This window comes from Ochotona princeps, chromosome 6 (assembly GCF_030435755.1).
Source record: "Ochotona princeps isolate mOchPri1 chromosome 6, mOchPri1.hap1, whole genome shotgun sequence".
Taxonomy (NCBI): Eukaryota; Metazoa; Chordata; class Mammalia; order Lagomorpha; family Ochotonidae; genus Ochotona; species Ochotona princeps.
This window is the reverse complement of record NC_080837.1, coordinates 26,987,682-27,276,039: the sequence shown is the minus strand read 5'-3', so window position 1 is coordinate 27,276,039 and position 288,358 is coordinate 26,987,682. Positions and strand designations below refer to the sequence as shown.

At 39.6% G+C, this 288,358-nt stretch overlaps 1 non-coding gene across 1 annotated transcript; it reads right to left on the bottom strand.

Moving 5' to 3' along the window:
• Nucleotides 1–186,950: 186,950 nt before the first annotated feature.
• LOC118759275 (U6 spliceosomal RNA) lies at nt 186,951–187,054 on the bottom strand. Its single transcript, XR_004996079.2, has one exon. It is a non-coding gene; the product is annotated as a U6 spliceosomal RNA (small nuclear RNA).
• Nucleotides 187,055–288,358: the final 101,304 nt, after the last annotated feature.

Sequence of the window (288,358 nt, the reverse complement as noted above, 5' to 3'; positions counted from 1 at the left end):
TAAAGCTTTCTAACAAGTGTTAAGATGAAGAAGGTGGAACCATAGTTATTGTCAGAGAAGGAGAATGTCATGTCTGAGAGTACAGTTTCTGGAGATACTTCCTAGAGTGTTAGCTTTTGCACCTACTGGCTGTGGGGTCTTGAGCAAGTTGTTAATCTCTTATTGGCTTAATTTTACTGTCTGTGAAATTGGGTAAAAATGGTGCCTGTTTCTTCCAATGCTTGAAGGATTGTGTGAATAAATATATCTTATGCTTCTAGAAAAACAGTGTCTGGCATACTGGAAGTTCTTATTAATTAATGTCAGCTGTTGTGATGGTTATCGACAAAGGACATATGTATCATATGTGGAAGTTCTGGGATGAAACTGGAACCTGCTGATGGGTGAGGATAATAGATTCATTGGTGTTCTCTGAAGAATCAGCCTTGATTGTTGTTACCTGCCTTGGTTAGCTGGGAATTTGACTTCACTTTTAGGTTCAGTTCCAAATAAAACCTAGGACCAAAGTTCAACACAAAGGCAAATGTATTTCATGCCTGCAAAAGTTAGTATGGGTACACAAACCTCATTGTTCCAACTCTGGATAATGTGGAACTGTCCATTCAGTCTTACATTCTTGTTCCTAAGATTTTTGTGGCTGGAATGTATTAATACTTGACAGGGGACTAGGAAATTATGCTTTTCCCAGAGGATAATGATCCCCCAGAGAAGAACATGTGGGTTCAATGGCCCAAGAACTTTTGAATGTACATAGAATCACCTAAGGAGAACCTGAGCCTGGACCTGCAATTTAAAAGATTTATTTATTTGTTTGAAAGTCAAAGAGCTGTATTGAGAGAATGAGAGGTACAGATAAGAGGGATCATCCATCAACTGGCTCACTCCCTAAATGGCTGTAATGGTTAGGGCTGGATGGACCAGACTGAAGCCAGAAACTTCATCCAGGTGTCCAAGATGGATGGCAGGGATCCATAGACTTGAGCCATCTTCCATACTTTTCTCAGGCCACCAGCTATGAACTTGGTTGGAAGTGGAGCAGCCTACACATGAACAGGTGCTCAAATGGGATGGCAGCACTACAGAGAGAACCTTCATCTACTATGCCACTGTGCCTGTCTCAAGCTGGATTTTTAATAAACATCTCCTGTGATTTAGATGTAGATAGCCTCAGTCCACACTTTGAGAAATACTGATGTAATAGAAAAAAACATGGGCTATAAGCATGGGCAGGCTGGGGTTTGAATTACTTGTGAGATATTGGCAAGTCGTTTAACCTTTGCTGAGCTTCAACTATGAAACTGACCAATGAATTAACAGTATTTATCTAAAGTTCTTGATACAGTGACTGATATCTAGCATGAGTTCCATAAATGCTAAAGTTTCCATCCTATTCCTTGATTTTTTTTCCTTCTTGGACGCCAGAGAATTTTGCACTCTGTTGAAACTAATTTGTCTTGACCCTTCTTTTTTCAGCCGTGCATGTAGTTGATTTCCTGTCTGACCTACTTCTACTCTTACCATACTCTGACCAAAATAGTAATTTTCTTTTTTAGATAACATTACCCCATTCCTATAAGCATTGCTTGTACTATTTAACTGTCTGCCATAAATGACATGTAGGTGATATCTTTACATTGGGTTGGTTCTTCATGCAGTTTTCCAGAATAGAATTCTTGTCATTGCTTGGCCAGCAGCATTCTGGATCTGATAGCTCTGACGATCATATTTCATCTCTTTCTTAGTGCAGCTTGAGAAACTTTCTGCAGCCCTTATTTGCCTCCCAATGTTGGCGTTTTATTGCCTGTCATATCTACCTCTCAGTTATACATACAGGCAGTCCTGTGACCTGACTGATAGAGGATGAATTGACAAACCGCTCTGAGTTAATAAATTATTGGTCTATAATAGGTCAAATAATTTTAAAAACTTTAATATCCAAATTTGACTAGTTGGTTAAAGCTGTATTTTATGTGTAACTAAAGGTATCATGTTGAACTACATATAAAGTATTATTCAATTTGGCCTCTCATTAAAAACTGATCAATTGTAAGTATAAGGCAATGTCATATCTAATGCTTGATTACTTCAGTACAAAGGATAGATTTCTATAAACATAATCTTTAGCTGTATTAGATCTAAAGGCATATTGGCTAAACAAAAGTAAGGAGGATACGGAACTTGCAAACAGGTACACATGGGGGAATGTCACTGACACACCATGAAAGGAAGCAAATGAGACACAAAGGATATAGGAATTATGGCAACACCACTGAAATAGGGACAAGCTGTTAATCCACAGAGGTCTAATGAAAATCTAGAAAAAAAACACTGGAAATACTATATATATATAAAATTATGAAGCATGGATGAAGTGATATTCCCTAACTTTATGTTGGCAAGAGAGACAATAATACCAATAGGTCATTGGATTTAGGTATCATCCTAAATTGAAGATGATTTCATTTTATGGTCTTTATTATAACCGTGAAAACTGTATTTTTAATTAAAGTCATATTCTGAAGTATTTGATGAATGTGAATGTTCCATAGACATTATTCAGCCATAGTGTATTCAGGGCAAGTAGTATTAGAATCCAGGCGGTGTGGGGCTGTCAGTTCCTGCTCCTGTTCCATTTATACTGTAAGAGTCACAGAAGCAGGGACTGACATAAGGTACTCTGCATGGTGGACACTGAGTAAGTATTCTCTGAAAGAGTAACCTAGGATCAGCAGGTTAAGACTATGGGGAGGAACTCTAACATGAAAACCCTTATCAGAAGTGTCTTTTTTTCATCCTTCCCATGACTAGCTCTATGTGTTAACATCCACTGAGATTCATCTGCCCCCCAAATAATTACCCTGTTTTAAACAGATAAAAACATAATTGTATCCAGTGAATTGGTTGCAGGAAGTATGGTGGTTGGTGTGTACAGAACAGGTGTGGTGCCTCAAACTCATACATTTAAACTCCAAAGTCTAATATTAGCAGTTATTAGGTTCATGCATTATTGTTGATAGTCAATGGTTTAGGATGGAGACTTGATCTTTTATGACGTTTGAGAGGTGGCTCTGATGGGAAATCTTTAGGTCATTGAGGCTTGTCCACAGAAAGGTGTTCTTATGAGAAAGCTGGCTACTTTAGCTGAACTATGCATGGCTTCCCTTTGCTATCTGGCTCACCTCTACATTGGCTCCAACAATCGTAAGCCTCCACCAGACATTGGGCTAATGAGGCTGCCTGGTCCTGAACTGTAAACTTCTGAACTGTAAAACAAAGATTTTTCCTTCTCAAGACACCCCTGTATGTGACTATTATGGTGATATTCGGAGACAAGGGAAAATCCAGACATACATAATTGAAAACATGGATTGAAACAGTATTAACAGACTAGAAAGTCTTGACCATGTCACTGAGCAGAGAGAACCTGCACAGTTGGTTAAACTCATAAGAATTTTAGCTGACTGGCAGAAGTTTGGAAGCATGTTCAAAATGAATGCATTAGTGGGCCCGGCGGCGTGGCCTAGCGGCTAAAGTCCTTGCCTTGAAAGCCCCGGGATCCCATATGGGCGCCGGTTCTAATCCCGGCAGCTCCACTTCCCATCCAGCTCCCTGCTTGTGGCCTGGGAAAGCAGTAGAGGATGGCCCAAAGATTTGGGACCCTGCACCCGCGTGGGAGACCCGGAAGAGGTTCCAGGTTCCCGGCTCTGGATGGGAGCATCGGCCCGTTGCGGCTCACTTGGGGAGTGAATCATCGGACGGAAGATCTTCCTCTCTGTCTCTCTTCCTCTCTGTATATCTGGCTGTAATAAAATGAATAAATCTTTAAAAAAATGAATGCATTAGTTTACTAGTTTTTAACCCTTTAAAAACAAGATGGATTCACCCACCTTGAGTGATTTAAGGCTGTAATCTCGGAGTGACAAACTGTCACAGAAACACAGAAGCATTTGATCCATTTGGTTATGGACTCTCTTACTAGGCCTGTAAAATTGACCTATTTTATTGCATCCTTTTTACAACCAATTCCAGGTGGCTGAATTGAGTATATTTTTCATTCTGACTTGTTGACTTCTGGCCCATTAAGGCAGCCAATCCAATTAGGCAGAGCTTTCTCTTGATTTGTTTGTGACAGAGCATCTGATTGGCTCACAGCTCTTGGTAAGTGACAGCTCTTCCACAAGTGTGGGTTATTTTTCTTAAAGAGATGTTACCTTCCATTCTTTCAAATCCCTGTATTTTTTTTCTAGTAATGTTTAGGCTTGGATTTCAAAGTGTTACTCTAAAATCCTTTGAGTTTAGTGTTTAAATTGATGATGAGTCATTTGGGTTGTTAGGGTGGATATTTTGATGTTTTTCTTAGATAACCAATTGCTGTAAGCTGTATAGTGGTTTCCCCAAATTTATATACAGCCTAATCTCTGGACTCTATGAAATTCATAGGGTAAAAGTTGACTTTGTAGATGTGATTAACTTAAGGGTTCTTATATGGAGTGATTATCTAGGGAGGACCCTAAATGCAACCACATGTATTCTTCCAGGAGAAAGATCTGATGTGGACACAACAAAACAAGAAAATCTTGTAAGGAAGGCAGAGGGTGGAAGAGTCGGGGGAAAGAAACTGCTAGACCACTTTGAGGCTAGTGGAAAGAAATCACTGAACCCAGGTATATGGCTATAGAAGCTGGAAAAAAAAGCAAAACAGATTTTTCCCTGGGAACCCATGAAAGATGTTTGGTCCTCCTGATACAGGGGTTTGGACCCTATGTTTCTGGGTTCCAAAACTTGGAGAGATCAACTTCCATTACATGAAATCCGTACTAATTTGTTGCAGTAATCAGAGGAACTGAGAGACCAGACACCACCCCTGCCAGTATTAAAATCCCTGGTTCTGAGATAGGCACACTAACGAGTATGACTCCTGGCATATTCATTTATACTTGTGTTTCTATGGATAATCTTGATGTGGATTTTGGCTTTTAACCTTTATCTGAGTGATTTAAAAATATCTGATGAGATTGGCTGAGTTAAAATGAGAGTCTTCATAAAACCTTCTATGGAACAACCCAGCTTTATCTGCGAAAACATTTTATATCAAGATCACCCAAGTCTACATTTTCTTATTGACACTCATTTTTGTTTAGTTAAATGATTCGTTAATGCATACTTCACCTGCTCCTTTTGGAAATTTTCCCATCCATTGAAACTTGAGCTGTTAATGGTGTCATTCCCGTCTAAAGATGGATAGACTTAGGATTCAGAAAGAGCCGGTGCTTTTGCCGTAATACAAAGGGGGGAGTTTAAAATCCTTCAGCTCAGGGGATTCAGGCAGGAGGCGCAACCTTTTGTATACATGAAGATCAGAATTTTTATTGTTCAGTAGGTTTGATGAGGTCCACCCCAGTGGAGAACACCACCAGTGTTCCTTACTCTGCTGACTCCCAACGTGGTTACATTCCAAACTGTCCTCACTGACACACTCAGGATAACATTGGATCAACTATCTGGGTATTATTGAAAACGACTGGTTCGAAGTTATATCAAATTCCCCGTCCTTAAATGCCCATGAGGCTGGACATGGTGTTGCCATTGTTCCAGGATCCAACTCTGAAGGTATCATCGTAATAGCTCACTTTCAAAATCCAGCTCCTTGATTCTTTAAATGTGCTTCCTCAAGTGTTGCTGTCCTGCCTCACTTCCCTGCCTTTACGGTAACACCAGTCTGAAGCACCGCACTGCTCTTGCCACTACTTGTTAGGTTTTGCTTACTAACCATCAGCTCTGCTAGATTCTGAACATTTAAATGTGGTATCTTGTTTACTATCTCCCCCAGTCCTTTAAAGCAGATGTAAGTGGGCTTATAAGTTTGTGGAAACATAGAATTAAACCATGATGCAATCATTCATGAACTTTTTGAAGCTTTCTTTATATTATCATTTCCTATTTTTCAGGTGACAGGTTTAAGTTTAGACAGACTCAATGACCTCTGTGAGGTCTCTTTACAAGTAAGCAGCAGAGTGACAATGAAAGCCCATCTGAGTTCACAGCTTAGGACTCCAATATAATTTTTTTTGCACTGCTTCCATGTGATGTGTAAAATTTCTTACTAATAATACTTATAACTGAAATGAATCTCTGTGCTAGTATTTTATTCAATCATGGAGATAAAAATCTGGAAAGATAGCATATGTTAGTTTCTTTCCCTGCTTAAAAACCTCCATATCTTTGCATTACTGATCAATGAAATTCAGTCCATTCAGAGCTCCTTTAGAGAGTTACCTCCTCAATGCTTCTGTCTTCACTGCTCACCTCTCAGGACCCACTTAGTGTTTTGTACATAGGCCCTGCCCTGGCTCCATTCTCCATCCCATTTTGTGTCGTTTCCCTTGCCTGTCATGGTGATGTATTTTAGGGCATCTTTCCACATCAAGCTTCTGTATTATCAACCTGGAGCAACACTTCAGGACCTCTGCACTTTTCATTTCCCAACTCAAAGAATTAAACTTTGACCCCATAACCTTGGTAAAAATGCAGCATGTCTTACTGAAGTTATTTGGTTAGCAGCCTGTCTTCTCTGTTGACCATTGATTAGGACAGCAGGGGCATCCTACTCCCTCTCTGACTACACCTTCAGATCTCCTCCTCTCTCCTTGAGGACTGAATCAATCATGCATTCTATCATGCAGAGGGTTTGTGACTGACAGGTCTCAGTTAAGCCTCTGTACCTGAATTGCCTCTAGCTGACAAGTGTGCAGCCCACATCCAGTGACTGGTCGATGTGGGAATAGAAAAGTCTGGCCGCTTGCTTCAGTCTAGACTATTCTGAAGGACCATGCCACCTGGGGAGCTCCTCATAGGACTGACTCAGTCCTTTGTTGTCACAGCATCACCTCCTCCTCTGCTGTTAGTCATGCCTCCTTTTTTCCTCCAAAGGTGTTGATTTTATGAGCACTTAGAAAACACTTTGTGCACACAAATCTTCCCTTCAGTGTGTCTCTCTGGGAACCTGACCAGCCTGGCTGCCAACAGCGTCTTAGGATCTGCTGTACAGAGTGTAGACCTTTTATTATTCTTCTCTGCTTTCACCATAATATTCTTGTCCCACCTTAGTGCCACAACTCCGAAATTTCTTTGGTTCATTTCCCTGTAGAATAAACCTCTTGGAAGAGTAAGAGGGGGCTGGTTGCTTGGGAGGAAGCCAGAGAAGCAAAGTATTTCCTTCACCAGCATTTATTCACCTGTTTTGTTTTCAGCCCCATTTCCTTCGTAGCTTTAGAATCTTTAATTCTTTTCAGGTTGCTTTTGGGGAAAATGACTGATTGCTTACACAGTGCTGGTATTTTCTGGTTAAACTGTTCAATTCTGTTTATTCCTATAACTACTTTCCATCTCATTTTCTTTATACATGAAGCTTTGAACTATTTTTGCATTCCTCACTCTTGTTTTAGTGGAATTCCTTGGAGGAACCATGGTTGAACACAAGCATACAATATACTTTACTCCTGTTATGGAAATATGCAAGGTTCAAGTTTTACTACTAGTATTGGAGCATTTAAGTTTTATTTTAAAAGTGAAGCAGCAGTTTCTTTATGGCATTTTGTTTAAAAATTTGCTCTTGTTTATCAAAGGAATACTTTGTATGCCGTGTAGAGTTTCAGATGAATGTCGTCATTTTTTCATGCACCAGGGAATGATGAGGGTGCTATTCATCAGTCTCTGTTTCACACAGGCACGTGTATAATAAAGACCACAGGTGGTGCCTGAGGCTTCCCTCCAGTGTGCCCAAGCAAACAAAAAAATCAAGTCCTTTATTGTCCCCTAAATGTTTTGTCTGCATGTGAAACACTGTCCCAGAAACTCTAAGTATGAGAGTGTTGGGTGCTCTGTGCACAAACTACTTATATAACTGCCTTCATTTCTCTCTTTTAATTTTGATGTTTGGTCTCATGGAGATGTACTTGAAAGCTGACCAACTGCATCACTGGATGTGTCAATTACAGTGAGATCTGAGGTTTGTAAGTGAAAAATGATGCTTTCCCCCCATCCCCATCACCTTGTAACTGTGTTTTATGCCTGCAGTCACATGTAGGTGAATGCTTAGTCCATATTTTGGGAACATGAGAGTTTTTGTAAACTTAAGGGCTAATTTGCAAGGGTGGGCCTGTGTACTTGAGATGGTCTGCAGTGTGGAAGTTTGCCAATCAAAATCTGCCAGCAATGTCATTCAAGGTCAGAGACCCAGTGAACTGCCAATCAGTCTGCAGGGCTGTTCATGTTCACTTGTCAATGTTGGAAAGAGGTCACTCTCTCAGTGGTGTGGCTAGAGTGTGAACAATGAGAGAGTTTCAGTGATCAGAAACACATTCTGCTGCCTACCCTCTGGCAATTTCAGGATGCTTGCTCAGGTTTTTCCTATCCTGCAGGGATAGAAAGCAGGGTAGCAGAAATAGCTAGCAGTGTTTTTTTTTCCCAAGTGAATTATAGATTTTGGATTTTAAAAGCCAACAGCCAACATGGTAGTTTATTTAGTACATCACTTTGTTTAATATGATTTTTTTTAGAAACTACATACACAGAATAACATATTGAAAAACTAGGCATCTAAAAAAAGATATCTCCTTTAAATATTTTTTCATGGAATTTAATTTGCCTTCTTGCTTTTACTCAGCTAATTATAATCTTGTTTAATTCTTTTTTTAAACATTAAAGGTAACCTTTGATTTTATGGGGAAAATAACAATTTTTAGGATATGCTAAAATAACAGCAAAGGGATAAGAAAATTTTTGGCTTCAGAGCCTGGAAGACAAGGACTATAGACACTTTCAGTTCTGTGTCAGCAGGCTTTGAAGCAGCCAAAAGGAGTGAGCCCTTCGTGGGAATACTGGGATAAGTCATCATTGTTAAGAATATTTTCCATTCAGAGTTATTTCAAAGTCAGGATTGGGCAGATATTCAAAGCTCAACTAGAGTGTATATTCCCAATGGCAAAATCTCCAAATAAGTAACTGCTCAGGTTTTGTTGATTGACTATGGTAGATAATCAGATGCTTCTATAGACTTACATGCTCAGCATTACAAAATCAGGCATACTAGATAAAAATTCCAGAATTGCAGAATTCATCTGTACATCATATAGACATAATTGCAAGAACACTGCTTTAGCCATATTCTTGCTTACTAAAATCTGTGAACAATAAAATTTTCTTAGTTCCCAGAAGTAAATGTCTAAAACAAAACAGAGAGGTTTTAAGATGTACAGAAGAGTGAATAGGAAATGTATCTTTAGAATGGAGTCATAGAGTGTGAGGCTTTAGGATGGAATTGTCTTTGGGGTTCAAATTTCTCATTTTGTGACTAGTGGCATTAGAAGAGCTTGGGAACAGGAAAAGGTACAGATGTCAATGGCAGAGCCTGCTGCTAGACCTGTGTTTGAGTCCTGGTCTCCTTCCCTAGTTGGCTTTGGGGAGGCACAATCTCCTTTCTTTTCCATCTGTGAAGACTCATGGAAGAGGTGAGTTTTATGAAGCAACATAAGGAGCGAAAGAGAGAAGGTTAGGAACTGAAGGGAGAGTGTACCTGGTAAGGAAATGTTCAATAGAAACTCAAGTCATTCAGGTAAAGGAAGAACTGGGTGGTTGAAGTGAGAGAACCAGGGGCTAAGGGCTTCAGGAAGGGGGCAAAAGCAGAGAGTTAACCAATGACACAGAGTCTTTTCCTTAAAATGTACTTTCCCTGCTTCGAATTTTGGATTGGGAAGATTGTTGGCCATTGGCAGCAACAACTTTCTATGGGTTAGTCAATGTTTTAAGGGGGAAAGACGTGTCTGGATAGAGGGTGAAAGTGAGATGTGCCAGCAAGGGAACACAGATCATATTTCCTTTCCCTTTCTCCGATATCCTGGTAAACACCCCTAGGCTTGGAGGAAAGATTAAAATCCATGAAGACAAAGGGGGAGTGATTCAAGCATGACTGGTTTCTTTCTCAGTTGTAAGGGACTGGCCAAGAGGCACATGGCAGCCAATTTTCAGCTCTGACAGCTGCTGGGGTCATCAACTTCCTAATGGCACCCCTTAATTCCTTTAAGGCTTGCATGTCCCGTGAACTCAGTGGTTGCTAACTTCGAATGCTACGCCAAGAAAGGGAGAAACCTGCAGATTTTGCTGGCCTCTGAGTACACAATTATTTGGCCATTAAAACTAGGTTGAGGAATAAGCTTCTATTATTTCCCCTGGCCTATATGTAAGTGGTAACTACACACAGATATATAAACATACGCATATGTACAAACACATATATGTGAACTCATATCTATTTGTACTCATGAGATGGGAAAAGGAGGGCTTATTTTAATGCTCAGGGTTTGTGTGGCTCAGTAGTGCTTGTCTGAGAAAGTGGAATATGCTAATTCCAAAGTTACATATTGTGGGAATAGATACTGTTTTTTTATGGCTGGATCTAATAATTTTTATTATTATGGATCTAACTGCTGGGTGAGGGTAGGAGGTTGGGGAATACAGGTGTACTTGCAACCCATTTTCGAAATAGGTTTTAATTCTCTGACATTCATTATTCAGGCATTTGTGCTGCCTCAACTCCAGTAGATTAGAGAGGAGTGGTGTGGATTTATGGCTCCAGATTTGAGTCACCCAGCAGAAGGTAACGGTGGGGAATTGTGTCAACCCTGGAAGAGTCTACCAACTGAGGCTGTGTGGTATGTAAGAGAGGCACTCCTCAAACTTCAGTAGGATAAAGCTTGGTGCACTGTTTGAAAGTTACATACAGAACACCCCATTTCATCAGCAATATCATGTGAATTGTGTTTCAGATGATCATAATAAAATGCCTGGAACATTTAAACTCAGTAATAATTTTCAAAGTTCTCAATATGCTGAAATTGGTTTAAGTGGGAATCAGTTCATTGAAGTGTTCAGACAGAAATGTTTTTTAATGTTCTATTTTTTGTATTTAGTTGGGATATAAAATACAATTTAATTATTACCTTATATACAAAATGCATTCTTGATTTGTTCACAATTGCTGAGATGCAAATGGTCCTCTCACTTTTGTTCCATGGTCTAAGGCTGGAGCTTTTTGTACATTCTCTGCCCCCTATGTGACTACAAAGAAGAAGTGTGGAAGGAGGCACATCGTGAAGCCATGTATGTCCCATTCAGCCTTAGGAAGTATCAGGGTGCCTTTTATGGGGAAGCCTCCATTTCTGAACTCTATGATATTCCTCCTTTCTGTGCATTCTCTTGTCCAGTCTGATGCTCTTGCCCTGTTTTTTAGGGCAGGCACTCAGGGGTCTGCTCTGGAAGTTTTCAGGGAGCTAGCTCATGAGTTATGGAGTATCATGAAATCCAGAAGGTGTTAGTGGTCCTGAGCAGAGAGTTTTTTGGAGTCAATGAACTTAACCCAGTTAAGTCAGTACAGTAGTTCATCTAGAGAACAGCCAGTGCCTGGAAGGATCCAAGGGAGCTAAACTACTTGGTGTAGAGGTGAAAATAACTATCAGAGACAGAAATTTGCAGTCCTAAGTGGTAGGCCAGATATGACCCTCACATAGCCCTTCTAAACTGGGAATGAATAGTACTGTTAGCCTAGTACCCTGGACAGCTCTTGGATACAGCTCTCCTAGTAGCTTGGTCTTTAGTTTTCTTCCCGTTACACAGGCTTTATGTAAAGTTTCTTATACAAGACAAGTATTTGCCTTCAGGGACTTAGTTCTCATTGGAAGCTATGCTGCAGCATAAAGAAACCACACTGGTGGCCTGATAGGGAGCTCTCTAATTAGTTTTCTCGTACATTCACTCAATTATTCACCAAAATTATTAAATCCTACTGAATGAGGCACAGCTTTTGCCCAGGAGCTGACAGTAATTGGGAAAGGCAGACACCTTAACAAATAACTGAATATCCAGATAGTGAGGGCAGTGATAAGATGTGAATATTAAATTCAGGGAACAAATAGAAGTTACACACAGCTCTGAAAGTCATGGATGGTTTCATGGAAGTGCTGCTCAAGGCATGTGTCTTGAAGCATGAGAAGTACTTACCTAGATAATGAGAGGTAAAGTGGTAGACAGGGAAGGCTAGGAAACTGCAGACAGGGCAGTCAACAAACAGGAACTAAACAGCATGGAACAAATGTGAGGAGCAAGACTTATGAGATATAGAGGGTTAGGTAAGCCCATCTTTGTTGTTGCAAGTTAAACTCTTTCATTTTATAGCATTAACTGTGTGTTTGCCCTTTTTGAATCTCAGCAGGAGACCAAGGTACCAACATTCCATTAGGGAAAAGTGAAAGCCTGTTAAATCCAGATGGACTTGGTGAGACAGACTGAGTCTGTATGTATGTCCCTGTCTTGCCCCAGATTGAAAGGGAACAGAAACTTCTGCTGATCTGGGAGCAGTTCCTGTCACCAGCTCTAAGGACTGCCCTAACCACTGGCAGTCCCCTGGAATTGCCACAGCCTCGTTCCTGATGCAGTGGAGAAGGAAGAGAGTTTCAACTAGACTTTGAAGGGTAATTACTTAAAAATATTTCTGATTATTTTATCAAAGTTTTTATTCACATAACACTTATAATTTTGAAGGGAATATATTGCAGTATTTCAACACGTATATGCAGTGCAAATAGATCAAACCAGGCAAGCCTTTCCATTTACTTAGATTTTCTTTCTGTTTCAAGATTATCAGATCCTGTCTTCCAGTTCTTCATGTAGAATATAATACATTATTGTGAATTATTGTCATTCTCCTATATTGTGGAACAATATAATGTGTTATTTGTATCTCACTGTGTTTTGGTATCCATTATACTACCTACCTCAAACCCCCTTATTTCACCCTTCCTGTCCTCTAGTAATCACTATTCTAACTTCAATTAGACTTTTTAGAATAAAATTATAAAGAACATGTGGTATTTGTCTTTCTGAGTTAAGATTATTTCACTTAATAGAGTGATGTCTAGGTACTTCCATTGTGCTGCAAGAGCCAGGATTGATTGAATATTTAACCTGTCTCTCTGTTAATATTATGTTAACATATAGAATTTAGAGATATTTCTTTGCACATGTACATAACATTTTCATTATCTGCTCATCCATTGATAGACTTTCGATTGATTCCATATCTTGACAATTGATATTGATACACTGAGAATGGCCATGGAAATGTTGGTATCTGTTTGGTAGGCCAATTGCATCTGCTTTGCATATATACCAAAAAGTGGGACAGCTGGATCAAATTGGAACTGTATTGTTAAAATTTTCAGAAATCTCTGTATTGCTTTTCATAATGGATCTACTAATTCATTCTCACTGACAACGGACATATAAAGGTTCCTTTCCACTGCATCATTGTCAGCATTTGCTCTTGCTTATCTTTTTGGTACTGGCCATTCTAACTGGAGTGAAATGATAGGTAAGGTTTTCTGAGTGTAAGGAGAAAGGAAAAAAAAAAAAACAGTCTCCTTGAGGGGAAACATGTGAAAAAACATACAGAGAGAATAGTGAAGAATTTTTAGGCTGAGGTACAAGGGAAATTCATTCAACGTTTCAAGGATAAAAAACCCAAACATATGAGTTGAGGCCAGATGACTTTAAGTCACAGTGCAAGACAGTGTCAAAACCATTAGTAACAGGCAATTGCTGGCTATCCAGTCTAACCCAACAATCTCATTTGTGATAATATTACTTCTACTTGTGACCTCTCTTCCGATCACACTTCTAAGATTCACTTGTTGACTCATTAGTTTATTCACGTATTTATTTACTTGGAATGCAATTTTATTTACATTAGAGAAAAGCAATCCAAGAAAGATAATTTGAACCTCTGTACTGTCCACCTACTTTCCATTTTAAAAATTGGCATTTATCCTTTAATGACTTAGTTAAAACCTGAAGTAGGCTCGCATTTGTCTTTATTTCTTAACATTATTGGAGGTAAAATTTGATATTGGAGGATAAGAATGAAGTTTTTCTGTCTGTAGCTTCTCATCTTGCCTCAACACAACTCTCATTTTTGTGTCAGCTCTTTAAGAATGTAGTGTCATGTCATGGGTAAGTACAAGGGCTATGCCACCTTGCCTTTTGCTTGTTTTGTGATTTATTGGAACTGATCGCTCTTTTCCTGGACACCATGGCTGGTACACCCACTTGGAAGTCAGTATGCAGAGTCATGAGATAATTGAAATTTGGTTTACCATATGACCTAGCTATTCCATTTCTGGGAATATCTCTAAAGGAAATAAAATCTGCATATGAGACAGTGACCTGTAACCATGTATTTACAGCAGCACAATCTACAACAGTAAAGACATAGAAACAACCCAGATGCTTGTTGAAAGAGGAATGAATAAAGAAACTGTGGTACATCTACTCTATGAAAGAAGGTCCTCTTAAGTTCAGGCAAAAGGAATAGAGTTATATATTTGAGAGTTTCAAGCACTGGTAGTGGTATGTATGTGTGCGTGTTTGTTTTGCAGTTCAGAGGCATGCAAGCCCATTACTTTTCCCCAGAGCACTGAATAACTCAGAATGACAGGAGCATGGTTTCCAGTGAGAAGAGTAGGGATGAGTAGGACCCAACAAGTAGGTGACAATGTGATCAGCAGTCAGCTAAATGCAGAAGGTTCCTGTCGGGACTGTGACAAACTTTGTGAGAAGGCTCAATGAGGGGAGGGAAGAATGTGGCCTGCAGACACATTCTACAGAAGAAGCTAGGCAAGAGAAACACTTTCAAGGCAGAGGATTCCGTGTATCAGAATAAAAGATGTCACTGTGAAGTGCACGAGAATGAGCACCCAAACCCAGTGGGTCATTCTGGAGTCAAAATTACAAATGACAGAAAGACCCGTTGGGAATGATGGAAAGGGCAGGAAAATGTCAAATCTGTGAAGAGAGGTCATGAATTCTCTCCTGAAGAAGACAGAGCCCACAATGGGTAACAAATTAACTCAGACTCAACAATGAACTGACCATGCTTGGTGCACTTTGCCAGCTGCTAATCAAGTGTTCCTCAACCTGTCCCAGCAAGCATCATTACGACTAGACATACAAAATGTTCTCTAACAGCTGCTCTGAAAGGAGGTTGAATGGGAAGCAAACAGTTGAATCATTCCTTAATACCCCTGGAGAAAAAATAATCACAGATGCTTAAAAAAGGATTCCTCCTTATGTTTTGTGTTTGTTTCCAGGCATTGGTAAAGTATACCTTTGAGAGTTCATAGGACGCCTTGTTTTCAAGCATCACAGCCTTGTGCCATAAAGCTGTGTGAGTCATGTCACTTCTCAGTCTTAGGCTCTTCATTTTTTAAAAGTTAAGATTGGAAGACATCATCTTTGGAATTCTCTCTGGGTTTAGCATTTGTATAAGAGGAAGCTGACACTTCTGTCATCAAGCACTGTCTTTATAAAGAGTCCCCTCCCATGTCTTCTAGCACGGAGAGTTACACACCCAATATCATTGGTTCTAAACTGTCTTATATGGTGAAGTGAGACTTCATATTGTCATAAAGAAAATGTAAAAGAGTTGATTGAAAAAGGAGGGATTTTAAAAACTATTTTGCTCTTGGGCATGGAATAAAGTTCTCTAAAGTGCTGACTGATGCCAATAGTACCTTAGCCTCTTTTCCATGGTGAATGATCCTAAGCGCTCTGGTTTGAGGTGAATTACATTATTGTCGGAGAGGTATTCCTATAAACAAATATTACCCTGAGAATAAAGACAGGATATTTATGGGATGCTGATATAAGTAGCCAGGTCCTTTACTCTTTTTTTTTAAATTTATTTTTTATTATAAAGTCAGATAAACAGAGAGGAGGAGAGACAGAGGGGAAGATCATCCGTCCGATGATTCACTCCCCAAGTGAGCCGCAACGGCCGGTGCTTGCCGGTCCGAAGCCGGGAACCTGGAACCTCTTCCGGGTCTCCCACGCGGGTGCAGGGTCCCAAATCTTTGGGCCATCCTCCACTGCTTTCCCAGGCCACAAGCAGGGAGCTGGATGGGAAGGGAAGCTGCCGGGACTAGAACCAGTGCCCATATGGGATCCCGGGGCTTTCAAGGCGAGGACTTCAGCTGCTAGGCCACACCGCCTGGCCTGTCCTTTACTCTTTTTAAGTCTTTTCAACTATTATACAAATTTGATAGGTAAGATTAAGATAGAGGAGAAAACCAAGGTTCAGAGATGTTAGAGACTTCTCTTAGATTATCATTACTATTGAGAATGGATTCAATGGAAGCAATTTTAGGCATTAAGGTTCCAGCAAGAAAATGATTACAAAGTCTAGGTTGATGATGATGCATTTGAACTCAGCTGATGTCATTGGTATAATGGACAGGTCAAGTTTTAATATCCTTCCTTGCTTATATTTTCTTTTTTTTTAAATTATTTTTTAATATTCTTACTTAGTGTATTTCCACAGGGTTGGGCCCACACAACATCATAGAGTCTACCCCCAGACCAAGTTCTCTCGTGTGCTGGATACAGTCTTGACCCTGCCAAATGTGACCACTCCACCACTCCACCAAACAGATGGGTAATGGTACCCATCACTGCCAAAGAGGCCCCCATCCATAGCATTGGTGTGGGCTAGTGTGTGACGATCAGTGATGTTCTAAGCAAACAGGCCATTTCTGTATTCCGAATTGGGTTGGTGTATCTGACTAACCGTAATTGTCTCCTGGGTACTTCCCTCCAAACCACCAGGTCTCAGTCCCCACGCATGCCTAAAACTTCCATGACCCTGTCACTGGGAATCACCCAAGATTTACTACTCACCTACACTAAAATTGGACTTAGTCATGGGTGTCCCCAGGCAGCAAACATATCTTAAAAAACCCCAGAGTTTGCCGCCAGGAGGCCAGCAGGCAAAGCCTGGCACCACATGGTACACTGGCCGCCCTGGGGGAGGCCGAGGACTCGTTCACTGCCTTGCAGCAGTGTCTTTGGCGTGAGCCCACAGCATTGGGTCCGACCTGGCAGGGGCACCCCCCACAGCCGCCACACTGTGAGAAGCAGCACTTGCCCCAAAACCCAAGGCCCGAACCCCCTATATTTTCTTTGAAAGAATTCTTGCTACCTTTTGAACATAATCTTAAAAGATCTTTCTTCCACACAAATCATTATATTAACATGGGCTCTTATTTATCAGAACAAGAATAGGTGTTTGATCTAAGAAAGTACTTCTACACATGTGAAAGTGACTAATGAGGTGGTTCAACATAAAAAAAAGTGGTCAATTGGTGTGGTTGAAAACTATTTGAGTGTCAGAAATAAAGACAACCAGACATCAGAGCAAAAGCTGAGAGCAGGTACAGTAAAATAAAATCTGTGTTTGAACATAGGCTATGATGAGCAAAGTTCTGATGGCAAGGTACATTGTCCTCTGGACTTGTGTTAGGTCCTGAGTGAACTTCAAGCTCACCAAGCAAGTTCCAATCATTTTGATTCTTGTTGTATGGCTCAATCTATATATCTGTTACTCCCCAAATCTGTCTGAGGCAAAAAAAAAATTTAAATTTTGTTGCCAGCAAAGCAGTTCATCAAGAGTTTGGGTTGACAGTAAGGACTGGATTTGGGAAAATTTCCTAAGGAAAAATCTGATGGGATTTGGTGATCAATTTTTTCTTATTATTTATTATTTTCAAAACTCTCACACCCTAAACAAGGATAATATTCATAAAGCAAATTAGCACCATCAGAAGAAATATCACTACTTTTTATGATCAAACACAAAACATCAAACATCATGAGAGTTTCTAACCATTCAGACTCTTTATTTCCAATGAAATTAAGGAAGTGGTAGATAACAGAAATGAACAGAGGTGTAACAACTAGAAGCGACATTAAAGGGTAAATGCATCACAAGAAATTAAAGAACTGGCATTATTAGAGCAACCATAATTGAACTCTGCAGGAGTTACCTTTGTTTCTCCACCATAGCATGTATTTGTTACTGCAGATTAATAGCTTCCATTCAGGAAGAAATGGCCCTGGATCAGTACTCCATCTTAGGAACCACAGGTGTTGCTGTACACATTCTGTTTACAACCTTAGGGATGACTGAGAAATGAAACCTGACCTAGAAAACAGCAACCACAGACCAGAGTGAGTTTTGCCAATATTTGCTTTCTTAATCATCCCTGAACTATTAGATGTAATAGAAGGATGATGAGCACAAAGCTATACTGTCTACATAGAATGCCAAATTTAAGTGAGTGAACACATGAGTGTGTGTGCACGTGTAGGTGAAAAAGAATTAAAAGTATTAATGTGACTAATGCACTCATGTCTTGCATATCAAGTTGCCTTCAGAATTCACCTCATTGAAGGGGCCACTAGTTTTGAAGAAAGTAGATTAATAAGCCTCCTTGCTTAAAAAATGAGCTTCAATATTTGTGCGAATCATAGAGTCAAAAGAAAAAAATCGATGGGCTATCGACTACTGGGGATGATCACATTCATTTTGCCCTTTGTGGTTGGTGAAATCCATGCTGCAATTACAGAGACAGGCTGGCAGCAAAGAGCCTCAGTCAGGCTTTCAGCTCCACATTAATCCAAAACTCCCCATTTTAATGCAGATATAGATTGCCATGAGTCAATAGCTGACTACTTGAATTGTGAAGTAGCAGCTCTGCACAGCACTGGCAGGTCTGAGCTTACAGTATTTGGGAATTTCAAAGCTTGGCTGTGTGAACCAGCATAGCTAAGGCCCCAGGGAGGGAGCGGGGGAGGGCTGTGCTGATGCTGTTGAAAAGATCTGTCTTTGGGATCTAAAACACAGATTACAGCAAATTCAAGGTGGGTGGGTCATAGAACATAGAATTGTAGAGCTGGGAAAGACCTTAAAGGTCGCCTGTTCCAGCTCTTTTCTTAAAGATGAGGAAATTGAGGTCCTTGGAGGTTAACTAACTTGCATGTGGTTACAGAGCTAGTCAGCAGAAGACTTTGTGTTAGAAAAAGAGATATGTCCTCTTGGGCATTTCATCACTCTCCATAGGTTAAGGAAACTCAAAATTTGTCTTATTTACTAGATCATACACTTATGTGCCTAAGTAGATAAATCACTGAATGGGTTGATTTAATCTCTTTTTAAAATTCCTTGATCAGTGAAATGGAGTGGCAAGAAGGTCCTTGTTACTGAAAGTATTCAGTGATGCCTACATAAGTATTAATCTCCAACACTTTACAATTTTGGGAAAGGTCAGAGTGTGTTACAAGCATTATATGGGACAAGACTTGAAAAAATGTATTGTGAATGGTAAAACACTGTACTCGTATTGGGGTTAAGTGTGAATGTAGGTGCAGTTTTTTGGGGAAGAGTGCTATTTCATGTAGTGCCTTGTTACTTCCATTAAATTAGACAAGGAACTCACCAAAGATAAGGAACAGTGTGTTTCATGCTTCTATCATAAACATATATCATAATGCTTGGCAAATAGGAGATACTCGGTAAATATTTATTTGGTTGTTAAGCATTTGATGAGTCTTGAATGGTTTATATATAAACTACATAATAAGCATGTATACTCAAAGTGCAGCTTGTGGTCTAGCAGTATTGACATCATGTCTGAGTTTATCAGAAATACCCAGATGTGCTAAAGGGGAATCTGAACTTAGAAGAAAGTATTTAAGTGGGAGAAAGATCTTCCCATCTGCTGGTTGACTTGCCATAGTAGCCAGGACTGGGTCTGACCAGACAAAGTTCTCAATCCAGGTCTCCCATGTTGGTGTCAGGAACCCAATTACTTGTTCCACCACTGCTAGTTCCCAGGGTTTGTACTAAAAGGAATCTAGACTGAGGAAGGTGCCAGAGATGGGGATTAAATCTGTGTACTCTGATAAGACATGTGAGCATCTTAACTACTAGACTAAACTCCCATCCCAAGTGCCCCCACTTGAACTCATCTCTTATTGCTTAGCAGGTTCTTGAAAATTTGAGGTGCCTTTGCAACAAACTATGCTGAATGAAGTCTCTAATTTTTCCAACTCCACTATAATGAATTTAGCTGTAGTGTGCACATAGCATGACAATTGTGACTTGTCAGAATTGTCCCTGAATGGCCCTAATATCATGTCCAAGGGTAACAAGCAGTTTTTGTGAAGAGAAAATGGTTAGAGTTTATCAACTGATCGAACAGTTTGAGTATTTCTACTTCCCAATCTCATTATTAAGCGCATGTGTTCAATGAGAATTGCATTGTTTAAAGAATTCTTTTTCTTTTTTTTCTGTAAGTCATGCATTATAATTTAAGTCCTCTTATGATGTGACTCACCAGTCAAAGAAAAATATTGAAAGTGGAGTGATATACTTCTTAGAATTATGACTTGAAAGCATCACCCAGTTAACCAAGCTTAGCTGTAACAGTCACATTGGAATGCAGGGTTTTAACTCAACTGTGCTGCACTTTACTGGAGTATCACAGCTCTAAATATCTTATTTCAACTGGGATTTTGAAACAGAGTGATGGGGCATGAATCATGAGCCTCTCACAATGCCCTTAATTCCAGTGGGTTTTGTGGGTTATTGATGACCAGAGCAGATTCTTGAATGCTACACATTTCTCAAAGGAGACCTTGGCCAATAGAGTTCTGTCTCTGAATTGTCTTCTCTCTCTGTGTGTGACTAGAGGAACTGAGCTGATGCCTGAATGGCCAGATGTGGGCTTTGACCAAATGCATTACTCTTGGGTTTGGCTGTGTTTCTCATGATCCTTTTTGGGAAAATTCATTTAGAGCAAAACTGAGCCCAGATCTATAAGAAAAGGGTGTGCTCAGACCTGCTCTTGACCTGGGCCACCTTGCACTGTTGGTTCTAGCTCTGGATCTCTTTGTGATATGAGATACTTGCATCAGGAAGATATGTGGCTGATGGAGTGTGTTCATTTGTCTCAGCCATTTAGAAAAGACACCTCACTAAGCAAGCAGCTTGCATTTACTAATTTGGAAAGGAACTCTACCACCTCCTGGGCTTCCATGGACAGGATTGAGTTTGCTGGCTAGGGATGGGCTTGGGAAAGACTGATCAGAAAGCAAAGGGGCTCTCCAAGAGCTGGTCTGATCTGCAGCTGCTGCCACATGTCTCATTCCAACCCGATCCTTCATCTCAGCCTTCTCTGTGCCAGGCTTTCTCTTTTTCAGACTAAATCACTCAGATCACTTTATAAATTCTCTCATTCTCCTTTCTCAGGCCTGCCTCTTTTACACTCTAATAAAAGATTTAGACAGTCCAGGCTGAACATGCTCAGTGTCACAGGCAAGTTGTACATGTAAGGAGGTAGCTGTAACAGTAACTTTCTGTGGTGCTTCTGTTGTTTCTATGAGAGCCGTTCAGCAGATAAGCAAACATGAGCTGGAAACCTCTTGCCTTACGACAAGACAGAGCAGTTCAAATTGAATGTTTCCTAGAATGTGTTGCTGCTCGGTGTCCTGGTTTAGATGTGAAGAAATATACCTCTGTTCCCACTGGGGCTGACAAGTGCATAGCAACAGTTTACTTTAAGACACAAGCATAAACCCTGGGGGAAAAAAAAAGGACACAAATTGGAGTTGGCCTGTGTTATGCTGGCTTCCATGGAGCTGTGAATGGATAGCTTGTTTTAGGGAAACAATTCTTTTCAATTAAAATTTGAAATTTTTGAGAAATTGAAGCAAAGGCAGTTTCCTTGGGGACTGAAGTTTCTATAAACAAAACTACTATGAATGACATTTCTTGTCTTTTCCATACTGGACTGTCATAAAGTTGATTGAAAAGCAAATTGTGCAAGATGGAGCTGTTTGTCCTTTGCCCCATTCCTCCAACCCAAAATCTCCATGTTAAAAGGCCCAATAAAACTAAAAACAGTGGTGTGTGTGTGTGTGTGTGTGTGTGTGTGTGTGTGTGTTTGTGTTTGTGTGTGGCAGACAGGGAGCTATCAATGATGAAATGGGAAGTAAGGAAAAAGCAGAATCGTCAAACCTTGCTGCTACTGTTGATGGGCAGTTGGCCCTGGGAAACAGTTGGGAGGGATCCTTGAATAGATGGTTTCTGGGACAAGAAACTAGAGCAACAGTGACTAACTGTGAAGATGAACCCAAAGTCTTTAGGGTTCTTAACTAAGAGCCAGCTGGGAAAAGGCTCAATGTTGGATTAAAACACGGTGGGCTGCTGTGGGCAGTACTAATTGCACTCAGTTCTGTCTGGCCTTGCTGGCATGGGGAACAAGCAATGGCACTTCCTCAGGGTTCCAATGGAGGCAAATATGCAAGGGAAAAGGGGGTCCTGTATCCACTTCTTCTGCAGAGGAGAGTTTTAGATGTAGTGGTGGGGTAGATCTCTTTTTGCTCTGCTGACAACCAAACTGCTTGCAAGGCAAAGTGAAATTATAAAGTATTCCCCATTTCTTCATCTGGACTGAACACATACAAATAAAAGCCAGGAAAGTCTCTACTAAATTAAATTTCAACTTCTAAGTCTAGACAAGCATATCTTCTTTTGTCTCAAGAACAGGCAAATTGAAGAAATTATTATAAACATGGAAAGATACAGTAATATGATAGCTAAGCATTAATGGGCACAGACTGAGTGCCAAGAGCTTGACATAAATTGTGATTTTTAACATCCCTAAACTCTTGGAATTATATACACATAGCAGGTAAATAAACAGAGTTTCTCAACATGAAAGAACACATTCAAGTAAGCAACAGAACAGAGCCAAGCTCTAACCCCAAAACCCAAGCTCTAGACCAGTAAATGATAAAGAGCAGAGTGTCCCTTGAACAAATAGAGCTAAAGGAAAAAAGAGCCTTTTAGAAAATGTCTAATTTGTATTTTCAGTGAAGTTCGCATGTTATGTATCCTTTAAAAAAGAATGACACTAGATCAGAGAACATTGTTTTAAGATGCCAAAGAATATAAATGCCCAAGTGAGAAAATCAAGGACAATATAGACTGACAAGCTCAAGAGTTTCTAAGATTTTGATGAAAGGGTGCAATTAAATAAACTAGAGAATAAAATAAGATATGAAGAGTTAGAGTTCCTGTATATGTTTACATGAAATTTACAGCAATGGAGCAAAAACAGATTCAGGAAATACAGTAAAAACAACAGAAGGAAATATGTCTGCACACACAAAAAGTATATGTGTTTGAATCATGCTTCCCAAGTACTTCAGGAAAATTTACAAAGGCAACTTCCTTGAGGTATTTCATGGTTAAATTAGAAAATTTGAAAAAACTAAACTATTTCTAGAAAATATAAGAATAAGACCAGGCTAAATAAAAAGGAAAGTCTGGCATCAGATATGCCCAAATACTACAGTTTGAGCGAAAAAGACAAAGATCCAAGAATGTTATACACAGCAAGCTCTCATTTACATGTGGAAGCAATGGTAGGGCATTTTCTGGCACTTTAGTTCTTAGAAATCAGGGAACCTGGCAACCTTTTTATACAATTACTTTAGCAGATGAAAAGTTGTAAAAATAAAAAGAATAAAAACTGAGGAGATTTGATATATGAAAGGATGTCTTAATCAATGAACTTTAAAAAAATATAGCACTGTTCACTGAACTTTTATTCATATCCATATAATCAGTGAAAGTCTCAGAAAAAATTATCTAACCCAGTCCCATCTGATGGATTTCGCTGATGAATGTTCTCTGCTGTGCTACAAGGGAATTGTTATTGGTATGGAACTGTAGTTACAGTGCAGCTAGTGTGAGTTAGAGACTGACTTCTTGGTTATATTTAAGTTTAATAAAAGTCAAAACACATATGTGGCTAGTGACCACTCTTCTGAACAGTGCATCTCTAAGAGGAGGTGCAATATAACAACTGCAGGTGGCCAGCAAGGAGCAATAGCCATTGCTCGAGCAAGGTCTGTACTAAGCACTTTTCATACTTCCACTGTGGTGCGTTCTCGGAGATCACACTACTCTGTAAGAATAGCATGCATGTTAATTTTTGATCGAGAACTTTTCTAATTATTGCAACGAGCAGGAAGGAAAATCACTTTAATGTTGTATATTTCCTGTTCTAAAAAGATTCATTCTTGTGGTCTTTATGATTAACTGCAGGGCATAAATTAAAAACTTGCACTCTTCAAAAGACATGTATGAAAAAGAAAATACAAGTATCAGACTAGGAGAAAGCACTTGTAAAACACACATCAGACACAAGACCTACCTCCAGAATCTGTAAAGAAATCTTACAATTCAATAAACACAACACAAATAAATACGGGCAAGAGATACGAACAGATGTTTCAGCAGAGAATCACATGAAAAGATGGCCACCGTTATTTATCATCAGGAAAAAGATCCACATCTATTTTAATGGCCATGCTAAATAAGAAGAGAATAACAAGTTTTGTTGAGATTGTGCAGAAATAGGAACCCAATGATGAGGAATACTATTTGACAATAAAAAAATAAGCTACTATCAAATGCTAGGTCATGAGTGAAAATTAAAACCAAAATTATATAAGTGAATGGAAACACACATAAGAGATCATATATGTGCAGGAATGGCAAAAGTGTAGAGGTAGAAAATAGAAAAGAGACTAGGAATGGGAATGAACATTATCTGTAAATGGAAACGGGGAGTCTTACTGGGGAAACGAGAGTGTTGTAAAACTGGTTTATGGTAATGGTTGCATAACTCCGTAAAGTTATTGGAAATGACTTAGTTGTGCAGCTTACATTTTAGATTTTGTGATTTGCAAAACATACCTCAATGAAAAAATTTAAAATTACTTTAATGTAGATAGAAAAGATGACATATGGATATGAGATGTGAGTCTGGTAGGTCGTTGGCATTGGAACCACCTGGAAAACAGGTACATTCGTAAGAGTAAAGGATGAGGGAAAACTACCAGTAACCACGAACTCTGGTTAAAAGGGCTGCCATTTTTGATAAAATTTAATCCAGTCAATAAATCCAAGGCCTCAGAAGTGACAAAATAATGGTCAAATTTAGAAGTGAGTTTTAAATCCACTCAAATTCAGCACCAAGAAGAAAATGCTGTAAGAATTATGACTGCTGAACAGAATGCCAGTGTTATAAAACATCAACAATGCAAAATTCAAACTGCACAAACCAAGACATGGGCAGATGGAGGCTGGGAGAAAGATTAGGTGTGATTATAACCTCATATTTCACAGCAAGAAGTAAGTAGTGACTATATAAAATCGAAACATAAATAAACAAATAAATTATTTCAAATCCAACCCCCTAAAAGTATAAACGGTTTCTAGAAGGTGATGAAGAAACATTATGCTAAGTCCAGCAATTTTCCCAATTTTACTGAATAATCTTTCTCTTAAACAAAACCAAGTACAATTTAGTTATCTGTCTGTCTCTCATTCTGTTAATAGCTGTAATGATTTTTCACTCAAGGTTAATGATAAATAGATACTTCTTGGAGGTGAACTTTTAAGTTTTCTAAAATTTAAAATGTTTCCAATAGTTTTAATAGAGATATTTGGGGTTTCCTGCACCATTTATTGATGAGACTGTCCTTTTCCCACAGCATGCTTTTGATTCCTTTGTCAAACACAGTTGCTTGTGGATTCATTTCTGGAATTTTTATTCTGTTCCATTGGTCTATGTGTTTTTATGCCGGTACCACACTGTTTTGGTTACAGTAGCTCTGTGGTGTGTCTTGAAGTCTACTGCGTGATACCTTCATCTTTGCTCTTTTGGTTCAAGATTGATTTGACTATGAAGGATCTTTGTACTTTTACATGAACTCTAAGATGATTTTTCCTGGCTTTGTGTAGAACATAACTAATATTTTGATGGGGATTACATTGACTTTGTTCATTGCTTTGAATAGTATGGATATTTTAATAATATTTTTCCAATCCATAGTCTATTAATATTTTTCCAATCCATGAACATATGAAGCTTTTCCAAATTTTGTGTCTTCAATTTCATGCATTAGTAGTTTTTTCCTTTTTGTAATTTTTATTTCAGAGTCTTTTCACACTATTGGTTAAAATTATTTCAGGATTTCATTGAAAAATATGTTTCATATATCCAGCCATCAGGTAATGGAATCAAAACCACAAGGAAGTACCATTTTGCTCCATTCAGAATGACTATTGTCAAAAAAGCAAAATATAATACATATTGGCAAGGATGTAAAATAGGGGAAACTTCACGTATTGCTGGTAGGAATGTAATGTAATATAGTCATAGTGAAATGTAATATCGCAGCCTCAGTCATTGCAGTGCCATTCATAATAACCAGGCTATGGAATCAACCTAAATGTCTATATATGAGTTTACAGGTAAAGAAAGTGGAATTTATGTACATTATTTAGTTAGGAAAGAATAGAATCCTGACATTTGCAGCAAAGTAGATGGAACTATACAGATCATCATGTTAAGTGAAATAAGCCAGGTACAGCAAGGTAGATACCGCTTGTTATTCTTTGCCATATGTGGACATTAAGAAAACAAATATCGATCAGTGATCACGAGAGGCTGGGAAGATGGAGGGAAAGGGGTTTGCTAATGTGTAGAAAACAGTTATGTAGTGAGTGCATGGAATATCCTCAGTAACTGTTAGTAGTTTCTACCTTTCATGGGGGGAAGAGAAGCTGGAGTATAACATACAGAACAGTACAACACACAAGGCTGGGTTCTAGGTTTCCCCAGTAGCTGGGCAACCTTGAGGAAATCACTGCTGTTTTCTGGCTTGTTGTTCCATCTTTGCAAAATAGAGACAATGATGTAAATGACCCCAAAGGACTCTTCCGTAGTCAGTCACTGTGAGCTTGCAACCAACAGTGTTCAGTTAGTTCATTTAAAATTTCAGATTGAAAATGATTGGTTTATATTATTCTGATTGCTGGGCTTGGTGTTCTGGAGGAGTGGGTAAAGTTTCTGCCTGCCATCCTTCTGGCATCCCATACAAGCATTGGTTCAAGCCCCAGCTGCTTCACTTCTGAGTCACTCTCTGCCAGTACACACGAGAAAGCCTTGAGATGGCCCATGTTCTTGCCCCCTGCACCCATGTGGGAGACCTGGAAGCTGCTCCTTTCCGGCCCCAGCTTGGCCAGACTGTTGTGGCCACTTGGGAAATGAGCCATTGGGCAGAAGAGTTCTCTCTCTCTTTCCTTCCTCTTTGTAGTGATGCCACTCACATATATAATGTGTTTTGAAGTTTTTAAATACTCATTGTAATTGTGTTCATTACCCACATATGAAGCTTCAGAACAAGCGTTTCCCACTATTTTGACCGTATAAACTCAACCAAAAAACATGTGGTTTTCTTTCTCTAGTCAGTTTTTTAAAAGTTTTGTTTTATTTTCATTGGAAAGGATGATATACAGAGAGGAGAGACAGAGAGCAAGATCTTCTATCTCCTGATTTACTCTCCAAGTGGCCTCAAAAGCCAGAGCTGCACCAATCCAAAGCCAGGAGCCAGGAACTTCTTCCCATGCATATGCAGGGTCCCAAGGCTTTGGTCCGTCCTCAACGGCTTTCCCAGGCCACACGCAGGGAATGGAATGGAAGCGCAGCAGCTGGGATACGAACTGGCGCCCGTATGGGATCCTGGGCGTGCAAAATGAGGACTTTGGCCACTAGGCTACTGTGCTAGGCCTTTTCTCTAGTCTTTTATCCTTCCTTTACCCCAGCATGTTGTTCTGATTGTCTGAATTAGAATGACATTTTGTTACTCTAAACCTTTTGCCTTCCAATATGGTTTACAACAGAATTCACCACTTCTGACAATCCCCAATTGGAATAAGATCTTCATAAATCCTGCCTTCTTAGAGTGTGTACACAGGGCTTCGTTCTGTAGATTTTCATTACTCCTTGTTGTGATTTTTTTTATTAGTAGTTCTTTTAAAAAATCAAGAGAAGGAAAAGAAAATTGTTATCATCCCCTTGAGCATTTGCTAGTTACAGGAATGAAAGTTTAAATATTGGTGAAGACTCCATGGGAATTTGAACTAGTTATATTATTTATCCAAACTACCTCCTATCAAGAAAAGTAACTTTGCTACTGATTTAACAACAGTTGTTCAGCATAATTATGTAAACACTTGGCACTTTTGATTCTTCTGGAGTATTACTGAATTTTAGAAATGCCATTTAGCATGCTAAAGATAAAATCTACCCCATTTGCCTGTCTAGAAACATACAATATGAAGGTTAAGAAATACTACAAAAAGTCTTTTTTTGAGATATGTAAACTAATTTTCATTTTCAGCTATCACTTGCATGCTGTGTAAAGTAACGAATGTTGCCAAACTCCTTGTTCCTTTGGCTATAATATTCTATGTTTGTAAAATTTGACACATGGCATTTTTAAGGACAGACTATCATTCCACAGAACTGTTCTATAATTAACTGCTACCAGGTAAACTGTGCTATCGAGTTCTTTTTTTTTAAAAAAAGATTTATTCATTTTATTACAGCCAGACATACACAGAGGAGGAGAGACAGAGAGGAAGATCTTCCGTCCGATGATTCACTCCCCAAGTGAGCCGCAACGGGCCGGTGCGCGCCGATCCGATGCCGGGAACCTGGAACCTCTTCCGGGTCTCCCACACGGGTGCAGGGTCCCAAAGCATTGGGCCGTCCTCGACTGCTTTCCCAGGCCACAAGCAGGGAGCTGGATGGGAAGTGGAGCTGCCGGGATTAGAACCGGCGCCCATATGGGATCCCGGGGCTTTCAAGGTGAGGACTTTAGCCGCTAGACCACGCCGCCGGGCTCTCGAGTTCTAAAAGATACTAAAAGATACTGATGTCCTCATGGTCCAGGGAAGAAAAAGCAGATTCAGAATGCATGATCCATCCATCAACTTCTTTCCTGAAAGACCATTCATTTTTAAGTTCAAAAACATATTTATAATTGGTGCATAAATATGAGACCAAAAATTAAATTTCCTTCATGCAATTTCTTTCCTAGTCATTTTCTTTTCTTTTTAAAAATATTTATTTATTTTTATTGGAAAGTCAGATTTACAGAGAGAAGCAGAGAAAGAGAGATCTGTCTGTTGATTCACTCCCCAAGTGGCCACAATAGCCAGTGCTGAGCAGATCTTATGCCAGGAGCTTCTTCTGGGTCTTCCACGCGGGTGCAAGGTCCCAAGGTTTTGGGCCACAAGCAAAGAGCTGAATGGGAAGTGGAGCAGTCAGGATACGAACCAGCGTCCATAAGGGATCTTGGCACATGCAAGGTAAGGATTTAAGCCACTAGGCTATGTTGCTGGGCCTGTCATTTTTCCCCCCACAGTAAAAAGCAATCTTACCTAGTCTTCCTCACTTTTGAAGAAAGTCTACTAATCTGGCATATACTCTTTGCTATAGGACTTGTTATTTCTTCACAGTGGTTAGGAATGCCCTTAATTCTTATTTTTTGATTCTGAACTCACATAATCTCAATTCTTTTTTTCAATGAGTTTTGGAATAGACCAGCCTTGGGGAAGAGAAATTCAAAGTACTTCTTCAGCTTACTTTGACTTGTCAACATGAAAACATACACGCTTTACTCTTACCTCTGTAAGCCAGGAAGAGACAGACTTCTCATCAGAAACTAACCTTACTTGATCTTAGACTTTCAGACCCTAAAAGTTTGAGAATATCAGTTTTGCTGTTAAGTTTCAGGTCTGTAGCATATTTTGTTTTATTGACAGCTTCAGCAGACTGTGTTAACAGTATAGGAATGCATAAAAATATGAGTGTAGCCAGCACCTAAATCAGGAAATGGAATATCTCCATGAGTTTGCATATCCCAGAGCATACTTCCAGTCACTACTATCCATGAGGAAAATGGGCAAGTATCAAGTAATTTGATAAAGCCAACTTTGTCTACGTGACTTCCACAAAATGTAGACAATACAACTCATTGACCAGCTTGTTGTCTATTCACCTGGGTCTTTGAGCAGCAGCTAAAGCAGCTATTTTCCTGCTGAAGTGCCCACTATCTTTTTATATATTTAAACTTTGGTTAGACATCTACGAAATGTGGCATATATGTTCAAAAGCCATACAAACTGAGCAGATGCAAAGAAATATTAGCCTTTGAAACCCGTCTGATCCCCCTTTTTAGCCCAAGAAAACATAAATGCAACAATAGATCAATTTGACTGTAAATATTATCTAAGGATGTCCTTTAAAAGCCAAAGGATTGTCAGATACAATTTATTTTCCACCAGTGCAAGCTGAGACATTAAGTGGCAATTCTACTTCCATTAGCTAAATCTGGCAAATATGCAACTGTTTAAAGGCATTGTCGATAACCATTGCACAATTAAGTATTTGTACTGATGCCTTATTAAATTACCCTTTTCAAGCAGGCATAATAAACTAGGAGTTCACTGTTCAGATTTTCATGAGGAAAGTCAGAGCAGTATAGGATTTATTTAGACAGAATTTAGTGACCTGCCTAATGAAGTAAATGTCAAATGTTTTGAACAAATAAATCTTAATTTTCTTAAAACATTTATTTGGGGATCAAGAAATAGCAAAATAAAAATCTTGGTGGACATAATCATCAAGATATTTAATGTTATTGAATCAGCTTGAAACTATTCTGTTAAATAACAACATGGATTCTGGATTTAGCTGAAAACATTGCTCTACAGGGGATTTTCAATCTTTCTTGAGAAAACCTGTCTTTCTCCAGAACTTTAGGATTCCTTAGAGGCTGAGTGACACGTAGGTGGAAGGGGAGATGAGAAGGGGGAAGGTGATGGACAAAGACGCAGAAGGAGGAAGCAGGAAAGGTTTTGAGATCTACTGGGAGATCTTCACTCACAGGATGGGCCTTTTAGCATTCTTTGTGGAATAATGTCAGCAAGAAAGTGCTCTGTTCAGGCATGCATTGGTCTGTCTTCTTCACTCACTGAGTAAAGTTACTGTGCAGTAGAATGTGTCATTCTGGGTCTGGTACCATAGTTACTATGGAAAAACAATTCTATTCCCTCTTTTCTCCTCACGCCATCTACACACCAAACCTTGAAGTATTTGATTCCTGTTAGCTTTTTTGCAGGGTCTGTCCGATACCAGAATTTATACCACTCTATTTTGTTCAGGGTAAGCAGTTTAGTTTTTTTCTGGTTCTTCGTGAATGAGATCGGTGAATTAGCATATTCTCTTCATGTGGGTATGTTGATATAGGTTATACTAATTATTTGGATAGGCGATTGAGATTTGTAATTTTCATTCAGTTGTATGCTACATTGCTAAAACTGCCAAGAATACAATTGTTTTATTGGAGCATTCTTATAGGATTAATATTTCAGAAATCTCAGGAAGCCTTCTCTAAGGAATTTGGGTGAATATTTGTAATGGACAGATTGGTTTCAATTTACCTCACCTGAAAACTTGATTTTTTCATGCGCTTGTTGAAGGTGAGAGTATGATTGTATTTTAAGTTTTGTGAATATCAGTTATGGTCTTTAACTGTTTGTACCATATGTATTTGGTTGATGACAAAGAAAAGGATAGTTTTTTTGTGATCCTAATATGAGGGGTCTTTAAAAAATTTGTGGAAAATGTATTAGGAAAAATTTTTGTATTGGTAATCTCTTGAAACAAAAACTTCAACATGATCGTTTAATTTCACTTTTTTCATAAAGTAAAAAGCTAGGGGTGTAAGTTAGCATGGTTCGTTTCAAGCCATCAAATATTTTTCTTTATTATTCATGAGTGTATTTATGGGAAAAATTATGTAATTATTTGAATATTATAAAAATCTTCCAGTCTTTTACAGATTTAAAAATTTTCTCAACAAATAGTTTCTGCATCTATATATTTATATGTATGTATACACACAAATATACATTCTGTATATTTGTGTTATATATGTATGTATACACACATCACATATATGTATACACATACATTATATATATATTGCTCTTACCACCCATTGCCTTATTCATTATACCTCAGGGAAGATAGTGAAAAACTAGAAGAAGCACGACTTGTATTCTACTTTAATACCCACATGCAGTAAGATTGCTGATGGCTAGGGGGTATCAGTACAGGTCATGAAGCCGGGCTGGCCCATGTGGCCAGGGACATTGTGCATTTCCGAGGCTGCTCAAATGACTGTACTGAGACTTCTGGTCAAATCACCAAGAGGATGGAGCTCTCTTAGAGGTAGATCTCTTAGAGATGGTCTTTGAAGAGGCAGTGCAGCATCTTTACACAGATCTAACACAGACTTCATATGGAAACAGCACCACATGGAGGCTGAAGGAACCAGAACCTAGGCTGGAGTCACAGCAAATGGAGGACAGCGCTGTGACAGTTACAACTCAGCTCTTTCGTTTAGTAAAAGCTGCAAATATGAGTCCTCAAAAACTCAGGGACCCTGGAATTGGTCAGCCAAGGCAGATCTTTCTGGCATGTACATGGGCGCTGTGCAGCCCAGCTGGGAGCCATTGGCACAAGATCTCCTGTGTCTACATTTCTACATTATAGTGTTTTGTTGCTCTCCTCTTTGCACCTGTAGATAGGCTTTCCTCCAAGTTTCAGACCTGCTCAATGAATTCTGTGAATTTTCCTGTGATGTAGGCCTGGGAAGGTGCCTGAGATGCATTCCTCTTAACTAACAATGGGGCTTGATACTCTAGGTTAAGGTAGCAGCAATTCTAGAATTCTTAAAAAAAAAAAAAAAAACGAGTGTAAATATTTTCATTTTATCTGAAAATAGAAAGCACACACAGAGAGATAAAGAGATCTTTTATTCACTGATTCACTCACTTGATGCTGGGCCAAACGGAAGTCAAGAGCCTGGGATACAATCCAGGTCTTCCATGTGAGTGGCAGGGTGCTCACTATTCGAGCCATCATCTTGCTCCCTCTCATGGTGTACATTCACATGGGGCTATATTGGAAGCAAAGCAGCAGAAACTTGAACCAGGTTCTCCAACATGGGACATAAGCACCCCAGAGGCAACTTTAACTTCCAAACACTCGCCCCAATTCCAGAATTCTTGAATATGATATACAATTTTAAGCACTTATCTGTTATACACTCTGACTTTGGGCTGATCCTGAGGGAATTGCCTTAGGTTAACACAAGTGTGAGCAATTTAAGCAAGTTTCAGCAGCATATGGGGAATGTGAGGACATCAGTGGACAGCAAGAATATTCAAAAAACAAGAAGTAACCATGGAGGCACGCTTTCTATTTTGCTTCCTTTATCCAGATTTGCCTCAAAGAGAAATTAAGGAAAAATGACCTAGGAATTCTGACATTTGAGCAAAATTGAGAGAAATTTGCTCCTGTTGAATACTCATGGCTCTTTCTGCCTTGGTTAAGGAAGCTTACCGACCTCTGTCTTTATTAGTAGCTCTGCAAAGCACTGGACTGAAGTCCTCTATTGATTCTCGCATAGTACAGCCATGCTCTTAGCTGGCCTGACAGTTGCTTCTGCTCAGAGTCCCAGGAGCCAGACAAACACTTCCGCCTTGGTATTAACTGGGAAGGCATCTTGTTCATACAGACGCTATCCAGTGTTGAGCAATGTGGAGAAAAAAAAAAAAAAGAACTGTTTCTGGACAAAGCTTGCAATTGTGGGAGCAGTAAGAGGAGGGGGAAACAGCAGCCGTCTTATCCAAGAGTAAATGAATTTGGATTTATTGAAACCACCTATATCACCTCTGACTACATGTTCTTCTGTCACATTGAAGGAAACATATTTATTAATGCCAACAATAGAAAGGATTTTGACTTTAAATTGGAATCCACAAGGCTTCATTTATTTATTTGATAGCCTTAGTCTCCTCTTTCCAACAATATATTGTAGTATATAAGGTTCCTCATGTATTCAAAAATTGTAATATGGTATATTTCATTGGTTTAGGTTACATGCAGCATTTAAGTGGAATTCATTTCATTGATATACTATAATGTCCCTCTAATATTCTTGCTATTGATTTTAGTATTTGAGAAGTATTATTCATGGTGACACCTACTGGGAAGCAAAATTCTGTTATATCAATAGACATTATTATAATATAGAAAGCATTAATATTTGATGGTGACATAAGTATGACACAAAAACAATAAAATCATTAATAAACATATGAATATCATTAATAAGCATTCCAAGGTGGCAATAATGAATTTTCAGCTCCATTCCTAAAGTTCTGTTCATTTACAAAGTCTATTTTGAACATTGCCTGCTGTTCATTAAAGCTTGTCTTCACTGATGAGCCTGTTCCTCCTTCAAGGTAATATAGAGCTTGAATGCAATTACCATGATAATATCAGTATGAAATTAATGAGTTTTACTAAAAAAGAGATTTATCAAAATATAACAATGCTGCCTTCCCCTTTTCTTCTCTCTCTCTTTGTGTGTGTGTGTATGTGTGTGTGTGTTGCCTGGCAACCAACATTGATCCGCTCCAGAAAAAAAAGTCACATGACTTAAGAATTGCTAGTGGCAATATTACTCTGTCATTTTTCTTTCTCATACCACGCTGATGAAGGTACTACTAACTGGAACAGCTATTAATTGCTTCTTTCTCTGATGTTTAATTTTCATGCATACTGGACATTGAAAATAGTTTTGCTAAAGTCAGTGACCTAGGAGAGATGACCCAAGAAAGTTGAATGGGAAAGACTTCTTTCTAAGGTAAAAGAGAATGATCACTTTCAGAATTTTATTCATGATTCTTATAGTCAATATTGCTGTCTCACAATGCTAGGCATGGCAACACTGAAGTCACTGAGCCGCCATTTCCTCTCACTTGTACGACCCGAGAATTCTGCTGCAAGTTTTCCATCAGCCTGAGGAGTGTGCATGTTCCTGCGCATTTATTCAATGCCTTTACTGGTCTGTTGGAGCATCAAGGCATGACTCCTTGCGTCTCCCCAGCAGTCTGATGTGTCCCACTGCCGTCTTGGCAGTTCAGTTTCTGCTGAATGTCATCTTCCTTTGAATGCGAGCCTCTGTTCTCAGATGACATCTTTGATCTGTGGCTCCTTCTCCCCCTTAAAGCCTGGTAATAACAAAGCACCCCATATTTTTTGATCTCCCTTCCATGGATGCCAGAATTTTTGCTAGAATTAAACAAAATTAAGAACATGGACAATGGGAATTTCACTGAATTCCAAATTTTTTTTTATAAATTGCCTTTTTTTCTTTTTGCAAATGAGCCAGTATTGAAGGAATTGTGTTTTACCTGCGGGTAGGATAAAACTGATATCCAAAAACATGTGAACCAAGTGTGTCACACGCTTCTGTAAAAGTTTTCTCTGCAGTCCTCTGTCTTTTCTTTATAATGACATGTTTATCTTGAATGGATTGGGAATATATTTTCCCTGTGAACTGCATTCAGTTTCTTAGTTCCCTAAATAGAGTCTCATGTTTATGAGACTGAATGCTGATTTTTCGTACTGCTATTGTGGCTTTCTCCTACTCCACCCCGTGTGAGAATCTAACAAGGCAGGAGCTTTGGAGATTCTCCTGGCTAATATCTGACCTCTCTCTCACACATTACAGCTCCAAGTGACCATTTTCAAGGTAAAAGGTCAGCCCAATCCCCATCCCCTTGGAACCCACGTGCATCAACCTCCTAACCTCTGCCTCAGACGGATGAGAGCTAGTTGGACTGCAATCCCTTCATTACAGATGGTCCATATTTTATATTTAGTATGGGAGGTCAAATTTAGGAAAGCAATTTCTGTTAAAGCTAGGAGTTCCAATAATCCAACGTCTTCTATTGGCTTATGGGCGAGTTGGCAGTAATGGGTTTATGGGAAGCGCCTGCTGGTCTGTCTTTTCCAGGGAGGGGATTATTCCTGTCAATCTAAATTTTTAGAATTGGTGGGCTCCCATTGTTTATTATTCAGCAAGCTTTTATTAGATTGTCTCTAAGCACAATGCAGCAAGTGGAGCATCCTTCTGAGCAGGCTAGCAGGCTGGATCAATATCTCCAGGCATTTAAAATCTTGGATAAAATAATGCTACATTTTCATCTAGGCTCCAGGAGAGGAGTTCTATGTACATTCCTGTCTCAGAAAGAAGGTACAGACAGACACTCAATGCATTAGCATACACAATAATTGTTTAATGATCATTCGTGGTCAGATTTTTTTAGGTGAAAGTACATTTAAGAAAATATTTTATTCTTTGTCACATTTTAGTCTAAATCTATAAAAAGTAGTGTTATTGGGCTGCATGGACACATTTAAAAATTGTACTGTTTGCAAATGGAATACCAAAGGAATATGATATTCATTTGAAAATTAGTAGTGTGGATGAATTTCTATTGCCACATATATATGTGAAATGAAACAGTGAAATGAATCAGGCACAGGGACTCGGGATGTGATCCTAGGACCTTGTGGTGCAACCCCTGTGGGTCAGACTAGCTTAAGGAAATGAGGACAGAGGAGATGGGCCACAGCCTTCACATGCAGATGGAGCAGGCTCATCCTTAAGGAAAAGAAATTTAAAGTAAACACGCTCAGATTTCACGTTCAGATATCAGTTGACTTTCCAATTTGTAGGATCAGAAATGTGGTTATGGGTAGAATAGATTCTAGGAAGTTAAGTTTCCTAAGACTTATGTTGTGTTGGCAGAATTAAACTTGCTCCTTTATCTGCTGCCCAAGCTCACAGCCAGAAGTAAGTCATGTGAAAACACATGTATATCACACGCAAAACTGATTCATGCCATTGAATTGTTGTACCTTGAAGACATTTTAATAACAATAATAGGTAGTGGTGGTGATGATAGCAAATAGTATTTTTAAATCATTATTGAGCATTCACTATTTTTAGGCATTGTCGTATTTTCTCAGAAGTGCCTTTGAGACACAATATTCTCATTACTTTATGCTAAAGATGGTGAGTGTCAGGTGGAAAGTTCATGCTTATTTTCTCTTTTGTGTAGGCGATGCAATTGCAATTTTCAGATGTGGGTATTTCAAAAAGTTCATGGAGAATAGAATTGAAAAATATGTAATTTCCTGAACTTCTCAAAGTGTCTTATATGTGTAATTGAATTTTATAAACAAAACTCTTTTAATAAAGGCCATATTGATCGTAATTATATAGATGAGAGCATAGGACTCAGAAATGTTAAATAATTTGCTCAAGGTTACAAAACCAGTAGTCAGTGGAGTTGGATTACAAATAATCAGGTCCACATGGTTCCTAAGTGCTTGCTGTTCTCAGTCAACTATACTGCCTACCAAAGCAAACAAACAAACCATCCACACCTAGGGTCTTTGTCTTACCTATCAGAAGTATTTGTCTTGCTGATACCTTACACTCAGTTCTCAATACATTTGCTACCCAGAGTATTGGGCAGACAGAAATGTGAGAACTCATCAACTGAAGCACATGTGTTGCCCTCTGGCTCACAACATCTGGAAGTCTCCAATGTACCTGTCATGATAGGCCCTGATTCCCACAGCAATCCCTGTCATTCACAGGATTGTCTCCTGTTTGGGGAGGAGCTAATCAGAAACTGCAGCCTGTCCTACACAGAGACAAAAGAGGTGGTTGTCTCCATGGGATTGTCTCCACTTCATCCTCTGTGACTTTTCTGACTCTTCCTTTAACCATTCCCTTTTAAAATGCAAACATGTCCAGGAGAGAGCAACTTTCATATTTACCATCAATTATTGTGGTAATTTGGTAGTATTTTGGAAGGAGTGACTTATTAAAGAGGCTTACGACAGAGTTTGCATGTTCATGTCTGTGTGATATGTGTACACATGCACACATGCATTCATGTAGAGGTATACCAAGCACAGGCAGGTTTAGCGGAATCAGTATGTTAAATAAATGGCTTAATTCCAAAGATGGGCAAATTGACTTTCTTTAAAGTCTAATTCTCATCTCTGAATCTCTTATTCAACATTATGATAATTTCATTTTGCTTTTGTAGAACAGCTCATGTTTTGTAGTGAGTTTGCATTTGAAATCTACCATAATCTCACATTTAGGCTCTGAGGGTTGCAAAAGCCTAGCAAAGTGTTGAAAAGGAGAGTGCAACGTGAGGACACAGCAATGACAAATTCAATGTCACTATGGGTGTCCTTTTCTCTTTTCCCCTGTTTGAAAAGTTTGAGAAGTCAGCATTCCCTCAAACCCTGTAGAGTCCTGTGCCTCGTTTCCTTACCTGCAAAGTAAGAAGATGGTGTGGCTTTATTTTGACTTGGTTCGTTACAGAATAACTTGAAAAACAAAACAGTGAAGGGAAAGGCTCAGGTGTCTGTGACTGATTGTTGAAATGTTTGGGAAAAAATGAGCAGAATGCTAGTGAAAGCAAGTGACAACATCTTGAACATGAAGCCTGTATTGATGGTAAATCTTGCCTATAGAGGTGGAGAGGGAGGTACGTGGAGAATCTCACCTCTGGGAGGCAAAACTCTGTCCCTGCCAACTTTTTTCTATCAACAAGAGAGAATGCAGGAAACAAATTTCACTTTGATTACTAAATTTCTTATTGTCATTCTTTGAAGATGTATAAAAGAAGACTCTCTCATTCCAGTATGCTAGAAGATGTCCACAAGAACAGTACAAAGACAGAGGGAAGTGGAAAATGAGTCAGTGAGCAGTGGCCCATTCAGTTAACTATAAGCAGCTAGTCAAAGGGGGAAGGGTCTCATGAGGCTTTTGGTGCTAATGCATTTATATAAATGCAGGTGGCTGTAAGAGGAGTCTTTGCTGTGAGGGTATTGTCTTCTCACACCCTTCAGGCATGAACCTCTTAGACCTGGCCAGGAATCTTAGCTTTGCCAAAATTTACTCTGGTGGGTTAAGTTTCAGTTTCCATAGCAATAATGTCTACATCAGAGTTTGAGGATTAAACAAGAAACTGCATTTAGTGCCATTTAAGAACTGCCTAGGGATAGCTATAATAATTACCGTGATTCAATGTAAGAAAAGACTTAGGGAGACTGTTAAGTTAAACAACAGGAACAAAAGTTGATGGTAATCACGAGATTTTTGTGTTACCTACTAATTTCATTCATCTGAAGGTGTCAATACTCATTGTGTATAATGAGCAATTTTTATGACATCACAGAGAGAGCATTAAAACGAGCATGGGAACCAGGGTAGGGGGAAGACCTCGTGGGCGTATTGGGGAGTCGCCCCAACTAGGCTGCAGCTCCCATTCGTTTGCGTGAGGGCCGAGTATGAAGTGGACAGGATCGGGCTGGACTACAACACCCATTGGTTCACGTGGAAAACAGGGCTGGAAACAGAACTGACACAGCAATTGCAACGTCCACCAGCATATCCAAAGCTGACTGGGGCGACGGACTGTGCCGGACCCTGTACTGGCAAGCACAGACAACAATCAGGTCTGGAATCACCTCTGATAAAGTTTCTTTGGAGATCCCTCCAACTGAACTGCTGATCTCAGAACCCCAACCGTGAAGAGACTATGTCAGCCAGTGGATTCTGAAGAGATTTCATCATGCTTGGAACGGTGAGATTGGCAGGAATTCAGAATCGTTGAACTATCAAACCTGCTTGAGCAGGAGCTTTGGAGCGTGCCCCACATCGTGGACCTGGGATGGGGATGAGGCTGGGTGGGGCTTTTCCCTTTGTTTCTGCCCTGGTCCCAGATACAGTGGGAAAAAAATTATGATACTAGTGTGGAAAAAATGGTATTACCCACTTTCCTGTAACCTTTGACTCTTTGTACCCTAAACAACAAAGTAAGATTCATAAAAAAAATGATGTTGGCATCACTCTTTCTTTCTCTGTCACTGATATTTGAGAATTTTGTAGGAGAAACCAAGGAGACCCATTGTATGTCAGCAACAGAACACAGCCCAAGAGGAAATTTATGAGAGTCATGAGAGCACTATCATGTTAAAGGCTCTGCGATGCCCTTAGTAAAACAATCTGCTTAATTTTATTAGACTTAATGCTTCCCGATCTCTCTCTCTTTTTAAGACTCCATATTTTTCAACTTATTAGACCATAGGATGCATTTTCCACACTTTCTTTGTTAATCTCCTTGAAATGTTTTTGGAAAAGTTGATCTAAGGTAACAGCCTCATTCTGGGGAAGATCTGCATGAATTTTAAGAATAGAATCTGGGAGTAAATATTAAGTTTCTATAAATCGGGAGTTAACCTTAAATTGCCATGAAAATCTTTCCCAGGCCAATTTCTGCACTGAGCTAAAACAAGCAGTCACCTATCACAGCATCGTTCAGTGAGAGCCTACATATTTCTTCAGTGCTCATGCTTGCTGAGCATTTCAGGGTGTGCACAGTCCAAATCAGATGGTGCCACAGAACTTGCAAACCACTGGTGAATCATTTTGCCGAGAGTTAATTATGCTTCTGCAAGGAAACATCTAAAAGCAACGAGGAGTAGGTTGCTGCGAGAAAAAGGAAACAGCTCCACCCAGCAGTCTCCTGTATTTTCCCTCTGCTTCATGCAGGAACAAGGAATCTGATAACCTTGTTACTAGGATAACCAGGAAAGACCCTAGATTTCCTGTTAGGGTTCTAAATTTGAAATTACAACAAATGCCCAGTCCTTGTGAATTAGTATGTTTTTTTCTGTCCAGGAAAGCATATTCTTTAGCAGTCTGAAGCTAGGTCATAAAAAAATCTATTCTCACTAAATTTTTCATTTATATTTAGGATCCCTCCATTCTAAGCCCAAGAAGTGACTTTTTACCTAGTCGACAAATATTTAATGACTTGGAATGTTTTGGTTTTACAAAGATGAATATTATTCGGTCCTTACCTTCAAGCTGCTTTTTTGGAAGGTTATATAGACATCAACAAACAACAGCAAGACAAGGGAGTCTTTGATCATTGGAAATAAAGTACACTAGGAAGGTTTCTAGTTGTGATGATTAAGGTTTTGTGGAAGTAGCATCACAGAACAGGTCAGGATTTAATGGGCAGAGAAACAGAAGTGGACACTTAAAAGACCAAAGACCAAAGTGCTTTGGAATACTGTTATTTCTCATGCATGAACTTATTTCTCATGCTTCATGGCTTTCTCATGCCAAGGTCTACAGAGATGTGATACTTTCAGAGTCTGACACAGCAGCTCTCTCCCTTGCTAGGATGTGAGCAGCAGAATTGCTGTTAACAAGTCTTTGTGGTCCCAGGGAGAAATTGATATTTGCTGATTGCATTGGGTTGAAGTAAAATTACAAGAGTGCATTAAAATCCTTTGTAAAGAAGGTTTGAAGGCATTACAAAAATGCGTGGGCATCTTGGGCATTAATATTTGATTCAGTATCTTTTAGTTGTAGATGGCATATTTTGATGGAAGAGGCGTGTATAGATATAAATACAAATGGAAGAAACACCAGGGCCAGTGAGCCAGCTGTCAGGAAGACTCCTGGCTGGCGGGAGCCACTCCACCTCATCCCATACATAGGTTTTCTGAGGCCATATCATTAACTACAGAGAATCAAGAGAAGCCTTTTTTTTTTTTTTTTTTTTTTTTTTGTCTCTGTGCTGTATCTGTAAAAGGAAATGTCAACACTGCAGAGGAGCTGGGATGGTGTTACAGTTGACAGTCACCACTTCACCACTAAGCCAGTGATGACTGGTGGAGAAACCAAACCACATGCAAAGTGTTGTACTCAGACAGTGACATGGGGGCCAGAAAGATAAGCAGTTACTCTTCTTAAGCAGTGTAGGGTTAAGAGAGAGAGAGAGAGATGTATATACACAGTTGGGCAACATGAGAACAGCAAAAGGAAAGAGAAGAGGGAAGGATGAGATGTGGCCAGTGCTTGCTATAAGACAAACTTCATTTCATTTCATCGAAATATTCTTTCTTTCATGCATTAAACTATGCACTTGGGACTTTGTCGGCCAGCATGCCTGCATTTTTTAACACCTGCTATCTCTTGACCAGCTCAGACCTCTGAGAGCAGCTTCCTCTGATGGTGTGCTTGTGACTTTCCCTCTTTTCTATCAGTCAGGATCAAATTGTAGCCCACAGAACCCACTCATGGTAGATGAAACAGAAAGTAGTTAATTGTGGTGCTTTAGGCAATTTACAGACCTTTGATGAGACTAAGAGAGCCTATGTCCTTATAGGCCTCATTTTGGCAACCTAACTTCCATAGGGTGAGCATGTTCGGTCAAAGCTTGCAATGCCCAAGGGATGCTTTAATTGGAAAAGCATAACTAATCATGCACAATGCTACCAAAATGAGGTTGACATAATCATTGCTAGTCAGAAATGACAGCAGTATATTGTCTCATTGTTTAGGCTTTATGTCATTAAAAAGTTTGTGCTTATAAAGATTTTTTTACATTAATAATAGTTTCAGATTGGCCTGATAAGAGAACAGCTTCTTATCATCTTTTTTTTAAAAAAAGATTTATTTTATTTTCATTACAAAGTCAGATATACAGAGAGGAGGAGAGACAGAGAGAAATATCTTCCGTCTGATGATTCACTCCCCAAGTAAGCGCAATGGCCGGTGTTGCGCTGATCCAAAGCCAGGAGCCAGGAACTTCTAGGTCTCCCACACGGGTGCAGGGTCCCAAGGCTTTGGGCCGTCCTTGACTGCTTTCCCATGCCACAAGCAGGGAGCTGGATGGGAAGTGGAGCTGCCTGGATTAGAATCAGTGCCTATATGGGATCCTGGGGCATTCAAGGTGAGAACTTTAGTTGCTAGGCCACGGTGCCAGGCCCAGCTTATCATCTTACCAGGTGTTATGATCTGAACGTATCTTCATAAATTCATGTGTTGGCTACTTGATCACCCATGTAACCTTGTTGAGAGATAGGGCCAGATGACAGGTATTTAGACTATTGGGACTCCACTGCCATAAACAGATCAGAGTTGTTATAAAAATGACTTTAGGGAACAGGTTCATTTTGTTTTTATACTCTTGTGCCATGTGAGGACACAATGGTTTTCCATTTTCCCTGATTCTTTCTGCCAGGTGAGGCTGTAACGACAATATCTCATATTGGAAGCAGGGAATAGGCCCATGACAGACAGCAGACCTGCTAGTGTCTTGATCTTGGACTTTCTGGTTTCCAGAAGTGGGAGAAAGTAAAACCATGTTCTGTATCAATTACCCAGTCTGCTGTGTTTTGGTATAGCAGCAAGATAAAAAAGCCAAAACAAACAAACAAAAAACCCAAAACCAAAAAACTAGATGAAGACACCAGGGAACCTGAACTTTCTTAGATGGAACATGTCAAAAAGAAATCAAGATAGCAAGTAGCTGAACTCCCCGTTTGCTTCACTTGTGATTCTGTCTTTCATGTCTTCGGAGGTTTTATGCCAAGATATCATGTTCTTGACTAACTTGCTGTATGAACATACTTCCCTGTAGGTATGTGATCCTACAAACTGATGGAGTAGCAAACCAAGTAGGACTAGAAAGACAACATTTCATACATTGCATCCGTCTCTCTCTCCATGAATCAGAGTTTGTCTGGTGGCAAGCAGCATACATTCTTCCTATTTGGCCCAAGCTTAGAGAAATTTGATCATAAGGATGCTGAATACCCAAGTTTCTGAGATAGTAAGACAGTCTGTGAATATATCGCCAGTAGTGCTAGTACACTGAATATTTCTTTTCTTATATTCTGTCACTACTTGTTTGCAGGGAGGGAGTTTAATTTTCCTAGATGATACCAGGCCACAGGCACTAACCAGCCTTGGAAAGGCCCTCCTTCAAATCAGGTATTTACCATCAATCTGACAATCATGTCACAGGTAGGAAAAGGGATTGTCCACTTAGCAGGAATAGCAGGAATTTTGGGAAATGTGACATGGCCTGGTAGTCTGTTACAGGCTAAGTGATGCATTTTGAAATGCTACAAGGATATTGAACTGACCATTGCCTGTCAACTGCAGGGCAAGCAGGAAAGAGCAGTTAGAGGTTTTTGCATGAGGACCTTAAGGTGAGAGACAAGCATGTGGTACCTGATAAAGCTATGGTTTTGGAGAGGCAAGTTGTGTATAGACTGTCAGTTACATTGACTTCTGATTAGGTCAGGGCCCTCATGGAGAAGACAGAGGTGAAATCAGAAAGTTATTTAAAACTCAAGAAGCTAAGTTTGAATTCCCCTTAAGAGACCACAATACATAAAAAATAGAGATTCCTTCTGCATAATCTCAAAACACAGTGTTTTTTGTCCACATAGACATCTGCTATAGATGGTAGAAGCAGTCAGTTTAGCATGTTAGTAGATTAAACTATTCGGCAATTCCATAGGTTTACAGCCATAACTGGGAGCCATTCACTTGCTAGGAGGCTGGGTTTTTGGGAGGAGTTGGGTGAAGATCCAATAGTATATGGACATTATCATTAATGTGATCCCATTTGTACATGTAGATTAATAAGGCTAGTGGTTTATGATGGGGTGTTTAATACCAACTTGGTTAAATTTCTTATACTTACTTATAAATTAACAAAATTATCATGTTTCAAATAAGGATATTTTATATGCCTTTATTGGGCAAGTTTGCTTGTCCTTAGATATTTTAAGAGAAGCACAGAAATGTCATTCTCATAAAGATCACATGTTTATTTTTAATAAATGAACTTGTTAAGTTAAAAATGTGGGGAAACAGAACGGATTTCTTTTTGGTGGTGACCTGTACTCATCTAAACTGTAAGAAATTGGGGAAGTAACTGTGCATAGTCCATGTCTAGCACTTCCAGCTAGCATGCACATCAGCTCCTCAGGCCACAGCTTTCCATCCCAGCTCCAGTTAGGAACCGACCCAGGCCTAAGTTCTTCTCTAGAGCACTAAATACTAGAATGGTGATTGGAAAATAAATAAGACCCCCCCCAAAAAAAACCCCACAAAAATAAGACATTTGATTCAATTGAGCAAAATGCTTTATGCTTCAGTCTTCTCTCAAGGACTGGCAGTGTCTCAGAGTGAGTAGTTTTCATTTGGATTGGTTGATTTCTGAATTACGAACCTATCAAAACTTGTTCTTTTCCTATTCTCATATCTCTATATCCCCTTCACTTTTCACTCCCTTCCCCCTCCTTCTCTTCTTTTTCTTGTCTTTTCCCTTTTATAGCAATTCATCTTAGAATTGGGCTAGAGTGGGAAAGTTGGTCTCCCAAGTTAGTTATTGCCCCTGAGGGCAATTTTGCCTCTTATGGAGACATTCAACCATATTTGGAAACATGTTTGTTGTCACTGCTGGGCAAAGGGGCACAAATTGCACCCCCTAGCAGAGGGTTCTGAATAGAGACCAGTGGCTGCTGAACATGGAATCATGCACAGTGCACTCCCACCTCAAAAAAAAAAAAAAGTCCATCCCTGAATGTCAGTAGTGTAAGGCTGAGAAAGCTTAATTTTAGTTAAATCGATTCTATTTTTTGAAGAGCAAAGAGTAGTAATTCCTGAGAAACTGAAATGTGTCTTTTTGTGTTTAAGATACACTGTTTTCGGGCCCGGCGGCTTGGCCTAGCGGCTTAAGTCCTCACCCTGAACGCCCCGGGATCCCATATGGGCGCCGGTTCTAATCCCGGCAACTCCACTTCCCATCCAGCTCCCTGCTTGTGGCCTGGGAAAGCAGTCGAGGACGCCCCAAAGCTTTGGGACCCTGTACCCGCATGGGAGACATGGAAGAGGTTCCAGGTTCCCGGCTTCGGATCGGTGCAGCAACGGCCGTTGCGGCTCACTTGGGGAGTGAATCATCGGACGGAAGATCTTCCTGTCTGTCTCTCATCCTCTATGTATATCTGTCTTTCCAATACAAATAAATAAATCTTAAAAAAAAAAAAAGATACACTGTTTTCATATTGGTGACTTTGTAATCACACTTTCTAACTTCTCCAAATGGATGAGGACAGAAGACGTCAAAGACTGAGAACGGGGAGAGAGGCGCTGTGTGCCACAGGGTCATTGATTCCTCCTGCTTTCCTGGTATTTGCACTAAGAACAGACAGTGGCAAGAATTTGGGAGATGTCCTAGTGTTCTGATCCTCTCTCCCCAGAACTGCATGACTGGCTGGTCCTTTGATGAAGTTCCGCACGTATCACAATGTGTGCAAGGCTTCTGTGCATAGATTTACATCTGTTGGCAGTAATGACTACAGTTTCAGATAGACAAACCCATTAAAGCTCTGTACATGGGAAATGTGAGTGACAAACCTTTCTCTTGGCACATTTGCTTTTCAAAATGCATATGTGGCAGGTGGTAATTTGGGGGGAAAGAGTGGATAAATATAATTATGGTAAAAGTTTTTGCTTAGGTGTTCTATGAGATGGGTGAGATTACACATTCTTTAGGTGATAATGACAGTTTTGGCAGATAGTTTAAAGGATTAAAGGTGAAATTAATGAGAACAAGGAAGTCTGTAAATACCTGGTCTTATTGTAATTAGAATAGTTAACCATAAGACATAAAAGAAAATCTAAAGAAAACATTTAATTTGCAAGTGGCAAAAACAGAACTTGGTAGAGGCAGAGAAATTAATATGATAGATACTTGTAGTGCCAGTTCTACTAAATCTTTTATAACTGTGGACTAAAAAGCTAGATGCCACCACACAAAAATTGGGAATATTAGTGGCTCCATTTATATGGATCGCTTGACTGTAAGGAGACAGAGGTAGAAGGAAAATTGACATCTAAACTTTGTTTCCTTCCCAGATTACAAAAGGGAAGAAATACCAGCCAGGTTGTAACCTAACTAAATTGATCAGTAAAACCAATCACAGTTTTATAGAGTCCACACTAAAGTCAGGAAAGATAAGCTACAACTCTGCAGAAAATTTACCAGTATGCCACAGGTGAATACCAAAAGGAAATTGCATGATACTCAGTGGTAACAGTTAACCTAAAGAAAGCCACAGCAGCTGAGATGCCTTGAACACTGGACTAACCATGACTGGGGCCTTTGTGTGGTTTCTGTGTAGGGTAGAGAGGAAGAGAGCTGCTGGAGTATAGGAGACCTATAGTTCTCTGGTCCTTGCTCTTTTCTGGGCCTTAAGCCAACTGTCTGCAAGCTGGAAAACTTGAGACTGATTAATTCCACTGAGTCCAACACCTTGAACACCATAGCTATGATGACTGTTTTCAGTCTTTCCTCAATTTGCCTCTACATTTCTCTGGGTCTCCCCTCCCTCGACTCCTGCCCTCACACTGAGCTTCTGGTCATCCTCTTTTTCCATAATTTCTCTGGTACTCTGTTTTCACAGCACTTCTGGCCTTTAATGAAAACTCAGTTCTCATTGGAAGATATCACGTTACTGGTGACCCTGTAAGTGAACCTGCATCTCTCCTTCTCCATAGCATCTCTCACTCCTCAAAGCTTCTTTTGATATCACCTCTCCTCCCTCTCAAAGTATATCTCCTGTTTCCAAGTTCACATCAAGCCATAGCCCTGTGTCATTACCCCTTCCACGATCTGCTCCATGGAACATACAGATTTCTTCTCTCCAACTTCTGCTGTTACTTGGATGAATTAATCTATCACACAGACAATGTATTTAGCATCTTATTTCCATTTTCCTCCATTCCCCTAAAAAGATAAGTGAGATTTCTCCAGGCAGAGAGCAATAAAGAGAAACCCTTTATCTTCTCAATATCAGCAACCTCCATCTCCAATCCTCAGCAATAGCTCTCATAGACAGCAGACTGCTGCCATCGGGGGGTGGGGGTTGTTCCACACCTGAAATCATGAGCTTGTTAACACCCTTGTCTGTGGCATAGTCTCCCATCCTTCCTGATCCTTCTACATGACAGTGACTGCTCCCCACATATCCCAGCTTGACAGTCTTCTAACATCTTCCAGCAGTGTCCCAAAATTGTGGCCAACTTTTCTAACTCTCCCCTCACTGACACTCAATAGTTTTCTCCTGGTTATATTTGTGATATGTGTTTTAGACACTTCTAGATGCGCCAGTCTAGAACACTATAGGAGAATACTACAAATTGTACACTCTTTTAAAGGACACTCTTTTAAAGGCATGATTTTCCTTATATTAAAGTTTATGTTTGTGCTTTGCAGAAGCCTACAATGCAGGTTTTCATTAAAATAGAAGTATGTAATTATATTCAGTGAAACTCCAATGGTCATATTAAAGGCTAACACCTCCCAAGTACGAACTACTATTCAGCACAATAGAATGATGCTTCAGAAAGCTCTTTTGTTGGGTTTTCTTCAACATGTTCAGAGAAGCATATTGCCTATTTTGACACTGCAGTTCTGTTTACAGTTGGCAATCTTTAGCAGTGGTTCTGGCCTGGCAGGAATCTTTCTTGTTGCCCAAGTGTCACTGGTCCTGATTTCACAGACACTTCTGTGGTCCAGCACAATGCAGATTTAAGACAAAACCAGTTCTGGCCTATATGGTTTTCAAATGTCGCCTGTCAGGATTACTGGGAACTTTCTCTCTCCCTCTCTCTCTCTCTCTCTCTCTCTTTTAGTTTAATGGTTGCTTGAGTCTTTTACACTTAAACTTCAGTCTAAGGGGACAGGCATGTTTGTTTTTTATAGTTACTTTGTTCTGTTTTTATAGTGAGCTACTTTGGCTCTACTTTTGCCTCACTATTTTTATGTAATAGTAGAATACGTCAAAACAGATGGCTGTTGTAGGAAACCCTCAATATTTTGCACATCATCCTGTGTACTACATATAACACAGTTTCAAATAGCACACTTTTATGTCCTTTCTTTTTCAAGAAAAAAAAAAAACCAAAAGCAGGTTTGTTCCTTCATGTATTCCACTATTATTGTGGTTGAGACAGAAGTGTGTAATTTGAATGTTATCTATGAAAGAATGGACATGGATTAGTCCATCACAAAAGAATAGAGAGAGTAAGAAATAAGAATAAGTAATAAGAAGAATAGAAAGAAATCTTGGCCTTTGGAATATCATGAAGAGACTGAGCGGGTCAGGAGTGGAGTGGAGGATTCAGCATGTTCTCAGGAATCCCCTTGCATTGAGGAGTATCCAAGATAGGTAATGGAAGGATGCCATGTGGACCTGCACTTTCTCTCTGCCTTAGGTTATCTTCTATGCCCAAGTGCCATTGTGAACTGGGAGGAACTGGGGGACATGGAGTTTTTAAAACAAATTAAATGGCTGGTTTGCCTAAAGCCATGGTTTAAACTATAATGGTTTTCTGACTGTGCTAGGTTGTCCCAAAGTTAACTACCGTTAACTTTACTACCCTGTATTCTATGGGCTTGAGAGAAGTATTTGCTCAAATACAAGAAAATCGGTGCTTTTTTTTTTTCTTTTTAAAGATTTATTTATTTTTGTTGTAAAGACAGATACACAGAGAGGAGGATCTTCCGCCCGATGATTCACTCCCTAAGTGGCTGCAATGGCAGGAGCTGAGCCAATCTGAAGCCAACACCCAGGAGCTTCTTCTGGGTCTCCCATGCAGGGTCAGGGTCCCGAGGCCTTGGGCCGTCCTCAACTGCTTTCCCAGGCCTCAAGCAGGGAGCTGTATAGAAAGCATGGCTGCCAGGATTAGAAGTGGCGCTCATATGGGATCCCGGGGCATTCAAGGCAAGGACTTTAGTCGGTATGCTATCACCCTGGGACAAGTGCTGTTTTTCTTTAACCTATGAATTGAATGTCCCTGTGGTACTATTTACAAGTAAAGGGTTCGCCTTTCTCTCCAGAGAGCCTTGAATCAATAGCGATACATTTAGGTGGGAGTTGTGGGACAGGAAACCCTTGTTCTGGCCCTGCCTCCAAAAAATTTGCTCAACACAGGTTGAAAGGGAGAAAAGACTAAACATGGGCAAATGCCCAGTGGAGGCAGGGCCCCTTAATGACTATGTCTGGGCGACTGACTGTTGAAGGAGAAACATGGTAGCTTCTCCAGCTATTCCCTGTTGGGCATCAGTGTCTGTCAAGGCTTTTTGCATTCTGTGCTGCTGTTACAACCAATGAAAGGCCTTCTTGGAAAGTAGTTCCATTATTCTGATGGTCTAGATGGACAAGTGGAGAGGTAGTTGAAACAGTGTCCAGTGGCAGAGTTCAATCATTAAATCAGTTGGATCAGCAGAAGCAGAGATCTGCCTCCCCTCTGAACTTCTCCTCGGATGAGCCAATGTATTTCTTCATAATTGGAGTCATTTGGAGGTGAGAATCATTTATTTGTGGCACCAAGTTACTTGACTGAAACATGCACTATTGATAATTTTCTCCATAGAAAAGAATGGGAATGTCCAAAGATAAAACTTGGTAGACTACTGCTGAGGAAATACAAACTAGAGACACAATAAGATCTTTGCAGGAGAGCCTGAAGTCTGATTTAGCCATCCATATTTCTTAACTGTGCCATCTTTGTATCTATTCATCCCCTGTGATGAAATCAAGGCTTTCACAGCGAAGTTTTGTTGGGAGGAATAACCAAAAGGTAGGGAGTTCTAAAAACCATCTAACAGAAAGAAACCCAAAATAGCTCAACGCGGCTTATTTACATTTTGCCTCTGGCCCAAACTCCATGAAAAGTGCCCAGACAGGAGCAGGTATTTGGAGTATCACTTAAACTGCCTGTTAGGATGCCCCAGTCTCATATGGAAGTGTCCGGGTTGAACTTGCAGTGCCAGCTCCTGATTGTGACTTTCTGTTAATGCAGATCCTAGAGACACAGCAGTAAAGGCTCAAGAACTTGGGTTCCTGCCACTTAAGTGGGAAAGCCAGAATGAGTTCCCACCTCTCAGGGGCTGCTGTGGACATTTAAAGATTGGGCTAGCACAGGGAAGCATTCTCTGTCTCCCCAATAATTTTTTTAAAAAGCTTAGACAAGTTGGTGTCCGCTTCTGTTCACAGAGATCTCACAAACGTGATGCTACAACTACTGTAGGTTCTTTCTTCATGTAAACTCCAACAGGTACGGGAATCCTATAGTCTTCTTAATCTCATATTCTTATTTGATAATTTTCACATTATGGGGGTCTGACTGCCAAAGAACTGAGAAGAAAAACAAAGCAGTGGAAACAGATATTATCCTGAGTACCATCTAATCATTGTGGATTCAAAAGGAAATTCTTGACCTCATTAGGGTTAGTGCCGGGAAAGGCAAAATCAGGACTGGTCACACTGAGCTCCATAGTTGATAGAATGCTTATGAATAGTCGTTCTTCCTTAGAATAATCTAATTTCCTCTTGCTGCAATTTAAGCTGATTTCCTTACGTTCTTCTCTGTGGAGTGGAAATAAACTCCAAGTACCATAATAAATTCTCTTCTCTTGAAAAGTTATTAACTTTGCTTCAGACTTCTCAAAACTAAACAAATTCACGTCTCTTAAAAAAATGTTCCATTTTTTTTCAAAATAATTTTCATTATGAATCTCTGGAAGTGCTTCAAATTTCCCCACATCTTTAAGCAGTAATACTGTAAATGTACCAAAACAATCTGTCTGGCTGTTGTAGGGTGCAGTTTCTTCTGTATGGAAAGAAAGGGTAGCATAGTGAGGCAGAGCATGGACTCTGGCAGCAGACCGCCTGGGTTCAAATCCCAGGTTTACTACTTTGGCAGGTTACCTCGTCCTGAGAGCTGGTGCTCTCATCTGTAAACAGGTATGGTAACAGCGCCTTGTTGCAGCGCCATTAGAGGACTCCATGAATCAATAATCATGCAGGAAAACACCTGGTCCAGGGCTATGGAGGGTGGGGGGAAATGTGTCATGGAAGAAGAGTAAGCAAGATTAGTTTTCCGAAAAGGTGATTTAGAAAATTTGTTCATTTGTAAGGCACTTACAGAGAGAGAGAGAGAGAAAGTGAGCGAGAGAGAGAGAGAGAGAGAAAGTGAGCGAGAGAGAGGTTTCATCTGCTGGTTCACTCTTCACATGTTTGCAATGGCTGCGGTTGGGCCAGGCTGAAGCCAGGAGTTTCATCAGCATTTCCTGGGTGTTCAGTGACCCAAGAACTTGGACCATCTTCCACTGCTTTTATAGGTGGATCAGCAGGTAGCTGGACTGGAAATAGAGCAGCTGGAGCTACAGCTATGTCTCTATGGGATGTGTGTGCCGCAGGCAGTGGCTCAACCTAGCTTTTTTTTTTTTCCAATACAGACTTACTTGTACGTTAAGTGGCTTATGGATCTCTACTTAGGTAGTAAGAACTTTTGTTGGACTGAGAACCTTCCATATCACATTTGACACTGGCGCTCAGCAACAGGTAGTAGGACATTTGGGTTTCAAGTTCTGTCTCATGTGTTAGCTGTGTAATTGAAGGAGATTCCCTTAAATGCTTTGTCCCATAAGATAGGAACAGCAGTCTCACCCATCTGAATCATAAAAGATTTTTCCATTCCTTGTGAGCATTTAGTATGTGGAGTTTGTACTAAAGTTTGATTAACAGTAGGCAGGTGGTTGGAAGAATAAGGCTTTAAATTGTGACAAGTAAAAATTTACTAAAAAAGAGAGGGAGAGAAAATGAAAATAAATGAGCTTTCCCTCTAAACAACAAAATCTAATAGTAGAAATTGGAATCCAGGTTCAATCTTTATTTTATTTTTAGATTTTATTTGAGAAGCAAGAAAAGAAGAGAAATTGCTCCCATCTGCTGCTTTACTTCTCAAATGTCCACGTGTCGGAATAGAATTGGGATTTGATAACTCAATCCGGGTCTCTCCTGTGAGTGGCAGGACCCTGATATCTTGGGCCATCACCATTATCTCCCATGGTCTTCACTGGCAAGAAGCTGGAATTGGGAGCTTGCGCTTGCAATCAAACCCAAGGCACTCTGATGAGGGACATGGACATCTTAACCAATGGGCTAAGCAGGCTTTTTCAACCTGTTTGAAAATAATGTAGTACAGTGGTATAGTGTATGGGCACTGGAAATGACTGAAATATAGACTTTGACTAAGGGATACTAGTCAGATTCCTTATCTTCCTTGGGCCTCAATTACTGCCTGCAAAATGTGGACATGTACGTCTACCTGGTAGGGAATTGTACAACGTAAGAACAACAAGCAGGATAATACACACAAAGTACATAACATCAAACGTGTTGAACAAATGGCACCTGGTGGGGTGGTTCTCTTTTTGGAGGTGGATTGTCCCATGATGCACCAGAATTGGTTTCTCTTGGTCTTTTTAATTGTGTGCCTGTCTGAATATTGTGCCTGAAGTGTACTGCTGAGAGCCTGAGTTCTGGTTGAAGAAATGTTTAAGTTTTTAAGTTGGAAGAAATAGTGTCTCTTTCAAAACTGAGCACACTATCTAGTTCAAGTGCTTATGGTCTATGGAGGGGTACACCCAGAGGAGACCTGAGGCGGGGGAGGCAAAATGCGAAGCCTCGTATGATAATGCAAACCACATTTCCTGGCCCAGCCACTTTAGTCCTTTCCCTTGGGAAATTTTTACTGGTATTTTGCTTTACTGTGCATCTTTGCACTTCCTGTTAGGAACTGGTTAAGAAGATAATTATAACATGCTTATGGGAAATGCTAATGAAATATACCTCACTATATGGCGAGAGAGAATCAGACTTCGGTCATTTGGGAGAGAAGTCATTGTTAATTATTTTTTTAAACTAACAATTATTATTTTTGAAATTATAAATGGTATACTGTTTCATTTGTAAAACTTCAGAAAGATGTAGAAATATTAAGATTATAAAAATTTCAAGAGCTTACATTTCTCATAATTATTATTCACAGCTTATCTTTTTTGGTCAGGCTCTGTGCTTGTATATTTATGCATGTCCTATATGTGAAACACACACTATTGAAATATTTTATATATTCTCAAAATCTACGTACACATTAAAATTTCATACAAATATTATTTTCATTGTATTCCTCAGTATTATATGAGGGTTTTCATATAATCACATATTTTTTAAAATTATGTTTTATTGCATATATATAATGCATATGGCCAGATTGACTTTTATGTTATGTCTAACTTCTTTATGTTATAAATGAAACTATAATAATCATTCTTTCACAAAAAAACTCTTATACATATCAGTAATTGTTTCTTTGGGATAAATTTTCCCCCAAATACAGTAAAATTCAATGTTTATTGTCAAATTGACTTCCAAGAAGATGACTGCATTTTACATATGGTATAAAAGTGCTTATTTTAAGAATGTTCAGTGCTGGGGTGGGTTGGCATCTGGCACAGCAACTGAGACACCATTTGGGAACCTGCATTCTGTTTTGGGATGCCCGAGTTGGAGCCTAAGCTCAAATTCTGTTTTCTAGACTCTTACACATGGGCACCCCAAGAGGCAGCAGGTTATGGTTCAAGTATCTGCCATCTACTTAGGAGGTAGAGAGTGAACTGCAGGTGCCTGGCTTCAGCCTGGTCCAACCCTAGATGCTGTAGGTATTTAGAGAACAAACCAGTGGATGTTGGTCTTTCTCTCTTTGCCTTTCAAACTCTCTCTCTCACTCTCTCTCTTTATATATACAATAGTTATATATTAGTTATATATTATATATAATTAGATTTATTAGATTCATTTTTATTAGCAAGTCAGATATACAGAGAAGAGGAGAGACAGAGAGAAAGATCTTCCTTTTGATGATTCACTCCTCAAGCAGCTGCAACATCCAGAGCTGAGCCAATCTGAAGCCAGGAGCCTGGAGCCCCTTCTGGGTCACCCACACAGGGTCAGGGTCCCAAGGCCCTGGGCTGTCTTTGGCTGCTTTCCCAGGCCACAAGCAGGGAGCTGGATGGGAAGCGTGCCTGCCAAGATTAGAATTGGCACCCATATGGGATCCCGGCATGTTCAAGTGAGGATTTTTGCTGCTAGGCTACCATGTAGAGTCCAAACAATATATGTTTTTAAAAGAGTATGCAATAGGTTATTCCATCCTGAGGTCCCTAGGCAGCTGTCTGAGCATCTCCAGGGCAAATTAGAAATACCGATTTCCAGCTTTACTCCTTTCTCTATGTCTATTGAATTAAAAATACATAGAGCCCCTCCATTACTAAAACAGGAACATGTATGTGAGTTCCCATTTTACCTCACTGTTACTAGCTTAGTCATTTTTCTGATCTTTGCTAGTTTGCTATATATATAGCTTCTCATTGAATTTGCAATGTATGTAAATCGAGGCAAATGCTGATTGTTTATAATAAAAGCAAATTTGAAAGACTTTTGGGCCATTTATATTTCTTTAATTTGTCAATTGTTATTAATGCCCTTTGACCATAAATGGGATGTTTTCACTTATTTACTTAGAGATTCTATATACCTACATATATATATGCATATATGCATATATATATGTATAGGTATGTATGTAGGTTGTGTGTCTGTATACCTATTTTTTGTGCAATTTCTCCTTAGTTTGTATTTGTATTTTCATTGTGCTTATGGCATTATTTGTTGCAACTTTAAAAATTTAGTATAGTCACCTTTATCAATACTTTTCTTGAGGCTTTAATGCTTAAAATTTCTGAAATCAATATGCTGCCTTTAAGAAATCAGTTTTACAGTTGACTTTAATTAGTAAAAGAATATCCTTCAGCCCATTTACAACTGACTGTGATAAAGTGTGTAGCATACAGTGGAAATTAGCAATATCATTTAGAATAAATCTAGATGTGTTTTCCTTCTTGGAAAACCCAGTATAGAATGCAAAGCAACACAGTTGGCCTCCCTGCGACCACAAGAGTTGGTTATTTTTCAACACAGCCAAAAAAATGTAGTTGCTTTCCTTCATGCCCATGGTGTTGGTAGATTAGAAGCTTTGCAGACACAGACCTGGCATGAAACCTCTTGGTTCCTCATCTTCATCTGGACATTTGCATTGATTACGTGATATGGTCTCCAAGGGGACGAAACAAATAAACAGCAAAACACCTGAAAGCAGAGATCCTGGGATAGCTCAGAACGCTTCCCTAGATTTGTCATGGGTAAGTTCTCTGTGTGTGAGGCAGTTACCATCTCCTCGGGTTTCTTCCTGAGAGAACATCAGCTTTTAAGTTGGGGAAATGGCAGACATCACATATCACACATGGTTATTTTTGTAATAATTATTTTGATATGATAAAAGCAAAGCAGCATCAAGCAAGCCAGGATGTTTGTCCTGCCATGTTTTGTACAGATAAAATTCCATCGTGACCTAAATGTGTTTCTATAGTTTCTTGTCAGATGTACTTTTTGTCTATACCTACAATGCCATGATGTCCTTAAATAGCAGAATGCTAAACTTGTAACTGTTACTAATGGACTATACTAAGGGACTGTAATGTGGGGGAAACATTGGGAGGAGAAAATAGGGAGAAAGATAGGGCAAGCAAAGGGAGGGGGAAGAGGGAATCCCTATACCTACACAACTGTATCATGGAAAATAACAATAGCAATATAAAATTTGAAAAAAAAAATCACTGATTTCAACTACATTGATTCTACTCCTAAGAACACTGCGGTGTTCTTCTTCGTCACTTTGTGTGCTGGTTTTGAACTCTCCCTTGTGGATCTAAGCTTGAGCAGTCTTCCTGGGGAACAACTGCCTGTTTCAAGTCGCATGCAGCACTGACACATCAGTTCAGGCTTTTCCTTTACTGATAGTCCATGCCGCAACTCATTGTTGATGCCACACTTTGGCTTCCATTTGCTTGTGCTTCTGATTATAACTCAATATGTTTTCATTCAGTTTGTAGAGTGCCCCTTTTTAGCCTCTGGCTGCTGGATGACACCATCTGTGATTGCCAAGGAAATTAAATTAAATTAGGTTAAAATTCAATCAACAGAAGATTGTTGCCTCTGTGACTTTACTAAGGACCTTGAGAGCATAAGCGTCGAAATGCCTCTCAGTTAACACAGGAACAGGCTGGCTCTGCTCTGGTAGCATTGGCCTGTGGCTCCAGACTCCCCCCAGGAGGAGGGGTAAGGGGCTTATGCTTTTTTGTGTTAGAAGTGCTGGCTGTGAAAGTGTAGGTCTGGGCCATTTTCTGATGCCATGCTGATATGATGACACTGCCTCTCTATCAATCTCTGCTGTATGTTTGGAAGTTGCAAGCCATATTCAATGGGATATGGGCTTGCCATTGTTCATTTTTTCCCCCCAATTTTGGTGAGTAAATGGCATACTTTCACACAAAAAAAAATTTGTTAAAACGCAATCCCGATAAGCAAGTGGATCAAAAACTGGCTGTGAAATATACCCCCCTTTTAATAGAAAACCAGCACTTTGAAATGCTCAAATTGTACTGTTTTCTATACCCTCGTAACAGGTCAGGTGCCAAAGCTTGATGAACGAGATAGAATCACACAAAGGGATCAAAGGGACAGCCAGCCCAGTTTATTTCCAGAGGAAAAGCTTACCAGGACACAAAGGAGGAGGAAAAAAGGACTCGGCTTGAAACCAATTCTTCCCCAAAGTACAAATCTAAAAGAAAGGATGTCACCAGGAGCAGTTCCATCTCCCGGCTACAGCGCAGCTCTGTAAGCCAGAGCTGCTCGTGGAAAAGCTAAGTATTGGACAAACCAGGGAAATACAAGCAATTCATTTAGATTGAAAGGAAATCCTTAAACTGCATGTTTGAAATGATCTGTATAATTCAGGTGAAAGCAGCCTTTCTTCTTTCTGAATTATTGAACTAATTGATTATGTCCATCTGTCCCTTGTCAGAACTCATGGCCCATATGCTTTTCCAATGTCTCCTCTTCTGAGTTTCCTTTTCAAGAAATTCACTCCTGTTGGGATTGGGAATTTCTGTGAATAATCACCTGCCAGCTGACATGGTTTCTCTGTTCACCTGTTCTTTTGGCAAGTCTGCACCAAGTGGACCTTCCAAACTCACTGAGAGGACCTAAGTGGTTCTTCTGCTCTGAGATGACGTTATCATCACCACTTTAAGGCCGGTGATGAGTCTGCCTTTGGTGCACCTGAAATCTAACTGGTGGTACAGATGAGATTTTATTCGCTGGAGAAAGCTTTTGTAGGGTAGTTTGTCTTGATGTGAAATTCAGAAACGTTTTTGTGTGAGTCTTCAAGTGAAGTGGTTCTGGTCAGAATAGTCATTCACAAATCATTATATCTAATTTTCCCCCAGTTATTTTCTGCCTACATTATTGCGAATTGCCTTAACATTAAGACAACCAGTGACAGAGGAACAGGGCTAGGTTTATAAGGTACAAATGGAAGAAACTGCTTTAACTTAAGGAATTTAAGCCACACTTATAATTATCTGTGTTATTTAGAAACAGACAGCCTCTAAAATAGGAGTTCTGGATTTAGATCCCCACCCCTCTGATAATCCTTCAGATTCATGGCCTAGGATAAACCATATCAATGATCTGAGCCACAGCTTTTCTATCTGTAAAGTGGCAGTGCTGGTACCTGCCAGAGCTTCCTGGATTATCGTAATTGAATGAGAATAGGAAAGCCCTTACTAGGCTGTAATCAAGTTGCGTTAAGTGTAATAACGTGACAAAGTCGGTGTGCTTTAGGATGCTCCTAATAACAGCATGTCAGGGGTCAGGGACTGTTTAGGATATAGTAACTATTTAGGATATAGTCAGGGATTGTCCCAACTATTTTATATAATTTAAATGTCTTCACACCCTCTTAGGATGAGTCCTGTCACTGTTTTCACTCTTCATAAAGACAGTAAAACACGGAGCGAGGCTCAATAACATGTCATGATTGATCCAACTGGGAAGCAGCCTGACAGTGGAGTCAGAGCTATTAACATCTATCCCAGAAGCAGCACCTAATAGTAGGTGGATGTGGGGCTTGGAGATGTACCAGTCCAGGGCTTGTTGGGGCTAAATTTGTTAAGTGATTGGTCCAACCAACAGAAGCACTTTCTATCCAGGAGCTCTTAAGGCCTCCATCTGGTGGGACCACACAGAGGATGGTAGGGGCATCCAAGATCGGTATAGCTATCTTGGTGTCCCTTTTCATCTCCCTCCCTGACTCCTATTTATTCCTCTGTCAGGAAGCTCTAGGGGCAACAATGTCAGGCTGTGGGGGAAGTGGAGAGAATAGACATAAAATCGTAGGGGTCCTCCTTGTATGAGTCCTTCTCTGATTTTTCAGGAGGTACCCCGGAATACTGCTTCCTACTGGAACAGAACCCAGCATATCTTCTCTGATTCCACAGGCACTCTAACCACTTTCCCTCATCATCATGAGTTCTAGAACATTCCTTCTCGCCAAATGCCTGCTTGCTTATTAGCTACTTATCCGTTCAAATCTGTGAGGCTCAATGATTTATGCTCCCCAGCCTATATTTCTCAGCAGGGACAGACAAATCATGAGGAATTTTGAGCATGTGTCACTTAAACCCACATTCCTTTGCTGCTTGCTATGCATGATGAAATTTCACATGATAAATCATGAGATACTGGCACAATTCTGCTTGTTTGTCAATGAATTTTGATTTGGTTTAGAGTAGTGGGAAGCGCAAATACAATTAGCCTTGAAAATTATTCAAGAATCATTTTAATGCTCCCAGGAGATTCCTCTCCTAGCCCACAAGGATTGCTCTTCCTATCCAATTTAACCATTGCGGGGCAGCTTTTGAGGAGGAAGAAGATGTAACATCGTCCATAAATTATTGTAGCAATACTCATATTTTCTTAGCGTTTCAAAGGAACATAAAAGGGTATTTGAGATTTTAAATTTCATTGGAAATGACGTATGAAAATTTGCTTTACTTTTTTAAATTAAAATAATTTTACATTATCAAAATCATGTATAGTAACAGCAGACTAATCACTAGTCAGTTTCTGGGTGTGGGATATTTTATACAATCTCTGCTATTTCTCCCAGCAATTTCTGCAAAGTAGAGATTATAATCCTCAACTGCTTGTGATGAAAGATTCTGTCATCTTGGAGAGACTAACTGGCACAGGATCACACAATTGCTTTTCCATGGAGCCACCGTAGCTCCATGATATCCTAACCTGCTGGGCCTTCTGCAGAAAGGGGGCAGCCTGAAACATCAGTGTTACCGCTTCTCTAGTCATGACCTCTACTTATCAAATTATTGTTTTGGACACAGTAACTGTATTTGCCAAGTTTTTCCAGGAATTTTAAAAGTTCTCAAAAAATTACCAGATAGGTTCTTTTATTCTGAATTTATGAATAAGCATGGTGCTTATGGTTCCTTGCAAGTTTGGGACAGCAGAGCAGAAGGGCTAGTGACATAGGTCCTCTACTTACTCTGATGTGGTTCAAATCCCAACTTTACCAGTCAGCAAGTTTCTTACCCTTTCTGAAGTTAACTTATTCATTTATAATTGAACATAATTGTGTATAGCATATGAAGATTTGATGGGAGATTGTAGGTACAGGATTTAACTAATGTCAGGCTTGTCACTTATTTTTATTATGTGTGTGTGTGTAATTGCTCTAATAGAGGAAACATGTATAGTTGATAGTGTTATTTTCTTTGCTCAGATTATATTTTATTCACATGTTCCCCTGTTTCTTCTATGCATCAATCATGATTAAAAGTTAATCACTGGAGAGCTATTTACCTTTGAAGAAGAGAAGTTGAATTTTAGCTTGTATTTATAATTTTTACCAAACATTCTCAAGTGTATCATGTCTATTTCACTCTGTGTAGTATTTCCAATTGTCATGATAGTTCTGCAGCAAACATCATGTTCTCGTCACTGGAAGTTATGTGGGATGTTTTGCTAAGAGTTAAACATCTCAAAATTGGTAAGAGCCACTAGGAGGGAAATCCTTTAAATAACTACATTATCTCAAGAAATATCCACAGTAACCCTCTAGCAGACCTTTCATTTTGAGCCAGCATGTTCGGTTGCTTTTTGGATTCATGTGGACACTACAACTTGCAATTGAGCATGGAGTCCCTGTAGGTTTCTGCCCAGCAGATGGATGCTAATCAGGGATGTGCACAACATTCCGGTACGAGGTCTGTGCCATGGAAGTACTACACAGAGCCCATGAGTATTGCCTGGCCTCTTGAGTCACCGTTTCTGTGCTTTGCTGAATGTGTTCCCAGGTGCTCCCCTTACAAGATCATTCCCTTCCTCGTCTTGGCTCAAGCATCTTAATCAGTCTATTTGAGAGTAGATATCCCGGAGGCCATGTATGATACTTCTGAGGTTTCTCCTTGATTTAACATACATGTCTTTCCATATATCACATCGTTTCTGAACCCCCGTTGCCTGTATGACCTCTAGGTACCTGGAAATACCCACCACTTCATGGATTGCACTGAATTTCATTTTAGATTTTAGATGACTTATAACCCATGCACTGGGCTGCCTAGCGAAAATCACTGGCAGATATGCATGTCCTGAAGCTTCCTTTAGGTTAGTGAACACTGCTATTCACCGTGGCTCTGGGTCACCCAAACTTATCACATATTCTTAACTTGAATTATTGCCATCCAGTTAATATAAGTAGAAAAGAAGCAGACGAACTGGGGCATTGGGGGGCGGGGGGGGGGGGCAGAGGGAGGTGTGACTTTTCTGCATCTAGAATGGCCCTCTCTGGCTCTTGTGCGACATGTGCATTCCTACTGGCTGGAGGAGCCCTGCCGAGAAGTGGATGGGAAAGGTCTCAGAAGTTTGTAGCCCTGTGTCTGATCTCAGGTGTTAATGTACATTCAGGAATACACACATCTCACCAGGAGTTAGGCTGTAGTTCTGTTTGTAGCTTTTGTTAACACACTCTTCTCCATTTGCTCAACGTGTCTTCACTGAGCACCTCCTGTATGCTAGACACCGTGTTGGGTGCTGGGAATACCAGTGAGTAAGCAGCAAAGGCTACTCTCATGCAACTTACTTCTGGTGGAAGTGATGATTACAGACAAGTGTACAAAGTAACTTGAGGTGGTGATTAAGTGCTGTAAAGAAAATAAATGAGAGTGATGATTTAGCACAGTAGGGGTGGGGCAGAGAGGTGTAGTGGTCTAGAAAGCCTTCTTGAGAAGGCTGCGGGAGAAGGATAGGAACTCCAGGGGATCTCAGGTGCCAACCCTCTGGGAACTGTCCTACGTTTAGGGGTAGGAAGTGGATTAAGTGCTGGGTTACTGAGCTGTGGAGAGGGAAGCGATACTGAGTGACTCAGTGTCCTGAATTTAGTAGGCTCCTTTGTTTTGTTGCTTTCTTGCTTTTGATGGGTTAATGTTAAAAATTTATGTGTGGAACTATATCATAAAATGATAATAATAAAAAACCAGAATAATAAAAAAGAGCTTCATCCAAAAAAAAAAAAAAAAAAGAAAAGAATTTATGTGGAGGAACTCAAGGAATATCAGAAGACCCAAGTCCCCAGCAACAAAAACAAAGCGCACCTTGCAAAGAGGGAATCTCAACTGTACTTGATCAGTGGATATGCAACAAGGTGGAATATTCCACATGGGGGGAGGGTGGGAAGAGGGGTGGGGTGATTCCCAGTTCCAACGAAACTGTATCACATAATACAATGTAATCAATGAATAAAAAAAAAACAAAGCGCAGCCAGTGTTGAGCTTGGTTTCCTTCTCTCTGGTCTTGTCATTGCTTCCCTATAAGCAGTCCTCTTGCCTGGGAAGTCACTGGGGTCAAGGACGATGCTTGCTGTTCTGAACCAGGGACTGGATTAGAGATGTCTGTGGGAAATTCGCTACTAGAAATACTCTTAAAAATGCACCAAGCTGGATTTTCTCTCCACATCTAAGTTTATTTCTTCTGTTGAACTGTAAGAGGGTGTTGTGTTATATAACTAGAACCTCAACACACACAGGCAATTTAAGAAGAGCATGGGGTTAGGTGGACCAAGAAGTAGGGGTCAGGTTGTCACTGTCTGGATTTCTGTCCAGTGTGCCTGCTAACAAGCTGTTAGTGAGTCACTCCGCAAACTGTTCTCTGTTAGCAGCACAGAGCTGGCGTAGTAATTGGCTAAAACCCCTTCCAGGCCCTGGTTCCACGACTGCAATTTACCATAGTGTCTGATTACTTTCCTGTCACTATGACTCAGAGCATTCGGGAGAAGTCTAAATTTTTAGTTGCTAGCTTTATTACTATTAGGCATGTAAGCTTGGATGAACTGCTTAATCTTTGAATCTCTTTTTGTCACAAACTGAGGATATTAGGGTAAATGATTTAGTAGCTTCCAGCTGGTCCTAGAATCTATATTTCTGCATAGTTGAATTATTTGATCACGCTGTTGCTTGAGAATTGAATGGTCTCTTTGGAAACTCCTAATTTTATGTTGAACTTTAAAATCCATAATTGTTATCTTCAGAAAATAATTGTGTAACTGTGGTATGTCTAAATCAGTTTTATAAGCTTACTTCATAACAAGATTAAAAAAAAAAAGCTTACAGAGCTAAGTAATGGCAGAATCAAGAAAGAGACACAGTCATCAGGTTTTTGTTAGCATGCAAAAGTTCCCACTAGGTGTCTGGGAATACCAGTTTTACAATGACAATGAATGTTTATGTTGCACCTACTGTGCTGAGCCCTTGACAAACATTATTTAAATCTGTTCAACGCAGCCTAATAGATAGATAAAAGATGAGATAAACAAGGATTGGAGTAGATAAGCAGGCTCACATGTTATACAAATAATGGAGCCCAGCTCTAAACTGTTAGCCTGTCTTCCATAATAAGATATTGTGCCCAATCTGGTGAGATTCCTCCTGACACAAACAAACCTATAGATCCGGGGAATGAATGACTACTGAAGTAACCCCTGAGATCTTCAAGTTGACCCCAGTGAGGCTGGGAGTTGTGTGACGTCTCTGCTTGTAGTGGGGTTGGGCCCCTTTCTCCAATGGAGCACTTTTGGCTCAGCAAGGGCCCAGTCTACAGGCTGAGGATCAGGAAATACACGTTCTTAGTTTATATCATTTTGCATAAAGGCAAATGTGGTAATGTTGTGCAGGAAGATGTCAAAGTTACAGGGATAGTAAGGAATGCACTGGAAACTACTACCACACTCTGGACATTTGAATTCTGTTTCTGAAGTTTCAGGGACTCAAGGTTACTGGTGACTGCTGTCACAGGGCCTTCAGTAGGAAAGTGTTGGAAATCCTGACTCAGCCAGCTACAAAATCTACTCCCTGCTCTGGTGAATGATGAACGGAAAGATCACTGGGCTATGACTGCTTTTCGCAGCTCATTGCAGCAAGAAGCTGCTGCCCATTGATTTGCAATGGGCATATTTTTCACCCAAGGCTTGGCCCTTCTCTTGCTTTGCTAATCCTGTTTGCAAGCATTTCCCCACAGAGATCGCTACTTCCTAATAATGAATAAGCTCGCACTTGTGAGTTCAAACTGGCAAATTGCCACCAGACATTTATTAGCTCTGGATTAATGGATCAAGACTCAAACTTTCTAGTTAAAAGAGCAAGACAAGCCCTCAGGATCCACGAGTCTTTAAAGAAATCCCCACTCACTTGGCATTAGTGTTTCTTGCAGTAGTGGGTTTTCTTTTCCTTCCTCTCCCTTGTGGAGTTCGATTTGTAAGTAGAACAGTGGAAAGGACTTATTTGGCAACTGTTTCAGAGAAGGGGGAATTACTGAGTCCTGCTACTCCAAATGTGCATGCTGTGCTGGGAACTTCTGAATGGGATTGGCATTCTAGTGGAAGTGACTGCTTCCTGCATGGAGCACAGAAATGTGTTAGGGGGAAGACTAACACTGTGGTTTTTGAAAGTGCAGGAGGGGTTGAAGCACCCAGCATGACCAGCCTGGGAAAGAAAGGAATTCAAGGGACTCTGAAGTGAGGATTGCTGGCAGGTGGATCGGAGGAAGAAAGGCCACCCTTATTCTTAGTGCTCCAGAAAAAAAAAACTGTGCAAGGATCCCTGGGGACAAATTTTAATTCACAAGGTTTCTAGACTAGCAAAAAGGCATAAAGATAGACTGGATCCTTCAGGCAACATCAGCTCCTCATTCTTAAAGGGAAAGGGGTGAAAGGGAGGAGCCTCCTTTAGCAAGTACTGACTGTGGGCTAGACCTTTGCTGTCCTAGCTCTTTTTCATCTTCCCAACATGCCTGCAAACCCCATGCTGTTACTCTCACCACACATAAAAGGGAAAGACTCTCAAAGAGCTGTGGTTCCGCTAGAGGCTCAGTCGAGTTGACTCATGAGAGATGGGCAGATTCACTGTGCAAGAGGGGTTGACTGAACTGAGGCAGGAAGGCCAGGGGCCTTCTAATTCTTTGAACCCTACAGGTCTGGTAGTAGGGATAAGTGATGATATTTAGATTTGCCCATTGCAGCTTACATGACAGAACTGAGAGGGTTTAAATTGGAGTGATCAAATAGCTGTGAGCTATGATGAGAAGCCATCATGAATGTTGCAGAGAATGAGATCAGAGTTAAAATCATTAAAAAAGGCACTATTGCCATCATAAAGACTCTATGACTATAGAAGAGACACTGTCGATATTTGCCAGAGGGACAATAGTTTGAAAACTTTCTCCTATGAACAGCCTAAGAATTAGTTGGCTGAGTGTGCAGAACTATTATGCTTAGTGCCAATGTGGAGTAAAAAAGGAGTGAAGGCTGTAACTTCTGTCCTGTTCTCAAGGGTTCTGTCCTCTGATTGAGTAGACAAGACATGTACATGTGTTTGCTTAGATATACAAGATAGGGGAGAGAGAATGGTTGATAACTGGAAGGTGAGTGACTCGTTTTAGCTGCTCAATAAATACTTGTTGAGTAAGTAAATGGTGTTGATGCCATTCACCAGGAAGAATTTTGGATTTCTCAAATTTAAATTGTCTTTTGAGACAGTTAACTGGTAGAGTATAAATGACAATGATCCAATAGTAGTTTGTTCTTATTAATAGATTCTTATTTATGCTTTATTTTTTTAAGAGTAGCTGAAATTCATTAAAGATCCTGTTTTTTTTTTAAGATGTTATTTATTTGGAAAGTAGAGTGACATAGAAAGGGATAGACAGAGAAGGAGATCTTCCATTTGATGATTCTTTCTACAAATGGACCCAAGGGCAAGGCTGCAAGCTGTAGCCTCAAACTAGGCTGGTCAAGAAATCGGCTAGGGTTCACACTAGAATCCTGTTGACTGTACATCAATGACAAGTTCTGTGAATGCTGCCAGAAGGCATTTTGGCAGAGTCAGATGCAAAAGATAAAAGAGAATGGCAAGAATCTCAGAAGGGCGGCAGTATATAATTTATATTTGAAATTACATACAGAGAGACAAAAATAATGCTGACAGAACTGTTCAGCAGTTCAAGGATAAAGCTGATTTGTGTATTTTTCAGGGAAGTGAGATCTTAAAGTTGAAAGACTCCAAATTGTTGCAAGTATGTGATTGAGAAAAAAAAGATGTGGAAATGGAGAATATAAAGGAAAGTAGCAATGTAGGGGCCAAGAAGCCCCAGCTAAGTTGTCTGTTTGAGTAGTTTTATTTTTGTTTCATATTTTAAAAAAATTATTTGAAAGGTAGTGTTACAGAGCGTGAGAAAAGGACACACACACCTATCTTTCATCTCATCTGATGGCTCATTTGTAAATGGCTGCAATGACCAGGGCTGGGCCAGGCTGAAGTCACACACTTCTTTCAGGTTTCCTACATGGGTGACAGGAGACCAAGGGTTTGGGTCATCTTTCCTCTGCTTTAGCAGACACTTTAGCAGGGAGCTGGATTGAAAGTAGAGCAACTGGAGCTTAAACTGGCACCCTATGATGCCAGCTTAACCTGGTGTGCCACAGAGATGGATCCTGAATAGTCTCATGAGCAAAGACAGAGAAGATGTTTCAGCCTTTAAAAAGAACAATGAGTCAGTTCATGCTCCTGAGAATACAGAAGGGACACAGGTTAGTATAGGATGGTCCTGCATTGGAAGAGACAGGTATACTGCCCAGGACATACTCACATGCAACATGTTTCCTTTGAATATCATAGCATTTGGGAGATAAGGATAGCATTATAATTGTACTGAACACTGGTGCAGGAACTAGAAGTGTGGGAGATGTTTATACTTCCCAGTGCTAACGTGGCTGGTTTTTGAACCAATGGTTGAAAGTACTAGCAAACTGCACTTGTAGCTCAGGATTGTATAAAGAACTTTAAACCTGGTATTGTCCAGGTAAGAAGTAGACTATCCCTCAAGTAATGAGCTGTTTGTCCTCAGAACTGTGCAAACCAGGTTGGAGGATCACATGTCAGAAATTGTTTGCACTGGGCTTTCTATTTAAATGTCTTCAGCAAAAGCTACAGCGAGATTAAGTAACTGTAAGCCATGAAGTTGAAATTCAAACTCACAAAATATGGCCCTGTCGTCCTCTCTGTTAGCTCTCATGCCATGCTGATCCATTTGACCAATGAGATTATTCCAAACAGTATAATGAATGAAATACTAAAAACAAAAATGATTTTGTATGTGGGTGCGCAGCCAAGTCAAAGCTTTTTAGAGATATCATCATGTATTGCTCAAGATCAGAAAGAAGTCCTAAGAAATGTGTCATTAGGCAATTTCAGTATTATTGCCTTTTGTTGAGTAAGAAGTCATCATGTGGTTCATGACTATACTACAATTCCCATCTCTAACTTTTTCACATCTGATGTTATTAGTCAAGTCCCAATCTTAGAACATTCTCACTAGAGAAATGTTTAGAATATATCATAAGTGAAATGCTTGCCTCTGCAGAAAAGTGAAAAACATGGGCTAGCCACTATCTACAGTAGTTAGGGTTACATTCTAAAATTTGTTCATGAGTAGGCATGAGAATGCATTTGTCAAGTTAATTCATTCAGTTTGCTCAGCAAATATTGAGAACTTTTTTACGTGCCAAACAATGTTCCAGGAATCAGGGATGGTGCAGTAAGACAACAAATATCTCTGCCTGTATGGAATTTAGATTGCAAGGAGACAGGCATACGTAAAATGTTATATAGCATATTGGAAGAAGACAGATGATGATATGAGTACTGAAGTAGTTAGCTTAGGTCTCTTTGGGAAGTTATGGTTGAAAAAGGCTTGAAGGGGATGAGGGAGCAAGTTGGGTATCTCAGTAAGAAGTATTTCAGCCATAGGGAACAGGCTGTGCACAGGCAATGAGGCATAATCATGCCTGTTATGTTTGAGAAACCACAAGGTGATCAGTGTAGTAAGGAGGCATAAGCTAGGAGGTGGTAGAGGATGAGGCCAAGGAGATCGTTAGGCTCATTCAGAGTCTTATAAAGTCATTTTAAAGACAAATTCTACTGAGTGAGACTAAAGGATTTTGAATGAAATAAAATGATTACCTTCTCGCTGCTGCATTAAGAATGAATGTTGGAGACAAAGACAGAAGAAGCACTACCATCAGAAGGGACTGCAGGGACCCAGCAATAGGTCAGAAGTAGCCAGATGTTGTATAGATCATACAACCATTAGATTTTCCACACAGATTGGACACATGGAGTGAAAGAAGTCAGGAATGCTGCCAAGAGAGAATGTTGCTAACATTGGGTGAAGTGAAGGAGAACAATTGGCAGTGTGTTTTCAGGCATTTCAATTTTGAAATATCTGTTAGGTTAAGTAGGCAACTGATCATCATGTCTGGAATTCACAAGTAGTCCAGGAGTCACTAGCAACGGATCACATACAGAATATGGAATTTGATAGTATCATTAAGGAGACGAATGTGGATAGAAGAAAGAAAGCATGGCATTTCAACACTTAAAGTCTGAGGAGAACTGAGTAAGAGAGAAAACAAAAATGCTGTATGTGGGAAACAAACAAATACAAGGTGTTAACAGGAACAATGAATACTGGCACTGCAGCACAATGAATTAAACCACTTCAGATGCAGCATTGCATATCAGAGTATATGTTTGGGTCTCAGCTATTCTGATTCTAACCCAGTTTCCTGCTGAAATGCCTAGAAAATCAGTGGAACATGGACCAAGTGCTTGGTCTCTGCCACCCACATGGGAGACTAGGATGAAATTTTTGGCTTCTGTCTTCAACGCTGTCTAAACCTGGCTCTTAAAGCTGTTGAGGACATTCATGTAGAGAACTACTGATGGGAGACTCTCTCTCTTTCCCCTATTTGAATGTCTCCCTTCCTATCCTCCTGTTATTTTTGCTGTAAGAGAAATGTTTTAAATGTAGCAATGACAGGCCAAGTTGGCCACTGGATTTATCAACATGGATATCATTAATGATAGTAATAGAATACAAAGAGAAAACAATGTGTCACAGTAAAGAGATCAGTCAATAATATTTAATGCTTAGTGCATAAGCACTATAGCACTTAACTGATACAGTCATATTTCTAAAAGAAAATATGGCTAGCAATACAATGAACACGCATTTACTGATCATCATCTGTGTGGTTAACATTCTGTGGTGCACCATTGAGAAGTTTCAGAAAATGTGTCTTATAAGACATCAAACAACAGAGATGCTCCTAGGTGAGACACGACTTAGTTGAGACTAGAAAACTACAAGGACGTGAACTGTTGTCAGTGTGGAGAAGGAAAGGACCAGATATGAAAGGAAATGATGCACTTAGTAAGATGAGGAAGCAAAGATACATTTTCTCATTTTCTTGTTAGGAAACAACTCATCTGTGGCAATACATCTGAGCAGAAAATGGATAGACTTAGTAAAACATTTGCCCTGATAGAGTTCTTGATGGGTAAGTCGCTACCAGCATGATTTTGTTTGTGTGTGCAGTTAAGAGCATGATTTAGAAAGTGGTTGGGAAGGCCACAAGCAGAATCAAAGCCTGGGACAAAGGACTAGGATGGATTCAGTCAATGGCCAGACTCATGCAGCTTCCCAGCAGGCAAGGTTCCTGAGGAGGTCAAATGTATAATACGATAAATATGCAGGCAAAATAGACATTTAAGCTAGTATCAGCTTGGTTCCAACATCTGTGATGGTTTCTTTCTGACAGAGCATAAGATTGATTGTGGAGTTTGGGAAATGGATAAACTTTCATATGGGCCTACCTGCAAAAACTATTGGCCAAATGCGAAGGTCAGAGTCTATGGAATTAGACTGACCAGGGCATAGATCCTTCATGAAGGTTTGTCCTTCAGCATTTTAACCTCTCAGAAGATAAGAATGAGAAACTCATGTCATAAAATTTTTGAACAGATTAAATGAACTTTAACACCATGTGGGTAGTGAGTTTCCTCAGTGGTGGTGATTCTTGTTTCATGCATTAATGTGGAAGTGGTCTCAACACCTTAGTCCTAAACTCATAGTTTCAGAATAGAGCATGTGACATTTTCTGTAACTTTCTACTTTGTAACTGAAATTGACATAGTATCTATATTCTTATGTCCATTAGTCTCAGACTTCGAATGCTAAGAATGGAAAAAAGAATACCAGATTTTCTGAAAGAGGAAGAGAGAAAACACTCAGCAGCTGTTAGGTTTTCCTGAAGGCCAGTTGTGCATTTCAAAATACAGCAAATCGTTCACCCTGTGAGGCTCCCAAGTGAAATTGCAATGATTACTGGTCCTGTGAGATAAATATCAGCTGATTATTTTTGTAAACAGCTTCTAATTGATAAAAAATTATAGGTTTCAATATCAGAAGGGAATATGATGTCCCCAGCACTAAGCAGTGTTGGTTTGGGCCACGTGGGAGACCAGGGAATTAACAATCCCCTGGAGAAAGAGTGTTTCTGGAAGTCACAATCTACTTGCATTGGAGAGGGTTTAGACAAACAAAGGATTAGTGGAAGGAGATTATATTATCCTATTTTAAAGGTTAGATTGTAGGGCTCTGTTCCCCTATTGTCATAATATTACTGAAAGATTGTCTTGTGCTGCTGTCAACACAAAATATTGGATGAGCATTATATGATAAATACTGGAATGTGGAAGTTTGCTTGCAATGGTAGTAGCATGAGATTTATTTCTGTGAACCTTCCTCCTATGTAAAAGTGGTTTTTACATAAGACACTAATAGCCAACCATTAACTGTTCATCACTTCATATCATGATCTCTCCCAAACAGCATGTACTTAATTTTCATGGTTATTCAATGAAGCAGATAGAAATTTCACTCCCGTTTTAATTGTTTCACTCTGCAATTTGATGTTTTCCCCTGCCCCTTATTTACCTTTAAAAGGACTCTATGCGATACAGTTGCTTATTCCAGAAAGGATTCCAGCATCTACAGAGTATTCTGCTTTTCCATGTTAGAGTTAGCATCCTCCATCCTTGCTTTGGTGTTTCTGGTAGAGCAGCCTTATCAGGTTCCAGTACTTTGCTGTTTATGCTGAGATAATTTACCTTTTATTCAATGTGCATTCAGATAATGGTCATAATGCCATCTCTTTTCAGTGTGTACTCTTTACATAATTAACAACAAGCTGAGTTTTAGCAATTATTGCTTATGTCTCAAATATTGTAGCAGTGCTTCAAGCATTTTCATTCTAACTTAAAACCTAAGGACTATTTCCTTTCATTAATAAGTAGACTTGGTGAAGTGTATTCTATTTTCCACATTTAAATATTTTTAATAAGGAACTGGGAGGTCAAAAGGCTCTGGCTCTTATAATTACTGCTAAAACTACCCTCTTACCCAGCTCTGTTCATTCATCACATGTTTATCACATGCCTCTTGACAAATGGGCAGTATCTGAAGCTGCTAAGGACCAGCAATAATAATGTGCATAATAGCTAACGTTGGCTGTGGTCCATAGTCACTAACGTCAAGCTCAGGGTTCTGTACCAATGATCATGCGTGGCCTGTAGTGATTCTTTGGGGTTCTATTAGGACCTCCGTTTTACAGGTCAGGAAATGGAGGCTCTGTGGAGTGTGGAAGGTGTCCCAGTTCATGCACGTTGTTCACCCACATGGGCGTAGTTTGACATCCAGCTCTTTCCCAGTCTCATTCACCCCCTCATTCCTGTGCTCAGCTAAGAAGGTTGCCTTGTGCTTCTCAGCAGCTGTCCTTACTCTTGTTATCCCCGCACTTCAAAAATGCTGTCCTCTCCCTCTACAACTAGTAACATTTTATCTGTTCCTCAAGACTTTTCTGAGGTATCAATCTCCAAAGTTTTTCCTTGTTTTCCAGGTGCATTCAATTTCCCTTTTCTCCGATTCCTTATGCTGTTTTGCCCATATTTGTTCTTTTATAACAGTAATTATAATAGGGAGGGAGGAGAGAATATGAAGGTTGGAGAGGAGAAGGACATAGAGGAGAAAAAGATGACCAAGGGGGAGGAGGAGTGGGAAAGACTGATATGCCATGCACAGCATATGTATTATTTAATCTTTACAGCATCCCTAAGTATTAACTATTGCTATTATGTTTTACAAGTACGAAGATGAAAGTTCTGAGAAATCACAGGTCTGTCTATTATACTCACATATTACATGCTCCTCTATGGCCAAAGCCACCATATTGTCTTTGTTTCAGGGTCCCCCAGTTCCTCTCGCACTAACTTACATTCAGTTGGTTCTCAAAAGAATAGGTTTCATTTGACTGAAACAGTGTTACATAGCCAATAATTAATGTGTGCTGTGATAATTAAGAGGTTACTTGTTCAGTGTTCTTTCTCCTGATCTCTCTCAATGGACATTCCTGGTGAGACAGACACTACACCATATGTTCATAGAGAGAAAGAGTATTCTTGCATCTCTTGATTACATGGAGGACATGTGTGCCTTCTGCCTGTTGGAAAATGGGGGTGTGTGGGTTCTGCCCCCTTCACACACCAGAACTGTAAAATCCCATCAGGTCCCAGTTTTGTTCTCGAATGTAGAGCATCCAAGAGACAGTTCTGAGGTCCAGACTGAAGGAGTTGGGACTGAAGATGAACTGTGTGAGGCAGACATTCCCTCCCCAGATCTCTGAACAGACCTTTAATGCCTTTGGGGTGTTAATGTATTATCTAAAGAAATAGAAACCAAGGGGTTCTTAGAGGAACCCACACAGCTTGTATTAATTATACAATTGGAGCAAAATGCAGGTTTATATTTAGGCCAGCCTGCCCCCACAAAGACGTACAGGTTTGAATAGTGTCCTAGTTTTCACACATGGCCAGGGTGACTGGGTATCTGCATTCAGAAGAAGTCACTGGTTTAATGTGGACCCAGATCCCGATTTAGGGATGGGCCCAATGAAGGCCCCTTCAAATGCAGCCCTGAGTGGAATGGCAATTTCAGATAAAGAAGAGTGACAAAAGAAATGAAATCTTAGGTTTCTCTCCCTTTCACCATTTTACCCCTGTCTTCCCATATTAGGTGTTTTTTTTCCTTTTCAAACTGTTTATGATGCTGGAAAATTCTCTATGGCTTCCCTGGATGGCTCCAATATCTAAAGATGTCCCTCACCTCTGGATTTATTACTGGGCCTCTCTGAGTGGGGTCAAAGGGCATCCCAAGTCCCATATTCTGAGCCTCCTCCTTCCCTTATGTGCTCCATAACTCTCCTTTGCCATTTATTGACATTTGAGACACTTGATCTATGACTGCCTTTCTTTCCCTCCCCCTTCCCTGTATCCATGCCTTGGTTTCCAGGGACAGCAGGCATATATTATTTCAAGAGTGAAGATAGGGCCAACTTATTTAGGCTTTGTCAGGGAATTACTGTGTAGAATTTCACCTAGGCCGACATTATACCCAAGACTCAAGAGTTAACCGGGCATCAAACATTTTTTTTTTGTTTGTTTTAGATTCTAGATTGAGTAACTTAAGACTGGAATCAGAAATGAATTGAAGATTCACATTGTGCTGTTCTCTAACTCTCCTCTTGCCTCTTTATACTCTCCCAGGTCCTATGAGGTTAGTGTCATATCCGCATCACAAGGAGCTGAGGCTCAGACTGATTGGTCATGACAAGCTAGACAGGGCTCTTCTGGCTCTTTTCCTTGCTCCACATTTGCTGCCCAACTCCCCTTCAAAGGGCTACTGCTAGAAAGTTAGCATTTATGTTAGTGCATAAATGAGGAAATGCTTGAAAAGCAGATTCAATCTGAAAATTTGAAATTCCTTACAGAATGGCCTTGGTCTTTTTGCCAGGAAGCACCTGCAAGCTCGCCTTGCTTGTGTGGTTCCTCGCCAGATGCTGGCCTTGGTCATCAGAGGTCATAGCCCAGGTCAGCTCTGCGCTGCACTAGAAGGGACTGCTGTGGATTTGTGGCTTCTCAAGACTCCAGTTCCTTTATTCTGTTTTCAAATCAACCTTGACTTTTACAAAATGACTTAGAATATCGACTTTCAAAATCTTCAGTTCCAGGGCTTCTGAGAGTAGCGATGATACTGGGAACAGAATAGCTTAGCTCTGCGGTTGCCAAACTCTGATCTTTGGAGGGTGTCTGTCCAAGACGGATTTTCTATTGGTGCAGGATAGATGAGACTAAATAGGACAATAGTGAGTTTTCTTAATTAAGTTGTTCGTGTTCTATTTAATGTTCTGCCCTTTATTCCAAGATTATATTTTTCTCTTTTTGATGGTAAATTCTAGTGAAGACAGATTTTAAATAAAGTTAGGAATTCTCTGTTTACTATAAGCATAGGCATCTTGATGCATTTTGCAAAAATACGAAACACACATATGCATATCTACATACATTTACATAAAATATGCATATCATCTATCTACCTGGCATCTATACTGATCTGTGCAAAAGTTTCAAATAACTCGTTTAACACATATTTTTTTTCAGATATAGTAGCTTCTGCCATTTGGGGGAAGAGATTTCTTTTTGATGTGTTGTCATTCTTGGACAATTTGTCTTTATCAGATAAAATCAAAAATTTAAAAAATCTCCCTTGTATGAATCAATTCCCATATGGAGGAGTTTTTGGTCTCTCTTTCTACAGAGACTTAAGATCCCTCTGTTTTTGTATGTGTATGTGCTTCAGGGAAATTGCTCTGGCTATTCAAGGCCATGGAAACTGGTATAGGGCAGCTTGTATAGTGATATCCAGGAGAAAATAAATTTGCTTATTGTCAGCTGTGATGATATTGAATCAAATCTGTTTTTATACCTAGTATAATATTTTTAGTGCTGTGACTATAAGTTACTGCGAGATAAGAAAGCAGGGATTACGACTTTCAATTCCATTTTAGTTCATTTATTAATAAACAGATCAGGTATTTTGATAATTAATTATAAATTACATATATTTTATTGTAATAAAAAGCCAGGGCCAATTGTTGAGAATCTATGGGGTTCTTTTCATATTACTATAAATCTGAAAAATTAAGTTGAGTTAGAGAACTGAATTTTATGATCACTCACTGTTAAAATAAAAAATCACCAACGTGTACTTCTTTCAAGCTTGTTGTGGGTCTCTGTAGCATACAGGGACAATTGGGAGCATTTTGGTCTTTATTTATTGGGGCTGCATAATCTAATTATCTCTCATTAGTCCAGAGCTGATTATTTCATTTATCTTTGTAAATGTGACAACAAAAAGCTCACTTTAATTAAGCAGATCAGCAATTAGCTCTTGTTTTATAGGAGTTTTAAACATCCTTGTACTAATAGCAGGCAGCATGATTATAATCAGAAGCCCAGGGAAGAATGGTGGTGAGGACAGTTTGATTTAGAGCCCCATTTAAGTGAAAGCTATGTAGGCAAAGTGGCTCTCCAACAACAAAGGTTGGATAGGGCCAACCACAGCAGCGAACAGATTCGAGGGGTCTGGGGCAAGACCTTCTCCCTTTCATTACTGTAGGGGCAATGACTTCATTCTTTCAAATGAAGCATTCTTTCAAATGCTGTTTTCATTTGTAAAAAGAATTGTTATTATTTATCAATCACCTGTTACAACCCAGGATCTGCATCTATTACTCTGGCTGAATCAATGACTTAACAATCTCTTCCTAATCCTTCAAGGCACGTTTCAACCCCATTTTACAGGTGATCCAACTGAAGGTTGGAGAGGTTAAGTCTCTTGTCTATGTTCACATAGCAAAGCGCTAGAACACTGATATAATTTTGCTACGCTGCCTGCTGAATTCTTTATCTTGTGTTTCCTTCTTGCTTCTTTCTCTCTCTCTCTTCTCCCTGCATTTTCCTTCTTTCACTTGTGTGCAGTTTTCCTAGCATCATTCACTGGACTGGAGATGTTAAGATGACTAATACATGACTATTAACAAATCTGCCATGTATGGAGGCAAATAACCATTGTGAGATTTGACATAGTATGAGGACAAAATTAGAAAGAGAGCAAGGTAGCATGTTGGCAAATATGATTGTTAAATAAATATTTCTTTTTTTTAAAGATTTATTTATTTTATTACAAAGTCAGATATACAGAGAGGAGGAGAGACAGAGAGGAAGATCTTCTGTCTGATGATTCACTCCCCAAGTGAGCCGCAACGGCCAGTGCTGCGCCGGTCTGAAGCCGGGAGCCAGGAACTTCTTTCAGGTCTCCCATGCAGAGAAATCTCTGTTTTATCAGCATAAAGAGATCTAAAGAGAGCTAGCCAGGGCCAGGAGGCCCTCCATGGTCCCCAGAGATCACGGTTGATTTATGAGCTCCCATACATCCACCTACACCATCACAATTCATCCTCGTGTACTCTATTATTCCTCCACCCAAGAGGAAGACCAGAAAATATGCAATGGAATACAATGTCTTAAGCAAGATAGGGAGAATAAGCCAGTTTTATTAAAAGCCCCAAAGCCAAAATCAATTAAACTGAAAACCTAATCTGGACAAAAGAAATAAACCAAATGAGCAAAAGCAAGTGGAGAAATCTAAAGTACATTTTTTTTTTGAAAAGTGTTACTTCCCAACTCCCTGAAGGCCAGGCCAGAAGTGTGAACAGATTCATCTGCCCACAGAAGATAGTAAGAAAGAATTTGCACCATGGAGACAAAAGACCTAGGGCATAAATATTGCCTGTCTTATCTGAAGGAAGTCTTAAGACCTCATGCGTGGTACATAACTAGTTTGCAAGTCATCAACAATCACTGCGAGTTTTCATGTACCTGAGAATTGAATTAAAATACCTACCTCCTAGCCCTGAGTAGACATGAGTATCCTGCTTACTTGGTGAGCTACCCCATGCCACCCCACCAACAGCCTCTCTTTACATCTGGATACGATAGTCTATACTACACAGTTACTGTATAGTCTCCTAAATGAAAATCTATAAAACCAAACCAACAACAGGAAGAAAGCTTAAAAATTTGCAATGCCATGAAGTTACATAACATGCTACTGACTGCCAATGTCCCAGTTCTTTAAATAGTAATTGCAGATGAATTAAGTAGTGCTAACTACACCTCCTGAATTACTGGAGGGTAATTACAAGAGAAGGGTTCTGAACAGTGGAAAATTTCAAGACACAACTGAAAGGGTTGCTTTGCTAATGGTGGAATTTCAAGTATTGCGACAAGTTCATGACAATGTTTTCTGAAACCTTGGGGCTTTTTCACTATTCTTTCTGTATTACCATCTTTTTACTCACATCTTTCTAAGTTCGGTACTATTTTTCTCTAAGTGGAGGGGCAAAGAATTAGTGTTCTCCAGTTACTGATTCCTTCTTTGAACCACTTAATCTATATAAAAGCTTAACTTTACGAGAGCACCAGTTAATATTCCCTTGTCTAGATGATGATTTCTTTATCCAAAATGTCTCCTTTGTATTTTCATGACAATAAAATGAGGAAATGGATTTTTTAAAATATTTTATTATTATTGGAAAGCCGGATATACAGAGAGGAGGAGAGACAGAGAGGAAGATCCTCCATCCGATGTTTCACTCCCCAAGTGAGCCGCAACGGGTCGGTATGCGCCAATCCAAAGCCGGGACCAGGGACCTCTTCCGGGTCTCCCATGCGGGTGCAGGGTCCCAAAGCTTTCGGCCGTCCTCAACTGCTTTCCCAGGCCACAAGCAGGGAACTGGATGGGAAGTGGAGCTGCCGGGATTAGAACCGGCGCCCATATGGGATCCCAGGGCTTTCAAGGCGAGGACTTTAGCTGCTAGGCCACGCCGCCGGGCCCGGAAATGGATTTTTTAAAAAAAGTAATTACACAATGGAATATGTGATAAATCCACTTAATGGGCAAGAATTATCTGCTTTTGGCTGCCATCACAGCCCAAATTCACAATGTAATTCACAGCTCATTCACTAAATTCAGCTTCATCTTCTGATATGGACTTGAAATGAGAGAAAGTTACAACAAATTGCATGTCTTCCCTTGAAAGATGGCAACATGACCTGTTGAGAAACTGGGTGCTCTGGCAACCTGATCTGGTGCCAACACACAGGACAGGAAGTGCACCTGTCCTGGTTGTGACAACTCATGCTTTTGAATCTTGTCAGACCAAGCTGATGGAGAGATTCCTGATAGGTGAGCAAGAACTGATGCTTGGGTGGATCACTTAGTTCCTGTTTATCAGTGAACCGGCTCTCCACCCAAATACAATGTCTTTAAGTGTTGCCTGCTTGCTTCCATTCTCTCCTTGGGGAAAAATGTTGTTAATACTATTTTCCAGAGGAAATATTTATTCCCAGTGATGGATTATAAGGAAACAGCATAGCGTAGGGATAACAGGTGTTGGAGTCAGGAAGGAATGCAACTGTGAAGCAAAGATTCAACTTCTTAACCAAAATAACATGGCCACCATAAGCATCACTAGTTCACTGCTGTTCTCCTGTGCCTCCATTTTCCTACACTGCATGGAATCCACAGCCCATTATACATAGCTCTACCAGGATGAGCTTTGAAGCCAAACAGAACTGGCTAAGTGCTCTTGGAGATGGACTCTGAGAGTTTAGTGAGAAAGGTATTTCTAAAGCAGTCTATTTAAAATCAACATCATGGTAGAGAAAGAAACGAACGTGAAAAAAAGAGCAGTCGTGTTGTAATCCACTGCTACTGACTCTTGAGGAATCTTCTAGAGCTAGTGTAGTTCCTCCAGAGTTGTCTGAGGTTTTCTGGGTCATGAAACAGGACCTTTATCCTTTAGCCATCCTATTGACCAATGGTGGGGACAGTGTTTTACGAACGTGTGTGATCGCGAGCCAGGCAGTCCCCTACAGGCTTTAGCAAAATGGAGATCTGGATAAGGACTGATATTAACCACAGTATCATTTTTTTCTGCTGGAGAATATCAATTTCTCTGAAATGCAATATGCTTTTAGGCAAAAATAGGGATAATCAAACCTGTCATGTTAGGGATCTTGTAAGAATATAATTAATTCTGTTTTTTCACAGGAAATGTGCATCCTGAGCAACAACGGTTTTTTTTTTCTTTTTTTTGTTAATTACATTGCATTATGTGACACAGTTCCAGCTGAGCATACACTTTTAGTTTTGTTACTGTCTTGTCAAAAGAAAGAGTGAAAAATATTGCACAGAATTCAAACCTGGAAATAATAATTAACAAAACATCTGTCAGTAAATCTATGCTTTACATTTGAAATTCAAACAAAATAATTTGAAACATGTCTCTAATCTGAAAGTTTTAAAATGTTATCTCATATTTGGGATTTTTGCAAATTGTCAGTTCTTGCTGGCTAATGAAGCACTTTGCACAGATTCTGTCACATAGTAGGTTTCAAAGTGATGGTGACAATCACCTTGAACTTGCACACTGTTGAGCACCATAAGACAGAACTTGCTCCTTGATTTTTTTTTTGTTGATTCCTAATTGTTTTGTCATTGAACTCATCATTTTATATCATCTCATGCCCTTGTTTGGGAAGTAGTCAGGATATCAATCAGTCAGTGTAAAATGTTTTTAACAGAGGTTAACATTTGATATACTGTATTTAAATTTCATTTTTTTTATTCTTAGTAATTTCTATTCCTATTTGATCCTGTGTCTCAAGGTGCGGTAAGAATATTCTAGCGCTTTCTGCTTCAGGGAAGGGATGATGCAGTTGAATAGAAGCCAAATTCTCATTTTTGAGTCTCAGATGCTGGAGTCCTGGCATAAATAATAGATTTAGGAGACTAAGTGATTAGTCAGTGCCCATTTGTCGCAGCCTAGAGGAAATGAGGGTTTTCGGAAGCGGGAGGAGACAGTTTGGTTGCTGGTGGCCCCTTGGGAAGGGCTTGTATCCTGCCAGTCTCTCCGTGACTGTCCTGGGAAAGGGAGACTAGCTAAGAAACCCAAGCATGGATTTTCACAGTGCTTCCCTTCTTGGGTGTCCCTGAGGAAGTAATGAGACCTGTTGTATGGTCAGTATGGTATGGTGATGCGGACTGTACTGTCCCCACCATGTCCAGACCTGGCGCTCTGCCCTGTTGTTGGGAAGCAACAGAAAGTTTCCACACATGGCCCAGATGTGACTACAAAATCAGGGTTATGTACCAGCCATGTGGCTGCAATGGAAGTGAATATAACAGCATCTTTGTGACCTATGTGTAAATCCTAGGCAGAGCTGGTAGTATTTCAACAGATGTGACTGTGGGCAGATTACAATGAGGACTGGCAAGCGGATTATTCCCTCGTATCTTCCTAGTGTTCGTTTGTACACATTAGGAGAAAAAAGTGTAGATAACCTGATTTAACCTCAACCCTGAATGGGCTAATGAACTCTACTACTAACAGACTGAGGCTCCTGGTAGAATTTAAGTTTAGTCAAAGAAAAATGTAGAAAGTCATGTTATGTAGGCCAAAATTAATGGCTTGATAGATCCATGAAGTATATTTGTTGAAGCAATTATCTGTAGTTTTTTTTTTTTTAAACAAGCCTATTTAATTTGAACATTTTAATGCTTTACTGGAGGAAGTGTTTTATTATCTTTGTTTTAGAAATATTCAAATAGGAAAGTAGAGGCATTAAGTGATTTACTCAAAGAAGATTGAAAATTTTAAATCCTATTAAAACTAATATTTAATAGGATTTTTGCTTATTAGTGCATATATCTTTTAAATGCTAGCATTTAAACATCTGTTATATATCAGTCAGTGCTCCATGCACTGATTGACTTAGTCCTTGTAACAATGTCCTGCTATTAGAAATATATTGTTTCCATTATACAGATGAGAAAATTGGATCATAGAAAAGAAAAATAACACTACAGAGATGAACACAGAACTGAGTTTTGAACTCGCAGCAATCTGACTCAAGTGCCTAAAGTCTTAACCACTGTTTTATAGTAGCAGGATTTCTGTTCCCTGTTTCTACTTTTCTAACAAAAATTCAACTTTGTTCTACTTTGCTCTAGCTCCATGAATACAGAGTGATTTTTCTAGGTCAAACATGCTGCTTCATTCCCTACCTAGTGATTGGTGTAGAACTCAAGAGACACTCAATTCATACATGACATTACATTGGTTAACTCTTCCTGGTCTGACCATGAGTGCATAACCTAAGACAGCCAAAGGAGAATTGGGGAGAGCATTTATAAGTCAGAGGAGTTGGGGAGAGTTCTCCCTCTTTTCTTGATGGAGTACAATGAGGCAGCCTGCTGCTGGTAGCTCTTGAGAGGCCATAAGACAAGCTTCTGCAAGAAAGAAGCCAAAGCTGATGGAACTGCAAGATTCCAGACTTGAAGCCCACCCTTCATTTGCACTTCTTGTTATATAATAAGTTCACTCATTGCTTCTGCCAGTTTGAGGAGGACAGTCTGCTACATGTAATGTCTGAACTTTGCTAACTGTAGCTTCAACAACTCTACTACTTTATTTCACGTAGCTTAAGGAGATGATTATTATGAGTACAGAATATAGTTTGGTCTTGCAGATAGGATAATTTAACTGCTTTTATTGGATTTAATGATAGCAATACTCTCTAGGGTACCCTAGAATCTGTAGAAGAGTGAGTACCTGTAGCCAAAAATATTCTGTCTCTATGGCAAAGAAAGCACGCAGAATATTTTAAACTTCTAAGCCCATTCTATATACTCCATTGATATATCTGAGTTTCTTATCAAGACCTCTGACAGAAGAGGTTGGAGGATTGAGTCCGAGCATACTTTGCAAGTGTCTCAGTGTTGTGTATTGGGCATGTTTCGAAGTGCTGTTTCATCAGCCCCTTCTCTAAGAAGTGTTTTTTCCACCTTGTCTCCCTATTTGCACCTTGTCTACCTATTTTTAATCGTAAATCTCTTCCTAGGAATACTTGGATAGAGAGCAAGAGGAGAGGGAAAGAAGGTGTGTAACAGGAAAACCAGACTTTGAGGTGGGGTGGAAGGAGCACAAGTAAGAACTGTTCTAACTTTATGTTTCTTTTAACTTTCTAAAACTGTGAAATGTTAAAATGTTTTAAAATTTTGAAGTTGTGTACACAAGATTTGCAAAATCAGTACATAGGTTCTGTGTCTATCCTCTCTACTTCCTCTAATTTTTCATATATTGTGTCACCTTATAATTGAGGCATACTTCCATTGCTTTTATAATGTTTATAATATTTTTAATTGCTTGAATTGGTGTTTTCATTTCTTGCAATCAAAAGCATACTGTCTCACAGATTATAATGCTGAGTTCTATATAATCACAGCAATAAAATTTACTTCTTTGGTATTTTATTTGACAGAATTGCGTGTTTAAGGTACACAAAATTTAAAATCTGTATATGTATTGAGATAACTAAATAGAGATAATTAGCACACGTTACCATGCACATTGATCATCATTTTGTGATAAGAACATTTAAAATTTATCCTCCTAGAAACTTCAAATATATGATATATATGTGTGTGAATTTGAATTTAAGAGTCAGAAACACACACAAATGAACTGCTGGTTCACTCACTAAAATCCTGGAAAAGCCAGCATTGGGCTACAGCAGGGCCAGGAACCCTGAACTCAGCTCAGGCTCTTACATAGGCGGCAGGGACCCAATCACTTGAGGTATCTCTATTAACTCCTAGGGCCACATGTTAGCAGAAAGCTTGAATCAGAGCTCAGAGCCAGGTCTTGCATCCAAGGACTCTGGTGCAAAGTGTGGATGTCTTAACCCCTAGGCGGAATGTTCATCCTTATACAATATTTTCTAACCAGCATTTTATAATCCTTCATTTTATTATGCTTCATGATCATCTTCCTAAGTGAGGCTTGCCCTAAACTATTAATTGTCCATCAGGGATTTTTCTGTCTGTTTTTCTAATGAGGGAACTGAGGCACAAAGAAATTTAATGACCTATGTAAAGTTTCAGATTTAGGGTATAGTAAACACTGGAGGTTGGTTTCCTCTGATGATAGTACTCTCATACACATATGCATGCTGCTAAATAAACACACATTTTAATTCCATCTCTCACAAACATTTTGACATATCCTCATATACATACTACTAATTTCTGAAAAAAAATTTCACTCCTAATGGGATCCCTAGCATGGAATGTCCTTGAAGATCACAATGCATATTGGCATATTAAAATCTCCCCTTACATATGGAGGCTCCAGCCTTTGTTTCATTATGCTTAACTCAGCTAATCCTAAACTTCAATAGTACTGTTCTGTAAATTAGGAAACATAGTAACAGAAGAGGAGAATTACATAGAGTTGTGTAGAAAATATCACTCACATTGAAGTTTCCATTAGGTAACACAGACTATCAGTAACATGGATTATCAGATGTTGTAGATATTCTAAGGTATTATCTAGCCTAGGTCATTCAAACTACCTGTCAAGAGACAAGGAATAGTAAAGTATGTTTTTAGCTAAATCTACTGTCCAAATTCATTGGACAAGGGCTAATTCTAGGCCTGACTTTGGTTCTATGTAGACCTGCCCCCAACGTAATAACTCCCAAGTTACAGAGTGATTTAGAGGTAGATTAAGTTTCTTTTTATCCCATGACTTGGTGTTTCAACCTTGACCTCATAAGTTTGCCCTCTTTCAGGAGGAATTGGTAATAAAATCAGTGCCATCACTCAATTGCATATCCTTCAAAAGGCCAAGGAAAAAAAATAGCAAAGTTTCTATGAGAGAAATTTCAGGGTAATATTTTTAACTACAGCCAGCCAAAGAACTAAATCATTTTTCAAAAACACACATCACTATGGCAAAGATGAATGCAACAGTGAGGAACTTTTCTTGGTCTGAATTTTAATGGAATTATTCTGAATATCTTGGAAAATCCCACTTTCAGGTAAAACAAGCCTTTGAAAAGATTTTATCATGAGATGAAAAAAAAAAAAAAAGCCCAGGAAACCTCACCCCACGTTTTCTCTGTCATCATGTTTGGTTTGCACGATTACTTGCAACTGACACCAGCCCTGGTGATCATGGAGATTTTGTGCTTGTGCAACTTTCATTCAAAAGTCATCCAAGAGATTCACTAGTTAAAACGGACATTTAAAAAATATATATTTGTTTTTATTGCAAACTCAGATACACAGAGAGGAAGAGAGACAGAGAGGAAGCTCTTCCGCTCGCTGATTCACTCACTAAGTGGCTGCACCAGCCAGAGCTGTGCCAGGAGCCCAGAGCCTCTTCCAGGTCTCTCACAGGAATGCAAGGTCCCAAGGCTTAGGGCCATCCTCACCTGCTTTTCCAGGCCACGATCAGGGAGCGGATGGGAATCAGGGCTGCCGGGATTAGAACCAGTGCTCCTCTGGGGAGGATTTTAGCCACTAGGCTACCATGCCAGGCCCTAAAAAGGACATTTCTTAAATGACTCTCCTCTGTGTGTGACTTTGCTCCCTGGGGAACACATGGTATTGTCTGGAGAAATTTTTTGCCTGTCACAAAATTTTATGGAGGTGATTGACATTTAAGGCCAGCCATACTGCTGAAATCTTGCAAACCTCAGACAGCTTCACAACACAAAATTACTCCTTTTCCTCCTTCCCCATCGCAAGCTGGGGAGTGTGGAGGTCTAGAGACCCTATTCTGAATAGTACCCTGCTTAGATTGGTAGCTTCCAAGTATATTATAGGCCACAGAACTTGCTAATTAAAATAAGTTCATTTTGCTTGACATATATGAAGAGAAAGGACTTGAATTTTATATAGCCAAAATTGTTTTGGAACCGGAGCCACCAAAGAAATGAGTATGAATATGGTTTCACTTAGTTCCTCTGACAGACAAAATACATTCTTAGAAGGATTTGAAAGAAAAACTTAGCATTATCTGATTTAATATGTGATGTGCTCCTAATGTTTCTCACCACTGCTAACTAAATAAAACCAAGTGATGCTTCAATACATACATAATGATTTTAATTTCTACTTCCTCCACCAAATGAATGTTTAGTAACGGTTCCAAGGGACCTTGCACAAGCAGGAGAACATATGCCTGCACATGTACAAATATACAATCACCCATAACAACCATGTGGCTCATGCTGGGCTTAAATTGTTTGCAAAGTATAGATGCAATTACAGAGCAAATTCGCAGTCTCAATCTGCTTCCACGAAAGGGTCTGCATCAGAGGTGCTCCTCAGTTACTTAGGGCTGGTGGAAATAGAATGCTTAGCTATGCAGATAAGCTTCTCATTCTTTTATGGAAGATAGCAAAATAAACACCTTAACAGTTCATGGTTCCCACAGTGCGTTAGTTAATCGGGCCAATATCATTCTAATTTCCCTCATAGCTCATCGAATCAGAGCCTGTGGACAGATAAAATGTGTCTTTAGCCACCCTGTACTTATTCCAATGGCTTTCTGGGTGATGGATGACTTTCTGATTTTTTGAAACAATGCCAGCCCAGGGCCTCGTGTTGGCTGCACAGCACCCAAGATCCCTTGGTGTGCTTTGGGGCACAGGGCGGTGAGGGAGGGAGGGAGGGAGCTCTGCGGTACGAGGTCTGGCTCAGTCATTTTTAAAATCAATACTTGCTTTCCAAGCCTTGGATAATTTAGAGAACATAATTCAGAATTCTCCCTTTCAGCATGTATCTGCCATCAAAGGGTGTTTTCATTCAGCGTCAGCACAATGCTGGTGTGACCCAGGAATGCACAGATAAAGTTAAAAAGAAAGAGAAAGTGCATTTATTCATTCTTTTCTTTCTCCTTCCAATTTTCTCTCTTTCTGACAATCTCCTAGGGCATGTGTGTTTGTTTGCTTCACAATGAGTATCTCTGCTTAGAACAGAAAGCTTAAATTATGATGACTCTCATGGTATTACTCCATAGTTAAGGCTTTTGGTGGGTGTTTTCCATTATAAACCTTTAGCCTAAGGGATGTCAGCCTCAGATAATTTATTCCCAGTAGGTCAGATATAGGATACAAAAATTTCAGCCCAAGGGCTGTTAAATCCTGCTTTCCCCCTCATTTCAAAGAGTGCTATCAATGGTGGTGTTTTGCTGTAGTAATAAATTTTGTGTTCCTGGGCACAGAAACAAGAGACTTCATTTGCTTAAAAACTGGCATGACACCTATTTTTTAATTCTTCAGAATCTTGTTCACTAGGCTACTCTAAGAAAGGAGCCCCAGTGGAAAACACCTTGGTCATTTAAGTACAAAGAGCTGGAGATTTTATAGCAATTCTCCAATACTAATTACATTTCACACTATCTATCATATGCATGGCTTGCAAAACTCTATTGATTTTAATGGATGCCAGTGCATTGGGAACAGGTTATTTTATGACATGTGATGCTACAGGACCTCAACGAAATACCTAGATCTTAAAATTTGGGCAAAGATACACTCTCAATTATCCACAAGTGGATTGTTCACTTACTCTATTATCCACAACATGTTTTAAATTAAAGCTGCTGCTATTAGGTGACTCAGTAGTTAGAGGCCAATTCCTAGCACTAAATTTTGTAAGAGGCTGGAAATACAAATCCATTTGGATAGCCTTTGCTAATATGATTAGTGGGGGCAATGCCACTGGAGTTGATGCCAAAAACATACGCATGAAAGATTTGATGATTATGATTTGTGCTGAATTATTCTCATCGCCAATTACTTCCTTTAGCAAAAAACAAAAACCAAACAAAGGAGAGAGCGATAATTACAAGCATGGGATTATCAACATGTTGTAAACAAAGTTTCTCAAGACATAAGCATTGCCTGATTCCATTTTGTCAAATGGTTGACAAAATAATGTAGGCAGAAATGCTACTTATTTTGTGAAGCTTTCCTGCCTTTCAAAACTTCACTTGTTCCTCTGGGACAACCTGAACAAAGAAATCAATGCTTGGGGGTTTAGAGACAGAGATTGGTACCTGGTTTCTGCTTCTACAACTCCTTGGCTGAGTGATCTGGAAAAGGTACTTTCTTATACTTAGTGCTGACTGTAATGATGTCTTTGAACACAACATATGCAAACTTCATGGCCTATCATTTTGAAGGTACCACTCGCTTAATATATACTACCCACCCTGCTGCCCACTCCTGTATCTATTTTTCATTAACCCCTGAGTTCCTTAAAAGCATTGGCCATATTCAACTCATATTTGACATTCATGGTGTTTAGCAAAAATACTTTATATGTAGGATTAAATAATCTTTTTAAATGAACGAATGGGTCTAAATTTTATGTCTGGAATAAATTTATTAAGATATTCATAAAATCATGTCTGATTACAGATATCTAAATATGAAAACACTGATATGATTTCATTCTTTCTGTAAAATAAATAGCAAAGCAATATGAACTAGTTTGTGGAAGTTCAAACATTTTATTATTTATTCCAAATATAAAACCAAAAAAATTCAGACCCATTCTTTCATGTGTATATACCTACAAAGATCACATATCACCTAAGATTAACAGGCAGTTTTACAATTTTGTGACTGTAGAGACTTTTCCAAAGTCTTTATGTTCAAACAAAAGTTTTAAGTATGATTGAAATAGCACTTAAGTTTATAATATTCTTAATTTTCCATTGAGGGACACCAAATAACATTGGTTCCCTAGACTTATAATTTTAATAAGACAAGTTGTTGTGATAAAAACAATTAAACTTGGGAAGTCCAAGATCTTTTTTATTCTGATTTTTAGTTACGAGTTTCGTATTTCTCCTTTTCTGTGTCCTGTTGAAATAAGCACCATGATGCTTATTTCTTCTCTGTCCATGGTACTGAGTATTCCTGCAGTAGCAATCAAATATTGCAATGAGACCAAGAGAAGAAAATTTGGCTTACGACCCTGGGTATTGAACTTAAATGACAAATAGCAATGATATTCCTTTCAGTGTATGCATTTACTTAACATTTGGCCTACATATTAATTCAATATATAAAGCTTACTTTTATTTAAGCAAGCACACTTTTATTCATTCTCGTCAATACTAAAAGCAAGGTGAAAACAGGAATTCTTGGAAAAAGGCTGTTTGAAATCTATGACTCTTTTTTGCAAACATTTGTTCACATGTCTTTGGAAAGAAGCACTTGTGTTTTCATGTTTTCCAATATCCGTATGTTTTAATCAACAACAAATTCACCAAGCATTTGGGGTTTTCCTACTAGAGTGTTTCTGATTTACTTTGACAGCTTGAGTAATCTATCAAAGACAATGTTCCTCTTTATTTCAGTAATAAGAGACTCCACTTATCAGAAACCTATGTGACATTCATTTCGCCAACACGGTACTAATGAAAATGGTAAATAACTGGTTCTTTCTTGGTTGCCTGCATGCAACAGCTTAAATACATAAGTGCATAGCAACAATGTGTGAATAACGTATCAAAATAAATATGTTCAAGTGGAGCAGGATAAGTGGGTTGTGTGAGGTCAGTGTCATGAATGGGGGTTAATTTCTGTTCAGTCAGGTGAGGTACAAATGCATCAACTTTGCTGGAAAGTGGTTCCAATTGTGGCTGAATGGTCTAGTTTCCTGCAGGATATAAGCAGCCTATGATTTCATGTTTTAAAAGACTTGTTCAGGTTTGGCCATTTGGATGGAAATCAATACAACAGAGGATGGGGACAAGCAGCAGAGATCACCACACACACATCTTGACACTCAGGTGCATTTGCTCATAATTCCTCTAATAATCCAGGCAACAAAACTCCCTTTCATCTGGTAATGTCAGAGCTAGATGGTGCAGCCCAGTATTGCAGGCCTCAAGTCATTGCTGATTAGGTGACTCAGGATGAAAACTAGAGTTGGACTACCTAACTTTTTTCAAACCAGGACTGAGGTGAATCAGCCAAGAGGAAACAAAATCATTTTGTGGAGAATAATGTTGAACTGTTCTGGGTAAACTAGAACAATGGCCTGGAAAAGGAAGGATGCTCACTGTGTTCTGTGAGCAACACAGACTGCTTACAAAATCTGCTGAAGTTTTTCAGAAGCTTGATGGATCTGTTTTAGTAGGTGACGGAAAGCAGCAAATGAGTGGGTAGATTTTTCATCGTGGTTTGTGAAAACCATGTAACTAATAAAACTGCAAATTTTCTTATAATGCACTGTTTCAGTTTTAGGGGATTTTACATACAGTTATGGTTCATATCTAATAGGATTATGTGTTTAAATATTTAAGGCAGTATCCCAAAGTATCCCAAATCATAGGCATTGCACCCATGAGATTTCACTTGGCAAGATGGATATCTGAATTATTTGAACCTAAATATGAAATTATACTATTACGTTTTCTTTGAACAAAATGAAAGCTGTGATTTGCCAATGTTTTTCCAAAAGTTAAATTTACTAATACTCATACAGTATGATTTGGTGGCTTTTTTTCATTCTGATTTTGCCAGGCATTGTCTTACTCTATTTGGGTCATGGTCCTACTGGATTTTAAGTGCAATTACATCTTCCAAACTTGACAGGGTCCACTGAGTTCATCTTAAGTCTTAGGTCCTCTAGATTGAGTTGGTTATTTTTGTCCCATGATATTGTATTCCCTTGCATAACAAGCAGTCTTACAGGAATCAACTTGCTCTTGCTGGATGAACTTTAATGCCATGGAAACCTCCGTCCAATTCCACCAAGTGAGTGCTACTGGTAGGCTGCACTTCTCTCTCTCTCTCTCTCTCTCTCTCTCTCTCTCTCTCTCTCATACTGTGGAGACACTGAATCCATGTTTCTGCTCCAGCCTTCAGTCTCTATCACACCTGTCTACAGCTATTTGTCACCTACAAGAGAGAAATCCTGAACATCTGGCCAAAAATTTGCTTGAACAGGGATCTGGCTCATGGATGTATTTGAGGACAGCGACAGGAGGTAAACAGACAACACATCTCTCACTCTTCTGAAGCATTCATACCTAAGGGCATCTTTCTGAGGAAGTCACTCTCCAGCGAAGATTTATTATCAAAGTTTTTTTTTCTTTTAAGAAAGAATAAAAAAAAAAGGTTTGCTTGTGTCCTGAGATTCATGAGATAGAGATACAAAACATGAAAAATCAATTTGTGCTGTATACGTAGGAAGTAGTCAGTTTTGTGAGAAATTCCATGAGAAAGTCACAAAGCAAATAACCATTAAGTTGAAATAAGCAATTTACTAAATTGCTAGATTGTCTGTTGGCCATCATTTATATAGGTACTGCATAGGATAGATCAACGTTGTTACGAATATCACAGGCTGTCAATTTCTCTGGTCTACTGTAATTTAAGATCATTTAAATACCCATTTTTACTGAAATTCAACTGTACTGATTTTCTAAGATTTAGAATTATTTTAAACAACTGGACATTTTCATTTTAATTATGTGGATGATGCTTTGAATCTTAAATATTTATATTTTCCTGAATCAATCTCTAATTCTTTTTACACCCAAGTAGGGAACATTTCTAAGCCTCTCAATTTTGTGCGATTGGAAAACCCAAAATGCACTGTTGTGTCCATCCCACCCTCCCCCATACAGGCAAGTCACTTCGTGGGCCTCGTATCTCTTAAACCACCTGCTAATCATAACAATTGCTAATTTCAGTCCTTTTTAGTCACTTCTGGTGACAGTGACAATGCCCTCTAGTTTGCAATAGCCATGTGGTCAGTCCCCCACCCATCCTGGCAGGCTGCTGTTGTGCCTTTAGCTGGGGTCTCCATTGTTTTCGGCCTCTGCTGACCATAAGCAATTCCTTTTTCCCTAATCTCAGGGGATCCGCTTCTTTCACAATGGGGGCAGGGCTGTTTGCTTTGTGTGTAAGATAATCTTCCATAGAATCGTTCACATATGCAAACATGCAAGTAGAAAAAAACCACCCCATTGACCTCACTGGCTGTGGAGGATTTGTACATGTGGGTCCACATGCACAGAGATCCTGTTTTAGTGCTTGCAATAATGATCACAAACCAACTCTGCCGGTATCTAGAGCGTTGTTTTGAACACCAGGACACCTTGATATTTGCAGGTCACTCAACAATGTTTTCTAATTTCATGTTGCCTTGCTTTCAGATTGAGGTTCCAAGTTCTCCTTAAGGTTCTTAGAGCAGCTACTCTCCAGCCTGGTCGCACGAAAGCATTTGAGAAGGAAAGGCAGATGGAAGTGCAAGCATGTCTCTGTTCTGGCTGGCTGGCTGGAAGTGAGGAATTGATCCTTGAAGACCTGGCACGGCTATGCTCTACTTGGAAGCATCCTTTGACTCCACAGCAGATAAAATTTACTGGATTGCCAGGTCCTCCACAATGATGGATTTAAAGCTGTTCATTCTGTTATAGGGCAAGTTGTAGCAAGAAAAAAAGTGGGTCAGTTCCACCAGTCATTTTAATCAGGAGACAAGGTTATTCTGTTAGCATTAAAGCTTGCCAAATGCCATATAAAGGGGCAGAAATCTCTGCTTGCCTTATAGGGCAGAATGGGAAAATATATATATATATGTATTTTGAGAAAGGAGGCAGAGAGAAAGTAATCCAATGAAGTATTTATAAAAAATATTTATATGTCTTTGTAAGCAGGGAAAATTTTGTAAGTCTCCTGTGAAAAGGGGACTCTCTTTTCTCCACAAATGTTTAAGTAAATTCAAAAGAAAATCTTGGCTGTCAGTTTCCGTTGTTTTGCTGGTAGCCACGAAGCACGTCGAGAGCTCCCCCTAGGCCTTGGCATGTTACACTGCAGGTGAATTTGCGTCGGATCGATAGCAGGCTGTGTCCACCAGCGTGGAAATCCACACATAAAGCCGGTAAAGAGCCCCCACTCCGACGTCCGTACCACCACCCTCTGCTCCGTCATAGACTGATCTCACACGCGGCTCCACTTGTTTCAGAACTTGCAGATCGAGGCAGCCTCGGGTAGCTTTCTTTGTGTATTTTTGGCAAGAAAGTCTGTGGAGAACGATGTTGAACTTAAAAACAAAACGTGCAGGCTCCCAGGGACCCTGGCTGATAGCTGTTCTCAGGCTTTGGCCGTGGTTTATCCCTTACTTCCTGCTTGTCAAGCTGTGTCTTTAATTGGGTAGGAGGGCCTCTCTCACTGGGCAGCTTGGTGGACACCAGGGTTGCCTGGCCCTGCAGAAAAGACGGACATCTTTTACTGGATTGAGACCCTATCAAGCCCCTACGAGAAACAACAAGGGCCCAGGACCTAGAGACCAGAGGCCTGCATTTTCACTCCTGGTTCTGTTGCTGTGTGACTTTGGGCAAACGACCCTACCTCTCTGAGCCTCAGTCTGATTCCTCTATAAAAGGAAAGGATTTGATCAAACGTTCTCAAAGAATATTCCCAGGTAGAAAGGATTCCTTTAGCTTGGGTATTGAGGTTTTGTTTTAGAGTTTGCCAGCTAGGCGTGCTAACATTTCACAGAATTCTTGAAAGACATAAATAGGTTAAAAAAATAAATAAAACAGAGTACAAATCTACTGGCTGCTACCAGTGAAACGGCAGTTTGGTTGAGATGATGGCATCCTCCAAACCAGCCTAATTCCCATTTGAGGCTAGTCACTCTTCAAAGACGAGCCAGTCATCCAAACTGAGCAATGTCACCTCAGTCTGACCACCACTTTCTGGCCACATTGATCAGTAGTCACATTGATCTGAATGGTGGTACTCTCCTCCTCCCTTGCATGCTTGTTGGCCAATTGCCTGGTGGCTGATGGATCCATGCTCCTCCATTCAAAGGGTCACCTGTGGGCAGCTTCCCTGGATTGGCAGTCCCTGGATGCATTCTTCCTTGAGATCAGCTCACTGGCAGGTGCTGGCTTATTGAGTTCTCTGGGAAAGGATGATTGTTTTGTGTGTGAAGCCTTCTCTCTTCTGAGTAGTGGAAAGACAGGGGTGTGGTTCCTGTCTGAATAGGTATAACATGGAACTTGCCCAGTGGTAGGATTTGTGGTTGGATTGAACCTTACATGTTGGGATGCGGGTGCCTCAGCAATCGGACACATTTAGGTTTTTGGCCAAGCTGCATATCTATTGACTCATGTAAGTCAGTAGATATGTTCATGATAACCATAGTACTGCTGATGACTTTCCCCTTCTCTGTTGAAATGTGAGTCTGCTCTCTTCAGCTTCTGTGTCTTTATCCATGATTTTCTTTCTTTCCTGGAAACTCCTTTGAACTTGTGCAGTTGGCAGTGTCTCAGATCAGAAGGTTTTGTGCCAATCAGGTTTCCCGAGTACTCCCAGATCCTGACATCACAATGACATTTCTGTTATGAAATCAGCACTGACAGAGAGCTGGTATGCACCAATTATGGCCACATCGCTGTTAAAATATTGAAAAGTTTGTGTTCTGGTAGGCAGATAGCTTTATCATTAGCACCTAGCCTAACTCCTACTGTCCTTCCTGCTCTTCTCCCAGTCTCCCCAGTTGCAGCAACTCATCAGTTAGAACTTGCCCAACAAAGTCTATGCAAACTACTGATACATGGCCAGCTTTTACTGATTGTTAGTATATGATTTTATAACCTTCAAGTTATTTTAATATGACTGTAACTATAAATAATCCCTTATGTTTTTCTGATGACTGTAAGGCTCACTTTCAATGCCAAAATACACAGTGCCTGGAACTACAGTGGTTGATAGCCTGGATTTTTTTGGTATCCTTTTATGTGCCAGGCTCTGGGTGAGGTGATGCACACATAAGAAGAAGTTGACAGGAATATTTCTTTCTACTTTATTGCTATTGTTGAAGAAGACTTGGGGAAGGATACCACTGATTGCTCAGTAACCAAGTCTTACGCTGTGTAAGTTAAGACATTTATTGCTATTGAAGTTAGACTGTCCTAGAAGATAAGCTCCAAGAGATGTAGGGAAAGAAATGGTTTACGGACAGGCACAGGCATTTATGTCTACATGTCTGTGTTGTGGGTGAGGGTACGTGTTTACGTAAAAAGAGGTAGTTTCCTACTCCCATGCTGTATCCTAGTTGGGGCGGGCATTCTAGGGAGTACTGTCTTGAGGTTGGCAGCTGGGTAGCTCTTAAGCAGCTCCCAGATTTATGACTTCTAGTGTGAGCTCTCAGGCTGCAAAGGTAAAGGAGCACCTGCTTCCGCTAAGTGTCCTACATGGTCTTAGAAAATGACAGCAATGATGATATGCCAGGATCAGAAACTCCTGTTTTGACACCACCAGCATCCTCTGATCTAATGAGTCACAATGAGAAATTGAAAAGACAGTATCAGGAATAATACAAGTTGATTCTTTCTTTCCCTTCAGCATACAGAATGTGAGCTAAAGCCAGATTTGAGATTTGAGATAGAAAAATAAAATAATGCCACTTGAGGTCATTACATCTATGCACAGTGGAGCAGCTGAAAATCAAGCCAGCACCCATTTGGGATGTCAGTGTCGCAAGTAGCAGCTTTACCCACCATGCTACAGTGCTGCCCCCAGAAGGAACAGCTTCTCTGGAAGTTGGATTGGCAGGAGGGAAGCAAAGTCTATGCAAACTACTGACTTCTGTTATCAGCCTCAAGTAAGCAGTAATGTGGAGACTGCAAGATGTTGAACTCATCTGAAACATACACTGAGAGGTGCTTAGAGTGCATGGACTAGTCTAGCAGGCACACGAAGAAGAGAACCATGGTCCTTTTCAAACAAGTTCTGTGGCTTCCCATGAATGTTCAACTCTCTTGCTTGTGTGCTTGTCTGTTTTCCCTGGAGTTTGAGCCATTTTCCCAGACTCTCCAGAAAGATCTTCAGAATCCTCTTTTACAGAATGCACAATGGGAGGTAGAGGGGTGCAGAAATGTGCACATGGAGGTGGCTACCTGCTGTTCCCTTGTGCTTTTTCTACATATGTTCTTTGTGTCAAACACTACACATTGTAGCTTCAGAAGTTACTACTCAAGTGCCAGCTCTGGTGGCTCAGTGATCTAGGACTCACTGTATGGAACTAATTCAACCAAATACCATTCCTGGTGGGTCAAGTGGTACTTTGTGTTGCAGTTTTATTAAGCTCAGTTCTGTATTAGTGCAGCAAAACCCTGGAGATGATCTGTCATGATGAAGGAGGGCACAGGCTTTTTTTTCCCAGTTGCATAACTCCAGATTTGACATCCAAATCTGGCACTTGGTAACCTTATAATCTTAGGCAAGCTTCTTTTTGTAATCTGTAAAATTGGTATAACAGTGACTACCTCACAGCCTTATTGGCTGGCTAAATGAAATGATGTCTGTAAAGTACTTGGCGCTGTGCTGGACATTGGAGTGCTCATCAAAGGGTAACAGTATCTTTACTGCCATAACAGTTTAAGTTTAGGTTGGCTGTGAGATTGAAATTGATAGTAGGAGACAAGAATCAGTTCTTGACACTCAAAAATTGTGGTTATAATGATACAGAAAATACAAGACAAAAAAAAAATAAAGACAGACTGAAAGGGCAAAAGGACAGAACAAGGAATCAAGAAGGAAAATAGCCACAAGCTGCTTTCCAATCCTGTATTACTGCTTTTCAAAATTTGTACATAATGGTGAGTTGACCTGTCTTTATACCAGTTGATGCTTTAGGCTTTTATGGTCCTCATGAGGAAATATGCTGATAAGAAAGAATCTGTGGCTCCTTTTGACTCGGGTGTCTCTTAGGATTATCCGTCTTCATCACAAGTTGAGTCAAGCCTGATGTACAAAGGAATATGCCAAAGGCCTTACAGGTAATTTCTTTCTACAAATCTTCCTTCTAATATGTGAAGCTCCCTGAGAAACGAACACAAAGGAGGCGTTGATATAGAGAAGTTATGCTTAGGACACTGGGGTCTAATGAGCATACCACGTGAGAATGTCCCTAGCAAGTTACATAGCATATATTAAATGCTGACTGCCTTTTGTTCCACTGAGCAAATATGGAATCAGTATTGGCCCTCATGTCCTGTGGCTCCTTCTCTTCGCTTTTCCCACATATGTATCTTCCGGAGGCCCTGTGTATACCCTAATTCAGTCTAAAGAATGCAAAATCCTTAGAGTCAGCTAGTACACTGCTGTCATTGTTGTGACACAATCTGTTTCCCGTGTTTTTCTTGTGTTTGACCTGACAACAGTTTTGCTGGAGATTTCTCACCTGATTTCCAGGTGCTTTAGAAACTACAGTTCAAAAACTGCCTAAACTACCCTTAATCTGAGTCCTGCAGGTGGGCAGTCATAGTTTGATGTGAGTTGGAGGCTACTCCAGGTGAAGGAATGAATTGACTGTGTATACAATATCATCGATGTTTATTCTAGCAATGAGGCTTTTAGTTTTTTCTCATTAGTGTGTCTCAGCTTCCTCTTCTTCCCCCCTCACATTGGGTCCTGGATTCATGGTTCTTCTGCTTACATTGAGCACTTCATCTGCAAAAGCCGAACCCGCTATGAATCAGTACAAACCTTAGCAACCCTGTGTTATTTGTTCTGGCAAATTCTGGGTACTTCCTTTGCACTTAGAGGTCTTTTGCTAAAGGCAGGGTTACCTAAAAATAAACGGTGTCTGGAAGCTAACTTAGAAGTTCTGTTGGGCTTTTTTATTTAGTGTGTGTGTGTGTGTGTGTGTGTGTGTGTGTGTGTGCTTGCACAGGTCAGATTTCTCCAGTCAGGCAATTTTCTAAACAAGGAAGCCTTCACCCTTCCCCTCACCTTGTGTTTTCTGTGGCTTTGCTATCCAGATAAGTGCTTCCTTTCTTTACTTTCCTCTGGCCTCTGTGAGGAATAAGTTTCTGAGGGTGAACTGGTAAAGAAGAAGGAATAGAGTTTTCCATCAGTGCTTTGCAGAATTTTACACAATTCTGGTGTATCTACTTCCCTTAGTTCCCAAAGCCACTGCATGTGATTTGTGCTTTTGGAAAAGTTTGAGGCTATTTGCTTCTCCTTTTGTAACATGAGGTCCATCTATTAACCAGTTGGTGCATACACTGACCATTCCAGTATGCTCATTTATAAAGGCACTTTAAAAAAACTCATGGAAAAACAGAATTAAAAGATAAGTTTATATTAGTGTGAATGTATTTTGAAATGCATGCACAGTTTTTTCTCATTATGCATGTTTTATGTCAGCTTTAAAATATTTATTCATTTATATGTTTTCTTTAAACTGTGGAGCAAGGAGAGAGGCAGAGGGAAGCAAAGAGAGAGTGAGTGAGAGACAGAATGAAAGGGAGCTCTCCCAACACATTTTCTATCTGCTGTTTTAGCCTCCACATGCCATGTTTGGGACAGGCTGAATCAAGAGCCAAGAATTTAAAGTCTCCTGTGTAGATGACCAGGAACCAACTATTGCCTCTTCAACAGGCACCCATTGGTAGAAGCTAGAATCTGTATTAGGTTTGGGGCTTGAACCCAGGCTCCTGGATATGGGATTCGAACAACACAAGTGGCATTCTAACTATAATACCAAATGTCTCCTCTCCTTAAACTTTCTTTGTGAATTTTCAGATTTTTTTTTTTACAACACATACACTTACCTTTTAGTTTCCTTTTCAGGATCTTTCGGAAGGAGACTTGCATTTCTCATTGGCTACTTTGTACTTGGCTTTTGTGACACAAAATTTAGTCAGGTGAAAGTCCTGCACTTACTTGCATTGTGCAATGTGTTATAGAATACCTGTTCTTTTTAACCAGAGACAGGAGCTATATCAGAAAATCCCAGACTATTCTTGGGTCTATTTTCTCCTTCCAAACTATCTCCTAGCTAACCACATCAGATCACATAGCTTACAAGATTAAACTAGCCCTATCTATCTATCTATCTATCTATCTATCTATCTATCTATCTATCTATCTATCATCTATCTATCTTATCGGGAAGGCAGCTATATAGATAGAGAAGGAGATAAAGAAAGATCTTCTGTCCACTGGTTCACTCCCCAGGTGACTACAATGCCAATCTGAAGCCAGGAGACAGGAGCTTTTTCTTTTTTATCTCTCATGCAGGTGCAGAGCCCCAAGGCTTTGGGCCGTCCTCTATTGCTTTCCCAGACCACAAGTGGGGAGCTGAATGGGAAGTGGAGTAGCCGGGACATGAACCAGCGCCCATAAGGGGATCCCAGCACATGCAAGGTGAAGACTTTAGCTAGTAGGCTAGTGCGCCAGGCCCACAAACTAGTTTTATTTATTTGAAAGACAGAATTACAGAGAGAAAGATCTTTCATCTGCTTTTCACTCCTCAAATGGGCATAAGAGCTGGGATTGGGCCAGGACAAATCCAAGAGCCAATAGCTCCATCTGGGTCTTCCATTGAATGACAGGAACCCAAGTAGTTGACCTATCTTCCAGTGCCTTCCCAGGTGCATTAACAGATAATTGGACAGGAAGTAGAGCAATTGGGACTTGAACCAGCCGTTTAGCACCTTATGCCAGCCTCAAGACTAAAAATCTTGGGGGCCCGGCGGCGTGGCCTAGCGGCTAAAGTCCTCGCCTTGAAAGCCCCGGGATTCCATATGGGCGCCGGTTCTAATCCTGGCAGCTCCACTTCCCATCCAGCTCCCTGCTTGTGGCCTGGGAAAGCAGTTGAGGACGGCCCAATGCTTTGGGACCCTGCACCTGCGTGGGAGACCCAGAAGAGGTTCCTGGTCTCGGCATCGGATTGGCGCATACCGGCCTGTTGCGGCTCACTTGGGGAGTGAGACATTGGATGGAAAATCTTCCTCTCTGTCTCTCCTCCTCTTTGTATATCCGGCTTTCCAATAATAATAATAAAATCTTTAAAAAAAAAAAGATTGAAAATCTTATTTGCCTTTCTTCCATGAAGTATTTCATGATCACTTTCTCTGAACACCTGTAACACTTCGCTTTGTGTGGTTTTTATCTTTACATTTATCCTATAATTATTTAGGCATATGTCAATAATCCTAAACCATAATTAAGTTTTTTTTTAATGTAATGGGTGTTCCATAAATGTTTGTTGATCACTAAACAAATGTTTCTATCTTCTGTTTCCTTAAAGGTTGCTTTCAGTGACGTGAGACTGATTGGCTGCCAGAGAAAAAGACACTAGGTTGTTCCAAGGTTACTGAAACAAAACTATTAGGAATGACAGCATCACATCCTATTGGGTTCAGTCCTATGCATAAAAATAGTAGTTGTGTGTTGTGGCATGGTGCCCAAGAAGAGAAAGGGATGGAAAGTCTCTTTCTCGTCTATGGGTTAAATTACTTGCTCATCTTCCCTGGAGAAATGAACTAGCTCTGTAAGTGCAATCAGATTCTAATTAACAAAGTAGAAATATAAGGTATTTCTGATAAACAGTTAAGCAAAACAATTTCTCTTTTTTGGGGTTTAATTTTCTATTGGAAAGTTCGCCAAAACAGCCACTTCGGTGACTCATGAGATGCATTAAAGGGGCCATGCTGGTAGCTGATGCCATGTAGTATATTTGACTTATCATTTTAAACCTGCTGCCTGGATTGTGGGCATGTATATAAAAGATAAAGGAGTTTAGGTTGCCTTTGTACTGACCCTAAGCTAAATATTTTCAGATTGCACCTTTTTTTTGATGAAAATCTAAGAGCATCTTATTTTGTATGAGCTTTAATTTGCTAGAATCATACTTTGTATTGTTGAGAACTGGGTTTGAATCTCAGCTTTTCCACTTTTATGGGGCTTTGGACATCTCCAAGTCATTTTCCTCATCTGTTTATGGGAATAATAACAAAAACATTGTGAAACACAGTTGTCTGTTTCATGGATTTCTTGACTTTACACACACACACAAATATAGCCGAGTGTGGTATGGAAGGTGCCAGGAATAAACTCACAGTCATGATGATGACAGTGAGGATATAGTCTCTATTTGGTTCCTGTGAATGCAATAACAAACGATCACAATCTGTGCGACTTGAAAGAACAGATGTGCATTCTTTCACAATCCATGAGTCTGGAAGTCTGCAGTCACACTGTCAGCAGGGATAGTTCCTTCTGGACACTCTGAACAAGAAACCAACCCCACTCTCCGCCCCCATTCTGGTACTTGCTGGTCATCATTGTGGCATTCCTTGGCTTGTAAACACAGCCCTCCAATATCTGTCTCCAAGTCACATGGCATATTCTTCTCTGTATCTTACCTTCTGTTATGGTCATTGGTCTTTGGACTTATTTTCATCCAATAATAATATCAAATGTTCATTTTAGAGCCAGAATCCCATATGGGCACTGGTTCATGTTCTGGCTACTTCGCTTCCCATCCAGCTCCCTGCTTGTGGACTGAGAAAACAGTGGAGGATGTACAAAGGCTTGGGACCCTATATCCACTTGGGAGACCCAGAAGAGGCTCCTGGCTCTTGCCTTTGGATCAGCTCAGTTTCAGACGTCATGGCCACTTAGGGACTGAACTAGCTGACTGATGATTTTTCTCTCTGTATCTCCTCTCTGTAAATTTGCCTTTCCAAGGCATATGGGATCCTGGCACTTGCAAGGTGAGGATTTTAGCCACTAGGCAACTGCGCCAAGCCCTCAAGTGCTTTTAATATATGGAATATGTGTTCAAGTCGGGGGAAAAACAATCCAACTACACATCTTCCACATAAGGAACTAACCAAGTAATATTTTTAAAAAAGTGTTTTCAGATAGTATTTTGTGCCTGAGGTTAAAAAGAAGATATTTTCACAGGCTTTTGTTGATTTTCATATTGTCACACTTACAGAGATCTCAAAATGGGAAGAGGGTTAGGCATTCGAGGAGGAAAACCATCCCGGATGGAAAGGACCAGTTTGGAATAATTAATGTAGTCACAGAGTGGTCACGCTGAAAACATTTTAGTTTTGATTCCTGGTATCAGCATCATTTAGTGGCTTAAATTCTCTGTCTATAGCTTTCTTTATGAGGGCTTCATATTTCTTCAGTTTAATTCTGAGTATTGAGAAAAGTGGGCCTAAGTGGAGGAGATCCTGCATAAAGATCGCAGTCTGGGAAATTTCAATGTGTATTTCATCCTTCCCCAAGAAAAGACAGCATATTCTTTCTAGATTTTTTACACATTTCAGTTCAAAAATTTCCTTTAAGGATGCACAGAAGATATGAAAGAGGGCTAATGACTTAGCTTAATTTCAACCTGCTTAGATTCTCCTGTACCTTCAGGGCCTTTAAATTCAGATCCAAGGCTTGTGAGTCAAGGATGGCTGGCAAACCCAGATGAGTAACAGTTTGCCTATGTTTTTAATATCTTTTCCATAACTAATCCAGAGCTGAACTTATACCTCCTTCAAATACAGGAGAAATGAGCTCATTGAATGTTCATCATAAACACATTGCATCTAATTACAATGCATCACGTCTCAACTATGACTGCTATGTAATAAATTCAATTACGTTGGTTTTCTTTTTTTTTTTCTCAGCCAGTTTCCAATAACAAGAGAGTTGCAAACTCCCCTGAATGAAGAGAATAGGTAGCCTTAATTTTCAAATCATGACCTCATTAGTGCATGTGTGTAGAATTTGTTATTCTAAGGAGAAAGGCAAGACCTTCATAATTAGACCCCCTTTGGGTCTCCAGGGTGTCCCAATAAAGAAAATTTCATACATTGATGGGCTCACCATCTCTTTGGTTCTTTGTTCTATCACCCTGTTGTTAATAATACCCTGCAGCAAAAAAAAAAAAAAAAAAAAAAAATGTTTGTGAAGCCGGGAGCTGTCCCGATAAGAGAAAAGGTCACGATCTCCCTCCTGCGTGTTCATCAGCCGGCCAGCACCAATCTGGGAGGAAGGAGATGCCTGTCAATAGGGAGTGGGCAGGCGGCAGCATAACATCAAATTGAAGGCAGTGAATGCTCACACAGTTGTCCCGGGCTCCAACCTTAACCAAAAATCAATAATCAACAACCTATTACAATATGAAGTGACTGAATCATAAGAGGCAGGGGTGTATGGAGACAGCATGTGTATGGAGCTCTATAAATGCTAAAAATGAGCATTGTGGAATATTTCTTGGTAACCTCAGATTTTTGAGATGGTGTGTGGTAGATGATTAAGTGACTAAAATAGAGTCAGAGAGCCTCAGGCATGCCACATTTTATTAATGTTCAGTGTGGCAGATTTCTTAAAACAACTTCTAACCTCAATAAAATGGAGAATATAAAGATGTTTGATCTCAAACTCAAATTCTGAGTCCAGTGGTAATCCTAATTTGTGAGTGTTTTGTCATTGACTTAGAAAATTACATAAATACTTATTCTTATGCCAGTCTGGCAAAAAGATCCTTGTACAATAGATGTTTTGAAGAAATGAGTGAAGAATATTTATTTTAACAAAGCCCTGTTCTTCCCCTAATAGGATACTAATTGACAAGAAACAATGGAATGATAAAAAAGGTAAAATTTGAAAGGAAAATCAAGCCAAACTGCTTCACATGTATATATTTACAGGCTGCTTCCTATACAGTTAATAACTCCTGAACAATTTTTCTCTTCGGGCAAGAAGACTTGCAGCAACAGTACTTTAACACAGGTTAGAGTAAGTGTATTTGGTAGCACTGAAAGATTTATCCTGCAGTGGTAGAAATACATTTCTCCATTTTAATTAATCCACTTGATTTCATTTATTTGTTTTGTCTTTCCACGTATCCACTTATCTGTATATGAGGATACCTGAAAAATCATGGGAAAAGAATAATCAAAATGAAAGTCTATTTTGGTGCAAGATGTGACCTCTATGCACAGATTTTCATAACTTACATGTTCTGTGATATTCTAGAAAACTGCTCACATGTATATGTATATATGTGTACAGTATATTTCTGTGTATCATCTAGCCATCCTCTCTAGTTCCATGTACAGATGTTGCTGACAGCCCCACTGGACTGAGAAGTCCCACAATGAGTTCCCTGCCTTGCTCCTCCCAACATACAACCCAGCCCTATCTGATAGCGTAAGAGACTTATTGCAGAAATAAAAGTAAAAGCAAAAACCATTGCAGCTCTCAGTATGAAACTATAATTTGCAGAGAGAAAAATAATATAAGAATACGGGAGGCTGGGTGTGGCTTCTCCCCTTGTATCTCTCTTTCCCTCAGATGCAGGAAGGAAAAAAAAAAGATAGAATGTGAAAATGGTGGTCTCACCCACTTTCCTGTAGCCCTTGACCCTTTGAACCTTAATCAACTATGTAAAAATCATTAAAAATTAAAATTAAAAAAGAATATTTGATGCAATTAAATACAGTGCTAAAACATCATTTAAGGGTAAGGTTAATGAATTTGAAAACACATATTGCAAGAAAATGATTATTGCACAGCACATTTTTTTTTAAAAGATACTTTAGAGTATAGTTTCTTAGCCAATTCTAAGAGATCAGTCTCTCTCAAGTCCTGCGGCAGTTACAGTGAGCACAGTAAAGAAGATTATAGTATCCTAAGTGCCAGTGAAGTTGAGGTTTGGGGAATGGAATTTTCTCTTTCGATTAACAGCTGCTTAGGAAGCCATCTGGAGAAAGCTTTCACAGAAAAATTCAGGTCAACCTATACCAAGTCAACTTCTATGCCTTCAAGAATAAGAATTCAGCATTCCCAGTCACCACATAATACAACGCTCTTCACACAGAAATAAATCAATAAATGCTGTTGACTGGTGATTGACTTTACTTTTTTTCTTTTAAAGATTTATTTATTTTTATTGGAAAGTCAGATTCACAGTGAAGAGGAGATAGAGAGGAAGATCTTCTGTTTGCTGATTCACTCCTCAAGTGACCACAATGTTTGGAGCTGAGCTGATCCCACGTCAGGAAGCCAGAGCCTTTTCCAGGTCTCCCATGTGGCTACAGGGTCCCAAGGCTTTGGGCTGTCCTTGACTGCTTTCCCAGGCCACAAGCAGGGAGCTGGATGGGAAGCGGGGCCAGGATTAGAACTGGCGCCTATATGTGTCCCGGCACATTCAAGGCGTGGACTTTAGCTACTAGGCCTGTGACTAAGGTCTATAGTTTGTGTTTCTCAAACTGCATCAGCAGTATTCATTGATTCTTTGAACAACCCACTGTATAGTGCAAAAAGTATCTCTTCTTTCTCCAAAATTATAAATGAGACAAGGAGAGAAGATGTTCTTCCTGGGCCTCCATCTGTCATTTTGATTGACCATATCATATTAACTGTTTTTGAACCACAAATTCTTTCCATGAAACAACATATTTGAACAAGGAACTTCCAAAATCAATGTTTCTTTCCAGTTATGAAAGACTTGGAGCTGCTGACAATGCTTATGGTAGACACACACACACACACACACATATTCAACAGCAACCGAGGCTGGGCTAGTCTTAACGGATAAGAACTCCATCTGGATCGCCCATGTGGGTGGTAGGGATACAAGAACTTGAGCCTCCCATAACATACATTATTAGGAAGTTTGCAACTGAGAAGGAGCCAGGCCTCGAGCTTAGACCCTCAGATATGGGATGTTAGAGGCCCAAATGATGTCTTAATTTCTGTACCAAATGCCCACCACCATAGACTATAAACTCTTTATTATCTACCCCTCAATAAACTATTTGAGAGACACAAAGAGACAGAGATAGACAAACAGATGGAGGAGAGCATCTTCCCATTGGTTTATTCCTCAGATGCTCAGGATACTGAGGATGGGCCAGGCTAAAGCCGGGAGTCCAGAACTCAATCTGGCTCAGCTGTGTGTGTGACAGGGATCCAAACACTGGAACCTCTTCCCTTTTTATATCTTCCTGCAGTATCAACTTCCTCCAACCAATACTTTCTTCCCTAACATACACACAATGTTACACATATTTGCCTGTGAAAGACCCTTGTTACATTTCAGACACTGGAACTCTTAGAACTCCAAAGCTAAAATCAAGCCCAATCTATTAATTTATAGGAATAGAATTCAATTAGACCCAATATTAATTTTTCCTGAGATAAAACCCATAACACAATTTTACTTTCCTCCCTACAAATTGTCCCAATTTATATAAGTGACAAGGTCCCAAATGATATAAGTGACTGGGATTATATAAGTGACAAAGTTGATTTTCATGTGTGACAAGTAGAATCAGTATCATTACTTTATAGTCACACCTCATGTTTTCCTAAATTACTGAAGCAGGAGAAGATGAGAACATCAAATTATTCTCTGAAGGGAACTTCATCTGAGTCGATATTGTATTTTGTTGGAGTCTCTGATAAGTATTGATTCATGGATTGTTGGACGGATTTGAATCTGAGCCTATACCAGACTTGTTAGAACACACTTCTTAATTAAACTTTTAGGGAAGGGAGCAGAGATGATTTTTTAATTAACAGTAATAACTGACAGCTACAAAAAAAATTCCAAAAAGCAGTGCTCTTTAAAATTAGGATATGAGTTTCTGTCACTTTCTCCACACCAGTAAAATGCAAATCCTTAGTCTCACTATATACACTTTTTTTTTTCACTAAGGCCAAGGACCACATCAGTTGCCTTTTTATTCATGTTTACATCAGGGTTAAGTCTTGTAGCATTGCCTGCTCCAATCAATGTTCAGTATGGGATCAGTGGTGTGGATGGAACTGACCTTCCTTGACCTCTTTTTCCTAACGTAAACCTTAGTAAATGAAAATCAGAACACTGGGCAGGCCAGTCAGCTTTCTGTTATAATGCAAAATTAAAGCCTCTTGCTCGCTCACTGCTTGAAGAAATTAGAGTCCAACAAGCTGTAGGCAACATTTCGTAAACACAAACTTCTCAGCAGAGACATTGTGGTGGTTTTGAAGTTTAACCTATTGGATGCTCGAGAGCTAGAGACAGAGCATAAAAGAGGCTGGGGAGAAAAAGTACTAGAGGATCCCAAGGCCAGCTTTCCCCCAAGGAATGCATCCTGTCTAGCACAGTTGGATCCTGTACTTTCTTTGGATGGGGATTGGAAATTGCAGGGCTCATAAATGCTTAGGGAATATCACACAACTTTCTGAATCCTGACCTATTGTCAGAATCCTCTGTGTGTGAGTGTGTGTGTGTGTGTGTGTGTGTGTGTGTGTGTGTGTGTTTATCCTTGGAGAGGTATCATAGCATCATACATTTTCTGACCACATGGGGAAGCGCACCTGTCATAGACTGGTTCTGAAAAACTGCACCATCAGCAAGTCAGCAAGTTATTACCTCGTTAATTAAGGTCACTGCTCACTAATAATTTAGCCAATAACATATATTTTTAAAATAAGACTTGTACTGCATTTATTCCATTTGGCTAGAACTATAATAAATACAGTGAAATTTATTAATTTATGAAGCTTTTAGCTTGTCTTAAATTTTCAAGACATCATATTCATATTCTACTGTTATCTTGTTTTCCTAAGCAGCGATAAACAAATGTTCCCTGCCCAAATAACTTTTTATGTAATAATACCTATCTTACATAATTACTTAGTGATTAAAAATGATTTTATAGGACCTGATATGGTAGCCTTGTCTTGCATATGGGTGCCAGTTCTAATCCTGGCAGTCCCGCTTCCCTCCAGCTCCCTGCTTGTGGCCTGGGAAAGCAGTCAAGGACGGCCCAAAGCCTTGGAACCCTGCACCCACATGGGAGACCTAGAAGTGGACCTGGGCTCCTGGCTTTGGATCAGCTCAGTTCTGCCTGTTGCGGCTACTAGGGCAGTGAATCAACAGACAGAAGATCTTCCTCTTTGTCTCTGCACTCATAATCCCTTAATTTGATGTGGGAGCTGTTAGGTAAATGAAATACAAAGCTGGAAGAAGTGGTATAAACATGAGAAGAGGTTAAAGGAATCAAATGGAAGGAATTATAAAGATAAAGGCTTGAGGAATATGACTTGCTTTGCAAATAAAACCGGTGAAACACCTCTCCAAGATAATTTTTTCCTTTTCTTACCTTCTATGCAAAGATAAATTTTCTTTTTAGATCATGATTATGAATTAATTTATGGCTTTATTTAATTGTCTCAGCAATGCAGGGTTAATGTTCTGGTCAGGACAAGTTCTCTTTTACTTTATGAGAGCAATCACTTAACGAAAATTAGGCTATTACTTTTTATTTCCCTCTCTTTGGCAATGCCTGATACCATGGGATACTTCTGCAAATTTTCTTCCCCTTGTCCTATGTTAGGGAATAGATCTTTATTTGGCTTTGACACTTTGAAGATTTCCTAATAGTTGAAAACAAGACTCAGTTCCAGAAAAGTCAACTGGTGAACCATGTTGGAGTTGTATATCATTCCTGGGGTGTGAATGTTCTTTGTTTGAGTGAGTATTGATTTCACAAGAAACTATCACTAGGCAGGAATTTTATACCAGTAGAGACCCCCCCAAAGGTATGACATCCTCTTTTGTTTCCTGAGTATTGACCTACTGAATGAGGGCCAGAAGGAACATGGTGCTGCCAACAGGTATAGTACAGTTTCATTGATAGGCCTGGAATTGGCCCTTGGTCCCTCTAAGAACAAGCATTAGAGCAAACAATTTACCCTCAACCTTGGTTTCCACATCTATAAAATGGGAATAAATATACTGGTTAGTTTGTTTTATTCTATCATTAGTGGTGGATGGGGTAATTTTATAGTTACTGGGTTCTATTCCATGTCAGGTACTCTTTTTCACTAGGTATTTGACGGGGCTGGTCAGAATTAGTCCTGAGCAAGGATTTGTGTGGGAGTGATTTACAAAGGAATGTTCTCTAAATTAATCTGTCAGTCATGTAGAGAATTAAGTAATGAGTGGCAGAAATACCCAAGGGAAAGAAGCCAAGCAAGGGTGCTGTTTCAGTGGAAGTCCCACAGCGTGTGGCTTCAGCCTGGTCCTACAGAGGATTCCTGTGGGTATAAATTATACTACAGAATTCATTTAATACCCAACAGCTTCATTTAGTGTCAAAAAGCTCCAAGGGTTATTATGCAGACATCTCCTATTGAAAACAGTAAAGTACTCAAGGAGGAGAAGGGAAGATGAGTGATGGCAAAAAAGGGATTCCTGGAGAGTCAGTTCTCCATAAAAAAGCACAGCAGTGAACCAGTCAGGGTTTGACCTCACGGTTTTTACAGGCAATGCAGTATTCAGTCAACACAGTACTTGTCATCACAATGTTGTTATAGATAACATCAATGTGGCGCTATGAAAACAAAAAGACCAGGAAGTCTCCCCAAAGGAAATAACATGTTATTCGGACAGCATGGCTCAGAACCAAGAGAGCAAGGTGTATTTCAGAAGCTGAAAGGAACCCAGTCTTGGCTGGAAGGTGGGAAAAGGTAAGATGTTGAGAAATGATGCTGGGGCAGCAAATGTAACTCAAATAGTAGAGTTTAGAGGGGCTGAGTCAAAGTTAGGAGACTTACTGAAAGTTATACACATTATTTCCTGCAGATCCTGTAAAACACCAGTGGGATCTCTAGCAGGTAAATAGGGCTCTTCCCTCATCACTGTATTAACGGGTTAATACGTTATCTTGAAAGTAGGTCCACTACAAAAACTGCTTTGGCCATGTCCCTTGCTATGAGATTTCCTCTGGCGCTTTGGCACTCCACTAGCAAGGACACCACGACCAAATGCAGCTCATCAATCTTGAAAGAGAACCATGGGCCAAAATAAATATTTTCTCTTTAGAACTTACCTAATATGTGGTATTGTAGGTTGTTAGTCATAGAAAATATACTAAAACATCCATTTTTTAAAATCTCTCTTTTTTTAAAAAAGTACAACTAGAGCTGTTATCTGCTATATTTACAAAGCTGCTTAAAGAACTCCTGTGTCCCATTTCAGGGTGCCTGAGTTTGAGTTCTGGCTCTGTTCCCAATTTCATCTTTCTGCTGAAACTCACCAGGGGAGGCAATAGGTGATGACCCAAATAGTTGGGCTCCTGTCACCCATGTCGGAGACTTGGATGGCGTTTCAGACTGCTGTCTAATTTTGGTCTGGCTTGGTCTGGTTCAGTCATGGCTCTTGCAGGCATTTGAAGGATTGAAGAAGTACAAGCAAGAGCTCTAGCTATAAATAAGGTAAAAACTTTAAAAATGCAAATCATAGAAAGACTGTAATTTATTTTATGCTTAAATTTATCAAAATTAGTTCACTATTTGTGAAAAAAATCATATAGCCAATGAAACTCTTGTTGTAGAATCTGAGTGACTAGGTAAACAAACTTGGATTAATCTACATGCAATTCCGCATGTAACACAAAACTGACACTACATGATTCTGCCATCTGGTAATGAGTACAAAGATCTATAACATAATGTATATATGATTTAAACAAATAGCTCTCCTTTTATTTTTATTTACATTACATTACCATTAGAGTACCTTATAGGAAAATTAAATATTTAAAAATATACATGTGCTTAGTTACATAACTTTCAAAATTTTCTTTTCAGCATAGTAAGGGGGAATACAAAATCTTTTCTCAAAAAGAAAACATTGGCTTTGGGATAAATTTTCTGAACTTTTAAGATGGGTTACATTTTAATAAGAGCATAAAATATGAACTTGACAACTACCTTAGTTTTTTTTTAATTGTATCTTCACATCTGAATATGATAGTCTGTATTTCACAGTTACTGTACATTCCTTAAACAAAAAGCCATAAAACAAAATCAACAATAGGAAGAAAAGTAAAAAAATTTACAAGAAGTTAAGTAATATGCTACTGAGTGACTAATGTGTCACTGAAAAAATGAAATAAAAAATAAAATAAAAAAACTTCTTTGAGAATGTGATGTTACTGTATGAACTATGAGTCAGGGAAGAAATTAATAAAAGAAAAAAGTTATTTGAAGAAACGAAAATAAAAACAAAAATGTCAAACCTCTGGAAATGTAGCAAAAACAGTATTGAAAGAGCTATTCATGTTGCAATTTGCACAAAGGTTGCCTTATATCAGTGAGGACATATGATATTTGTCCTTTTGGGATTGACTTATTTCACTGAGCATAATGGTCTCTAGTTAGGGCCATGTGGTTGCAAATGGTAGAATTTTATTTTTTTTAAATGGCTGAATAGTATTCTGTTGAGTAGATATATCACGGTTTCTTTATTTACTCCTCTTTGATGGGCACCGGGTTTGTTTCCATGTGTTTACTATGTAGATTGTGCTGCTGTAAATATAACATTAGAGATCCCTTTCTCATATGCAGATTTCATTTCCTTTGGATATATTCCCAGAAGTGGGATAGCTGGGTTTTGATGGTCAGTTATAGGTGGTCAGATGTTTTGTACCTATCAGAACGTGGGGTATGTATTTTCCTGAATTAGGTGAATTCCTTCCTATTGTGTTCAGGTTTGGAAGTGGCTAAACACCTCCCTCTACTTCCTTCCCTTTTTCATGATTATTTATTGGAAAGATAGAGTTATAGGGACAGAGGAAGAGACAGAGATACAGAGAGATGTTCCTTTTGCTTGCTCATTTCCTAGATGGCTGTAGTGGCCAAAGGTTGGGTGAGGTCACACTGAAACCAACAGCTTTCTCCAGGTTCCTTATTTGGGGGACACAAAACTCTTTTGGTGGGCCAATTATTACAGGGTTTTAAGAGGAAGTATTTGTTACTCTGGAAATCACCTTGTGATGATGCCAGTCTTTGGTCTTCAGTGTGATACAGCTGTATCTGTCTGCATTGGCAACACAGCTTTAATGGTGACTCCCTAAAGAGGCTGGCTCCTGACTACTTCCTCGTTATATTTCCTAGCCTAGTCATCCCAGAGCATTCATACATTGAAATATGTACTGTTTTATGATAACTTACTTTCCTTTTATTTCTTTTTTATGTTACAGTTAGGGTATTATATTGATTTTCTCAAAAAATATGTATGTACGCGGGTTATATTATCCATTAATTTCATTTCAGGCTAGTAAAAGAAGATACTAGAAAATATTTGTCATAAAATGATAGCTTAGACTTGGTAGTTTGGAGAACCATAGGTTTCATAAACAAATAATTATACCAGCAACTAATCAATTACATTGTAATATATACTCTTCAGAAAACGCACAGAATGACATGAATTTGCAGTTCTGTTTGGAACTAATGACAAGCTTCCTCAAATAATGATTTTTGTAAGATCTCTGGTCAGTTGCTGTGGTATGTGACATGTCAAGTGGACCGCCCACTCTTTCCCACATTTAGCATTTAAAAAAAAGATTTATCTATTTGAAAAACAGAATATGAGAGAAGACATGGACAAATTGGAATGAGACTATGATCTGCCATATGCGAGTTCACTCCCTAAAGAATTCCAAGGGTCAGAGCTGGGTCAGGATGAAGCCAGTATCCAGGAACTCCACTCGTATCTCCCATGGGAGATAGGGGCCCAAGTACTTTGACTATCTTCTGATGCCTTCCTGACTGCATAAGCCAGGAGCTGGATTGGAAGCAGAGGTACCAGCACCTGAACTGGTGCCCTGATATAGAACGCTAGTGTCACAGCTGGTAGCTTAGTGCACTGTAGCGCAACACTGGCTTCAAAGAATGCAATTGGGCAAAAGTGGCTTCTGTCTGGAGGTTAGGGTAGAGGGCTGGCTGTAGCATCTGAGGTTACAGGGTGTAGATGACTGTGGTACTGTGGCATACACAGTTCTTCTCTCTTATGCTCCAGATGAAAAAAGATTTTATTTATCAATTGCCAAGTACCTTCTTTGTCTCAGGTACTCTCGTGGTTATGGCAGTGAGTGAAACAGACAGGAATCCCTGTCTATCTGAGGCTTAGCTTATTCTCCCAGTGCAGAGTGAGTACAGAGTGATAAAGATGATACAGAAAGGCAAGGCAGCATGGGAGGCTGGGGAGACTGGGCTGGGTCAAGAGCGTTGATTTTTATCAGTTGGTCAGGCACGTATTTTAGGTCAGACGACATGTGAACACCACTATGCAGTGTTTCCCGCACAAGCATAAAGGCGATCATGAGTCTGTCATGTGAAGTTCTCTGCTCTCCGTCTCCTGACATTCTTCTGCTGAATTCCTGGTTCTGATTCTCGCACTTCCAGACAAGACAGCTGGCCTCATCTTGGCTTCACTGCAGTTCTAGCCAACCATTTCGCCCTTGAACAGAACTGTTGTTCATTCCTTTTGGGTTGTTTTCAACAGTCTTCAAAACCTTGATTCAATTATCTTCTTTGCCTATCATCTTTCCATGTATGTTTCTTTGTTGGGCTGAAAGTAAATTGTTCTTAGCCAAAATGGGGAACCAGACATATGAAAAATCATCGATTCGGACATGAGTAGAAGAAACCTCTATCTTCTCAAAAACCTTTACAAGAACTTCTAGATACTACCCAGACTGCTGAGTGTCTCATTCACAATTTTAACATCAGATTTCCAGTAGTCTTTTTTATCTTTTTCTCTTGCCAATGCCTTAAATAAGCCCAAATTTTTAGTGACATCAGACTACTTTTCACAAAGTCTTGGTTGCTTTTCCATCTCACCTAGTAGACTTTTCTCTCCTGGTCCCTTTCCTTAGGGTTTCCTTTCCCAAGACTCCTCTCAAATTCCTAGTCTTCAAGACTTCTACTACCTTAGGTATCATTTGAGAATAGCTACACATTCCTTTTGCATTTCCTGTTATTTTTTTTCCCTGCTGGACAGGAGCCACAGTCAAAATAGAGTGCTAGAAGGTGAAACAGAGGACCAAACTTAACTTTCATCGAGTGTCATACAGGGAATATGAAGTGAGCATCCTAGTGAGTGAGTACAGAGGGAGTCAAGGCTTGTGGAGGGCTGTCAATTGCATGGCCTATCATAGTCACTCACAAAGCCCCTGGACCATGTGACTATCACTATAGGAATAACAGATATAGAATCAGACTCATAGGGATTTCAATTCTGTTGCTTGTCCGATGTGCAAAATTTAGCAGGTTTTTGACCTTTTCTTTCGATAACTGTTTCTTCATCATTGATATCTTGCTGGTAACAGTATTTCCTTCAAAGGATTAAGAAAGGCTCTATAAAAGGTTTGGTACTCAGTACATAGTAGGCATTTGAAATTATTGTGACTCTTTCTCTGCATGCTCCATGATGTCAAACATTTTGCTAGTCACAGGTGATTCTCCATAGTTATTTGAGGAATTGGGCTATTTTTTTTATAACAAAGTAAATGGACAAGAGTAATTTGAAGGGATTTTTTTGTCACAGAGAAGGAACTGGGTTTGCAATTGGATGGGCAAAGGAGGCCCTGATGAGAAGGTCAGGCTTGCTGTGAGCTCTAAGCTGAGAACGGTTTAAATGAGTAGCTGGGAGGGAGACAGTGCAGCAGTGTGAGTGAAAGCTCAGAAGAGATCAGACGGGCCTGTTGGTGGGCTTTTGTGAAAACACCAGCACTGGTGCAATCCAAACCTACCCACCACCAATGAATAGATTGCCTTTGGCCTAAGGGGGCAGGTTTTATCTCCTGGGTTATTTAGCCATCCAGTCTATGTGTGGATCCAGCATTACGTGTGTGTGTGTGTGTGTGTGTGTGTGTGTGTGTGTATTTGTCTATCAGCAGATTGGTTATTTCCCTTAAGTAGCTTTTGATGAAGCTGGTAGGTTCCAGGCTTGCTGTTATAAGGATGTAGTTGGTAGAATAATGAGTCATTATTATTGAATAGGCCCATGTAATTAATCCAGGAAAATCATGTACTGATGTACTATATTACTGAGGAGAGTGAATAGTGAGAGTCTTGCGTCTCAGGGGAATGCGGACTTCTTTCAAAGCATTTTTAAAATGCAGATTTCTTCTGCTTAGGTCTGGTTTGCTCATTTTTCATGTCTGCTTTTCCACCTCAGCTGAGAACAATGTACATCTTTTCAGTCCAACAAAGACATAGACAGTTTAAAATGGTAGACAAAGAAGATAGTAGCAAAAGTGTGTGTATTTGCATCTAAATGTATGTAAATTAAGCTTACAACTTCTGTGATTGGATTTTATTAAAGATGCTTGGTTAAATGATTGCAGAATTAGAGTGAATCTCAATGAGAGGCATATATTCTGTTTTCTGAGAAAGGTAAAGTTGATAACAAGTACAATTTTGCAGCTAATTCAAGAAATGTGAACACTTATGTACGCATGAATCAGTACATATATATAAATATGTTAACACAAATGAATAATTATCCTGATGACAATGAGATATGTAGAATGCATTAACCTCAAGCAGCAAGGCCAAAAGCTATGGCAATTTTGGAGGATAATTCAAGTAATTGAATGTTTTATCTTATATAATTAGAAAATGAAGGCAAAAATAGAAAAGTGAACACGGATAGCTTTGAAGTTTTAATTTTCAATCCGTTTTTCAAATGTATTATTAAAAACAGCAATAATTTGAGTATGATTAAAAAAACCCTGCAGATTGTTACCTAAGAACTGAGAAAGTATGATGAAGAAAAGGGTATAGTATCTTGAAAAATGCATGATACCTAGCTAGTAAAGGATTAGCTTGCATAAAAAGGAATTATGGAGGATTTAAAAATGATTTACATTTATCAGAAGCATATTATCAGCAAAATTCAGGAAATAATTTGATTTGTTTATGTTACACAGAGTTTTAGATGAAACTTGAAATGTTTAATGATATACATTGAATGATTTTGTTATCTGTCAGAACTGAGATTCAAAACAAGTCAATAATGATATTAGTTTGTATTTGAAATATTTCCATATACCATTATATTTTTATATCCCAATGAAATAGACTGGCTTCCATGTCTCAGTGCTATTTCCATTTTTATAGGACCTTATTTAAAAGCAATTATGTGAAGTAATGTTAAGAACAATACTGACTGAATTTTCAGGAAGAATCTTTTTAAAGTTCTCATTTCCTGTGAAACTAAAATTTCATCATGAATCAAACTGTAGTTATTAGAAATAATGTTTCCTCTCTCCAAAGGATGACTTCAATAGACATTTTGTCTGCAATATTTCATTAAAACATTCAGAATTATTGTATGATCTTGCCACATGATTTATGGTTCAAGCACTCAGTATATTTGTTGGACTCAGCAACACTATTCTTAGCGTTGGCCACAAAGACATTTGTAAAGAGACAATGCTGTGGTAGTTAAGCAGACTCGGGATGATATACAGTTTTGAGTCTTCTAATTCTTACTCTAAAGATTTGATAGAAGTGAACAATATGAATGTTTGCCATCTCTAAGCAAAATATAAGCTATAAGATCAGAAAGTAGAATTCCCCCATAATGTCTGATTACATATTACATTTAAGATGTAATTGGAACACAAACACAGCAAGCTCATCATCAGCAGAGACACAATGCTTGTTTGAGGATGGAGTGTTGTATGTTAGAGACCTTATTTCCACTGACACTGCTTATTCTTATCTAATAAAGCATATTGCTATACCTTTTGTAACCCAATCGCAATAATTAAGTTGGAAACACTACCATTCCCTAAGAATCTAAGGAACATGATAACAACAATTAAGTGCAAAAATGATTACAGATCTGGGAAGTAGGTTCTACTCTACCATAATTGTGTGCTAATGCGTGTTCTTCAGGAGCTAGACAGAGGCAGTCACAAAAGGGATTCTGGACTTGAATTCTGAATTCTCCCTTCTAGCAGGGAACTGACTTTTGGACACTCTTACCATGTTATTCTCTTTAATGATTGTCAAAAATAACAAAAGAAATGCAAACTCCTATTAATCCAGTTTAAAAACACCCAGCTTCCTAAGAGGAGAAAGTGTCATTTGTGATGCTACTCTTTGCAAGCAGCAGAGCAGAAGCCCCTGCATTTGATTTTGTAAGGACGTTTTATCTTTGTCTCTCCACTGCAGTTTCCTCATGTATGAAAGGGAATTAATAAGACCTCTTTCATAGGCTAGATATTATTGCCTGTAGATATTCTAGGATGAGCTCCTACTTGGTCATACATTATCATCAAAATAGAGTTGGTTCAGAACTACTTTTGTAGGATGCTAGGATTCTCCACAACTGAAAGAAATGCTGGCTTTGTTCTTGCCACCAGGACAGCTTGTCTGCTGACAAGCTGCAGCTTTTATGTTTCAGCAATCTTTTATTGTGAATCCGTCTTGCAACAAAACACCCCACGAGCCTGAAGAAAGATAGCAGAAGGGGAGATTTCATCTTAGCAACAAAATCAATGGTGGATTGGAATAGTCTGTGTTTTAGGGGATCTGACTTCTACAAGAAGTGTAGATTAGATACATCCTATGGACCAGGACAGCAGACATGAACTTGATTTGAATGAGGGTCTAGAATGGCTAAGATGTTCTCTGTCTTCTCACCAGAAGGGTTAAAGATGCAGTTAGATGAGCAAATGAAGATAAGCTGGCTTGATCAAAGTGAACACAAAGATGCTTATTACATGTTGGAAATGCAGATTCTTGACTTCGGGGAAAACTTGACGAAGGAGCTGGCAGTTGAACTGGGCCTGTAGGATGAGTAGACTACAAGCAATAGACCATGTGCATAAGCTCGGAGATGCAAAGGAGCCTTGTGTTTTGAAGACTTTTTAAAATAGCTGAAACAGGCCTGATGGGTTGAAGTTGCTTGGGGTTGATTAGAAACTGCTCCTTTGCTCTTTCTTTATTTGGAAGGCAATGTGTGGGAAGGCTTTGTGGTCATGGTGGTAGTAGAGGCAGACAGCTTGCTCATGAGACTTTGAGTAATAGTCAAGCAAGACAAAATGAGGGCTCAGTTCAAGGCAGAGCTCAGCAGCATTATCTCTGCAGAGTGAGATAATTGAGGATTTGAGGATGAATCTCATTTCTAGCTTGAACTGTGAGACGGCAGTGTTATTGTCAGTCATTTACCTCAGTTGACCTTCTCCCAGTTGAGGTTTTATAGGGAACATGAATGGCCCAAGGATTCAAAAGTAGCCAAAGTCTTCTCATATATCATCAAAACAAAGAAATTATAATAGGATGACTCTCATCATTCCTCATGGTCACCCAGGCTGGTGTTTTTCCAGGGTGATCCACATCCCTTCAGGTTTCACAAGATGCTTTCAGGAGAGTTTAACCAATAAATGGCTATATTCATAGCAATACTATGTTGGGATTTGTTATTTTCACTCTCACTGTCTCATAGGTATTTAGATATGTGATACACCAATATGAATATATACATGCATATTTTGTGCTTCCAGAATTTTCTGAGATACTAGGTTTATGGTACAAATATGAGCAGTTTTGGAAATCAAGTCAATATGTTTCCAATACTTCAACTGTACCTCAATCATGGAAATAAACTCTTGAACATTGTAATACTTAACATTTTAGAATTTAATATTTAAATCTAAAATGAAATAATGTCATCATATATTTAAGAATGAAATGTTGGGACAAAAATCTGAGCTAGAAGAATACCTTGTAAAATTTACAGCCAACCTATCTAGTGATGATGAAAAAATAAAATTAAACATGTGGAGTTTTCTTATTCATGAAAAGGAAGACTGTTGGTGAGACTAACTGCGGAGTGAGATTGTCATGAAAGTGTCTTGGTCATCATTGTACCCCTTCCCACGTATTAATAATTTTTGAGAAGTCTGAGGTGACTCCCGGCAATGTAGGAGATTATCAGCCATTTTGCTATGAGTCTGTCCTTGTACTGATTGCACTGGGACATCCTTCTCTCCTTTTCCACCTATGACCATATTAATTTCTACTACATTTCCATTATGCATCCCCGTTAAGTACAGTCCACAATGGGGAGAAAAAATGGGGAACCTTCATCCCCAGAAAGTTAACAAACATGTAACAAAAGTATCAATGTGATGCTAGGGTGGTGGAAAGAGTGTCCAACATATTCATGTAGGAAAAAATGCCAGCGTGTGTCTCATGTGGCACTAATGAAAGCACAATAAGGACTAGATCATCATTACACATGGGCTGTAGTGACAACAGTGTTAAAGGGGACATTGACAATCTCATGTGATTACAAGCCCTCAGTCTCTTATGGATGACTGATTGATGGATTAAATCACAAGATTTTATTATGAAAGGTGAAAATAACCTGGAAATGCAATGAGGTAAAATTCACAGGTAAAATCTTTAGAGCTGACATCATATTATCTTATATTAGAGCAAACGTATGATATCTAACCTTTTGGGATTGGCTCATTTCCCTTAGTCTAAAGATCCCCAGTCTGGCCCATTTGGCCACAAACAATTGTATTTCATTTTTTGTTTTAAATAGCTGAGTAGCATTTCATAGAGCAGATGAACCACAGTTTTTTTTTTTTTTTTTTTTTTTTTTTTTGTATCCAGTCCTCTGTTGATGAGCATTTTGTTTCGGTTGCTTCCCCATTTTTGTCATTATTGCTTGTGCTGCAATGAATGTAGCGGTGCAAGTTGCTTTCTCATGTATCAGGCCTTAGGATAGACTTCTAGAAGTGGCATTGCTGGGTCATATGGCAGGTGGATTTTCAGTTGCTTGAGTGTTCATACTGACTTCCTTAGAGGCTGCACCAGCCTGCAATTCCACCAGCAGTGAAGTAGGGTTCCTTTTCTCCTGCAACCTCACCAGCAGGTGTTAGTAGTTTCCTGTATGTGGGCCGTTCTTACTGGAGTTAAGTGGAACCTCAGTGTTGTTTTTATTTGAATTTCCCTTATTGCCAGGGAACTTGAGCACAAAATTGCTATTAAGTAGCAATTAATGCTCTGGTTAAGATGCCCATGCCCACACGGAGTATCTTCATTTGGTTCTCAATCCTGCTTCTAATTACAGCTTCCTGCTAATGAAGACCATAGAAGGCAGTGGTTCCAACCCAAACAACTGTGGGAGATCTGGACTCTGTTCCTGGCTTCCTGTTCAGACTATGGACCAACATTAGCGATTGTGGGCAGTAAGTGTGAACAGGCAGATGGGCACACTCTCTTGCTCAAATAATTTTTTAAACAATAATTGCTCAACAATCTACATAGTTTCGTTGATCAGATTTTCTATATATGGTTCAAAAAAATAACATTACAACAGTGTAGAAGTGATACAAAATTCCAAGTCTTTTTTTCTTTGATATCAGGGAACCTATTTCTTCTATTCCTTACATATAATTTAACTAGCATATTGATACTTTCCACTGTATAGTTACTCTCTGCTACCTTTCCTTTTTCCTTTCATATTTTTCTTGTAACTATCTTATATTAAGTCAGACATTAAGATTTACAAAACTGTAAAGCAAAGCCACTCATCTTGCTAATTTTTGTGTTGTGCAAACTAAATGTTTTCTGGAGCTATGCTATGTTCAGATTATTTTAAATAAATTGTAAGCATGATTTTTTAGTTGTTTCCTAATATAGCAAATACTGATAGATGTAATCCACATAAACATTAGCTTTGAGTATTCAATTCTTAACAGTAACAGGCCCTGACATCAAAAAGTTCCAGAATCACTGACTTCATGAGTTTGCCATTGTCACTGGAGAATGAGAAGGAAGGAAGAGTTGAAGGAGCACATTGCATCTGTGCTGTCTTGGCTCATAGTAAGACCTCACTACGTGGTTGTGGAATAAATAACAGCCAGGTCATAAGCCAACAGAGTCAGACATATCAATTCTAGAGAATGAAATCTCTGAAATGAATAGATTATTTTATCAAAGGCCCATCATCCTGGCTCTGAGGAACATCCAGTTTGGTCGAGTGCTGACAAAATTGATCAGGAGGAAGCTAAGGGTGAGCTGGGGTTGAAAGTGATGGTTGAGTGCGAGTCTAAGGAAATGTTTTTTTATCTATGCAGAGAACTTGAACGGAAGCAAAGCAATAGAACACAGCATCTGTGCTTGAGGAGGCTAGGTTCAGGGAACTTTTGGGAAGGATGGAAGGAGTGAACATGAAGAGAAGACCAGGGTGACTTGACTGCCTGGTACTTGGACCCATAAGCCTGCATTTGATTTGGAGTCAGTTTGTCTTGTGAAGCTGAAATGGTCCAAAATCAGTTCTCACAAAAGCAGAGTGAGAGTGAGAACTCATTGGAAAATAAGCAGGAGACAAATGGAGATGATAATGGGGAGGTGAGAAGAAGGTGAGTCGTGTTCGTTTGGTGTTGAAAGATGTTGAACCTGCGGTTTCCCTCTCACATTCAACCTCTCATATTGCCAAAAAGGAAAGCTAGAATCTGAAGCCTCAATTTTACAGTTTTTGATCTTTGACAGAGGTCAAGAGTTATGGTTAGTTTGGTCAGGGGTTGGGAATGGAACTGAACACCTCGTTTCAATGCAAATCAGCTGAATTCTCCTGCAGCCTCCTGATTTGCTCTCACAACTACATTTATCATCCAGTTATTGTCTTATGAGACATCTGACTAATTTGAAACAAAGAATTTTTCAAAAATGGATGCTCAGGGCCCCCTGTCAAATTCATATTGATGTCCCTTTTGTCCTGAGAATGTAATACATTTTTCCTCCAAATATGGTGAAGTCAGAGTTTTTAAAATGTATTTTGGTAAAGTCAAAGGTTACATTTTAAAAGATTAAGCACAGGTCAACCCAGATTCTGTATTAATATTGTATTTGTGGTGACAGTGCATTACATATAGCTCTATAGAAATTCTATTCTAATTTAGTAATAATTCATGCTCATGTATTCAGTATGACAGCATCATTAATTATATTGCAATGAGTATGGAAAATATATAAGCCTTCTAATGGTATGTACTACTAGAAGTTGCAGCAAATTTTGTGTGCTGCCGAGGATAAATTTTAGCATCATCATCTCTTCGTTAGTCAACTCAGAGAGCACTCTCGTCTGACACTATCTTTCACAATGTGTGTTGGAAAAATTAAGAATAGTTACTATACTAAATAGAAAGGGTATAGTTTATCAGGAGGAGTTTAGCCTTCTCAGCAGGAGTATGATTATTTGGTTACCTTCTGCTATCTGCTTTCCATCTGCAAAGTGTGGTCCTTTTCCTCCTCCTGTCTAACATCCTGTGAAGATGCCAATTACTCTGCTGCTTATCAGTGGCAAACTATGCTTGGTGCAAAGGGAGCATCAATTATTTGTGAGCAGACAGCTAAGGCTGCTGGAATCAAAATAAGGCATGCTGGAGCTGCCAGCTAATAGACTATATCAAAAGGCAGCAAATGCACAGACCAAAGGCTACTGTTTCTGAAGTCTATGCCTTAAAGATAAAATTAGGCCAGATTTTCAGACTTTGCACCACATAGGTTGCATAAGAATTTGCTAATGTTGATGAAGAAAATGGTACGATATTTTCCTTTTATCTACGTGGCCTTTAACTCACACTGCAGATTGTTAATACTATTGACTTTCTCTTCCTGAATCTGGGATGTGTGTTTGCTTTCCTTCCAAATGGTAGCAAATATCAGACAAAGTTAGACCCACACGTTATTCAAGGTCATTTTCTTCAACATTGAGCCTTTCAACGTCAGTTTGTAAGTATACTGTGGTTCTTATTTTCTTATAGTTTCAGGTTTATCTTCCCGTTTGCTTGTATACAGGAGTTTAAACAGGTTCGGTCGGTTTGGAAATGCAAGCCTCCATCACTCCGGCCTGGATAGTTTATTTCTAGTTCTATGAAGAACATTTCCAACTGCTAAAAAGAGCTCACACTAATTTTCCCGCAAAATAAATCAGGCAGTCTAATTAAATATCCTTATAGATGCTCACTCAAAATTTACAAAAGTTGAATCTATTTTATAAAGATTCCTTTTCAGTAGAATAACAATTATGAATCTACCACTGGCCTGTTCTGTCTTCAACAGTCTTCAGTTTGGCTCCTGACTCTCACCAAGGTAAATGGAGACCACATATTGACTTGTTTTATAAACAAGGTTTTTTTGTGTGTGTTAGAAGAGTTTCAGAAACACAGAGAAGCTGCAAAGATAGTACAAGAACCCTTGTATCCCTGCAACACCTTCCCCTATTGCATCATGGTATACTTGTTAGAACAAAGAGCCAGTATTGGTACATTAATACATACTGGGTTGTAATTTCACTTACATATTTATTATTGATAGGATATTGCCTCAGTATGGGAATTGCTTCAACACTCACTTACTAGGCTTATTTTTACAAATCAATTATATTTTCCACACTAGCTTATTGCTTTCCAAATTGATTGTTCATTTGCTCTTGACAGTACCATGTCACTTGGGATCCCAAGAGTCACCATGTCTCCGTGTTTTAAAGAACTCTGAGCTCCAAGATGTACAGAGATGTACTGATGGTTCAGCTTCAGAATGAGAATATTGCTAAATGGAAACGTACTTTGCAATCATTCTGCTTAATTCTTGTAATTTACAGAGGAGAAAATGCAAGCCCATGGTGGGGTGATTCACCCAAGGTCACACACAGCTGGTGGTGCGCCTGGACTGAAGCCCAGCTTCTTAACTGCTCTATGCTTATTGCCGCTGATAAAATTTTCGCAGTGACACTTTTATTCTATTTATTATTTATGCTCTGCCTATTTTAAAAAAGAATTAGAGCCAGCTGCCCCATGCTTTACTTTGCTTTAAGTACAGTGCAAACCATTATATCCTGCATGGTTGAAGTGGGTTTTTAAAAAATAGTCACAATATTGATGCTTTGCACATAGTAGGAACTCTGTAAACACAGGTAAAACCAACCACTGAGTAATGCTAATAAAGCGATTAACAGGGCAGGCAGGTGAGTGTAGCAAGAAAGGAAGACTGATCTTCTATTGCTGGCTCTAGAAAAGGCAGAGATCCTACGGAATGGGTAACGATCACTTAGATTTGCCACTTCCTTTATAATCTTAGGAGTTCTAGGAAAATAGAAAGTATTCTGGTGGCTTTCCAATATGTTGGAAAATATTCTAGGTTCCAGATATTACTATCAGCAGGTGGCTTGCTGTCTGAACCTTGGGTTCCTCATGTGAAAATGGGAATACCTATCTTTGGGGACTGTTGCAGCTGTTTAACTAGACAGTGAGACAAAGTGTATTGTTAATCCTTGGTGGCATTAACTAGATTTTGGTATTGCTTACAGGTCACTCTGTAGATTTTAGGTCAATGTGCAAAGATCCTTAAGCCTTATTTCCTATTTTGCAGACTACCTAAGTGCAGTAAAATTTTTTTTAAAAGATTTATTCATTTTATTACAGCCAGATATACACAGAGGAGGAGAGACAGAGAGGAAGATCTTCCGTCCGATGATTCACTCCCCAAGTGAGCCGCAACGGGCCGAAGCACGCCGATCCGAAGCCGGGAACCTGGAACCTCTTCCGGGTCTCCCATGCGGGTGCAGGGTCCCAATGCATTGGGCCGTCCTCAACTGCTTTCCCAGGCCACAAGCAGGGAGCTGGATGGGAAGTGGAGCTGCTGGGATTAGAACCGGCGCCCATATGGGATCCCGGGGCTTTCAAGGCGAGGACTTTAGCCGCTAGGCCACGCCACTGGGCCCAAGTGCAGTAAAATTTTTTTAAAATTGAGTTTTAGAAATCGAAGAGGAAAATAATAGACATGAAGGAAAATGGTTTTGTAACTCAACCATATGCCAGCAAAAATAAATACACAATAGAAGGCCACTGGAGTTAATATCTGCCTCGTTGGCAGAGAGGGAAGGCGGAGTCAGTATGGGTGTCACTCTCAAACCTTCTGCCCTGCTGGCACTGTGTTATCAGGGAGTGGTGGTGAAACCTTGGTTAGCATGTGGATTCCACACAGACAGGCTGTGGTGTATTGTATTGTTTCTCAGCCACAGATTCTAGAGGGAAAGGGAAAGCCAGGGCCAAGTGAGAACCAACAGCAGATGTACAAGGAGGCTGCCAAAATGATACCATAAATTGCCTTATGACACATTTTCTGTTTGCTGGCGGGGAATTTAGTAGTTCCAGGCAAGATTGAAATATGATGATATTCGTATTGCCTCTGGTCCTATAATCTCCTTCAAGGAAGCCACATGTACGCGCTTGGGGTCTCTGCTGTAAGATGCAGGCTAGCTTAACCTGCCATAGAAAGCTGCTCTAACATTCACCTCTTCTCTTTGTTCCTTCTTTCATTGTCCCATCCAATTTAAATGAAATTAGCTGATAACTCATTTCTTTCAGGGCCTGATACATAACCTCAAAGACTGAACCTATGTCCACATAGAAGAGTGTAATTAATGGGCTATCATCCTGGATTGTAGAGTGTTCGTAGAACTCACCTGCAGCAAAGCAGTATTTCTGCAGCCAGAGGGTGTATGTAATATTTCTACACAAATCTATTCATTTATTGGATATAGTCTGATTATTGGAAAATGCAAGTGGCGTGTGACATAAAATTTGGAACTATTTTAGCAAACTAGAGATGATGGTGACAACACAGAGTGGAAAAGACATTATAGCTGTCAAGCTGTGAGGTAGGACCAGGTAAGGTTCCTATTTCTTCGTGTGATCTGATGGTTTCATTAATTTAATGCACTTAATTTTTTAAGTTTTATTTATTTTTATTGCAAAGTCAGATACATACAGAGAGGAGGAGAGAGAGAGAAATACCTTCTGTCTGATGACTCTCTCCCCAAGTGACTGCAATCGCTGGTGCTGCGCTGATCCGAAGCCAGGAGCCCTAAGACTCTTCATGGTCCCCCATGTGAGGGCAGGGTCCCAAGACTTTGGGCTGTCCTTGGCTGCTTTCCCAGACCACAGGCAGAGAGCTGGATGGGAAGCGGGGCTGCCAGGACTAGAACCGGCACCCATATGGGATCCCGGGGCGCATTCAAGGTGAGGACTTTAGCCACTAGGCCACAGTGCCAGGCCCAATGCACTTAATTTTTAAGAACTGATTTTTATTCAAAGATCTAAAAGGGGCTTAATGTTATTAGTTTTAAAATATCTCACTATCTGCTTCTAAAATATGGCCAAAGCAAATCCCTCCTTGATCCATCACTTTCGTGTTCATTGTCAGACACTGTTCCAGGACCTTTAGATAAAGCGAAACAGAACCAGAACACAGCGTCATTGACTTCATGGAAGTTATGCTAATGGGAGGAGACAGACAAGGAAAGGACAATGGAGTAGACAGTGAAATCACGTGGCTGAAGGACATCAATCCTACAGAGAACAATAAAGCAGTAAGAGAGGAAAAGGTTAGGTAAGAACTGGAACCCTGCTGTATGTAAGTGATCTGGGGTGACCTCTCGCCTAGGATGCTATTTAATTAGGGCTTCATGAGATTAGTGAGTTAGGGTTGTGATTCCTAAGGTATCCTGACTTCACTAGCCAGCCAGTGGAAGGCATCATTTCCCTGCATTATGCCAGTAAGTGCTGAGACACGCAGTACAGGAATTTGGGCTCTCCATTCCTTGATTGGTTCCTAAACCATCCTGTCACCATGGTGTTGCTTGTTCTCCCTGCTGGACGAAGGTGGAAATTCCAACACTACAGGCAACTGGGGCGTCATTTATGAGAATAACATTTAGAAATGCTTTCTGTTCTGTGACAGGTACAATATAAGCTAGCCCATAGAAGTATATTCTAAATAGCTTATCATTCTAGTTTCTGAATTTAACTAAATAAAACCTTCCAATGCCATTTCATTAACTACTTTCACTTTATTTTTGTCTTCTCTGTCACTTTCAAACAATTGGTCATGGCCTTGTCCTGCTTCCAATGCTTATGCTAGTAGGATATTCTCTTCCTTGAGTTCATTTTTGGTTTGTGATCTGCCATGCATAGACGATAAGACAATCAAGCTTATAGAGCTGTGTTGAGAGTATAAATAAAGACTTCAAAAATAAAAATGATGTAAGTGTTTAAGTGCATTCTATACACCATAGGTAGTATCCTAAGCCTATTAGACTATTGTCTTTTTATGGACAGAAGCACCAAGCCTCAGAAAGATACATACAGATACATACAGATATGATGTATTGGTATTGTAGATGGAGTGAGGGTTAGAGTGTTAGGATGTAAAAATATTTGTAAGACAACTTTCTCAAAACTCCCCCCATGCTCTAGCTTCCTGTTTTGTGTATGGTCTCAGGGTCCAGAGGGGTGAGCTACGTGTATGAGCTGTTTAGTGTCAGCTGGACAGAGGGCTTTGACAGTAAAAGATGCTAAAAGCCATTAAGCTTTTAAGGCTGGCCCTGTCTTTTGAATGATAATATCTGAATGCTAATATCCAATCCATGTATTCGCTTCTTCAAGGTAAATTTTGTGTACCTCTAAGCCATGACTCCTCCATCTGTGAAAATATGATTATAGAGTCTACTGAAAAGTTGGAACAAGAAATTAAACATTTAAAGTATCTCAAGTCTCATTTTTCTTTTTAAAACATTAATTTTATAAATCTATTTTTATTGCAAAGTCAGACATACAGAGAGGAGGAGAGACAGAGAGGAAGATCTTCCATTTGCTGATTCACTCCCCAAGGTGCTGCAGCGGCCATAGCTGAAGCCAGAAGCCCTAAGCCTCTTCCAGGTCTCCCACTTGGGTGCAGGGTCCCAGGGCTTTGGGCCATTCTTGACTGCTTTCCCAGGCCACAAGCAGGGAGCTGGATGGGAAGCGGAGCTGCCGGGATTAGAACTGGCACCCATATAGGATCCTGGCACGTTTGAGGTGAGGACTTTAGCTGTCGGGCTCTGTTTTCTTTTTGAGTAAGGAATTACTTTGAAGAGGCTTGTATTAAAGGAAGCTCACATATTTTCAACTTATTTAATAAGGTCATTTGCTTTCTAAATTTTATCCTTGCCATTTAACTTGGTTGCATTATAGAAAAATGAATTTTTGTGCTAACATTTCTTGAGAATAATTTTAGTATCTTTCTGATTCCGCATACTGCCTGCCCAGGCAAAACCAACCAGGAGCTCAAGCATAATTTCTAAATATAAAAAAATTGTAAATAAAACAAATATCAGAGCCTCTAAGTCTGCAAAAAATATAGCTGATAATCTTTTTGGCTTTCACACAAATCTAAATACTCTAAAACTTGCTCTTAGCAAATAAATCCATAATTAGGTTAATGTAATAGCACTTTCTATTTTTGTATCACATTTCAATTGAAGATCTAGATGGGATTTTAAGCAATGCTGGTATTTTGTTCTTTAGTTCCTACTAAAAAAGCAGGCTCATTATGCTGATAGCATGGTCAACCACAAAGGGACGTAAGTGCTAGAGGGCTGGGTTGAGAACTGCCTTAGGCAGGGTTCTTGAGACATGACAACAATAAGACATATATCTGTCATGAAATTTATTAGAAGGTGTTTGATCATGTGGTTATGTAGATTGGGAAATCCCCTGATTAGCCATCTGTGATTATAAGGCAGTGGTATAGTTGGAAGACCTCAGAATTGGAAAGCCAAAGGTAGATCTTCTAGTTTGAGTCTGAAGGTCTGAGAATCCACTGTTCCCTGGGGAAAATTTTTTGGTTGAGTAGTTCATCCAAGAGCAAATTCAACTTTGCTCTTCCTGTTGTACAGTCTACGCCCTCAGTAGACTATCTGGTGCACACTCGCAGAAGAAGAGCAATTTGCTTATACAGCCTAACAATTCAGACGTGTGCAAGGATCATGTTTAACCAGGTATCTGGGCTTCCTGTGGCTCAGCCAAGTTGACATCCTAAATTAACCATCACAGTCCTGGACTACCACCACAGACCAAACTTGCTTGGACTTAACATGATCAATCATCTACACATTCTGGGTCAGTTCTAATATTAACCAATGAAGTAATCCATAAAATGTACCAGTATACAAAGGTTAGTCTTTGTAAGTTGGTAAGATTTTGCATCTATGTGGGGACTTTTTAAAGTACATGGAAAATGGAATTAAAAGGTAAGTTTATATTGATGAAAAACATGAATTTCATACATAGTTTTTTTTTAATAATGCACTTTTTCCACCTACTTTGCAGACTCTTCAATGTATGTCCAGGGTTCCTTCTTGACCTTATCAGATGCCTGCTTTGAGGACTCAGGCACATTTGTGAATTTAGGATGAGTGGATAAAAGTAGTGTTTTAGAGCAAACTGATGCACAAGAGAAGAAGGGGATTATATGATGATGGCAAATGAGGAAAAGCAGGACTCACAGCTTCTCTCTGTACTACTGATGTGCTTTTTGTTCTTCTGATGAATGAGCTTTGTCATGAATGAAGTTGCATGCAGAAATTAAGAAAGTATTTTCACAGGGAATATGGCAAGAAGCAAGGGCATCCAGAATGTCAACTGTGTGCTGGGTAATACCGAGGGACTTCCGCACAAAACACAAGAGGCATCTCCAGGACTTCCTTTCAAAGTACAGGACATGATGTCATCAACACAGAGTGTCTGGTTGAAGGTGATGGTGACAGCAGTGGGACTCAGGCAAAGAAGTTCTCCTTTGGCACTCTGGTGGTAGAACAGAGCCAAAGTGGACACTAGTACATGTGTTGATTAATCCTTGAGCAAGTGTAAGGTGCCTCTGGTAACTTTTAATCTTAAAAAGGTGAGACTTTACAGGAAGTTGAACTGTCACTTAACATAGAAGAGCAAGGCAGAGCTCTGTGCATGGTGGGTTAAACTGCCTGTCAACTTGTATCCTGTGTTGGCGTGCTTGAGATTGAATGCTACTTCTGCTCCAAGTCTAGATTCCTACTAATGTGCTTTGGAGAAAGCACATGTTGGAAGGCAGCTGGATCCTTGCTACCAGATTGGGCATATTGATGGAGTTCCTGGCTCCAAGCTGCTGTCTGGATTAGCTGTTAGGAGCACATGGAGAGTGAACCAGCAGATGGAAAAATCTGTCTCTTGCTCCCTGCCCTTTAAATAATTAAAGACATATTTTTAAAAATCCAGGGAAACAGGTTCTCATCAGTATTCTGAATCTATTATCTGCATTCATGGGCTAATGAAGTATAAAACCCAGGCCTCACATGAAAACATTTTAAAAATCAGAAAACTCCTTCAGGTCATGCTTGGCCCAGACTCTTGATTGATACGCACAACCAAACAAGTCTGCTAAGAGAAGGGAGACAACTGGCTATGACAGGCTTACTAAAAGAGGGTACTACCAGGCTTCATTTGGTACTGTTGGCACTCTGTCCAGTTACTTGCTGGAAGTAGGTTGATGTGCTCTAGATATAGCCTGGGCACAAGATTTATTTTATTTTTATTGCAAAGTCAGATATACAGAGAGCAGGAGAGACAGAGAGGAATATTCACTCCCCAAGTGACCGCAACAGCTGGTGCTACGCTGATCCGAAGCCAGGAGCCAGGAACTTTGTCCAGGTCTCCCATGCAGGTGCAGGGTCTCAAGGCTTTGGGCCATCCTCAACTGCCTTCCCAGGCCACAAGCAGGGAGCTGGATGGGAAGCGGGGCTGCCGGGATTACAACTGGCGCCCATATGGGATCCTGGCATGTTAAAGGCGAGGACTTCAGCCACTAGGCCAGCGCGCCAAATGAAAACTAGCATTGGTGACTTGGGCCATTTAGTTCCAGGAAAATATATTAGAACATTCCAGAAGCGTTCATAAGGACCTGGCCAAATACACTCAGATCCTTGTGACTCTAGGTGCCCAACATGTTAAGGTTTCCACTGACACCTAGGCACTGAAGCGTGAATCTGAGGGCCAGGGAGCTGAGCCAAGCTTGCCAGGGAATCTCTTTCAAGTTTTCACTTTCATCTTGAAAGTGCCTGTAAAATTTTCATTCTACTCCATGGTATGTTTGTTTTCATACAAAGGTATGTCTTAGGTTGCTTATGTTTGAATAAAACTGATACCACAGAAAACTTTTATCCAGTGCCTCTGCAAAACACTCAGCACATCCTCATACATCTCGATGGTGCAGAGAGTATTTTCCCATATATTTTACATATCTACATTTATTTTATGTAAAATGTATATGCATGTTAAGACATATATTCTAGTTTTCTTTTTAAATAGGAACAACTCAGCAATAGCACACAGGAATAGTGCTGAGAGTACAAGGAAGAACTCTGGGATTCCTATAGAGGTTTTTAGGAGTGGAGCAGGGGTTGAGCAGGGCAAGAGGAACTGTATTGGCTGAGCATGACAGTGATATGTTTCCATAGAGGGCTAAGTCTCTGCCCTCTAAGACAATGCCACAGTCAGTGAGGAGGTCCTAAGAGACCGGGTATTTGGCTAACAGAACTGATGCATGCGGGCCTTTAATTTATGGATACAATGGATATAAGTGGACACCATGGGCCAGCAGCAAGTGAAAGACAAGATGTAAGAGAAAACAGCCTCCTCAATGTTACCTTAATGAAAAAAAGGAAATGATCAGGCAATTTGCCTGATAAAAGAGGCAGACTCTGCCTACCTGAATTTGCTGTAAAAGTTTCCTTAGTTCAATTTTTGGTGGTGGGCACTGTTCTGGGTTGTGCAGGCCTTGATTTAGTATTTAAAATATCTTTTTAATTTTCAAAAATTTTATGATACAGTTCTGTATGCTGTGAGATTTCCCTCCCTCCCTCCCTAGATCTCCACCCCCTGCCCACTGATTCCCTTATGTTATCACAATAGTATAGTCCTTCAAAAACAGTCATAAGTCCATCATTCTGCTATTTGTTATTGTTCCAAGAATATGGACCAAATGATAAAGGTAATCTCCTGCCCATTGGATGCTGTTATTATATTATCTGTTTTTTTATTTCTTTCTTATGTGTTCATGATAGTCACTATTTACTAGGAGCATAGTAACTTTTTAGAATGAGATTTCATCAGCTGGCCATCATAAATGTTTCTCTGTTGCTAATCTTGAACTTTCATTATTTGTTTTTGAATATTTTGCAACTGTGGGAAGAAGATGGAGGAGAGAGAGGTGGGAGAGCTCCCACCATTGGCTCACTCTGCAAATGCCAGCACAAGCAGGAGCTGAGAACTGCAGCCAGAAACCAGGAAAACCACCCAGGTCTTCCTGTGAGCATCAAGAACTCCATTATTTCAACCATCACAACTGCCTCCTAAGCTCTGAACTGGTGGGAAATTGGAGTTCGGAGTAAGAGGCAAGAATTGATCCCAAGAGTGTCTGATGTGGGATGAAGGCCTATTAGCCATAAAGGCATAAAAGCCATATAAGCTTTTACATTCCAAAGACAGCCTTTTGAGATTAGGCCACCTAGGAGTGAGAGTGCTGGATCATATGATGTAGAAAAAAGGCAAATGTGAGATTGGGAAGGCAGAGAGATGGGAGAGGAAGAGAACGACCACACTGTGTGAAGTTCTGCAGATATTCCACATATTTTTAATTTTAAATTGTGATAATGGTGGATTTTATGTGGCATTTGTAGCACCAGGTATTTGCATGCGCCTTTGATTCTCAGTGGGTCACTGTGGAGATACATGAAAGCCACTTCTTTACAGTGAAGTTGCATGAGTTTCTGTTATCTAATGTAAGTTAATGATTTCAATCCACCAATGAGATTTCTTTCAGGACACTTTTTAGGATTTTTAGATTTATAGAAAAATTGAGTCAAAGTTAGAGTTCCCATGTAAGCCCCGCTCTCATATATGAATAGCTTTCCTCACAATCAGCATGCACAATCATAGTGGTATATTTGTGACAACTGATAAACTTGCTTTGTCACATCACTGTCACTCATGGGCCATAGTTTACATTAGAGTTTAATCCTGGAGTTGCACATTCCTTGAATTTGGGTAAAGTGTATAATTTCTACCTACCAATTTAGTGTCATACAGATATTTTGACTGTTATGAAAATTATTAAAAACCTTCTATGTTCTGCCTATTAATAATTCTTCTCAACTCTGTCCTGAACCTTTCCATCTTACTGTCACATAGTTTTGCCTTTACCAAAACGTCATTTAGTTGGATCACACTATATAGCCTCTTCGGATTGACTTCTTTCCCTTATTAATGGTAAAACTTTAATTGTGCACATCTTTCTATGTCTTGATAACTCACCTATTATTAGTACTGATTAGCATTCTATTGTCTGTGGGAACCACAGTTTGTTTATTCACTCACCTACTGTAGAACATCTTGGCTGCTCCTAGTTTTTTGCAATTGTGACTAAAGCTGTGGTAAATGTATTTTGTGTGGGGTTTTAAGTAAGCATAAGTGTTGTCAACATTTTTGGGTAAATGTCAGGGAGTGTGATTACTGGATCACATGGTAAGAGCATATTTAGCTTTCTAAGAAACCAAATTATCCTTTAGTGCAGCTGTGCCATTTGCCCATGTTTTGCTTACTTGAGAGGGAAGGAGGGCACAGGAGGAGGAAAGAGGGAAAATGCGTGCAAGATAGTTCCCTTCTGCTGGTTAATTCCTCAAAATGTCCATGAAGCTAGAATCCAGGGACTCAATTCAGGTCTCCTGTGTGGAGTGAAGTATAATGCAACCACATTCAGGGAAAAACATTTGGCTAGCAGAGAGGAGAAAAAGAGCCTGAGCCTTGCTCTGTTTCAGGACTCCATGGCGCAGCTTTGTTGGACAAAATCCCTGACTCCTACACTCATACTGAGTATAATGGCTCTCTCCAGTCTGTTTTCCTCCCAGCCTTTAAGAGGAACACTGCTGTCCACAATGCCAGAGATTTCTTATTCTTGATTTTCAGGGGGAAAATGTCCCATAACTTCACTGGGAAATCGCTCTTGAATTTAAGAGTTATTACCTAAGAGACCTTCTGTGAGGGAAACGGTCCATTAAAATGGAGTCACTTGTGTCAAGCCCAAATTAAAACATAGCTAAGAAGTTAGAAAAGAGGATATCTCCTGCATGGGTGCCAGACATGAAATGTTCACAGACCACTTTGCCAAAACTGCAGCTGTGCACAAAGGTTATCTCAATCTTACAAAAAAAAATCAACAAAGATGAGTGGACACAAATGTCTCTAATCTCAGACAGATACCACCCACGTTATTGATCCTTGTAGTCAAAAGCTTTTGGATCTAAATACCTTATGTCTTTCTCCACTGGTCTTTCAATAATTCCGCTTGCCTCACCCTCTTTGAATATGCCTATAGTTGACCAAGGTATACATAGTTACATAATAACACCCTGCTATTCTCAAGTAAATATTTCTCTTTTGTGTCTTTTTCTGATGGTTCTTTAGGTTTACCAGAAGAATGCTGAATTCCCTCAAGGTAGTCTCATTTTACTATTGCTTTTGCTCAAGAACTACTTGTAGGTAAAACTTGAGCAGATGATCAAGTCTTTCTCTTTTAAAAAAATAATATTTTTTGTTGGAAAGTCAGGTATACGGAGAGGAGAAACAGACAGGAATATCTTCTGTCCACTGATACACTCTCTCAGCAGCCTCAATGAGTGGAGCTGAGCTGATCCGAAGATAGGAGCCTGGAGGCTCTTCCAGGTCTCCCTTGCAGGTGCAGGGTCCCAAGGCTTTGGGCCATTCTTGACCGCTTTCCCAGGCCACAAGCAGGGAGCTGGGTGGGAAGCGGGGTTGCCAGGAATAGAACCAGTGCCCAAATGGGATCCTGGCGTGTGCAAGGTGAGCACTTTAGCTGCTGGCTACCACACTGGGTCCCAGCCTTCTTTCTTACGGTCTAGTTGTGCACAGAGTGTCTGGTCCAGCACCATCATCATCACTGGGGAACCTCTGAAATGTACTAAGTCTTTATTCTCACCACAGATCTACTAACTCGAGCTGTGAGATTCTATCCCATTACCTACAGCTCTTATTTCATTCCCTTCCCTCCCTTTCCTTTTCTCTTCGTTTTCTTCTCTGACAATCTGCCTTGTTGCAATACAATGTTCAAATTTGACAATCACATTTCTCGTTCAGACAAATGCAGCAGACTTCTAAATGTGAGTACTTTTTCTCGTCATCCCAATCTTCCCTCTTCGGGTCTTTGTCCTTGCCTCTTTCATTGAGGTTGATGTAGAACTACATATTCATGGTATTCTTCAGGATAATGTATAGCTACTGAAGCAGAAGTATAGTAAGAACTTAGAACTCGAGCATAATTTCTGAATAGCAGGACCACTCGAGTTCTAAGTTCTTTCTCTCTTTCTCTCTTTCATTTTTGGAAGAGTTTCTGTGCATTGTAGGATGTTTGTCATTATCTCTGGCCTCTGCCCACTAGATGTGAATAGCATCTCTTCCCTGACCCCAAAATTGCTCCAAATATTGCTCAACGCCCTCTGGAGGACAAAGTTATCTTTTAAAAAAACTGTTGGCCCAAAACATTGGTTTCCAAGTTTGGGTGCTATAGGCTGAAACTAATTTGTTGCCTAAGCCCCAATATGACTGCATTTGGAGACAGTGTTATTAAGGAGGTAATTTAGCAGAGTGCTAATTTGGTGGGATTCGTGCATTTGAAAGATGAAGATAAAGGACAAAAGGGAAGATACATTTAGAGATGAGCGAGGAGAGAGGGAGAGAGAGCAAGAGCTCCGCCATGTGAAGGCCCTAACACTAACCCTGGTCTTCGCCAGCCAGAAAGAGCAGCCACAACAGAAACTAAACCTTGAGAGAACCTTGAGCTTGGACTGTTAACCTCTCAACAGTGAGAAAAATCAAACTGTTGTCTTAGTTATCCAATCTCTGGCATTTTGAGTTAACACATTGGGTGAGCATCAGGTTTACCTGTGGGGCTAACAAAACCTTACAGGAGAATTTTTATCAAGCTTTTATAGTAGTAACCGCAATTTGAAAACTTTTGGCCTAGAACAACCCATGGGAGAAGGGGGACAACCCAAAAGCCACAATGAGAGAAGAACGACAGACTGACTGGAGGCTGGGAATAGTTGGCTGATAAGAGATGTTGCAGGGTAGTGGTCACAATGAAATCACCTCAAGGAGGTTTGTACACGTGCTGAAGCTTCTGTAGTTTTATCCAAGGGTGTGTACCTTGTTGAGAGACTGTTGAAGACCTAAGTTTGCCGATTTGGAGATGAGTTGGATTCATATTTCTGTTCTGTTAGTCAAAATGAGACTGGACACGAGCAGTGCTATGAACTGAATGTTTGTGTTCCTACCTCTCTAAATTTCATACATGTATGTTGAAATCCTCACTATTGTGTCTATGTTTAGAGATGAGTCTTTAAGGAAGTAATGAAGGTTATGAGATCCTTGGGGTGAGTTTCTACACTAATAGATTTAGTATCCTAATTAGAAAAACACTCCTCTCTCACCCTTTCCATGCATGTAGCTAGAGAAGTTCACTCGAGCAACTACCTGTAAGCCAGGTAGGGATATACCAGCGGAAGTCAAACATCGGCACCTTAATCATGGACTTGTAGCTTCCATAACGGTAAGCAAACAAATTTCTATTATTTAAGACACTCACTCTGGGTATTTTATTATGACAACCGGTGTAAGTAGATCAGCTGTGTCCATACTGCTTGGGTTACTGAGAGTTATTTCTGCATTGTCTTACTGTTTTCTTTTCCTCAGGGTTTCACCCAGCTCTCTTATGCTTGTGGTTACTACTGAGTGAGTTACGTCTGGCAACACAAGATTTGGAAGATCATTTTAGATTATTTTAGTTTCTATCACATGTCATGTCGCTGCTTCTATCAGCACAGGACATGAAAAATATAACAATAAGATGATGTAAGCACATTTCTAATCTACCCATGAACTCTGGTTCCTCTAACACTTTGTCATGGGCCAGACAGATCACTTCCTCTGGTTCTTCAGTCACTGATAGACTTAAGGACTTTGCTCTCTTTCTAAACTCTTTTTGCTCATTGCCCTTTCTTGTCAGTCAATTTTCATCAATCAGCTTGTGGGGTTGGCTCTAGAATCTACAAGCAACCCTTCATAAAGATAACACAGAAGGCAACAGCATGACCACACAGAGAAGTATCATATATAGACACATTCACTCTTTATCCATAATCTTACAGAATAAGGGCTTATTTCAGAATTTCCACAAGAGCAAACTTCTTGTGATTCTTGGCCTCTGTGCCATAAGCAGGGAAAGGCTGACTTTCTCAGTAGAGAACTATGCAATCATGAAGGTGCGAGAAGATTAAAAGAAAAAATCAACAGTACAGTCTTGCCAGTCAAGTGTTTGTTGCTAGGGCCATCAAAGATTTCCGCTGCCAATTCTACTTAAGCATTCTGCACAGCTTGGCTTCCTTCCCTTCTATAGCCCACAGTCTCCTCTGCCACTGCTGCCTTTGATATGGGCTTCATCTCTGTCCTTTGTCCATTGGGACATGGGGTGGGGAGGGATTCAAAGCCTCCTCTGAGGTGCTGAGCCTACCCCTTCCTAGGAAGTGTTGTCTTTCCTCTGGAAGGAGGAATTAAGAACCTACCTGCGCACATATCTTAGAGAGGGCACACACAGGGATTTCAATCAGCACTGGGTCTGTCAAGGGAGGTTGTCATAGTGTCTAGATCGTAGCACCCAATGAAGGTCCCTGCCTCCATATGACTGCTTAGGGATGAGTGACAGTGCTATGGCACAGAAAACATAAAACCTTGGTTGCCTGGCAAAGCTATGTGAATCCTAAGAACAGATATGGGACTTTCAAAACTGTAAATCGCCTCCCTTTATTCTGGAAGGTCTCATCAATTTACAATTAGTCAGACCCCAACAACATCATGACGTCAGTATTAGCCCAAGTTTACTGACAAAATACATAGGCGGGTTTCATTCCTTACTGCAAGTATCCAGAACAAGGAAATTGGAAAGGCAATGCCTAGCATCAGAAGCCAATTCTGTTAGACCTACAATTCCATGCACCTCTCCTTAACAAACAAAACAAAACAAAAACAAACTAAAACCAAAAAACCAAGGAAGTATTTTCTTTTAAAGAGTTTTTGATTTATTTGAAAGGTAGAGAGCCAGAGACAAATCTTCTTCATTCACTAGCTCACTGCCCCAGGTGCCTGAAACATGGGATTGGACCAAGATAAAACCAGGAGCTTAAAACTTCATTCAAGTGACCAAAATGAATGACCAGGACACAGGTACTTGAGCCATCATCTGCTACCTCACAGAAGCATGAACAGGAAGTATCATCAGAAGATGAAAAGCTAGACTTTCTCAAGCTTATGGGTGTGCTGGAGACAGAATCCTATGCTTCTACAGAGCCATAGCTGTTAGGTTGTCACTCCCAGTTCACAAAGTTTGAATATGAGGACTGTACAATGTATCAGAATCTAGTTTGTGAGCGATTTAACTACAGAGAATAGAGCTCAATTCGCTTTCCATTTCACCAAAACCTAGGGTATTCAATTCAGACTTCTCAGAATGAGGATACTATCAACCTCTCCTTTCCCGCTGCATTGTGTGACTGACTGATGCTCAGTGCTGTCCTTAATCTGTGTGTCTTTGTTTTGGATTGATTTTTTTTTTTTTTGGACTCACTTTCTTCCTTTTAATATAGTCTCTGCAATGTATTTTCTTTTTGATGAAAGTTAGTTTTTTTTTTTTCCCAGAAAGCATTTTGAGATGATTCCTTAAGATAATTGAAGGTGCCCTGTGGTGACACAACCCCAGGCCTGGAAATGATTGTGGGAAGCCATGTCCCTGACAATCAGTCAGAGTCAGATCGGGTTTCAAATGAAGACGGACAAAGTGAAAATCACGTGGAACACAGGCAGGGAGGATTGCTTCTGACGCTGTCCAGATCAGCCTGACCACTGGTGTCCACAAGCTGGGGTTCCTGGCCTCCTGGACACTCTCAGAGGGTCACATAAAACGGTCCAATACCTCTGCCTTCCACTGTGAATTTTCTGATGACTCCTGGGATTTTGCATGATGGAGAGCATGCCACAGAAGCCCTATTCTTCTGCACCAGGAGGAAAACTGCTCTTCACACAGGCTGTGACTTAATGGGTTATTGTTCAGTGTTCCTATTTTTTTTCCTAATGGCTGCTGATGGTGCACTGGTACCTGGACGCCTGGCTTCTGCTGTTAGCAACACACCAGGTGGGCTGGGATTCTAATCCTGTCTCAGACTCTGAGGTGAAATTCTAGTCCTGAAATTGCTATGAATTTAATTTCCTCAAATGTAAGAAAAAAAGAAAAGAAAAAAAAAAGAATTCATGCAAATGGCCTGGCTGCCATGAATTTTAAATGACGATCTGCACACAGTTCTTCTGTGGCACTTTAGTCTGGAAGAGTCCTTTGATGAATAGACGTGATTATTCAGGGAAGAATAAGGGTGTAAAAGGCAGGAAGTGGGATCTCTGTCTGGCACGGCCTCTAATGAGGTTTGTGAGTTTAAGGAAGTCACTTAGCTGCTTTGTGCTTCAATTTACCCATCTATCAAATTGTCAACTGGTATTTGATGGTTTACCTATCGTGGTGAGAGGATTAGATTGCCTTGCAAATATTAGGAGCTTAATGCCTATTTGTCAAAGGGTCAAATAAGCACAGAAAAGACTTTTAGGAGTTAAAATGACTATATAAACACACAATTAGTCTATTTTAAAAATAATTAATGTGCCTACAACCTTAAATACTCCCAAATTCTAAATTAACAAAAATTCATAAACTTTATTGGAATTTCTTTTACATAAAAAGAGTTGATCTCTTTTGGTGATGGTAGCATATTAAAAACATTAGTTTTATTTGGCAACACAGCACAGAAACTTTGTGGAGTTTGTAGACAGGCCCTAGTACATCCTACTAAGGACACTAAGATGAATGCCAAGGAGGAATCTTTTTTTAATCTTTCTTTCTTCCCCTTCCTCCACTCTGAAACAATCATCAATTACCCTTATCCACCGGCACCATCTCATCTAAGTTCATTTTCAAGATGAAGTTTCCTCCTTGGATGGTGGCTGTCCAATCCTCCTTCTGTCCATCACTGACTGCCTCAGAGCTGTCCCCAGATTGACAGTTTGAGAGCGAATCAATAATAATTATCTGGCTGCAGCCATGGCGAGCTGTGTAATTCTGCCACTGGATAGCATTGTGCAAACAGAGCTGCATCTTCAGCTGCAGGTTTAAATATGCAGGCTGAGGCTGTCCATTTAGGTGCACTGATCATGTGATTACCGGGAGGTAGGGCCTCTTCCCCGGCTGCATTAAAGCCCTTTCAAACGATACATTCACCTTCAGGGACTCCTGCTGTCCGCAAGCACTATGTAAGACGTTGTCTTCAGGGCCCTACAACGTAAATCAGTAACTTAAAGGAACAGCCCTAGGAGATGAGACACATCACTCCAGTTCTTTATAGTCTTGGGGGGAAGGAACACTAGGGAATATATGTAAGTGTGAATGAAAGAGGGGACTCAAATATTTGAGCCTGCATTTATTTTACCTTGCCCTACCCCGAGTAGACGACTGCTTTCTGCAATTATTTATAAAGTTTAAAGACAAGAATCAGTTCAGTATTGCAATGTTGTTGATTTCATTATTTTTCATTTGAACAAGAAAAATTTGGCTCCATTGAGCAACAGGAAATTTCACACTAATTTTGTCTTGTTAAGATATTTCAAACAATACGGGAAAGTTATAGCAATTTAATATTCATTGATAGATTTAACAGCTCTTAATATTTTTGTAATATTCCTTTTATATTTAAGCATTATATTCCTGTACACATGTATTTTGTAAATACAATGGTAAAGCATTTTAAAATATTGTAATTATTTGAAATGTATAATTATAGATGGAAAGAAAGATATCTTCGAGATGCTGATTCCTTCCCCACATGGCTATAAAAACCAAGACTGGGCCAAGTTGAAACCAAGAGCTCAAAACTTTATCCTGATCTCCCACATGGTTGGTAGGGGTCCAAGTACTTGAGCCATCCTCTGCTGACTTCCCAAGTGCGTTAGCTGGGAGCTCTGGCAAACTGAGCAGTCAGGGCTTGAACCAGTACTCATTATGGGATAGCAAAGTCACAATTAATGGCCTAAATCTTTGAGAAATAATGGCTGGTCCCAATGTTGGAAACATTAATCACATAATGTGGGTTTCATGACAATGACCATACATTGAAGAAAGAAGGGTGCATTGTTATGAAAGAAGTATAACTTCATTTTTTTTAAAAATGACTCTAGCATCCTTAAATTAGAGATGGCTACTGATTGCTTATCTGATTATTCTTATGTACAAAGCAGTACCATTCATTAGTCATGTTTATGGCATCAAGATATTGAAACTGTTAATTTCTCTTGTTGTTTTCTTTCTGTCAAGAAAGTTTAGGAGATTCAGGTCATGAGAGATATAGCAATTTTTAAACTAAATCGAGCAAGACTTGCCAAATTTTCCTTCCATCCCTTCCAATCTTTCCTCTTATCTCCCCCTTTCCCCTTCTTTCTTTTCTGTTTTTCTTTCTTCTTTCTCTCCATGTTTTCTTCCAGTTAGCCAATCAGTCTACCAATTAATAATCTACCCTTAATAATTACTCCATACTTGTAGGGCACATACAAGGAGCAAATCAGAACTTTGTCCTCAGAGAATTTCAGACTAGTATGATGCCAAGGACATGGGGATACTAATTGGAGTATTGTCACCTGGGTGTGGGGAGTGGAGAGTATAAGCACTAATTATATAAAAAATAAAGAAAAAATGCACAGGGTTTCAGTGCCAGAGCAGATATCCAGGTAGGGGGTATATTTTTAGCCAAACCATCCTGTGATCAAAGTGTATACCTGCTATTTCACAATGAATTAATTAACTGTTTAAGAAGCCAGGGAGCCAATTAAAACACGGAGAAAAGAAATAAAGCAGTGGTGAGTTCAAAAACAAACATAAAAGTCTGAACATTGAGCATAGTGGGAGTGATTTTAAATGATTTTCCCAAAGTGAAAAAAAAATAGAAGCCAAAATGAAATCTTGAGTTTTAAAAGACAACAAATAGAAGTATGTAATTCCACAGGCTTTGCAGAATCTTGCTAAGAAGTAGAATAGCAGCTGTATTCATTTTTCATTTTTATTGATGTAAAGAGAACACATTTCATATAGTACATAGGTAGGAATTTTAAAATTACAATGATACTTTCTCCGATTCTTTTTTAAAATTTCTGTGATAGCATGCTTTTCATTATTTTAGTGGAACATTGAGCTTGTGACTATGAAGAATTCCACAAGTGAAAAAATAAGAAGTTTCACTGGTTGAAATTTTTATTAGAACAGTGGTCTAAGATCCTAATTTCCAATTCCTCTATAACAGCTTTCAGATTTCTGGAATGAACTTTTGAAACATTTACTGACAGCGTCATTCATTCGGCCACTAGCACTTGTGTAACTAGTGGATCCTTCAGGTGAAAACGACGCACTGCTTTATGAAAATGGAGAAGCATGAAAATGGACATGCCAACCATGACCACACTCCTTAGAAAACATACTTCACATTCTTTCTGTCCAGCTTCGTATCCTTTCAAAGGAAACCAATAAATCCTTTGAGGCAGACTATGTGGTACCCACACATAATTTCTTATCCAGTTATCAGGGAATTTCATGTAAAATAATTGGTACTTTGTTAAAGACAACCAAAGTGAGTTGTGGCTGCTATGGCTGTAACAGTAAGATTTGAAGTGTCTCTTGACTTGCCCTCACTCCTGGTTTGTTGTTGTTGTTGTTTGTTTGTTTGGTGGAGAAAAGGGACAAGTAGCCTGCAGGTAGGAAGATAACTGTGGGACAAAGGTTGATTACTCTAAGTCAGGAGACACTGGCAGTCAGGACTGCCTATTCAAACCATTGTAAATAAAAGAAGAAAAGACTACCAAAAATGGTTAATTGGAAAACTTGGGACAGGGGTTCAGCAGGATGCTGACAGAGCAGGTGTGACTCTGAGGAACTGCTGGGCCAGGTAGCTAGCTCAGCAAGAGGAGGGCAAAGGACTTAACAATGAAACAAATCCAACTTTGAGACGAAAAACAGAACAATGGTCTGATACCAAGGCTGATCCCTGGCACATGCAACTGTGCAAGGGCCTGCACTTAGAAAACCCCTGGCATGGTTGAATGAATTGTGATCCCATTTTGAAAATTTTAGTACTGTTTCATCAACAATAGTCCAGTAGTTTTGTTTCACACAGGCCCTTGACAATTATGCAGCAGATTCTAACGTGGTCTACATTTGATACTGCACACACACACACACACAAATTCAAGTAGGTGGAGAAAAACGGTGTTCTCAATAAATCAGGAAACAAAGCTGATTGCTTAGATCAACAAGTTTTTAAAAATATATATCCTTTGGACCTGGTTCCTCTCATGGCTCTGAAATCTTTTAAGCATGGGGCCTGTTGCTGAATTGTCTCCAACATTGTCATAGTATATATCTGGACAGTTCATATGAGGTTCAACGAATATGATGATTAATTGATCAAAGAACAAATACTCTTTGATTATTTGAATATCTTTGAATATTCTTATTGCCAGAAAATTATGGAACATTGTTATTCTTTATGTGGTTTTGAGAATATACTGTGCTCTCAAGGAGAATATGCATACTTCGAATATTCTACATGGGAGAAAGGAATGAATACAAGAAAAGCACATGATAACCACATTAAAATGTAGCAATGTGTTTAAATGATTTTCCTCCTGTCTACTTTAAGCATTTTACACAATATCTTCCTTTTCCTGAGAGGAACAGAGAATGGACTGTTACAGTCAATAGACTGATCTTTGGGGGCATATTTGATGGTTCAAAATACTCAACACAGTGTTCAACAATTCACTGTATAAACTTGGGCATGTTAGTATCCACAGTTTCCTTATCTGTGATTTGAGAATAATCCTTGTTACCACATCACAGTTTCTACAAAGACTAACAAGATGATATGTGTTTGTATACTAGAGGACATAAGGACCCACACAGACTGTGTAGAGCATATTTCCTTGTATGGTTGTATCTCTTTCGGTCTTGTACTCAGCAATCTGAAGGCATTCCTCAGATTTGTGCATTTCAGATACCTAGGAAAAGGTGTCTTTCTACCACAGCATAAAATGAGGTGCGTGGAGTCCTACTGCCCACATATCACATAGTTTCCAGTGCCTTAGGAGAGACAGATTTTCCATGTGCTGGCTCACTTCCCAAATAGCCAACATGGCGGGACTGGGCCAGAACAAAGCCAGGTCTCTCACACGGTGGCAGTGGCCTGAGTACTTGAACCACCTGGACACATAAGCAGGGAGCTGGATCTGATGTGGAGCAGCTGAGCAGGGTTACAGCAAGGAAGCTCTATGTAAGAATGGCTCATGCCTGGGTTAGGGCAAGCACAAGGTTGCCTTTTCCCTTCCTTCTCAGTCCTCACCCAGTAAACTGGAGATTTCTGCCTCTCATACTCTCCTTCCTCTCTCCTTACAGGCCTAGAATCTCAGAGAAAAAGACTGGACCTTGAAAACAAACCTATATATTTGTCCTCCATTCTACTGGAGTCACAGTTCTAGTCTATGCAGATAAGAGCTCTGGAATGGATAGGATGGTGAATGTTAAAACTGACTCATACTATATTTTGATAGTTGGAAGGGTATGAATAATTATGATATTGAACCAAGCAGTCATTAAAGGAGTCATCAAAGAATTGAGAAAGACATTAATATCCCAAAATTGAAACACCCACATAAAGAAAAAGGTAAGTTTGTGTAACAAACAATTCAGACTTGTATGTCTGTGGAGGGAAGAAGAGGATGACAGAGTGGAAAGGGATTTAGAAAGGGAGAATCAAATTACATACTCTCTAGAATTCATAGTCCTTTGGGGGAAATTGGCTACCCAAAAGGGCTAGGTTTAAATTCCACCTTTATCACCTACAGTTGGTTGTTTAGCAAGTAGAAAATGACTAATGAATGTCTTTTTCCCTTTGGCTTCCGTTTCTCTGGAGGGATGGGATTTTTCATAATGTACACGTGTTCATGTGCTATGTATGTGGGTGTGTGCACATGCATGTACCCCCTGCAAAGCAAACTGCCCAAATACAAGACTGGGTGAGTAGGAACTCTAAACAAAACATGATTTCTGTCAGTGGGAATTTGTTTATAAAGTCAAGGAGCATCTGAACTGAATGCTTCAGAGTTAGTGACTGTATAAGTCCTACAGTCATCACATTGGGCACATATAAAGACGTATTACTCTCTTCAGTGTGTAGTAAATCCACAGAACCTTAAGAATAGTATAAGAATGAAAGAAATAAGAAGCTTTCAATGTGTTTGGGCATAACCATGGACGTTAGAAATGCAGCTGGTTCCTGAAGAGAGAGATGTGATTGCTACTGTGCATATCACAAATTTGCAGCTTCCTATGAGGCAGGTCAACCTTATTTTCCTACCAGGAAGCTTTTAGGGAGACTTTCAGGGTCAAACTGCTAGCCTGGTATTCCAAAGAAACAGTCTTTTGTATTATTTTCCAAATGCTGATATACAGAACACCGTACTAGGTTTTCCTTTTCTTTCTCAAATTTGCTTGCATTAAACATTCATACCGGGAGTCTTTCCCTATCGTCTTTGGATATTTTTTTAGAAGAAGGATAGTTATTCTATTTCTCTTTTCCTGGGCTACTGATACTCTTCTAATTATTTCAATAATGTCATTTATGCTATTCTATCAGCAGATTTTTTCTTTTTCTAGAGATTTCTAGATTATAAAGTTCCTTATACAGATGTTTTAAACCTAGTCAAAAATATTTCTCTGAAACTGAATGCAAGATATTTCAATTCTACTTCTTTAAGGAAAAACTTGAAAATGCTCTACTGTTGTATTGAACACTGAAACGAGATCTCAGGAGTGTTTAAGAAAAAGCTAGTATTCATTAAGGGTTTTGCTTAAATGTTTTTAAATTTAAAAAATTATTTTTTATTTGTATAGAGAAATGAACAGATAAAGACAAAGACAGGGGGAATCCTTTCATCAATTATTTCACTTCTGAAATGTCCCCAACTTGGGCCAGCCTCAAGTCAGAACCCCAGACTCAAACCAGGTCTTCTATTGAGGGGGCAGGGATATGAGTACTCAAGCATTATTTGTTGCCTCCCAGGATGCACATTAGCAGAACCTGATTCCAGAAACAGAGCTGGGACCTGAATGCAGGTACTCTGATACAGGATGACAGTACACTAAGTAGCCTTTTAACTGTTGCACCAAACAGCCAGAGCCATGTTTTTTTTTTAAAGTAAAATAAGCTGTATTTAAAATTGTCTTTCAAATTTAACTGAAATGGATCATACCTATTTTCTGTTTTTCATTGAAATTAATATTTTGACTCAGCCTGTTCAGTATTTAAGTTACCAACAAACCACATAAGATATGTGCATTTCGTGTATGGCTATATATGCAGAAAATTAGCATCAGATTGGAAATGGAGCCAGAAACAAGGGATCTAATGAACACATTGGTGAAATCAAACATGCTCTTCAAACCATTTCTTTTCTAGGAGATGATTGGCAGCCAGACCTCTTGGCTTAGTACACAAACAGAGGAGATGGGAAAGTGAAATACTGGCATTTTACAGTTTATCTTTCATTATTGTATTTAATTTTTAAAAGGACACCAGAACCCCTGGAGAATTCAATCACAGCCTGAAATACTGCTACCAATGCTACATCCTATTTCTAGCTGATACGGTGCACAAATTTAATGTGCCTGAGAATAAAATAAAGTGCTCAAGCACAAGCACTCCTTGATAACTGGCAGAGGATCATTTTGTAAAGAAGATTTCTGAATATTTAACCCTGTGATAACACCATTATCGTCTTGTGGCTATAGTTCTTACGTTAGTAGTATAATTTGAGATCTCTTAAAATGGGCTTGTGTCTGGAGGAGAGGTTACTGGAACCAGAGTAGTAGAAGCAACCTAGTAAGTGTAAAGACCAGAGATGAAGGAGAAAAGATTCTTCCAAGTGTGTTTTATAACCAGTGGGTCTTCCATACACAAAACATGCTTCCCCACTCACATGCTATGGACCTGGTGCTGAGTGCTCCTAGAATAAAGCTAATGTAGAAAGAAACGTATCAAACATTTGTCTAGCTTGTTTAACAGCAAAAAATAGATCATATGCCACATGGATGTTTCTTCAACTGCCTGTGAAAATCTTATGCTAGGGCTGATCAAAAGACAGAAAGATATATGGCATCTATTAGTCTTCTCAGGAACGTTAGCCCTGATAGGCTCAAATTATTTATTTATTTGTTTGTTTGTTTACCTTCTGTAGGGTTGACTTGAAAATTGTCCTGCAGTCTCTACCATTCTAATTCTTTCTTTTTAAAAATTAATTTCAATAGTATCAGTTGTCAAAAAAGCAGATGAGGACAAACACAGAGGTTTTGTGTTAAGCATAACACTTATAAGGAGCATAAGTCTCGTGTGGATTCCATGTCTTATGTTAAATACCAATATTTTGACTGTGGTTTTGTTTTTCTAGGTTTGGTTCCATATACTTTACCAAGAAGTTCAAAAAAGACTACTGCAATACTCACTAGGTCAACCAGAAAGTCAATCCGATGATCATTCTAGAATGTATGAGATTTCAGTCATATTAACAACTATTACTGTTCTATTGTTTTAGGTCTTTGGCTGTAAGATATTCTGACAGATGGCATCAATGAAGACACACAGATCAACAAGCTTTGCTGCTCATGGTGTAATGACTGGATTTCAGACTGAAGCTCTATTGGTTGACAGGGGATCTGTTCTCCACAGCTCTTTCATTTAATTGTCACATTTTGTAGGCTGTAGTCTTCCCCTCATGGTAACCCTGGTAAACTCTCTGGCCATGACGCACTCTGAGGGTCCTTTCAAACAGAGCTACGTCAGTGGGAGGATGAATTACTAAGAGGCTGATTTCAATCCTGTTATGATTACTGGGCTCTAATCTTTGTAAAACACTCAGCAATGAATTCTTCAGGAACCAAGCACACTGGGTTAGCTGAAGGTATGTTTTGCCTATGTAAGGAAATATACACACAAATGTATATACACAAATACACATACACAAACACTTCCCTTCACCCTAAACAGCAGTATGTTTACTTCCTGGATATTTGATCAAAATTTCAAATAAATTCTCCTTTTAGTAAGTTATTATTTGTCTTTTTTGATCTTGTAGAAAAGTTGCTTGAGATTGTCACTTTTGTGAACTCAGGCACTGATTGGAGACCAAACTGTAAAACCTGCACCAGAACTGCAGGGATATCAGCAAACATACTGACTAATACTTTGAAATCTCAATCAGAAACAATATAAGGAGAAACTTTTTTGAAAGGCTACTAATAAGGAGTTGTGTTAAATTTGTATTTAGCTATTCTCATCTTAATATAATTTATAATTCATATTTGAATATAGATTCTTAATTTCTATAGTACAGAAACCTAAATTCTATTTATCGCAGGCATTCAAGTATTATTGAATGTGGGAGACTCACAGTGCATATTTTGATTTATATTAGGATTCTAAGGATATAGGTAGTTCCTAAAACCCAAGGTGGAAAATATCCATTATAAATAAAAAAAAAACTATTGTATCCTGTGTCTTCCATCTGCATGATGTTCTATCACTTCCTTTTTTTGAAAATTATATTTATTTGAAAGATAAAGGGAAGAAAGATATTGATATTTTTTCTATCTGCTGACTTATTCCCTAAATGTCTGCCAGGGCTTGATCAGGCTGAAGTAATCTCATCACTGTCTTCTGCATGGGTGGAAGGACCCCAGTAGTTGAGCTATCACTTACTTCCTCCCAGAAAATAGGAATCCAATCATGTGGGTGCAATAAGCAATCCAAGAAGTGATTAAAACAATAGAGAGGCGTGATGATTGACATCCTAGGAGTCAGGAAGGGTGAAGACGATACTGCTATCGGACTCAGTTGTTACTAAACATGTGGCTTGCTTTCCTCCAATTCACCCAATAAAAAGTTCAAATCATGGTAATTTTGTTAAGGAACAGTTAAACATTATTAATCAAAATATGAAATTAGAAAGAGCAGAGCATCTAATTATGCCCATGCTGAAGACTCAGGCTGCAGTGCTGCCCAAGCCCCAGAATGTTCTTGCTCTTTAAGACAAACTACCCTAAATGGTGTACTTCCTGCACCATCCACCATTGATGAAAATGAAGAGAAAAAAAAAAGCTGGAAGTGTTTGAGGAGAAATAAAACCATAGCATCATGGGCATATCCTCTGACCATAAAAAATGAGCTTACCTGGTGTTAGAAATGGTGGTAGTACCTCTTTCAAATGAAAAGGAATTGACTATAAATCTACATCTTCTTGGTGAGAATTGAAGTTTATTAGTATAATTCATCAAATCAGGAAACAAAGTTGATTAGAGCTGCTTGATTGAGATTGCATTGATTAAGGATTCAAAAAAAGCTATAAATCTAATTAAGGACAAACATCTTTTCACATGGGACAGTTGTGGGCTGACATTTAGAAGAAAGCTGCTTTTTATAGCAGTTCTCCTTTAATAATCAAAATTATAAAGGCTTATTCAATCCTGATTTAAGCAGAATATTTGGAAAATTCATCTTAAGACCATCTGAGGAAGAATGCTAGTAGTTTCCCAGCAAAGTTAAAAATAAAATAGGTGAATTGAAAGTAGCAAAATACTCCTGGTGCTTGCTCAATTTACATGTTTAATTTGAATAATTCAGGCAAGAATCATGCCACTCTGATCTCAATAATGCCATGATTCCCTCCTTTCAGCGCCTCCCCATGTGCAGATAGAGCCTTTACGGATGAAGGACGATGAAGCATTTGTTTTTAGAAAATAAAATGCTGCCCTTTCACTCAAAACATTTTCCCCTGGAGAGCCTCTACAGATCAAACATATTCTTTTTCACAATTGAACCAATCCTTGCAAAAGCTGTGACCACAGTTTTTGATTTATTTTGGCCTGTGATGAAAGGCAAGCACTTTCAAAACGATTCCTCCAATGGCTCTCACTGGGGAGAGCAGCTCATGTGGAAATGTAGAAAACATCTTGAAGGATGGAAAGGTGCAAATATGTTCTTTGTTAAAAGGCCTTCTGTTGGGATTCTGCCATTTAAAAACATTTGCAATGCCTTGCAGGGTTTTAAATATTTACAACCATTATGTGCCTGCCCATACTACCTATACTGCTATTTTTTGGATAGTCTACCTGGAGTCTTGTCTTGCTGTGAGTCCCATAGAGGCTCAGAATTCGTCCTTACTATCCTAATACAGCTAGTGGATGCTGTATGCACACATCCTTTAATGTTGCTGCTGCTTCTGCTACCACCCAAATTCAAGATCATATCACAACTCTGCTTGAAACACTGCAGTTTCCAGAAAGCATTTCTTACTTCTACATTCCTCTTCCTCTAATGTTTAAACTTCCTTATAAAGCCAAGTTTTTAGATAATTAATTTCACATTAGCCTCCAATGTCTTGCTATCACATGGCAATCAAGTTCAAAGTTCTTACAAATCCTTCGTATCTTACTCCTTCCTCTCAAACCTCTTTCCCAGAGCTCTACAAATTCAAGTGGGCTTTCCGCTTCTCAAAACATGCTAAGCCAGTTTCTGCCTTCAGGTCCGGGCTGATTTCTCAGTTTCTATATCTGTGGGTTGAGAATTTTGTTCAACTCATGTCCTCATTACATGAAGTCTACTCAATATCACCTCCTCAAAGAAACATTTCTTAATTCTCTATAGCACTCTCTCGTCCCCAACCCACTTTCTCTTTTCTTTCTTTATTAAAAGGTTTATTTATTTTTATTGGAAAGGCATATTTACAGAGAGAGAAGAAGAGACAGAGAGAAAGATGAGAAAGATCTTCCATCTGCCAGCTTACTCCCCAAATGATCACAATGGCTGGAGATGAGCTGCTAAGAAGCCAGGATCCAGGAGCTTCTTCCAGGTTTTCCTTGAGGGTGCAGAGTATCAAGACCATCCTCCTATGCTTTCCTAAGCCACCAGCAGGGAGCTGGATTGAAAGCTGAGCAGTTAAAACATGAACAAGTGTCCATACAGGATGCTGGCACTTACAGGTGGAGGATTAGCCAACGAAACCAACATGCCAGTCTCCACGCACCACTTTTATTTTAAAGCCTAGAACACTATTGTACATATGATTTATTCATTTGTTTTATTACCTGTCTCCTTGATTAGGACAGACTCACTCGAGGGCAAGAATTTGCTCTAGGCTGCCTTGGAAAAACCACACAAACCAGATGAGTGATTGTCTCGCTGTCCTAACGGTGGCAAGTCCCAGACCATAATGTCCACAGGTGGTTTCCTCAAGGGCATGGAGCTAAGCACAAGCTCCTTGGCACTCTCCTGCTTACTGGCAGTTGGCAGATCCTTAGCATGTCTTGAATGTAGGTGCACACTCCTGACCTCTGCTTTCATCTTCACATTGCTTTCTGCTTAAATTCTTCTTCGTGTTCAAATTCTCCCTTCTAGGTGGCATGATGGCTTAACTGGCTAATGCTCTGCCTAAAACCACCTGCATCTCATATGGCCACTGGTTCATGTTCCAACTATTTCACTTCACGTCTAGTTCCCTGCTTGTGGCCTGGGAAAGCAGTAGATGATGGTCCAAGCCCTTGAGACCCTGCATCTGTGTGGGAGACCCTGGAGGATGTTCCTGGCTCCTGGCTTCAGATCAGTACAGCTCTGACCATTGAGGGCATTTGGGAAGTGAATCAGCAGATGGAAGACCAGTCTCTCTTCTCTCCTTCATTCTGTAAATCTGACTTTCCAATAAAAATAAATAATTGGAAAAAGAAAACAAATTCTCCTTCTAATAATGACATCATCATATTGGATTGGGACCTGCCTTACTTCCATGTAATCTATTCTTAATTTACCTACAAAGAACTATCTTTAAATAAGGTGTATTCTGAGGGACTGGGTTTAGGATTTCAACATGTGAACGCTGCATGGATGTATTAAGGTTCTTTAGAGACCAAAACCAATAGGACATGTACACAATATGAAAGGAGAGGAGAGACAGAGAGGAAGATCTTCTGTCCCATGATTCACTCCTCAAGTGACTGCAACAGCCAGTGCTGCACCAAGCCAAAGCCAGGAGCCAGGAACTTCCTTCAGGTCTCCCATGCGGGTGCAGGGTCCCAAGGCCTTGGGCTTTCCTCGACTGCTTTCCCAGGCCACAAGCAGGGAGCTGGATGTGAAGGGTGGCCGCCGGGATTAGAACTGGTACCTATATGGGATCCTGGCATGTGCAAGACAAGGACTTTAGCCATTAGGGTACTGCATTGGGCCCTAAATTCAAGGTAATTTTAGTCATACTTGTGTTTATATCTGTTGTTTTTTTCTTCTTTCTCTTCATTGTTCTTTTTCCTTGTTGCTTTTGGATTAAATTTTGATATTTTGTCTCTAGTAGCTGTGCTCCTTGAAAACACTGACTGTCCTCTAGCACATCAGCTTAAGTGACATCTTTATCAAGTTCTAACTTTAACATTATACCAATTTTTGCTGTCATTTATTCTTTCTCTTGGTCCTCTGGCATCAGAACTTAAGACATTTTCTATGACTGTGTGCTGATCTATATGTTTTTTTCCCCTTCTCTCCACTTTGTGATTCAGGTCCTTTTGGCCTAACTGGGGCTTTAGCCATAGCATGTGTCTGTATGGTCTTCATTCTTTCTCCCATCCAATTCCTGTCCCCTTAGCCCATCCTTGCTTCCTCTATCTCTAAGCATCCACAACACATAAACCTTCCCCAAACACAGCTGCATCACTTCTCAGTAACAGTCTATAATCGCTAGTACTTTCTGGATAGAATCCGAATACCACGTATTTTAGAATTCTGAGCTATAAGCTCAATATCACTTCTATCAAGTGAAAGTCACTTTATGCCATTGGAGTAACTTTAAATCTATTTTCCTGAACTCTCCTGTACACTACCAGACCATCTAACATGCACATTATATGGGAGCTTGGAAGTACTCACAGAATTGTTACTGACTTGCTGAACTATAAAAAACCCTTTTAGTTAACTATGTGTGTAGATATAGGCATAATGAAGTTTTCTTTTGCTGGACTTATATAGGCACAAGACTGGGATTATCACATAAGAGAGTAATTACTTTCAAAAAACAAAATTCTAAAAAGAAGAGCTTCACATCTTTAAGTGAGGAACTATATTTGTTCATTAGATTTTTAATTTGAGGCTTACACTGATTTAGGACATCTTTAATCATACCAATGTGATGAAATATAGATGAGGGAAATAGTCACAAATGGAAGGGCTTTTTTTAAAGTTTTTTTTGTTTCATTTTATTTTTGGTGTGTGTGTTTATTCCTCCCCCCCTTTTAAAGATTTATTTATTTTTTATTGTGAAGTCAGATATACAGACAGGAGAGCCAGAGAGGAAGATCTTCTGTTAGCTGACTCACTCCCCAAGTGGCCCCAACAGCTGGAGCTGCACCGATCCAAAGCCAGGAGCCTCTTCCATGTCTCCCACACGGGCACAGGCTCTCATGGCCTTGAGCCATCCTTGACTGATTTTCCAGGCCACACGCAGGGAACTAGATGGGAAGTGTGGCTGCCGGGATTAGAACTGCCCCCATATGAGATCCCAGCACAGCACATGCAAGGCGAGAACTTTAGCCACTAAGCTACCATGCTTCCACCTCTCCTCCCTTTTTAAAAATTCTTGGCCATTTAAATAAAGATTGTGCACCAAGAAGCAGAATTTAAAAGACTATTTAAAACTGGGCCCAGTGTGGTAGCCTAGAGGCTAAAGTCCTCGCCTTGAACATGCCAGGATTCCATATGGGCTCTGGTTCTAATCCTTGCAGCCCTACTTTGCATCCAGCTCCCAGTTTGTTGCCTGGGAAAGCAGTTGAAGACGGCTCAAAGCCTTGGGACCCTGCTCTGAGCTCCTGGCTTCGGATCAGCATAGCTCTAGCCATTGCGGTTACGTGGAGAGTGAGTCATCATATGGAAGATCTTCCTCTCTGGCTCTCCTCCTCTCTGTATATTTGATTTTGCAATGAAAAAATAAATCTTTAAAAAAAGACAAAAAAAGATTATTTAAAACCTGTCAAAACAAATTAGCTCTCTGAGATTTTCGTTTTCTAGATGGCTTGGATTGAGGGCACTGAGCCTAGTGGTAAATCTTGGCTGGTTTGATAACTTTACGTTTTATGTATTATTCCAGATGTCTACTTCTCTGAATTATTTTATATAGAGAGGGGTGGAGAGAAAAAACAATGATGAAACTAGATGGAATTGTTTAGAAAGAAAGAATTCCATTTAAGGTTAATTCCCCTGATAGCATTAATTTGGTAACGGCTCTGGTACATGACCTGCTTCTAACCTTATATTGAGCAAAGACAGTTTCTCTAAAAAGCACTGTCAATTCTAAGCTGTAATAGCCCTCATTTGCCACCAACAATGATACCTAGCTTCCTGTTTGCAAAATAACCAATATGAGCCTGATTGAAGTTTTGATTTCTGTTACTCCAGCCAGGAGTACTCTGCAGAGGGTCAGGGCCAGATTCTACTACACTGAGACACTCTGTGCCTAACTCTGGATTCTGAGCATTCATTCCAATCTTACTGCTCTGTTGCTGCTCAGACTCTACTAGTGTTTGTGTAGGTCAGTGCTCGTCTCACTAGTCAGCAGACATCACACCAAAATGGGAAGTGGAAGTTCCCATTAATCATCTCAGGATTGTGGTAGCAGAACTTTGTAATTCATTTATTTATGTCCTTCCCTCTTCTGAATTTTCCTCCTTTTCTCTTCTTCGAGAGGAGATATTCAAAAGGTACCTTGCTTTTGCCTTAAATCATTTGTCCCACCCATGGCTAAACGTTGACTAGTTTCACTCTCTGTTGACTTCTTTCTCTCATCTTTTAAAGCTTCGTTAGAGAGTAGAAGGATGGTTGAAGAGCAAGAAAGGAGGAAGAGGGAGGGAATGAAGGAATACAGAAAATACAAAGGTTAATGGAGAGGAGTAATAGCCAAATATGAGAGAGGAAAATTAAATTGAAGTTGTAAAGAAAGAAATGGAAATGATAGATGAGTGAAAGAGTTCCCTCAGTGATTTATGGTGCTAACTCTTAATATCCTGAGACTTCAGTTCAGTTTTCTATGCAATGAGAAAGCTGTTCCTTCTTGGCAAAATATTCTCTGAAATCTTTGTATTATAGCCAGTCTTTACTAGAAAATCATTAAGCTTCTTTTGGAAAAAAAAAAAAGAAAACAAGATTTCTAGTGAATGCCATTATCAGTTATTTTCTCTCTGTTTTAAAGCTGTAGTATATATTGGAAAATATTGATTATTCAAAAACCACCCTGGGCCTTTCTGGCCAATTCTGGGTAATACATTTCCTTCTTCTACCTCTTAGGTTTTGAATGTATCAAGTAGACAGATTTTAACAGTTGTGCCCTTTGCCATTTAACCATAGATGTATACTTATTTCCCCCCAAAATACATGTAAAACATTTGTTATTTGCTTAACTTTCAAGAAAATCATTAAAATATTGTTTAACATAGGTTATCTTATGTCCCTTTATAGGTCTACCTGAAAGAATAGCCTGATCTTGAGAACTTATTTTTGTTTTTCCATCTGTGTTAAATCCTGTCTCCTACAAGTTGCTAAAGAGATCACAAACAAAACAAAACAAAACAAAACAAAGCAGAACAAAACATGTGTAAGGGACTCAGTTTGTGGCCCATCTCTAGAGTCTTGCCTCTTCTATTTATTGTCTTATATTAGGTGGAGAAAGCTCCTAAGAGATGAATTATTAGTGTAAAGCTGTGTTTCTCTTAATATATTCCATACTCAACCTCTTGGCCTATACATTACTGCATTTTATATTACTTCATTACTGTACATTTTGTTATTGATTTTGATTAAATCCATTTGGAAGTCAATATTCACAACAGTAAAAACAGAGTGCATGTGAGACTATTATATACAGTACATCTATCCTCCTCTTTCACAACCCTAAATGTGCAATAAAGATCTGGGAATCTTCTGCCTCCTCGGTAAACCTCATTATGAGGTGATTCCAAAGCAAGAAATCATATCCAGCTCATGATTTATCAGGCCGTTGCAAGTACGCAGAGCTGCAAGAGATTCAACGTTTGTAAGGTGTTAAAACAATCCAAGGCTCCACAGCTTCTTCTCCTTCCCCCATGCCTCTCACCAGTGAGGTGAGAGTTTCAATGTATTATTTACTGTGTGTCAGAAGTGCTCTGTTTATGAGCAAGCTCTTCTGTTGGCCTTGCTGTTCCTGAGGCAGAGGGAGGCTTCAGCAGTAGTCACAGGGAAATTGACACCTCTGCTATTAGCGTCAGCTTCAAGAGGGAAGAGGTGCAGGGCTGAAGAATGCAGCATTTCCCCAGCCAGCTGAGATCAGTCAGCTGTGATTAAGATGAAGTAACTCACCAGCAGTGAAAATAGCCCATCAGTTGGAAACAGGCTTGCACAGCTCTCAAAGCACAGTCACCTGCCAGCTGAACAGCCAGCCACCACTCACCATCTTTGCTTGCTGAAGGGGACAAAGATCAAGTGCATGCAAGAGCCCTTAAAAACTTGCAAACAATGACCCACCTTCCCCCTAGGTTTTTTTTTTAAACATATATTTTTATTGCATTTCCTTTTTTTAAAAATTAATTACATTGCATTATGTGATACATTTTTTTATGCACTGGGATTCCCCCGCCCCTCCCCAAACCCTCCTTCCACCATTGGTCATTTTACAAAAAAAAAAAAAAAAAAAAAAAAAAGTAGTGATTTCCCAAAGGCGAAGAAGCAAAGAGCCCCTTTAAGAACAGAACGTTTTGAGTACTTTTGAAACATAGGTCCTCATGCACTTTTTGCTTCAGTTTGGATTTTAAAGAATCGCACATGAAATGTAATCTACTATGATTAATGAGGAATTTTGGCGCTTCCTTACAGTTTGCTCCCAAGATGTGTGCTTCTTTCTCTCTCCCTGACCACACCTATGCATTGCAAGGTTACCATACGCCTCTTAAATTTTAGCAACAAACTCTGTGGCCATTGTATAGATGATTAACCGAGCTTGATGAAAGTTAGAAGTCTTGTCTAAGGATGTTCAGATGGATCTAGAATTCCAGTATTCTGAAATCATTTTGGAAATTTCATGCCATCCTATTTGGCACAAATACTCATCTAATCATCACAATTTACATCTTTTTGCCACTTTACATATAAATCTCATATTAATACTGAGTTCTTAACCATTCTTAAGCTGTTATGATATTTCATTTAAAAAAACATTTAGAGCGGGCCCAAGGCAATGGCTCAGTGGCTAAATCCTTGGCTTGCACGTGCTGGGAACCCATATGGGCACCGGTTTGTGTCCTAGCTGCCCTACTTCCCATCTGCCTCCCTACTTATGTCATGAGAAAGCAGTAAAGGATGGCCATTGTGGTCACTTGCAGAGTGAACGAGTGGATGGAGGATCTTTCTTTCTGTCCCTCCTTCTCTCTGTAAATCTGCCTGTCCAATAAAAAATAAATTTTAACAAAAATTTAGAGGGTCTTCCAGGCCAAGTAACTTGACGAAGAACACACAAAAAATAAAAATAAAAATATGAGCACAAATCCTCCTTTTTGAGTTTCAATTTTATATTCTTCAAAATCTTGAATGTGGAAAAATTTTTTAAATAAAATAATAAAAACTCTTGACTATAAAATACCTATAAGTCCACCATGTTAAAATCATCATTGTCTTACTGAACCTTAAGTAAACTGAGTAAGTTAAAATGGGGTGAATATATTTTCAGTATGTATAACTGACAAGAAACTAATATGAAGAATACGTGTATACATGTACAAATGAATAAAAGGCTAGAAAAAGATATAAACAGAAATGAAGAAACATTAATAATAAATTATAAGGGAACTGATTATGAAGTATATAATAAACTATTTTGTATTTACTGAGTTTATGAAGTATAAAAAGCCTGATAATCTTCAATGTTGGAGAAAAAATGAATCTATAAAAATACTTACACAATGCTAGTGGGAGTAAAATATGGTACAACTACTTCATATAGTGGGAGTAAAATATGGTACAACTATTTCATAAAGCAGTTTGAAATTATCTCTTGAAGCTCATTTACACATACTCTATGACCTGGGAATATATTTAGAAGGACAGTTTCCATGATAAACTTGTGTGCTTGCATAATAGAAGTCATGGACACATATTATAAACACAATTATAAGAAATGTGCTTTGAATGGCCAGAAGGAAGAGGAAGTATATCTAGAATGGAGAACTTGTTAGTCAGTATTTAAATCAAGAAATAAATACATGGAGACAAACGAGGTGGTTCGGAGCTCCATTCCAGAGGTGGGATTTGAACTTGGCCTAGAAACTGGCTTAGCCCACAGTGATAAGCAAGATGGGTAGTCCTGTTTTGGCAGGCCTAGAGAAGGCGGGATCATGGAATCCACACCCGAATGCAGGAGCAGCCAAAAGTGAGTGGTGCTTGGATGGGAACATGGGGCTTCAGGAAGAATCTGTGACTGAATGTGATAAAGGATGGCAATTTTGTTTCTGAATAAGAGGCATAACAAAAAAGTTTATTTTCAGATCTTCACTGGTAGTATCTTGCTTAAAATCTTGTAAATTCTCAAAATGAGAGTCAACCCATAAGGCTTTGTTTGGCTACCTGTGGCCAACCCTCCTTCCATGGGTGACTGGAATGAAAGTCCAATGCAGCTCTTTGCTCACAGTGAAGGCTGGAGTTTGGAGAAGTGTTAACCTGGTTCCCAGAAGGCAGAAGAAAGCACGCCAATAGTACAGGTTTCAGAAGAGGGGAGAGACTTTAAACCCTTCCAAATGACAGATGAAAGAGTGGAGAATGAGGCATATTACTGTGAGCACAAGTTAGATCATAACTACAGTAGTCAACTCATATCTTAGACTTGCACACCATTTTTAGCATTTTATCATTAAACCTGATTTTGATCTGAGGGTTGGCCAGGAAAGAGGAGCAAGAACACTGGGGAAGCAACAGATGGAAAGTTTTCTTTGAGCCGGTTGAAAGGTTTGACTCAAGAAGCAGAGAGACACAATTAAGAATGAGACTGGGGCCCGTTCGATAGCATAGCAGTTGAGGTCCTCGCCTTGAAAGCGCCAGGATCCCATATGGGCGTTGGTTCTAATCCCAGCAGCCCTGCTTCCCATCCAGCTCCCTGACTGTGGCCTGGAAATGCAATCGAGGACAGCCCGAAGCTTTGGGACTGTGCACCCGCGTGGGAGACCTGGAAGAAGTTCCTGGCTCCTGGCTTCGGATTGGCTCAGCTCCAGTCATTGCAGCTGCTTGGGGAGCGAACCATCGGACGGAAGATCTTCCTCTCTGCCTCTCTTCCTCTCTGTATATCTGACTTTCCAATAAAAACAAAAAAATCTTAAAAAAAAGAAAGACTGGGGCTATGCAATTTCATGTAATGTCTTAAGGAAAGACTTGGGTAGGTCAGACAATACTAATCATAGGTCCCAAAAATTTTAGAACCTTTTGAATTCTCTTCCAAATCTCTCTTATGGCAGTACGTTGTCTTTTTTTTTTTACACTTGTTTTCAAAGCAAATATTAAGCATTACACTTGCTCTTTAATTCCATGGAGCATTTTATAAACCTGTGTAATGCAGTCCTGTTGAAAACCAACAATTACAGCTGCTTCCATCTTTAGCCCGCATCTTCCCTGACCTCAATCACCACACTAAAATATTGTTAGCAAATTAAGATTTAAATAGCATTTATTACAGAAAATCAAGTTCACTTTACAAGTAATTTACATATTGTCACTGACTCTGTGCCAATTGCTTACAATTTTGACATTATTTGCGGGAGAGTGGCCAACACTAATGCAAAGGATTGAGACATGATTTACTGTGAGTCTCTCTGGGATAAGATATTTAGAGAATAATGCAATATAGTGTAAGTCAGTGTATAAAAATTGGTAAGGCTCTTTGTATTATCCTAATTCAGGAAAGTCATGCAGTCACAATTCTACGTGTTTGTCTTCTGGAGTTGAGAGGATCCAGAACCAGTGAAAACAGGGATGTAAAATGAAAGGGAAGTGAGTTTCTGATTGATAAAGTGAGCCATTATCATAATTCACCTTTTTCCTCCATCTAAATTTTGTTCCTTTATTCAACATTCTATGTAACATGTTGGTTAAAAGCAAAGGTGTTGTGCAAGATTGTTGGATTTAAATCCTAACTCTGCTACATTTTAGCTGTGTGACATTGACCCGAATATTTAACCTGTGTATCAATTTCCATATGTTTAAAGTGGGAAATCAAGTCAGAGTTGTTGTGTGGATTAAATGAGTTAACAAAGCAGTGCCATTCTTCAAATAAGCACCACACAGCCTTTCATTTTATGATTAGTTTTTCTATTCTGTGTTTCCAAAACCTCTTTCCCTTTTTCATATTTTTACCCTAATATCAGATTTCATTTTTTTCTAACACATGCATCAAGCTTTCTAATTTTGGAGGAAACAAGATGTAGTTCTCCTTCGTTCTACCCTAGCATAACTGTTGTACAAATTCAGTACATCTTATTTTCAAAAAGTTCCATTAAAAGATAAAAAGAAAAAGAGAGATCTGGAATCAAGATGGTGGAATAGGGTAATGACACATGAAAATATGTGGAGAATCTTTAGCCAGCACCTGGATACTAATGGATATGGGAAAGCAGCAGAACAACGGTGTAGTGTTGCAGTGACCAGACACCCAGTGGCAGTCAGCAAGAAGTGATCTGAGATCCACCAGTGGCTGGAGCTCCACCGGCAGCCAGGTGGGAAGGGGAATTCATTGGAAACTCAGCAAGTGAACCCAGCAAAGAACTGCCCATTCTACTGATTTGTTTGATTCAACCATGAGCAGAGACAGAGCAGCAGATTCCAAACTGGCAGTGCTGGGACAGGGTGGATTTCAGAGCCCAGACCTCTGCCTGAGCTGCACTGTAGGGAGGTAATTGCTACAGGATAGGATTGTGCATGCACTAAGCTGGGACCAAACTCATTTCTGGCTCAGTGCATTACACTGATGTGGCATCCTACAGATTCCACCCAAAATAGGTCTGGGTGGCCCCCAGGCCCAATGGCCAGCAGATCTACAACTCCACAAGCGGTACATTAAGCGCCATTTTGTGGCAAAGGCTATGAGACTGCAGGGACAACAGTGAGCTGTGCATACACTTGTGCTGGGAGAGGACTCACTTCCAGTTCAGTACAATGCACTGGTTCTACATTGAAAATAATGCCAGCTTTGGCATCTTATGACTCAAAATAGATCTGGGTGGCCATTAGACCTAACAGTCAACAGGTTCCGGCAAGATCAGCACCACTAACCACCTAGCTATTTAGGACACTTGGTGTCTCCCTCATCCTGAGAATTGCTCAAACCAGAAGTGGGATGAAGGTTGTAAAGGCAACGGTGCAGCCTCAGCACGGTGTCACAGAAGTGGGAGAGTGGTGGGCCAGCAGCTGAGGCTGCAGAGACTGTAGCAGAAGTCTAGCATAAGAGTGCAGACCTGGAACTCACTGGAGGGAGTGGTACGTATGACTGCAAATAAAATACTGAGTACCAACAGCAATAAGTAAAACCCAACTGTAGACCTGTGTGTGATACAACTTAGAAACCTGCCCAAGGAGAAGAATCTGCTAGCCAGAAGTACAATGACAAAATACAAATGAAGAGACACAGGCACAATGAATCTTACTGAAGATTCCCCAGCAAAGGAGCAAAAGCCTTTGTCAACCTCAGAGTTAATTATGGAATACATCAAGAAATTGGTATATACAAAATTCAGGAAACTCATTATAAAGCTTTTTTATCAACAACGAGAAGCACATACAGGAGTTCAAGGAATTTAAGGAGTATGTCACACAGGAAATAGCAACAATGAAACAAAATCAAGTCGAATTATTGGGAATGAAGGATGCAATAGAGCAAATTAAAAATTTCATAGAAAGTCTTAAAAATGGAATAAAGGAGGCAGAAGAAAGAATTTCCGAATTGGAAGATATTTCCTGTCACCAAGGGGGAAACAATCAAAAAGCTGGAAGCAGAGCTGGGTCAAGCTAAGATATGTATTCGAGAATTAAGAGACACTATTAAAAGGCCAGATATAAAATTATGGGACTTCCAGAAGCTACAGAAAGAGAAGCTGGGTTTAAAAACGTATTTAATGAAATAATAAAGGAAAACTTCCCTAATCTGGAGAAAGAATAGGACACAGAATACAGAGGCAGGGGCACAGAACTCCCAATAGGGTTGACCAAAAGTGATATTCACCACAATACATGATAATCAAGCTCTATTAAGCCGAAACATAAGGAAAAGCCCCTTAAATGTGTACATGAAAAAAATTAATTCATATTTGGAGGAGCAGCAATCAGACTCACATCTCATAGCAAACTATAAGCCCGAAGAGAATCGAATGACATATTCCAGATTCTAAAAGCAAAAACTTGTCTGCCAAGAATAACATATATAGTAGAGCTTTCCTTCGTCTTTGAAAATGAAATAAAATTCTTCCACAGTAAAGAAAAGCTCAAAGAATACTCCTCTTTCAGACCTGTCATACGTAAAGATGTTTTCTTCACAGAGAAAAGCAATAGCAACCACCAAATCAAAGACAGATGTGAAGAACATCCCAGTAAAATAACAACAGAAGATTAAATCAAACAATGAACAACCCATTGCTAAAATGACAGGACCAAATTACTACCCATTCATATTAACAATGAATGTAAATGATTTAAACTTATCAATTAAATGTAGATTGGTGGGCTGGGTCAAAAAAACCAAAATCCATCTATCTGTGTCTAGAGGGGACACATTTCACCAACAAAGAAACTGTATCTCATGGATTTTGATATTTAGTTTTTATTTCATTTCTTCAAAACAGTTTTTTTTTTTAAAAAGATTTATTTTCATTGGAAAGGCAGATATACAGAGAGGAGGAGAGACAGAGAGGAAGATCTGTCCGATGATTCACTCCCAAGTGACCACAGCAGTCGGAGCTGTGCAGATCTGAAGCCAGAAGCCCTGAGCCTCTTCCGGTTCCTGTCCTGGCTACTCCACTTCTGACCCAGCTCCCTACTTGTGGCTTGGGAAAGTAATGGCTCAAACCCTTGGGCTCTTGCACTCATGTGGGAGGCCAGAAGTTAGCTGCTGGCTTTAGATGGGCTCAGCTCCAGCTGCCATGGCCATGTGGTATATGGAAGATCTCTCTCTATCCATCTGTCTCTCCTTCATTCTGTAAATCTGCCTTTCCAACAAAAATAAAATAAATCTTTTTTTAGGAACTTATAAATGGTATTTGCTGCTCACCACAATTCTCATGATGGCATACATCATTACTAAAAAAAGCAGTAACTCAGTGAGCATAGACGAGCATTGCCATCATCAAGTGGGACTTGCTAGAAGAAAAATTCTCAGCCTTCCTCCAGACCTATTGAATCAGAAGTATGTTGCTGGTGGACCCAGTAATCTGTTTGACAAGTCTTCCCTGAAGATATATTGCATGTTGAAGTTTGAGAAACAGGACTTAGAAGAGTCTTGATTCAATCGCTGCAGGTTGTTAATAGGAATACCTAACAAGGAATGGCTGAAGTTGCCTTCCCAGTTAACAGCAAGTACTGCAAATTATCATGGGATAACTTTTCCATTCCAGGCACAGTGGCTGATGCTTCCAATAGGTTTAATTTTAGCCAAGTCTGTCAAGAGTCATATAAAAAAAAGTAACAATAATTCACTTATGCCAGAGGAGGAAACTGAGACACATCTTTACCTAAGGTCACCGAGCAGTAATATTACAGAAGCAGAAATTGAGCTCTGGCTAGGCCTGGCCTGGCTGTATTAACAGTGTGTATTTCCTCAACTGTTTTGCTGTGCTCACAAGCCTTGGAGAAAAAAAAAATCAAACCTTTCTTCTTTGTGACTAAATGGTTGTTTTGGATCAATAGTTTTCTGCTCTTTTTTTTTTTTTTTTACTATCATTAATTTGCATGCATGTATTAGTATTGTAGCTCAACACTGCATTTGAATTATGTAGATTAGTGTTTTTTCCACTATTTGAATTCTGGAAGAACTGACTGTGCACCAGGTATTGTAAAGGCATACACTTCTCATGCTGATGTCCTTGACTGTAAAGTGATATCTTTACTGGCTTCAAACCAAAACTACATAGAGAAAAAAGATTTAAAATCAACCCAGATATTTTAAATAGTGACTAATACAGATTATAAGACATTAAGCTCATGAGACTTTTCTCCATAGAAAATCATAGTAGCTAATGATGACATTAATATTACTGATAATTTTTCTATTAGGTACCCTGAGACAAGAGAAATAAACAGACAGTAAAGAATACAGGTTCATCAGCATGCTTTAAATTATTTATCCTTGCCATTAGTGTTTGTTAAAAGTTTATTATGTATCCTGTACTTTACAAGGTGCTGCATATGATAAGGAAGAACTAAAGAATATGGTCCCTGCTGTCTAGGAGCTGGCAAAGGGACTCCGTCCTTTGTCTTGCCCTTCTTTTATCAAGATCAATCACTTGTTTTAAAAAGTTCTTCTTTGCTTAAGGCTACAAGTGATCATCTTTATATAAAAAATGAATGGATTTCACATACAACAGCATCTTTGAATCTGGCTTAATGTCCAATGGGAACTAGTCTAGCCAACACAATTTCCTTTTAAAAATAAAATAAAATCTGCAGTAAAGACATCAAGTTTAACAAATGCTTGACTGTTTTATTCATGTTTTTCACAATGGTGAGAGTTACGAATGCCACTATGAAAAAAAAAAAGTTCCTATACTCAGTAAGTCATAGTCACGCATGCAAAGTATCAACAGACTTATAATTAACGATCACCAAGGATAGAATAATTAATTTGTGCTGTGCTATGTGGCAGAGCAAATTAAGCCACTTCTGGGATTCTGGCATCCCATGCTCCAGGTTGATCCAAATCCCTGCTAATGCACCTCACAAAGAGGAAGACACCTCAAGTGTGTGGGTCCCCATCACCCACTGGGAGATCTCTGTGAAGGTCTAGGCTCCTGGTTTTGACCTGGCCCACCACTGGCAATTGTGACTAATTGGGGAGTGAACCAACAGATGGACTATGTTGTCGTATAAGTTTGCCATTCAAATAAATTCCACATATTTTAAAGATAATTCTCAAAGAAGAGAACAACAGATCTATGTAGCAAGTTGCTTCTCTTATGTGGTGATAATTCCAAAGCATCTTGCAGAATCATTAGATAATCTCTTGGCAGGCATAACAGAAAGCAATACTAAGCCAAGGGAGTGATATTTACAAAGGTATGGGTAAATGAACCAGAGTGACATAAAGAAACAGTGGTTAGGCTTAGTTGTATCTAAGGAAAGGGAAAGGAATTAAAAAGAAAGTCATTTAATGGCATGTTCAGGAACTGAGAAGTTCATTTAACAGGCACTGCAGACTCATGCATGATGTCAGACATGATGCTGAAGAGAATTAAAAGTTCATATCTATTCACTGAGAAACACTACACTCATGCTAACAGTTCTGTAGGTTTAGTGTTTATGGAACCAAGCTGAAACAGCTGCAGCCGCTTAGGTCCATGTTTCGATGGCATCTGGATGCATCCTTGGCTTCCAGGGCCTGCCTGATTCCTACCATGTCAGTCTTCTAATCCATCAGTGAAAATTCCTCATGTGAGAAGTGACTTCTTGATTGTGTCAGTTTGTAGGTATGTCTACATTATAAATCCAGAAAGAATTGTCTTTATCATCATCCTTATCATCATCATCATCATTATTATTTCATGTAGTACGTAGGACATATTTGTGCTGCTTCAAATTACCATGAACATTCTTTTATCACCTTTCTTATCATAAATGACACCCTTCTACTATCTCTATGATAGTAATCAAGTTTGTAATCTAAAAAATCTGTGACTGTCAACAGACTGATTCAGTGATGGCTGGATAAAAGCAGTACCTGGGGATAAAACCTGGTTGGAAAACCACCAGAAGTAATGAATTTTTATGTTTCTGAACCATGTTGTTAATGAACTTGTAATTTCTTTTAAAAGTATTAGTAATAGCCTGAGGAGAAAGAAAATTAGGTAATTTCAGTACAATTATGGGATGGTTTATATTTTCAGGAAGAACACTGATCATTAGGACATCAGAGAACTGGGGGACAAGTTAGATGTGCACTATGGGGGATCTTTAACATGCATAACTGAATCATTAACTCCACCAGAAACATCTGCTTCTGTCTCAGCTTTTACCAGAGGTATTTATTGAATATTAATTACTTCTATGCAATTAACCAAAGAAAATTATTGAAATGGGAGCTTGGAAATACTTGTTAGACCCTAGCCTCATACTGACTAGTTGGGTTTTCTTGCACAATTTCCCCTTGCTAGGCTTGTTCTTTTTATGCAAGGTGGGCCAGATCAAATTGTTTTCCAGCTCCAACTCTGCAGCCTACAGATTTCTTAGAGAAGAACTGTTCCTAGCTGAATAATTTACAAAATCTTGAAGTAGTCCAAAACATCTTCCTCAAATTTTGAGTTCTTGAGTGGTAGGTCTATGAATTTAACTAGGTAATAGAATGAACTAGTAAAAATAAGCAAAGAATATTAAAGAAAATATTCAATAATATTCTGAGATACTGATTTTGTTTGATATAGTCTATCATGCTTGGCTATGTTTTCCTATAAGAAGCTACAATGACATATGTAGAGTATCCAGGACTGGGCAGGTGTTGAAGAGACAATTTTCTTAGCAAATGAAGAAAGGGCATAGTATCAGTCACTTTGAGAATGGTGTAATGGGAAAGTCTAAGTCTTGGTTTCTGGAAGCTCTTCCCAGCGTGGAGAGCAAAAACAAAACAAAACAAAACAAACAAAATCTCTGTTCCCCCTGCCCTTCAGGAAGATCTGTTTATGAGTTGGAGAAAGAGAGAAAGACAGATAGATAAATGGAGAGAGACAGAGACACAGAGACACACAGAGAGAAATCTTCCATCTGCTGGTTCACACCCTAAGTGGCTGCACTGGCTAGGGGTAGGCCAGGCCAGAGAAAGGAACCAGGAATTCCATCCAGGTTTCCAAGCAGTTGAGCCATATTCCACTATCTTTCCAGGCACATAAACAGGGAGTAGATCAAAGGTAGAGCACCCAGGACTTGGACGATCACACTGATATGGAATGCTACCATTACAGCAATGACTTAAACTGCTCTGGCACAATGCTGGCCTATTTGATGTTCTTGTAACAAAGAATGTTCTTATGCATTATTGTTCCATATGGACTGCAATTGGAGCTAGTATTGATAAATAACATGATACAAAACATGCTTCAGCTCTTTGTATTATTCATAGCCTAGGTAGACAGATGCAAAAGCAACCAAGATTAATAAAAATAAATTATTTCAAGGTTTGGCTAAGTTTAAAATCAGTGTCATAAAATGATGCTCTTAAAGCAGGAGAAAGAACATTCACTGAGGATGAAATTCCTCCACTTTCTTATCAGTGATTAGGATATCACAGAATGTTTTGCACAGATCAAGAAATGCATGGGACATTAGTGAATTCGAATGGGAAAACCTCACACCAAGAAAATAGAGATGTGGATACAAATTCTAGCTCCACCAGTGACTTAGTGACTTCTTTAAAACCACATTGTCTCTATGGGCCTTTGTTTCCCTTGTTGTGAGGTGAGAACATTGAACTTCACCAATGTCTCTCCATCTTGAGAATTTATGGACCTCTCTGAACACTTGCTTAGAGCCCCAGGGTTCAGGAATTGAAGTTTGAGAAGCACTTCCTTGATGTAGTCATGATTTGACATAATATGGTCATAAACATAGCTCCAATACTGGTGTAAAGTTTTGAGACTGTTTTGTTAAGTGGTGGGCATCCATCTGGCTTAAAATCTTTTTATCTTAATTAGCTCATTCAACAAATAAGCACCCACCTGGGCTAGCTCTGTGGTTGGCACATCTGAAATTTAGTCAAGAGCATGACAAATAAAATCATTTGTTCCTGATAGAGCTTCTTCCCCAATGGGGGAAAAATAGGCTTTTCAAATTAGAGGTAGGGAAAAGATGGAAATGGGGTTTGGGTTTTAAAAACTTGAAATCATTTTCATAGAGATGTTGACAGGCCCTTCTGCAAGGGAATCAGTGGATCACAGTTTGCGGAAGCGCCCTTCAGTTTTGTGGCTCAATGATTCCTTACCACCCTCTTCATGAGAGCAGCAAGCAGAGAGTGTCCCTTCTTAGGACCTCTATTTTCATAGAAATGTCGCCAGGTGCTGGACGTGGAGGGCATTTCCCTTGCCGTCCCTTTAGTTTGTGCCTCGCCTAGTGTTGAAGGAACATGGAGGTGTTTCTAGACATGGGGTGGTAGCTTCCTTGCAGGGATACAACAGAGCATAACTCTAGAGAACAATCATAAAGTCAGGCGAAGGTCCAATGGGCTGACATTTTACGTTTTGATTGCTTGCTGTGGGGAATGCAGTGACATGATTTAAAACAATGATTTAATGTAGAAAGAGGAGAGGGACTTGAAAAACCAAATAGTGCAGTCATACGATTCTAATGAAATTAGTCTATTATGTGCTAATTGATTGCTGGTGCCTAGATTTACATGATGTTTATGATATCAGAATATCTGACAAAAATTGATGTCAATATTTATGCCTCTATAAATTACCCATACAGCACTATTATGATGGCTTCTAATTAAAGAGGGACCAAACTAATTGACCTTTAAAATCAAAGGACTTTGTAACCTAAAACTCATCCACACAGAGATGACAGGGTACACCCATATGCAAACAAAGATTTGGGGTGGTACAATGTTCTACTGGGAAGAAATAATTATATATTCTGCAAAAGCTTGATTTAAATTTGTTTGCACCTGCATTAAACTGCTGCTATATGTTTGTGGTAACTAGGCTCATGTACATCTTTACAACTACAGTGTTTGGGAAATTGCTTTTCAGCCGAAAATATTTGTTCCCTGGCATTTGTGTCAAATGAGATAATTAGTAAAATAAAGTGTTTCAACTTTTTAAAAATAATTTGGGATGCTTTTATATTTACTCTCAGTTATAGGCTATACTTTTTGCTCCTTAGGGTAGGAATTTATATAAAAATGAATTAAGTATCTCTAACATCTAGCACAGAGCCTGACATAGCAGGAATGGGATAAGATTTTATTTATTTCTAGGGTGAATATTAAAAAACTGATCCTTATCTACCTTTATTATTGGAAATATTCTAATTCCGTTCTGTTATTGGAAACATTAATTATGTCCTGGCTAATTTATTTAAAGTAACATCAGTGAAAACAGTCTGATTACATATTATTGGAAACACATATAAAATGATTAATTTGGGAAATTTCAATAACCATCGGGTAAGTAAGCTGGTTGTTAGTCTGGGGTCAGAATTATCAGCCTTTTTACCTTATGGTTGGTACAAACTTGCTACATGTTCTTTAATAAACTGGTTGAGGGCCTGGCTTACTTCAACTGTAAACTGCAGAAGGTGTGCTCCATCCTTTAAATATTCTTTCAGCTTCAGAATGCTACTGCTTCCAATACAAGTCTGGAAGAGTATATACTTCCACTGGCCTGTGCTTTCTTTGCCTGTCTCTGCTATCATTTAAAAAAATCAATTTGAGACAGAGAGATAAGAAAGAGAGCACTGAGCACAAGAGAGGGCTGTGGGAGACTGCATCCACTGGTTCATTTCCCAAATACCCACAAATGCCTAAGACTGGGCTGGGTGGGAGCCAGAAGCTGCAAACTCGACTTCTCATGCAGATGGCGGAAGGTAATAAAATGAACTTCAACTTATTGTCTCCCCAGTGCTGCATGGGAAGGAAGATAGAGTTAGGAACTAGACCTGGAACAGACCCCAGGGACTCCGATGTGCGAGACCAGCCTCTTGACTGCTGAGTTGAACACCTGTCTAAGCATCCGCTTTCTGACACTGCAGTGGCAAAAAGGTAAAGGTGATGAGAACACGTATTCCAGTAGGCTCTATCTTCATTTCTGCGTTTCCCTAAAGACGTGTTGCATTAAGTCCACGCATTGCTATTTGCACACTTGTGTACCTGTTCAGTGTTTAGTTGTAAGTCCTTGTCGCATGCTAAAAAGATTCCTCTCTGCATGTCAGAGAGGGCTTTTTCAGTTATAAAACCTCGTTACTTTTTTTTATTACAGACTTAGTGGAGCCTCCTCTGTTGAATTGAATCATAGGACTCACTCTCAGCTGGACATTTAATACTGCATTGTCTGTGTACTGCTCAGTATTCTTGCTTTTTTTTAAATTTGCACTTTGAAAATGTCTCAAGAAAAATAATTGACAGATAATATTTCCTTCAAGTAATTCTTTCCTGTCCCACAAAGACAGTGTTTTAAAAGTAATTATTTAAGCAAAATATATTGGCTTTTCTAATTCTTACTAGCTTGAACTCTCAGTGAATGGTGAGAGCAAGTACTTACATGTACCCAGAAGATGCTGTATTTTTTTTAACTAAATAAAACCATTTTAAAAACACTGTTGAAGATTAACCAGCATGTGTCATGTATTTCATAAAGTTTACATTAAGTATTACTAGATGATATAACAGAATCTATTCTTTTCTTTTTATTAAATATTATATATTTTTCAAATCTCTTACAATGCATATTTGCTATTCTAATAAACAGAAGTATACAATGAATCAATGCAATATTAAGACTCAGTAATTATGATTTGTAGGTAAGCTCACTGTCAAAAGCAGCTAAAATCAAGCTATGAGACACAGCAGAGACAATTCTTTCAGTAACTGGTATTTTAGACTATGACTAGTACTGTCTTTGCTTTGCATTTTGTGTGTGTGTGCTTGAGACAACTCTAAACCTTTATTTCATTTATAAATGCCCTTTAGAGTTGAAGGCTTTGTTCTTTTCAACTAAAAGAATGGGGTAAAGTATATGAAGTTGCCTTCTTTTTGTCTTTTCTAAAGTACAAAACTGGCACCTTCAAGAGGTCACATTTATTGAAGATTTATTTGAAAGGCAGAGTAACACAAAGAATAGGAGGCATGGAGAAAGAGAACTTCTGTCTGTTGTATTACTCCTATCGTGGAACCAGAATGAAGCAAGGAGCTTGGAAATGAGTCCTGGTCTCATGTGCTTAGAACACCTTCAGCTGCTTTCCAGGCACATCGGCAACAAGCTGGATTGGGGGTGGAGCAGGGGTGACCTGAACCTGCATGCACATACGGCATATTGGTGTCACGAATGGCAGCCTAACTCATTATGCCACGATGCCGACACCCAGCTTATTGAGGCGGTAGCAATTCTTGGCGATTTTTATAATGGCATATGCTGACACCTCTTTCTTTTCAAGTAAAGTTAACATTTGTCCTCAAATAAATGTCTGCTCACATCCAGGCTCATTTGGCAGAAGCAGTAAGTTTCCATGCCAATTTGGAGAGGGGAGAAAATTCAGGGAGACAAAAGGGTTGAGAGAGACGTTTCATAATCTATCAAATATGAGTAATAATATTTCAGTTTTTACCTTAGAAAGAACTGGTTATATTTAATCTTTCAATAACACTTTATAGCTTACAAAGCATGTTCTCATTCATTATCTGATTTAATCCTCAAAAATCTAAGAGGAAGATACATTTATCTCATTTTACCATTTGAGAGGCTGTGATTTACACAGTCAGGCAGCTAGAAAGTGGAAGAACTCGGACTTGAATTTGGATTAGTTACCTATATGGTAGAAAAACATTTGTTAGTGTAGGGAGTATATTACAGCCAATAATCAGAGGTAAACTGTTTAATGATTTCTAAAGGCAGCTGTTGAAATGTGTCTTTGTATTTCTACATCATATTCATCTTTGTTGCAATCAGTTGAATTTGTTTTCTGTTTTAAATAGTCTGTGATTATGCATTTCACGTATACATGTGTCTTTGAACTAATAAGATTTTCCAGTGTTTCTGGAAAGTGTATGGATTGATTTGAGATTGAGATGCAATTGGAAATCTATATAACAGTCTGAAGTATAGATTTTTAAAATAGCTCTTTTCCAAAATACATATTAATATTCGAGAAAAGAAAGCTTTTCTTATAAGTCCTTGAAAGAGATTTACTTTCAGAATTATTTCCTCTGTTTGAAGTACGCCATTTTAAACAACTTAAGATAGAGAATATGTTACACCACTTTGCAAGCAGAGCAATTGGGGGGTTCAGACTGAACAATTTGCTGTTCCCCTAGAGAAAGGGGCATTTGAAGAGACTACGGAGAGTAGCTGAATTCCAATGGGGCTTTCCTGTTTGTCTCCTGATAAATAAAACACCACATTACACCAGCAATTGCTATTTGTGGGTTAAGGATTTAGAAAAATCCCTCTTGTCTAGCCCACTTCACATTTATGGAATGTCTATGTGCTAGTTTTCTATGGGGTTGGAGCACATAAATGACAAATAAATTACAGCAGCCCTTTCCTATAATGCAATGAGATGCATCATAGATAAGTCTGGTGTAATTTTAACCTTCCTTTTCTTTGTACATTTTCAGTAAGGGTCATACACCCTTTAGGATTTTTTTAAAGGAATTCCCATTTCAGCCTTTTGGCCTGATACATGTGTCTCCTGAAGGAAAAATGATTTTCTTTTTGCTCTCTATAAATAGCCTATTCTACCTACCTTTCTCCTTTCTGGCAAGCACTCTATTTCAAGATTTACATGTGTTACTCAGTGCTTCTCCTGCAACTGTTGAGATAAATATCCCTTACAGTCAATGTTTAGAGGAAATGCAAAATAACACTCCTGCGTCACCAGTAAATGTGTATATCATCCACATAGCCTTGCACTGAGTGATGCTATCTTTGAAATTTTGAAAGCTCCTAATCCTCTGTTCTATATGCTACTTTCTAAGAGGTATATGTATTCTTCTGTGGAAAAACTGTGAACCTTAATGGTCTTTTATAAAAAGAGATACTAAACAGTGTTCTGGTTTCAGGTATGGCAAAAGCAAGCCCATTCTGTCAGCTGGGATGCACTGGACATTGTTTCTAAGAGATCAATAAAATGACGGATGGGTTTGAGCCAAGTCATAGCAGAGGACACACATCCTCTGTTGAAAAAGCTGAAGAGACAAATTAATATTGAAGTGTGGAATACTGAATTGAACTGTCTTTCATGGCACAGAAATAGACTAAAGCAGATTACCAGAATGAGATATGTGCAGTTTAGACAATCAAACCAGACTTGGTAGGCAAATACGAGCTAATAGATGAAGAACAGAAAATGGCAAGTTTACCTGTTCAGCCCCCGTGGCATGCAGCAGGGATCACAGGAACATATGCATCATGAGCCAGGTGCAAAGATCGCAATGCACAGACCCACACTTGCACATGAACAGTATTTCTGCAAGGTTTCATATCCACATTGCCTACTCCTTGCGAAGGTCATATCTGTGAGTTTTATGATACTGTAAGTAGAATGTATTTTTATAAAATGTATTTATTTTATTAGTTTATGATACAGTTCCATGGGGTCTGGATTTCCCTTCCCTCCTTCTTCCCCTACCCAAACTCTGTCCTCTGCCCCCCACCAATTTTCTCTGTATTATTACAACAGTATAGTCCTTACAGGGTAGCTTTCAAAAAACTAAGGAAGAAATCATCTTTTTAAATATTTTGCTAATGAAAGACTGAAAAAAAGCCACAAGATATCACAGTATTTTAAATATTAGTTCAGAGCCCAGATAACTCTTATCACCCGCAGATTACACAAGAAAAAAAAAGTGAATTTTTTAGTCTAATACTGTAATGCTTCAATCAAGGTTATGTTGTATTTTTTATGATATTAAAATTCCGAGAGATGGTTTATCTTTATTTTCACCAATTTTAGTGAAGCTTAACATTTGCTTTGATGATGTATACAGGAAAGCAAGCAAAGCAATATCTGCTGTGCCTCTGATTGTGTCACTAGCAGATACTGGTGATGTGTTACCACAGTTTTTGGAGGTTTCTTGAAATATTTTTATAGCTCATCATGCGTCTGAAATTGTGTTTGTCATTAGATCAACATATAAATTATCCAAATTATAATTTTGGATATCTCACTATGTTTGGTATATCCACTGTAATTAATGTGTTTTTAAAATTTTTTTTAAATTAAAAACAGATTTGGAGAGGTAGTCAATAGCTATCAGCAGACCATCAAAGGGGCCTGATGACTCCCCACCTCTTTCTGTTCTCATTCCGGGTCTCTGATGAGAAAAATGCTGAATTGTCACCATTTCTCTCGGCTTTTAACATCTTACATTTTCAACCTTTGTTATACTGTGTTGAGTTTTACCTAAGTGATTTCTGTATATGCATGGTCTGGGTCACTAATATTTTCTTTTGCTTTAACATGTTCAACTTCGTTTTCAAAAAATATTCATCCATCAACTTATTTATTTATTTATTTATTTATTTGGAAAGGCAGATTCATAGAAAGATCTTCCACCTGCTACTTCACTCCCCAAATGACCGAAACTGCTGGAGCTGAGCTGATCTGAATCTAGGAGCCAGGAGATTTTTCTGGGTCTTCCATGTGGATGCTGGGTCCCAAGGCTTTGACCAGTCCTCAACTGCTTTCCCAGGCAACAGGCAGGGAGCTGGATGGTAAATGGAGCAGTTGGGATTAGAACCTGCACCCATATTGCATCCTGGTATGTGCAAGGTAAGGATTTTAGACACTAAGCTACTATGCCAGGCTCATCATGTTCAACTTCTAAATTATCTTTATGCATTTCAAATGTAAAAATTTAATTGGGTTCCTTTTAGAAATCTGCTTGATAAATTTTATGCTCTTATTTTGTGGTACTACTAATTCTCTTTTGTTTCTACGAAAATGCAATCTAATCTTGCATTCTAAAGTCTAACATCTGCTATTTCTGCAGATTCAACTGTGCAATGTGTTGTTTCTGCAGATGTTTTCCACATGACATTTCCTTGGACAGTCTGTGATTCTTCAAAACATTTTACATTTACATTCCTTGCACGCTGTATTCCTTGGAATGTACAGTTGCTGCTATAATTAATTACTTGCAATTTTGTTAGCTTAGATTGAAAAAAATTACTCTCCTACTATTTCAGAAGCTGAAATTCTAAAAAAAATTTCCTTTGATAGACACCTCTATGCAGGTTCTAATACATAATAAATTCCTGCTCTCAGTTTCAAGAACCGAGTTGTTGTATTTTTTGACTCATGTTCCCTTCTTCCATCGTCCAGACTGGAGGAGCATCTTGAAATGATGCCTTCACATCCTTGTTTGTTCTGCTTCTATTATCCTTCTGTTAGGACAATTCTGATTTTACTTAAAGTTTACTTGGATAATAGAGTGTGATCTTCCTGTATCAAGACCGTTGGCATAACCACATTTGCAAAAATCTTTCACTGAAAGTTAAAGAGGTGCTCTAAAGATAAGAACATGAACTCTTGAGGTACTTATGTTTAACCCCCCAAATTATTTGAGGTCTAATTTTAAACTGCATGTTCTGAATAGAAGTCTCGTGCATTCCCCAATTTTACAGTACAGCTAACTGAGGCCTGAATGTTACTTTTCCTTTGGGTAATATATTTGTTGTACATTTCATCCCAGACCTGCATGAGTGCAACTTAGAGGGAAATACCTTTTTCTTTTTCACCTATTCATAACTAATGCTGAGATGAGCAGGTACATTAACAATTTGCCTCGGTTGAATGAGGAATGTTTTTTCATTTCCCTGTACTGAGTATATGATTCTTACAGATCCTGCGTGAAGGTGGGTCCTCAATCCAACCTCTCACTTTTGTAAGGCCATAGGCTATGTCACCCATTTCCCTTAGAGATCTATTAAAACTTTGATTATAGACAGCCACAACTGACATTTCTCCAGGGCAAATGCTGGTTCTATTACTCTTTCCTGTGGATTATTACTTTCTATGTTTTCTTTCTGACCATTAAGAAATTATTTAGTTTTTCTATCAGCACAGACAATGCTTTATTTTTCAGAAAAAAAATTTTATTCAGCATGTGTGCTTTAACAGGAGACGTTCCGCTCTTATTTTATGGTATTGCCAGAAACAGAAGTCAGATAGTGTAACAATGTCTCATTCATCTCTCAGCAGACAAAGCGATCTGTGACAGATACAAGCTAAGTTAAATGGGAACATCACAGATTGAAGCCTGAAGCAACATTAAAGTTGCAACAGAACTGATCCACAAAGCCTGAAGTATTTATTTGCTGTGCTGCTAAGGACAAAGTTTTACGAGCTAGAGTCTAGAGAGTTGCTCTGGATCCTCCCGTAGAACTACAATAGGAATGGTCATCAATTCATCTGTGACTCAGTCTGTCCCAGGATTGGTGCCATTCATATTGGTTATAGGGAATCACCTTGGGTTAGAAACACCTATGAAGCTCCTGGAACCCAGCGCTCATGCATCCCATCTATTTCCTCTGTAACTACTCATGTGACTGGTGCACAAAAAGCCAACCACTGAGACGATTTTTATTGAGATACGTTTCCCTTTCCTGTATCAGCCTAATGGACTCAAAGGTTTGCTAGGGTGATCACTTACAGCTTTGTATTGACTTACAAATTCAGGATGTTTGAAGGAGAAAATGGCATTTTCCTCATCCCTAGGAATGTGGAGAGACACACTGTGTCACTCTTCCTCTCCATGGAAAGAAGGACGGGTCCAGTGACCTGGGAATTCCTTTCTATTTCAATGTTCTCCAGTTCTCAAATCAAAACAGAAAGCTTTCCCTCTTTTCCTCAAGATATATTCCCTCTCTCCTATATGAGTACTTCAGATGAGTGAATTCGTGGGAGCACAGCGTGGCACAAAATATGTGCTATGAATGTTACATATTATATTGGTTTTTAAAAATTTAATCTAAATTTATATTGTTTTATGATATAGTTGCATAGACTCTGGAATTTTCTCTCTCTCTTCCCCAAGTTCATTCCCTGCCCCCTTCCCCCTGCTCCAGAATTTCTCTTATATTATTGCAATAGTATAGTCTTTCAAAGGCAGTCATGGGCCCATCATTCTGCTATTTAAGTGTATCCTGACATTGTGGGTATGGACAGTGGCAGAAAGTCCAGCATTCTATTGCCAAGTTATTTTTTAATAATTTCATTGGGAGTCCATCTTTGATTTGGAAGTAGAGAGCATACTGCATTGTATCTTCACATCTGGATATGGTAGTCTATTATACAGTTCCTCTAGATGACTCTGTACATGCATGTTTATCTATATATCTTGTTTATCTATATATCTTGTAATTTTCATGAAGATTTCCTTATATCAGAGAGAAGATACGATATTTATCCTGTGGGAATTGGCTTATTTCACCAAGCATAATGGCACATGATATATTGTTAGTATCACTAGAAGGTTTTTTAGACAGTGGAAGAGCCTATAATTGTTAGTCTTGTCTTTATTGAGAGTACTCTCTCTCATTGGCACTGGAGACATTTTGGACATCTGTAGCTCTGGAAAGACTTTCTGATCTGCAGAAAACAGCATCCCGGTGTTTTGCATGCTTCAGAAGGGATTGATTAACTTTCCCACTGATGCTGACTGCATCTCCAGCAGGGGAACCACAAACCACAAAGTGCTGAACAAAATTTGCATCTGCAAAACAAAGAAGGGGAATAAAAACCTCATTTCTACAGCCACAGACTGGCCCAGGTTTCCCTGGTGATGCCAAAACCCCAAACTGGGGTGGGGGAGAGTCAAGGTTAGTGTGCATGGATGTTAGGATAGAGGTTTGCTTGTTTCAGAGCTCAGGATAAACCTCAGCCATATTGCTATGATTGCAAACCTGATGCCCAGTATGTATCTTAGCATAGGTAAAGGCCTGGAAAGAATGAATTTACCAAATGAAGGAACATTGTAAGGAGAAGACAATGTTGATGTACAGTTGAAAGAAGCATGAAGGGCTGCTGAGGTAGACTAGACAAGTTGGAGAAACTTGCTGTCATTAGTAGTGAAAAAGCAAGGGGAGAGATTACGTGCTCAGAACTCTGAGGGAGCAGAAGCCAAAGTGGTAGGGGTTGCCTGGCAAGGGGCTCTCATGGTGGGATGCACAAAACCAGAAGGAGTTGTGACACAAAGGTATTCAATTATTGCCAAGGAGAACTTGGGCAGTCATTTTCCTGGCTGTGACTGTCTGAGCAAAAGGGAAGGGAATATGCTAGAAAAATTACTGTTGGCTCATGTTGATGAGGGCCCAAACTTGTGCAAGTTCAGTTGAGGAAAACTGTTTGATATGCATTGTGCATTTAGAGTGATACAGTGCAAGTTTTGCCAGTCTGTGGTGGCAGTGACCTGCAGGTTATTTTTGGCCCATGTGCAGAGAGGCCTTGCCCTTCCAGTAGGGCCTGGCAGTTCAGGATAGTTGGCGATTTTCTCTTTTTTTGGTTCATAAATGATTAGCCTGAAGACAACTTTGAAAATTATCAGGTACTTGAGAACTATAGAGTCTTGAAGGAGAAAGGAATCACAATAAAGACCTTCAAGCTGCTTGGGGCAAGAGCTGGTGATACTTTTCAAAGAATCCGCAACACAGCAGGGAAGAGAGACCCTTTCTTCAGTTCCTCCTGGCCTCTCATCTCTTGTGATATTTCCCACTGGCTAAATCTAGCTGGAAGTCACACAGCAGGATGTCTCTACAGTCAGAGCAAAAGGAAGAGTGGAGGGGAGTAGAAGACAGCTACCTGTCTCCTCCTGACGCCTCCCAGCTGGCTATTTCCCTAGTGCCTTTGACATTTGGTCTCCTGCTGTATGTTGGCCAATGGCCGATAAGAACACGTGAGCAAGGAGAAATATATGTGACTATTGCCTAGCTATGCCATATAATAATAATAAATTAGTCAGTTTGCATTAACATACATGATTTTTCATCTGTTAATAATAGCAACACTTAAAGTGTAAAGGCAAACTTTATTCGATAAAGAGCAAAGCTTACTGACTCTCTTAAACGAGCCACTTTTGGACCAGGAGAGTCTTTCAGGTCTCATTTGAATAATCCAAACCCCTTTAGCTCTCAAAGACTAGTTTTGCCATAAAACAAGCACAGAAACCCTTTCCTAATATTCAACTTCAAAAACCAGTTGGAATGATACTTAAACTTCCAGCACAACATAAAGAAGGAAATAATATTTGACATTAGAATGGAAACAGCTTTTCTTAGGTTTTGAAATATTTGATACACTGACAATCTTTGAGATCTATGTGATAGCATGTTAAGGATTTCATCATTTCCCTCTTCTATAGCATATGGTTCACTGTTTGGTATATGGCTGCCCACTCTATTTCCCAGGGTCTCTTGCCAGGTGTGGTCACATGAACACAGTCTGCCAGTGGAATGTGAGTGGAGCATTGTTTGTGACTTTCATGCCTGCCTCTCTCTGACATTCGCTCCCCCCTGTTTTCTCTTCTCCCTGAAAGAGAAGTTACATGAATGACCTAGAAGTTATCTATTTAAGCATAGAATGATTATTAGCTGGGGTCCTTGAAAAGACAAAGAACTCATTTTCCTACTCCCAGTTCTTCTCCACTAAACTACATTTTCACACTGGATTATTTTGTGTGAGAAAAAATACGTGTCTTTATTCTTTGAAGCTTCTTATACGTTGGGTTGTCTTTGTTGCAGTAACTTAGCTCACTCTGAAGACAAGGAATGGAGAATTTCTCACATTTTTGTTCAGAACATAGCTTGGCTGAAGTATAAGATAGAAGACAAGTTAGAATAGGAAGAATATTGGGGTTGACACCTAAGTTAGGTGGCAATACCTTAGAAATACTGGCAGACAGTTCTACCAAGCAGTGGTTAGCTCACCACACATCAGAACTTGCAGAATAGTGCAGAAAAAGATGTTCCTTAAACTTTCAGCACAAGTTGGACTCTCCCAGACACTGGTCAAAATCAATGGAGAGACTGAAGGGTTCAAGAGTCCCTACATATGCAGAACAAATTTATTAGCTAGAAGATTATCAATATTAATAATTATTAATGATACTTGATCTGAACTTAGAATGCAAGTCAAGCCAATGTGAGGTAAGCTAGTTTAAACAATATGCAAGTTATAATTTCACACATACATACACAAGGCAGCAGCAATGTGAAATGCACAATTAGGGTTCTGTATCTGTTTTGTTTTAATTCTCTTACAGGACAAGAAGGGCCTGTAAGAAGTTTTCCAAGTTCTAGTGTAGACTAGTAAGAATCCATCTCTAGGGTTTTGTATGTGTGTGTTGGGGGTTTTAGGCAAATTTTTCAAGTCACCAGGAAGATTCTCAAGAAAGCCAAACAATTTCACTTAAAATTGTGAACAAAGAAACATCTAATGTGGCAACAAATACTTTGGTTAACGTCATCAGAGTTTCCTTGATTAGTACATTTCAGTAGGGCTATTCATTAGTATTTACTGTATAGTATACTTTATTTTGGCAAATATCACAACATCCAGAATTTGCCTGGAAACAATTGTTTATACTTCCTCTTACCCCCATATCCATTTGTTTTCTTCAGTCCCATCTCCTTTTAGTTTGGTGTAGAGTGGGTTATTAGGAAAACTAAGATTCTCAAAAAAAAAAAAAAAGATACGTGTGTGAAGTCAGTTGCCTGGTTCTTAAGGAAGCACCTAAAATGAGATAAAGCACTAAGAGCAGTAAAATCTTTCTTAGCGCAGGCTGGGGTCACCCATCAATGCCCGCACTTAGGCTTTCCAAAGGGCTTAAACAATAATATAAAACTCACCTCTGTGTTTTGGATGTAGTTAGCAGAATGTGCAATTTAGATTTTAAAAATCGATATAAATTAGTCTTAATCTTAGTTCACTTCAAGAGAAAGGCAATAGTCCAAGAGATACTCTAATGATTAGGAATCAATTTTTACTGGTTTTGCTTTTTAGTGTCTCATGAATTTGGCATCTGGAATTAGCTCTATAACAAAGTTCACAAATGGTAAAAGAAAAAAAAAAAAAAAAAAAAAAACAGCCGAAGACCTTGTTGGGCCAAATGACTGTGCCCTAGAAACTCGGAAGGTTTGGTCACTGGTGGGACTGACCCTTGCATGGGAGTCTAATGATGCTAACTGATACTAACTATACTCTTTGTCCAACTACCTAGGGATGCAGAAAACTCATCAAGGAGCCAGGAAAGAATATCCTAGAAATCGTTTGTGGCCTACAGTGAAGGACTCTGGCTTAGGACTCTGTTTGAACTATCAGTTTATATCACTGCTTGGAACCTGACTTGGGGCAATTTGGCAGAAGTATCTTGTAAACTTCAGAACTGTTTGTAGACTATTGTGCAGTTGGATCATTGGGCATTATGGTTTCCCTCCTATTTTATCCTTCCATGTAAGTTCTCTCATCAAACCTCATTGCTCTTAAAATAGCTAGATGGATTTCTATCTTGAGAAGCAGAATACAATCATCTTGAGAAGCAGAATACAATCACAAGCATGGCCAGCCCAGACCTAAAAGAAGAACATATGAGTGTGTTTGTGTATGTGTGTGAACATATATGTGTGTTTTATGTATACACACAACCTCTTACGAGTCACAAGAATAAGTCACTGTTCAGATGGATTAGTAAGAATCAAAATTCCAGGTATATTACCAAGTGCCTACCAAGACACAGAAACTCTATACGGATTTTGAACATGTATTATCTGTCATTTTAGAGTTGTACACTGTCCCTGGCCTGTAGAGGAAGCAACAAGGCTCGGAAGCTTCGGAAGCTTGCCAGAGCTCACTCACATGGTTAATAAAAGAGCTTACATTCAAAGCTGGGTGCAAAAGTCAAGCTCTTCCCTTGTGTCATGGAGCTTCTTCTTTGGAACATAGGATTTCCACCTGGCAAGATCTGTCTTTTACCAGGCAAGGAAGCAGTTAACTGGAAGTCTTATGTGTCTCTATGCTTTTCCTGGGGATGGGCATCTCGGAGAAATTGGAATATTTTTGTTTAGAAACCTGGGGTAAAGGAGAACATTTTGTGAAGTAACAAGCTGACAGTAATTGATAACACTTTTGAGAAATGAGCATGGATCACCCTACATAGTAGTTACTCTTATCCACATTTCAGTTCACCCTAAACTGAATCACAGAACAGAGAACATAACGCAGACTCACAAGGACACCAGCAGCAGATCTAGGACTCACACCCAGACTCCTGAAGCCATGGCCATGCTTAGCAGATGGAACTCTGAATGCTGCAGTAGAAACTATTCTGGGGGCTGGCATGGTGTCTCAACAGGTCAAGCCTCTATTTGCAACACCAGCCTCCTGTGTGGGTGCTGCTTCATGACCCAGTCACTCCAATTCCAATCCAGTCCTATGCTTATGACCCGAGAAAGCAATGGAGGATGGCTCAAGTTTATGGGCCCCTGCACCCATGTGGGAGATGGAAGATTTTTCTTTTTGTATTTCCATCTCTTTGTAAATCTGCTTTTCCAATAAAGAAAAAAAAACCTTTTAAAAAATCAGAAAGAAGCTACTCTGGACACATGCCCAGAAGAGGTGCCCAAGCCCTGAAGATTATTGTCCACAGCGAAGTGGCCCCACTTGAATCCGGAGTCCATGTGTGATCCTCCCCTTAGGCCACACACATGATGGAGATCACTCCCTGAAAGCTTCTGCTGGTGTAGGCTCTATTTCTGTTCTCCTGGCACTTTCTGGCTAGGGATGTTTCTCTGTTTACAGAGAAACAATAACACACCGAGTGATGAGGGATTGGAAATTCTACCTCGGGGTAGAATTTTTGAAGGGTAAATAAAGCACTGGAAAGTGTAAGACTCTAAGGAGGATTTTATGATAGCAATATCCTAAACTACACTAGACCAAATCTTTATGCACTTCTTTCTAAACAATCTTAAAAAAAAAAAAAAAAGGCCCAGCATGGTAGCTTAGCACCTAAAGTCCTTGCCTTGTTTACACTGGAATCCCACATAGGCAACAGTTCTAATCCTGGCAGTCCTGCTTCCCATCCAACTCTCTGCTTGTGGCCTGGAAAGCAGTCAAGGATGGCCCAAAGCCTTGAGACCCTGCACCAGCATGGGAGACCTAGAAGAGGTTCCAGTCTCCTGGCTTCACACTGGCATAGCTCTGGTCATTGTGGCTGCTTGTCTCTCCTCCTCTCTGTATACCTGACTTTCCAATAAAAATAAAATAAATCTTTAAAAAAAAAGAGACGTTCAACTGTATGCATTGTGGTTGTCACTTTCGCTATTCAACAAATGCTGCAATTTTCTGCTTTCAGGAAATGTGAGTAAATGATATTTCTCTGCCTCTCCTTCAAGTGGGAGTTCTCACAATTGTTGGGAATTCCTTGCACCCCACAGATACATTCCACCACCCTTCCCTGCTGTGCTCCATGGCTTGTAATGATGATTTCTGTGAACCTTATGTTCCAGGAATCTTAGTGATTTTATCATAATCCAATACAGTGATTAGAATGAGTTTTCTCTCCAAGGATTCATGTGAAGTTAACCTACTTGCTTCTTCATGAATTGCTTTAAAAATAGTTAAATTTTTTAAATTGGAAAGACATATATACAGGGAGAAGAAGACAGAGAGGCCGAGATCTTTCATCCACTGGTTCATTCTCCAAGGGGCTGCAATGGCCTGAGTTGAGCTGATTTGAAGCCCGGAGCCAGGAGCAAAGAACTTCTTCTGGGTCTCCCACATGAGTTCAGGATCCCAAGGCTTTGGGCTCTCCTCTACTGGTTTCCCAGGCCACAAGCAGGGAATTGAATGGGAACTGGAGTAGCTGGGATACGAGCTGGCACCCATATGGGATCCTGGAGGATACAAGGGGAGGCTATTACACTGGGCCCTCGTGGATTGTTTCGATGCTTTGAACGTTCAGGATTATGTCATGATTATTTCTCCTATATGTAGATGATATATCTTATGTTAAAATATGCCCACTCCACAGACCCACAAAAGGATTTTTTGATTTATATGTAATAGATTTTGCTATTTAGAAACAATTTACATCACATTTGGGGAATAGCTTAGAATTGAAGGTTTTCTTCTAATTCTTGTCCCTTTGCTTCTATCACCAAGTCCTTCATGAATCTTTTCCTTTTCTTTCATCTCTCCTATCTAATCCTAGCTCCAGAGTTTCAAGCTTGGGTAGACTTTCAGTCACATCCATTTTGCTACAGCACCAAGATTGATTTTTTATGGCTGAGTAATATTTCATCATATCTATATTTATATGTATATCTATAATATCTATATCTATATACGAATTACACTTTTTTAGTTACTCTTCTGTTTGTGGGCACTTAGATTGAGTCCATAATGTTTAGATGTGTGTGTGGTGCTGCAATGAACAAGGATGTGAAACTACCTCTTTGCTGTGGCATAGTCTCTGAGTATTGTCTCCTCCACCTATCTGCAATGGATGTGGAGCTGCGTAGAAAACCATCCCATTTTGCTTCTCTCTTTCTCATAATCCTCTATGGCCCTGTCCCTCTATGGTCTCCTCAGACAATGACATCAGACAGGATCAATTTGGGATCTAAATACTTGTATCGCCTATTCTGCATTCCAGTTTGTATTGACTTTCTTTGCTGATAGTCCCAGAAGAGCATGGGAAACCCTTAAAGGTGATGACCAAGTGAATGGGCCCCAGGATACCTGGATGTAATGAAGAACTAAGTGCAGTTGCTAGATACAATTGCTTTCTGTTGGAGTTTGAAAGCTGAAGTTGGCTTGATACCAAACTATTACAGCCATGAAACTTACTCACTGGAGACAGATTACCCTAGGTTCTTCACCAAGATACTCATTGTTTGGGGAGTTCTGAGTCCTGGTCATGATAGCACACACTATCAAAACCAATCTTCATCATTACTAGAAAACCAATGCTAAGTTTACACCCATCTTCTATAACTCCACTTTTAATATTCTTGTCAGTGATGTCTTATTTCAAGTCCTCATAACACTTGTCCATTAGTACTACCTCCAGATCTGATGCCTTCAGCCTCTTCAAATGAAATCAAGCTGAGCTCATTTGCATTGTAGTTAAATTATCTTTGTAGAGCTTATCTTTGACAGAAGTACTGTTTGTTCAGCATAAAAATATAGACAATAAATATTTAGAGAAACTAATGAAAGTCCTTCTGACCTATTCCAACAACTCCCTGGAATTTACCACAGTTAATAGCCTATTCTGTCTTTATGCATTTGTCTATCTATATACCCTTATGTACAGGAATATGTACATACATGCATGCACTTTGTTGCATATGATGCTGCAACTTGATCTCCTAACCTAATATATGGAGAGGTCTTTCCATGTCAACAGACATTAACATAACCTTTATTTCCAAAGGCTTTGAAATAGTTCATTTATTTTATAGATTTACTGATATTTATTTAACCAACCCTACTGATGAGCATTTAAGTTGCTAATAATTTCTCTGTTACAGATTGTGTGCTTCAAGATTTTAAATGCCTACATACTATTGTTTCTAAATACATTGTGTTGAGAAGAATTAAATACATTCTGTAGATAAAGAAGGTAGATTTAAAAAATAAATTTAAGAAGGGGCTTGTCTCTGGTGTTGCATATGAAGTTGTGGCCTGTGGCACCAGACTCCCATATGGGCAGTGGTTCGAGATCCACTGTTCCACCTCTGGTCCAGCTCTCTTCCTGGGAATGTGTCAGAGGATGATGGCACAAGTACTTGGTCTCCTGAACCCACAAAGGAGACACAGATCAAGTTCCTGGCTTTGGCCTGGGCCATCTCCTGCCATTGTGGCTCCTTGGGGAATGAGCCAGCAGATAGGGCTCTGTTTTTCCTTCTCTCTATAACTCTGGTTTTCAAATGAATGAATCTTTAAAAAGTAAAAAAGCATTACTAGATTTATAATGAAAAAGTTATCTGTTTTGTACCTCTGCTGAATTATCAATTTTGTCTGCTTTTGCATATTCTGTCAACTCTGTTACTTAAACAATTCATTGTTTTCTACAGAATCACTTTCTAATTTTTCATTTTTCTGTACTTTCTATATGACCACATAGCTTATTTCTCAACCTTAAAACTCACTGCTCATCCCCAAATTTATCTATTTATTTTAGAGACACTTTCTATAGACTTTTGTCTTCTTCCAGGTAGTAATCATCTCGCCTCATCTTCCTGCCCTTATTTTGCTGTGTAACTATTAACTGCCACTTTGTAACTATCATTTTTCAACTTGTAAGTTCCCTTTGCCTTTTTCCTGTAGTAAATTTTCTGTTCCTTCAGTGTGTGTCTTCTTTCTTATCCACAGCTGTATCCAGCACAATGCCACTACAGAATAGACCCTCAAATATTTGTTGGCTGACAGAATGAATACAGGTCTAAGTGAGTAAATGTCTTACTACTAGGCTAGAGTATATAGATTATGGTGTGTGCACAGTTGCTAAGACTTTCTGTGAAATCCCCAGTGAGTAAGCATGAAGAGACACTGGTATCAAGTAACCACATTTGTGTAGGCTGCATGGTCAGACCTAGTGCTGGAATGCACAAAGCCAGCTAGCCTTTGCAGAAACTCAGCCTCCTGCCTTTGGCCTCATTAATTCCCTATTTTGTCCAATTGAACCAATCAACTATGGGCAAGCAGCTCATAAAATAGCCTGGCAAGCTGACCCCCATATCATAGCCCTGAGCTTTTGCCTTAATTGTCCTTGAATTTAGCCCAGTTCCTCCCAGCAGGCTACACTTCACGGATGTGTCTTATCAGCAGTCACTGCCCCAACAAGGTGAAGAGGGTTTCTCCTCTCATAATGACTCTCTATGTGTTTTGTCCAGACCAATTTACTACTGCAACCCACCTTCACTCAGTAGAGCTTTGCTCTAAGCTCCAGAGGTTAAGGTCAAGCTTTCTTCACAAGTCTTTCTTCCAAAACCTTAAATCATTTATTTGTTTGCCTTCCACTGCACTTTTTCAGGCTCAGTCAGCATTAGCCTTTCTTTGCCCACAGCTGGAATTGCAGGGACCTTGTTGAACACAGGCTGTTGAATCCTCCCATTCCTTATTTGACTCAGATTTTCACAGGAGCTGGCTGGGGGCTGTTCCATTCATTGGATTGCACAGACATGCAAGCTGTCCCATGAGCCGGTAGAGGTAAGAGATGCCTCTAACAGACAGACTAAAAGGTAGGTACAAAGAGGCAAAATTTTTTCCAGAATGGAGGTTGATTGAGGTTATTTACCAGGGTGAGAGATGTCCTCCTCCATGAAATTAATGCTGGCTCATCCCTTTAATAAGCTATTTTATGCTGATTATATAAATAAATTTGCATATGATATGCAAGCACATGAACTTTGGAGTGATTCACACAATTAAATCTTTATGAAAACCTCACAAGACAGAAAATTGAGACTTTCGGTTGACCTTGTCCTTGGTCATGAATTTTCAACTATGAAAATTATTTGGAAACATGGCAGGTGGACCAGAGTCAGGAGGAAGAAAGGCAACGAGCCAAGCCTCTCAGTTATAGAGTACAGCAGTCTTTCTGTGGTAGAATCAGGCCAGACAGGCCTTCCCACCATTCTCTGCTGTGGAATCAGCACATGTTCTTCACCTCTGGCTCCTTCAAGTCTGTGTCAACATCAAAACCTGAGCCGCCTAACAGGGTACAAGACTGGGTGACCAACTCTCCTGGTTTTCCCTGGGGACGAGGGACTCCCAGGAGGTGGTCCCTACAATGCTAAATTAGTCCTGGGAAAACTGGGGCCAGTTGTTCACTGTGTGGCAAAATTGATGGGCTTCATCTGTCCCACAGCTTCACACTACGTTATAAGTCGATGATATTCTTGATCTCTGACTTACACCAAAATCTCATCCCCCTCTGTCCCACCCTCTTCTTCTTCCCGCTTTTCAATGGTATTGATCACAGGTAGTACCTTGCACATCATTATTCTATCTATCCTTTCCTTTCAGAGACTCATTGATCCCTGCTGCCTACACACTTCCACTACCACAGAGCTTTAATGCTCTGAAAGAATGCAGAAAAGCTCCAGCACCAGGAACAGGTATGAGATACAGGAAAGAATCGGTGCATGAGCTGGCTATTGCACTTCCAGAAATGATCCAAGTGTGAAAGTTACTGATGCACAAGGCCTGCTTGGTGATATTCTCCCTTACCAGCCTCTCACTGGTTACCACAAAGAAAACAGATTGCAAATTACCAGAGACACCTGGTAGAGGACAAGAAGTGAGAGGCCACAAGTGGCTTGCAGAGCCTTTATGCAAATATTTTCCTTCCCCTTTGCAGAGATATTTTCACTCTCTGGCTGTAGCTGCTCAATTATGCTCTTGGGTTTTCTGCTCTTATCTAGGGTTTTCTGCTCTTATCTAGGGTTTTCTGCTCTTATCTAGGGTTTTCATTATGGTTATATTTTGGTGAGGCTACTTTAAAAAAATATGGAACGCTTCACGAATTTGCGTGTCATCCTTGTGCAGGGGCCATGCTAATCTCTGTATCATTCCAATTTTAGTATATGTGCTGCCGAAGTGAGCACAGTGAGGCTACTTTTAAAGTGACTGAAGGACTCTCCAATTATATAGGATTTTTGTTTTTAAAAAATGGAATTTGGTGAGGGATGCACTTACTTCAGTTAAAAAAAAACTGTATGTCTAGAAATGATCTTTGGTCTTTAATATAGGTCAGAAATTGCCCCTTTCATCTATGAAAATCTAGCCTCCAAAATTCAGTGTGCTCTGTATATATCCATCCTATTTGTGTGGGCATCACTATGGAACCTGCCTCATTATGGATTCTCCCTGAAGTTACTAGGAGAGATGGTCTAGGACAGGCATTCAGATAAAGGTAGATGGTAGTTGAGTCATCTGTGATAGTCCCAATCCTTGGTATGTGCTAACTCTGCCACATATATGTCATATGTTTCTTTATGCTTCATCACACCTGTTCACACACAGGGACATTGATGAATCAATTAACAGTCCTTGGTGTTACACATCACATTGCATCAAACATCCTCATTGTCTTGACAGAGACCGACATGTTGTACCATCCTTGTTGGAACATTTCCAAGGAATGAATAATGCAACCAAATATGACTGAAAAATCATTGAAAAATTAGTAAGGGGCACATACGCTTCAGGTTGCAAGTGAGAATAAGACCCCATTGTTTAATATGACAGCACATTGCATTAGGTGGAGGATTCCCAGCCACGTCCCAGGCATTCAATTATGGGAAAAGGGTGTTCATTCTGAGCTGAAGTTTGTTGCCAAAATGTCAGTGATGCTTATTGTGATTTCTTTAGAGTATAAGTGAATTTATTTGAAAAATGGAGTGACAGAAAGAGGAAAAGGCAGAGGTTTTTCTCCTGCTGGGTCACTCCCCAAGAGGTTTCAACAGTCAGGACTGGATCAGGCTGAAATTAGGAACATAGAACTACATTTGGTGTCTCTTTTTGTTGGGAGGAACCCAAGCACATGGACCATCACATATTCCCTTCCAAGGTGAAATGTGGGGTCTAACATGGAATAGGGTAAGTGATCAATTCTTCTAAAAGATGTGTTGGAAGAAAAGCAGCCAGGTACTGGTACTCTGACATTGGATGCAGGTGTCTAATAACACATTCTGAAAACTAAAAAAAAAAATCTGTCAGTGCAAGACATTTCTGGATATTGCAAATTAATGGTAGGAATAATATACACAACATATTGGTGAAGAAAGCTGTAAAGACATTAAAAAAACAACTCAGTGTTAACAGCCACTATGGATAGGTCAGATAGATTTAAGCTTTATAAAAACAAAGTCTATAGAGGATGTTTCTTAGCATCTGATTTTATGCAATTCATGCACAAAAAGTTTGCTTGATGTAGTTGTGTAGGGACTTGTTCTCTCAGTTTTTTTTTAAAGATTCATTTATTTTTGTTGGAAAAGCAGATCGTGCATGTGGAGAAGGAGAGACAGAGCAAAAGATATTCCATTTGCTAGTTCACTCCCCAAATGGCTGCAATGGCCAGAGCTAAGCAGATCTGAAGTCAGGAGCCAGAACTTCTTCCAGGTGGCCCATATGGATATAGGGGTCCCAAAGCTTTGGACCATTTTCTATTGCTTTCTCAGGGCACAATCAAGGAACTGGATGGAAAGTGGAGCAGCCAGGACACGAACTAGCATCTATTTAGTAATCTGGCTCTTGCAAAGGGAGGATTCAGCCATTTTCACTGGCTCTAAAAGTTGATCTTAAAGACTAAAGCTCAGACAGATGACAGGGTAAGGTGTCATTAAATTATCTAGTCTTTATAAAAATAGTTTGATGGTAAAAAAATCTCAAGTATATGAAAGAGTGGTAGAATTTTACAATTCACTCCATACACTCACCATCTAGATCTGTATTGATATTGTACTATATTTAGTTGACTGCATCTATCCTGTTTCTATTACCAATTCATCATAATTTTTTAATATACTGCACTGTAAGTTTCTAGCATCAATACATTTTTTCTGCAGAATGGAGAATTCTGAAATATAGCCATTTGATACAGACCCACGTGTGTGACAAAGGTACGAAGCCCTCTTTTTGCTAAAGAATTATTTTTGACAGTTGTGTGAGAGCAATTAAATACTCAAATCCAAGAAAAGCCCACTTCAATGTGTCTCATATTATGTACAAAGAATTTCAAATGGATTATAATCCTAAGTATCGAACTTAAAACTAAGAGAAAATGGGAGAAAAATCTTTACGACTTTGATTTGGGAAAAGATTTGTAGGATGCCAAAAACACAATTCACAAAAGATCGGCAAAGAGCATTTCATGAAAATTAAGAATTTCTGCTCTTTGAAAGACAGTGTCAGGGGTTAAAAATGCATTTCACAAGAAAATGCTGACAATTGCATCTCATAACAAACATATCCAGGAACCATAAAGAATTCTTAAGTGCAACAGTAACATAAGCATGTAAAACAAAACAGGAAAAAATGATATGAATAAACACAACATTAAGGAAAATATTGATGGCAGTCGGCATGTGGAAACATGCTCAGTTTCATTTCTCATTAGGAAAACAGCAATTAAAACAGTCCAATATACTACTATACACCTAGGAGGGCTGGAAGCCAAAAATGACGAGCTTGACTGCTGAGAGCATCTAGAGCTGTAGTAATTCTGATTAGTTATTGGTGCTGATAAAACATGACTTGGAGTCTATGGCCCAGCCATGTGTTCCTGTGTTTAGTAAACGAAACTTGTATCCACAAGAGAACTTGCTCATGTCTGTTTTCAAATTTACCCATGATTTCTCAAAACTGAAAAGCCTAATGCCCTTCACTAAGTCATTATACAAATGGTGGCACATCCATGTAATAAAATGTTATTCAATAGTAAAAATGAGCTATTACATAATGGCTGAACCATAAATGCATTTTCCTAAAGTCAAACAAGCCAGGTTAAAGAATGTATTGCACTTGTCATGGTTTTCCAGAGAACCAGAAACCATGTGACTAGGGAAGCCAAGAAATTCCACAATATACTATGTGCATGCTGTGTAACAGGAAAGCTGCTGGTTTCACTCAGCCCAAGAGTGGAAGTCTGAGAACTGGAGGAGCAAACGGTGCAAATTCCACTCCAAAGCTTCAGGTTTGCGAACTGTGGATACAGTATTGCAGGTGCAAGTTTCTAGGTTTAAAGGGATGTCGGGAAGCAGAAGCCCCAGCTCAGAAAGTGAATTTTCCCCTCCCATGCCTTTGGGTCATGTCTTCAGTGCTTTGAATGATGCCTGTTCAGCTTAAGCGGGTAGGATTTCTTCAGGCTATTGATTCAAATGCTGATCTTGTCTGAGCACACTTGCACAGTGTTGCCAGGTATCTGAGGGTTTCTCTGGCCAGTCAAATAGACACACAAATTGAACCATTGTAACTATTCTTTGTATGATCATGCCAACCTGAATTTTGGGGAAAAGCCTGGAGAGGTTGTCACTTGTTTAAGGCTTTATATCTAGTAGATGTTGGAGCTAGGATTCAGTCCAGGAAGTCTGCCAAAATGCATGGTGACATTCAGCATGCTGCAGCTCTGGGACAGGCAGAGAGAAAGTAAAAGTGAGATGAGTGATTGACACATCAGACTGCGCGGAAAGGGAAAAAAGTGTGTTCTTTGCAAAAAGCAACTCAGAGAAGTAACAAAAAGCTATGGGGAAGGGGAGAATAGTGTAGCTGCCAGCTCAGTGTAGCAAGCAGCAGAATGATGAAGTTTGACTAGTTTTTTAGCAAGAGCACCTCAGAAACAGCACAGAGCCCAAGCAAAGCAGAAGTTGGTTTCCTGTACTATGTGCTACTGGTAGAGTAACAAACAAAGAGCAGGAGTGCCTGTAAACAAGAGTACAGCTAAGTCAGCTTTAGAATTTCAAGGTGCAGTTTTTCCTACACAGAACAACAGCAATGGGCATGGCAGCATCATGTAGCAGGAGTATCCGGCACATCCTTGCATGGGCATTCCCACATGAAATCCTCAGACTTTCTAGAGATCTCAGTCAAGCCCTTCACCCCACCAAGGTAGATACATGCTGCAGAGACCAGGGAGTTTGATTCCTGTTGGTATGGAAAATACAGAATGGATCTTGTCAGTAAAAAGCCTTCCCTATGTACTACGTGAAGTACAACCCTCCTATATTTCAGCATGCTTTTACTGGATGGGAAAGGTCTACCAATGGATAGTTGATCCTGTGCCCACACTGGGATTTTCCAGTTTGCCACTCCTTCCCCTATCTCCGCATTAAAGACACAACATGAAACAGAACTATAGACCACTAGGAATGAATGAATCCCTGAAACACAAAGGAGTTCTCATCTGTCAACATTGTCAGCCCATGAGGTAGGCATATGGCCAGTTTTACAACATACCTTGAACAGGCACCTTCTGTCTGGTTTCTTTCCTTTTACTCTCCACAGATCGTTGTTTGCTCCCTGTCCTTTGCCTCTATCCAGTCATGGAGACTTCTTCAAGCTCATCAGTGACCTCTGAGTATAACTCTTCTTGTTCTCTTTGCTTTGTGGTGTCTAGTCTATACTTGACATGGTTCCCCCTTGCTCTTAAAACTACCCTCTCCCTTGGCCTTCTTGATTCTACTTGGTGCGTGCTCTTCTCTTACTTGCCAAGTTGTGGCTGTACTACCTTCTTTGTTTTCTTTTCTATTCTATGACCATGTTCCATGCTCAAGACTAGAACCCACCATTAAGCAAAGAAAGTTGCCTTCAGGAAGGTTTTGGAGGAATTGGAGGAAACTCAGAGAACTGGGGTAAGAAACTCCTGGCTTGGAAATACAGGTGTGTGGGAAGGAATTTTGATCTATAACCAGTTTTAACCCTACATGGTTGATCCAGCTCATTCAAAAACAGTTTTACTTTTGCTTCTTAGGAAAAATAACTGCATCTTCTGACAGTTTGATATATAAACACTGTGGATGAGCTCACTTATTTATATTGTCTTAAGAGCAGATCTGACAGCTAAATTTCTATGATGTTTTTCTACATTGTAAATATATCATAGGCAAGCTTTTTTATTTGTTTGTTTTTGTTTGCTTTTGTATACAGGTGTCAAAGGAAAGAAAAACCCTCCAGCCCTACTGGATGACCAGCTTATGTGAAATTTTGTCTGTGTGTGAAGATTTATTTATTTTTTATTGGAAATGCTGATATACAGAGAGTAGGAGAAACAGAGAGGAAGATCTTCTGTCCTCTGATTCAATGGCCAGCGCTGCACCAATCCGATGACAGGAACTTCTTCTGGGTCTCCCATGCAGGTGTAGGGTCCCAAGAATTTAGGTCATCCTTGACTGCTTTCCAGGCCACAGCAGGGAGCTGAATGGGATGCAGAGACTTCGGGATTAGAACCAGTGCCCATATGGGATCCTGGTGCATTTAAGGCTAGGACTTTAGCCTCTGGACCACCACGCCAGGTTTGTGAAGTTTTAAGATATGTTGTTGCCTGTGGTAAATATGAATCAATATAATAAAAAGGGCAGGTTGTAGCCCAATTCAGCTGCATAACAAAATATGCTGTTTGGTTTTAAGTCCACCAGGGTTCTGCCATGATGACCCCTGTTAATTCACACTCCTTCTGTCTCCAGCATGGTTTCCCATTGTTGCAGCAAGAATGAGAGCAAATGAAATTTGTGTGAAGTTTCAAATACCTTTTAATTCATCAAATTAAAGATTTCTCAAATCAGAGCAAAAGGTAGATGCAGGAAAAGTAATGTGTGGGTATTTACTTTCTGCTTAATGACTTTTTGGGTTAAAAGATACTGGAACAGATAACTCTGCAAAATTAGTTTTTGCTGTGATGGCAAGGTTAAGACTTCTGCTGTTGCTAGGATATACTGTCCTATCACAGCTGATCTTGGCGGTAAAAATTGGTGCCTTAATTTCCCAGTGGTCTGTGCTACTTCTGACTTGGGCTTCATTCTGGTTAATCACACTGTCATTCTCACTGCAGATTGCCTTTTGACATCTTCATCTGCAAAAGGAGACCACAGCCAAGGCTCAGCGTGTAAAGCCAATTCAGTGTCTCTTCAGCAGTCAAGATCATCACAATGATCTGCCAGCAGCTGGGGGAGGAAGACAGCTTCAGAACAGGTGCCACATCTGGAAGGTTGGGAGGAATACTGTATTTGTATTTGTGTTAATGGGACTATGATTAGGACCTCAGAATTATCGGAAGAATCTCAATGTGTGAATCAAATTCTGCAATAATGTGAGACAGTGATTTACATCTAAGTAATGCTAGTAGAAGAAAGTACATATTTGAATCCAAGAAAGATGAAAAATCAGGTATCCTATGTTAAAATTCTTGGTTTTACCAAGATCCCCAGAATGTATCCTAAGGAGTGACAGATACTCTTTGCTTGACAAAACTTCAGAAAGATGCCTGAACCCCTTAGGCCCATCAGTGTTAAACTCAGTTTTAGGAAGTTTAGGAAGTTTTGTTAAACCCAGTTTTAGGAAGAAACTTGTTAGGTCAATCCAACTGGAATCTCCCATTCTAGATATTAAGTTTCCCTCAGTACCTGATGGAATTCTGTCCTGTCTTCCACTCCTTGGGTCATATCTGATTACTATGTTCCAACTTTAGAAAGAATTGTTTCAGGGAGCAGACAAAATCTGCCTATTCTTGAATTTCCTCTTATAATCTTCCATCCCCTGACTTCACCATGCTGCTTTACTGTATCTCCCAACTTGCACTGCACCTTCCAGAAATGAGCCCAATCTCAAATGTCAATGCAGTGGTCCCAAATAGCATCTTCCCGATCTCATCTGTTAATGTTTGTTTAATACCAATCAACACACCAACAAAATACTTGGAGCCTGTACTTTACAAACTCTATGTCTACAGTGGCTCATGGACAGGATTTCCATGCTGACAGGTGTCCTAATATTTTAAAACGTGAATGATTGACATCTTTCATCAAAATGTCTTTTTTTTTTTCCCAGTAGAAGATCCTGACTTAAATTTTCACCAGCATTTAGCATTGCATTTTAGGCTTAGTATGTCAAGTGTATCTCCAGCACTTGTAAAACTCTATCTATAACATTAGTATAATTTCCAAATGAATGAACTAAAGACTGGAGATATTAAGTTATTTGCCCAGGGACACATTGCTGCCAAGTGGCAGAACTGACTCGAATGCCTGCCCTTCCAACTCCCAAACTCATAGTCTGTCCTTTATGACACATTGTTTGGCTTCCTTTTCACATTGAAAGTGCCACTAGACATTTCTGGAGGCATGTGGTTTATCAACTGTGAGAGATAGTCATTGCGGTGAAAACAGACTCAAGATGTATTTACAATGAAAAGTAATGATGGAATAATTGTTCCTCTTATGATATTGTTATGAGCAGAATCTTGGGCTAGGGATATCACAAGAAACAGTACTCTATAAAAGACAGCAGGTAGGGAGGTGCAGCAGGAGGGCATCTTACAATTTTGTCAACGTCAGGAAGAGGGTGGGACAGACATTCTCCCTCTAGATAAACACATTTCGTCTGGAGCTGACTTGCTGTAGAGTTTCCTTTCACTGGCTCATGAATGTTTTGCTGTACCAGGGAAGTGATACATCATCTGTAGTCTCAACCAGTGTTTTTAGGGGTGAGCCATAGGAGTGCCGTAATAGGCAACCTGGAATATGTGACAGAGTCTGATTACCCAATTTATGCTCATTGAAAATATTGTGGGGACCCAGCACGGTGGCTCAATGACTAAATCTTTACCTTGCAAGTGCTGGGATCCCATATGGACACTGGTTCATGTTCCAGTTGCTCCATTTCCCATGCAGCTCCCTGCTGATAGCCTGGGAAAACAATAGAGAATGGCCTAAAGCCTTGGGATCCTGCACTCGCATGGAGACCCAGAAGAAGCTCCTGGCTCCTGGCTTCAGATCGGCTACCCCTGGCCATTGCAACCCCTTGGGGAGTGAACTAGCAGATGGGAGATCTTTCTATATCTCTTTCTCTCCATAAATCTGATATGCCTTTCCAATAAAAATAAATAAATATTTTTTCAAAAAAAGAAAATAAAAACTGTTATATAGTTGTGGAAACACTCATGGCATCCTGAAGCGGTGGGTTAAAATGCAGGCTTGAGTAAAGAACTCAAGCTTGAATGTTGGCAGAGAGAATTCTAATGCATATTGGCTATATCCCTCAAATAATATGGTTCACTCTATAGCATTTGAGTATTTCTATATTTGCTTGAGAGCTGTTTGTATAGTTTGTGGAAAATCACCTTGGTAGAATGTGAGAGAAATATTGCTGAGACCATGAAGCCAACATATGATCTTGGGATTGTCAGCTAACTTTTTTCAAGATCTTCCACAAAATGATTAATAAAGTTGTAGATGTCTTGGGAATATGTTCTAGTCAAAAATTCTGTGATTAATGGCAAGTGTTTAACCTAACAATTAACACTTACATCCTATATTAGAAATCCTGGGTTTAACATTTGCTTAAAGCTCATGACTGCACCTCCCTGTAAATGGAAGCTCTTCAAGGGAGCAGGTGATGGCTCAATTTATTTCCTAGCCCTCACATGGAGTATTTGGATTGAGTTCCTGGTTCCTGACTTTGGTCTAGCCTAGCTTTAGCCATAGTGATCAGCTGGGAGGTGAACCTATGGATGTGAGCTGTCTTTCAGGTAAATTTTTGAAACGTCTGGTTACAGCATTAGAGATTTGTAATGGTGGTATTTATTATCTCTGCATATTGTCATGTTTTATTCATCTATTTCATAATCACCCTTTATCCCTACATGACTAGAGAAGATTCACAAATAAGGAGATTGTCCTAATGATGTGACAGCACAGTCTTAAAGGGTTTCATTTCTCACTGAGCTGCTTCTTCCCTCTCCCCCAACTTTTAGCCTCACAGTTCTCAGAGTACTAACAAGAACTGATATTTTGGACATTTGCTACACACATGCCTTTCCCCAAGTTATGTCATTGTTCCCTGTAAATACTCTTACCATTCCAGTATGCAGCTGAGAAAACAAATGTTCAGAGATGCCGAGTAATTAGTTTGTCAAAGCTGATTGCTGAAGTCTGGATTTCAACTCCATTCTGCCTTATTTTCCCGATTCAGGATTTCTTTGCTCCAAAGCACTGCTTCTCACTAGATTGCAAATGTATGACTAATCTGATATGAAGAACTTCAGAAGTAAAACTGATCTATATTCACTATATTCAACAGATGCCAAGAACAAAAACATTCACAATAACCATCAGCTTCATAGAGAGACAACTAAAATAGCAGCAAACATTCAACCTTTAGTTTTTCTCCTTAGGACAATAACAAACTACCTTTGGGACCCAGTGTGCAGGGGCTGTTGCTGTAGACAGACCTCACCACGACTCACCACATAGTGGATCCCTCTCAATGACTTGTCTTCCTCCCTTGCTATCCTATTGATTGGCCTCTTATCTTTACAAAGGATGCAGCATTTGAAAAAGCAGATAAGTGGTTGTGAGTGTTGGCCCTGGTTCCCATCCTTCCTTCTTGCTAATGACTGAAATACAGAATTTGGAGGTTGATGGGTAGATACACCTTACAATATGCAAAAACTATGAGTTGGAAATCAACAGAGGGGGGAAGCAAATCTGATCAATACACTGCATTTTCTTCAGTTTGAGGTTGACTCATTGTTATAGCCTTATCACTGGTATAAGACAAATGAACTTCTTAACTGTAGTGGCTGACAGCTAAAATGTTTATTCAACTTTGCTATTAAAATTAACAGACTGAGAAGTACAATAATATAACAGAAGGCAAGTTGTTATTGCAAAACAGCAAACTCTTCTCAAATCAGACCATTCCCATATCTAGCTTCTATGCCCACAAATGCCTGTTGGTTCCTCAGAACATATAGAAGGAATTCACCTTTTATTCGATGGCACCCAGAGTGGCATTCAGCTTATAGAACTCAGAGATAATTCATCTGCAGTTAAGTCCCCAAATACTGTGCATTCTATACCAAAAAGTGTCTGCATACGACTCACAAGAGACATTCCAAAGACAGAAATTGGTCCCTTTACAAGCAGCATGTAAGGTGAAAATGGCTGATATTATTCAAGAAATTTCAGAAGAGAATGCATACTGGCTCTCATCCCAGCAATCAATTCACATTCCTTTGTAGTGCTTTACCTAAATACCCTACCCAAATGAACCTGTTTGTTACTGACACGAATCTCATCAACCAGATTCAGTGTTTCTGGCTCTGGCAAATTTCAAGGGTTGCTTTCAGCTCACTGTGGGTTCTCACAGTCAATGTCAGTCAGGTGAACAGAATCCGTTTTTCCAGTACATCCTACCCATATGCTCTCTGGTTTTCAATCCATGGATCTCCAAAGAACAAGCTTCTTTAACTGTTTACAAGCCACACACTCTGAGTAAATGTAAAATCAGCATTGATTTTCGTTTTAAGCTTAGAGAAGGTTCACTTGTTCTCTCTGTAGTGGATGCTGCCAGTAATTGTACTTGCAACAGAACTGTGACAAGTGTTCTGAATCAACTACAGCATCCAAAATAGCAGGGGTCATCAGGAATGGAGATTGATGGTTTACTCAAGTATAGTTTCAACCATTATCATTTCCTTGTTACAATTTATAGTCATCCATGTAGCATAAAGATTTCCTTATATCTCCCAGGGAACATTTTCAACAAATAAACTGTATATACTTTAACCTGTATTATGCAACTTTCTCTAAGATTCATTAATTTTTTTGAATGGCAGTTAGGGAGTGAAAGCTCAGAGTAACAGTATGTTATCTTCCACATACTACTTCATTTTCTGTATGACTGCCAACAACCAGGCTGAACTGAACCCCAAGCCCGTAGCCAGAAATTTCTTCTGGGTCTCTCACATGGGTGGCACAGGCCTAAGCTTTTGGGTCATTATCCACTGCCTTTCCAGGTTTGTTATCGGGGAGCTGGATCAAAAATAGAGCAGCGAAGACTCCAACTGGTAGTCCAATACAAGATGCTATCATCAGAGGCAGGTGGTGGCTTAACTTATCATACTACAACTCCAAGCCTCTACATAGATCTTAAAAACAAACAAAAACCTTAGTGATACAGAACCGTTCACTTTCCTTTACTTGAATAAAAAACAGATGCAGGGAGGTTGAACCACTTATTAAAAAACAAACAAACAACAACAACAACAACAAATGCACAGCTAAGTGATGCATACTCCTAACATCTAAAACCAGGGTCTTCTCTTTATTCTATGCTGACTTCAAAAATTGCTATTACCAAGCAAATACGTAGCCTCTAATAAACACCTTAACAGCCTTTTTAGCATTCTGAAGTCCAAGTCAGAGGCTGGGGGCATACACCATCCAGACCACATCTAGCAAGAGCAGACAGCCCCTGAGGTAGGCTGAGCCTACAAACAACTGCTCTAAAGCCTAACCATCAATATAGATTACAGTACGGCTGATGGCATCTGGAGAGAGTGCATCAATTTAGCAACAGGCAGTGATGAACAGTGTGAGCCCTCACTTAAATACTGGGGTATGCAGCCCACAACTCCTCCAAAGCATGCAAAAAAACACCCTCCAATCTGGTTTTCCCCAATTGTTGCAGAATGCTCAGAAAGCTGGGAGGGGTTCTGTGAGCAAGTCTGGACAAGTCTCGAACCATTCGGAAAGGGATACTGTTCAGAAGAATGACTTTGAGCAAAAGCTGGCTTCCGTCAGCTAGTCCTGGATCCTTCCCCGCTTGCTCTATCTATTGGTTCCCCACCCCCACAGCTGCCATTGAGCTGACAATAAAAAATGATGCCCTAGGCTGTCCTGTTTTTATTATTAGTTATACGGCATCATAAATGTACATAGAGATGTTCAGTAAATGAAATTGTGCCAAACACCAAACAGAGCCACTGCCCCAAAGATCTTCTGGCCTTAGGGCAATGGCAGAACAATATAAAGGAGACAAAGGGAGCCAACAACCAGACGAGATGAGGTTTTAGTACTGTTTGACATTTCAGGGGAGTGGGGAAGAATCGGCATCTCAGCAGGCAGAGGGAGAGGTGTAGCATGCAAAATGCATCACTATCACAAAGGAACTTGGAGACTGGCCGCCCAGGCTCCAGGAATGGTCTGGGCAGGATTTTGGATAGCCAAGGGAATTGGGCCTCACTGTTATAAGAACCAAGGGGGGGAGACCGTGTGATTGTTTGCATTTGATCATGAGCAATCTGACTTGGCTGGCAGCACAAGCAGCAGGCTCGCCTCCTTCTGAAGTGTCTCTTCAGATTCCACACACAGTTAATTTGCACAGACTTCTCCTGCAGATACAGTGTGTAAATACAGGACAATAACTGGAAATTTATGAGGTTAAATACTGAGAAACTGCTGAGTAGTAAAACGAAGACAGATAAATTACAGGAAATGTTGCCCTTCCATGAATACATTATGCATAATAATGAAACTCTTAAAAGGCCAGAGTAGCAAAATATCAAAAGAGGATAATATCAAAAGGAAAGGAGGAAGTCAAGCAAGTAACTAGGACTAGGACAGTCTAAAGTCAGAGCTGCCCTGTTACTGCTCGCTCAACTGGCCCATTGGTCAGTGCAGATGTTGCCAGCTATTCAGGGTGGACAAAGTAGAATAATTCTTTAAAAGTGAAAGGAATATAGGGAGTACACTCAGAGACTATTTTGCCTCATTACCCATCTAGTTCATCTATATGAGCCTCAGCTTTTTCAAATCCAAAATGGGTTTGATGAAATTTATTTGATGGGGGCTGGTGCAGTGCTGGCATCCCATATAGATGCTCGTTCAAGTCCTGACCAATCCACTCTCCATCCAGCTCCCTGCTAGTGACCTGGGAAAGCAATGGAAGATGGTCCAATGCCTTGGGCTCTTGCACCTATGAGGGAGACCTGGAAGAGAGTCCCAGCTGTGGAACAGCTTAGTTATGGCCATTTGGGGAGTGAACCAGTGAGTAGAAGATCTCTCTCTGTTCCTCTCTCAAATTAAAAAAAAAAAACCTTTAAAAAATATCTTTATTATTTTCCATGATACTGTTTTGTGGGTATAGGGATTCTTCCCTTTCCATTCCCTTTCCACTTTCCTATTTTCCCTGCCCACCATTTTCTCCCATATTATTATTGTAGTACAATTCTTTAGAAACAGTTACAAGTTTAACATTCTGCAATTTAAGTGCATGGCATTGTAGGTATTATGTTGTCCAGGTATATTTAAATGTTCCATTGTGATTCCTCCTTTTATTTTGGAGCAAGATGTCTACTCCAGGCAGTACAATTAAAATGAACATAGCAAAACAATTTAGAAATTAGTAGGAGGATGGCCCCAGAGAAGTCTCATATGCTGCAGCTGAACCTTAGAGTTCACTCTGAACTTCCTGGTCTAAGTGCAAGGTCATTGAATACCTTTAAAGGTTCAGCTTGGTTGAGGATAAGAAATGCCCAACTTCAGATGCAAAGAGGTGTGCGGTGAGGAAAGAGGTGAAGAATCAAGTCCTCAAACGCCTTACGTGTGCTTCTGTGGTGCACAGGAGGAGAAAGGATGATATTGTTGTCTGGAATGGGACACAGTCTACAGTGACATTGACAGAGAAATGTTATGTAGATACTTGCAGACACATGAGATCAACAGAAGCCCTTCTAAATCCTTTCTAGAGAAATACACTCAGGAAGTCACAGCCGCACGTGAGAAACTATTACACAGGAGGCAGAGACAGAAGAGGTATCACACTGGCCTGGGAAGATGTTGCAGGAGCAAAGGTGCTTAAGTGGGATAAAGCATGAGGGGCTCTGGATTGACAATTTTGTTTCTCATAGCTTATGTCATAGCTTATCCTTAGACCTCCCCCCACGCCAAGAGTGACCATGAGTGACCATGAGTTGACCTGGGGGCTTCCCCTGGTGCTTTGACACGGAATTTGTCCAAGGTCTTGAAAGTAACAGAGCCCAATAGCTGTGACTGGAAAAGATGCAAGGTGGATAGAGGAACTTGGGGCAAAGAGAATAACGATGTTTTCTCTCTAGCAGAGGTGGCAAACTCCCCCACAGTTCACAGGGCTCCTTTTCTCTTGTCTGGAAGGGTGAGATGTGGAGGACTCTGTAGAGGGTACAAGAACTCCTCCTCTCTGGCATTTTGGTTCCTCTTTCCCATGTCTCAAAGCTTTATCAGGTGGTCTTCATCCTACCAGTCTCACAGGACACCATGAAGCTTTCTTCAGATAATCTAGATGGCACGACTTAGAAGTACATCCCCATTATTATTTGGCTTATAGAAAGATTAAATCATAAACATGAAATGTAAATTGAATTAGTCAACAGTGATGAAGTGTTGCAATATTTGCAGCATTTGTTTTAGTGGCTCTCCCTATAAAATTATTTTAGTATGTTCATTGGGATAGTGTTACTTCTTTGTTTCAAGTGGAGTCCCCAATATTTTAGAAAAGAATATGACATTAGAGGAAACTAAAAGATATTAAGCTGAACGTTTTAGACTGTCTTCAGTGTGTTGGGAACTTGAATGTCTCGTTTCAAGGAAGTAAATTTGCTGGCATCCAGCAATAGAGTTAGGATTTGAGTGTAGGAACTTCTTAAAAATCTACAGATTTTCCATTATGCTATGCTACACTGATTTTCATAGCAGACGTTAATTAGGAATGGAGCCATGGATTGGGCATCTTTCCCCACGTGTTTTCCAAGTAATTTCCCTTGTGGCTCTTGGTAGCTACAGCATGTCAATGCCTCAAAGAACTGTGCAGCTTCAGTGGATGGTTTGTTACCCAGAGAAGTGTTGGACAGAAAAGAAACTGGACTTTCTATACTGTCCACCACATAGACCTTGGACTAACCGGACAGGTTTTACTCAACCTAAGTGCTTTCTGATGGAGTAGACCTTTTTCTATGAAAGTACAAAAGGAAAAAAAATCACAGACATAGGGATATCTAAAGACGAGGCAAATAATAGGTAACATCATGAGAAAACTGGGCTATGATGTGGTTAACCTGCCAAAGATGGAGTACGAATTTTCTCCAGTTTAACCAAAGCACCCTGCAGGAAAAGGAAATAGGGTCAGCAAAATGGGGCACAATTGCTGTTGTATGTCATGCTATCTCCTCTTGTCTCGAGCTGCATTTTTGATTAAAAATAAATGGTAGTTTTGGAACAAGAGTATAAATGGTGTTAACCTAGCTGCTTCTTCACTTTTTTTTTTTTAATTTAGCTGTGGATGCTGCTGTGGTCTAATGGGTAACGCTGCTCCCCGAGGTGTTAATATCCCACATGGGTGCTGTTTCAAGTCTGCATTGCTGCACTTCTAATCAAGCTCCTTGCTAATGCTCCTGGAAAGCAGGAGAAGATGACCCAAGTGCTTGGGTCTCTGCATGCACATGAGGGACCTAGAAAAGGCTCCTGGCTCTAGACCAACCAAACCCTGGGCTCCTGTGGCCACCTGTGGATTGAACCAGTGGATGGAAGATCTCTTTCTCCCAATTTCTCCTTCTCTCTGCCTTTGTTTTCTTTTCCTTCTTGTTCTTCCTTTTTTTTTTTTTTTTTTTTTTTTGTTAGACACTACTTTCTGTGGCTTGTTTCAGTCAACATGATGGCCCTTTGGTTCCACCAATTTTGCTGGAAATGTCAGGATTTCCTCTAATATTTATCTCAAATAATTATTGCATACCCCTAGTTTTCATGTGAAACTAAACCCTGATGACACAAGCATGATAGAGAAGTGGTTTTTGCCCTTACGGGGCTCTTAGTTCCCACAGGAGGAATCCAGACAAGACAGATGGGTATTACAAACACACTGTGGAGGAATAGCTTAAGGTACAGCTAAGCAGTGCCCTAGATTACTCATCTGCAAAATAGGAAAAATAACATCTATTATTTTAAGTTTGGTAGAAGGGCTTAATGAAACAAGGCAGAAAATACATGCCTAATGAATGATAGTAAATCTAAAATTAGAAATAGCTCACTGAATTCCTAAGTCTCAGCTGCTCATTGGTGCCACTGGAAAACCTGCCAACAGTTATGTGTGTTGGCTTTAACAATCTTTCTTCATCAGAATAGTAGATTTTGCTTCCATTTTGCCAAGTGAATATCAGGGTGCTGTTGTGCTGCCCCTATGACCATCTTTCTTTGTTGAGTTGTTTTAACTTCTGTCCAGTAGCAATGCCATACACATAGGATGATTACATAGGAACTATTAACGTCTCATTTGGGGCCCCAAATGAATCCTAGATAAGGCAGAAAAACAATTAGCTGTCATGTGTTTTAGGGAAAAAAAGAACAGGAAGAAAGCCATTGAAGGACACTGAGTTGGCCTTAGGTACACCAGCCAAGGTGTCACCGCCTCTCTGATGACGATGACAGCCCCTGGAAGGTTTATGCCTCTTACAAATGTGCATCAGAGCCTATTACCTGTGCTCTCCTTCATATGCTGTGATTATGTGTTCAGCAAATGGCATCACGATTGTAAAGACTTTGTTGTGAAATCAAGCAACATTAACTCATTAAGTCAATAATTCATGGACTCTTTTATCTAAAGTGGCAACATCACACCATCAATTCACAAAACAGCCACTTCTCTGAAGTGTATGTGATGATAATAATGGATTTTCTAACAATACCCTCTCAAAGCAAGGTCACTGCACCCAGATGCTGTGGACATGCTGATCTGACCTAGGTCAGCAAAACAAGCTTTATTATTGAACCTAATTATGAACTATCAAGATAATGGTCTAGACTGCCTGTTTCCTAGGGGATTATTTAGAAACTAGTAAGCCATTTTCAGTTTAAATCCACTGTACTTGGCATTACCTATGATCATGCAGGAAATAAGTAAATAAATAAATATATATATATACATAGTTTTTTTCTTCATGGAAGGAACTATAATGAACACAAATATTTTGCAACTTTAGGAAGGGTAGTGAATATTACAAAGTATTATACTGTGCCAGGACATAAATATTAGGTTCCTCTGTTATGTAAATCTCACAAGTATAGATTTAGGTCTTATTCCAATAATCCAAGCTCACAATAAAGTGTAGAGCTCTGGGTATCTATCATCAATTCCACAGCATGATGCATACGGATACATATGCTACAGCAGGTTTGGGGTCTCTGGTTGGGAACTGGTTTATTTCTGGTGTCTACTGAGACATTTTCTCACATTGTTGAATTAGTAACATGTTTTTGTTACTTTATGATAGCCTGGCACTGAATAATGTAATCATGCTGCCTCATCGTGACCTGTTGAGCGTACGTTCTAAACTTTCTGGATTGTAAACTGTGCCAACAAGTTTGCAACAGCTTTTGCGGAAAATAAGTAAAGGTATGCAGTGGTTCCAAAGTAAATCAGTAGGTAGCAAAATGTGAAATTCAGTTGGAAGAAAAGCAACATAAACTAGAGGAAATAAACCCTTGTATTTGAATTTGACTGATGATGTCTTCTTAAAACTATTCATCTCGGGCCCAGCACGATAGCATAGTGGTTAAGGTCCTTGCCTTGAAGGAGTTGGAATCCCATATGGGCGCCGGTTCTAATGCCAGCGGCCCCGCTCTACATGCAGCTCCCTGCCTGTGGCCTGAGAAAGCAGTCGAGCATGGCTCAAAGCATTGGGACCCTGCACCCACATGACAGAACTGGAGGAGGTTCCTGGCTCCTGGCTTTGGATTGGTGCAGCATCGGCTGTTGCGGCTGCTTGGGGAGTGAATCATCGGATGGAGGGTCTTATTCTCTTTCTCTCTTCCTCTCTGTATATCTGCCTTTCCAATAAAAAAAAATTAAGAAAAAAAACCCCCAACTATCCATCTCGTAAAAATAAGGAACTGCATTTTCAGTGCAATAATATAACTAATGAAAAAAAAACAAACAAAAAAAAAAGTGCTTAGAGATTTCAACCCACTATCTTCTAGCCATCAAGCAAACACATTTTAAGGTCCTTACAAGTCATCTTCAGTGATATGCAATCAGGTATAAAGATCTGTGCCTTGACCTTTTGGGCAGTTTAAATGCAAAAAGATTATCTGAGAAAATCTCACACATTACTATGGCTCAGGGAAAGATCAAACTATAGTTTCTACATTGTGATTTTTTTTTTACATGGAATTTTTCACTACTTTGTGATAATCTTTGAGACTCTGCAACTAGAATAGAAGTAAGTTTTAAGGCAAGTGGTATTATAATCTTTGTACTCCCAGGGTCAGTTTGCATCTTGTCTTCCATTTCAAAACAAGCAGGAAAAAGTTACCCAAATTTCTGTCTCAGTGCTCTCAAAATGTTGAACATAATTCCCACATTATAAACTGTTAGGGAGTACAAAATAAAGTAGTATCTGTAAAATGTCTGGTTCTAACTAAGTACTCACTGTATGTAACTTATCATTTTCCTTGTGTTAAAGTTTTCTCTTTATCTAGATCATCACTCTCTTTTGGTAGTTGCAGCTTAGGTGTTAAGAAATTAGACCTTGGTTAGGTGGTAACGCTTTATTTTCTATTGTTTTTCTTGCTTCTTTGTATTTCCAACATTTTTAACAATAAAAATTGACATTTATTCATGAGGGGATGGTGGTAGAAAGCCAAACTGCTTCCATATATGAAGGAAAAATTCACAGAATATGTGCATTATGAAAAACTACCAATTTTCAAAAGATATTTGCACCAGAACAAACTGGTTTTCATCCCATTTTTTTCCATGAACCCTTTGAATTTCTATCATGCAAACACATAACCATACAGGGTATGTTTAGAACCATTTCAATGACAAAAACCCTGCAGAATTTGCAGAAAGTATGTTCGAAATCATTAGGCTAAATATAGGAATGGATACTGATTGGGCTTATACAGGAATAAAATTTGTACAAAAATTTCCCAAAGCGCATGTTCTTGCCTTCTCCCAGCGTGTTGACCTTACTCCTTATGGTTTTCAAATGTGACAGCAGTAAGCAAGAAATGTCAATCACACTTTCATAAGAACTCAAATCAAGACCCCAGATTAAGCACTTATCTGTACTTAGGCCATAATTGTTCTACATAATTTGTACATTTACAATAGATGTTCTCATGTAGGTAAATTCACATTTAATGTGTTAAAAGAGAAAAAAAAGCAGATCAAAGCCATGTCACTTATATTCTATCCCAATTCCTAAAATAACACAAAGTTCTGAAACTATATCTGTAGAAACAGGTCATTCTTTATACTTGTATGCATGTGTTTTTAGTAAGAATAACTACTACTAAAAATGTTGCTTTGGTTAATAGTTTGAAGTTTTTGAACTTCATATAATCTTCTTAAATCCAATTAGTCTAAAATGATTTGGGATGATAATTTTTAATGCATAGCTTCCCCCAAATAGATGTTTCTAGGCTAAGAATTAGTTGACCCCTTGGGAGTTAATAAATGAATTCCCAAATGGGCCCATATCATAATTAACCACTGGCAGGACATGGTTATGTTGAAAATGTAGCCTTTGACAGGTACCATGTCATCCAGAAGTGGCTGTGGAAGTTTAGTGGTAACTGGCAGAGGAGATTAGGGCTTCTGTGTTGTCAGCATCAAATGGTGTAGTGGAAGGAGAAGGAGAATTTTTAGGCCATACAGGCACAGCTCCAAAAGCCCCACTTGCTTCACAGAGACCCTCAGTTCTTGCCAATCATACTTCGGACTGAAGTTCTGGAAGTTTCTTCCTGTGATTCCTGTCTCTTCAGAAAGTGGTTTATGTTTCTCATTAGTCAAAGCAGGTAAACACTAGTAAGAACATTAATTCATTGTTTTGATGGTTAAAAACATCAAGGAAGAATTGAAAATTAAACAAGTGAACGAGTTCATCATATAGAATTATGCAATTCAGACTTTTTATTATCTCAATTGACCCTTTAGCCTGATGGGTTGAAGCAGTGAAATGCTATGCTCAGCAGATTGGTTGTCAGACCCAGAAACTTCAAATAGTAATCTTGTGCTCTTTTAATCTACCCAAGACAATGGAGGATGATCACAAAAAATAGATTAAGATCATGAAAAAGAACAAGATGAGACTTTAAAAGGCAGCTGGAAATAATGAGCTCTTCACCCTGGTTGGCTCTGCATGTACTATGGATAGTAAAGAGATGAAATTTTAAAGCAAGCAATAGAATATTCACCTGTGGTTGTGTGAGTTTCCTCTGGGTCTTTTTTTTTTTCTTTCTTTTTTTTTTCAGGAAGATCACCCTATGGTTGATCCCATTTCATAGACAGAGAAGAACTAAATTGGACACAAGGGAACAGGACGTATGATGCATGTTTCTCTCTGAATATTAATCTGTTGAGTCAGATAGTTAATGTTCTTCCCAAATTGTGTGATGGGGCAAATAACAGACATTTTCATTCCTAAAGGGATAAATATGGCAAAAGGATTGACAAGTCCCAAGAAAGCCCAAAACCTAGCCAGGCATTTTCTGTTAGCTCTATGGCTTGAGACTACTCCTCTCTAGCTTAGTGCTTTAACCTCCAGACCTTGTGGAGTGGCAGTGCTCAGGATACAGTTTTGCAAGGGTGTCAGTGGCACTGGATGGAGCCGTCCTCCCTTGCAGAGACTGAAGACATAGAAGCAGCTCTGTTCCCTGGATCTGTGGTAGGAGCCACAGCCCTGGTGATCTCTGATTCACCTTGAGGATACATTAACCTCACAACTGTCTTCTGTACTGTAGGATCTCAGAAGCTCAAAGGCCTTCCTTTGGGCCAAACACAATGGCTCAGTGGTTAAATTCTCACCTTACAAGTGCTCAGGATTCTATATGCATGCCAGTTCATGTCCTGACTGTTCCATTTCCCTTCCAGCTTATAGCCTGGGAAAACAGTAGAGGATGACTCAAAGACGTCGGATCCTGCACCCATGTGGGAGACCTGGAAGTAGCTCATGACTCCTGGCTTTGCATCAGCTCAACTACTTGGGGAATGAACCAGTGGATGGAAGTTCTTCTGGTAAATCTGTCTTTCCAATAAAAATAAGCATATGTTTCTTTCTTTCATTCTTTTTTTAAAAAAGGGGCTTTCCTTAATCTGTCCCACTCCATCCTCTGCTGTTTGCACTGACAGTACTTCTGTTGTCTTCTTTTGATCATGAGACAGTCCAGTCACACTTCTCTTTCACACATGTTAAGTTTTCAAAATATGGAGAATTTTTCCAAGTCTTTTAAGGGTTGCTTTCTTTTTCTGATTCTATCTTGAATTAGTCTCTCTCCTTTTGCTTTTGACCATACACAGGCAGGAGGACACAGATTGTACTTTCAACACTTTGCATCTCTGCTCAGCTAACTATAGCTTCACACTATCCATGCTTCATCTTCCACAAAACCTCAGAACAGGGTTCAGCACTTTGGCCTTTTTAATTTAAGGATCACCTTTTCTTCATTTTTCTAAAGCTGTTCAAGAATAAGCGCGACAGCCTTTCTTAAAGACTCGAGAGGCACACAGAAACAAATAAGGGTTGATTTCTTATCTGCTGGCTTATTTCTCATATGCCAGCAATGGACCATGGTTGACCAAACTCAGGAACTGTTAACTCAATCTGGGTCTGCCAATGGGTGGCAGGAACTCAACTATTTGAGCCATTGCCACTATGAGAGTCCATTCCTGCAGGAAGCTAAGCAGACATTAAACCCAGGTACTTGATACAGGATGGAAATGTTTTAACGGCTAGGCCAAATGTCTGTCTCCAGAATGGTCTGCAACAACTGAACTTCTATCAATGTTTTACTCACCACAGCATAAGTTTTAGAAGGTTAAGTGTCTCCAGGTTCTTACTACTACCCAGTTCCAAAGCTGCTTCTGTATTTTTGGTGACTTGCTACAATAGGACTCTACCTTGTGATACCAAAGCCTCACTTTGCTTGTTCAGGTTATTGGTAACAAAATGCCCTAGCATAAGTGAACTGAAAAGCAGGAACATATTTTTCCTGTATTGGAATTTTAAGATTAAATTATATAGCTTTAACTCATCAGGCAATTTGCTACTTTATACATTTATTTTTCTTCTTGACATCAAAAACTAAGTTCCCTGAACATGCAAGGAGAAGCTGTGTACAGGGTAATAAGCTGTCCAATCATTTTTGCAAAGAGTTTTATATAATTATGCTGTACAAGAAAAAAATAGTCATTTATGCAGTAGTGAAATGATGTTGTACACTGAAGCATTTGATGTTCATGGGTTATTTTCAGACAGTTCTAATTATGTGACGGTATAATACGCTTATAAAAGCTACAGCTTTGTTGGATGCTTTTCCTGTAGTGACACATTTGCTATGCACACTCCAGTCATCTTATTGTCACTATATCAAGTAACTAAGGAAGCCTAACTTTGCAAAGCAAAAAGATCTATTTTTTGGCTCATGGGTCCAAAGATTCAGAGTCCAAGATTAGGCAGGCTCCATTTGTTTAGCTTCAAGGGATGGCATTCTCGTCAACAAAGTTCCAAGATTGTGCATCTGTCTATGTGGTCTCTTGAAGCTGTGCTGATTTAACCCTGGGGCTGCCCCTTTAGGAGCCAATCCTACCTCTTCTCAAAACCTCCACTTCAAAACTCTAAAAGTGGATGACATTTCTACCTTTATAGAACCATCACCAATAGCACTTTGGGGGGGTCAAAATTCTAATACTTTTGAGTAACATTCAACACCCAAACTAATATCCAAACTATGGAACTGAATATCTCACTTCTCCAAGTAATGTTGTGCATATACAACATTTCATGGCCACCTCGTGATGTGCCCATCTTCTGAGGTGTGTACAGGATGCATGATGACTGCCATATAATTTGTACTCTGGTTCATTGATTTTGCACATGGGTGGGAGGGAGAGAGGAACTAATGGTACCCACATCAGTCTGTTTAGAACTCACTTGATATACACAAAATAGATACAATTCACAGGATTGCTTCAGATGAAACTTTGACCGACCTTATTACCTATGGTATATCCTATCTGGTCAATTTTCTTGGTTTCCTTTTAAGAAATAAATGGGAAATTCAAGAGAAAACTTCACAGCTCTTTTTAGACAACACCATTATAACAATTCTCTAACAATAACTTTTCAGGTGTTAACAAGAACTGAATTTCAACCCCACTCCCTTCAGCCTCAATATTACAACCAGTAATTAGGTTCTTTTTTTTTTTTTTTAAGATTTATCCATTTTTACTGTAAAGGCAGGTTTACAGAAAGGAGAGACTGAGAGACTGAGAATCCTTCATCTGCTGGTTCTCTCCCCAAATAGCCACCAGTGGCTTGGAGTTGAGCTGATCCGAAGCCAAGAGCTTCTTCTGGGTCTCCCACAGGGTGCAGGGTCCCAAGGTTCTGGTCCATGCTGGGTCACTAGCAGGGAACTGCATGGGAAGTGGTTCAGCTGGGACATGAACCAGTGTCCATATGGGATCCTGGGTGTTCAAGGCAAGGACTTAGCCACTAGGCTATTGCACTGGGCCCAGTATTCTAGGTTTTTAACGTCCCCTGAAGACACTGAATCTGTAGGTGGAAGGAGCCAGCAGGGTATGAAGGGTATGAAGCAGCAGTTGAATGAAAATAGAAATCCTAATTCAAAGCTAGAGGGCTGGAGGATGTGATAACCTCATCCTCATCCCTATTACTCCTCATTCCAGGTCCTGCCGAACAGGGCAGGCTTGAGGGAGGGTCCATTTGCTGTGAGTGCTCCCAGAACTTCTTGAATGCATGACATCCCGTCTCGGACCCATTCAAGACAGAGACTGGGCAGATGGTCCAGATTTTAAATCTCCCCACAATATTGACAGAACTACTTACAGAATGCTTAATATGTTCCAGTGTCTTTACATGTACCAAGACATATGATCATTACAACCATCCAGTGAGGGAAATTCAACTGCCATGTTATTTCATCTAATCAAATCAAAGAACAGAATGGCTAGTGATTTTACCTAGTATTATGAAGAGGAAGGTATCAAGCCAACACCAAGACAAAACATTCTAATATACAACTTTAAACTTTAGCTGCTATGCTAAGCTATAATTAGCCTTTGATAGGGCTTATTTGAATGACATCTTTAGAAACAATAAAATTAAACAGTAAGAAAACAGCAATCATATTATTTAGAAAGAAACCATAACAACTAAAGATAAACAGTAAACAGGCCTTCCTAGATGATAGTATTTTCCTTACAGCTATTTAGTTTATAAATTTTGTATTGCATTCATGATTCACCAATAACTTCTCATCAAGAATTTGTACTCATAATTTTCTGTAATTTAGCTTTGTTTCCATCCCTTGGTTTACAGATAATCTATTTCATATTCCCCTTTAGACAGCAAGAATCTGTCTATGTCTTCTTAATTCTATATTATGATATTTCACTATCTTTATTAAGCTACCTGAAAATAGTCTTAAATCTGTTACTCTACAGGTATTCTTTCTGGTTCTTTCAGTTCAACTTGTTTGTTAATAATGCCACAGTGTCAGGCAGATCTTATTGTTGTGATCCTCCCTCAGGCTGAATTGTCTGTTTATTTGCTTTCAAGTTTCTTTTTCTGATCACTTATCATTATGTGATGTACACAGTGAGTATTAGCTACAGTTAGAAAACTTAGCCAACAAAAGCTTAAGAAAGGTGTTTTTTTCTCTGGCATGAAACAAATCCAGAGGTAGCTACTGTTAGTGTTGATCTGGGAGCTCGTTTGTATCAAGATACATGCTTCTGTCATTCTCTTGCATTTAGGAAGCATTATGTCACACAGTCCTGGCCAATGAAAACAAAGGCAGAAATCAGCCGGAAGTTTAGCCAGAACTGTGTAAAATAATGCTTCCTAAATGCAATGAGGGGCTTAAGAACAAGCGGTGTCCAAGAACATTGCTTCCTCAAACAGTATTGGATCTCTATCAACCAGAACTAAGTGAGGAAGATAACTATAGCATATGGCATGTTCTTTCACAGTGTCTACTTTTGTTTTCTGCTGTAGTAATAGGTAATCAATGTCCAGCCAATATTCTAACTGAAGACTACATTTCCCAGTCTCTTTTGCTTCTGGAGGTGGTCATGTAGCAATGTTTAGTCTAGTGGTTTACACGCTTATGCTTTTTCAAGGCTTGCCCACAAAATGATTAATTGCACACCTATATCTTTTTTATCCTCTCCCTTTTAACTGAACAACAGCAAGGACTTTGAAGGCTGCCTGAGATTCAGTGTTGAAAATGATGAAATGACAACTAGTTTTCAGTGGTTTTCCTACTTTTGGACTATTACGTGTGAAAGAAGTAGATCAAACCTATTTTTGGCAGGTGATCGTGTTTTTAGTCTTTGTTAGAGCAGCTTAACTTGAACCTTACCATCACTGTAACTAATAACTTTACTTACTGTCTCATCCACACCAGTTTTCAATCCATCGCATGGACAGATAAAATCTACCTGATCACTAAGTAGTGATTTCTCTGATCTGTCTGCTCATCATGAGCATGCTGGATTCCATAAATATCCACCTCTCTCTAGCTTTATTTAATATGAATGTCCCAGGGTTTTCACAGGCTGCTCAGTCTAGAAGGAAAATGTACTTCCCAAATCTTGGTTTGGGAATCAAAGATTAGTGACCAAGCACCTCTGTTTGCCTCTCACCAGTCCCAGCTCAGAAAGCAGAAAGGCATTTGTTCTAAGAAGGCTCCTGTTGCTTACTGTCAGAACAGGCCCTTTCTGAGGACAAAGGGGAAGGGAACACAAGGCAGCACTTCAAAAGCTACCAACTCAAGTCAAAAACTGTCATCCTGATGAGAAGCTTCAGACACTCGCAACCTTCAAACTTTTCTTTTAATCATCTTAGGTAACTTTTGTCTTTTTCAGTCCCAAGTTTTACTGGGTTTTATTTTTTAGCATTTTGTCTTCATTTGAACTATGCCTAGTAGGATTTTAATATATATCAAGGATACAGATTTTTAAAATGTGATTTGCAACAGCCAATGTTGTGGCATAGAGGATGCCAGAATCCCAGAGCAGTGCTCATTCAACACCCAGCTTCTCCATTTCCAATCCAGCTCCTTGCAAACATGAATGAGAAGACAGCTGAAGACAGCATAAATGGAAGAGACTCGTGACCGCTGGCTTTGGCTTGCCCCAGGCCTGGTCATTGTGGCTGTTTGGGGAATGAACCATCAGATAGAAGATCTCTGTCTCTTCTGTATGGCTCTGCTTTTCAAACAAATCTTTAAAAAAATAATTTGAGTTCATTTTTTGAGATCTTTCAGAATGAGTTCACGGGCAGAGTTGGTATCATAAAGCCAAGGAATCTTTTTCATTTTTTCCTTATTTTCTACCCAAGGTTGATTGCACCCCAATTTTTGTCTGTTCATGAGAACCCCAGTTTCATTATATTTCTTTGATTTCTCTTTGTACTAAGCAGGACCTTCTTCACAAATTAAGTCATCAAATTAAGGCAGTTCCGAGAACCCTCAGAAATTATAGGAGGCTAGAAATACTGACTAAAAGTAATATGGTATCCTGGCTGGGATTTAGAAAAATTGCAGTAGGGAAAACTGCGTGAGGTTGGAATAATGGTTTGAACTTAAATCATGGAGTATAGTAGCAGAGGTGTCTTAGCAGTGACAAAAGTATCACAATGCTATTTTAATGATGCAGGAAATGGTGTGGAGATTTTTACAACATTTTTGTACATCTGAAACCACTTTAAAATGAGAAGTTTTTAAAAGTTAACATATATATAACTAAAATATGGGTAAAAAAACACAGAGTGGGTATTTGGCCAGTGGCTCATGATGCTCCTTTGGGCTGTATGTATCTCATACTGGAGTGCCTATATTTGAATTTCAGTTCCACTCCCTATTCCAGCTTGCTGCTTCTGTACTCTCAGGCAGCAGGTGATGATTCAAGTGAAATGGGTCCTGCCACCCATGTAGGTGACCAGGAATGAATTCTTGGATCCTGGCTTCAACTTCACACAACCCTGTCTGTTGCAGCCATTTGGGCAATGAACTAGCAGATGGTCTCTCCCTCTCTCTCTTTCCCTCTCCCTCTCCCTCTCCTTTTCTCTATTATCAAGAAAGTAAAAATTGTAAAAGCACATAGGAAACACCTTAGTAACTGTGGATACTCAATGCAAAGCTGTCACTGAAGTGTTTTCTCTAAGGCACCATTTCCCGAAGCATATTTCTCAGAACACAATCTACCAAATATTTCACGGTACAATTGGTGAAACATTTGGCTAACACCATTCCTTGGAGATTCCCATGACACATAATATATGACAAACAATGTACACTAACCAGGCAAAGTCCTGGCATTAACATATCCATTTATTTAACATATGGTCTCCCATATTCATTCGGCCATGTAAACTTTCTCAAAGTATACATTATTTATTCTCTAAATACACACCGGGGGAGGTGGTAGAGGAAGTCACCTCAGCACAGATGCTTTATGAGTGACATTAGGAATGGCATGGGCAAAAATTTCATGAAAATGTTCCTCTCACCCCACACACTACTGCCCCTAGCTACAAATGTGACTCCACAGGGAATGATCAGCCTACAGAAAAATCATTAAGGTTTTATTATAGATACAAAGGATGCAAATTATACTTAGAAACACAATGTCAATCTCCTGACTCTGCTAATTGACTCCCACTTTAATGGTGCTAGGCTCATTATTCCCCTTTTAGCAGTGTCCAACATCAGCATTTGGGAGCCTTTGAAACCATATGCATCTTGAATAGGTTGCAGTTTGATCATTTAAAGTAGCAAAGATCAATTGTCCAGGCTCTCACTATATGGGGCTGGCAAATCAGACTGCAGGATGGCTGATCCTCTTACTTCAGCACCCTTCCAATTGATACTGATTGCTGCATCCACATCAATCGGTCAGTGATCCACATCAATTACAGCCACTCAAAGGCACAGAGAGAAGTTGCTTATCCAACTTATCTCCAGAAATATAGGAGAACCTTACAGGGAAAAGATTTTTACTTGTTTTTTAGTGGAATATGAAGTTTGCTGATCCATCATCCATCAATATAGTCACTTTGGGGAGATTCTAATGAGCCACCTCTGGCTTTTGTGGACAGGAATGGATTTGTGCTGATCTGTCCATATTCCCTTGTTCTTTTCTTTCCCCTTGGGTTGCTTTATTGTCAATTTGGGGCACCTTTGGAGGAATGAGCTATTGGCTACACCTAATTATACCTGATTTGATCAATGAAGCAATTGCTTTAAGTATTACATATGCATTCCATGGAAAGCACCATGCTGTGATGTGTCAGTGGGGGTGTGTTCTTTTCCTGAAAGAACTTTCAGACAGGTATGAAAGACAGACAAGATCCAGAATTGTACTATTGTATAAGAGGTTTGATAAGGGAAGATGTTGCATGCTTTGACAGGATCGGTTTCTGTAAAGGACAGAAGGGTATAGGGCCCTCAGGGTCAAATTAGAGGTTTCTCCTCCTCTCTGTATATCTGACTTCACAATAAAAATAAAGAAATCTTTTTTTAAAAAATGTCTTCGGGCACCTTCTTTGGCTGAGCAAGAACTGATGGTTCCTGGCTCCCAAGAGGAGACAAAATTTTTAGTTGTTTCTTTGAAAATGATCCCATCATAGAATTTTCTCCTCTCCCCTCTTCTTTCCTGCACATGAGCTATAAAGAGAAATTGATGTCTAATAGGATCCTAGATTCTCAAAAGTGATTTTCAGCATTGTTGATAGTATGTGTCTGAGCTCTAGTCACCCTTAGTGTATCTGATGCTGTGGATAAGTTTGTAGTAGAACTACTAGTTCAAGAAAAACAATTCATTCAGAATTTGTGCACAAATGTTAACATTGTTATCCATGACCTATACAACATCAGAAACAAGCAAAATGACCATCACCTGGTGAACAGGAAAGAAAAACGTGGTATGTCCAGATAAACAAATAGAAAGGAATCAAATACTGATACAAACCTGACAACCATGCTAACTGAAAAGAACAAGTCACTGGAGACCAAATATTATGTCTCCCTACTCATATAAAACATCCCAAATCAGCAAATCTATAGACACACATAATACTGTAGCAGTTTCCTCGGGCTGGGGTAGAAGAGAAGGAAATGAAGATTGACAACTAATGAGTACAGACCTTTTTGATATAACAAAAATGTTTTAAGTTTAGAATGATGGTAATAATTACATAACTACAAATATAGTTAAAGCCATTAAAATATACAACTGAAGGAGGTGACCTTCCTAGTGACTCAATGAAGTTAACAAGCAAAACGATGGGTCTGGTTGCAGGGCTGTCAATGGATGACTTGTAATCTACAACATTTGTGCTCTGCTCACATGCTCTGGAATGCTTTCTAAGCTCTGCTTCCTCCCCTCCTCTCCTTCCGTGTGTGAACTCTGGTGCGAGTACACTTACAGCCATTTTTTTTGAAAGCCTTTCTTTGGGTTGCTTCACCCTGGGCAGTTTAGTGCCAGAAATACTTGTGATCATTTCAGGGTAGCAGCTATGCAACCCTGTTGAACTAAAAACTATAAAAACCTAGCTCCCTTGACTCTGGGAAGGACAATTCTCACATGACTTACCCCCAAACCTAAGTGAAACTTCAGACATTATGTTTGATCTGTCCCTTCTCCCAACTTCTGTTCCATCTCTCTTGCTTTTATTACAAATAATATGCTAATATTCCAAAAAATCACTTGAATATGAATCCTATTCCAAGGACCTTATGAGACTCTGACAGTTGGATGCTTTCAAGGATGCTTTCTTTGAAGAGGTGAATTTAAGCAAAAATAAAGATAGGAAAGAACCAGATACAAGCAAAAACAAGGAACATCACAAATCCTAAATGGCTATCATATAAAAACCAAGATGGAATCTTAAAAAATATGCAGAACTAGCAGATCTGTATGGCATATGTTAGATGGTCCAGAAAAAAGAAATTCTACATATATATGACATGTTGTCTTGAAAAAAAATTGAGGCTTGCTTGTGGAAATGGGTGTAGGACTGCAACCTGGGATTTACTGTGAAGTAAAAACAGAGGGTTAAGCCCAATTAGATAGAAAATAACAAGAGTAGATATGGATGGGTTTGGCTTTTGAGACTTGCAATAAACTGATGTAGCTGCTAGATGTTCGTGTGTGTTCATGTTTTTGCTTTGTTTTAGTGAAATTTATTATAACAGGTGCAGCTTTCTTTGCTTAACTGCAGTGTTTCTCACGTATAAGTAGATAATAGATTAGTTTCAAATTATTCCCCAATGTGTCGATCATGGTGGAACAATTCATGACTTCTAAGCAAAAATCTTATAGTGGAGCCATGTTTATCTTTAGAGAGACAAGAAAAACCAGAAGTATGTAAAATGTGCCTGTAGCAGCTAGAGTGATAAGATATGCTTAAACGAAATCTTCATAATGAAAACAGAATACAAAAAAATTATGGAAGATAAAAATAAGGATTTTCACGGGCCAAAGCTTAAGCAATTGCATTTGCAAAATACAGCAGCATTAGATTAAAACTCAAAAGTTTGAAATATTTGAGTTCACTACTGTTATAAATGATTGAGCAAACATGTGTGCAAAAATAAACACCTTTCTCATGCAAAATAATTCCAACTTATTTATGCAGAGATTCTGTCCTCACGGAGAGGGAGAATAAGTTTCCATTCCTCATTCATTAGAATTTTGCTGTCAACAGTGACTTCTTTCCAAAAAGCATAGCAAGAAGCAACTCCGGGCTTGGCATCAGGTTTACAGTGGAGAAGCCTGAAAAACTACCTCACCCAAGTGAACTGGTGACTAAGGTCCACATGAACACAGATGATCCAGCTCATTAGATGTACATTTGATCTGATGAAGTAGTCCTTAGTGGTCTTTCTCCAAGACTCATAATCCCAACCTAACTGTAAGAAAAACAGACCTATCTGAATAAGATATTTTTAAAATACTTCATCAATGTTCTTAAAAACTTCCGTCATTAAAAGCAAGAAAAGTCTGAGAAGTTGTCAGAGGCAGGAGGACTGAAAAGACAGCTGACAATGAAATGTTTTGTGGTGTTCTTCATAGGAAGCTGGGACAGAAAGAGCATGAGGGTGAAAGCCAAGGAGGCTGTTGTTAGCTGAAGTCCATAACTTACATCAATGCTAACTTGTTAACGGTAACAAATGCACACACTGAAAATGGAAGCAGTACAGGATACAAGCAAATTCTGTACTATCCTTGCAACTTTCTGTGCAAATTAAGCTTCTTAAAAATAATTTTGAAAAATCTAAAGGAAGCAATAACAACGTATATTCCACATATCCCATTCTCAGGTCCAATCCAGGCTAAATGAATCAGTTTTCAGGTTATCTGTTCACATACTATACTGACATCTCCCATACTTGCATATATTTGTCTCCTGACTTACTAAATAATCATCTCTTTAAGGAATCAAATTATAATTATCTGTATGTGTCTGTTGGTTAGACTGTAAGTTACTCAGCATGTACAAGGAGACTTCAAACCATAGAAACATAGAATTAAAAACTAAGTTTTATTATGGTGCAAAGAACTTAAAATTAATTTTTACAGAAGATCTGAAACTTTCAAATACTTTCTATGTATGAAGCTGAAAAACACTGTTATATACTAGTAGATGGGTTTCATTTTTGCGGCTTATATTTCTCTTGTTAGATATTAGTATGCTAAGGAGTTGAATACGTTTAACGTGACTGACTCCTTTTTTGGACTCTTCAAAGATCATTCCTTAGTTGGGACCTCAGAGAACAGAGAACAAGCAAATGAACTGCATTTCTCTTTTCCAAACATTGTCTTTTCCCCTGCTGAGCTGTAGATTTCTGATTCTGACACTTTCATCTGCCTTTTCATCTACATTTGCTCCTGTCTTCTGTTACAGCTTGTCAATCTAAGATATCAAAGTGATTCTAAGTAATCCATATGCCCAACATCTAAGTCCTTCTTCTATGATCTAATCTATTTCCACTTCCAAGGTCTCTTACATGAACCTTCCAGCAGGGAGCTCTAAACGTGGCATTTACAGATGAGCCATTTAGTTCTTTACTGGCCACAGGACTTGTCTACTCGTTCACCTGCTTGGCTTATTCTTGTTTTCTGGTTCATCTGTTTGCTTATCCTTTATCCAAACTTCCTTCAGAACCTAATGATTTTGCCAGACTGCATGAGTAATGACAGTAAGTGCTGCTTCCAACATCAGCACTGACATTTTAATCGAAAACAGTTAATTTCAGGAAGAAAATGCTGGAAATGTTAATTATACAGGTTTCTCTAAGTAGCAAACTTGTTAACATAGATAGTTGTAAAGATACTTGATTATTTAATTGAAGAGACAAAACTTCATGGTAAGGATGTTCTTTCAAAAAAATATTTTAATAGTGAGTTTATATTTTTGTTGGCTTCACATTTAGTGAAACAGCAAATGTTTTTCCATGGTAGGCATGAAAAATCTTCACATGTGCCTAAAGGCAGACGTGAAAGATGCACACATTAGTTGAATTAGAAAAATCAGATCTTCTCTTTTTGGTAAAAATCCAAGACGTTGTACAAAATGCAGTAAAGATATATTTTGGTGGATGTATTAATATACTTCTGAAAACTGCTAACAGGATACAGACATTGACAGACGGAGGTGAAAGAAAGTTTACTATTCGCATTCAATTATGGAGACCCAGAAGTCTGAAAGTCGCAGAATTGTGAAAGCAGTGGCACAATTCAGTCCCAGTGCAAAGATCTGAGAACCAGCGGAGTTGATGTCAAACCCTGACCCTGAGGTTGGGAGACTGAGAGTTTGGAATGCTGGGGTGGTCCTGGTGAAAACTGGAGAGTCTTAAGGCCAGAGATCCAAAAGATCTATTGTGTGAAGGCAGGAAAAGATGAATGACTTAACTCAAGCAGAGCACTAATTTTTATTTGCACTTTATTTTAAATTTTATCCTGGCCCTCAAGAGATTGGATAACGCCTACCCACATAAAAAAGACTAGATCTTCTTAATCATAATCTACTGATCCTAATTCTAATATCCTAAAATGTTACTTCTGGGTGTATTTTTTTTATCAGCTATTGTAAATAAAATGGACCATCACTAAAATTTAAGGCAAGGTTGGGAAGAGGTTGGAATGGAATATGTAGAAACAAACCGCATAAGAATTTCAGAGATCAGCAGATGTGACTTTAATTAAAAGGTAGCCATAGATGTGTGCTTGAGGGACCACAAGCCAATAAAAATGCTGTTCTATTGTCTCCAAATTTAGCGAGTGACTGTGCGCAGGAGACAGAAATGCGTATCCTGGTCAATAATCGGGTATGTTCTCAGATAGGTTGTACATTAGAGTAAATACAACTGCTTTATTAGCCATGCACTTGCACTGTTGGGAAGAGCAGTAGGAAAAGGCCTCGGAGTTCTTTGATGATCCTTGGTCTCATTCCTAGAAGCTACCTTCTAATAAATCCTTTTTTTAGTAGGAGAATCCAACATCTAAACTAGAAATACCACGGGGAATTACCTGGGCTCCCTGGGAAGGTGTTTCACATTGTAAGCCATTTGGTTTAGTCATCGGTCACTTGTGAGTTTGGTTAGCATGCAGACCCTGAGGACATAACCATTGCTAATTTTAAAAAAGACTAAAATAAGCTTCTGAATATAAAAAGCAGAGGTGAAACAGTGGACCCGTATGGACCTGATGAAAGGAACAGGTGCATCAGAAACTGACCCTGGATTGGGAAACTCATCACTCTTTGACTGTAGGGCTGTGAGGAATTTTGCCATCACAGCATTCTTAGCCTCATAGCATTATCTCTTGCCAATATATATTTGACTCTAGAATACATCTGAACTTCGGGGGAGTAGATTATTATTGTGGATTAGAATGCATATTTCCACTAGTGACCTTAACCATTAAATGAAAGAATGAAAAAACAAAATAGGAAATGGTATGTTGGAGGTTTTGTGTTGAAATAAAAATCCATCCCAGATAATCCACAAATCTGGTAATACCTGAAGTTCAGTGGGAACTTCAGTATCCATTAAACCTATCTTTCAACTGAATGTGTTTCTTATCTGAACATATTTTAGACTTTGTGAACTTCAAATTATTCTTCATAAATTGTGCTCGATCAATGACTGAAAAGAGAAGTTTCAGGGGGCAAATGCTGTTTGGATAAAGGATTGTAAATGTCTTGCACTTTAGATGCAACAACGCTGAGCACCTTGCTTCATGAGTGCTCAGGGTTTTACGCAGCACAAATCCCAGGTCTATGTGACGTCACTCCTGTTTATTTTTGTGCCTCCACATTGTTTGTCAAGGCACAGTCCTGTATGGAATTGGTGCTAGTTCTGTCACAGGCACGCTGGTTTAAGCAAGTGTTTCTTCAGTGATGCAACTGAGGATGGATGAGTTACTTTGAAACATGATTTTCTCTTACTGCAGGCCATTTTATTTCAAGATCCTCTGTAAGAATGATGACTCTGAAATGCTTCTCTCTAGTGAAAGTGTATTATCATTTTGATAATGTATTACATGGATTACACATCATAATGTATTACACATGATTAGAAAGACTTTGACTTATTTTCTGAAGGTATAAGCTGATTTTGAATTCTTTCTTTGAGGAGAGGATTTTTTGTATTTGTCTTTCTGATCATTATTTTTAAAGGTTACAGGCTTTAAAATGAGCCACAAATATAAGCACTGAATTAGACTACATCTTTAATCCTCTTTTCCTCTTTTTTACTTGAATTCTGTTTCATAAACTAAATGACCTTTTTAAAAATTTTTAAAAAATATTTGTTTATTTTTATTGTTAAGTCAGATATACTGCGAGAAGAAGAGACAGAAAGGAAGATTTTCCATTAGCTGATTCATTCCCTAAGTGGCCACAATGGCCAGAACTGAGCCGGTCCAAAGCCAGGTGTCAGGAGCTTCTTCTGGGTCTCCCACATGGATGCAGGGTCCCAAGGCTTTGGTCTGTCCTTGACTGCTTTCCCAGACCACAAGCAGTGAGCTGGATGGGAAGCAGGGCTGCCAGGATACAAGTCAGTGCCCACATAGGATCCCAAAACATGCAGGCAAAGATTTCAGCCACTAGGCTTCTGCACTGGGCCCACTAAACGACCTTTAACCCACTGTATATGTTCAGTCACAGTTACTCTTTATTTTTTTTTAAAGTTTTTTAAGATCTATTTATTTTACTGGAAAGGCAGATGTACAAAGAGGAGGAGAGACAGAGAGGAAGATCTTCCATCCGGTCACCCACTCCCCAAGTGGCCGCAACGGCTGGCACTGTGCCGATCCAAAGCCAGGAGCCAGGAACCTCTTTCCAGGTCTCCCATGCGGATGCAGGGTCCCAAGGATTTGGGCTGTCCTCGACTGCTCTCCCAGGCCACAAGCAGTGAGCTGGATGGAAAGTGGAGCTGCCGGGACTAGAACCGGCACCCACATGGGGTCCCGGTGTATTCAAGGCGAGGACCTCAACCATTACGCTATCGCACTGGGCCCAATTCCTCTTTATTTTTAAAGACATTTAAAATTTCTCCTTGATTATCTGAAACTTTCAAAACAATCAATTTAGGGCACGGCAGCGTGGCCTAGCGGCTAAAGTCCTCGCCTGGAAAGCCCTGGGATCCCATATGGGCGCTGGTTCTAGTCCCGGCGGCTCCACTTCCCATCCAGCTCCCTGCTTGTGGCCTGGGAAAGCAGTCGAGGACGGCCCAATGCATTGGGACACTGCAGCCGCGTGGGAGATCCGGAAGAGGTTCCTGGTTCCCGGCTTCGGATCAGTGCGCACCGGCCCGTTGCGGCTCACTTGGGGAGTGAGTCATCGGACGGAGGATCTTCCTCTCTGTCTCTCCTCCTCTCTGTATATCTGGCTGTAATAAAATGAATAAATCTTTAAAAACAAAACAATCAATTTACATTTGTGATTGGAAGGATTTTTCCTTTTTACCTAATTTGCTGTTCATGCTCAAATTTATTCACATAAATACATTTTTATTCGTATAAGGAGGAGAATGTATAGTAATTATTTTGTAATACAACCAATATTATTTATTGGAATAAAAGCAGTTGACCTTCCTGTGGTGGTTCAGATAGTGAAGCAGTTACCAATAGCTCCTTTTTGCTGGCCTTTTGGGTAAGGCCATACCTTAGGCAGTTATCCTGAAAACTGCCTACCAGGGATGCTGTACTGCAGATTGTAAATAATTATTATGTTAGCTTTCTGAACAAATACTTGAAGTATTTATTATAATCCTAGCATTCTGTGAGCATTTCATGTGAATTACCTACCCCCGTTCTCACAATAAACCTACAAATATCCTTCTCATTTTATGGTTGAAGAAATTGAATCCCAGAGGACCAAAGATTTTTCTAAAGCCACATCACTAATTAAAGAGCCAGGATATGAATGAGGGTTCATCAAAATCCAAGGCAGGTATTCTCAGTCAATATGCTACATCTACTTCCAGTTACTGCTATGTCATGGAAACACTGAGAACTGGAAGATGTGTTTTAATTCTCAGGACTTTCATTTCACAATCAATTCTTGTGTCTGCCTACTTTCTTCTTGGTTCTGATAAAATCAGGATGCTACAATTTCATGACATTTCTATACTTCCTTACCCAACAAGGAGAGCCCTGTGAATTATCACATTTCATCAAACTAATATGAACTGCTTGTGGTATTCCCATTAGTTTACAGATGAGGGATCATTAAAATGTTCAGGAAAAGGCTGTTATGAAATAGTCAGGCATGAATTTTTCAGGAGAACCCTTAGACCCAGTCTGCAGGTTTTCATGTTAGTACATCTATGATCTTTCAAGCATGTGAGCTTAGAGCCCTGGAACTTGAATATGTCTCAGAATCACCTGGTGGGTTGCTAAAACACAGATTACTGAATCAATTTTTGTTTCACTAAGTTTAAGGTGTGTTTGCATTTGTGACAGATCCTTAGAGGATGATGATGGTGGGAAGAGGGACAAAGTTTTAGAACCATTGACATAACTATCTCAACCAAACTATGGCCATGGTGACAGCTATTGCAAGACTTCACTGATATTGAGTCAGTTTAATTTCAGAATTATTAAAATTTGAAAATTTAACAACCTTGAATTGATAAAATATGATAAATCTCATTTTTGTCTTTAAGCTATGATATCATTTGCACTCCACTGATGGATTCATATTTAATCTATTTATTCACTTATTCATAATATCTTCTGCCTGTTTTGACAAGGAAATGAACTGTAATACTTTAGATTAACTTCCTTCTATTGCATTATGCAAGAAATTATATAGCACTATGTGTTGGCATATGTCTTATAAATACTTATGATTATGTTATACGGACAACAGTTGCTTTGTATGTCAAATCCCCGCAGAGTGACATGAATCACATAGGAACTCCATTACATCAGATTGTAACTGTTTTCATTTATGATCACTCAAAGCACATTTTTATGTGATCTGAAGGAACAGCTTTTCTCCAGAAAATTCCATGTGTTTTGTCTCCAGGTGATCAGCTTGTCACTCTACCCAAATGCATAGAAAAAGAGCTCTCTGGGTTATCTTGTATCAGGACATTAATACCGACCACCACAAAGGCACCACTCTCCTAATCTAATTACATTACCAAGGTCTCACTTTCTAGTACCATCACGCTACGAATTAGGATTTCAATATAAAATTTGGAGAGGACTCAAATATTCAGTCCACAATGCTATCCCTGTGAAGGGTACTCTGTAGGTCACCTTTCCCTTCTCCTCCACAGTGACATCCAACTAACAAGGAAGTTGTCAGCTCCCCACCTCCACTCCACCTCTCACTCCATTCTCTTTTCTCTTTCCTTATTTAAACTAACATCTCCCCAAGAGCCTTTTATTTAATTTATCCCAATTTGCCCCTTTTCCTTCCCATTCCAGTCCAGTATGTTAGAACTATTTAATAGGATCTCAGGGCTTGTCTTAAATATTGCTCACCTCCTTAAGAATCGCAGACTTTGAGACTTGATTGCTCTCCCTCATACAAGTGAGAGCTTGAGGATCACAATCACCAGAAATGCCAATTGGATTAACACTTCTAAGCTGTGGTACATTAGTTTTTAAAATGCATAGCAACTCATACATTTAGTGTTTACAGATATTTTCATCCAGATTTTGCAAGTGAGAGGACTGGGGCTTAGAGCACCTAAATTATATGCTAAGCTCACATAATGACTAAATGAGGGATTTCATTCTTCTATTTCCTAGCTTTCTTTTCTTTGCTCAGGCTATGTTATAATGCTAACTGTGTTTTGCATTTTAAATATCACTGACTCAATTCTTATACAAAGAAACCTGAAACAGCAATCAGAAGCCTGTTCTAGACAAAGCTGCACAGATGTTCATTTAAATGAATGGGGCAAAAGATCTTTTTCTCTGATGAACTGACCACTTAGATAAATGGATGAGGGTGCTAATACAGCACCAGGTATGCAGTTTCACACACAGGGAAGCCAGAACATTTATTTCTAATGCTCAATATTTAGTGGGATTAAAAAAATAGTTGGGATCATCTTAGTGACTATTATTATGATTGTTGAAAAAAGAAAGAAGAAAGGAAAGAGAGAAGAAAGGAAAGAGGAAGAAAGAAAGAAAGAAAGAAAGAAAGAAAGAAAGAAAGAAAGAAAGAAAGAAAGAAAGAAAGAAAGAAAGAAAGAAAGAAAACCAACCGGGCCCAGCTCACATGGCTGTTTGAGAGAGAAGTTGGCTTCCAAAGTTACAATAAATGATGTTGGAAGCACAAACCATACTAGGAACTGGCTGATACATGGATTTTAATAGAAGTAAAGAAATCTGAGGAATGCATTCAGAGTTCAGTTTAAGATCAAGGAGTGATATTTGTCTTTTTCCTTGGGAGACCTCAGCTCGCTCTCTCTCACTTTTCAGGGTGTTTTATGAAGATAGAGTGGTAGCTCTGTCTATTTTTAATTGAGGAAGAAATAGTAACCTATTGCCCTATCTGCCATAGGTGACATTTGCCCTGTTCACTGGGGAGCAACTCTTTAATGGGTATCACGAAATAGCTACCAATACCCTAATTTAACAGTTGTGCTGGGCTATTGGGCAGCATCCAGATGCAGAGTCATCTGTGAAAAGTTAAGATCCCACCAGAGAAGAAGGCTAATGGTTCCCCTTGTGGGTTCCCCCGCAGCTCTGTACCACAGAAAACTCCTGTCCGTTCTGCCTTTGTTTACTGAGTTATCAGCCTAATTGCTTCTACACAAGTCAGCAGAGGCTCTCCCAGATGAGAGTTACCTTACACTGTCTCGTCTCCTTCAGACATGGCTGCGAGCAGTGTTTGCAGGTATAAACTTTAACCTATATTGCGTCAAGCAGCATTACAGAGCTTGGTGATGAGATAAACTGAAATTTTCACATTTTGGTTGTTTCTATTTAGTTTCATTAGCTAAGTTCTCATCTTCCCTGTAGTGTCATTCCTTGGTTGCTATGTATCTGTAGACTTACATTCTTTTAACAGAGCATCAAAGAAAGAGTTGGTTTATCTATTAAAATCACTCCACTTCCTGGGATGCATATCCCTCCACTGCATAATTTTAATTCCAGGGCAAGGAAGCAATGAATTAAGAGCTATGTGTACATGCTTGTACACATTCAATCTCTAAAAAGAGCTGAATTCTCAGTTCACTTGAAATGAACCCCAAATGTAAAGGGAAACCATGTATTTCTCAGGGTACTTCAAACATCACCTAAAGAACTTCCACTTTTCTTAACTGTCCAATGATCATACCAGGGAAGGCAAGATCAATGAATAACTTAGCAAAATATCTACCGTATTCTGTGCCTAAAATACAAATGCTTTGAATTGCCTTATTCTCCAGCCATTTTGAGAGATTAAAACTCTCCCTCAAGAGAGTGTACCAAATGTTGCCAAGGTAGCAATTTGGAGAAAAATGTAACTCTTATGTACCACTGTAGGGAATGGTAAAGTGGTAAAAATTACTTTAAGAGACTGCTGGACATAACCTATCAACACACATAATATGTATGCATAAGATATTTATGGTATATTCAGTAACCCAAGATCTGGTAAATTCTATGCCCTAAGGCATACACAAGAATGAACATTTTTATGCAAAATTTATGTTTCCCAAAATGTTTACAGCAGCTTTATCTGTAATAACTGTCAAGTGGAATTAATCTACATGTCAACAGCAGGAGAGATTTACTTGCAGAATTGGTCGTAAGTGTGGATTTCATGATACATATGCTTATCAAAGCATCAGGTGGTACACTCTGAGTGCATACTTGTCAATTATTTGTCAATGAAGCTGTGGAAAAGAAAGATCAATAAAACAAACAAAAAGAGCATATAAAATTCCAGGTCTTTGAACTCAAGGTTAAGAACTTCTGCTTTCCCTCGCATAATTCTGGTAAGAATGCAAATTACTTCAAAGGCCATACAGGAAAATTTAGCAATATTCATCAAAACTGCAGCTGCAGGGGTGGGTACCATATTAATCAACATATTAATCCTCCACCTGCAAGTGCTGGCCAGTTCTAGTCCAGGATGCTCCACTTGCCATTCAGCTCCGGCTTATGGACTGGGAAAGCAGCAGAGAATGGTCCAAGTACTTGGACCCCTGCACATGTGAGAGGCTCCTGGCTCAGAATGGGTCAGCTCCAGCTGTTGTGGCCATTTGGAGAGGGAACCAGTGGATGGAAGATCTTTCTCTCTGAATGTCCTTCTCTCTGTAAATCTTTCATACACAAATAAACAGATCTTTCCAAAAAAAGAAACAAAAAAAATTAACAAATGCACAATTTTCTCACCAGATTGCTGTGTTTTTAGCAAGTTATACCCTACAAAGAATTTACATTTGCATAGTATTTACAAAAGGATGCTAATTGCAGCACTGTGTTCTGTAGAATATTGAGTAATTAGGAGATTGTTCAAATATTAGTAGGCCTACAAAAAGTACAAATGATGAAGAATTTCACTTTAGTATGGTACTATGCATCAATGAGAAAGAAATTCATCTACGTACAACGATGCGAATGAATCTCCACAGATAAGGGTTTTAAAAGTTTATTTTTATTTGAGAAATAACAAGTACAGAGCCCTCAATTCACTGGTTCACTCCCCATATGCTTCCAGTGGCTGGAACTGGGCCAGGCTGAGGCTGGAAGCTGGGGATTCAACCCAGGCTCCCTCACAGTAGTCCCGATTATTTGAACCATTCCTGCTGCTTCTCCAAAACACACATTAGGACCCAGGTGCTCTAATGCTGGCTGCAGGCATCTCATCTGCTACATTTCTCCACCCTGCCCCCCAAATATAATGCTGAACTGAGAAAGCTAGGCACAGATATGTTTATATGTGAACTTATATTTTTATATCAGTTTTGAAGAAAGGTAAAGCTTATCTATGGTGAAAAGATTCAGGACAGTGGTTTCTTCAGAGGCTAGGAGTGGTTACGGGTTTCTGGGAACCACTGACCCTTCTACAGTGTTGGAAACTCTCCATGTTGATCTGGGTCATGGCTATATCTGTATTTATACATGAAAATCCATGCAGTTATGCACTAATACAGTATACCATTCATCAGAGAATTATACATCAGTAGTGGGAAAAGGCAAACAAATCCAGTGAATGCAGTATTTTATGTGTTGTGTCTTGCGGGGCTGTCTGAAACAAGCACTGTGAGATGTCTGAACAGTGATGTTCTTTCTAAACGCGCTAAATGCTGTCTTCTAGTGACTTTACTTCTTTTGTCATGTAGATCCTATTTCAAAGCCCCTCACAAACTGTCCAAAGAATCAGGAACAGCTATCCTATATATGGCATATTTGGGACTCAGCCAGATACCTGACAACATGTTTCAATAGTGGGTGGCTGGTTTCACTTACAAAGGAAAAAAAAAATACTAAAAGTAATAGAAACGCTATGGCTACACTAGACAGTGCTGGGGCAGCCAAGGTGAAAATAGGATATGCACAATCCCTGCTCCCTGCTGCTTGCACTTGTTGACTGTGGAGAGCAGGCATTCATATCTGAGTAGAGATGTACACAGTAACACTGGAGTATCATGGAGGAGTTGGGGAAGCCTTCATTTCCAGTTGGTTTCTCATTCTATCTGAACAACTGAAGGGTGGGGAAAGGGTTTCTACGTACATGGTGGCAAAAAAAAAAAAAAAAAAGGAGGACAGGTTGCGGAAGAAAGTCAGCTCCAAGGTTGATGCATTCACTCTTCAACTGCCATTTGACAGTACCCATTTCATACAACGGCTCTTTTGTCCTGACAAGTGCTGCTGCTGCAGCCTGTGGTTGCCTCAGTCTCAGAGTCAACTGACTTCACTCTGTTTCTGATGGTGATATACGAGAGAGTGTGACACAGTCAGTGATGGGTGCTGTGGATGTCACCTCAAGGTCTATAACAGATTACCGAGAAGGAGACCTTCGAACATGGATCCCTGACACCTCTTAGCTCTAGGAGCCCTCATTCTTCTGACTTGGAGATAACTTAAGAAAGGCGATGTATGGGATTAATTTATTGCCTAACTGGTGGAGAACTGAGAGTGAAAACAGACTTTAGCAATTGTTTTTTTCTAATTGACAATGAGGTTGAAGTCCAGCTTTGGCGATAGGAAATCATTCTTACAGACAACTGGGGCTGGGAATCTCATCTTGTATCATTGTTGATGAGCTCAAATCACAAGATTAATGCTAAGTATTTCACCTTATTCGACCTAAAAGGTAGTTTGATCTTCTGGCAATCCCAAAGTCAACTCTAAATTTCTTCTTTTCCTGTTTTCAAAGAAAGAATCATAAAATTTTCCATGAATAAAGCCTATCCTGAGTTATACATGAAGCGAGCACTTATTTTATCTCCAAGCTAGTGACACTTTGTGTGAAGTGCTGGGTGCTTGATTTGGCAATGCTTTCATGACACATTAATAAAGTGGCACAGCACCACACAGACCTAGATATTTGGCCACTTTGTTACAGACAAGAGTTTTAGGAAGGGAAGTAAATTTTCAGACAGTACCTTAAAATTAAAAAAATAAATAAACAGCATCAGACTGGGAAATCACGTTGGCCATCACCCTTATTTTAGGAGCAATAGTTCTGCACTGCTATTTATTAAAGTGGAAGGGGCCCATTTTATCTCACATTATATTTCACATTATATTGAAGAGTCAGAATCTCATTTCCTATCCTTGTCATATTTTACTATCGTCATGACAGTGAAGTATATGTGAAACTCTGACATTGCGATTTCTAGTGGTTTCCCTTTGCACCGTGAAAGAAAGCTCCTATCAATCAGCAAACTTCCCATTGCCACGAGGTCCAGGGGGAGGTAGAGGAGAAGCACTGGACATTGCCCACATGGGTTTTCCTTACACAGAGCCACAAGTTAGAATAGTCAAAGCTGTGAATGCATGGCTAAGTTCAGCATTTTTTTTGTCATATAATCATGCTTTGTGTGCTTTATATGCTTCATATTTCTTTGTAAAAGTGCACTGTACAGCTCACATTGCACACATGCTTGTGTCATTAGTTGGGTCAAGCAGATAGATTACTGTGTCCACAGCAATGCGGACCCTAGCTTAGACTCCACTGGCCATCTGACCTTCATAAACTGCTACCTTGACAAGTGTTCCATAGACTGGTACTTTGAGTCCCCAGGAATTGTTAATTTAGAGCCATTGTTCAGGTAATTTCCTTTTTCTGGACATGTTTACTCTGGAAAATGGTCACCGTCCTTCTATAGACAAACTAAATGAGGCAAGACGCCTTGTTCAAGGAATCTTGGTCTAAGAACTGCCAATACTTGCAATCTGTGGATCTCTATTATAGTAACTTGTATAAAGAACTTATAGTTCTTTAGCCACTGAGCTTTTTCATTTCCCTAGATCATGTAAAAACTTCTTCACCTCTCTGTTTCCTTCACAAGGCTATCACAGGCAGCTCTGAACACTGCCTGTGAGAGGCAGTCTTCTGACCATTCTATGGCTTTTGTTACCTTTTATAATCAGCATGTTCATGGAGCCCTCGGTGAGTCAGTGCCATCAGGGAATCTTTGTAATCCAGGGACTCTTTATCTCCACTGCTTTTTAACTTCTTTTTACTTCTTTTTAAAATTGTTATTATCATTGTATGATACAGTTCCATAGGCCCTGAGATTTCCCTTACCCGCTCCTCAAGTTTCCTCCTCCTCTACTGAGTTCTCCCATATCATTACTTCAGTATAGCTCTTCATTAAAGTCATATGTCCATCATTGTGGGCATGGACAATGGTAAAAAGTCCAGCATCCAATTGTCAAGCTATACTTAACAGTTGCATTGGGAATCCATCTTTTATCTGGAAGCAGAGATGCATACTGCACTGCATCCTCACATCTGGATATGATAGTCTCCATTACACAGTTAGTATACATCTCCTTAAATGAAAAGCCAAACAAAATCAACGGAAAGAAAAATAGAAATTTACAACACCATGAAGTTAAATAACATGATACTGGATATAATAGTCTTCATTATGCAGTTACTGTATATCCCCTTAAATGAAACGCCACAAAACAAAGTCAACAACAGGAAGAAAATATAAATTTACAATGCCATGAAGTTAATTAACATGTTACTGAATGACCAATGTGTTGCTGAAGAAATGAAAAAGAAAATTAAAAACCTTCTTGAAGAAAATGATGTTACTGTATGATTCATGAGTCAGTGAAGAATTTAATAAGAAAGTGTATTGAAGAGATGAAACTAAAACAAAACAAAACAAAAATCAAAATCCATGAGATATAGTTTGTATTGATGTTTGTTGGTGAGATGCATCTCTGTAGGCAACAATTAGATGGGCTTTGTTTTTTTAATCCAGTCTACTAATCCATGATGTTTGATTGATGTGTTAAAGCCATTTACATACAAGGTTAATATGAATGGATGGTAATTTGATCCTGTCATTTTGGCAATGGGTTTTTCATTGATTTAGCATTCTGTTATTGTACTGGGATGTTCCTTACATTTGCCTTTGGCTTTGGTGGGTGTTATTTCTCTTCTCTGTCAAGAGAACATCTTTAAATATCATTTGTAAGGCATGTTTGGAAGAGACATATTGTTTTAACTTTTGTTTACTGTGGAAGAATTTTACTTCATTTTCAAAGACAAAGGAAAGCTTTGCTGGGTACGTTATCCTGGGCCAACAATCTGTTGCTTTTAGAATCTCTTCTGGCCTGTAGAGTTTCTTGTGAGAGGTCTCCTGTGATTTTAATTGGCCTTCCTTTATATGTCAACTGATTTTTTTCACATGTGCATTTAAGGATCTTTTCTCCCATTGCTTGTACTTATAATTTAGTGGTAACATTTCCCACCCTCATTCCTGATCTACACCCCTAAGAACTTGTGTTCCTTTCATAAATGTGGTTTTCATGTGTCTGGTAAAAGACATACTCTAGAACATCTTGCAGGGCATAGTGAAAGGTAGACAGAGGGATTTCCCACCCATCATTTCAACTACCAAAAATGCCCCAGTGACCCAGGTCTGATTGACCGGGAACTCAGTCTAGGTTTTCCACATGAGTGGCAGGGCTTCAGCTGAATCAAACTGCTGCCTCTACGTGCATATAAGCCGAAAGATGGAAGAGGAAGATGAGACTGGACTCAAACTCAGATATTTAGCTTGGATATCACTAGTGCAGCTTAACTGCTACACCAAATGCTTGTCCCTGACTGAAAGTCCTAGATAAACGGATTCTAGCATTTCTATCTCAGTCATAAGGCATTTTCTAAATAGCAAGAACAATAACTGCATCACATAAATCTGATTAGCATTAGGAGGAATCTGAATTTGAACTCAGGCACTCCAACATGGAGTATGAACATTCCACCTGCCATCTTAGATTGTCACCCCAGATAACTGCCTAGGAGTTATTTTTGGATGACTTTCTCTTAAAGGAGATCCACTTCCTGTAAGCTAGTTTTGTATCAATAATAAGTTGAAAAGTAAAAGTAGGAAACAAAAACTTGCAGGAGCATCTGTTTGAACATAAGGAACTTGTGGACTGCCAGAATTTTTGGCATAAGCCAAGAGATAAGCAAGTGAGAATGGAAAACACTAAGAAGGTTGAAGCTGTGGGTAGATTTAAATTAATACTGACTTTACAAGATAACTTAAATGTCCAAGTTTAATTTTTGTGGGACTGAAATGAGAGGAGCATGCAAATTTCACATATTGATATGTTCAAAGATTTTTCCAGTTTCATGTAAACAGTTAAATGACCTATGTTATAAATTGTATAAACTATTATGTGGTAATCACCAAAAATCTATTCTTAGAGTACCCAACAAGTTAGCATCTAAAAGTAAATGTACAATTATTGAGACTAGTATTGCATTGTAACAGGAAAAGCTGCCATCTCTGACACTAGCATCCCTTACGGGCACTGGTTCAAGTCCTGGCTGCTCCACTTTTCAACTAGCTCCCTGCTAGTACAGTTGAGAAATCAATGAAATATGGCTCACATGCTTGGGACCCTGCACCCATGTGAGAGACCTGAATGAGCTCCTCCAGAATCCTGGCTTCAGCCTGACCTAGCAATGGCCATTGTGGCCACTTGGGAACTGAACCAATATATGGAAGGTTTTTCTTCTCTTTCCCTCTCTGTGTAACCCTTTCAAATAAATATGTCCTTTTTAAAAAAATAAGATTTTTTTATTGTGTAAAGAATGGATTGGCTATTGCTTTATTCCTAGGTATTTTTAGAAGTTTTTTTTTTTTGAAAGGAGTTATATAGAGAGAGGCTGAGAGAGAGAAAAGAGAAGAGAATGTCTTCCATCCTCATAAGTGTTTGCAAAATTCATTTGCATTCTGAAAAACTGACCAACTTAAGTGATTTTCTTTTTTCTTTTTTTGTTTACTTTTTAATTTTATGATACAATTCCATAGACTCTGGGATTTCCCTTACCCCTTCCCCAAACTCCCTCCCTCACCACTGATCTCCCCTGTATTATTAAAATAGTATAGTGCTTCATAAGCAGTCATAAGTCCATCACTCTGCTATTTAAATGTATCCTAACATTGCAGTTATGGACAACGGCAGATAGTCCAGCATCCTATTGTGAAGATATATTTAACAGTTTCATTGGGAGTCCATCTTTGATATAAATGGGAACAAACACAGTCAGACAAGATCCTAAAAGGTTTGTGCTGAAATTTCCCACTTGCCCTTCCAGATTAACTCTGTTTTTCCTGGACTTGACTCCAAAAGGTTGACTTCCATGGGTTGCCTTCCATCTCCACCTCTGGCTCTGTGGCATCTGCTGGGATGTGGTCAATGAAGGGCATTGACAGGATTTTGGGTGGACAGTGAAGAAAAAGAAAAGTGAGAGAGCTGTTACTTTAGTCCTTTTCTTGGTTGGGACTACAGGTTGACAGTTCTTAGTTTTCTCTATTGAGGGTCATAGCTCCCATGAGGAGAGAATTGTATTTATTTGAAATGCAGAGTTACATAGAAAGAGAAAGTAACAGAGCTTCCATCCACTGATTCAATCCCCAGATGACCACAGTGGCTGGAGCTAGTTTGACCCAAAGCCAGGAGCTCCTTCCAGGTCTTCCATTTAGGTATAAAAGGCCCAAGCCATCCCAGGCCATTAGAAGGGAGCTGGATAGCAAGTGAAGCAACCAGGACTTGAACCAGTGCCCCTATGGGATTCAGCATTTCAGGCTGTGAGTTAACATGCTATGTCACAGTGCTGGCCCTTTACTCCTAACAGAAATTGTATTTTAAGTGTGTTGGTTTTAATACATTGTTGCTCGTATGTGAACGTGGTTGTTTCAATACACTAACTCATATCTATGCCTGTAAATTCTTATATAATTTTCTGTAGGTATTTTGAAATCTTGCTAGTAGTAACAATCATTAAGTACATACACATTATGATAGTTTTTGTCTTTCTTATGCCTTATTTCTTTTTTGTGTGTGTTTGTTGTGGTCTTTAACATTATGATCAAAAGAAGAAGAGTCTTCAATGCATGCAATTTTCTTATTTTTTGTATTTAAGAGAATCATTATTAAGGAATTTGTAGTTGTTTGTCCTTAGGAAATTAGTGAAGATCTCTTCTAGTCTGCTAGTAATTTTGTCATGAATCTTACAAAGTAATTTTATGCATCTGCTCAAATCACTTTATTGTGTATTAGTTCAGTGAATTACATCAATATATCTTTTAAAGCTAAACCAATATTGAATTAATAGACTCAGCTTGATAGCATTGTTTGTATATTGCTAGACGCTTTTTGCCAATGTTTTGTTTATAACTCTCATTTCTGTGTTTATAAATGGTATTGGCCTATAATGATTTTCTACTCTTATTGTCTATTTCTAATAACACACTATGATTTTCACACAATCAGAAGTATTTATTCTGCTTTTTTATTTACTGGAAGAATTTGCCTTTCACTAAAAAAAGTCTTTCTTAAACATGTTCAAAGACTTAAACATCACCTGGACCTGAAATTTTCTCTCTTGGATTGTGTTCATTTTTAGCTTCTTATGTAGGAAGGTTTGGTTAATATAATTCTCCAGAAACATTGCATAAGTTTGCAAAATATGTAAATTTTAAACTTATTGGAGTGAAATGAATCTTTTTTTAATCTTCTGGTTTTTTTTTTCCTTGTGAAAAGTTTTCTTGGCTTTGCTTGAATTGTTCTGTAGCTGTGATCACTGGGTCTACGGCACTTTCAAAAGCACCAACTTTACATGATATTCAGGTACTGCCCCACTTAGCACAGTTCTGTCTTCTAGCTCCTGCCCAATCACCAACCCTCAAGCTCTAGCGCCAGGCTAATGTCATTTCCCATCTAGTAATTTTTATGGCTGTAGTCATGCAACATCTGATTTAAGTGCACTGTCAGATACTGTCTCATAAATGAGCACAGCAATGCATATGAAATTTACACATTACCTACATTAAACATTGGCAAAGAGCAGACTTTAAAAAATAATGTTGACACATTTCTAGAAATTTAACATTCTATTCTTTTCCTTCTTCATATAAATGGAACAGTTTTCATGTAGTTCATATATACAGTTTTAATGTAATAATGCTTCACTCCGTGTACATTTCCCTTCTGATTTTTGCAAAGAATCACCTTCAATTGACTCTACAAATACAAGGCTAATTCTCTAATAAAAGAATTCAGGGGGTAGTAAATCGAAAGACCGCTGTTTCTCAGGAGTACAGATGTGGTGATGACAAATCAAAATGTTACTTTGAAAGATTTTTCATGTGCAAAAGGGATGGGTGATCTTCCTGCTTCTCATGATGCATGTTTGTAGATGTTACTGATTTGTTGAGTAGCTATTAAGGTACTAGAAGTGACAAATGTGTACAAGGTCCTTTTGCAATAAAAGTGGTTATGACTTGATCTGTGTTTAACAGTTGAGGCTGTTAAGTCTGACCATCTATCACTGTGATAGAATGTGGGTTTTTCCAAAGGTGAAGATGCAAGTCTTAACCACAGTGTAACTTAGTTTTCTTAAAGAAAAAAGTAAACCTGGCAGCTATAGAATACATTATGTGCATTTATAGTAACTCTTTTATACATTGTAGTGCCAGCATTTTTAAATTAAATACATTACTTTCACAAGTGGTGGTGAGTCTTGTCATTAAAAGGGGTTGCAATTAGTGTCCAGTTGGTTTTTCCTAACTAGACTGCACTTGTCTTGCTAGTAGTAAAATGCTTTGTCCATTATACCTTGCCTAAGTCCTAATTCTACTAATTAACTCTTTAGCTGATAACGCAAACATTACTTGGGAAATTTTATCTTTAATGGCTCTAGAATAAAAAGCTACTCACACCAGCATAATCTGTTGCTAACATTATGAGATTTTCATTGTGCTATGGTTGGTATCAAGACACCCAAACTGGGCATGAAGTGGTGGCTCAGTGGCTAACTCCTCACCTTGCATATGCCAGCAACCCATACAGGCATAGGTTTGTGTCCTGGCTGCTCCACTTCCCATCCAGCTCCCTGCTTGTGGCCAGGGAAAGCAGTAGAGGATGGCCCAAAGCCTTGAGATCCTGCACCAGTGTGGGAGACATGGACAAAACTTCTGGCTCCTGGCTTTAGATCGACTCAGCTCTGGCCATTGTAGCCACTTGGGGAATGAACCAGTAGACAGAAGATCTTTTTGTGTGTCTCTCCTTCTCTCTGTAAATCTGACTTTCCAAAGAAATAAGTAAATCTTTAAAAAATATCCAGGCTACCTCTCTTGGCACTAATTACTTTCACTTATTTTAGCCAAATAATTACATTCTTAGATTCGAAGCAATTATTGGCACAATGAAATCTCTCTGGAAGGAAAAACTTACACTGATTTTAAAAATGAAGTATCACTCACAAATTAACGCATTTCATGATGTTAGCCAGAGGTTCTCCAATTACCTAAACATTTTTGACCATCCAGCACCTGTATCCAAACATGAAGCAACAGAATGGGGCTAAGCAGGAGCCAGCCCTGCCTTTCATGAGATCCTCAGACCCTAGGGCCGCAGGCAGCTTAGAGGCTGAAGGTAGCTATCAATCACCTGTGCTAACCAGAGCTGCATAAGAAGGAGAGACAAATGTTCCCATTTAAGAGACAGGGTGGGAAACAAGGAGCTCTGTCCTTTTGAAGGAGACATTTTCTACAACTCTTCACTGGCTGAATTTGTCCAAGATAGAGGAAAAGAAAAGCTTCTTAAGACCTACACAGGATTCCTTCAACAAACTTAACTATTGTTGCAAAACCCTGAAAACTTATTCTAGGATCATAAGGGTTTTAGTCAGTTGCTGCATGTTCTCCCCATCCTAAGCTCCAGGCAAACCCCTTCACCCTTTCCTACACAGACACACACACACCCATCAGATCCCCTCCTGTGTGTCCTTCAAGCGGCCCCTTTGCTCTGCTGGATGTTTCAGTGCCAGCCACACTGACTCTCCCACAAACAGGAAGGATGAGGAAGCATTACACTCTTGAAAATGCACATTTAGAGACGGTTTACATATTCATTCAAATCCTGCTCCCTAGAACATGCTTTGGCTACCTGTAGATAGGAGGCCATTTCACAGTGTGTGTGTGTCGTATGTGTGTGTGTTATAGAATCAGAAAACAATTGCACACTTAGAATCTTATTTTTGCTGCTCAAACAAGGCTCGCTTGCTGTTTAAAGCTGAGATGTTACTTTTGAAAAAAGATTTAGTATTACTCTTTCCCCCGTTTAGTTCCTTGGTTTTGCATAGCTTCCAAAGAATGCAATCTGTTGTAAAATTAGTTTTCTTTCAAAACAAATCTTGTTGATTTTTTTTTGACAGGCTGTGGTCAGGGCACATACACTGATTACTCAGGAATAACTTTGGAGTTCTGTGTGGGTGGGTTGGTGTTCATTTACTAATAGTTGTGGTGAAATAAACTTACATCTAAACCGGACATTTATAAGAATATTTTAGGTTATACTTCTGAAATTTTCATAATTAATGAAAGGAAGATATGCATTTGTGCTCTTGATTTCTCAACTGAATATTATATCTTGCATATCTTTCTCTTCCCTCAAACTGTATTTTACAAAAAGCCCATATGTTTCTTGTTAGTGAGTAGAGTTTTCCTGTTCTGTGTATCTGTAATTGGTCGATGCATAAGTTGGGCTTGATTTCATCTCCAACAGCATTGCCTCTTAATATTCATTTACCCTTTGAGCCAAAATATGGGGAAAAAACAAATATACACAACTAAAATGTCTACCAAGAGTATGTGTAGCCAAAAAAACACAACGTGGAAAGAGATGAAAATACAAGGTGAACGGAAACATTATCTCACAGATTATATTCAGTGTAGGAGGGTTGCTGTACCTCTGCCTATGGGTTGTTTTGAGCCTTAAATTAACACACACAAAGTAAATCTAACAGTTCCACACATTGTTAGGACTCAGAAATTGTTACTCTAAAATAGCATTTACACCCACTGTTTTCTGATAGGCTAACCTGGCCAAGGACTGAAAAATCCTTTCTTCAGGTCTTTTAAATGCCTTGCTGTCTTGCTTTTCAACCTTGTATCAATCGGGGAAGAAGTCAATATCTTTTTTTCTACTCAGTTGCCGTCCACATGGGAAACCACACAGCCTCTCCCCCTCCCGACTTCCCACCCCATTAAGGAGGTGGTGGCCTCTAAGGCACACCAACAAATGATGATAATAAAAAAATCCTTTCTCGAGGCCATCCTTTCATAAAGTCTGGGTTTGCTGCTGACTAGTTGGTGGTTCATGAGTCAGTGCGTCCTGGGTTTGGGGCTACAAAAGCGGCCCCTCTCTCCAACAGGATGGCTCTCTGCTAATTGGAATGAGAAGTTAATCTCTCTCCAGCCGAACCCAGCTGAGTCTCTGAGCGCAATGATGTATTTAAAAGATCCCTGGCAGTCCAGGGCATGTGGCACTAACCGGATTTAGCTCATTAGCAAATCCACAAGGCCCTGCTGACACCGCACCCAGCATAAAATACATGAGGGCAGACCATACCCCGTGGGCACCTACAGCACGGCTACATAATAAAAAGGCATTTATTAATAATCTCATTGGTCACACAACACAAAGGAAGGCTACAAGAAGTCAAATGCTGTCATTTGTCGTGACTAGAAAGGCATAATTAAAATAAGTGCCATGTGATTAACCTTTGAAAAATTAATCTGGTATGAAAAAAGGCACAAAAACAAGGAGGACAGGCTCTTAAAGTGAATTTAATACTATAGGCGGCTGTTGTATGCACTTGGATCAGATTCTGTGTGCTTTTGAAATGTTATCATTGACTGCAAAGAGAATTAGCAATTAGCAATTAGGAAGCAAGGTAACTGTCATTAAACATAATGACCGGTCACAGGGAGTCAGCGAGCACAATAGAAAAAATACACCAAAACGTGTCATCTGGATTTGAGCTAATTTCTGCTGACTGACTTTGTGTCCATGGGCTTATTTTCAACTGCCTAATAATTTGGTTCCTGAATCTGTAAAAGGAGGAATATTAATATTTTGTGATTCATGAGATGGTTAAATAAGATCACATGTGAAACTTTAAATACAGAGTCAGGCACATCGAAAGTGCTAAAAAAGAAGTCTGAGTAGTGATGAAAGTATTTGTTACCCTAAGTTTTTATCATGCACAATTTTACTTTGCATGGAAAACACGTAAAATGTAACACTGAGCTATGTTGCTTCAGTCGTGGTCATCGTGGTCATCGTTACCTGTATCTTCTGCAGCCTCCAGTGTTGCTGGAAGTGATTTTACTTTTATGGCTTAATGCCAAGAGCATCACATTGGAACATGTAACCACATGCTGAGCAAGTTTCAGTGCTGAGGTTGGAGATACACATTTATACACTGACCAAGTGGTCTGGCTGCAGAATGATCTTAGGAGCTGGGTAGCTGATCTGCCTGGAAAGTGGGGAGTTGGAAATAAGACTGGAGACAGTTGCCACTCAGAGAAAGCCACTTCTTTTAGGTGGAAATCAAATTTAATGTTTTCAGATAGTTCTTTTTTTCCCTCTTTTTCTTCTTTAACAACATGAGAAATACTGATTTTCATGGGATATGTTTCACATTTAAGAACATTCAGTGGGTGCATCTACGCCCTTATTTCAGGCAGAGACTAAGGTAAAGATGGCAAGGGAAGGACACCTCTTGGGATAACAATTAAGGAAGCAGTCCCAGGTTCACGGATCAATATCAATTATCACAATACCATATTGTAAAGATCAAAATTAGAGCAAAAATTCAATTTGAACAGCCTGAAATCATTATCACTGATATTGTTTCTTCTTAGAGTACAACATGACGGTACACAGCACTGCCCTCAGCATCCAGTTTACCACATCTGGTCTGAACTTAAGTGTGCTGCTGCTGCTGCCCTGCAGCCAGGTCAATCCTGCTTCGCAGGGTTAGCTCAAGGAAAGACTAGGATATTGGCTAAAGCACAATAGTTGTGTAAAATACCAGTTAGTGTTAAAGATATGAAATTGTATAATTTCACTGATGTCAACTAAGGAGGAACGAATTAAAACTCAGAATTAATCTAGGTATTTGTAAATAAAGATGTGTTTTCCAGCAGTTATCTTAAATTTTTGTCCAATAATGGTTTCAGATGAATGATCCACTTTTATGAACAAGGAAAAGAGACACATAAATAGACAGTAGGGCACTGTGCTTGAGTTGAACAATCTCTTGGAATCAAATACATTATTTTGAATCCATTTTGTGGCTCTCGTCTCATCAGATTTGCAAAAACTGTCCAGGGCCCCAAGAGGACCCCAAGAGGACCAGGGAGTATAGCTTAGCAGCACAAAGATGGGACTATGGGCTTTGGAGCAAAGCAGACCCAATTCCTTGCTGTCAGAAGACCTTGGACAGGTTAAATACACTACTGACACAGGCTGCTGCAGACATCAGCATGAGACACATTTGGCCATCTTGTTGGTCAGGCAACAGACACCAGTATGTGGCAGTAGTCACTTCGCATATACATTGCAGTCATTTCCTACCAATCACCTTAAAAACACAGTTAGGCATAAATATCGCATGTTTATGCTCTTCATTGTTTTACTTTACTTTTCTTTAAAACAAAGTTCAGCATCAATGTGGGAACCCAAATTAGAAAAATCTAAGTGCAGTCAACCCAGAAAGCACTTCTTTAAACATTTCCTTTTAAATTGAAAGGAACAAAATGTAGATTAAAAGAGTGAACTTTGAAAATGAATGACTGCAGTTTTATAGCCCATCTGAGATGAGAATGACTGCTGAGCAGTTAACAATACAATCCAGTGGACCACTAGGGTGTTACAGGATGCTGCCCAGGAGACTTCACTGGAGAATCTGACTTCAGCAGCCATGTTTTCTGGCGCTCACTTTGCCCATGTTTCACTTTCCCCCTGGACATTCCCAAGGTGAGCAGCAGCATCATAACTCAGTGGCTCTGGATTCAAATCCCACTTCTGCCACAAATCTGCAGATTGACTTGGGGCAAGTTCAATTAACTTAGCTGAATCTTAGTTTTACCTGTTGTAAATTATTTCCCAGAGGCCTTTCCCAGGAGTCCTGTCACGTGTATTGAAGAAAAATGTGAAACTTGCATAGCTTTGCTATCGTCTGCAATACATCTTTATTTTATGTTCCTTTTTCTCCCAACAGTTCTTCTAAGAACAAGCTGGATTTCTCTTTTAATCAGGAAGCTATTTTTTATTGTCAGTGAAAATGTAGAACTATCAGTTATAGTTCGATATTTATGGCAGGTTCATCTGATTAGAACTTAACTCCATTTCATTAATACAGAGAAATGTCACCTTCTTAACTAATCAAATGCATTTGTAATTGAACTGTATTTTTAAAGGTATATCATCAGAAAAAGTCATATGCCGAATGCCCTTCAACTTGCATGTTGGTTCCTCACTAGTCAAGTCTCTCTTCTCCATTGCACATACCCTTGACCCAAGTTAAAATTCCTAGCTAAGCCATTTGGAGGAAACCCAGCCATTACTCCATCATATCCTTATATTCTTCAGTGACTATCTATGATGAGTAAAGCCATTATTCTGCCTCAGAGTGACATCAGTGCACCAAATAAACTTTGTGTTAGCTATCACAAGATATATGCCATATTCAAATTTCCTCAAGCTTCTTTAAAAACTTATTTATTTTTACTGGAAAGGGAATAAAAACCTAGAAACAAGGAGAGACAGACAGAAAGATCTTCTATCTGTTGGTTCATGCCCCGAGTGGTCACAAAGGCTGGAGCTGAACTAATCTGAATCCAGAAGCCAGGAACTTCCTCAGGGTCTCCCATGTGGGTGCAGGGTCCAAAGGATTTGGGCCATCCTCTAATGTTTTCCCAGGTCACAAGCAGTGAGTTGGATGGGAAGTAGATCAGCCAGCACATGAATTGGAACCCATAGGGGAACCTGGCACTTGAAGGGGAGTATTAGCCAGTCAAGCCATGGTGCTGGGACCTCAAAGTTTAAAAAATAGCTACAGATCAAATTAAGTTCACAATTTATTTTAAAAATTATATGTCATTGTGCTCACTTTGGCAGCACGTATACTAAAATTGGAACAAAAATTATATTTTTCAAAGAGGCAGTGTCTTAATATGGAGACGAATGTTTTCCACTAAGACTCTGCCCCAACCATTGAAACAGATTTGCCTGTCTTGTCCTCTCACCTTGATTTGTCTTGAGGGTGTCATAATTCAAATGTTGAGTGCCACAGATGACATGTCAGAACACTTATGCCAGTGAACTTTAAGGCTGTATGATTCTTTCTAGAAATTTTCTCTACTGTGCTCTTCTTCACTGTGTTATCAAGACAGTGTCTGGGAGGCACTCAAGAGGAGGGTTTTAAAGCACACTGAGTCTGGTTAGTAGGGGCCACTTTTTCCTCTTGGCTACATTCTCAAGACTTTGCAGATACAGAGTCTTCAAAAGAAATCATTCAAGAGCTCATCCCCAAGGCTGCTCTTTAAGTTCTACAAAACAGCCTAAAGCCAGTCAGCAAATCCACAGGTAGAAGATGCCCAGGGACAAAAGTTATCTTCTTCTTTTTCCTTCCTCCCCTTCCCTTCTTTCTTCACACTCTCCCTGTGATTCCATCCCTCTCTTGCTTACTTTTGCTATTTTCCCACCCATCTACTCATTGATTCGGAGAGCATTTGTTTAGGTCTGCTATTGCCCAGTGAAGTGTTAGACTCTGGGAGTGTGGAAATGAGAGGAGATTTAATGAGAGGAGGTCTCTGGGCAGTTAGTGATCACAAAGAGATGCTGTAATAGAGATGGTTTACTGGCTCAAAGGCAAAGGGAGCACATTTGCTGACCTTGGTCTGGGAAGCAGGTAGCTCTGAGTGGCTTGTGAAGGAGCAATTCTGAAAGCCCAAGCTGATGGGAAGAAGAGGAGGTTACTGGCAGAGGGGATGACAGTTTAATGGCATGGTGAAATGGCAGTGCGAGTGTACCATGGGGAACTCAGCGACTTTAACTGAGTCACATAGGGAACCTGGGCATTGGGAAAGGAGAAGGTAAATCTGAGCAGATAGATAAGAGAAAGAACATTGGGACTAAAACAAGGACAGCATCCAACAGACCAGGCAGATGGGTTTGAGCCATTACTGCAGCACAGCCATTCTCTGTGCTGAGATGCAGTCAACACTCTCAGAAGGCTCATCACCTGGAGAAAGGACAGCAACAAAGAACAGGAATACACGGCCAGTTCCAGATAGATTCTGCTAAGCAGCCAGAGCAAGGCAATAAGATGGAATGGGATAGTGAGCAGAGAGGGCATTATCCTTCAGACAGGACAGGCAGAGGAAGGTCCTACTGAGCAGTGACATGCCAAGGAACATGCATTTCTAGGATCTCATACTTAACTTTTGAGATGAGATACAGACTCTCGCAAGTTTTAAAAGCATCCCAAGAACCTAAGGTGACAGTAGGCTGAATGAGCCTTACCAAAGGCAGTGTGATCTCTGGCACATCCTATATGGAACATAGTCAGGGGCTGGGTGTGTGTATCCTGGAAAGGTAGTTCACAATGAACAGTGCAGACAGTTTTAGAGAGAGCACCTTGGAGGTTTTATACAGGGAGGTAGGAAGGCCTAATAGGAAACCACGAGTGGTAGAGTACTAGCAGGTGGAATTATATCTCTGGGCTTTTCTCTGATGAGGTGGAAAGGACTTGGGCTAAGAAATTAGGAATGAAAAGATATGGTAGCAAGGACCTTTGCAGCCAAGTACTCTTGAAGCCAGACAGCCCTCTGCAAGTAATCTGAACCCAAGAGACAAATCCCATTTGGCCTTGCAAAAATCTAAAATTCCCTAATTCAGGATGCAGTAAATTTTCCTTTAAAAAACTGGTTTATGGTGGTCAGCACTGCAGTGTCACAGAGAAAGTCACCACCTGCAAAACTGGCACACCATCTGAGCGCTGGTTTGTGTCACTACTGCTCCACTTCTGATTCAGCTCCTGCTAAAGGCCCAAGAAAAGCATTGGATGAAGTTCTTGTTTTTTTGCTTTAGCCAGGCCTCCTCGTGGGAACCGTTTGGGGAGTGAACCAGCAGATGGAGGCACTCTTTCTCTCTATGTGTTTTTCTCCCTCTTTCTCTGAAACTCTAGCACTGAAATAAATCAATCTTGTAAAAAGTATGAAAGTATCTTGGGCATCTCTTATCAGTCTGTTATAATGACTCAATGCTGCCAATGTAGCTCAAGAACAGCCATAAACAACATGGACCTTATGGGCTTAGTTGTATAAATAGGACTTAATTTACACAGGTGGTTGGGCTGGCTCATGTGTGGTGGATTGCCAAATTTTCCTTTAGTCGGTCTAAGAACTATTTTGTATAAAATTTTAAAATGCCCATTTAAAAATACATTAAAATCTTAACTAAATGGAATGGCACACAAACAGCAGTTGGCTCCAGGAAATGAAAGTGAACAGCATTTAGAAGAACAGGAAGGGAGGTTAAACTTAGATCCTTTCTGCCCCTGCTGATTCTACAGCGCTCTTGTGCTGCCGAAAAACTCTCCACTCTTGTTGGTCATAGGGGGAAGCTGCATGAGAAACACATGCTAAATCACTGTCCCCCATTTAATGCAAGTCACTGATGATGCAAGTGACATTGCTGAAGATGGAAGTCCAGCCAGCCTGGGAAACAGTCACTGGCAAAGTGGAAAATGAACTTGGCTGGTATCTATAAGCCTGGGTTCTTTGTGATTCATCTGGGTGAGAACTGAGGCCTGCTTGGACTGGCCACTTGGGATATCACCAGGTTCATATACCTAGAATCTGCATGGAACAGAATCAATAATGGAGAAGGGACCTCAGCAATGGGGTCAGAGTTGCAATCAAGCCTGCCTTGGTTTGATGACCACACACACACAGGCTAGTTTTATTCTTGCTAGACACATGACTATAATGAGGAGCTGATGGTAGCCTTACTATCTTCCTAACCTCCTTTCTTGCTTAGTGGCTCATCACACTTTGATGGAGATGAACAATAGCGGGGAGGGACCAGGAGGCCAATGGGTTAGACAAAGAATGAAACTGTGCCTTGGCCAAATTAGATCTGAATAAATGAATCCACAATGCAAACTGCAGGGCCTTCCTTCTTTCATCCCACCCTATTTATTTGTATCTTGGTCTGGAAAGTTGGACTTATTGCCTGCACTGTCTTGGTACCCAGATGGCCTGTTTGAGTAAGCAGTGGGGAAGAAGGTCAATAATACATCAGCATGCAGAATCTCTGCTCAGGTCAGTCCTGCATAAAATATGCCATGACAACCCGAGGGCAAGTTGAAAATGGGACTCCACCATAGAGGAGGGGGTGGTCCACATGCTGCCTTCCCACTAGTGCTGCGGTACTCACTGCTATATCCTTCCCAAAGTATCATTTGATGGGCTTGTATGTTAAGAATTTAAGAAAAAAAAATCTCTTCCCAAAGAAAAGGGCTCAGAAGATTTCTATGAAGTGTCTGCTTCTGCATCCTAACGTTTGCCATGGCAGGAGCTTGCTAGGAAAATCATTAGCCCTAAATTGTTCCAAGTAGGAACACAACGGCTGCTGGAGGAGCTCAAATGCTAACCTCCCTTAAATTGTTTTTGTTCAGTTTTGTCTTTGTCTCCTGAGAAGTTCTGAAAGCTGAACTAAGTGACTTAAAAATTTTAGCTGTTCTAGGATTCATAACGCTTGAGAGGCATTGCTTAATTATATGTGGATTATAGCTGTGTAACCAATGAAGATAAACGCAGATAAATGTATATATAGTCGCTGGGGATTTTATAAGAGGTCTGCTTCCCTTGTCCTTGTTCAACATTAGGGCAAACTCAACAACAACCCTTCAGTGCAAAGAGGAAGAAAGTCTATTTCAGTTGCGAATGTATTCAAATTGTAGGTGAATACTGACACAAATATTCTTCAAGATTGATCCAGTTTGAAGCATGTTGGGCATGGGTTTACTGTTCAACTTGCAAGTAATTTGTAAAGCCAGAGTCAGTCTCGACTATGAAACATTGTATCACTGTGATTGGAATCAATAGTTCTTGCACTGTCATTTGTCACATATTTACAAGCTTGAAAAATAGTTCATTTTGTCCTCATCCCATAACTCAAAAGATTGAGTCAGGGCCCTGGAGGGATCTGCCAACGGGACACATTCATTACTGATCACCCATCTCGGTGAGGCTATAATCACAGCCACACCAGAAAGAGAATATAAATAAAAATTAAAGCACTACTCATTTGGTGCAACCTTAAATACTTTCAGTTTCAAATACTTAAAAGTCTGCAGGGAGATGTCAGTCACTTTGCTGACTTAACTTACTGGCCACAAAGAGAAAATTCATGGTCGTTGATTTTTCCCATCACACTCTCAAAACATTCAAAGGCATAAACGAAGAAGAAAAATCAAAATGTAGAGTTAATGGTCCAAAAACTTCATAAAGTAGACTTCTTCCAGTCATCTCGCATATAGTTCATAAATGACCCTCTATTCCCATGAAAGATTTGTGAAACACATTTAAAGATAATGCTTTCAATTTTAAGATAAAAGATTTATGAATGCTAGAACTTGTGTCTATTAAATCGCTAATCCCAACTCTCTAATATTTCAGATGGAAAGCTTCATAAAACGAAAACTCTTCCAATACAGCTGTACTACCTTGCTCTCAGAGACAATCAGTAATGGGATTCCAAAGCCAATATTGAAAAGGATGAGACACGTATATTTTGGGTTCTTTCACTCCTCTCCAAGGTTGTAATGATAAAGTATTTAATGCTTAAAATACTGGAGAGGTGTCAATTCGGTTTCTTCAAACAAGTCCCCAGCTACCAACACATTGTTCATCAAATTTAGTTGCTAAAATAACACTAAATCTTAAAATGGTTGCCAGTTCCCCCCCTGCACCATGGCCAGGAATTTTGCTGTCTGAATTCAACCTATGTGAGATCAATCCTTTTCTCAAGTCTCAGCTTAAGCCAATCTAAAAACTACAAATTGCCCTTCCAATCTCAGATAAGTAGTTTTAATAAGATATGGCTTGAAATTCCATTTGCTAGAACAAGGTTTCAATTGACTTCATGCAACAATCATTTTCTCCCTAAAATCCCTTAATTTACCTTTAGGTCCTGTGACCTTACCATTTATTTTGCACAATGACCCCATTCCTCCTATCAACTGCCATACTGCAACAGGCTCAAATTCACTTGGCAGTCATGCTGAGGGTGGGGACGTGCTCTGTCTTTGTGCTATGGGAAAGAACTGGGAATGCCAGCACTTTTCACTAGCAGAGGCGCCTGGACTTGAAGACTTGGACTTTAGGTGGCATTCCTGGTGTCTGCCAATGCTCCCAAACAGCCACTGGGACTAGGGGGAACCTCTAACCCTGATGTGCCCTACCCATAAACTAGGCAGAGATGTAGGATTGTACCATCCCAGCTTGAAAAGACAAGTTGAGGAAATCAATTTGGCTTCCAGAAAGTTGAACTGAGAGACTGAGAAGAGTGAGAGAGGGTATGCTAAAAGTAAGGCCTGCATAGGGATGTTCTGGAGCCTCCATTTTTGGCCATGTACAGGTCAGGACAGTGTACTCCCCAAAAAGGAAGAAATTGCAGCAACTAGGCAGGAAGTATCACAAGGGAAGGAGAGAAGCCAGTCTTGACAGCCACCCTAGCTCTAGTCCTTGTACTACACAATTCAGTTTTGCAGGGAGGCGAGTAAAGAACCTCTGAAAATGCATGTCTCCTGCTTTGTTTGGAATTGGTTTAGGAGAGTTTCTATCTCTTGGAATCCCCAAATGAAGAGTGACCCATTTTCAAAGTATATTCAATTCAGAGCTAACTTCTCAAGACTGGAGATCCTATTCCATCCACTCTATGAATTTCTGATGTGTATCTTTATACTGAAGTTCAGTTACAACACAGAAGCAATAGAAAGATACTTGGTGAATGAGTATGTATGTTTCTGAGATCTACTGGAATTCATGTTAAAAACCTAAAAACTGAATCATAGCCTCAAGTGCCTTACTGATAGAAGTACCTGACTTATATTTTGATAGGAGTATGGAAAAATTACAAAAACAAAGGAACCATCTAATTTAGGCAGAGTACAGGAAGAGAATATTGTGGGATTTGAGGCAAAAGTCAGAGTGGGATTTAAAAAAATCTAAGTTTGAATTTTGATTCTGACATTGATTGGTTGCATGACCTTTAACAAGTCACTTGATGTGCTTGAATCTCAATTGTATGTGTACAATTACAATAATATAACTGAGTGCTGAGAATTGTGTAATAAAGGGCACTGGGTAATAATATTTCTATTTTTCTGAGACTAAAGAAAAGAGCCTACTTTTCATCACTGAAGCTTTAAATTTACCAAAAATTGATAAGTTGATCACATATGTACAATTTAAATCATACACATGCACACGTACATGCACACACACACACACGGATTCCTAAACATCTTAGTAATAATCCTCTCTAGCTCATTTCTGAGAGATGATTTGATGGCAAATATTAATTTCAGAAAGTTCTGGGAAAAAAAAACAGAATTGAACACAAGTTTATTTGTGTTGGAAATAATTTTGAAACCCAAGTGTTGTGTTCTTACAAAATGCTTTTTAATGAATTTTTGAAGACCCTTTATATGTACATGAATTTCATTTTTTTATAAAAATAAATTTGTTCTTCAATTTCCTACAGACTTTCTGAAGTCCCCTCATACTTTCATTTTACGGATAATGAAAGATTTTCAGCATAAAGACCATGTAGTAATGGCATTCTTACAAAAGATGGTATACAGAATTTAGGAGGGAATGTTAAACTTGATTGAGTTGGGCGGAGGGTGGGGAAACCTGTGACTATCATAAACCAGAAGCACAGATGGGCTACTCAATGGTGTAACTTTGGGATGTCATTAAGTGACTCTTTTGTTTTGGCAGCATGCTCATATAGCCAAGCAACAGATTTTCCAGGAGTTTTAACTGTCTTTATTATACATGTTCAAAACTGAATTTTTATTAACTTTAAGGCATTAGGATGTGCTCATTGATAATACTTTAAGCTTCTGGCTATTTCTGATAATAATCTATGGATGTACTAATTCCTCATCTGCCACTCTTAGCAACTGAATCCCTTGTTAAGTCCTCACCCACTTTGTGAAGACAGATGGAAGATAATTGCTGAATACACATTTCTTTGTCCTCAATATCCCATATTTTATTGTCATGCTTAAGATGCCAATTGTTCTCAACACTTGTCTCTGCACATAAGGTCATTTTTATTAACAGATACTTAATTGTTCTTCTGCCTTTGTAACTCACTGCGTCCTCTTTCTATGATCAGACTAGGTTTTCCTGGAACAAAACTCATGGAGCAGTAATAAGATCAGAATTAAAAGAAGTAAAACCTAATATGTAAAGAAAGGAAGACATGAGCAAGAAACGCGTTTATTGTTGTCAGATGTGTTTGAATGCATTAGATTATATGGAGACACTTAATAGTATTTCCTTAAAGCATGAAGACAATGTGACACCATAAAATAAAAACATATAATGATTGTGATTGCTATGCATGGAAATATGCATTGCATAGCTATTCTTGAGAAATCCTGCACGATAAGGAATCTAGGCACAAACTATTGTGCTATTGAACAAGGAAAGATGCAATAATATTTGGATGTTGCTGGGTTTGTAGAAAAGTATGTGTGGTTTGAAAGTAAACATATCTGTCCAGGGAAACTCAAGGATACTATAGCTTGCTTTCAGCAAGTTAGTCCAGCCGGAGTGCTCTGGCTAGAATTCCCTTCTGGAATTCAGGCAGTAAAAGTTACTGAGCCGTTGGGGCCTGAGCTCTGACGCAGTGGGTTCAGTTAGCATCTGCAGTGTTGGCATCCCACATGCACACCAGTTTGGATCCCAGCTACTCCATTACTGGTCCCCTTGATGTGCCTGGGAGAGCTGAGGAGAATGCTGCCTTGTGCAAGGAAAGTGTTTTACTTCTGAGGACTTGATAATTCTAACACATCAGTTGGTGCAAATTTTCCTTCTTTGTTCTGTCTTTCCTCCCAAAAAAACCAGTGTCAGGAAGACTGGAATTTTTATTCAGTGGTGTCAATTCATTTCTGTATCCCATGTGTCTATAGCAGTGTCTCTCGTACACAGTATGTGCCAATAAATTGTGAAATAAATGATTTGGAAATAAACAGTTGAGAAAGCAAGCTCACACAACAAATAAGGCTATAAGCTACAAAAACAGTTAAATGACCAGAGATCCCCTCCCCTTCTTGTGCCTCCATAACATACTTAGAACAATTTTCATTTCTTCCACTCAGAAAGAAATCGCATGTATGTTATATCTGCGTCTTCCATTTTCCAACCAGCATTTCCTTTTTATTTTTTTTTTATTTATTTTTTTTTTAAAGATTTTTTTTTTATTATTATTGGAAAGCCGGATATACAGAGAGGAGGAGAGACAGAGAGGAAGATCTTCCATCCGATGTTTCACTCCCCAAGTGAGCCGCAACAGGCCGGTGCTGTGCCGATCTGAAGCCGGGAACCAGGAACCTCTTCCGGGTCTCCCACGCAGGTGCAGGGTCCCAAAGCTTTGGGCCGTCCTCCACTGCTTTCCCAGGCCACAAGCAGAGAGCTGGATGGGAAGTGGAGCTGCCGGGATTAGAACCGGCGCCCATATGGGATCCCGGGGCTTTCAAGGCGAGGACATTTAGCCGTTAGGCCACGCCGCCGGGCCCAGCATTTCCTTTTTAACATAGTTATTCATTGTAAATCAGTTAATCCATAAAAGTAGATTCATTAGACTAAATGGTGTTTACATTTATACATTTGCACTTTTTTACATGACCTCCTGAATTATATAATTTATATTCCTAACATAAGAGAAGGAAAAAAAAGTTATACTCTACCTAACAACTCCTGGTATTTTGAGGCATTTTTATATTTGCCAATATTATAAAGAAAAGTTTCACTTCATCATTGTCTTGACGCATATTTCTTTTTAAGTTTATACATGATTAGTAGGCATCTATATCTTTTCGTGTATGGGTATGTCTTGCTTCATTTGTCTGTTTTATATAGTAAAACAAATATTTTAACATTTATTAAAAAATCTTCAGTTTTCTACACCTGCCCAATGAAAACAATTCAATACAAAATGGTTAAAACATGTTTAGTCTGTTTCTAGAACAAAAGCACACACTTTTCCTATGAAATAGTACTATACTGGTCATTCGATAATAGAAGCCTGTTCCCTAAAAATTATTGTGACCTGATGTCAGATACCTATTTCAATTCAGCTGTTGATGTTTAGTAAAATTCACTGTTGTGAGCCCTAATAGCAAAGTCACAGTAACACTGGAGCAACAGGGAGATGACAGCAGCACTCTTAGGAATGAGAATAAAGTGTAGTTGATGTAAATGGAACCAGCTGGGATACCATTTCATGGATGCTGTACTAACCTCTCACGCATCATAGTCAAGGATTCTGGACAGGAATTTGTGGACTCTCAGCTACACCTTAGCTACTGCTAAGACAGAAAAGGCTCAATGTCTCTTCAACTGTAGTTTTTTGCCAACCTGAGAGCAGAGCCAAGGAATCTTGCTTATGACAGTTACGCTTGGCTCTGTGTCTGGTACAGATTGTTCAAATCTCTTGGTCCCACCAGAAAACCCATACATGTGATGCTAGGTCATCTCCTGTGTGTTATTTTAGCTTGCATCACTGTGTGGCGTGTCATCCTCCCTCTTCCATCTTTATAGGAAAATACAAAAAGGCCCTCTTGAGGGACAGACACAATCCAAAACAGCCCAGTAACATCAGAACGTTGCCAGAGAAGGCATCATCCTTTATTTGGATGTCTCCTCTCTAGCCAGAGAAATGAGATGGATAATAAACCAGACTGGTAGTCTACAAGTTTCTCTTCTATCAGAACCATAAAGGAAGAAATCTAGAGCTGAGCCCCTCACCATTTCTTTTCCTTCTCCTGTAGCTCCATAAAGGCATGAAAGTGTATTGATAGAAAAATGGAGTGGAGAGGTTGTTTTGTTGGAAAGAGACTTTGAAATCTGAGCATATTTTTTCTCGATAAATATTTTTCATGAACTGTTTGAAGACCCCCTCAGACACATGGATTTTTTAAATTTTTCTGTACCAAAATAGCTTCTCTTTTAATTTTATTTTTATTAAGAAAAGGCTGATTTTATTTCAAAAGTGAAGATACAGAGAAAAAAAAAAGATACAGAGATCTTCCAAATGGCCGCAATGCGTAGGCTGGGCTGGTAGCTTCAGCCAGGTCTTTCCTGTAAGTGGCAGGGCCCCAAACACTTGGGATAGCTCAACGGCTTTCCCAGGTGCATTAATCGGAGGTTGATTAGAAGAGGAGCACCTGGGATTTGACAGACATCCACATGGGATGTTCATGTTTCAGGTGGTGGATTGACTTGCTGTAGCACAACGCCCACCCCTTGATTTTATTTCTATAAATTCTTTGAAATATACTTGGATATCTTTCCTTTCACAGGTCTCATTTGTCTTATGCCTGAAGTTCAGTTACTAACTGGGAAGCTGTCCCTCATTTGTCTAATCAACATGTCCTTAAACATAATAGGGGTTACTGTCACCCTCTAAAAAGTACATTCTTGCTTTGCTTCGAAAGGCCTATTTCCAAACATGACTGAATTTTGTGCAGATTTTCCAGATAGATGCTGATTTAAATGAACTGAAGATTTTCATGTACTGCTGATAGCAGATGATGAATAGGCTGTTTTGATGCCCTCTTTGAGAGTTCCATTTTTAATGTAGCCAAGGAGGCAAATCCTACACAATTCTATTTTAGAATTTAAAAGACAAAAGAAATTGACTGTACACCTTCTTCATATGCATTAAAAGTTTAAACATATTTAGGATGAATATGATACACATAGTTCATTTTTTCAAAATAATACTTCTGAACCATATGCTAAATATGTGTAAAATATCTAAATGCTAGAATTAAAAAGTATACATATATATGTGTGTATATATATATGTTTATTTACCTGACATTCTACTTATTTAACAAAGGCAACACAAAAGTAGCAGTTTGATATTTATGATCCATTTTTTCCAGTTTTGTTCTCTACTTCTCTGAGACAATAAACTGTGGAGGATTTGACTTGTCATCATTTCAGGACCATGCAGACATCTGTTCCAAAGCTATTATTAAAATCGCTGAAGATGCCCTCTAGCATCCTCTAGTAGATTGAAACAATCATTTCCCTTTCCGGAGACTCTTGTTCCTTATTTGGAAGCACTCAATAACAAACAAAGCAGGCAGCAGCACGCATAGTCTCCTTCTGAAATGTTAGAGCTATATGCAATCTGGTGGCAAAAATGAGGATTTTGTTGATGATGAGACATCACTTACATAAGCACTCGGGACATGGAGCAAGCCCATCCACTCTGAGACTTCAGAATGCGGCACCTGTTAACCTTTCTTTCTTTTGGGTGAAGAAAAGGGTGCATTTTGTTTCTCTTGCAGCCACACAGTAGAGAGGTATGACCTGGAGAACCACCCATTCATGGTTCTTTGCGGGAGTTGGATGCCTTTTCCTGAGACACAATCAGCATCTGTTTCAGACCAATCTCACTCTCCTCTGTCATGCCCCTCCATGTCTTCTTGCTTTTTTGACATTTCTGCTCCACTTTAAGCACTTTCTCCATAAAAGCCTCTATAAACATGATGTTGAAAAAGTGTGAAAGAGCCAGAGAGCTGCCGTGGACTAACACATATGTGTGGCAAGCAGTCTAAAGCCACCCAGCGTGTGGAATAGGGTAAGAAGATTGCCTGCTCCTGAGGTTGTCATAGTGATAAGGTCATCTTGAATGATAACTCTTAAAGCTCAATGATGAGTCCATAGGTTTTCTTTCACCAATCTCTTGTATATAGTCAAGCATTTCCATAATGAACATCTTTTCCTGAAAGGTATTATATAGAAAACACTGTAATGTGGTAAATAATTGCTACTTCCCCTTACCTTCCACCATCTACCTCTCCACTCTTTTCCACCTCCCAAGGGCTTTCAGGGTCTCATTGGTGCTTGTGTCAGATATGTGTCTTGGGGAGGGAATCTGTGAAGAACAGCTAGGAGCTGGGATCCCAGCCTCCCTGACGTGGCTGACTGCAATGAGACCAAGGTATTTCTATCAGGAGCTGAGGCTAATTCAGATCCCAGGGTGGTAGCCTACAAGCCAAATCCCAGTAGGCAATCTGCAGTATTCCTTTCTTCCAAACTCTCTCTCCTTCGGGCTCATGCTCAAATACTGTTCTCGGAGATTCTTCAACTCTCAAAATGAGAAAAAAATCAATTGAAGGGAAAGAAATAACCTTTTCTCACATACCAAAGCAGAGCTTATCTCAGCTGCATGCTAGGCTGCCATAGAGGTGGTCCCGTGGCCCAAGGATCTTTGGATCTTTGGATCTTCCTAACCAGAACTTGCACAGAGTAAGCCACAAAGTAGTGGAGCATGGGAGCTTACTCCTTCAGATGTTCTGCATTCTAGTCCTGCTTGGTTCTCTCCTTCCCTTTGCACAAGGTGTGATGATAGCCTCGAGTTTTTGCCACACACTTTAGGTAAAACTTCAGAAAGCAAGGTGGAACACACTGGGCAGAGGCATAGAAGTAGTAAACAGGAAATATGGTTCTGGGATGATAAATATGAGTCTTCTTTCATGTTTGACAGCTAACCTACTTTAGCCTCACCCCTCTCCTCCACTCCTCCTGTCCCATACCCAGACAAGCTGATGAAGAAGTCAGGGCTCTGTACATCTGTGCAAGAGTCCCATCAAAATGACCTTGATCTTCAGCAGGTACCCCAACCATCACAGAAAACTCCGACCAGTCTTTTTTGTTCTTTCCAGAAAGACCTTAAACGGTTTCTGATCATGCCGTTGAGGGAGGACAGAATGATAATTTGATACATGGTCTTCAATTGCTTGATGATCAAGTCAGGTTAGTCTGCATTTCCAGCACTTCATATAATTTTGAAGTTTTTTTTTAGCAACTACATAATTATGCATACTTGTAGGGCATGGATTTTTTTGTTTTGTTTCTGTTTTTTAGTCTTGTGGTGTATGAATATGGCATCACCATTCTTGACATCTGAACCAAATTTGAGCTGAAGGTCCCGTGTGCTTCTAAAGAGTGGCCCCCATAGGAATAAAAAAATATAAATAAAATAACAAAATAAAATAGGTGATTTTAGATTCATGATTTCTGCGTGATTGAGATTATGAGAGTTTTATTCCGCTGTTTACTTACTTCAGTCTAGGGCAAATACCTGAAAAATTTCCCTCTACTGGTACATACTGTAAACACGGCTGGCTTTGTGAGTCGTAGGATCATTACCAATCATCTTAACAATAAAACCATGGTGTGAAAGGAGCTATGAACACATGGACATGAGTAGTCAAATAAAAATCATTTACAAAAACAGGGGCTCTGTTGCCCATGCCCTAATATCACAGAGACAACTACATGTATGATTAAGAAATATAAAAACCAACATTTTAAAATGGGACACATTAAGATCTCAAGGACCCTAATAGTATGTTCTTTGGGAGATTACAAAAGGAGATGATTAGCACTGTCCCTCTCTACTAGATTGGTTTCTTTTCTGTGGCTGACTTCCGTCTAGAGCGTGAGTCTTAAAGTCTTAGATTATTCTGCTCCTTGACTCTAAGCTACTCTGGGTCTGTGACCCGCCCCAAATAACTTAGCTATAACCTACAATGAAAATTTACACTCCAAAAGACATTCATTGGTCCCACTACTCTAGTAATCAAAGAATAACTCTAAGTATTATTTTATTTTATTTTGACAAAGCTTCTGATAACTTCAACTTGCTATTGTGGAATGAGCTCCAGTTGCTTTGCCGTTCCCTGGCCTCAGGCTTTCTTGTTTGGCTTCTCTGGATTGGGATGAGGTCTTTCAGGAGAGTAAGATGCGACTAAGTAGCTGCAGCGGAGTCTACTCTCTGCCTTCCTATTGTGGTAAATTCCCATCACAGTTCACATTCCTTCTGGGTGAACCTTGTGACCAGTCACACCTCCCAACACGCAACTTAGACTCAGCCATGTTCACAAGCCCCCAGCCATCTCTTCTAAAGTATATTTTCTAATCAGCAGGCTTTCTCTGAAGGAAACACCAAGTGTGGCAGAAATTGCCTTCCTATTGGGAGAACAGTGGTGGAGCAGTGCTTGAATGTGGGAATGTCAGAGCTCAGAGTGAAGGCAATTATTCTACCCCCATGTTGCTCAGCAGGGAAGAGGAATTAGCAAGGAAAAGGCAGGCAGCTGCTCTGCTCCGGGTGTTGCATGTGGTTGCTATGAGAGGGCACCACGCACACCTGGGCTCACACAGCTGTGGTGCTGGCCCTGAAGCCAGGGCCCAGGATTCTGAGATGTGCTGTAGGGGCTCAAGTCATGGTGGAGCAGGAAAGAAGCTGGTAACTTTTGGGTTCTACGTGGGACCTGGCAGTGAAGGCAGGACAAGGATGTTTAGACATCTTTCCCAATAGGGACAGCTTTCAAAACTGGAATGAATGCAGGGAACAGCATTGTATCCTATCTACTGGTAGACAATTACCCAGCCAGACTCAATTTATATCCGAGCAAGAGACAAACATAGCAAAACAAATCAAAACAAAAATCAGTGTTCTATTTTTCTCCTGGTTAAACAAAAAAAGGGCAGTGTAGACCACTTCGTTAGTGGAGGAGTAGAAACGTGACTAGGACAGCTTGTATTTAGGTTGCTCTCAATGAAGATTAGGCAGTTAATTCAGGCTGACAACCCTTGCTGGACCCCGATGTTCAGGAAGGTCCAATGTGTCTAATGATTACTGGTCCTGCAAGTGCTGTATGGGAAGGCTTAAGGGAGTCTCACAGAGGCCAAGGGATGGACACTGTACTGGCCCAGGAAAAAATGGCATTTCTAATGGAGACACCTGTCATTTCTTTGTGGCTTTGTAATCCTATACCAAATTTAAAGTATCCAGAGCTCTTTTATTTCAGTCATAAATGAGAAATCCACAGGGTTCAGTTCAGTTCCTATGTGAATAACTGCATTAACGCAGTGTTATAAAACCAGACCTCTGCTCACTGGCTTAGCATGGTACCCATTGTTTTCATCCATGTGAAAGTCCAACACAAATGCTCCTGGTTGGCAGGTGACACTCTTCCACATCATTCATTACACAAAGATCCCAGTTCCTTCTACCTTGTTGCTTCTATCATGTCTAGAGCCTCACATTCTCTCTAGTTGCTAGCAGGCAGAGAACAAAGGAGCAGATACATCTGATTCTTATCCACCCAGATCTACAAAAGATAAGGATTACTTCTGGCTATGCCCCGCTTAAGAAAACTACTGCTCATGGTAGATGACTGTGATGTGCAGTTCCTAGAGAAGCGCCCTCTTTCCAGCAACATCCACATGATGGAGAGAGTGTATGGGTGTGGAGTGGTCAGCTGCATTCCAGACTGCAGCAACCAACCAGCAGGGTCATTCCTGAGACTCGGCTTAGTTCTGCCCCGTCTAGCCACTGTCCCTCTCTCCTCAGTGATCCTTGTGCACATGCTTCATGTTGAGCTAAAGGCACATGAAGAGCTAAAGAAGGGGAGAATTCTTGTTAGCACGGGGATCCGACTTTAGTGACAAAAGTTTGTAGGACTAAGTTTGCTTGAGGGTGAGGGAAGTGAAAGGGCAGAGTCAAAAGCCATCTGCCCCCAAGGTATAGCCAGAGGGATTGACTATCTGTGGTGAGGCAGGCTAAGTGCCTAGAGGGCTGTGTGTGAAGTCTCTGCCCTGGGGGGTTGAGAGTACCACAGTTTCCATTCCTGACACCAACCTTTCCCTTTCAAAAAGAAAGCCCTATCACTGTCTGACTCTAGGTTTTAAGGTGCCAAACACTTAACAAAGCCCAATCCAGCCCTGAAATGTTCAATTCCCCTTGACTTGAACATAACTCTTCCAAGAAGTTTATCTTCTATCATTTTTGCTTTCTAAGATCCTGCCCAGGGACTTAAGTATGTAGGGAATGTTAAAAATGGTTCCAAGTCTTTTTAAAAGTATGTTGTTTCCTTATTCTGCAGAAAGTTGCTGAGGGTTAGAAAGTGCATTGAACTGAAATAACTCAGGGTACCTGATGTCACCTGGTCAACTCAGATTAGCTCTGGGACCCACATGTCCTAATGACCCAGATGCCCCAAAGTCCTGACTCTCAGGATCTAAATTTAACTGGATGGAGCAGCCTTTCTCGTGTCTTTCACAATCCTCTCACCCAAGGAATTCCTATTCAAAGATCATCTAGACCCTGAGAAATGGGCCATTGTGGCATAAGAAATAAATACCTGGTCTTTAGCTCCTGATTCAGAGTTTCTAAATCCTTGGTCTTTCTTGAATGCTTACGAGTAACATCATTTGTTATTCCTAACAAGCTCTTTTCAGCCATACTTGAATTTGTGATCATAACAGGGCCCCTGGTAGGATCTTGGAGATCCCTGTGATGACAGGGTTAGCACCTTCCGCCTTACCATCTGTCCTCCTGGGAGGTGACAGGGCTGGAGAGCAAGACAAATTACCCACAAGCAAGAGTTAATCAATTGTGTCTGCTTAATGAGACTTTGATAGAAACCTTCAATGATGGAGTTTGGAGGATTTCTGGATTGGTGAACCTATGGAAGTGTTGGGAAGGTGGTACAAGCAGAGAGTATGAGGGCTCCATGCTGTCACATGACTTACCCCATGCCTTCATTCCTGAGTTGTATCATTTACAATAACCCAACTATAGTAGGTAAAACAAACAAATAATAAACAAACAAGCAAATTTGAGTTCTATGAGCCATTAAAGCAGATGAGTGACTCTCAGGAGTTGATCATAATAAATGCCCTTTTATAGACAGTCTGTGACAGATATCTGTGACAGGCATCTGACATGCATTACTCTTGGCCTTGTGGGAGTGACAGCATAACTTGTGGGGTTATTGCTAATTCTTCAAATCATTAAATGTCAGAGTTGTACTTTGGTGCTCGCTTTGGCAGCACATATACTAAAATCAAGAGTTGTACTTTGTTGGAAGATACTGATCTTACATCTCTACAGTTAAAGAACTGTTTGGTCCAGTTTTGTGCTGCTTTTCCTCACCATCCTCTATGAGCCTCCTAAACCATTCAGTCCCCCCAGAGCTCTCAGTAGAAATGGGCCAGAAAAGTTTCCGTAAAGCTAAGTTAATTGGGGAAGGGATAAGGGAAATCCCAGGGTCTATGGAACTGTATCATCAAATGATAATAATGAAAAGAAGTAAATTTTTTTAAAAATGTAGATAAAAACCTGACTTCTTAAAGGGCTGTTGTGAAGAACTGTGCCTGTCGTATAATTAGTTCTCTTTCTTTTTCTGTAAGGTGTATTATTTTTCAGGTATATCAACTAGTGATAAATCATCCAAACTTTCAGGCAAATCTTTTCCATGCTGTCTTACTTTCTGAAGTCCATATCCTTATTTGGACTTACTTTGGTCTAAAAAGGGAGGGAAGAAAGCAGGAGTGAGGCAGAGGGCTTGGGGGGAGGCAGGGAGAAAGAAACGGGGGTGTGTTTCTGCAACAGGAAGCAAAATTGCTGTTTATTTTTGTATTCAATGCTGTGATACCCGTGTAATTCATTATTCAAATCTAGGCTACTTTCAAGAGTACAATTGTGTTACACTGAATGGGACACCTATCAAAGGGATAAAGCAGGGATGCCCTAGACAAATCTGGACACCACTTGCAGTCACAACACTTGGTACTGATTTTATGTTTAGCTATGCAACCAGCTCTGTCTTGGGACAATAATTAGGATATTTACCATAGTACTTCAGACTGTATCAGGAACTTATACATATTGTCGACTCCCTTTCAAGTAGGTGTTACTCTTTTTGCCTATTTGGGAGCAAGGCAATGAAGGTATTTTGTTGCACCAAAATTACACAAATACTAATCTGCTGTATTTCTCCTATTCCATCATGTTGGTGTCTTAGTTCACAAAGAGCTCAATTTTGGAAATGTCTTCAACAATTTGGGGAAGTTATATATTTACTCTTGGGTCCATATGCTTTTGAGTTTCCCATTATTAATTTGGTCCTTAACCAGGAAAAGTTCCAGGTTTTGTGTCTATCACAAGATATACAACTATTTAAAGTTATTAAAATGTGTGTAAATGCCTGTGTATGTTCCTGGAAGTGTGTACATTCTCTTGTCTGGATGCAGGAAATAGTAAATGCTAAAATCAGCACATAGTATTATTTAACCAAAAAGAAAGATCATTAAAACAGATGAACAAATGCAAACGTAAATAATCAGGAACCAGCAGGTTCTAAAAAGTAATTCTCTATGCATGTCTATTAAAAATGTATTCTACAGTTGTACAAATAAGATTCAGAAAAAAGCATTTCCATTGTTACATTTTCTGTAAATGCAGAAAAGTGTATCAATGGCTATGACCATGATGTAGTCCAAATTGAATTACATTGGGCAGTCCATTTTTTTAATAAATGTAAATATTCTGGTTATGATGACCAAAAGTTTGTCTAAATCATAAAAATAGAGAGTTATTACTCCAAAAGCCTCAGTTCTTGGACCTATGGACCTTAGAAAGAAGTGGAACTTGGGTCCCCAAGAGCAAAGAACTTGCAATAGTTCCAAAAATATACACTGTCAATCTCCCTCCTAGACTTCATAGTGATGAAAGCTAGTGCCAAACTGATTAACTCAGTGCAAGACTCATATTATCTCTGCTCTTCAGAAATAAGCATGTAAATGCCTTCAGCAGCCAAGAAACAACTTTGGCCAGGATGTCTAGAAAATCTAAAGGAATGTGGACTTGGGTCATTATTTCTATTGAAGAAAGTTATAGACTGCAAATACAAGATATAATCAAGTCATGTGAAAAGATGCAGAAATTAAGAGTCATGAGTACTTCCATTCTTATCTGAATGAACTTGTATATGTATTACTTTGTCTTCTCTTTCCCCCTTTGCCTAAGATATATTAATTGTAATTAATCTTAAACCTCAGTGTTAGAACAATAAACTATTAAAAAAGAGTGTGATTCAGAAGCAGAAAGGGCATCAGTCAAATATGAATGGGATGATTGTGTATCCTGTGGAGAGGGTTTACTTGTTCTTGTTGGACAAGATAGTTGCATTGTGTTAGAGAAGGACAAAAAGTTTACTTCTGTCTGTTTTTGGAAGTTACATATGGCTAAGAAGAAGTACACGTGGAAGCCATGTTGACAAGGGACGCACAGGGAATGGATTTGTATTCTGCCAACTTTACTAGCTAGAATGATGCTTCTCAAATCTTCTTTACTTAAGTGATGTTGAGTTAGGCTCAACTGAAAGAGACGTTTATAAGGGGCTTAGGTAATGGGAGTTAAGCAGCAGATTTTTTCCAGCTCTGATGGCACTATGATAGCTCCTGTGTATTATTATTGCTCAGGATGGCACCTTATGGATGTGGGGCAGCACCCAGGCTGGCAGCATCTCTAGCTCTCCCCAGGCCAGGTGTGAGTACAATATCATGGATACAGCTCACAGTTTTTGTAGGTCACACATACCTTTCAGTTAAGAGTAATTGACAGTCTGGGTTCAGAATGCCCTGAGTCCCTCTTACCATGTGTCCAACTTTTTTTTTCCCAACTGCTGTAACCACTTGCCTGTGGTGTTTCTACCAGGTCCAGTAACCTTGCAGGGACATCTTCACCATCTCTCACAATGCAGTAAAAATGTATCCCTATTAATAATTCTGATTCTGTACAACTTAAAGTGGTTCAGCTTCACTGATCAAACCTTCATTTGCTGCTATTTTGCATTTTATTTAATATTTTATTGCTGAGAGCAGCCATGATTGGAGCCATACTTCTCATGAGCTCAGGAACTGGAGAGGATTTAAGACACTACCCTGTGGGGCCCGGCGCAGTGGCCTAGTGGCTAAAGTCCTCGCTTTGAAAGCCCCGGGATCCCATATGGGCGCCGGTTCTAATCCCCGCAGCTCCACTTCCCATCCAGCTCCCTGCTTGTGGCCTGGGAAAGCAGTCGAGGACGGCCCAAGGCTTTGGGACCCTGCACCCGCGTGGGAGACCCGGAGGAGGTTCCAGGTTCCCGGCATCGGATCGGCGCGCGCAGGCCGTTGCGGCTCACTTGGGGAGTGAAACATCAGATGGAGGGTCTTCCTCTCTGTCTCTCCTCCTCTCTGTATATCCGGCTTTCCAATAATAATAATAAATCTTTAAAAAAAAAAAAAAAGACACTACCCTGTGGAACAGGTTTCAAACTTGGCTCCGTCATCATTCAGGTTTCCCTGAGAGTCTTCTTAGCCCAGTTTTGGTATTCTGTGTCTCACAGGTTAGATTCTTCTACTCTGTTTGATTAGGAAAATTTGACGCTGTGCTATTTCTTATTGAGGCTCTGTTTAGCCCTCTTGCACTTTAAAGAGGAACCTCATCCATCCCACTTACTGCACAGACAGGAATCTTCAGGGACAAAGAGTATCAGGGCTAACAAATGGCTCCTGATTGAGGTGCAGTGAGTTCTTGAAACCTCAGATTTCCTTTCAAGAACCTAAACCTCCAACAACTGTGTGAAGAGGTGATTTTGTTGTTTGTACCAAAAGGACAACCATGACCAGTGGGATGTGGGAAAATTAGCTCTATAGGCAGCCTAAAGGGGTTAAATCTAGGAAGCTAGTGCTTCTCTCCAGGCAATGCAGAGGAAGGGGGAGCAGGTAAGATTCTTATTATTGATTGTTCCAGGTCTCTGTACTAGGATGCAAAAGAAAAAAAAATATAGAAATGTTCATAAGTTATTTATTTTCGTATTTCACTAAGGAAGTTTATTTTTTTTTCTGAAGTAAGAGGCTTCTTGCTCTGTTTAAAACCACTTAGCAAAAACTAGATGTTATTGACAGAAGGCCTGTGATATGCATCTCAGGTTTTATATAGGGATTTTCATTTTGTCACATCCAGTTTAAGCCACCAGCCTAATTTAATTACAATTAATGAATCACCATTTACCCTGAGGCACAACCAGGTTTTCTTGCTGAAGAGGTGTTCAGTGCACAGCATTCAAATTCATGACCTAGACCTCAAATTAACGGGATGTCCATTAAGAATGGATGAGTGGCTTTGAAGACTGCATTTATCGGTTGTCGACAGTGGTCTCTTGCAGTCCCCAGTGGTCCCTTTGAAAAACACAATCAGAACAGGAAGATACTGCAAAGGGACTTTCCAGAGTTACCGCATGCCAAATGAGGTTTTATTATAGAACAGATTTGCTCCTGTGAATGTGGAACCTATGAAGTACCTGTCCTGCTTGTAAGAGCAGGGCTTGTCTCAGCTGTAGCATTTTCTGTACCTCACTGACAAACTGGGTTCTTCCCACAGCAGGGGATACATCCCTCCTGCATCCAGCCCCCAATGTCTTTGGGAAAAAGCTAATGGGATATAAGAGAGAGAAGCACATTGGATGACAAGGTCATCTTTTGTAATCAATGAAACCTTGGGAAACTGAAGTTTTGGATGTAGAGATTCTCCTCACTTTTAAGTCAAAAACATACGTCTCTTACTATCAGTTCATTCAGTAGCGATTTACCAAGAAACAACTATGTGCATGAAGGTGAATATATGCAGACAATACTCATTCCTTGGCAATATTTAGTAAGACATGAGGCATAGACACTTCTGGACTTAGATGGGGAGAAGGTTCATCTCATGAAGGTGGCAATCATGCCATATTTGCCAGGGTTCATTATTCAGCTGGTCCAATGGCTCTCTCTTCCTTCCATTGTTTCATTGGTTAAGGAAGGCAGCATGCTAAGAAAATAAGAGCATAGAAGCTATGACAACTATGCCTTCCTGCTAGAAGTACACTGGCACAGCCCTGGAGCCTTGAGTTGATTTGGCTGGGCACGTTGGGGAGCTGTCTTTGGAGGTTCAAGTCTGACTCTGAAAGTTGAGATCTATGAGAGGTGATCATTCCTAGTGCTGACTTCAGAAAGTGCGATGGTGGCCTACAGCCAGACCTATGCGTAAGCAGGACTCTCCTCTGCCTGGAGGAATCAGATCTTGTTGGGAGTGAGCAACAGCAATGACTGGGCAATTCTCTCCTTTTGTAGCAGTCACTGAGTGTATGGACAATGGTGACTCCTTTCAGTAGTGCCTTGCTCTCCTGCACTGGAATACCACATATTTTGCCCTTCAGTCCCTGTCAAGTGATTTCTCACAGTTATGTGCCTGCCAATAAATCCCTTTCTGTAGCTTAGGTACAGTCCTTCACCAGATTACCTGATCTGTCATTGCACCCAATTTCTGACCCATCCTGTTGCTTCAAAAAAGCTCAAAATAAGAATGCAATACCTGCCCCCAGTACTTACACCTACGACAATCCTACAACCACTTCCTCATTTGAACAATTCCCTTTTCAGGTTGGCAAATTGTCTTGTTACCTATTTTTCAAATTCTTTGGGGACGTCTAGACTGGCATGGAAACTGTGAAGTGGGCATGATGCATTTTAGGAAGGATGTTTTAACTCTGAGGAATAACATTCATGAACAGCTAGCTCAGCTTCCTCCCTGGAAGAAGCCTCCTGTAACTCCTCTGTCCAATAACTTTGCTTTTTGACATCCCATGACTTATGAACTAAATCTGGATGTCATTTAAAAAAATTTGTTTGAAAGGCAGAGTGACAGAGGGAGAAAAGGATGGAGGAAGAAACAGAAAGAGAGAGAGAGAGACAGACAGAGAGAGAGAGTGTGTGTGTGTAAAATCAGCATGAAACTTGATCCCAGTCTCCAAAATGGGAGGCAGGGCCCAAGTGCTTGGAAAATCTTCCCCTGCTTTCCTAAGCACATTAGCAGGCTGTGCAGCAGGGACTCAAAAGGAGATTCCACTGTTTCAGGAAAAGGCTCAACTCATAGTGCCACATCACTAGCCCAGAATGTCATTTTTAAATATTTGGTATGTACTTATTTGTGTAATAGGATAAAGTTGTGCAGTGTCCTATGGAAGGAAAAACCTGGATCTTAGTTTCAACAAGGTTATGCTTTTTTGGCAAGACTGCATCATCATCATTATTAAGAGTTGTTCCTGCACCCGCGTGGGAGACCTGGAAGAGGTTCCAGGTTCCCGGCATCGGATTGGCGCGCACCGGCCCGTTGCGGCTCACTTGGGGAGTGAATCATCGGATGGAAGATCTTCCTCTCTGTCTCTCCTCCTCTCTGTATATCCGGCTTTCCAATAATAATAAAATCTTTAAAAAAAAAAAGAATTGTTACAGGGGAACCTGCATTGTGGTGTAATCGGATAAACCAATGCCTGGTACACTGTCATCTCCTATGTGCACTCATTTGGATCCATTCTTCTTCACTTATAATCCACCTCCCTCCTAATGCACCTGTCAGAGTAGTAGAGAGGATGGCCCGGGTGCTTGGGCCCCTGCCACACATATGGGTTACCTGGATGAAGCTCCCAACACTTAGCTTTAGCCTGGCACAGCCCCTAGTTGTTGTATGCATCTGGGAGAGGAGAAACTAGTGGACACAGGACTTTACTCTTATCTATAACTCTGCCTTTCAAATAAATGAAATATATTCTTTTTATTTTAGTTGTCACAGGACAATAGCGAAATAACAAATGAGCATCCCAGTTTTAAGTGTGGTATGAGTTGTATAGAAATAGAGGCTCAAGGGATTGGTCAGATTGCACTGTACAAGCGTGACTCAAGCTTTTGCTAAAGGAGGAAGGTGAGCATGAGATAAGCAAATTCTACTGTGCCATCAGAGACAGCATCATATGTTCTCCTTAGTGTGTCCTGCTTGTCTCCTTGGTATGTTTTGAAATTCAGTCCCATGTATCTTCTTTTTCCTCTACATACGCTTCACAGTGAAGAGAACGTGTTCTTAACGAGTATGCCAGGCACTTACACTGAACTGAATTGAATGAAGCTCCACCTTGCGACTTTTGTGTTGAGCTGGTCCTCAAAGGAGCACAGCCAAGGTCTGAGGTCTTCGGGAGCGTAGAAAGTAGGACTATCTTGTCACTGTGAAAGCCCTGGTGTTTTCCTCACATAGAACATAAGTACTGATTATGTTATTTGCTGTAAGAATGAAAAAAAAACATGAAATGTAATCCCTAAAGGGGGAACAGCATGTGATATGATCATGTACCAGTTAATATACCAAATGCTTTGTATCTATTCTTTTATGTATTAACAACACAATAACTGGGAAGGTAACCCTGCTGCAATCCTCATCTTATAGGAAGTCAAGGAGAGGATTTAGTGATTCTTTTTTTCAGTCTCACACTGTCCTGGAGTCAGCGTTTAAAACCATGACTCTCTGATTCTATCGCCCAAGCTTTAGTTATTTTCTTTTCTGTCTGCACTGTCTTGTGACCCAGAGAAAAATAACACTGATGGTAGTAGCAGTGACCATTTCTAAGGGATTGTGACTATGGTTCATGACTAGAAAAGGTTCCGTCAATGTGCAGAGCACAAGGAGGAGGCTCAAGGTTCTTGCCCAGTCACGAAGCTCGTACGTGGAGTTGCTTCCTCATGCATGTCATTTGCCGTTGCTGATGGCTCTTCCTTCAGAAGAGTAAGAAGAGAAGAAACTGGTATTTGAAGAAAAAAAAAGTAAAAAAATGGCTACTCCTATACTAACCAATTGCAAAAAATATTCTTGTTTCTGCTAAAATAATTAGACATACACTATTGCTGCCTCCATTCTACAAATACAGAAAATAAGATTCAGAAAAAAATGCTTTAACCTCTCTTGGATCTGTTTAGACAATGTTGACGATAAAACCAAAAAAAAACAAAGCAAAACAAAAAAGCAAGCACATGACAGTTAAGTGACTTAATTTTTCCTTTTGAGATTTCTATTACAGGGAATGTGGGCCTTTCTAATAAAGTCAAGGAATAATTTCACACCAGAAGCCTTCTCAAAGGCCAGAGTCTCACGAAAGAGAGCCCCTTGGTTTCTAGATGCTTTTCTGTTCTTTGCAACAATTATTTTTTTCATATTGTCTACTGAGCAAGCCAATAATTGGTTAACTTTTCATCTAGTCACTTTCCTGAATCACAAATCGCATTATACGGAATTCTCCATCACTTTTCTAACTCTCTCCAAGGTCAGTGTCGTAAACAATATAAAACTTGGATTACCTGAATTCATGACGGGGAAGTTTGCCTTCTCTGTGCCCCTGGCTGCCTGGTCACAAGGCCTTAAGTCTTCAGAAGCCTTAACTGCCTGGAGCTTCTGTGAGAACTAGGATCAAATAGCGAAAAGTCTGGAGTTTCAGGACCTAGGCTAGCTTCCTGCTGTCATTTTAACAAATTACAGTTGTCTTCACTTATCTGCAGTTTCACTTTCTGCAGCTCCAGTTATCTGTGGTCAACCATGATCCAAAAATATTAATGGAAATTTCCAGAAATAATTCGTATGTTTTAAATTGCATGGCAATCTGAGCAGCCTAATGAAATATCACACCATCTTACTCCATTCGCTCTGAGAAAGAATCCTGCCTTTGTCCAGCACATCCATGCTGTATTTTTAACTTACACATTGTGACTTTGTAGCCAGCTCAGGACTGAATCCAGTTTTTGTGTAATCATGGGACTTACATTTAAGAAACCTGATTTAACTTGGTAATAGCCCCAAAGGAAAAAGGTAGTGATACTGGCAATTTGGATATGCCAAAGAGAAGCTATCAAGTGCTTTCTTTCTGGGAAATGTGAAATTACAATAAGATGTGGAAGAAAAGGTTTGCAGGCTCACAGAAGTTTTATTATAGTGTGTTACTATGATTATCTTACTTTACTAGTCATTAATCTTTCATTTACCTAATTTATAATTGAAATATTATCATACGTATGCTTGAATAGGAAAACATAGCATTTATAGGATTTGGTACTCGCCATAATTTTAGACATCCACTGGGATTCTGGACACCAAGTTCAAAATCAAGAGAGCAGGGCTATGCTCTCTGGCCTCTCAACTTCTGGGAGCTCCATGACTTTCTTTGTGATTTCATGATTCTAGTCTTTGCTTCTATCTATACACCCAGACTTCTCCTCTTGCATTTTATTAAAGGACATGTTCATTTGATTTAAAACCTACCACCTTCCTCCAGGATGAGTTTAGTTTGAGGTTTTTAATTACAGTGTACCACATATTCTTTCTCCAAATAAGGTCACATTCACAGATTTGGGATAAGGATTTGGACCTATCTTTGTTGAGGCCATCATTCTACCCATTAGTGAGTCCTGGCAAAATCTTATGGGTTAATTTCACTTTATAGTGTGGGTGTGGGAGAGGTCAAGGGATGTTGTTATCATTGCATAGATGGTACTATGATGTAAATGTTTATGTTTGCCCCAAATCCAGGTGTTAAAAACCCAGCCCCCAAGGGGATAGTAGTAAGAGGCAGGGAGTTTAGGAGGCAGAGTCCATGTGATTGAGGTTTGGGACTTTATAAAAGAACCAGAAAGCTAGGTCACCTCTTCCACCATTGAGGATGCAAGAAGTGGAACTTCATCTCACATTGAATCTGCTGGTGACCTGACATTGGACCTAAACCTCCATGACCATGACAAATAAACTTCCATACTTTACAGGCTGCCTTGTTAGGTGGTTTTGGCTGTTGTAACAAGAGAACAAAGACACATATCCAACTTTTAAATAACTTGGCCATTACTTCCCAACCTTTCCTTTCATGAACAGTTATTGAGCATCTATTGTTGAAGGCACAGAGAACTCAAAGGGAACCTGAACCACAACTCTAGCTTCTAATTCTTAGACTCTAATCATACACACTGACAAGACACAGAAATACTTATGACCTAGTCTGGCATGCTCTCTAAAATAAGTATGCATGAAGATGTGTAATCCACCCTGTGCACATGTGACAAATGCAAGACAGGAAGGGCAGATTCTTTGGTTATACAGGGACCTGACAGAAATAAACCTTGTTTACTTACTCACTTACTTATTTGAGAGGCATATTTTACAGAAAGAAAAGGAGAGACGCACAGAAAGACATTGTTTTTTCTCTAGTCTATACCCCCTGAACTGAGCCAATCCAAAGTTGGGAGCAAGAGCTTCTTCTTGGACTCCCACATGGGTGCAGGGGCCCAAAGACTTGAACTATCTTCTGCTGCTTTCCCAGGCCATAGACAGCAAGCTGTGTTGGAAGTAAAGCAGCAAACATGCAAACTGATGCCCATACAGGATGATGGCGCTTCCAGGTGGAGTATTAGACTGCCGTGCCACTGCATTAATGACAGAACTAAATCTTGCACCTAGTACGTGTAGCAATTATGTAGGAGTCATGTGCTTCTATTGCTGAAAAAAAAAAAGGATTTTCTTTCTAATCAAGCAGGTTTTCATTACCTCTGTAGAGCAACTGATGAGTAAGATTACGAAGACTGGTTACCAAATATCCCTGTTTTGAGTTTCATAGATCTTTCATTTTTTGTTTTTTCCTCTTTTTCATTTTGAGTCAAGAGGTCCTATATTTGGAATCCCAAGCTACTTTTTGATTAGATGTTTTAAACAGCCTTGAGACAGAAGAATAATGTCCTGGTTCAAGAAAAATTTAAATCGTAAATTTACTGTGAACCCACTGACACTGGCCTTCCTTTCTTTCTGGCCTTTCTAACAGAATCTCTATGAAGGCTTTGAGATAATCCCTGCTTCACTCTGTTTTTTGTCTTCGCATTCATTATTTTTCCTGTTTATGTTTGCTGCATCCCTGGCACAAACTGTACAATACTATAGATGCCCCATATATGCTAAAACTGTGGCACTGGAAATAAAACAACATTTTAGGCGAGATTTTTCTTCCTAGAAATGAGGAAGAAAATGACATATGTGCATGATATATTTAGGCCTACATTTCTATCACATGAGTCTGCACAATAATGCAACTGTGAGGGAACAAACCAAATCGCTGTCACTCATTCACAATATGTCCCAAGTGTCCAGAATTATGTTTGGTTCACCATATATGATCCAAAGTTAATTGGTGAAAGAATAAACACAAAACCTGAATAAATTAATTAAAGACGTATAAAAGAATAATAGCTATTTTCACCTCCGAGTTCAATCATCAGTCTTCCAATGTCAAATTTTAATAAAAGGTGAAGACAATTTAGTTATGTTTTTCAACAGCCATTTAATTGAAAAACGCACACTTGGACACTTTTTAATGAATTAACACACACGTTCCGGGTCTTGGTCTGGTCAGTCACCATGTCTGGCAGCTTGTAGATACAATTTTCTCTGTGCAAATTCTCTACTTCACCTATCTCTGTTGCAGCCAAATAGCTAGGACTTCCTGCCTGGATGACTGGTTTCCCCATTCCTTTTCTTGCTGCTGTCTGATCTTTTCCCCACTCGGATGCGCAGGCACCTTTGCAAATCACAAATCTGGTCATGTCTCCCTCTTAATGAGAATGCCTCCATGACTCCCCTCAGCCTCTAGGTGGAGGCCCAAATGTCTTCACCTCCCAGACTGTGTTTCTCACCATGCCTCCAGCCTCAGCACATGACCTGCAGTTTCCCAGCAGCCCAGTGGTTCACAACCCTGCGCACCTACAATTTCTTCAGCATAAAATCTCTTTTCTTTCATCTCAGTTCAAGCTTTGCTTCTTCCAGAAACCTTCTCTGATGTGCCCACATCCCCAGTGTTCCCCCTTCTGTTCTACACAGAACCTTGAACACAGCAACTTGCTAACTCAACTGCTTTGAACAGGTTAGTTGCTGGCTCTCTACCTTTGTTCCCACAGCATACAATGGGAATAAGGAAAGAATTATTTTGAATTATCCACAGAAGACTTTTAGAAGTATCTATATCTGAAAAATGAACACATAGTACTTTTTGTTTTGTATGCAATATTAAATTGATGTGACTCTGAGATCAACCTTGCTACTCTGTGATTACCAAATCATCCAAGTGTCAGGTTTGTCTGCCTTGGAAGTTGGGGTATTCTCCTGCCTCAGGGAGACTAGAAACAGTTGTACTTTGGAAAGTCATAATTTATGAAAGAAACAAAGCCATTTTTTCCAAAACCAGATAGCCTATCCAAAAACTGAGAAGGTTATGGGGGCATGAAATGTTTCTATAAAATGAAAGGTGGCTGTCATCATTCCCATCCTAAACGCAGAAAAGACTGAACTGAGAAACAACGAAGACTGCAACTGGTGGGCTGCTTCAGAGAGAGCCGCGGTGAAGAGCCTCCAGCCCTTTTCGTTGCTGTGCAAAGGGGTGATGCCTTCAGGACCACAGGCCAGAGACTCAACACTGACATTCCTACATGAGTGGGACCTCTTCCCAGGCGGTTGCACAACCCGTTGGAGTTGAACGTGTCGCCATTCAAACAGTGAGTCTCAAAGCCATTTTTTGCTTCATTTAAAACCTGGAAAGGTTGAACTTCATTTGAAGTTTTTTTCTCATATAAGTTACATCAAATGTACTGTACTACTCTGTATGTGTGCATGTGCACATGTGTGTATTTGTTAGTCTGTGTGACACCAAATAGGGTATGAAAAGAGTTAATAAATATGAAAAATTAGATTCCCAATTACATTTAAGTTTTGAATTATCATCTTTTAAGATAAAAACATCCCTTGTATTTGTGATATATTAAAGAATTATTCATTGTTTATCTGAATTCAAATGTATTTGTGCTTCTGCCCTTTATCTGGCAACCCTAACAGATGTTGTATTTACTTAACATAGCTAATGATTCAGGGACTCTGGAATGGATATAAGGAGATGTTTTCCGAGGGCCAGCTTGGGGATGGGTGTTGGTGCAGTGGTTAGAACACTGTCCTGAGATGCCTATTTGAGTGCCTCCCAATGATACACACTGATACAAGCAACAGGTGCTGGAGGTTCTACCATCCCTGGGGGAGGTCTGGATTGAGTTCTGGGCTTCTGGTCTGCCATGGCCTTGCAATTGTAGTCATCTGGGGGAGTGAAGAAGTGGATTGGAGGATTGATTTGCCTTGTAAATACATAGGAAAAGAAAATTTTAAAACACCCAACTACCTGGGTGTAAGGAAACTCTAAAAATTTAGAGATCTCAGCAGGAAGGATAAATCTTGGAGAATTCTTGCTTCAGCATAAGGATCTTTCATCTGGCCTTGCTTTGAAGACCTGGAGAGATATGAAGTCTATGAGTATGTTTCAATAAGTACAGTGGAAACCATAGGAGCCAGAATAAAGCTTAGCATCTGCTGTGAACAGTTTACTCGACTTTTCTGAGCTTTAATTTCAATATACGTAAAGAGAAACTTGGGATATGTGAGATCTTGTGGAAATACACACAGGGAACTCTGACTGAATTATAACAATTATGTATTTGACATTCTCTGTGGTGTCTTAATGCCTCCTGGCCATAGTTAACTCTTTAGAAGCAGACTGGGTCAGTCTTGGAGTCTTATCTCCTTCCAGCCTTTTCCTCCCTTTTGGTAGAGTCAGCTTTGCTTTGATTTCCAGAGGACAGCAGCACTTTGACATGGCATCTGCTGTTGTGTTTTACCAATAACCACTAAGAGATAATGAGGCTCAGTGGAAGATGGAGGTGTGGGCTGAAACTGTTCCATGTTCCAGGTTCACAGGCTTTGCAATGTTAAGATCTTTCTTGGTGGCTCTTATATTTTTGATATTTTGGGCTTCGAATTTTCTAGTTCCTGACACAACCAGTTGACAGACACTGACATCAAAAGTGTAGCCTGTTTCACCAGAAAGCTGTGATGCTCATGTCTGATTATACAGACAAGTTCATGACCAAGATCTAGGGTTAGTGGGGTAGCCTTGCATGTGTCTGCATGCCTCTTCCTCCTGAGCAGTATGGCTGCATTCTAGGCAATGATGGTTACAGTGGGTCCCTACTAGTTGAGATAAAATAGTGAGATTCCTGTCTCTAACCTTATCAGGTGTTTCTCTGGAAGGAGCCTGAGCACTGAGCAAAATTTCTCATTAACTTTGCTGCTTCATTAGTCTACCTCATCCTTGCCAAAGATTGAGAGAGCATTCTCTTTGCCATTATGTCACCCAAAGAGTATTAAAATGCTCATGGACTTAATTAGTTTAGCCCTTGTAAGTCAATCATTAGATGCTTTCAAGTACACATTTGCAATAGTTAGAGCTCATTTTGGCTTGAGACTCTGCTTGGGCCTCTTGCTGTGGCCATAATCCTTCTAGGATTATGTCAGTGCTGCTTCAAAGACCTAGTCCTTCTGGATGCTTTCACAGTAAAGATTTATAGTTCATCTGCAAGGCCAGACTGAAAGAGCTCTTTTCCAGCTGACTTGGTTTTATCAGCCACAATAACAGCCAGTCAATGAGCTATCTATGGACGCATGCATAGTTGATCCAATTCAGTTGTTAAGGTGCCTGAAATAACATCAATTCTATTGATTACTTTGCCATTTATGGCAATCGGCTTTGATAATACCCCCAAACCCATTTGATTGGGAAGTTATCAATATAGTCATAATCACACATTGCAGATGTAGCCTGGATGGGTCTCAGGGGAACTTTCTATTTCTTAATTCCAAAAGATAAGACCTCCTGAGTGGATTCCTGATCAGGAAATGGAATGTGTGTGTGTGTGTGTGTGTGTGTGTGTGTGTGTGTGTGTTAAGGGGAAGAGGAAGTTAAGGATCCCACAAATATAGGACAGACCATATAACAAATAAGCATATATGAGCTCTGTCCTTTGTTCATAGCCAAAGAGAATGTCTTTAAAATAAATTAATTAAAGAATGTATGTAGAGAAAATGGATTTTTACCTGCTGGTGTACTCTCCAAACAGCCAGGGCTGGGCCAAGTGGAAAGTGAGTATCCCCATGTGGGGCCCAACTTGAGTGTCTGGTGCCTCCCAAGATACGTGCTAGCAGAGAAACTCATTGATACCAAAGAAACAAGGTCTCAGATGGGTGCTCTGATGGGGCATAGGGATATCTCAAGTGGTGTCTTAACTTCTGCACCTTCATTGCTACACCAAGCACCCACCCAACTCTGCTGTAGACCCTTATAACTGTTATCAACTTGCTGTAGTCACTGCATTCTTTATAGGGAAACGTTTTGTCCAATCCAGGCAAGTTAGTGCTACTCTGCAGCTGTAACAACTACATGAGAAAATGAATGAATTAATGCAAAATGATTACTCACAACCTCCTCCTCCTCCTCCTCTCAATTTTGTTTCAAGTGGTGATTTGAACCAAACTATTTATATGTAACAATCCATCTGTTCATACAAATACATACATAGACATACATGGGTATTTGTTTTACTTTCTGTATGTATCTGCTTATGTTCCTTTGCTTCATGTCTGAATAGAAATAACAAGTTTGTTTCACTATGCATTCAAAAAAGGATGAGAGAGCTTCATGGTCAGAATTCCTAAATGTATTTCCTATCATTTTTTGGAAATAAATAGCAATGAAATTATACATATTTAAGAAAGTTTTAAAATAAAAAATTATGTTGTAGCATAATATTTTTTTAAGATTTATTTATTTTTATTGGAAAGGCAGATCTACAGAGAGGAGGAGAGACAGAAAGAAAGATCTTCCGCCTGATGGTTCACTCCCCAAGTGACCGCAACGGCTGGAGCTGAACCAGTCCAAAGTCAGAGGCCAGGAGCTCTTCCGGGTCTCCTACATGGGTGCAGGGTCCCAAGGCTTTGGGCCGTCCTCGACTGGTTTCCCAGGCTGCAAGCAGGGAGCTGGATGGGAAGCGGGGCCACCAGGATTAGAACCGGCACCCATATGGGATCCCAGTGCAAGGCGAGGACCTTAACCACTACGCTATACCACCGGGCCCATAATATTTGTAAAAAAAAAAAAAAAAAAGAGGAGAAAGTACCCCAAAAGCCATTTTGTATGAAAACAAGATTCACATTTTGGGCTTTTGGGTTACAGAGAAATTTAATCAGATTATACAGGGAGGAGAGACAAAATCAAAGGAACCAATGTGATTTTCAGTTAGCCTTTCACATAAGACAACACGCTACTGCTAAACCCGGGTTTAGGGCACAGCTTTCCCACTATTGACCCTGGTAAGCAAAACTCTTTTCTGTGTAACAGCTTTGATTTGTACTTAATTGGCAAATGTGTGGGACTCCAGTTCATTTTAGTGATTCAATTGTGTGCCCACATTGAAAACTAAGAAACTTTAAATTCTGCCCCATTGTATTTTCTGAGACTGTTTATTATTAAATAGGCTCAATTAAAGAGAATAGCAATAATAGCAATAATGTTATGTGTACAACCTAGAACTACCTGATTCAATCATCAGCTGCTTCTTATTAAACCTACCATGTTCAACTTGACCACAGAAAACTAATTCGGATTTTTGAGGAAATTAAGAATTTGTTGGGCCCGGTGCTGTGGCCTAGTGGCTAAAGTCCTCGCCTTGAACATGCCAGGATCCCATATGGGTGCCAGTTCTAATCCCAGCAGCTCCATTTCCCACCCAGCTCCCTTTGGAACCTGGGAAAGCCTTGGGACTAGTGTGGGAAACCTGGAGGAAGTTCCTTGCTCCTGGCTTCGGATTGGCACAGCTCCGGCCATTGTGGTCACTTGGAGAGTGAATCATCGGACGGAAGATCTCTCTCTCTCTCTTTCTCTCTCTCTCTCTCTCTCTCCTCTCTGTAGCCTGACTTTGCAATAACAAACAAATCTTAAAAAAAAAAAAAAGAATTTGTCACGGAGGTGACAAATGCTAGTGCCGTCACAAAATGACATTTCTCTAAGAGGAAAGATAGGTGTTTTCTGGATTGGATCCCATTTGCAAATATAGATGGCAACTGATACGGTTTTCCGAGTGCAAAATGTTTAAGTATAAAAAGTGCTTCACTGAGCTCAGCAATGGTGAATAACGGCTCTGGGACACCACGCTATCAGGGAATGCTGCAGCAGGAAGGCAATTGAAATCAATGGCTTGGAGGTGTGGGATCTAAGAAAGCCATTCCGTTACTACCCCTGCTAAAGTCAACATCCCAGTGCCTTGGTTTTTCTGCCTTTATTTTCTGTTTAGGCCTAGCTTTCTTACTCACCGCCTCTGTGATCCAGGGGAACGATTTACTTCCTCTGGAACTCAGTTTTCCCATTTGGAAAATGAGAATTTGAGTCTTGCTCAATGGTTCATACCGTTCATTTTGATGGCACAGCCTTCATAGATACCACTCTCATATTTTCAAGGAAATAGATATTTCTTTGGAGTACTCAGGCTTAACAAAGCCCAGAGGAATGTAACAACTTATCTTTTGCCCTAGAACGGTGAATCAAGGAGAACACAAGCTACCAGCTAAAAAGTTCACTTTTCTCCCATTCAGAACAAACGTCACTATGCAAATGACTGAGGATGAAGCTTCTTTAGGTTTAACTTTGACCTCTAATTTACACATATCTTTAAAGTGAATAATAATCAATCATAGTAATACATTTTAATTGATGAGTGACTTTCTACCTTCCTCATACTATTTAGAAAACAGGTGTTGTGCCCAGAGCAGTGACCTAGTGGCAAAAGTCCTCTCCTTGCATGCACCAGGATTCCATATGAGCACTGGCTCTAAGTCCGGCAGGCCACACTTCCCATCCAGCTCTCTGTTACCTGGGAAAGCAGTCAAGGATGGCTCAAGCAAGGCCTTGGGACCCTGCACCTGCATGGGAGACATGGAGGAAGCTCCTGGCTCCTGGCTTCAGATGGGCTCAGCTCTGGCCATTGTGGCCACTTGGGGAGTGAATCATTGGAAGGATGATCTTCCTCTCTTTCTCTCATCCTTTCTGTATATCTAACTTTCCAATAAAACATAAAGCTTTAAAAAAATTTAAAAAAAGACAGCAAGTGTTTTGTGAGTTTACACTAGGGAAATGTGATCTTGGTCATGAGGACCTAATGAATTGCAATTACAAGGATCTCACAAATAGTACTGCAAAAATAAACTACATGCAAAAGAATACATGTGGCATGATTCTACATAAACTCGAAAACCAGCAAAATGTACAGATAGTAAAAGAGATTTGACTACCATATTTTTAAAGATTAATTATAACTAGGGATGGAGAGAGGAAGTAGACATACGAAGAGCTTCTGGGGTTGCCATAATATTCTATGCTTGCATTGATCTTGTGGAAATATATCAACTGTACACTTAAGATTTGAACATTTTCCCATAGGGATGTGTTTACCTAAAACAAACACATAAATAAAAGATATGCAGGGTTTTTCTTTTCTTCTTAGTTTTCACATTCTCAACATATCTGGTTTGCCAGTGATTCATGTTGCTCTACTTCTTTTGCCCCTACATCCTTTCCCTCAAAGCAAAAGTCACAATTCCAGCCATCTCAAACAAAATGCCAATGTATCAATAGGTATTCAGTCTAAGGTGTGATTGTGATATCTTTTTTTTCCTCCATGTCTTCCTAGGTAAGTGGAGTGCTGTCTTTACAGGGCTTTTCTAAATCTGTTTTAGGGGAATAATACCACTGGCATTGTTTAAAACAATTCTCTCAACCTTTAAAACCTCAGCGCTTGGAAGCTACCACCCACACAGGGGCTAGTTTCCCTAAGCAGTCCCTGATAGGCTGCAGTCCTATTCATTCAAATGGAATTTGAATTGGGTGAAGCCTTTTGAGGAATGCATCCCAGCATTTGAGGCAGATCCCAGCAGAACAACCTGCCATTTGTGATGCCTCCTTCAGGTTAAACATTTTAGATTAATCAATAAGTAAATGGCAAATAAATGGCATGAGCCCCATGTCCAATATAAATCAGATCAACGGAAGAAGCAGAAAAGGGCACTTTTGGCATTGCCCAAAATACCTTAAGAAGCGCTGCCTTCAGCATTACCTAGGGTGCAATTTCCAGCTGAAAGGGGAACACTGAAGAGCATCCTCCAGATGTTTCAGCATGTCAGTCAGGGTGTCTGACGTCCTTCAGCTGAACACACTGACTTCCTCTGGAGGCGTCAAAGTGCTACTGCACTGACTCTCTGTCACCCAGGAGAAAGGGTTACAGCTCCAGTGGGACATTCTCCCTCTGGGATAAGCCTACTTGGCCAGCTCCAAAATACAGTGGGAAGAAATGCAAAGATAAAAGCAGGAGTAGCACTGGCTTGGAGAATTTGCCAAACACTGCCTCAAGTCTGTTTTTCCTAGGAATTGTGTTCGTTTCTCCCAATTCTTTCTGCTAATTTACTTCAGTTACACTTTTCAGACATGTAATATCTCATTTTTGAGGAAAAATACTTTGCAGCCAAAAGAGCTGACCTTCGTGTGTTTCCAGGCTTTCAGCCTTGTACCTGACAAATGAGGCACCAAGGTCCTTCCATATTCTGCTTGGGGGTCTATTGGCTGAGGAATCCTTGGTCATCCCACCTGCCTGGCATCTAGGATCATGATGAATTGTCTCCAACTCTAGCCTCAGATTGTTTTTTAACATTTAATTTAGTTTCTTCCTGTGCTTGGATGAACATGGCCATGTTATGGATTTCTGCTCTAATGTACACCAGCAGGCTGGAAGAACAAGCCTCAGCAAGCTGTGGAAATTAGAGAGACTGGATCAATAGGCAAGGTCATGACCCCCAGCTCCGATTCCATACACTGTCCTGAAATTCGCTCCCTTGAAAATCCTGCCACTGCTTCTAATGTGAATCCGTGTGTATTCCTAGAGAGGAATTCATGTAAACAAGACTTTGCAAAACCTTCACATCTCAGAGAGGGGCACCCATAACCAAAAGCTCTAAAATACATATACACACATAGGGTGTAAACAGCAAAAGTGGCATATGCATAACTAGACAATTGCTTTATGTAGTTTGTTAACTCCATTGTCCAGAAGAGCTTTACAGAGGGAGGACAAATATATGAGGACAAAGAGACAGATGATCTACTAATTCTGGAGCACAGCTCTCAGAAATGACCCTGTATCATGCATGTGCCTCAAAACAAATGGATAGGAACTCCTGTGCCTATGCCTTGAAATTTTTATGAGACGGAGTTATAAAAATCAGCCTGATGGAAACTGAGAAACATCTCTGGGCTCAGAGAGATAGGTTAAGGAAGAAACATTTCAAATATTTTCAGAGAGAGAGAGAGCAGGTGCTTTTCGCATCTTGTCAATCTAGAGGACCTACATTTCCAAACACAAAGCTGTGTTCTTAACAAATCAGTCTTCCCTCTGGAAGGTAGAGGTTGATGCTGTTCAGAGTTATAATTTTCCTGGGTGGAAATAACTAATGCATCAAAACTTCAAACCCACAAAAAGCAAAACCTGCTACTGATAATTTATCATATTCACTAATCACTGCTTTCAAAATGACCTGACATCAACATGATCAATTCAGAAAAGGAAATCTTAAAGATCTATCAGTTAGGGAAGATTAAGGGAGTACGAAAATGGGAGAAAATGAAAGGGGATTTTGGAAAGAAGAATAAGGAGAAATACCTAAGATTTCCTATTCATCTGGAAAGTGGGTGCTATTTCCACTTTGTAAATCTGAAGCCACATAGCCGAGAGAAGCAGGGTTTCTATTATTTGGAGAGTAAATTCTGTATATGATAAGGTGCACATCTTATCTAAACCCTTTTTCCAGAAATAGTAGAAGCACATTCCAGAACCCAGTATTTATACATGTTTGGTAGCTTTGTTTCACAATCATGTTATATTTAGGGTTGGGGGATGTGAATTTCTGATGGATTTTTGATGAATCACTATTCAGTGTTCATTTTACTTTAAATTTATTTGTTTTAATCTAATTTAAAAGAGAGACAGAATTCTCTCATCTAATGGCCCACTCCCGAAATGACCAAACTTTCCAGGGCTGGTCCATGCCTAAGTCAGCAGCCAGAAACTCAGCCTGGACTGTGTTTCTCACATGTGTGGTTGAGACCCAAGTGCTTGCACCAATATCTGCTACCTTGCAGGGTGTACATTTCAGGGAGCTGGAACTGGAAGTAGAACAAGGATTTGAACCCAGGCACTCAAATATGGCATGTGGGCATAACAAACACCATCTTAACTACTGCACCAAATTCTTACCCCTGTCTTTCTTTTTTATTTAGGAGGTTTTGACATCAGCAACATTATACTATAAAGCTCCCAATGGAAAATTTAACTTGCGGAGAATATTGTAATAAACTTGGAAAATTAGGTATTTTTTGACAAAGAATATTATCTGCAAAAACTATGCATGGAGGATGTTTTCTTTCTCAACCCAGAGACTAACTGTAAAGAGGAAAATTCAACATTTTGCCTTACCAGTATTTTTATTTTGACAGGAAAACAAAATACTTCCTATTTCCTTTGGTTGCATAGTAAGAATTATATTTGCTCTTATAACATGGAAATAGCCTCAGTGAAAGGCCTACATATGAACAGGACAGAAATGAAGATTGGTGAGAAACAGATTCAGAAGACACAGAAAGACAAATGATCAGGAATTTTCTCCTATTTAGTGGAGGTTTTCAGATAGCACTCCTAGGAATATATCCAGAACACTTGTTTTATGAGAAACCAACATGCACTCCTATGTTCATAGCAGCACAATCAGTAATTGCAAAAACATGGAAGCAGCCAAAATGCCCATCAGCAGAGGATTGGATAAGAAAGCTATGGTTCATCTACTCCATGGAATACTACTCAGCTATTAAAAAAAACAAAATGCAGTTCTTTGTGACCAAATGGGCCAAACTGGAAACCATAATGCTAAGGGAAATGAGCCAATCCCAAAAGGTTAAATACCACATGTTTGCCTTAATTTAAGATGATATGATGTTATGTATAACATGTTATGTTATGTATGTTATATGTTGTGTATAAACTAAAATTGAAATGTCAGTGAGGTGGTCACAGAAAAAAAAATTAGAATTAAATTCCACATTAGTGGACACTGGCAAGTCATGAGTATTTGGATGAATTGATAAAAATCAAGTATATTTGAATGATATAAAAGAACTTAGTAATACAGGTCCTTTACTCAGAGTGTTTTCTTTAGGATGATAGCATTTGATCTCAGGTTTACAGGTGAAACTCCTAAACTTCTGAATATTCAGATGCTTGCCTGTGGTCTGGAATCCATGGCTACCTGGAACTCAAGAATTCACTCGATTTACAGAGACTTCTATTCCTAGAAGGTTACATCATAATTATAGGGCTCTCTCCAGGTTAGGATTCTAGCCACTTATTCAGGGTTCAATCCATTATAAAGAACTGTACCAAAATAAAGGGTTCTTCTCTAAGACAGGCACTGCCCCAATTTAGAGGATTATCTCACTATAGGGCTCTATTTCTGAGGCAGAAATCTATTTTCCAATGTAAGAACTTACTTTGATTATGTGATTTAATGTTGACATGACAAGGTAAACCCAAATTGAGTGCTTCAAAAGCATAATACCATGTATTTGTTTAGAAACCTACAATTTGAGCAAAACTGATGTAGACAGCTCATGTCTGTTCCATGTGGCATAAGCTAAGCCATGTCTAGCCATCTAGAGGCCCATCACTCTTAGGTCTGAGGACTGATATAAGATGTTGGCTGATGCTGCAGTTCTTCATGGTTTTCTCCATGTGTTTTTCCATTTGGAAATTGGGGCTTCTTCAAACTTTGATGACAAACTTTCTCAGAGTGGAAGGAACATCATGAAAACATCTAGCCTTGGCAGCCATCGCAAGACCTTGCCCAGGTTGAGGGGGATACAACATAGATTCCCTACTCAGAGGAAAAAATCTTGAAATCACATTGTAACATGAGAACATGTAATTGGAGACACTCTATTTAGGAAAATACAAGCTGCTATAGTCCACCTTCTAATCATTAGCATTGATGGAAGAGTTGAGGCCTGGAAGGAAGAATATGTATATATACCCAGAAATATACACATTACAAGGTCAATGTCACTGCAAATATAAATATATATTCCTTCCAGGTCACAAATCTTATCCCATTGAGGCATTAACTTGAAGTCCATAATCTCTGCATCACCTCATCATCTTAAGTTCAGAAGAGAAGAAAGCTTCTCTAGTCTGATCCTTCGATTTCAATGAATAGATAGATGATATAAACCCCGTGAACTGATATAGCAAGGCTTCATGTGGATAACTCATCTCTTGCACTGAGTATCAGATGCAGTGACTCTGAGACTGATAGCTTAACTCATCTACAGTGCAATTCACTCACCTGTTTGATGGCTAATGCTGCATCTTGGGGAGCAGCCTTAGGTCCTCTGTAGGAGACACTTTTCATGTGGTCTCTTTGTGTTGTGAGATTGGGCTTTTTCACAGCTTGATGGCTAGCTTCCCCAATACAAACATTTTAAAGAGTGAATCAGCTGGAAGCTACAGCCTTTTTGTGAATACAAGTCAGCTAGCACTGCTCTTCTGCAATCCATTTGCTGGCGCAGTCTGAAGTTCCATCTGTATTCAAGCAGGGGAGCTTTTGCCTTGAAGTTACATTGAGAGAAGAGCAGGTGGAGATGAAAATTTTCATTGAACTTATATAGAAAACTGGAGTTTTCTGGAATGGATTGCCTTGCAAAACAAGGAATTCCTGTTCACTGGGGCCATTCACACTGAGGATAAATGATTAGCAGTCCACAGTAGTGTTGGAAGGATCCCTGCAATGAGTAGAAACTTTGGCTACAGGACCTAAGTAAGTAGCCCTAAGGTAACCTAAGTCCAAATGCTACAATCCTATCTGTTAATAAGAATGAAAGGGACCCTTTTCCCCGCTGATCTCCACCACCTCCACCCTGTTCCTGCCCCACTGGAATAAACCTCCTAAGATACAAAAAAAAAAAACAAAAAAAAAAAAACCAAGAATTCAGTTATGCAATTCAGGTGGTGAGGAAAGATTTTGTTGACCTGAAGCCAAAGTGAATGAGAGGTCCATTTAGAGAAAGAATTCTTTCTTCCTTCTCTCCTTCCTTCCTTCCTTCCTTCCTCGCTCCCTCCCTCCCTCCCTTCCTTCCTTTTTTCTTTCTTCCTTTTCTTTTTTTCTTTCTTTTTCTTTCTTTCTTTCTCTCTCTCTCTTTTAAAGATTTATTTTATTTTTATTGCAAAGTCAGATATACAGAGAGGAGGAGAGACAGAAAGAAAGCTCTTTTGTCTGCTGATTTACTCCCCAAGTGACTGCAATGGCCAGTGCTGTGCAGATCTGAAGCCAAGAGACAGGAATTTCCTCCAGGTCTTCCACACTGGTGCAGGGTCCCAAGGCTTTGGGCCATCCTTGACTGACTTCCCAGGCCACAAGCAGGGAGCTGGATGGGAAGTGGGGGCCATAGGGAGTAGAACCGGAGCCCACATGTGCTCCTGGCATGTTCAGGGTGAGGACTTAACTCACTAGGCCACAGCGCCGGGCCCAAGAGCTCTTATTTTGTTGGCTGAAAATGCAGACACATATGAAAAGATCTGAACGTTTAGACTAACAGGAAGTAACTATAATTGTGTGTACGAATAGACTTTATAAGCTGCAGAACAATCTATCAGTGTACCTTACTGTGCTGGGACTTCCATCCATCTGGCACAGAGGTTTTTATAAATAAAGGGGAGCCCTCTCTATATATCCCACACATGGATTGCTTGCTTTGGTCAAATCATCTTTGAAGTGGTGTGTCTGTGTGCAATTCCTATGAGACCCTTTCTTGACATCAACAGACCAATTTGGTTACACTACGTGCTCCTAACCAGTGGCAGGGGTTGTGTTGATTAGAGTGCCTTGGAGCCCACTGCTGCAAGTTGTGTCTTACTGTGTCCTCCTCTGTTTGACAAAGCAGGGAACTTTTTCTGTTGCCCTTTGCTGGGCTGGCTTCCAGGGATACTTTGCTCTGGGGGTAGAATTGGACTGGCATCTGCATAATTCAGTGGTTTGTACTTTGCATCTATTAGCAATGGCACCAAATGCAGGAATGGCACAACGGGAAGCTTTCTGCTTAGACAGTGTTTTTTCCTGAGGGAAGCTTAACATTCAAACCAATCTTTACTTCCTTTGCATAGTAGATAAGTATCATAATAGTATTTTGATAGATGACTCAACAAAAATATGCACATCACAAGGTTAATGTCACTGCAAATTATTATAGGAAGTACAGTTCCAGGGTCCCAACTCACCATATTTAACATTTACAACTATATTATGCATAGTACATACTAGGTATTTAAAAATATGCATGGAACTTTATTATATTATCAATAGACAATTAAATAAAATGCAATTTCAAGGCTTTCATAAAAAATATAAAATCAGAGACTGGCTTGAGGAACCCATTCAACTGGTTTAAAAGTCACTAGCAGAATAATCACCATTGTGTTGTCCTTAAATGACGGGATCGAGATTAAGCCCCAACGAATTAAATATCACATTACTGAACCTTACACTAGCTTTTGAAATACAAATTGAACTAGAGTAGTACATCTTATTTTTTTCTTGCTAAAATTTACATTTAAATATTTTCTTTTAAAAAGCTTAAATTTTCATAATTCTTTTACTCACATAGTAAATCTACCAGCCTATTGATACACATATTGTAATTATTATTTAAAAGATAGGAACCAAATGATTAGAAGCGATTTGTGTTTTAATTAGAGCCATTCCTTGCTTAGTATTCTCTCTATCATTACATGATATTAACTAACAAATGTGTAATTATATGAAAATTGTACCATTCATTTCATTATTGGGAAGTATGAGGTTCTAGGCCCTGTGCTAAATATTTCACCCATGTTATTCAATTGTTCCAGCAATTCTTGAGGGGAGGCATTATAATTATTATTATTATTAGTGTCATTTTATAATAGATAAACTCAGGCTCAGAGTTTAAATAACTTCTGACAAAGTTATAAAGCTAAAATTAGTCATTAAAAGGTGTTTCGAAACATTACAAAAGCAATCTAGCAAAATGGGTTATTAACTCTCATGCCAAATGCCATGTAGAAAAGTAAGAGGGTGAGAGTAGGTGACAGAAAATAGCTTGTGGACCACTTTTTTCTAAAAAACAAAACAAAACATTTAAAATGTCTAATGTCAGGACTCAGCTGTTGTGTGACTGGACCCCTTACCTCTGTAACGTTTAGTCTCTCTTCCATTCCCTTATGGTTACAGACCAGTTGATGGTCAAGGAGGAATGAGTGTGCTCTGGAGTGGAATAGACCATTTTCATGCCCCACTCAACTCAGTCTTGTTCTCTGTCTGTATCCTGTAACACCTAAATCTTTGTCCATTCAAGGGTAGCATCCAACTTGGACAGGTAAGCCAGTGTAAACCACACTTTCCAGTTTCCTGGCTATCATTACTAATATATCAAAGTTCTTTCTGAGAAGTGTGCATTTTTTTCCACGTAGTGAGCCATGATTTTCTTATTCAACTTCTTGTCTGGGAATTTTTCTTTCCTGTTATTGAATGTGCCTCTTCTCCTCAGCATCCAGCTAGTCCTCACAGGCCTTCCCTAAAGTTTTCACATTGTCTGTTCTCACTTATTGCAAAGCAGGGATAGATTTTAATTGAAAAGTTTCCTTAAGAGCTCCTTCTTTCTGAACTTCTCTAATAAACCAAAATTTGAGCCAACGTCAAGTGAATCTAGGAATTTAACTTTGACCCTGAGATCAAATGGTACTCATAAGAAAGGCATCTTGAGGCAAGTGTCTGACCAAGCACAACAAAACGAACTTTGATGATACTCTGCCCCTCTGGACTTCCTGTCAGAGGTGATGATCACATGCTGATAGATTTCCCAAGCCAGAAGCTAACTAAATATTCTTTTGGAATCAGCATTTCTGCTAGTTTGCACAATACACCCATGAGCAAAATATTCTTCCAGTGTTTTTCTCCATGCCTAAAACCATGACCTGCGTCTACACATGTCCCCCCTTTTAATTAGTAAAATATGTCCTCTGTAAGACCAAAGAATGCTCCATCCTGAATTTTTAAGATATAAAATTTAGATGATTGTAGATTAATATAGTAGATAGCAAAATAAGAAGAAAGGAACACACTGAGAGAGCTTTACAAGGAATAGATCTGGCATTTACTGGATGGTGAAATTTAAGAAATGCTTCAAAGATAAACTGTTGGTAGACTAAGGCACTCCCTAGTGTTCCTGTTACAGGTTGCAGGTCACTTCCGAGTCCACTTTTCATTCATGCCTTATTCATGCAAGCTGGGAAAAGGTCTTGATTTGGCCACTCTTATTTTTATCCTCTTTCCAGTTCATCATAGTCACTCCCTCAAACAATGTTTGTTATAAGAAAAAATAAATGCAATGAATGTTCCCATTTTTTTAAAATAACTAATGTGATCTTCTAGTGGCTGGCAAGTTTGTAGGCTGCTGGTGTTGACTTGCATTGGGAATCTAAAGCCCATCTTATGCTTTCATCAGTCTTGCATCAGAACTCTATTGGAAGCATCAGTGGGTGTTTCCAAGGGAGCTTAATCCTTGCTAAAGAGATCTCTGCCTTTCCCAAAATTTTCTGCTTAATTCACTTCCATTCCAGGACATTTGGGGGCCTCTATGGCAGACAAAGTAAAACTCCACATTCCCCTGGCAATAAATGTATGCTTCATTTCCATAGCCCCTGAATATGTTAGGTGACATGATGAAAGAACTTTGCAGATGCAGGTAAGTTCACAGTCTTGAGACTGGATAATGAGGTGGACTAAATGGGCGGAACCACTATATAAGCACAGGTATGTTTTAAGTAAGAGAGATCAGAGAGAGTCCTAGAGAATGAGTAGTGATGGCATTGCTGGAAGGGGCCATAAGCCAAGGAAAAAAGGTTGTTTCTAGAGGCTGCAAAAGGCCAGGAGCAGAGGTTCCCAGAGATTTCAGAATAAAGGCAGCCCTGCCAATATACTGACTTCAGACAGATGGGTCCCATTATGTACCTGTAGAATTTCAGAGATGTGAGGTTGTGTAGTGTTAAGCTTCCAAGTTTGTAGTAATTTGTTACAGCAAGTATAAAAATAACCCCCTAAACCAAACAATGCTCAATACCCTATCATTAATAATCATTGATTAAGACTCAGTTCTCTGTTCATCTGCCCAACCCTAAGAACTTATCCCCAGGCACTGTGCTTCCTGCATGGAGGCTTTCTGTTAACTTGCACATAGATTGTTCCCAGATTTCCCACCAACTATATTCCTCAGCTGTTGGCTCTAAGTATAAAATCTTCTT